This window comes from Micromys minutus (assembly GCF_963924665.1).
Source record: "Micromys minutus genome assembly, chromosome: 29".
In the NCBI taxonomy this organism is placed as follows: Eukaryota; Metazoa; Chordata; class Mammalia; order Rodentia; family Muridae; genus Micromys; species Micromys minutus.
Genome location: NC_137964.1, coordinates 3,051,126 through 3,312,493, shown reverse-complemented (window position 1 = coordinate 3,312,493; position 261,368 = coordinate 3,051,126). Strand labels below are relative to the sequence as shown.

The following is a 261,368-nucleotide window of genomic DNA, read 5'->3' as shown; positions in this document are numbered from 1 at the left end:
ACCTGGCTCTCTCAGCATGCTTTGCTGGCTGCCCATCCAAATGTATCTCTGTGGAAACCTTGCCTTCCGCTGCCTTCTGCATCCTGTCTAAGGCTTGTGACTCAAGGACGGATCATCATGTGTCTTTCAGAGCCCTGAGCCTCTTCCCACTTAGAAAGTGGGGGGGGGGAGGAACTCAATATAACATAGTTTATGTCTAATAAATTAACACTTTTAATATATGCAATCTCTACTCCAATATAATGATGCTCTCCCTAAGACAATCGCAAGATTTATAAAAAGTACACAACAGACAGCAACATTCGAGAAGGGAAAAATCACTTTAAAATCATATTAATGAACAGATTTCCACCCCCACTCCCACCTCCAAGTTCATCAGCATGTGCGCCTTCCTTTGGAGGTAGCTTTATTTAACGATGACTTTAGGATCGTTTCTGATGTGTCAGACTGCTCTAAGCACTTTATACGTAACCACTCTTTAATCTATATCTAATTTTAGAATATTTTCATCACCCACAAAAGAAATCCTGGAGCTGGTGATATAGCTCTGCAGGTGAAAGGCACTTGCTGCTGAGCCTGACAAGATGAGTTCAGTCCCGGGAATCTCCATGAGATAAGGAGAGAACCAATTCCCAAAGGTAGTCCTGGCCACCAACAGCACGCCATGCCACTGGGCGTGCATGCGTACTCACACACAGATAAATAAAGTAATAAGAGAAAGCTCGTACCCATTCCCACCCGAGACAACCCCTAAATTACTGCCTCTTTCTGTGGGGGTTTGCTCATTCTGGATATTAGATATAAATAAAACCGTACACAATGTGGTTTTCCCTTTTGTTTTGTTTGTTTTTGTCAAGTCAGGGTTTCTCTGTGTAGCCCTGGCTGTCCTAGAACTCACTCTGTAGACCAGGCTGGGTTTGAACTCAGAGGTTCACCTGCCTCTGGCTCCTGAGTGCTAGGACTAAAGGTGTGTACCACCATGCCCACCACTTTCTTTTTTTCTTTCTTTCTTTCTTTCTTTCTTTCTTTCTTTCTTTGCAAATAACTTCATTGCTAGTTCCATTTTTGCAAGTGATACAGAAACAGAAAACCTAAGTGCTTTTCACAAAGTATGCAGCAAACGTAAGACGTAGGTAGGTTCCTACCTACCTACTGCATTTTACAATGGCAACTGACTACTGGAGTGGGTAAGATAGCTCAGCAGGCAAAAGTGCTTGCTACCAAGCCCAAGGACCTGAGTTCAAGCCCCAGGATCCACATGATGGAAGAAAAAAACCCGATTTTTCTAAATCGTCCTCTGACCTCCACTTATGCACCATGGCAAAAAATAATAAAATAAATAAACATTTTTAAATGAATAGGCAAAAGGCATGGGGCTGAAGAGATAGCTCAGAGGTTAAGAGACTCCTTGTAGAGGACCCAGGTTTGGTTCCTAGAACCCATATGGCAATTCTCACCCATCTGTAACTCTAGTTATGAGGGAGCTGATGACTCTCTTCTGGCCTCTGAGACCACCAGGCACACCTGGGTTATCCATGCATGCATGCAGGTAAACACTATAAAATAATATAAATAAAAATTTCTTTACAAGTATGGACAGCTAGGTAGAATGGTTCATGCTTGTAATTCCAGAACTGAGTTTGAGGTTGGCTTGGGCTCTCTCTCTCTCTCTCTCTCCCTCCCTCCCTCCCTCCCTCCCTCCCTCCCTCCCCCCCACACACACACAAAACCAAGAGTACAGAAAACTACATATTGTAGAGCTTTTGTAAAAATAAGGAATAGGCCAAGTTGTTCCATCTATGCCTCTTAGGTAAGACAGTAAGTAAGTGCTCACTAAGGAGGTATGTACTTTATATCTCAACACCCCAGAGGCAGAAGCAGGTGGGTCTCTGTGAGTTTGAAACCAGCCTAATCTACAAAGAAGGAGCAAGGTCAGTCAGCTAAGGCTATACAAAGAAACCCTGAGAAGAGAAGAGATTATCTTAGAATTTTGCCTTTGGGTAGGGCTGGGTTGGGGGGGGTGATAAGGAATGGAGATAGTTTTCCCCACGAAGTAGTTGTTCAATAAACTTTGTCAGATTCCAAAGATGAGTCTCTTTCTGTATTTTAATTTTGACCTGTTAGGTAGATGAATTCTTTCCTACATTGAGAAATCCCTGTGATCTTTTCTTCTTAATCCAGGTGTGTGCATGTGAGTGTTCTTGTATGTCAGCAATGTGTGAATGCACACATGCACATGTGCCATAGCCTTCATGTGAAGGTCAGAGGGCAATTTTGGATGTCAGTCCTTGTCTTCCACTTTGTTTGAGACAGAACCCCTGTTTTTTTTTTTTTTCTTCTGAGTACTTGAGGTAGCCTACCCTGGGGGTTCTCCTGTCTCTGTTTCTTCCCACTCTGATAAAGCTATGATTCCAGACTTGCTAAGGCATCTGCTTTCACCCGAGTATTGCAGACCCCAGCTCACTCTTCCCCTTACACAGCACACAGTTTACCCTACACCATCTCCTTTGTCCCCACAATAGAATTTCAATCTTAAAAAGGCTAAGGGACAGACACCCCCTTTGTATCCCCAAGACTGTTAGGAAAAAGATAAAGACAGTAGAGGGATATGTTCTATGGAGGTGTGGTGAGGTATGGGGGAAGGGGGTGCCTCTAAGTGGGCCCTTGTTGGGGCATCCCTTCCCCCTGAGGGACCAGCCACATGACATAGTATAGAATAGAATTTATTTAGGGAATAGGGAGGAGCGTTAAGAGCATAGTGGGGCAGAGAGAGAGAAAGAGAGAGGGGGGGAGGAAGAGAAAGAGGAAGAAGAAGAAGAAAAAGAAGAAGAGGAGGAGGAGGAGGAGAAGAGAAGAGAAGGAGTGGAAGAGAAGAGGTCGGCCTTGAGCACATGGAGAGAGAAGGGGGAAGGGAATGGGGAGAGAAGGGACAAAGGGGCAAGAGAGCAAGAGTGTAAGGATGGGGCAAGCAGCCCCTTTTATAGTACAAGGTAACTGTGGGGCAGAGCATACTTGGGTGCTGTCAGGTAACTGTGGGGTGGAGTTTAAACAGAATCCTAACACAGACTGGGTTCAGGAAGCCCCAATGGTCCAAGGTGCCATACTTAGACACACTTTCTAACTGCCCAGCTCCCTTGGATATTGCTCATGTCCAGAACCCTATTTCTATCTCTCCTGTGTTTAACCTCAGCAGTCTCCAAGAATCTTTTTTAAAAAGATTTATTTATCTATTATATACACTGTAGTTGTTTTCAGACATAGCAGAAGAGAGCATCAGATCCCATTACAGATGGTTGTGAGCCACCACGTGGTTGCTGGGAATTGAACTCAGGACCTCTGGAAGAGCAGTCAGTGCTCTTAACCTCTGAGCCATCTCTCCAGCCCTCCAAGAATCTTATAATCATCTGTCAGCTACTTTGAATTTCTGCAAAGACTCTAGACCTTGCCTTCCCTTGGATGCAACCCGTGCTGGACTAGGCTTTCCAGAGGAATGCTGCAGCAGCTCCACTTGACATCCTTCTCATTCAGACATTTCTGACATTTCTGAATCATCAGCTACATGTGCACACTCACAAGATACTGGGTACCAACATAATTGTGACGGACAAGGCAGGCTCAGCCCTTGTTCTCTTGGAGTTTATGCTCTGGCTGAGGCCCAAAATCTCATAACTGTTTATGAAAGACCCTGTGAATGAACTACTATTACTTGCTAGGTGTTGAAGAACATTCGAGCTCCAGATGTGTGAAAGGTCTCCCTCCTTTGAGACAGGGTTTCTCTGTGTAGCCCTGGAAGTCAGTAGGCCAGGTTGGTCTCAAACTCAGAGCTCTGTCTGCCTCTGCCTCCAGTGTACTAGGATTAAAGGTATGTACCACTAAGACCTGGCTATGTGCAGGTCTTAATACCTTTTGTCTATGGTGTGTCAAAGTGGAGACCTGGAACAGATATGTTTTGACGGGGAAAAGGAAGATGTGGTGTAAGATGCTGGGACTTGGGTGTGTAGTGGGACAGGGAGGGTAGGCAAAGTCAAGCACTGAGTTTGGTGCAGAGATGAGGCTTGGAATGACTTGGAGGGATGTACAGTCAGGTCCTGGCTCTTCCCACTTGTCCTCATGGGACATAAGGGTACTTTTACACTTTCAGACCCAGGGCACAGGTATACTCGGGGAGTCCTGTCTTTTTTAAGATCCTGACTGAAGCCACAAGGGTCACAAAGCTCCATTTTAATTGTTAGTTTCCTTGGGCCATGGGCAAAAGTTGTGTTGGCTTTTCCCCATTCATTCTGAAATCATTCAACCAACCCCTCGTGGGGCTGCAGTGTGTTAGGCACGTTCCAAACAGTGAGATGAAAAAGATAAGGTCCTTATTTATGATGACATTACTAAGACTAAGACAGGCAAAGCACAGGCCACAAGGGAAACCCAACCCACCAGTCACAGAGCCTTTGCCCCAAGCCCATAAAACCAGGCTGACACTGGGTGTCACCGCCTGCTGTGTTGGTTGCAGGCAGGCAACTGGGTCAGACTGGAAAGGGCAGGTGCAAGCTGGCATGTAGGCAGACGGGGCAAGGCTCATGCCTACTGCCACTCAGTACCTGCTGTGTCACCCTTTGGTCCCTGCCCAGCCAGGAAGATGAGACTGAACCTACAAGCAAGGCAAGACCTGGTGAGACAAGATCTAGAATCTTATGTGGTCCACTCCTGGAGAACTTGAGGCAAGGTATTCAGGTGACTTCCTAACAAAAGAAATGCATCCTGGGATACATGAGGGACAAGAAGAGGACCATTCTGTTCTAGGATATGGTTTAGTGGTAGAAGACTTGTCTAGAATCCCCAGTAAGGGGACTTGTAGAGCGCTTTCAGAGTGTTGAGGCCTCCCCCCCCCCACCAGCATAGCTGTAGTCATTTTGTTCCATGCCCATCAGCTATTCCATATTGTTGCTGTAATCTGTCTGCCAGTCACTGATAGAGAAAAATAACTTGACTCGGAGCAGGGTCATGCCGACTGCATTCCCTGTTATGTTCTCTATGTTCTGCAGTTAAGCTTTAGACATTCCACAACTATAAGCTTCATGTAGGACCCATCAGGTTAAAGGTCAATATGGACTGTTACGTCTAAAACCGCTTGAGTCAGAGCCGACCGCCAGGCAACACTTCAAGGACCTGCTTATGAGCTCGTTGTGTTTTTTGAGGCTTTAGCCTTTGTAAGCTGGCCCTGAGAAATGTCCGGCATACGTTAGGTGTGTGATTCATAAGCCATCCCTGTGTGACTGAGACTGGTGTTCGTGCAGTTTGTGGGGCAACTCCTGGACCCTAACAATAGAGCCTGCTAGTGAGGGAATGGAGATGTAGTTCAGTGGTAGGGTGGAGCCCTTGCCTTGAATCCTCTAATGAGGAGCTAGAGGCATGGCTCAGAGGGAAAGCACTAGCCTAGAATCCTGGTGGCAGTCCATTTGACTCTCCCTTTTTCATTTTTGAGACTCGTATCAGAGTCTTGCTGTATAGCCAAAGCTGGCATCAGGCTGGACATCCTGATGTGTTAGGACTGCGGGCATTCACTGTCACTCAGCCTACACCTGACCCTCCAGCTTGTCCCACGGTGCCACCCTCTCTCACCCAGGAGTCCCCATGCTGGTCTCAAGGGAGCCTATGAACTTTAGGGGTGAGTAGGGTGGGGTGTCTCAGGAAAGGATAGATGGTCTGTCTGTCTCACAGCAGAGTGGCTTTCCTTAAGAAGTGAGATGACAGGCCTGTGACCTGCCTGCTGGAGTCAGAGATCAAATGGACTAACAATAGCTTTGCAGCCACAGCCAGAGCCTTCCTGCTGTTCCTCTTTGGGGCTCTGAGCCTAGCAGGAAGCTTTGTCTCACCCGCAGCCCCACCCCTTGTGGCTGGGGTTAAAGGAGACTTTAGGGATGAAGAAAGTCCAAGGTGACTTCCTGTACCTCCTATGGCTCCACCTGTTTGTGTTCAAAGGTATTTGTTAAGGTAGTTCCTGCATCTGCTAGCAGGCTGGGCTGGAATGTGTGGTTCTTTCTCTAATGAACTTCCAATAGACTTATTATTTAAAAGCACAGGGGGTGTGGCTATTTCTTCTTATTAAAAATGGGTGCTTTGCTTTGCTTCTCTCTTCAGGGCAGCAGGGGGCGGGGAGGGTTAAAACCCTGAGCATTGTAATCCACTAGACTTTAGCTTTACTTTTCAGCCAGGCCCCTAGCCTCACCCTGGGGGATTCTGAGCAAGTGCTCTATCACAGAGCCCAGGCTAAAAGTGGGATTTCCTCCTCCCCGTGTCCACTCTGAGTTACAGCCTTTGTTTGTTCTTGAGACAGGGTCTTACTATGTAGCTCTGGTTGCCCTGGGAATGGTCTCAAACTCACAGAGACCCATTTGTCTCTGCCTCCCAAGTACTGGGATTGAAGGTGTGAGCCACCACACCAGGTTGGGTTGTCGCCTTTTGGATTCCCCACACAAGTCTGTATTCTCCTCAGGAGGCTCCAATGCCCGAGTGTCCCAGTAGCCTCGCAAACATGTCCTGCCTTACGTCATTACTTGACAGAAGAAACCCTCAGAGGTTGGAGCTGCCCCTTTTCTAGATACAGGAACTAGAAAATTATCCCAGAGAACGTCTTTTAGGTCAGTGTTTGACATACAAAAAGGAAGGGCTCCTGGGGAGGCTGATACCAGAGATATCATTTGAGCTTTGAGCCACCTGGATGCCTCCCTACAGTTTCTGCAGGGGCAGGGGTGAAGGGTTGGAGCTCAGTGAACCCAGGCAGGCTGGTGGAGACTTTGAGGATAGACTGGGCAAAGGGGACTAGAACACCAGAAGCTAAATGTAGCCAGATTCATGTCTCATTTGTTCCCATTTATATGACGTGGTATAGTTGCAGGACACAGAGCTTGCTCACCATTCCCAAATTCCCAAATGACCTATTATGGAATGGGAAAAATAGGCCAATGGATGAAAAGCTTGGTGCATAGGCATTCAGGCTTGAATGAGAATCCCCAATCCCCGTGTTAAAACTAGGTGTGGCAGTGCACTAGGAGACAGAGACAAGAAGATTCCTGGGGCTTTCTGGATAGGCAGTCTAAGACCAGTCAGTAATCTCCAGGTCCCATTGAGAGACTCTGTCTCAAAACCTAAGGTTAAGGTGGGGCTGAGGAGACATCTCTGCAATGAAGAGCACTTGCTACTCTCATAAAGGACTGAGGTTTGATTACCAGCACCCACGGGATGGGTCCCACCCATCAGAAACTACAGTTCCAGGGGATGAAGGGTGTAGTGGTTTGAACTGAGATAGGTTATTTCTCCAATACTGGTGAAACGAGCCAATTCCAGCCAAATTCGATTATACTAAAGGCAGGTTTATTGAGACACTGTTCTCAGATAAATTCACTGACCCCAAGGATTGAGGCCAGGAGAGTGCCCCTGGAGAGAGGTGGAGAAAGGGAAGAGAAAGAGAAAAGGCACATGCTCAGAAAGAAGAGGAGGAGGAGAGGGAGAAGGATAAGGAAGAAGAAGAGGAGGAGAAGGAGAGAGCAGGAGAGACCAAAATGTCTGGGTTATATGGGGAAGAGCCTCTGGGGGGAAGGGCAGCCCAGCCCCTGGGCTGGAAGGTTCAGGGTTGAGGGCAGGGTAGCCAGGTAGGGACTGAGGGATGCTGGGAGAACCTGGAGACCAGGTCTGTTTTTATATGTAAAATATGCACCTCTGTGCAAAACCAAACAAACAGGTTTGGTATCCTGGACTCACCTGTTTGAATGTTTGGTCAATGGGGAGTGGCACAATTAGGAGGTGCCACTGAAAGGTTAGTGGCCTTTTGGGAGTAAGTGTGGCTTTGTTGGAAGAAGTGTGTCACTGTGAGGGTGGGCTTTAAGGTCTCCTATGCTCAAGCTCTGCCCATCATAAAACACAGTCTCCTCCTTGCTGCCTACATGCTGCCAGGCTCTCCACCATGATGATAATGGACTGGACCTGTGAAACTGTAAGCCAGCTCCAGTTAAATGTTTTCTTTTATAAGAGTTGCTGTGGTCACAGTGTCTCTTCCTAACAATGGAAGTCCTAAGACAAAGGGCATCAGGAATGCATATATGCATACATACAGGTTTTAAATATATATACAACACATATACATACAGGTTTTAAACTTATTAAAAATAAATTTAAGGGGCTGGAGTGATGACTTGGAGGTTAAGAGCACTGACTGCTCTTCCAGAGGTCCTGAGTTCAATTCCCAGCAACCACGTGGTGGCTTACAACCATCTATAATGGGATCAGATACCTTCTTCTGGTGTGTCTGAAGACAGCGACAGTGTACTCACATACATGAAATAAATAAATACTTTAAATTTTTTTTAAAAATACATTTAAAATTTAAATACACAGTTAAAAATCTTTACATAATTTAAACTTTTATATACACATTTTTAAAAAACTAAGGTAGACAGCAATTGAGGAAGACTCAACATTGCCCTCTGGCTCTGATTCACACACACACATAAAACATAGGCGTACGTTTGTAACATTCCTCTACTGCAAAGATAACTGAACATGGCGGCCCACACCTGTCACCCCAGGACTAAGGAGGAAAGAACAAGGTCAAGGCTAGCCTTAGCTACTCACCAAATTCAAGGTTAGTGTAGGCTACATAAAGCCCTCAAAGCCACACAACACAGAAAAGAAGAACCATGTAGATATGACATATGACCAGACAAGGAATGACTATGTAAACACGTGAAAATGCCTCACCATGTTAAGTAAAATACAGCATGAGCCCATACGCACATGCATATTCATGTCTGTATCATGCATATTCATGAGAACTGGAAGACAGTTATCAAAACAGTGTTTGGTTTGGTTTGGTTCTTTTCCTAAACAGAAGGACTATGGGTGTTTCTGTTCTATTTTGTCTTTTTACTTTTTTCATTCTTCTATTAATGAACCTGGATCATTTTCTAAAGCCAAAAGGGGAAGGTTTCTGTACAGGTGTGTATACATGAGTTCAAGTGTATGATGACCTATTATATTTTTAATTAAGTGGATGTGTGTGTGTGTGTGTGTGTGTGTGTGTGTGTGCACATGAGTGAAGATACACATCAAGTCCAGAAGAGGGCATAAGATCCCCTGGAGATTAAGGCTGTTGAGAGCTGCCTGCCCTTGGGGTTGGGAAAGAGCGGGGATCCTCTGCAAGAGCAAGACATGCCATTATCTGAGAAAAAAAAAAACACTCTAGCTCCTTCATTTTGTTTTTAAACTAGTTGATTCTACAGAAGAGATTTGTGTTTCATTCTCCTCTCCCCCTGCAAGAACAGAGGCTTTGTCACCAACGTGCTGTCATGACTAGAATATTCGGATTCTTAAAAGCATGCCTTTGATGACAAAAAAACCAATCCAGATGGCACCAAAGCAGTATTATTCATTTTTACCATCTCTATTCATGGCCAAGCCAGGCCATGTTTTCTTCACGTCTTGGCCCCAGTCGCCTGATTATTCACTGCTGTTCACAAGAACTCACTTGCTAGATCTGCTGCCTGTTGGGAAGTGTTAAAAAAAAAAAAAAGTGCCATTTTTAGAGAGATAATTGAGTCGGCTGAGGGAAGCAGGGGTGTTTATTTTTGGTGGGAATGGTTAGCTACATTCCACTGAAACCCTTAGGTTCACTTGAAAGATGGTCGGTATTTGCTCATCATTCACAGCATTTCAGTTCCATTATTTCAGTATTGCTTCTGAACAAGGGATAGATAGATGCCCAGAAGAGAAATTCTACATGTCTTATTTTTATTCGAGTCTCTGTGGATACGAGTGAGTCTGTCTCACAGGGAATCAGCAGCCACCACAGGAGTGGCTTCCTTGGAGACAAGGAGTTTAGTCTGAGTCTGGCGGCACACACTTGAAATCCCAGAAGTTTGGAGGCTGAAGCAAGAGGATTACACAGTCAAGAGCAAGCCAGCTTGGGCTGTACTCCCATCTGAAAAATGAAAACAAACAAACAAACACCATAGTGCACCCATCTATGTTTGTATGACAAAGTTCATATGATCACCAACACCATGAAAGAGAAAATGAACAAAAGAGGGAGAGATGGAGGGAGAAAGCCAGCAGGTAGGAATGGAGGGAGGGAAGAAGGAAGAAAGGAGGAAGTAGGGAGGAGAACAGAGAGAGGGGGAAGGAAGGAATGAACAGAGCAGGAGGAGAAGGAAGGAGAGAAGAGGAGGAAAAAGGAAAGGAAGAAAAAATGAGAGGACAGAGTGAGGGGGAGGGAAGAAGAGGGAGGGGAAGAAAAGAAGCGAAAGAGAAGAGGAAAAGAGGAGGAAGGGGAGAAGGGAGAATAAATTTACATATTTCTGGAGTTCCTATTAAGTCAGGGACAACAGCTGGAGGGTGGGGACAGGGAATCTAGGTCTCCAGACCTAATCAGCCAGTTCACTCACATCCACAGAGCAGTCAGCAGCTCTTTCATAACAGAAGAGTCAGGGACGGAGTTCGTTATTTTTCTCTGTACCGATTATAATTATCAGTGAACTCGCTAAAGAGATGAGATGCTTGGGCAGTGTGTCACTTGGCTTGAAGCCTGCTAATAAGAGCCAGTGAAATCTTAGAAAACATGAGAGCTCTGAGCAAACGCATTTTATTATTATTATTATTATTATTATTACTACTACTACTACTACTACTATGCTATATCATTTGAACCTGTTTTGTTTTGTTTAAGACAGGATTGTTTCTTCAAAATTGTGTGGTGTGTGTGTGTGTGTGTGTGTGTGTGTGCGTGAGCGCACGCGTGTGCATGTGAATGCATACCCTGTAGGCCCTGTCTGCATCACACCTGTCATCTTGTTGAGGAAGGGTCTTTTTTTGTAGTTTTTGCAGCTCTGTACACTGCAGACTAGGGTATTCATATGCTTCCAGGTGATTTCGTCTTTACCTAGCATCTCTCTATAGGGATGGTAGGATAACACATCTGTATATATTTAGTTTTTAACATTTTTTGTTAATTTGGTTTTGGTACAAGTTCTGGAGAACAAACTCAGGCTTTTGAAGCTAAATTTTCTATCCTTTGAGCCATCTCCATAGCCTGTGATGGCTTGAATGAGAACGGTCCCACAGGCTCATGTGTTTGCATGCTTAGTTTCCAATAAAGAACTGTTTGGGAAGGATTAGGAGGTGTGGCCTTGTTTGAGAAGGTGTATTGTTGAGAATGGGCTTTGAAGTTTCAAAAGCACTGGGCAGGCAGTGGTTCTCTCTCTGCCTACTGCCTACAGATGAGGATGTAAAGCTATTTTCTACTTCTCCAACACCTGTGTGCTGCCATGCCCCCCACCGTAATTATAATAGACTGATCCTCTAAAACCATAAGCAAGTCCCCAGTTAAATACTTTCTTTTATAATAATTGCTTTAGTCATGATATCTCTTCACAGCAATAGAACACAAATTCCCTTGCCCCTTAAAGCAGGATCTTGATATATAGATGTGATGGTTTGCATATGCTCAGCCCAGGGAGTGGCACTGTTAGAAGGTTTGGCCTTGTTGAAAGAAGTGTGTCACTGTGGGGGTGAACTTGGAGACCCTCCTTCTAGCTGCCTAAAGATGCCCACTCTGTTCCTGTCTTCCTTAGGATGAAGATGTAGAACTCTCAACTCCTCCTGCACCAGGCCTGCCTGGACACTGCCATGCTCCCACTTTGATAACGGACCGAACCTCTGAAACTGTAAGCCAGCCCCAATTAAATGTTGTCCTTTATAAGACTTGCATTGGTCATGAAGTCTGTTCACAGAAATAAAACCCTAATTAAGACAATAGACTATACTGGTCTCATACTCAAAGCAATTCTCCTACTTAAGCCTCCCTAATGCTGGGATTATAGACATGAGACACAATACCTTGTTAACCTCAGTCTTTCCAAGGCTGAAAAGTATTCCATTAGCTATGCATGGCATGTTTTATTTCTCCATTCACCTATCCATGGACCTTTATAGCATTTCTACCTTTCAGCTTTTGTATAGTATTCTCTTAAAAACTTCTATTTGCAAAATATCACAACAACAGAATCCAAACCAGAACCATGTATCTGTGGGTAAATGCATGCATGTGAAAATACATGGTCATGTAGTCACACATGTCTGTGCAGTGCATATCCATGTGTTTTTCATGTGTGTAGTGGCCAGAGGTTAGCTTTGGGTGTTGTCCCTCAAGAGCTATTCATCTTGGTTTTTTATTTTATCCACTTACTTTTATTTTTTATTTTTTCTGTTATTTGCTTGTGTTCTTTTTGTTTTTTTAAAGATATATATATACATATATATATATATATATATATATATATATATATATATATATATATATATATATATATATATGTACATTGTAGCTGTCTTTAGACACATCAGAAGACAGCATCAGATCTCATTACAGATGGTTGTGAGCCATCATGTGGTTGCTGGGATTTGAACTCAGGACCTCTGAAAGAGAAGTTACTGCTCTTAACCACTGAGCCATCTCTCCAGCCTGTTAGTTTGCTTGTTTGCTTGAGGCAGTTTTACTGTAAGTTTAGGCTGGCCTTCCTTAAATTCATATTATAACCCAGACTGGCTTTAACTCATAACAACTTTTTTTTGTCCCATACTCCCATGTACTGGGATTACAGGCATGTGTTACCATACCCGGTCATAAAAGCATGTCTAAGACAAGCTTGATGGCTTCCTTTTCTTCCTTTTGCTCTTTCTCTCTCTCTTCCTCCTGCTCTTTGTCCTCCTCTTCCTCTTTTGTGGAAAGTGTTAGGGACTGAACTTAGGGCTTCACACTGGGTTGGTTCACATAGACTGTCACTGACTTACAGTCCTGGCGCTCACCTTGTGTTTTGAGATAGGGTCTCTCAGTAGCCTGGTACTCTCAAAATTGGCTAACTTCAATAACCAGTGACTTCCAGAGATCCCCATGTCTGCACCTCCTAAGCCATGACAGACATGGACCAAGATACCCAACTCTTTTAACATGAGTTCTAGGGAATCAAACTCTGTGCCTAGCACTTTCCCAACTGCGCTCTCTCTCCAGCTCCAAACACAAATAGTAACAACAATAGAAACTAGGATATTAGGAAAAGTCCCATGACTACTAATTCTTGGCAACAAACTCTGTCTCTAAAAGGTACCTCTAGAAAATTTAAAAACACAACAGGGGTGGGCAAGATGACTCAGTGAGCAATAAAGTCTAACAATCTGAGTTCAATTTCTAGAACTCATATGGTAGGAAAGAATCAATTTCCAAAAGTCGTACACACACACACACACACACACACACACACACACACACAATAAATAAATAAATAAATAAATGAATGAATGAATAAATAAATAAATAAATAGTGGAGAACTTTTGGGGTCACTTGGCAAGAGTTTGACATTGAGCCAGGACAAGAAAGTAGAGCTACTCCAGGCAGGAATTTGACATTGGGCTAGGACAAGGAAGTAAGCTTAGGCAGGAATCTGATTTTAGGCTAGAACAAAGAAGTAGGCTTCAGGCAAGAGTATGACTTTGCCTAGGACTGGGAAATGGGCTCAGATAATCCTGTAGTCTTTACCACCCCTTAGAAAGAGTGATTATGGGATGTTGTTTGTGGCCGTGCTTGTTCTCTGTTTGTTTGTGTTCATTGTCTTGCTTGTTCCCTTAACCTAGAACTGACCTTATTACTTCCTGAATGTAATTAAAATGGTATAAAAGGAAACTGGAAGAATTGAACCTGCCTTTCAGCCTCAGAAGTGGCTGGGGGTCATATGTAGTTTTGTCAAATCATTTCTTTCTTTTTTAATCCTAGCTTCTGTCCTGGGGAAACTGCTGTTTGACCGAGCTGGTCTCGGTCAATAAATATTATTATATTAAGAAAACAGCAACATTAAGCCCTGGTCCATCAGTATGAGTCAATCCTCAGAAACCATTGACTCCAAAGTCCTCGTTGGATGTTTTCCACTTCCTTTGTTTTACGACTGTGTCTTCATATCACCCAGGCTGTCCTAGAACTCACCATGTAGTCCAGACTGACCTTGAACTCGCCATTTTTCTGTCTCAGCCTCACAAGAGCTAAAACTACAGACTGAATTCTGCTGAAATCCTAACTTTATAGATGAGGAAATTGTGTTGAAGCCATACTTTATGAGAAAGCCAGTTCTTTTGACATGGCCTGAAAGTTGGATACAGCTGCTTAACTTACCCTCTCAGTCACAATAAACAAATTAATTAATTATTAATAAAATAAAACAAGTTTACGGGGAGAGCTATAGGGGACACTTTTTGCTGGGTCAGGAACAGTTTGCTGCATGCTAGAATGGACTGGAGAGTGGCAAGAGGCACTATCCAAAGTGATAAACAATATAAAGCATACAGAGTATAGCTCATTACGTCATAATTTCAGCCACAATCTATTAGGGATGTCCTCTATTCAAAGAAAAAGCAGAAGCTCCATCCAACAAACAGCCATCTGGGATTCTGGCTTGGAAAACTGTTAGGAAGCTGGGGTATAAATAGTAGGCAATGATCATTTTTTTTCTGGCTATCCAATAACATCACAGAAACTTGTTGATCATATTTTCCTGCACCTTTGCAGCTGAGACTCATTTTCCTTGCCTTCCTTGCAGCTAGGCACCATTTCTCTGCCTCCCTTGCAGCTAGGGATCATTTCTCTGCCTCCCTTTCAGCTAGGGATGATCTTTCCTACCTCCCTCACAGCTCGAATGTTGCCATTTGGCAACCTGAGACTAAGAGAAAGAAAAGTGAATGTGAGGCATGTCCAGATTGAAAGAGGTTGGCTAGGACTCCATCCAATACCTAGAGAGAAATAATTAGCGGGTCTGCCATTTGCTTCAGCGGCAGTGGCTTTGTTGAACTAATTTTTATGTGCTTTGAGATCTGCTTTTTTCTGAGTAGACTCTGAGCCAGATTCTCCAGCTCTTTTAGAGATTCATATTACCCAGTACTCTTTAACACATTCTTTTTCTGCTCAAACCAGTTAAAATTAGTTCTGTGGTTACAACTAAGAATTTAGACTAAATCACCAGACCACATGATGTCGGTTAGTCTTAAGTTCAGCTGTGAAGATCCGGAACACCCTCCACCCCCATCCCTGCCAAATAAGACTATCTTAAATAAGAAAGCTTATCCTTTTCTCACTTAAAAGCTTGGATGAGCAGTTTTGTGTAAGCCAGTAGCACAAAGACCTCAGCTGTACTGAGTCTTTCTGGATGCCTGTTCTGCCATCCCTCACGTGTGGCACTAACCCCATGGTCCAAGATGACAACTCAAACTCCAGCCATCATGTTTGCCCTTCAAGGGTTGTCTTGCTTTGTTTTGTTATAAATGTATCAGGCTGTGGTGGCACACACTTATAATACCAGCACTTGGGAAGTTAAGGCAGGAAGATTGAAAATGTGAGGCCAACCTCTACCTAATGAGATGGTAAAAATTATCATCCTTTTTTCTTTCTTTCTTTCTTTTTTTGGGGGGGGGGTGAAGGATTCACTCTAGCCCAGACTGACATAAAATTTGTAGCAATATTTCTGCTTCAGGTGTAATTACAGATGCTTGGCTGAGCCTTGAAGACCATTCTGTTTCAATCTCCTGAGTGCTGAGATTTACAAGTGTATGTGCTATTATGTGCAACTGACAGCTATCTCTCTGTATGTGCATTGCTGTGTGCATGTGAGCACATGCCTATGATTAGCACATGAAAATCAAAGGTCAAAGTTAGGTGTCTTCCACGATTGCCCTCTACCTTATTTTATGCTTCAGAGATTTATTTCCTGAAGCTGAAGAGATAGCTCAGCAGTCAGCTAAGAATACTGGCTGGTCTTCTAGAGAATCTGGGTTCAATCCCCAGCGCCCATGTGGTGGCTTATAGCCATGTGTAACTCCAGACCCAAAGGATCTGATGCCCAGGGGATGTGGCCCCTAAGAGCACACATGTGATCTATAGACATACATGCAGACAAAACTCTCACACATAAAATAATAAAATAATATTTAAAATGAGATTTATTTTATTACTTTATGTAGATGTGTGTGTCTATGTGTGGGTATATGTGGAAGTGTCTTAGAAGATCAGAAGCATCAGATCCCCATGGAGTAGGTAGTTGTAAGCCACCCAATGTGGGTACTGGGCTTTGAACTCAGATCCTCAGAAAGAACAATACATACTTTTAGTCAGTGGGTCATCTGTGAGACAAGTACTTTACCCACTGAGCCATCTCTCCAGTCTCTTTTTAGTTTGTTTGTTTGTTTGTTTGGATGGATGGTTGGTTGGCTGGATTTTGAGATAGGGTCTCCCTATATAGCTCTGATTGGTCTGAAAGTCCTATGTAGACCAGACTGGCCTCTAAGACACAAGAGATCACCTGCCTCTGCCTCCTGAGTGCTTGGATTCAAAAGTGTTTGCCACCAGTGCTGGGCATTTGACAGCCATCTTTTAAGGAACACTCTAGAATGCTTAAAACATAGTTTCATAACTTGTGAATTCTTTTAAAAACCTTTGAGTTGGATAGTTCGAAAGGGTGATTTTGATGACATATGTGCTATACCTCAGTTTAAATCTGTGTTGTACTGGGTATGGTGGCTCATGCCTATAACCCTGGCACTTGGTAGCTAAAAGCATGAAGATCAGCAGTTACAGGCCAGCTTTGTTTACACAAAGAATTCTAGGGCAGCCTGGGTTACCTCAGATTCATATCAATTGCAAGGGATGCTGGGAACTGTAGCTTTAATTTGAAGACCAGCTCTGTGGCTAGCTAAGAATTGAGGTTTTCAGTCACTAGGGAATAAAGTAAGGGCAGCAATGAAGGATAGGTAGCATTCTCTGTCAACCTGACTACCTCTGGAATTAACCAAAACCCAAGCATCTGGGTCCACTTCTGAGGGATTTTCTTGACTGAATTACTTGAAGTGGGAAGACCCATCCTACATCTGGATCTTTTGAGGTAGGACGATCCACCTTAAATCCGGGCCACACTTTCTGGTGGCAGCCTACAGAAAGGACATACAGAAAGGAAGTGTTTGCTCTTTGCCTGCTTGCTCTCACTCTGTCTGGTAAGTCCATGCCTTCACTGGCATTAGGGCTGACTTTTTTCAGGATTCAGGTGTATACTGAAGACCAGCTGAGACACCCAGCCCTGTGGACTGAACAGCATTGGACTCTTGGACTTTCTCTTGGTAGACTGGTGTTGTTGGACTAGCTGGGACACAGCCTGCAATCCATTCTAATAATTATCACATATAACCCCCCATACACACGCATGCATGCCTATAATCCCAGCACTTAAAAAAGTGTTAGAGACAAGAGAATCTTACATTTGAGGTCATCAGCTCTCTCTCTCTCTGTATTGCTAGCTGGCAGCTACATGTGTGTGTGTGTGTGTGTGTAAATATATATATGGGATTTATTTTATATATGTGTATATATTCATTCTATAAGTTCCATTTCTCTTGAGAACCCTGACTAATACAGAGCTGGATAAGATAAGGTGATGTCGTCAGGTGACTATGATCAAAATACATTATATACACATGAAAAATGATCAGATAATAGACAGAAATATCAAATATATAAAAGAAGCAAGAAAAGAAAAGAAATCCAGCTAGGATTAGAGAGGCTTGGCACACCAAGTCCCCAGAGAAGTGGCCAGAGGCTGAGATCATGCTGTTTGGTGTAGGCTACACGGCCTACTCTCCAGACAGGGAAGGAGGAGCGTCTCCCAAAGATACACACTCATGAGTGAGCGCCAGGGACTGGAGGAGGAAGAAGTGGGGACTGGCTGCCAATAGACTCACAGAGTCTGATGATGAAAATGCTTTTGAAAGTTCTTGGGTGTGGTAGTTACATAGTAAACTATATTACCATTAAATTGTTCTCTCTCTCTCTCTCTCTCTCTCTCTCTCTCTCTCTCTCTCTCTCTCTCTCTCTCTCTCCCCCCAGAGTCTCATGTATCTCAGTCTGGCCTCACACTCCCTATGGAGCTGATGACATTGAATTTAAGATTATCTTGCCTCAACCTTTGAATTCGGGGATAATAGGTATGTACGACCACACCCAGTTTATGGCATGCTGGGAATGGAACACAGGGATTCGTGAATGCTAGGCAAGCATCCACCAATTAAGCTACATCTTCAACCCATTTGCTGTTGTTGTTATTTTGTTTTTTGAGACAGTATCTTGGAATATTGCCCACCTAGTCTAGTATCAAACTCTTAGATTCAAGTGATCCTCCTGACTCAGCCTCTCAAGTAATGGGGACTACAAATGTGTATCACTATACCCAGCTGAATTGTTTGGTATAAAATAGCTAATTTTATGTCAGGAGAATTCTACTATTTAAAAAAAAAAGGGAAAGAAAGAATCAAGGACTGAAGATGTAGTATTTAACTAGAGTCCCCCAGTGAGGGGCTGAGGTGTGGCTCAGTGGTAGAGCCCCTGCCTAGAATCCCCCAGTGAGGGGCTGGGGTGTGGCTCAGTGGTAGAGCCCCTGCCTAGAATCCCCCAGTGAGGGGCTGGGGTGTGGCTCAGTGGTAGAGCCCCTTCCTAGATTCCCCCAGTGAGGGGCTGGGGTGTGACTAGAGCCCCTGCCTAAACTCCCCCAGTGAGGGGCTGGGGTGTGGCTCAGTGGCAAAGCCCCTGCCTAGAATCCCCCAGTGAGGGGCTGGGGTGTGGCTCAGTGGTAGAGCCCCTTCCTAGATTCCCCCAGTGAGGGGCTGGGGTGTGGCTCAGTGGTAGAGCCCCTTCCTAGAATCCCCCAGTGAGGGGCTGGGGTGTGACTCAGTGGTAGAGCCCCTGCCTAGAATCCCCCAATGAGGGGCTGGGGTGTGACTAGAGCCCCTGCCTAAACTCCCCCAGTGAGGGACTGGGGTGTGGCTCAGTGGCAAAGCCCCTGCCTAGACTCCCCCAGTGAGGGGCTGGATGCATAACTCAGTGTGTAATGACTACTCTGGTTGTCAATTTGACTACATATAGAATTAGCTAAAACCAAAAATTGGAGGGAATACCTTTGAGGGATTTTTGCTTAATTTGAAGTAGAAGAAGATCTACTTTTTACCCAGATCTGGAAGATATACTTGTAAGGGGTGGATCTGATGCTAAGGTCCTGCTTCCCAAATGGTTCTTGAACAATCAATAAAGATGCTAGGGGCCGATTGCTGAGGGGAAGGAAAAAGGTGGGATTTCTGGGTCCCGAAAAGCAGGCCAAGAGATGCAGAAAGAGAAAGGGACATTTCACCATGCTTTGGAGGGAGAAAAAGCGACCAACCATGTAAGATCTCAGGCAGAGTGACCATAGGCCACTTCCCAAGGTAGGAGATTAGAATCTAAGAGGGCAATTTCCAGTTGCTAAACAAGGAGAAGGTCAGTGAGCAACTAAAATTGAGGACAGATTTGGGGAGCCGAGCTAAGAGTACTGGGAAGGCCATGCTAGCCACAGGAAATTAGAAATGCTCAGCAATTGACCCAAAAAGGCAGTTTGAAAAACAATGTAGTGTGTGTGTGTGTGTGTGTGTGTGTGTGTGTGTGTGGTGTCCCATCCCCTTTCTCTGTGGAATCACCATGATGGCTGGGCCCTGTGCACATATCCTGAAAGCTGAAGGGCCTTCAGGCCTTCATCACTGGGCAGAACAGTGGGGCTCAGGTCCATGTGCTCTCCACATCACTCCACTTCCACTTTGGCCAAACCAACCACGTGCCTGAATTTCTCCAAGAATTTCCTGCTAGCAAGGTTCTAACATTTGATGGTGATAATGGAGTCGGTGCGTGTGAGAGCAATGTCATTGCCTATTATGAATGCAGCAAGAAGCTGTGGGCTGGAATCCCAGAGGCGGTGAGCTTTGCTGACAGTGACATTGTTCCTTCAGCCAGCACCTGGGTGTCCCCCACCCTCCAACCCCTGCCCACCTTGGGCCTCATGCACCACAACAAGCAGGCCACTGAAAATGTGAACACAGTGAGGTGAATCCTGGGGCTGCTGGTCACTCACTGAAGGCAAGGAATTTTCTGGTGTTTGAGTGAGTGACAGGGTCTGACTTCACAGTTGTCTGCTGTGGTTCTAGAAATAGGTCTAAGAGCCTGCCTCAGTACCAAACCATGGTTCCTGGCCTGCAGTAACCAGCCTCATTTCTGTGCAGTCTTGAGGGAGGTGAAGCTGTGTGAGAAGATGGCCCAGTTTGAGGCTAAGAAGTTTGCAGAGAACCAGCCAAAAAAGTATACCCTGAGGATGGAAAAGGGCTTACTGGAAGGGAAACAGAACCTCCAGGCTGAGTGGAAAAAGGAAAAAAAAACAAAACAAAAAAAAAGGTGATTTCCCACAGCGTATGAGGAAGAAATGGGCAAGTGTGTGCAGGCACTGGCTGCTGTGCCCAAGGCCAAGGACCCCCCCCCACTCACCTGCCCAAGAGTACCTTTGTGTTGGATGAGTTTTAGTGTAAGGCTCCAGTGACGGCACCCTCTCTGTGGTACTGCCATATTTTGGGGGAGCATTTTGATAAGGATGGCTGGCCCCTGTTTTTTCTCAACCTGCTTTAAGAAGGGTTCAACCTCTCCTTCAGCCCACCACCCACCAGAGGTAGCAGAAAAGAAAGGTTATTAGGATGTAGGGGAATCGGACCTTGTTAGAAATAGTTCTTTGTGGTGATTCCAGTCTCCGTTGTTCTCAGTCCCATCCACTAGCAAACACCAAGCATGAATCAGCAGTTGTAGTCCTCTCAGCAGGTACCACACACGAATCAGCGACCGCATTTTGATCCACGAGAAACAGCAAGGGTCACCAACCAGCCTGAGTCTGGCTTCTTGCTGCAGGAACCTCATGAGAAGTATTTTTGGCGACTCTATGAAGTCACCACAGGAGGAGCTCAGCAACACGATGTAAGCATGTCGTCAGCAAAGAATAACGAGGTGGAGCAAACCAGCGCTTGTGCTCCCACGTTCTCTGGTGTCATATTTATATCCCTTCCTGAACATCATGCATCCTTTCACGTGTCTGCTTTAGCAAGACATCCTTTCACCTGTGTGCCCCAGCAAAACATCATTTGACATAACCGACTTTCAAAAACAAAAACAAACAAGCAGAAGTTTCCGCTTCATTGTGGTATGCTGAGTACCACGTCCCCGAAGAGCTCACCCAGACCTTCATGACTTTAACCTCATCACTGGACTGCTCCAGGGATCGGACAAACGGAAAGAAAGCCTTTGCTAATGTCCTCCTCTTTGGAAGCAGCAACAACAGCACCATTTCCGAGGCCAAGAGTTTGTATTTCCATCGAGTCCAGATTGGGAGGTGGACTGGTGGTAGGAGACCCAAATCTTGGTTTGAGAGTACTTTTCCTAGGAGAGCGGCCTTCGAGCACATGGGCAAAGCCGAGACTCAAGGGAAGATCTTCAAGTGAACATATAGAGACAGATGTTTATTATTCAACTGCTGTTACTCCGGATTACCATGACTAGTACACAGTGATAAAGCCCCTGCCTAGAATCCACCAGGGAGGAGAGACAGCAATAGGGAAGTGCAACATTTGTACTCATCTGCTTGGGGGAACTAAGTGGGAGCTAGGCATCCTGACTTGGGGAGTATGACCGGCTTTCTCCACTAGCCCTACAATAGAAACTGGCAGTGGGGTGGGATGATAAAGGAGCTGGCTATTTGAGGCTAAGGCTGCAGAGGCCATGTTTGGCTTCCTGGCTAGTCTCTGCAGGTGTATCACAGAGCTCTATTGTCCTGCGGGGTCTGGTGACTGCCCTTTTGTTTGCACAGTCTCTGAATGGGAGATGTAGATAGTAAACACATTCATCTCTACACAGTGCAGTGCCCGGACAGGTCAGGTAAAAACAGAGCAGTGGATTCTTTTTCTTGCATTCGCAAGGTGGTGATGTGACTCAATCGGCAGTGCTGGATCCAAGTTCCTGCAGCACATGAAAGACCTGGGCAGTGCTTGTAATCCCAACACCTCAGAGTTGAAAACTGAAGGATCAGAAGTTCAAAGTCACCTTTGGTTACTCAGCTTGGACTACATGAGACCCTGTCTCAATCTACATATAAATCTATATGTGGGCATGTGGATGCTGTGTGCATTAGCTTCACAGGATGTCCAGGCAGAGCACACTCAATGGGACATATCTGTGTAACTAACCAGTTGCACAAACGTGTGTCTTGCATGATCTCCTTAGGGTTCTGCACTTCCTCCTATCCCTGCCCCTTCCTTCTCAGCTCCTCTTGTCTCTCCATGACAATTCTGTACCTTCACCAGAACAGGACCCGCCTGTAGCATCCCCACCCACTAAGAGCCCTAATTATTACCCCTCTAGTGGCCAGGAGCCAGAGCAATACTTTCTGTGTGGCTGGAACATTCCTACCTCAGAAACTATGTAACTTCCCCATTCCAAGAGACACTCTGAATGTGTACAAACAGGGGGAAGAGTGCACCAAGAATTTGCCATGCTCCCTGGAGTTTGCTGAAAAGAAATGGGTCCTTCATGCCAGAGAGATGGGATGGGGAGGCTCTAGGGAGTCTATAGGGGTGACTCTAGTTGACACTTCTAGCAGTGGGGGATGTGGAGCCTGAAGTGGCTACCTCCTGTAATGACTTGATGTGCCAGGGTAGGTTGGTACCCAGGGGTGGCCTTTGCCTTCTGAGAAGGGGAGTGGGGATTTGGGGGAAGGACTATAGAAGTGGGAACTCGGAGGAGAGTGGTGGCTGTAATTGGGATGCAATGTGAATAAATATATCAATTAATGGAAAAAAACTGATAAACCCTGTGTAGCTGATATTATTCAATACATTCTTATTAGTAGTATTTGTTTGGTTGAGTGTGTCTGTGCATGTAATCTATATGTGCACAAACATTCACGCATATGCAGGTGTTATATGGCTGTGCTTGCCTGTCCCTGCATGTGTGGAGGTTGGAAATCAAATCCCAGTACCACCTCTTCTTGCTCTCCACTTTGTATTTTGAGTCTAGGTCTCTCAGTGGGCTACCTCCACACTTGCCATTTAGATGGCTTCAGGAATCCAAGCTTCTTCTTGCTTATGCAGCAAGGGCTTTATCAACCGGCCCAGTTCCTTAACTCCTCCTTCAAGTTCTATACAAAACAAAGGGAAACCAGAAAAAACAAACGCAGCTCCACACTTCTGAGGGTAGCCTGCTCTGGACGAAAGGGCTTCTACGTTGCCTCTCATCCAGAGATGATGGCTTCCAGTCTTAGTTCTTAGGACAGAACAGAAGCTTTAGGAAAAGGGTAGGGCTTCTAACTTGGCTGTGATTACTCAGGAAACTTCCTGTGGCACTGGAAGGCAGAGGCAGGAAGCCTCACCCCCAGCATGGAGTCAACTATGAGGAAAGGCATAGTCCAAGCCCAAAGATTGCAAAAGATTTTTAGGGTCCAAGCCTGGAGCCCGGTAACCCTAACAATATGCTAAAGAGACTCAGAATAGATTCAGCCACCTGTTCTCAGCAAGCTAATTAAAGAGACAGTCCTTAGACACAGAGAACAGACTTATTCAGTGTGGACCCACTGGGGAGAGGAATAAAGAGACCCAGCAACACCCACCAAGCCCACGAGGTTTCTGTTTAAATGGAGAACAAGAGTGGTCACGGATGGCCTGGCCCAGCGTTGATCTGTCCTTGTCTCGGCTCCAGTCTCCTCTGTCAGATTTGTGGGAGATCTTCCAAGGAGACAAGGTCACCCTCTGCCTGGCACATTTTGAGACTCCTGGGTGGGGGAAAGTTCCTTGAAGACCACTGTTTCTATAACCTAATAGCTGTGTCTCTCTAGAATATCTTGGCTCCGGCCATGCCAGCAACATCTGGATCTTGACCACACGAGGGTGCACTGTGGGAGGGGTATGGGGTGGGAATGTGTGCGTGGAAATGACAATGTCATTCTGTATCAAGCTTTGTATAAATGCAAACAATGCCTGGTGTCCTTATAAGGGGGGGGGGGCTAGAGAGCCACTAGTAGAGAGCTAAAGACCCTTCAGTTGTGTGTGCCAAGGAACCCAGAGTCACTGAGTTCTAGAATGACAGGAAGGGTTGTTTCCAAGAACCACTGGAGGGAATGAGGCCCTGCCCACATGTGGAGTTTAAACTTCTGGTCTCCAGTGAGAAGGAAACAAAGCCGGGATATTGTGGGAACATGTGAACAGAAACCATCCCTCACCCAGGCACCTGCTTGCAGCCTCTCTCCGGCTAAGAAGTAAAAATCCCCACACAACTGGCTGCACCTCCCCAAGGCCTTTCTCCCTTCCCAGCTGTAACTGTAATTTTCTAGAACTCTCCCCAGAAAGTTCACTGCAGTAAAAGGTGTGTGCTAAAGCCCTGTGCAACCCCAGGGCTTCCCGGCTTCACCTTGAGTCTGACTCCATGTAAGTTACCTGCACAGCCGCCCTGTGGAATCATTTATCAGAAACTAGCCGGGTGGGGTATGGTGCCATTGGTAGCATGTTTGGCTGCCATCACCATGAGGTTTCAACACCAGAAACTGTGTGGTGGTGCAGAGCTGTAAGCCCAGTGCTTGGAGGGTGAAGGCAGGAGGATTAGAAGTTCAAGGTCGTCTTCGTCTACTGGGAGAGAGGGCTACAGGAGACCTTGTCTTGGGGGGAAGAGAAGGAAGGGAGAGGGAGGAAGGAAGAGAGGGAGGGAGAGAAAATGAGAATCTCTAGCAACCCTTTGAGATGTAACTTGAGAATTTCTGGAATGATAATTATGGCTAATGCTAAGACACATAACTGTGATTTTCCCATTAATAAGCTGTATTAGCTGGGCAGTGGTGATGTGTGTCTTTAATCCCAGCACACAGCACGGGGGGGGGGGGGGAGGCAGGTGGATCCCTGAGTCTGAGGCCAGACTGATCTATAGAGAAAGTTCCAGAACAGCCAGTGCTACACAGAGAAATCCTGTTTTGAAAAACTATTAAATTAACTAGAAAAACTATCAAATTAACTAGCTAACTAACTAGCTAGCTAAATAATAAACGAACAAACAAATAGTGCTCTGGTGTGCCTTAGTTCCCATAAGTGCCTCTTTGTCTTTTTTTTATCCCTTTCACTTCTATCCAAAAAAGGTTTGTTTATTATTTGATATGTATGAATGTCTGTACACATATATGTACATCACATGTGTGGTTAGTACCTGTAGAAGTGGGATCAGATCCCTTGAAACTAGAGTTACAAACTGAGCCACCATATGGAGCTGGGAAACAAGTCCTCTGCAAGAGCAGCCAGTGCTTGTGACTGCTGAGCTGTCTCTCCAGAACTCCTTCTTTTTAAAAGAGTGAACCCCGACTCTGCTTCACACTGGCTCATCCTAAAACTCTTTTTCTGTATCAAAACAAAGGATCTTTGGCTGGAGAGATGGCTCAGCAGTTAAGAGCACTGGCTGCTCTTCCAGAGGTCCTGAGTTCAATTCCCAGCAACCACATGGTGGCTCACAACCATCTGTGATGAGATCTGATGCCCTCTTCTGGTGTGTCTGAAGACAGCTACAGTGTTCTTATATATAATAAATAATATATTTTTTTAAAAAGGACCTTTTATTTATTTATTTATTTATTTTATGAGGTAAGGTCCCCTAAAACATCAGTGGACCTCCTCATGCTTAGGATTACAGGTCTTGTTCTCTGTCACCCTACTGACATGCTACCTAGGGGAACATTTCCATTTTGAGTCACACACTTCCCTTTTAATGTCCTTTGTTAGAGTGGCCACAGGAACAACTCTTTACTCTGTATGTATGTAATGTGTGCGCATGCCCACTCAAGTGCTCAGAGCTCAGAGAATAATGTCACATATTTTTCTCAGTCACCTTCCATCATATTGTTTGAGCTTGGTTGTCTCACTGTACCTGGAACTCACGGATTAAGCTACACTCTCTGACTCACAGTCACAGGGATTCTCCTGTCTCTGACACCCCAGAACTGGAGTTACTGGTATGCACTATCACACCTGGCTTTCAACATGGGTACTGGAGATCTAAGTTCAGGTTCTTAGGTTTCCATGGTGAGCCCTTCCTCAAAGGAGAAACTGCAGTTTCTTGGCATCTCTATTTTGTCCCAGGAGCTGGAGGGAATCTCTCTCAGAGGACACAAGGCAATATCTGGAGATCTTGCAATTGAGGCAACCTTCAGGGAGAAGACAGACAAACTCCCACAGATCTAGGAAGCAGAGGTCAAGTATGTGGGTCACTATCCTGTGATGGACAAGGAGATCACATCACCATAAAGGATAATGTTTGTCCAAAGTGTTCATGAGAGTGAATGACGGAGGTTGGGAGACTAAGGTCTAGATCTTACTTTCATTGTTGTTTTTGGTTTTTGAAACAGCGTCTCATGCAACTCAAGGTGGCCTCAAACTCAGACTTGTGACCCAGGGCAATCTTGAATTTCTAATCCTTCTACTCTGCCTCTGCCCTTCTGCCCCTCTGCCCCTCTGCCCCTCTGCCCCTCTGCCCCTCTGCCCCTGCCTAAGTGCTGGGATATTAGGTGTAGCCCAGTGCTGGTTTATGCAGTGCTGGGATTCAAACCCTGAGCTTCGTGAATGCTAGGAAGGCACTCTACAAACTGATCCACACCCCCAGCTCTTTCTCCTCCAGTTCTAGATCTTTCCATAGTCCAATCCTGTCTTCCATGCCTCCAGTACAATGCCATCTTCTTAGAGGGCCTTCCCCAGCATCCATTCTTAAATTATTCACTATTTGTTCAGTCTGATTCTCATTGTGTGCATGTGCGTCTGGGTATGTGAATGCAGGTGCCCGTGGAACCCAGTAAAGAGCGTCAGATCCCGGGAACTGAATGAACTAAAGCCCTCTACGAGAGTTGCTCAGACTCTTCACCTCTGAGACTTGTAGTTCTCTCAGCTTCCTTTATAGAATGCTGTTTTATTCTCGAGTTACCTGATTTCACTTCCCCAGGTCCCTTCCATTGTCTGAAATCAGCTTGTTTGTCTTCATTTTGTTTCTTTCCCCATCCTTGCTGGGGTATCCCAGAGGAATTTTTCACAGCCAGGGAGGATGGAAATTTTTACTGTCTAGCCATCTCTCTGCCAATCCTCACCCCTACAGCCCTCAGGGAGTCATTAATTGAAGGTTTGTTCCTTTCCATTTAGCCAACAGATTGTAGTGCCAAGGAAGTGTTTGATCCTCCAAAAAAAAAAAAAAAAAAAAAAAAAAAAAAAAAAAAAAAAAAGTCAATCTGATGCAACTCACTGCAGGGTCTTTATTCTCTTTGAGCTAGATTTGTCCCCCACCCCCAGCACACTGCTGTCACACAGGATGGTTTTGGTGGTGGGGAGCCACAAATATCTATTGGGGCAAGGCTTTATAGTCAGCAGTAATGGGGTGAGGGGCAGTGAGTGTGCAACCATCTAGTTGGAAAGCTACTGTGGCCTTTAACATAAGTGGCTGGTGCTGGGAGTCATATCATAAGCTTAATCTCTGCTCCCTTCTGCACTGGTAGTTGTTAGGCAGGGAATGGGCTTGTAACCTGGGGGCTTAGGTTTGTTGGGGGACTAACCTGGAGACTCTGGTCTTGTTGAGGGTGTAACCTGGAGATGCTGGTCTTGTTGGGGATTAACCTAGAGGCTGTAGCTAGGCTTGGGTTTTGTTGGGGGGCAACTTAGAAACTAGGTACCAGCCTGTTAGTTTACCTGAATTCAAACTTAGCTCAGGCTCTCCATTTTAGAGTCTAAACTTAAAAGATTTGGCCTCTCAAGATATTTAGCCCTCTCTTCTGGGTCCTGGAGCAGAGGTGAGCTGCAGGCTGGGATCCGTGTGAACAAGCTCCAATCTTCTCTGGGTCACTAATCTTGCCAGTGTTCTGAGAATGGCCATGCACACGAGGCTGGTGTGGTTTCATGAACAGCAAGCTATACAGAGTCCGGCAGCCGGGCCACTGTCCCAGAGCACATTTCACCTGTTACTGAGTCTTGGGGGGTCCTGTGCATCCCTGGACCCAGGACAAGTTGCACAAATCCTTACTTCTTATCTCTGAGCCTCAGAAGAGGATTGTAATGGTCTGATCATGGCTCTTCCAAATTCATGTGCTAAGGTGCTGAGCTGCGTCTTAGAATGTGTTTGTATTTGGAGACGTGGTTCTTAAAGAAGAAATGATGTTACATAAGGACTGGGTGACGACAAGGTGGCTCAGTGGGAAAAGGTGCCTTGTGCCAAGACTGACTACTTATGTTCGAACACCAGGGTCCACATGGTAGAAGGAGAGAATGGACTTGCACAGATTGACCTCTGACCTACGTGCACACACAGACACACAAACACAGACACACAAATAAATAACTAAACAAATTAATGAATCAGTTTAATGAGAGCTGGAAATAATTGTGCACACCTGTAGTCACGGCACTCGGGAGGCAAGAGAATGAGGATCCAGGGAAGAGTAACGTAGTAAACCACTGCGTCAGAACCCTCTAAAACCATCGTCATAAATATACACCAGGTTAGAGAAAAGGCTCAGCAGGTCAAAGTGTTTGCCACCAAACATGACCCAAATGGTAAAGAACCAACACCAACTCCAGTAAGTTGTCCTGTGGCCTCCCCCATGTTCATGTACACACACACACACACACACACACAGTAAGTCAGAAAAATAAATAAATAAATAAATAAATAAATAAATAAATAAGATTTGAAAATAGCTTGTAGCCAGCCATGGTGGCACATACCTTTAATCAATCCCAGCACTCAAGAGGAGGAGGCAAAGGCAGAGGCAGACAGATTTCTGTGAGTTTGAGGCCAGCCTGGTCTACAAAGCAAGTTCCAGGACAGCCAGGGCTACACAGAGAAACCCCACCTTCAAACAAACAAACAAATAAGAGTCAGTCAACTCAGTGAGAACCCCCACAGAGGGTTCTCCTCATCCCTCTCCAGAAGAGGAGACACCAGATGAGGATCCTACGGCATGAACGCGAGATGCCCGGAACTCTACAGAACCACCATGGCCTTTAGCTGTCTAGGGTGATGTGTGTTCCACGGCAGGGACAGCAAGGCTGACAGAGGGACCCTCCTGCAGGAGGAAGCAGCACTGAAAGCCCCTGATTTGGGTGGGAACAATCCCAACAAACACACTTTTGGGTAGGAACAACAACAAAAGAGCTGTTAGCGATGCACATACAAGTGCATATCTGGATACAGGGGAAATACAGCCAGTGAGAACACATGGCTCAGGGAACACAAATCACACGATGCTGGGATGTGGCTCAGTTGGTAGAGTGCTTGTCCAGGCTGTACAAAGCCCTGGGTTCAAGCCCAAGCCTGGAGACAACCAGGAGCAGAACATTGACTTGTAATCCTAACTCTCAGGAAGTAGAGGGAGGGTGATCAAGGTCATCCTCAGCTATGTAGCAAGGGCAGCCTGGGCGTGGTGGCGCGTACGTTTAATCTCAGCATCCAGGAGGCAGAGGCTGGAGGATCTCTGTGAGTTCAAGGTCAGCTCTGGTCTACAAAGCGAGTTGGAGGACAGCCAGCGCTGGGTGAAACCTTATCTTAAAACAAACACACATGCATGCATCATAAACACACACACACACACACACACACACACACTTTCTGCTTTATTTTGCTACTTGGCTGTGGCTCACTGTGCCTTGAATGGCTGAAAACTACCCATAGCCGCTGTGAAGCATCTAGCCTATCACCACTCCCGTCACAAAGCAGAGAGCAGACTGCAGGGTAGAAAAACTCATTCCTTTGCACACGACGCTGTGCCCACTAACCGGATCCAGACCGGGCCAGCGGTTTCCAGAGCTGTGGCTGAAAGTCACTCTGGGGTTGTCAATTTCTGATTTTGCAAGAAACCAACTCCAAAACGCAAGCTGGAGGGAGCTGCTGGTAGGATAAAGACCTAAGCAGTAGTTCTGCCTGTGCACAGGTGGATGGAATTTTACAAACACTACAGGCGCTAGCCAGACATGGTGGTACAGCACCTGGGGAGCAGAGGCAGGAGGGCCACAAGTTCAAAGCCAGCCCGAGGCTAACAAAAATGTCTCAAAATCTCAAATGAGAGAGTGCTAGAGAGGTGGCTCAGTGCTTAAGAACTCTTCTGAGGACCAGAGTTCAGTTCCCAGCCCCCACACTAGGTAGCTCCCTACCTCGGGGGAACTCCAGTTCCAGGGATCTGACACCCTCTTCTGTACTCTGTGGGTACCTGTACTTATACATACACATACCCACATCTGGACATGAAAAGAGTCTGCATGTTGAAGTTTGCACCGGCCGGCTGTGAAGTGCTTTTTCTTTGGACCCATCATGCTAAACTCTGTGAGTTCCTTCAGAAACACACACCCGTAATAAACACGCTGGAACACTGAAAGAAGCAGGAGGTGTTCAACGAATTCTCCACAGGCAACTGCTGCAACAGAAGGCAGAGTTTGTTAACGTCCTAGGCACGAAGCAGCAAGGACCTGGTGGGACGGGACCGCTGTTTATTATCTCCAGGGAAACTGGCTCCCAGATTCACACCTGGGAAACCCTAGCCAACTGAGCCCCCAACAGAAGCTAAGTTTGGATGCTGGTCTAGCCATGCAAGCTGACCTGGTTTCCATGGTAACAATCAGGCGGCGGAGGGACCAAATTGAATCCCCCCTCTCCCCATTGGGGAGCTGGTCCCAACTCCATGCCACCTGCCTGGTCTCATCTTCCATCTAATTGCTGCTCATCCTGCCTCCCCACCCCACCCCACCCCTACCTTTACTCCCACCCCACCCCGGCAGGCTTCAGTTTTCCTGTCTTTAAAATCTGATGACTGGGAAGAGTGGGCTGAACACTATAAATAGGCTTCCAGCACTGATTATTATTACCACTATTATGAAACCACTCAAATGTGAAACACCACAAGGATATGATAAACATGCATCTATCCCTGCAACGACTGTATTTCAATATTTGCGCTTTATATACTTCTGATTTCCTCAGAAGTTCCTTTTGCAGAGGCAGGGGAGTGGCTGGGTTGGTCAAGGGCTGGCCATGCAAGCATGAGGAGCTATGTTCAGAGCCCCAGCATCCACAAGTCTGGTGTCCGGCTGTAACTCTGGCTCAGGGTTAGGAGGTCGAGACAGGCATATACACAATCAAAACACCCAGATACATACACAGAAATGATTAAAGAAAGTGAACACGGCAGGGACAAGGTCTGGCGAGACTAAGAGACTATCGCCAGTCTGGGGTGCACAGTAAGCTCGAGTCAAATATGAGTGCCTTACAGAGACCCTCATCTCAAAATTAAAAGTAAACAAAGGGTCGGGGGACATAGCTCAATGTTAAAGCACCTGCCTAGGATCTCCCAGCAAGTTGGGGATGTAGCTCAGTATTACAGTGCTTGTTAGGAATCCATCCTGCTTAAGGGACTGAAGGCACTGTCAGGGGTAGAGTACTGGCATAGCATGCGCAAAACCAGAGGTTCATTCCTCAGTAACACACACACACACACACACACACACACACACATGCACACACGCACACACACACACACGCACATGCACACACACACACAAAGACACACAGACACACACACAGACATACACACACAGAGACACATGCATAGAGACACACAGACACACATAGCCACACATGCAGACACGCACACACACACACTCACACACACATTCACACACTCACACACACACACTCACACATGCACACGCACACACACACGCACACACACACTCACACACGCACACGCACACGCACACGCACACTCACACACTCACACACGCACATGCACACACACACACTCACACACGCACACACGCTCACACACACACACGCACACACACACGCACGCACGCACGCACATGCTCTAGAGACTTGATATGTTCAACAACAGCACTTTCTCGTCTCTCAATCCTGGACTCCAGGAAAAGTGTGGCAAGGCATTGACAGGGCTGGTTTCACCGATGGACAACCTTGTTGTCACTCCCTCCTTCCCTCTGCACACACATTCCTGGCTTCACTGAGTGTCCTGGTTTCCTTATTTTCTCTTTAAATTTCTAAAGCCTTATTTGATCATTTTATGCATACAGGTGTTTTTACATGCATGCATGTGTGTACATGCATGTGTATCCATCACACATGTGCATAGTACCCATGGAAAGCAGGAGACAGACTCCGATCCCCTGACACTGGAGTTGCAGATGGTTGTGAGTTACCCTGTGGATGCTGGGAATCAGGGGTGCTGGGCCCTCTGGAAGAGCAGCCAAAGCTCTAAACCACTGACCCAGCTCCCTAGTCTCTCTTCTTATGAAGACACCCATCAAATTGGTTATTTGTGTGTGAGTGTGTGTGTGAGTCTATATTGTCTGTGTGTGTCTTTGTCTGTCTGTGATTTTGTGTATGTCTGTGAATCTGTGTATGCCTGTGTGTATGTCTCTGTATGTCTGTGTGTGTCTGCATGTGTGGCTATGTGTGTCTGTATGTGTCTCTCTGTGTGTGTCTGTGTGTGTGTATGTCTGTGTGTGTGTGTCTCTCTGTGTGTGTCTATGTGTGTGTATGTCTGTGTGTGTGTCTATGTGTGTATGTGTGTGTCTGTGTGTGTGTGTCTGCATGTGTGTATGTCTGTGTGTCTGTGTGGGTGGGTGTATTTGTGTCTGTATGTCTCTGTGTGTGTGTGCCTCTGTGTGTGTCTCTGTGTGTGTCTGTGTGTGTGTGTCTGTGTGTGTGTGTGTCTGCATGTGTGTATGTCTGTGTGTCTGTGTGGGAGGGTGTATTTGTGTCTGTATGTCTGTGTGTGCGTGTCTGTGTGTGTGTGTGTACAAATCCTTGGTGCATGTGTGGAGGTCAGAGGAGAAATTGCAGGAGCCATCCTCTTCTTCCACCACGTAGGTTCTGAGACATAAATGCGGACACCAGGCATGACAGCAAACACCTCCACCCACGGAGCCATCTTGTTGGCTCTTCAACCTCATTTTAACTCCATGATCCTTTTAAAGTCCTTATCTCCAAATATAGTCCCGTTCTCAGGTTCTGGATAATAGAGTTTCAACATGGAGGGGGCGCCATGTAGTCCTTGGTACTGCAGCAGCGTTACTACAAACCGGGTGGGAAACAAAACACACGTGGACTAGGAAGGTAGCAGCCGGGCGATGGAGCACTTGCCTGGCAGGCATGGCACCCTAAGGACCATCCTGGCTGCATACAAATGGCCTGGTGGGGAACACCTGTAATCCTAAAACACTAGAGCTAGAAACAGGATTGGGTATCCCAGATCACTCTTGGCCACAGAGTGAGTTGGAGGCCAGCCTAGGATACCGGAGGCTTGGTATTAATTATTTAACAGACATGGACTGCACTTGCAATTCTGGAGCCTTCCAGGCGTGAGGACCTGAAGTCTAGACCCCCACATTGGACAAAGCAAAACAGCTGTAAGGTACAGCATGCCTGTAATCCCAGTGCTGGGGGCGGGGCAGAGACAGGAGGATCTAAACTATTTAATAAATACTAGGCCATCAAGAGACCATCTTAAGAAAAGGAGAGGAGGGCTGGAGACCATGGCTCAGGAGTGACAAGTACTTCCTGCTCTCGGGCAGAAGACCTGGGTTCAGTTTCCAGATCCCATTTGGGAAAACTCTGGGGGATATGATGCCCTCTACTGGCTTCTGTGGGTAACTGCATGCACATGATGCACAGGCATCAACTCAGTCCCCGCCTCTACAAATGTAAAATAAACTATTTAAAAAGGAAAAAAAAAGAAAAAAGAAAAAAAAAAAGGCAGAAGGTATCTGAAGTCATCCTCTGACCTACACACACACACACACACCCATACACACTCACACACACACACACACACACACACACAACTTGCCTGGAAATCAGAGGTTGTATTTCACAGTGGGAAATGCACATTAGCGTGGAGACTCATCCCAAAAGCCCAGGACTCTGTGCCCAATCTGTGCCCATAGCTGCAGGTAAGATACATGTGCTTCTGATGACAACACATCAGTAGCACAAAGTTCTCTTTTCCCTGACACAGTTCCCTCTCAATTTGTGATCACAGCAAAAGAGAGAGAGAGAGAGAGAGAGAGAGAGAGAGAGAGAGAGAGAGAGAGAGAGAGAGAGAGAGAGAGAGAGAGAGAAGAAAAAGGAAAACATCTCTGCCAATCTGGTTTCTGGTGTCCTTCTGGGCCTCTGTTTATCTGTAGGTGTATTTTTACCCGGTTTTAGGCAGGGACCATTGTGGCTGAGCCTGTTTTACTTACAATTATGTCATGGACATATATACACCGCAGCAACCCCCATAGCTGTTATTTTTAAGAGCTGGGTACCATTCCATCTGGGTGATCTGCCGTAATGCACTTTACCAATCTCTGCTTTGTGGCTTCTTTTCTCTTTCCTTTTCTTCCCTTTCCTGTTCTTCCTTCTTTTCTTTCTTCCTTTGCTTTAAAAAATGTAAGATTTATTATTACTGTGTGTAATGATGGAGTCAGAGAGCAACATCTGTCGACGTGTGTGTGTGTGTGTGTGTGTGTAGGGTAGAGGACAGTTTCATAGAAGAGCTTCTCTCCTTCATGTGAGTTCTAGGGATTGGCAAATACCTGCACCTGCTGAGCCATCTCACTAGACTCTCTAGCCTTTCTTTGTTTCGTCCTTTCTTCTTTCTTTCCTCTTCCTTTATATTTCTTTTTTGGTACTAGGGATGGAAATTAGGGCTCACACATGCTAAAAAAATGTTCTACCACTGAGCCACACCCCAGCCCCTCACTGGGGGATTCTAGGCAGGGGCTCTACCACTGAGCCACACCCCAGCCTGAGGAGGGAAAAGAGTGGGGGACAGAAATGCCATTAGTACATTTCTTGTGAATGAAATTCTCAGAAAAAAAGTAAACAAGTTTTAGCTAAAACTAGAAAACAAAATGGGAGAGATGGCTTAGTGGTTAGGAGCACTGGCTGCTTTTCCAGAGGACCTGGGTTCGATTCCCAGCACCCACACGGCAGCTCACAACTCTCTGTATCTCCAGTTCCAGAGGATCCAACGCCCTCACACAGACACACATGCAGGCAAAACACCAATGCACACACAATAAAAATAAATAAATAAAAAAAAAGAAAACAGCCTCTCAAACAAACCCTTACACTGCCAATGCAACTTTTAAAAATGTATTACACAGGGCTGGAGAGATGGCTCAGCACAGTCATCTATATATGCTGTGTCTAGTGTGTCTAAGATTGCTACAGTGGACTCATATACATAAAATAAAAAGCAAATCCTTAAAAATGTATTACCCTTTAAATTTAAAAAATATTTATTTAGTTTATGTATATGAGTAGTGTATTTGAGCAGCTGTCTTCAGACACACCAGAGGAGGACTTTAGGTCCCATTACAGATGGTTGTGAGCCACCATGTGGTTGCTGGGATTTGAACTCAGGACCTCTGTAAGAGTAGTCAATGTTCTTAGCCACTGAGCCATCTCTCCAGCCTCCCACTTTAATTTTTTAAAAAGATTTATTTATTTTATGTGCACCGATCGATGTTTTTCCTGCATGTGTGTCAGTGTGAGGGTGTTGGATCCCCTGGAACTGGGGTGACAGACAGCTGTGAGCTGCCAGTGTGGGTGCTGAGAATTGAACTTGGATACTCTAGAAGATCAGCCAGTGTGCTTAACCAATGACCATCTCTCTCCAGTCTCAATGCAACACATTTTTACTTACTCGTTCTATGTGCATGTTTATGTGTGTGGGATTGCACATGCTACAGTGCACATGTGGAGGTCAGGGGACAACTTGGGGAGACGTTTCTCCCCTTTCATCATAGAGATTCTGGGGGATGAGTTCAGACCATGAGGCGTGGCCAGCAGGTGCCGTGAAGAACCCGTGAAGTTCTCTGTCTAGCTCTGGAGTTTTCTTGACCACAGGGAGCTGAAACCCACAGAAAGCCAAACTGCTGCTTAGCGGAGGAAAGGGAATAGTGTGCATCTAGACTATTAAAGATAAAATTAAAATACACGTTACATAAACTTCATTCAGGCCTGCGTGAAAGGGCTGCTGCACACAGCGGTGTTCGACACAGACAAATCAAAAATATTTATTTCGTTGAGACTGGGTCTCATGTTGGCCTTCAACTTGTTCTGTAGGACCTTAATTACAACAACAAGAACAAGAACCAGAACAAGAACAGGCATCTCTTGCTACACAGCCCAAGCCATTCTGGAACTCACTAAGCAGATGAGGTTAGCTTCACATTTTCTGTCCTCCTGTATCAGCTCCTGGAGTGCTGGGATTAGAGGTACCATCATCACACCCTGGCTGATGATGGGTTTTCTTCCGCCAGCACAGGTGGGGGACCCACAGCTGCCTCCTCTCCCCCACAGTGGCCATCTGTGCCTAAGAAAAGCGCTCTCTGCTTGGCTGTCTCTGTCTTTGAGAGTCTGGGAGGGAGAAAAGAGTCTCAGATGTAAAGGCCACAGGAGACACACACGTATGAAGCGACACGCATGCACATGCACACGCAAAGGCAACTCAAAATAGATTCTGTCTACAGCCCAAAGCTGACTTAGTGCCAGAGCGAGGAAGAAAAACTGAAATGAGCCATTTTCCCAGGCTCTCCGGGGAACACACAGATCTAGTGGTTAAGGGGATTTCAGAATCTATGAGGGCTTTGTTTGGTGGGATGCTAGTGGATTGTTACTTCGGTGGAAAATCTGTCCCTATTTAAATCCTACCTCCCAGCATAAACCAGAGCAACAGCCAGGCAGAAGAATGAGATGCATATTTAAGGGCTGAAGGGGGGCAGGGGAGCCAAAAAGTTGTAGTGGCTCCTACGGAAGCAGTTTATGATAAAGGACTTGCAGGTGGGGTGTTAGAGAGACTGTTCAGAGGGTAAAGACAGACAACCTGCTGCCCAGACAGACAGCCTGAGATTGATCCCTGAGACCCATGAGTGGGTGGAGAGAGAACCTGTGTGCCCTCACATGTGCACACACGCATGCACACTACATACATAAATAAAATAGAACACATTTAAAGTGTGTATGGAGATTGGGCTCAGTAAGGAAAGTGCCTGCCACACAAGCATGAGGATCCGGGTTCAGATCCCCAGAATTCCTGTAAAGAGTCTGCTGCTATGGTCTATGCTGTGATCCAGCTCAAACGATAAGGTTGGGGGATTCTAGCGATGCACTGCTAAACTCTGCCTTCAGCCCCTCACGGAAACTGGAGCTCATGTACTGTACTGGTGAGCTATCGAGCTACGGGGTCTCCCTGAGGCCACGTAATCAGGGCTGCAGTTACAGGCATGGGCTGCCACTCCTTTTCTTATGTGGGTGCTAGGAACAGGCTCTGACCCCGGGACTACTGCTGCACCGAGAGTTCTTTACCTACAAAGCTATTCTCCCAGCCCCAAGTTTCTTAGGATATTTATCTCAAGATTATGGGGGTTTATAAGGTCACATGTGCTGTCTGAAAGCTGGTAACCAGGGCGGGCTGCGGTATGAATCAGTCCAAGTCTGGAAGACTGACAAGCTGAAGGGCAGCTGGCTCAAGGACAGGAGTTCTGATGTCCAGAGCTGGGAGCAGATGTTGTCCTATCCTGGACTTGGAGCAGGTTAGGGGGTGACACCAGATGTCATCCTTTGACCAGATATATGCATACAAGTACACAAACAGACAGACACACGCTCACACACACAGGCACACACACACAGGCACACACACACACTCACACACACAGGCACACACACATGCACACACAGGCACACACATGCACATACACATGCACACACAGGCACACACACAGGCACACACACAGGCACACACACATGCACACACAGGCACACACATGCACATACACATGCACACACAGGCGCACACACAGGCACACACACACTCCTATCTTATTGGTTCTTCCCTGTGAAGAACCCTGGCAGCCCACCATTCTTGTACATGTATTCCCTCAGACACATAACCTCCGGGATTTTGCTTCTTACAAGGCTGGCTGTCTGCGCACAGCAAGGGCACATTAGCACTTAGAAGTGACTCTCTCTGCTTCCCCTAGCAATGGCCATGTGTCCTTTTGGCTCAGTTTGCTTTCTGAGACCCACCTGACATTTGCCTTTGGCTCTGAGCTCCCAAAGTTTAGATTTGCTGCTTAAATCATATTTGATCTCACTAAGTGCTTTCCCAGGTCTGGCCACTTGTCTTGTTTTGCTTACAAAGATCAAATGTGTTCTCTCGAGAGGTCAGAGATGGAAGAGAGCTTGGGTAGCATTCATGGGGCCCTGGGTTTGAGCCCCAGCATTCCTTAAACTGGGCATGGTGACCCGCAGTCAGTTGACAAAGACGGGGCAGGGTCATTTTCAGCTGCACATAAGTTCAGAGTGCCTAGGCTGTCATTTCTCAAATGTCAGCCTTTAATCCCAGCACTCAGGAGGCAGAGGCAGGCAGGGACTCTGAGTCTGAGGTCGACCTGGTCGACAAAGTGAGTTCCAGAACAGCCAGGGTTACACAGAGCAACCCTGTCTTCAAAAACAACATTATTATTATTATTATTATTATATTTATGTGTGCATGTGTGTGAGTGTATGCATACACAAGGGATGGTGGCTAAGAGGAGACATCCTGTCCTCAGACTGGAGGCAGGGGCTCCTCTCTTCCTTCTCTCATTGCCAGACCTTATACTTTCTACTTTGTGTGCTGAGAGCCGCCAGTGGCAGACTGGAGACCCCAGAGCAAAGGAACTCGCTCATCACCTGTCACATTGTAACAGAGCTGTAGCACTGACTAATGTCTTCCAGGAAGACACTGACACTATTCTGGCCAGCTGTAGCTCTGAAGTCCTGCTAGTCTATCAAAATGTCCAGGGGACAAGGACACGGGGGATAACCCCTCATGTCAGTCAGTCGGCCTTCTTCCTTTTGTCCTTCATCTTATTTTTCTTATCTATCTATCTATCTATCTATCTATCATCTATCTATCTATCTATCTATCTATCATCTATCTATCTATCTATCTATCTATCATCTATCTATCTATCTATCTATCTATCTATCTATCATCTATCTATGTAGTTTTTTGAGACAGGGTTTCTCTGTGTAGCCCTGGCTGTCCTAGAATTCACTTCGTAGACCAGGCTGTCCTTGAACTCAGAGATACATCTGCCTCTGCCTCTTGAGTGCTGGTATTAAAGGCATGCACCACCACTATCCAGCAACCTTCTTTTTATTTGTGTGTGTGTGTGTGTGTGTGTGTGTTCCTATGCATATGGGTATATCCTTAGAAATATGAAAATCTGATTTCAGTCCCCAGGATTCATATTTTTAAAAACCAGGTACATAATCCCAGCATCAAGTAGGTGGGAAAAGACGGATCCAGCCTGGCCTAATGGAGGAGCTCTAGACCAATGAGAGACTGTCTCAAACCAAGTGGACAGTTCTTGAGGAGCGACATCTGAGGCTTTCCTCTGGCCTCCAAATGCACACACACGCACACACACACACACACACACACACACACACACACACAGATCCATGCATATGAACACACCAAATAAACAAATGACACAAACAGGGCCTTTATAAGAAGTCCCATCTGGGGCTGGAGTGATGGCTAGGTGGATAAAGCACTTGTCAAGTGAGAGGACCTGAGTTCAGATTCCTGGTCCCAGGAAAATGCCAGGCAGGCTTGGAAACCTCTTGACTAGCTACACTAGCTGAACTGCCAAGCTCTAAGTTCAAGTGAGAGATCCTGCCTTAATATTTATGTGAAGTGTGAGCAAGGATATCAGTCCCCCTGGCCATCACATATATGTGCACACACATATGCAGACATGTACATGTAACACACATGCAAACATAGATTCATGCCACACACAACAACAACAATAAACAGATAAACAGATCTGGTAAGATGTCTCATTTGGTAAAGGCACGTGGTACCAAACCTCACAACCTGAGTTTGATTCCAAGGAACCATGTGGTGGAAAGAGAAAGCCAACCCTTGCGAATTGGACTTTGACCTAGACACATGAAATAAGTAACTAAATAAAATCTAAATAAACAACAAGGCAAGTCCTCCCTGCTGGATAGGCACGGGGGAGCGCTGTGCATTGCCTAGCTTCCTTTTGCACGTACACCTCAGCTGGGCATGTGAAGAGTCACTTCACCAGCTCAGCTGGGCCCCTGCCAAGCACATCTATTTTAGGTCCTGCAGCCGCGATCTCACTCGCTGGGTGGGTGTGAAGGGCTGAGCATCCAGGACCTTGAAATCCCACCTAGTTCCAGCATCCAGGGCTCTCGGTGACTGAACTGTGAGGACAAGCCCCTCCCACAATACGGAAGGACCAAGAAACCGGCCACAGGGCAGCGAGGTCAACCTTTCAGCACATGTGGCTGGGTGAGGTGCGATGAGTTGGCATCTCCTGAGGACTCTGTCTGCATTAGCAGTGCCAGGACAGACGGACTGGGCAATGACGCCCCTTCATCTGAGCCTGCTGGAGGCCATCATGCGAGTCACTCACCGATGCCGCTTCTACTTGGGTAAAAGACTACCATGGAGCTTGCCAGGTAGCCCCCCTTTCTGGCTCGCTTGCTCCGGGGATTCCTTGTCTCCATACCTAGAGTGCTGGATTACAAGAAGCTTTTATGTGGGTGCTGATTATATGTGGTCCTCACACTTTTGTGGCAAGCGCTTTACCTGCTGCGCCATCTTCCCAGGACGGAAGGAGTCTCACAGGCTTCAGAGGAGTGGGTTTGAGTCCCATCAACACCCCAGGTTGCATATTTCCTAATAATATTTTTACGTGTGTGTGTGTGTGTGTGTGTGTGTGTGTGTGTGTGTGTGTGTGAATATGTGCACATTAATCTGGGTGTTCAAGGACATCGGTCCATTGGAGCTGCAGTTGCCGGTGGTTGTGAGCCACCAGAGATGCGTGCTGGGACTCAAACTCAGTCCTCTGCAAGAACAGCCAGTGCTCTTAGCCCTGATCTCTGGCCCCAGCTTGAGTATAAGATACTTTGTACACATGATCCCACCTGCCCTCATAAGAACTCTCCAGAGGGAAATAGAACCTGGTACTTAGATACAGCAGGAAATCATTTAGGTCACATAAGTATGTCAACCCAATGGGCCAAATCACCAGCAAAAGGAATTTAACTCTTGGAGGAAGGAGCACAAATAATTTCCACAAGATGATTGGGCCTGGGTGAAAGTGGTCACAGTTGGGAGCTAGGATCACGGAGTTTAAAACAGCACGGAGGGGCTGTTGCTTCCTGGAGAAAAATGGCAAAAACAATACTGCCACAGAAAGGGGCGAGGCCCATTAGTCAGGACTCGGAGCCGTGGCAATGTCGCCCCCTGGTGGACGTAGTGAGTGTTGCTCCCTTCCTCTGGGATTTAATGGCAAAATCAACTGCAGGGGAAGTTTTTCTGATAAAGAGGCTTGCTTTGTGGCCGGTGCTGGATTCGAAATTCTAATCTCTAGAAATCCTCCTGCCTCGGCCTCTTAAATGCTGAGATTGCAGCACTTAAGTTTGAACCATAAAATCTGACTAAGTTTGATTTCTTTAAAAAAGAAATGTTGAGGTGGAAGTGGACCAGGGAGGCAGTTTCTCTGAGCTTGAGGCTTTTTACGTAGAAAGTTCTTGGCCAGCCATGCTTTCTGTCTAAGTTAGGGTTTTATTGCTGTGGAGAGACACCATGACCAAGGCGACTCTTATAAAGGACAACATTTAATTAAGGCCGGCTTACAGATTCAGAGATTCAGTCCATCATCATCATGGTGGGAACTTGGCAGCATCCAGGCAGGCGTGGTACTAGTACACACTTCCTCTAATAAGGCCCCACCCATTCCAACAAAGCCAAACTTCCTAACATTGTCACTCCCTGGTCCAAGCATATTCAAACTGCCACACCCACAGGGCAGGACACTACCTCAGGTAAAGAAAAACAAAAATAAGAACCAGCACACTGTTTTATTTCGTTGGTTCTTCCCACCATTTCTGGGAGCTGGATTTACAGGTGGTTGGGAGACTTTATTATGGATGCTGGGAATCAAACCTGGGTCCTCTGCAAGAGCAGCAGTGCTCTCAACCAGTGAACCATCCTGCCAGCCCCCTTTTGTTATTTATTTGTTGTGTGTGAGAAAATACACACATGTAAAGGTAAAGCTGTCTTATTCCCCACCTATCTTCTTTAAGGCAGGGTCTCTCCCTGGATCTGGGGACGTGACTGGGCTTTCTTGGCTAGGCTGGTCCCAGCGTCCCTTTTGTCTCTACCGCTGTCCTGATTTATGAAGAGGACAAGTCTAGGAGGCGTGAGGTGCAATCCAGTGTAGTTTTGGTTTGTACATCTCTGATGGCCCTGGATGCTGACTTTTCTTTTCATACAATATGAAGGAGCCCCTCTGTACTGGGTGGTCTTGTCAACACAGACTTAGACATTATCTGGGAGAGGTGATCTAGGTTTAGAGATGCCTCTATAACCCTGACCTATAGGCAAGGCTAGGGGATATTGCTTTGAATAAGGATTGATGGGGGAGGGCACAGCTCATCATGGGCAGTGCCAACCCTGGGCAGGTGGTCCTGGGTTGTATAAGAAAGCAGGCTGAGCAAGGTACAGGGAACAAGCCAGGGAACAGCCACCCCTCCATGGCCTCGGCACCATGGTCATGGTGTTTAATCACAGCAATAGGAAACGTGACACTCCATTGAGGGGTGCTAGGTAAATGTCCTACTTCTTACAGAGACCTTGAGCCCTGCCCGGCTGGTTTCGTTTTGTTTGCTTGTTTGTTTGTTTTTAAGTACACTCAGCTGAAGCAGCTACCATGCATCTATCTCTCTGAGACAGTTAGTTGGCTTTATACTGGAACAAGCTACTTCTCTGGAACAAGTCCCCTTTTAGTAAAAGGAAATTCCCACCTATGTATTATTCAATCTCCAAAGTGTTGCTGTGGTTGGGAGTCCATGGGGCTGTGCACACACATTCGAGTGTTGCAGCAACAACCCTTTGTTGCCTCGATAGTCTAATGTGCTTCTCAGCTTCTTCCTTTGTGTTTCCTAACTTTTACTTAGTAATAGGATGCCATTTAACAGAAGCTGACCTTGAGCTGACTATGTAGCCGATGCGGACCTCCTGACATTCTTACCTCCGCATCCTCAGTGCTGACATCGCAGACATCTAACACCACAGCCAATTCACTTCTACTCTGATGTCCGTTATATTGTCTGTGTGTTGGTGTATATGATCTGTGTGTGTCTGTGTATATTGTCTGTGTGTGTCAGTTATATTGTCTGCGTGTCAGTGTTTATTGTCTGTGTGTGTTGGTGTATATTGTCTGTGTGTGTGTTGGTGTATATTGTGTGTGTGACTGTCAGTGTATATTGTCTGTGTGTGTCAGTGTATATTGTCTCTGTGTGTCGGTGTATATTGTCTGTGTGTGTTGGTGTATATTTTCTCTGTGTTGGTGTACATTGTTTGTGTGTGTGTGTGTATATTGTTTGGTGTATATTGTCTGTGTGTGTTGGTATGTATTGCCTGTGTGTGTCTGTCGCCTTCGTCGTTGTCAGGATAGCTTTACCTGCTGGAATCAGATTTGAAGATCAGTGCAATATATGTTATTTCTTCCATAGAAAGAAACTTTGCTAGATTAATGTATTCCTTGGTAATAATATATGTTTGAAGTGCTAGATATGCTAATTAATATAATTTAATTAACCCAGTAGCAAAACTTCACAATGTGAAAAATTATATATCAATTCAAAATTTTAATGAGCTGGGGCATGGCTTAGTGTTAGAGCCCCTGCCTAGAATCCCCCAGGGAGGGATTGGGGTGTGGTAGAACCCTTGTCTGAGAGGTCTTGGGTGTGGCTCAGTGGTAGAGCCCCTGCCTAGAATCCCCCAGTGAGGGGCTGGGGTGTGGCTCAGTGGTTGAGCACCTGCCTAGCAAGATGAAGGCTTTGAGTTCCATCCCTGTAACTGCTTAAAAATAAGAAAATACTATGAAGAAACACACACACACACACACACACACACACACACACACACACACACACACACACACTGAGTTGCACCCACCAAGTACAATTCCCTTTATGAGCTGAAGGCTGAGGTTAAAAAGAAGAAAAACTCTGACCTCAAATAGGCTGTTGCAGATCCCAGAACATAACCCAGTCTTCCCACCAGAGCCCAGGACCAGACAGTCTCTAATGTGGTCGCTCTCAGTGATATTTGTATATTTGTATTGCTAAGAACCACATTGCAAATTGTGGTTCTGTGAAGGGAACGTCTTATTTACACACCGGGTTCCCTCTGCTGTGGTGCCCTGCAAGTGTCCTCTGCGATCTTTGTCCTTTTCTGACTTGGTATAGTTTTCTGACTCTGGTGACCTCTCTAGGCAGCTTTGAGAATTATCCCTCAAGCAAAGGAGGAGGGAGATTGGACGGGTCAGAATCGACACTCTGCGCGCGCGCGAGCACGCACACACACACACACACACACACACAAATTTAAAAAGGAAAGTTTATATCATCATCATCATCTTTATTTTTTAACACAGGGTTTCACATAGCCCAGGCTGGCCTCAAATACCCTAATTAGCCAAAGATGACTGAATTTCTGTTCTGCCTCCACCTGGTGGGATTAAAAGATTCTGGGATGGAACCCAGGGCTTCGTTCATGCCAGGTTATCGCTCTAGCAAGTGATCTGCAGCCCAGCCAACTTTCCTGCTTTTACGTGGTATTTAGCACAGAAGTCTAACACACCCTCCTGCCTTAAACACCTACAGAGCTGGATCAGAAAGTGAAGGCAGCCGTGGTGGGTGCCGAGGCTGGAGAGGTGATGGGCTTGCAGCCTGGTAAATGTGTGGTAGATTTGAGGAGGCAGTCCAGGCAGAGCCTGTTCCTCCTGAGAGCCCGTGGGATGAGGGTGGGCAGGTCAAAGCAGCTAGAATTTCTAGGGCAAAGCACCAGAGCAAAGTGTGCAGGAAGCCGCTGTGAGACGTGTTTTCAGGATCCTTACTGAGTGAGGTTAAAGCGCGCAGGAGGGAACTGCGCATGTGCGTAGGAGGGACCTGTGCTGCCCATCTTCCATCGCAGGCCCCCTCGCCCCTCGCCCCTCGCCCCTCGCCCCTCGCCCCTCGCTGGTTCTGGGATCCCTGCTGCTACAAGGGCAGGCAGGCACCCTATTGAGAAACTGTGACAGACTCATCAGATGGTGACCTGTAGTGGCAACACCTCCCCCCCATAATGGGTACGCCCCAACTAAAGGTGCTCCTCCTGCTTAGTCCTTCATAGCTTTGGAATCACACATTGCTTACTCAGATTCCCTCACCAACTCCCACTGCTGTGTGGAAATCAGAAACAGGTGCAGGGTCCTGCTGCAATCCTAGAAAAGCCTGGAAATCTCCTCAGAGTCATCCCCCCAACCCCCATACTGTTCCTTTACGAATGGCGTTGAGGCCTGAATTCTCCTCGGAGCCCCTCCATTCCGCTGTCTGTCTCTATGTCCATTGGGCATTAAAAGCTGTTCCAATAAACTTCTTACCAAAACGACAGTCCACCTCAGTGTTACCCCTGAACCCTAAACTTGAGGCCTTTCAGACACCACCCCTAGTCAGGCTAAAGAAATGCATGTGAGTAGCTGGGTGTGGCAGTTCACACGTGTGAACCCAGTCCTTATGAGGGGGGGGGAAGCAGTGTAAGGAGTTCGAGGGGTCATCCTTGGCTACATAATGAGTTTAGGGCTAGCCTAGAACACATAAGAACACATTGTCTCAAAACAATGGCAGCAAGACAAAAACCCAATGACATGAGTTTCCTAAGGTCAGAGTGCTGGGGAGGCCATCCGGGTCTCCGAATCTGTTGGAGGCCATGCTGAGGCTGGGAAGTGAGGAGCTCCTGAAGCTTTGCATCAGGCTCCAATGTTATCCCAGCTCTGTCGCCTCTGTCCCCTCCCACCACACTTGGGTGTCTCTTGTGGTGCTTTGAAACAATGTCTCTCACTGAACTGGAAGTTCACCATTTCAGGCAGGACTATCCTGGCCACTGAGCAATCCATCAAGAGTCACTATGTCAGCCTCCCAAGCGATGCCCATTTATGTGGGTGCTGGGGAGTCAAACTCACGGCCCCATGTTCTCGGGCCATATCCCCAGTCCCATCTTTGGATTGAAAAAAAAAAACTGAAAATATGTATTTTAGGATGTGTGTGTGTGTGTGTGTGTGTGTGTGTGTGTGTGTGTGTGTATGCCATGGTACTCCCGTGGAGGTCAGAAAGCAATACCTGGGAGTTGGTTCTTCCTCCTTTTCTATTTTTTTTTTCAAGACTTGGTCTCTCAGTGTAGCCCCAGCTGTCTGAAACTCACTCTGTAGACCTGGCTGGCCGTGACTCTGCCTGCTTCTGCCTACTGAGTGTTTGGACACGGGTGTGCGCCACCTCCAGGTGGGCCCCAGGAACTCATGTCAGCAGTGGGAGCCTTTGCTGCTCAGCCATCTTGCTGTTCCTTCTTTGGAATCTTGGATGTCAACCTTCATTGTTTGAAAAGTACCATTAGGATGGTTTTCTCTGGAGTCTGATTCTTGGGGGTGGGGAGCAATATCTGTCCAATACCAGGAGCCCCTGGGCACTGGCGTCAAGAGAAGAGCCCATAATAAAGGGGTACCTGGGAGCCACAGATGTAGTCTTATAACATTAGTGGCAATTTCTCCTTAATTAGCTCAGGTTGAGTCTCTGTCAAATACGGCCTCCAGCCCATCTGGAAACTGAGATGGGGATGCTCACATTTCTTGTTCATGAAAAAGTCAGCCTTCTACAGCATTTGGTTTCCTGATAGCATTCCCTACTCTTCTAAGCAGCGTTGTGCTTGTCTGGTACTTTTTGTTCTTAGTAAAAAATCTATACATTGAATAAAGACCCCCGAGTCGGTGAGACAGAGGGAAACAAGCTCCAAGGAGTAGGTTTTAGTTGAAGCTGCTTGAGGAATTCTTAGCAAGAAGCATACAAATGTCATCCCTGGCAGCAAATGGGACGCCGTCATCCACAGGACCTTTAGCAGGATGGGAGGAACGAAAACTGTAAGAATCTCAGTCCGTAAAGGAGATGCCGGAGGGGTGCAGCTGGATCATGTGATCCAAATGTTAACGTGTCTTTAACATTTCCGTCAACTCATTCTCTCAAGAAAATTCCATTTCAAGAAATAGAATGTGTTAAACTGGACTTGGGTAGTGTAGGCCTGAAGTTCCAGTACTCAAGGAGCTGAGACAGGAGAAATATGAGCTCAAGGAAACTTAGTGAGAGACTGCCTCAAAGTCAAAGTGAAAAGACTGGAGTGTGGCTCAGTGGTAGAGCCCCTGCCTAGAATCCCCCAGTGAGGGGCTGGGGCGTGGCTCAGTGGTAGAGCCCCTGCCTAGAATCCCCCAGTGAGGGGCTGGGGTGTGGCTCAGTGGTAGAGCCTAGCATAGGGAGACTCTATGTACTGCACAAAAACAAAGAGGAGGAGGAGGAGGAAAGGGAAGAGGGTGAAGGGGAAGTGGAAGATGAGGAAGAGGATGAGGAGAAAGAAGAGTGGCGGTGGAGGTTGTTAAAGAATGACAGTCTGTCACTTGGTGACATTTCTTGTCTAGAAAAAGCCTCTGCCTTTCTGCGCTCAGCCACGCTCACCCTCTGACACTGGCATGTCGCTTTGGCATGTCGCTTTGCCGCCACCATCTCCCTGTGGTGTGCGGTGTGACCACTGTGCTGTCGACTTGCATCTCTCTGAAGACTGGGAATGATAAGCATCTTCTCATTTGCTGCCCTTCGTCTACAGCAGCATCCGTGACAAGGAGGAGGAGGAAAGAGCAATGGTGAGGATGTTCTTGAGTGAGCAAGAGCCCAGAGAAGACACGGAGGAGCTGTCTTTAGACAGAATAAAAATGATGAATTCTCCTGGGTATTGTAGCACATACCTTTAAGGAGACCTCATCTTAAAAACACTAAAAAGAAAAAAAAAATAGAAATGAAAGGAAAAGAAAAGAAGCAGAAAAAAGGAAGAAAAAGAACAATTTGCTTCCATGAAGAAGTGAGATCTTTATTTTAACTTTCTTGTTACTATCACAGAACACCTGACGATAAGCAAATTAAAAAGAAGAAAGATTTTCAAGCCATAGTTTCATCTGAGCCAGTTCATCACAGTGGGAAAGGTGGGGAGGAGCCAAGCAGTTCACATCATGGCTGCCAAGGAGCAGAGAGGGACAGGAGGTAGTTAGAGCAAGATGTACCTCTCAAGACTTACTTCCCCTAATGAAGCTACGGTCCTACTACCTCCCAATAGTTTATTCAGAATTAGAACCCAAGACTGGGACAAGGCTAGTTGGTGCATGCTCAACTTGTATGTGTGAGGCTTTGGGTGTGTTCCCCAGCATGGAAAAATTAGAATCCATCATGGATTAAAGCTCTTTATGATCCTTGTCTTAGGGAACTCCTTGGGGTGGGCTTTATCAAGCCACTTAACCGTCAAGATAAACCATCGCCAGTGTGGAGAGATGGCTCAGCAGTTAAGAGCACTTACTGTTATTTTTATTTAATTATTTTACTGGATTTTTTCTGTATTTACATTCCAAATGTTATCCTCTTTGCACTTACTATTCTTGAAGAGGACCACGTTCAGTTCCCAGCATCCACATGGTGGCTCACAACCATCTATAACCCAGTTGCGGGGGTGTCTGATGTCCTCTTCTGACCTCTGTAGATACCGGGCATGGTAAAGAAAATTTAAAAATAGACCTCATCTCACCAAGAATAAAGTGCTAGAGTACGAAGAGAAAGGACCGAAGAGACCTGATGAGCTGCTGAATATGAGGGAGAAAGGACACAGAGTAGGATCTGATTTCTCCAAATTTGAAGGAATTTGGGATTGTGTAGTTCACCCTGAAAAGACCAGTAAAATGTACCAAGCAGTGTTGTTTGATACTTTCAACCGTGCCCTGGGACTCCCGTGGACCAGATTTGGTTTCACCGTGATCCAGTCACTTGATCCAGACACCTTGAGCCTCTTTGTAAGAGCATAAGGTGTTTTTCGGCCAGTGTTTGCACAGCTGGGCAGCATGATCCAGGAACCTGTGAATTTTTCATGCTTTTGACCTATTCTAAGGAGAACTTCACCCAAAAGGCTAAATTATTGAGCACTAGGAGTTGTCTTTGTTACTGCTAACCAGAAAGCCAAGATGCAGTGGATTTTTTTTTTTTTACTGAGATATTTTTGCTCCTTAGAGTTGAAATTTTATTAATGACACATAATTGCTCCCAAAACACAGAACACATGCCCCAGGTGGTGGTGCCCACCTTTAATCCCAACACTATACAGAAAAACCCTGTTTTGAAAAACCAACACACACACACACACACACACACACACACAAAGCAAACAAACCAACATTAAAAACAAAACAAATCAACAAAAACCCAAAACAAACATGCACCAAACATACACACCAAGGATAAATGAGACCTTGACTAGTTGGACAACGAGAAAGCAGACATTGTCACCTGCATCGAGGTTTTTAAGACATGATGGATGAGGGCATTTAACAGTGACCACATTGTCCCTTAACTTTGAAAGGCTGAATCAACTTGTGTGTGTGTGTGTGTGTGTGTGTGTGTGTGTGTGTGTGTGCATGAGTGCACACCTGTGTCAGCCTGTCCCTGTGCATATGGAGGCCAGACAATAATTTTGGTGTCTCTTCACTGAACCCAAATTTTGCTGGTTTAGCTACATTGGCTGGCCAGCGAGCCCCCAGCATCTACCTGTCTCCATCTCTTCCCCCAGCAAACAGGAACCTTTGTAATAGTCAGCCCCGAACAGGCAGGACTTGGTTAGAACTGAAGTTCCTTTAACATTTGTCCCAACATGCCTCATTTCTGCACAGCTTGGGTCTTAGATCCCTGACGAGAAGCAACTAGGGAATGAAGAAAGGAGAGACACACAGACACAGGAAAGCTGTGATCAGGTAGTCTGAACTCTTGGATGGAGAAGCCTCAGCATCCTGGTATTTATCGTGTTTAGTATAAGCAGTTGAATAGGGAGGCAGGGTTATTGTATAAGATAACATGGAGGCAGGGTATTACATACAGATAACATGGAGACAGGGTTATTGTATAAGATAACGTGGAGGCAGGGTTATTACATACAGATAACATGGAGGCAGGGGTATTACATACAGATAACATGGAGACAGGGTTATTAATACAGATAACATGGAGGCAGGGGTATTACATACAGATAACATGGAGGCAGGGGTATTACATACAGATAACATGGAGGCAGGGGTATATATACAGATAACATGGAGACAGGGGTATTACATACAGATAACATGGAGACAGGGGTATTACATACAGATAACATGGAGGCAGGGGTATTACATACAGATAACATGGAGACAGGGGTATTACATACAGATAACATGGAGACAGGAATACTGCATACAGATAACATGGAGGCAGGGGTATTACATACAGATAACATGGAGGCAGAGGTATTACATACAGATAACATGGAGGCAGGGGTATTACATACAGATAACATGGCGGCAGGGGTATTACATACAGATAACATGGAGGCAGGGGTATTACATACAACTGAAGAAGAAGCAGGCTTAGCTAACCAGGTGGCGCTCTCTGTAGGCTCTCTTCAGGCTATGAACATCCTAGGGACAAAGCTCAGCTGCACATTGTCTGCACACAGTCCACATTTGTGCTTGGACCAGAGGGAGGCTTTGCCATTGCTCTGAGCCTCGCCTGAGGGAGGCTTTGCCATTGCTCTGAGCCTCGCCTGGGGGAGGCTTTGCCACTCCCATGGGGCTGAGGCATCAGTCTGTGACGTGGCTGTGGCTGTCTGTGGTTAGCAGAGCACACTCTCTTGGGACCACATTTGCTTCCACACCAATGCCTGACTACCTTTGCAAAAGCAGTCAGTGTTCTCCACCACTGATGTTTCGCCTGCCTGTTTATCTGTGCATCAGAGTCCAGCATTGGATTCCCTGGAAATGAAGTTTTAGACGGTTGAGAGCCACCATGTGGGAGCTGGGAACTGAACCCAGGTCCTCTGTGAAAGGAGCCAGTGCTGTCAGCCACTGAGCCATCTCTCCAGGCACCTTTTTGGGATTTTGCCTCTAATCCTAGCACATGGGCAGGTAACCACCAGACCCGGGAAGGCCAAATAATACACTCTCTACGCCAGCCACTCTGATTCCGTGGTCTCTCTAGGTCTTTCTTTCTTTCGGGTATGTATGTTGTATGAGGGGCCAGGGGTTGGCCTTGGGTGTGGCTCTTCAGGTATTTGTGATACAGGACCCCTCACTGGCCTTGTACTCACAGGGTAGGCTAGACTGGTTGGTCAGTGAGCCCAGGATACCCCATCTCTGCTACCCCAGCACTGAGATTACAAGTGTGTTATACCATGTTTGGCTTCTTAATGTGGCTTCTGGGGATCATTAGTTCCTCTTGCTTGTGAAGAAAGCACTCTACAGCTGAGGTCCCTTTCAGACCTCCCCTTTTCATTTGAATGAGGCAGGATCTCACCATGCACCTCAGGTTGTATCTTCTGTCTCAGCCTCCTGCGGAGTGGGGTCACAGGTGCTCATCACAGTCCATTTATCTTCATTTTCTGTCAGAAAAGTTGCTGACCATGGACAGCACATAATGATAGTCAAATGCTGAAGACATAGCCTGGGACACGCCTTTAGCAGGGTCTGGTGGTTACCTGCCTATGTGCTAGGTTCACAAGCAAAACCACAAAAGGGGGCCTGGAGAGATGGCTCAGTGGTTGAGAGCACCGGCCACTTCTACAGAGGACAGGGGTTCAGTTCCCAGGACCCACACGGTGGCTCTCAACCGTCTATAACTTCAGTTCTAGGGAAGGCTGAGGCAAGAGAGCCTACCTGAACAATCATTTTCAGACTGGGAAAGGTATTCGATTCTATTGCACGATGCGTACAGACGCATTTCAAAGAAGCTAGGAGGGCTGGGGAGAGGGCTCTGTGGGTAACACAGGCACAGGAATAAGAACTCGCACTAAAAGCTGGGTGTGGTGGCAAACTTCTAACCCCAGCACTAGGGAGGCAGAGCCACAAGGAGCCCTGGAAGTCATCATCAGCCAGTCTGGCTAAGTCCTAGGGCCACAGGTTCACTAAGAGACTCAAAAAATAAAATGGAGGACAACTGAGAAAGATACTGGACAATAACATACATGTATGTCCATACACACACATACACACAAACTGGTTAAGAAAGTGGAACTGAGGCCAGCAGTGTGGCACAGCCTTCAATCCCAGCACTCGGGAGGCAGAGGCAGGTGGATCTCTGTGAGTTCAAGGCCAGCCTGGTCCACAGAGTGAGTTCTAGGACAGTCAGGGATACACAAGGAAACCCTGTCTTTTTCTTTTTTTAAGATTTATTTATTTATTTTATGCATATGAGTACACTGTCACTGTCTTCAGACACACCAGAAGAGGGCATCAGATCCCATCACAGATGGTTGTGAGCCACCATGTGGTTGCTGGGAATTGAACTCAGGATGTCTGGAAGAGCAGTCAGTGCTCTTAACCACTGAGCCCAGAAACCCTGTCTTTAAAGACTTAAAATAGTCAGAGAGTTACTTCCTTGGGAAGCTGAGGAAGTAGAGTGGCCAAATCAAAGCCAGCCTGCCTGGGGCAACACCGAAATATATCACTTCAAAAAATGGGACTCAGTTGGTGGAGCACTTGCTGCGTATACAGGAAGCCCTGGGGTCCATTATGAATTAGCTGAGCTTGGTTCTGTACACTTAGAATCCCAGTGGAGAAGGTCAGAAGTTCAAGACCATTCTTAGGGACTTGGTGAGTTTGTAGTCAACGTGGAATACTTGAACGTGTCAAAAAAAAAAAAAAAAAAAAAAAAAACACAGTTTGATATGGACACATTTGGTTTCCTGTATAGTGTTAGATTTAGCAGGGCAAGATGCTGGTAGGAAAATTATGTATCCAAGATTTGGGTGAGACTTTTGAGGTTTTCTACCTTAGGGGATGTCAGCCTCACACATCTGCGCACACACACTGAAGACAGATCTTCCAAACTGCAACCACACACACACATACACACACACACACACACACACACACACACACACACTGAAGACAGATCTTCCCAAACAGCAAACACACACACACACACACACACACACACACACACACACACACACACACACACTGAAGACAGATCTTCCCAAACAGCAACCACTAACATCTAGGGAATCTTCAGTTCATAGGGCACCCCAGTGTTTTTACCACATTTCAGCTGCACCCCACCCCTAGCAGGCTTCACCAAGCAGGTTTGTTTACAGAAATGAAACCTTAGTTAAGGTTTGTTGAGGTTCTTTTTTTCTCTTAATTGGCTGTCCCTACCCACCCTTCTATAAATAGAAAAGAGAGACAGGGAGTATGAGTGGTTTCATTACTAAGGTAAAGACACTCGAGCTACACACACTTGATCCTTGAACATGAAATCTAAGAGGCTGAACCAACACAGTTTCAGTCCTATATAAGGTAGTGAAAGACCATCTGCTTTGTTTTTCTGTTTGTTCCTACAACTCTTCCTCCCCGCTTGATTTTAAATCGAAGTTGGTGAGTAGCGGGTGGGCCTATCAGACCCCGAGATCTTCTCTATACACTGTATTAGACTTGGCAGCAGGGAGGATTTCACCTCTGCGGCATGGGCTAATTTTCTAAAGGGGGTCTGTGGCATTGCAATTCTATGGCTGATGTAGGACAGCGCTGTTGTGTTTGTAACTTGGCTAATGTTAAATGACCCATAGCTGCCTATGGTGATTGAGTAGGTAAGTATAAGTTTTACAAGAAGATTAGACTGTAAGGAAAAAACTTTTATTTGCTATTAGAATTTTAAAAGACTGGGGCATGTAGCTCAGGCTGGTCTGGAGTTCACTATGTAGTCAAGGATGCTCTTGGACTCTTGAGCCTCCTGCGGCAATGGCTGCTGCTGCTGCTTCCCCTTCCTTCTCTTCCTCCTCCTCTTATAATTCTTTCTGACTATTGGGATAGCAAGTATGCACACCACAACCAGCTTCATCTGTCTGTCTGTCTGTCTGTCTGTCTCTGTCTCTCTTAAACTTCAATTTTGAAGTAAATTCAGGAGTAATCATGCAGACAAGAGGTGGCTGGAGTCTTTTCCGTACCCGTGCTTGGTTTGGGACTGTCCCATCACTTAACTGGTGCTCATCACCACCTCTGAAAATTCTAGAGCTACGTAGTGTTGGCCAGTGGCTGCGAATGTGTGCTCTTCCCATTTCTCTGTCACCACTGCTCACATCTTCCTTCTTCTGTTCGACCAGGTGGAACATGAGCATCACAGACATTCTGAGTGCTGATGACATTGCGGCAGCCCTGCAGGAATGTCAAGGTGACAGGGGACTGGAGGAGCAGGCCATGGTGGCGCTGGGGCAGGAGAGCGAGTTCCAGGGGAGCCTGGACTCCGGAGTGAGATCTTGTCTCAGAATAAGAACAAGGGGTGCAGCTGTAGCTCAGCTGATAATGCATCAGCCTAGCACATATGAAGACCTGGGTTCTTGTGTAGACAGGTGACATACACCTGTATTCTTCACACCAGGGAGATGGGGGCAGGAAGATCAGGGTTGGAGATCACTCCTGGCTTCAGAGAGAGCTTGAGGCTGCGTGGATCCTTGTCTCAAAAGCAGACAGACAGACAGACAAATAATACAGGTGACGGGAGACACCAGGAAGGCCTGTTCCCACCTCCGTCGAAGCAGCAAAGACTAAAATCGGAACTTTGCTGAAGGATTTGCTGAACCTGTCAGTGAAACTGCTCTGAGTCAGAGCGCGAAGCATGATAGGAATTAAGAGACCGGAGTATGTGATTGTATTATACAAGATGAAAGGAATTTACTAAAAGGGGTGACTGGGAATGTAGCTCAGTGGTACAGCATTTACCTTGTATGCACAAGGCCCCAAGTTCAATTCCCAGTACTGGAAAAAATAAATTCTCAGTAGAAAAAAGCTGGATGGGTTTGTAGCTGAGTAGTAGGGTTAGCCTGAGCTACATAGTGGGTTCCAAGCTAGCCACAAGCAAACAAAATGTATAGATTCTCTTAAGCCTGTTTGAATCCAGTGTTTCCCACCAATCACATGGTATTGTGAGCTTGGTGTACAGCTTGTTGAGCGAGGGACCTGGGGAAAACACTGAGTAGGAGGAAATCAAAAGAAAAGGGCAACCCGGAGCAGAGGGGACGAGGTGACATCTCAGAGGGGACAAGGTGACATCTCAGACCACCTAGACTTGGCTCTGAGTCTTGGGAGAGTCAAGTATTCATGTAGGTTGAGGGAGGTTGAGGGATGTTTGAAAGTATTTCAATAGCCCATGTTTCCCTTACCTGGGCACAAATATAGAATGTGACCCATGGCGCCTCAGGATAACCTAGCCTCTGTTCTTTAGACCCAGACACCTTTGAACCACAAAAGTTCTTCCAGACATCGGGCCTCTCCAAGATGTCTGCCAGCCAAGTGAAGGATATTTTCCGGTTCATAGACAACGACCAGAGTGGATACCTGGATGGAGACGAGCTCAAGTAAGCTGTGTACTGAGCGCCTCGCTGGGTGTTCATCTGTAGCTCATTAAAGATTGTAAATTGTCTGCCCTTCTGCCCTCAAGGGGCACTGAGTGTGGCACTGAAGACCAGGTGCAGAGGTCCATTTGGTCAAGGGATCTCCTATAGCAAACAAAACAACAAAACTCTTAAAAATAGATGGCTAGCATCAGTTTCTATGGCAACAGAGAGTTCTGCTCCTTAGACCTTAACTGATGTTTGTGGCTGTCAGATACATGGCCTCAAAGGAGGGGAGAGAGGAGGAAGGAAGGGGAAGGGGACAATGAGGAAGGGAAGGAAGGGGGAAGAGGGATGAAGAGAGGGACAGAGAGTGCAAGGTCTTTCAGGAGCCTGCCACCAGCTTTTTGTGGGGCTGTAGGTATTTCCTACAGAAGTTCCAGAGCGACGCCAGAGAACTGACCGAGTCAGAGACCAAGTCCTTGATGGACGCAGCAGACAGTGACGGAGACGGGAAGATCGGGGCTGACGGTAGGTCTGCTCCTGCGTGGTGTCTAAGACACACTGGCGTGGTGGAGACCCAAGGTGGGGGGTTCTGAGTTCTGATGAACCCAGCGTGTGCTCAGCGCATCTGAAACTGTCCCCAGCACTGCCCATCCCTTAACACACAGATTCTGGGATGGGGCTCAGTGAGTAACGGCCACCAAGTCTGGTGACCTGCGTTCTTCTCCCGGGGGCCTACATGGTAGGAGGAGAAACTCCTTAAACTGTCTTCTGACCTCCACACAGGTACACACACAATTCCGGAAGACAATAACTCACAGCTGTAACCCCAGTACTTTAGAGGCTGAGATAGGAGTACTGCAGTGGATTCGAAGCCAGCCTGGGCAACGTAAGGAGCTCAAGGCCAGCCAGGGTTACAGAGTGAGACTCTGTCTCACTACACACACACACACACACACACACACACACACACTCACACACACACACTCACACACACTCACACACACATGCATGCATGCCTTTGTGTTACATGATACAATGTCACTATGAACTGGTCACTACTATGAACTTGGAGAGAATGACCCCCAGATGAAGGGATTAGCTGACCACTTGGCCTTCCAAACTATTTTGTGAGGTGCTTTGGTCCAGCTTGAAAATAGTGCGGGAGATGTTGGCCAGGATTTAAACAAAGACAACTTACTGTCCATCAGTGCACGGCCCAGGAGATGGCACACAGTGAGGACCTGACTTCAGAGCCCCATCAGCTGTGTTAGAAGCTGCCATGATGGCCTGCACCTGTGATAACAGCACCTGGTGTGGGGGGAGGGGGAGGTCACGGAGACAGGTGGATCCCAGGGGTCAAGTCAGTGAACCTGGGTCCTGTCTTTAAAAAAGTAAGGGGGAGGGCAATTGAGTGAGATAATGGTGTTGACCTCTATCCTCTACATGTACATGTGTACACACAAGCATGGGCATGTATACACACACACCACCACCACCATCAGCACCATCACCACCAACAGTGACAACAAATGACCAACCACGATCCACGGTGCCATCTACGTGCAGAGCCCCAGATTCAAACATCAAAGGATTGTTTGACTTTATCGAGGTGCTTGCATTTCTGTTTAAGCAATGATTCGGAAGGTAGAACGGGGCACCCTATTTGTGACACCATTTAGAAGGAAAGAAAAATTCTAAGGTAGATTCTTTTGGGTTGTTTAATTGGGGTAGGGTCTCTTATACAGCCCTGGCTGGCCTTGAACTTGATATGTAGTGGAGCTGACTTTGAACTCTTGATTCTCCTGCTGCTGCCTCTCTGGTGCTGTTGATTGCAGGCATGCAGCAAAAGCCCAACCTTCTTAGATCCTTACTGAAATATGCTATCATAATCCACTGTGTGAGTTAATACAGCTTCTATATAGGTATATTGAAGAAACAGCTCAGACAAGAAAAGCCTGATGTATTTAAACATAGCTATGAAGCCCAGCTTGGTGGCACACGTGTATAATTCCGGCATTTGGAAAGCTGTGAAGTCTGAGGTCAGGCTTGGTCGTCTCATAAATTCCAGGCTAGCCTTGGCTATGGAATCAAGACTATGTCTCAAATTTTAAAATGATAATTTACAAAAAGCCCCAACCCCGAAAGATGTCTAAACAGATAAAAGTTGGGCCAGTCAATAGAAAGCAAATCTCCATGTTCAGTTTCACTGTGTACCAGCCAATTTCTTAGTGCCGGGGCTTCCGAGATGGAAGGTGGATAAGGGTAACTGCTGCGCAGGTCTGCGGTCCTGAGATTGGAGCCCGGCATCCATGTAAAAAGCTGGCTACGGCCGTGCCAAGCGCTGTCGGAAGTGGAGAACCACTGTGTCTTGCTGTCTTCTGGCCTACCTAGCTCCAGGTTCAGTAAGAGACCTGGTCTCAGGGGAAGAAGGTGGAGATTAATAGTAGGACGTGCAATATCCCCCTCCGTATTTTGTGGGCTCACAGCTACATAATCCTCCCTCCCTCCCCCACGCTCACACACAAACACACACTCACACACACTCACACATGACAGACTTTCAGTATATTTCTTTTAGTAATATAAACGCTGAGGGGAAGGCTAAGATTAGGGCTCAGTGAAGGAAATTTTGTTTAAAGTTCTACTCTATTGAATAACATAACAGCTACAGAACAGTGAAGGAAAACCCCCATGTTCATTTAAGATGAACCAGACAATACACCACAGCTTTACCACCAACAATTATACCAAATTTCTTCATTGCTAGAGAAAAATGACCGAGTTAAGCTCTAACCCAAGGGGCAGTAGATATGAAGGTATTTATTAAATACAATTATGCATGGGGCTGGGTGACAGCTAAGCAGGTCTAAAGCACCTGCCATGCAAGTGTAAGGACCAAAGTTCGAATTCCCGGAACCCAGGTAAATGCTGGGAGATCCCGGAGGCCCACCTGAAATCCAGGCCTCACCTGAGAGGTGAAGACAGGGGATCTCTGGAGAAAGCTGGCAAGTTAGAATAGCTGGATCTGTGAGTTCTAAGTTCGAGTGAGAGACCCTACCTCAGTAATAAGGTGGAGAGCAACCAAGAAAGACACCTGATGTCAACCTCTGGCTTCTGCCCATGGACATACATGTGCAACCATGCACAGATTATGCAGAGAAAGCAGGACATGTTGTTGCTTGCAATCCCATACCTGGGATGTAGAGGCAGGAGGATAAGAAGGCAAGAGTTCAAGATCATCTTTGGCTGTGTAGAAAGTCTGAGACCAGAAGTCTACATTAGACCCTGTCTCAAAAAATTATGTACAGAAAGCTAGGCATTTGGCCAATGGCTGCAGTTCAGGCACTTTGGAGACTGAGGCAAAATGATAATCAATTTGAGGCCAACTAGAGCTGCCAAGGGAGACCCTATCTAAAAGATGGTGCAGACAGCTGGACAGGGGCTGCAGACAGCTGGACAGGAGCTGCAGACAGCTGGACAGGAGCTGCAGACAGCTGGACAGGAGCTGAGACTGTCGTGAGCTGTGTCACGGATCCTCACGATGTCTTCCAGGCACATTCCAAATGGACCATGCTTCTCTGGGAATTTATTTTATCTTTCTCTTCCCTCTTCTGAGTTCTCAGGGCGACAGCACACCTGCAAAACCCTGAGCCACCTGCGCTGAGTCTGTTCTCTCATCTTCTATTCCAGAATTTCAGGAAATGGTGCATTCTTAAGGCCCAAGTCTACAGAAGAAAGAGAGGAAGGGACATTCTGCCAGGTTTCAAAAGCCCTGGGACTGGGAAGCTCCCCAACCTATCCAGAACTAATTTACTGAGTCCCCCTGAAGCCCTTCTGCAATGTGCTCCTTGTTGAGGGAATGCAATGGTTTGTGGCTCTTCTTTCTTTGGTGGTGGTGGGTAGGTCCTGATAACTTCTGCAAGCACCCCCTCCCTCTGGCAGACAATGCCTTTAAAAACCACCCAATAAAATGGTTTCTCGTCATTGGCTGATGTCTGGGTATTTTTGGTTACTTGTCTCCTTCCTGTGACAAAATGTATGATGAAAGTAACCTAAGGAAGGAAAGGGTTAAGTTGGCTCACAGTCCGAGGTGCACAGTCCATCGTGGTGGGAAGGCATGGTGGCTAGAACAAGGCTGCTCACATGGCATCTACCCCGAGGAAGCAAAGAGACTCAAGCACTGCAGCTCAGCTCACTTTCTTTTTTCTTTGGTTCAGGACTCTAGCCTAGGGGATGGAGCCACCCACATTTATAGTGGATCTTCTCACTTCAATTAATCCAGTCTAGGTAATTCCTCATAGACAGGCCCAGAGACTCCTCACAGACAGGTGTCTCTAGATTCGGACAAGTTAGCAATATTAATCATGATAGGCTTTTGTTTTTTTTGGGGGGGGATAAGATTTCAAAACTTAACCCTAGATGGCTTGGAACTCCCTATGAGAGACCATGCTGGTCTCATCTACCCGTGTCTACTTCCTCAGAGGTAGGAGGACTGAAGATATACCATCATCCCCAGCGGCAATGAGTGGTCTTGATGTTGGTTTTTCCTTCAGCAAGGTAGTAAGACCAAAGAAAATCCTTTCAAAGATCTCAGGTGCCCTCAAACACTGAGTAAGCCACACTGGCATTGTACACGAGGGAACAGGGGGATGTTGGTTGGTTGGTTGATTTGCTTGTTTTGGAATCATGTTTTAAAAGCATGTAAGTGTTGCAACTAAATATTATCGTCCTGCTGAGAATAAGCAATCCAGCTAACTCTGAAATGAATATTCTTCAGGAAAACTTTAGCCAGCATAAGATCACTCATACGTGAGCCAGACACAGTGGTGTACATCTGGAATCCCAGTGCTCAGGAGACAGGAGCACAAGTTCAAGGCCAACTTTGGCTACACTGAGAGTCTGTGAGCAACTTGGACTACACCCCTTCTGAGCCAGTAAAGGCAGGTTCCACAAAGCCCGATGAGCTCAGGTCCATTTTCAGGACATTCCTGGCAGAAGGAGGGAGACCGGTTCCCGGAACTTCTCCTCCGGCCTCTGTAGTCTCACTGTGGCGCGGTGCCTCTCCCTACCCATAAATGAATGTTAGTTTAAATTTTTCTCTTACACATTTGTTTTCTGCTGCTGGGCATCCGATTGCCATAAGAAAAATCCAAATACAAGCAAGCAAGGGAAGGCGAGACAGTTGAAGTGGGTTACAGAGTTCAGATTTGACAAGAACAGGCTCATTTTGATGTAGTTTTGACTTTTTCCTCCAGGAGAAACAAGTGTGCAGACTCACTTGCCCTCGAATGGCCCCCACCCCTCACCCCTTTCTTCTCAGCCACCATTTTCCTGGCTCATAGGTGACAACACCTGAGCCGGTCACACCTAGACTTGCAGGTCCTGTTGGAGGCTAGCCTCAAGGGTCCTGTTCCAGACTTGGAGAGTCTCAAGCCAGGAATTTCTCATCAGGCTGTTTTCCAAGTGGCACCTAAAGCTAGTCTCTGGATGACCCCAAGAGCTGAGGACACCTGACTGTTCTGTCTGTCTGTCTGTCTGTCTCTCTCTCTCTCTCTCTGTGCGCGTGAGTGCCAGGGATCAATGCTGGATGTCTTCCCGAATTGCTCTCCACCTATTTTTTTGAGACAACATCTCTCACTTGAACTGGGGCTGAGGCTAGGCAGGCCGGCTGGCAGCAAGCCCACCCATCTCTGGCTCCTCAGTGCTGGGAGCAAAGGTGCAATGCTTTGCTCAATTTTCTTCTTGGGAGCTGGGGATCTGAACTCAGGCCCTTATGTGTGTACAGCAAACACTACCTATTGAGCCATCTCTCCACCCCCAACAATCTCATACTTTTAAACCAGTGCCATGCTAATCATGTTCTGGGGCTTTCCTACACTAAACATATTAGTGAGTACTTAAACCTCTTTAATCCCAGTGCTGGGGAGACAGAGGCAGGTAAGTCTCTGTAAATTTGCAGCCAAACTGGTTTACACGGAGTACTAAACCAGCTAGAGCTGCATACTGAGATCTTGACTCAAATAAAACAAAAACAGAAAACAAAGCTATAACAAATGACAAACCTCAAACAATCCCAAATACTCTTCATATATACTCTTCAAACTTGGTTTCAGGAACTTAATTCCACAGTCTTTACTTAGGAGGAGGAACAATAAAAACAAGCAATCAGTGACCAGGGAGATGGCTAACTAGGTGAAAGCATTTGCTGCATAGTTAGAGGTAGCAGAATCCTGGAGAGCTCGTGGACCAGCTACCCCGCTGTATGCATCAGAAAAACAATGGAGATCCTCCTCAGATGAGATGGAAGGAGGCTGTCCTCCGACCTCCATACATGTACTATGGCACAAACACACAAGCTTGCACATGCACACGAACATTTACATGCACACACACACATGCCTTGCATAACTTTGTTTCTGACATTTCTTCTCAGTTTTGACTTACTTGTAGTGTTATGTACTGAGGGAAGCAACTCTGGGACCCAAACAGGAAGACTCTAAGGAAGTCTATCAGCCAGAGGAGGAGTAGCTGTGCACATACAGAGCTTTATTCTCATGTTTGACTTTGCTATTTCCACCTAATCTGCAGACGGCCAATAAAATACATTCTCAGCAAAGAGTTGGATATTGTGATTTTAAAATGAAGGTCTAGATTGCATATACATATCCCATAACTGAAAAACTAAGTGCCTTGTTCTTTTTCTTCCTTGTTTATAAAATAAGGCTACAACAGTGGCTTTAATTTGGACTACTTTAAAAAAAAAAATCTAACTACAGCCTTAACTTGTAGCTTGGTAGGGTAGTTTAAGATTTAATGCACTTGATATTAAAGCCAGCTTTGGGGATGGATTAATGGTTGTGATGCAGGATTACTGAGTCTGGTGGTGCACATTGGAAATCCCAACACTGGGAAAGGCAAAAACACCAGGATCAAGAATTCAAGGCCATTCTTGACTACACTTGATTCTGAAGCCAGGCTGGGCTATATGAGATCCTGCTTTGTTTGCTTATAGGAACAACAAAACTCTTTTCTGAGACAGGGACTCATTCTGTAGCTCAGACTATCTTGCTGCTGGTGATGTACCTGTTTCCACACCCCCAGATGCTAAGATGGCCATCATGCCTGGCCAACCTAGAGATTTTCAAATTAGTTCTTTCTGCATCAACACGAAAATGAAGCAAGGATGGGGAAATACTTGCCGCTTTGCTAGTTCACACAGTTCCATGTATCAGCTACAGTTTAGTGTTGTGCATATGAGTGCTCACGAATCCAATTTCAAGCAAAACCCTACCCCGGATCTCTTCTGTAACTGTCAGGGTATAGGATTACTTCACAAACACTTTAGAAGATGGATGAAATCAGAATCGACGGGAGATTTTCCACTACACCTGTTAATTTATTCACCAAGAAGACTATAGATTTACATGTTTTCACTTGTTCCAAGAAAATCAGCTTTGTTTGTGACAGTGTAGAGTTTTTTTTTTTTAATGGATTTATTTATTTTATATGTATATATGTGCTTGCATGAATTTATGTGTACCACATTTGAGCGAGTGCCCATGAAGGCCAACAGAGGGTATCATATCCCCCTGGAGCTGTAGTTACAGGCTGTAAGCAGTCTGATATGGGTGCTTGGAACTGAACTAAGGTCCTTTGTGAAAGTCACTGGTGCTCTTAGTTGTTGGGCCATCTCTCCAGCTCCATGGTAAGGTAAATTCTGACATTTTTGCTTTTGCTTATAGTCCATTGCTTACAACTGATGTAAATAGAGTGCTATATATTCAAGGTTATGATCTTCCTGCCTTCACCTTACCAGGGCTGGAATTATAGGCACGCCAACCACACGTAGTTTATGTAGTGCTGAAGGGTAGAAGCAATTCCAACAAGATGTCCTCTGACCTTTACACATGTGCCATGACATCCCCCTTCCCTGTAGTACAAATAAATTCATGTTTAAACCAAACCAAGACATCAACAAAACAAAAAACCAACAACAGATGTAAATGGGCTACCTTAAAAAAAAAATCTGTATCCCCTAAATGTTTTTTCACATTTCACAAATACCGTAACCATGGCGCCTTTAATGCCAGCACTCAGGAGGCAGAGGCATGAGGATCTCAGTGAGTTCGAGGACAGCCTGGTCTACATAATAAAACCCTATCAAAACATACAAACAAGAAACAAAAACCCCACCATCCATTGTTACATTTCTTTTGAAATTCATGGTCTTCGCCTTTAGCCATGACAGCAAGCCAAGAGATAGTAAAATAAAATTAAAAAAATAAAACACCACAGCCCAATAAATATCAGCGAACTGGTTCTACACGGACGTATCAGAGAAGGACAGAGCATTGCCGGTTTTTCTTCTGGGTCAGTGTCGACTTCTTCCGGGCCGAGGTCTGGGAAGGCGGAAGTGCGGTGTTCCCTGAGGCTGCGGTCTCTGAGCGGGCGGAGGGGAGCCTCCTGAAGTGGGGGCCGGGCGGGAATGGCGGCAGCGGCGGCCGGAACGGGGACTTGGGCGGCCCAGGAAAAGCAGTTCCCGCCGGCGCTGTTGAGCTTCTTCATCTACAACCCACGTTTCGGGCCGCGCGAGGGAGAGGTAAGCTGAGGGGACTGCGCGCCGGCGTCAGCCGCAAACCGAGGAAGGTCCCCGGACCGGCGGCCGGTGTCAGTGCTCAGGAGCTGCAGGGTGCGTCCGGGACGCGGCCCCTTTTAGGCTCGCCCGCTCTGACCGAGCCTGCTCCGTGCCCGCTGTTGCGCCGGGTGGGATGTGCCCGGCGCCCGACAACGCAGACCGGTCCTGTCAGCGAAGGTCCGTCAGGTTAATCCCTCCGCCCGGTTTGACTATCGTCCCTTCGCGTCAATTCTGGGCGATTAAAACTGAACTGTCTTCTCTCTTGGAAATCTTCGATTGCAAAGCTGGAGCCAGAATGGTAGAATGTAGCTCCCAGAGGAAGGAAAACGAAACAAAAGGAAAACTTGGACGAGCTTCAGAAAGTTAATCTCCCCCCCACCCGACCCACCACTACCACCAAATTGATGTTATGAGAGTTTTTGTTTACTCTGAGTTGAGAGTGGCGACTTTCTCAAAAAACCAAAAACAACAACAAAAAACGTCTAGAGCTGTGTTTTGTTGCAAGCAAATCACAGGCCTATTTAGAGGCTGTCAGTCCAAGTGCTCTTGAACCAACGTGGTGCAATTGTGGATTTCGTATTCCTGTACACGTACATACATGCATCTTCTTTGTGAGGGTTGGTGACACATGGGAAGAAACCCAAGACTTTCATTAAACTCATCTTGTACTACTGATGAATTGTGATTTGGTGAATATCATAATTGCCTCTTACACTGACGGGTTACAGTATTTACAAAATCACAATGAATTAATTCTGTTTTTTTTTTTTTTTTTTTTTTTTTTTTGTGGGGGGTGCGTTTTTTCTTCAAGACAGAGTTTCTCTTTGTAGCTCTGGCTGTCCTGGAACTCCCTCTGTAGACCAAGCTGGTCTTGAACTCAGAGACCCTCATGTCTCTGTCTTCAGAGTGCTGGGTTTAAAGGCATGTGGGTTTTCTAAAGACATTTTTAGGTTTTGTCCTTATCTTCTATAATGGAACAGTTGGATGTTAAGCTCAACACTTTCAGAGTTAAGATGAATAAATCCTGACATTAATGCTGTGTTTCTGTTTTCTTCCTGTGTTAGGAAGAAAATAAAATTTTGTTTTACCATCCAAATGAAGTAGAAAAGAATGAAAAAATTAGAAATGTTGGATTATGTGAAGCAATTGTACAGTTTACAAGGTAATAAATAGTTTACATATATTTTTTGTTTGTAGAGACTGGTAAATTCTTTCAATTTACACCATGTTTAAACCGTGTTTTCAAAACTCTTTTCCACTAGGACTTTTAGCCCATCGAAACCTGCAAAATCTGTACATACACAGAAGAATAGACAGTTCTTCAATGAACCAGAAGAAAATTTCTGGATGGTCATGGTATTTACATACACAGTAATAGTAGAGTTTTGGGGATTTTATCCTTAGGAAACACAGTAAAATTGGTTGCAATTTCAAAATTAAAATGGTTATTGAGATTGGGGCTAAATTTTAAAAGACTTTCTAGCCAGGCAATGGTGGTGCATATCTTTAATTCCAGTGCTCAGGAGGCAGAGGCAAGTGGATCTCTATGAGTTCGAGGCCAGTCTGGTCTGCAGAGCCAATTCTAGGACAGCCAGAGTTAGGTGAAAAACCCTGTTTCAAAAAACAAAACAAAACAAAACAAAAAACAAATAAACAAAAGAAAGGAAGAAACAGACAAACTTTCTTGGAGCTCCATAGTAGAGTGCTTGCTCGGGTTCTTGAATAGACAAACAAACATCTAGTGGTATAACGTACTCAATAATTTTTGTGTATTTGTGTGTGGTGGAGGTGGGAAAGTCACCATTGTGTGCCTTATGTATGGCAACCTTGGGTGTCATTCCTCAGGAATCTATCTTGATTTCTGAGCAAGGTCTCTCACAAAGATCCGAGAGAGCCAAGTGTGCTTGTCTGGTTGGTCAGCAAGCTCCAGGACTCCATCTGTCTCCGACTCCCTCGCTCTAGGATTGTGCTCCCATAGCCCACGTTTGTTTGCTGGCAGGATCTCACTGTAGAGCCCTGGCTGGCCTGGAGCTCTCTTTGTAGATCACCTGCTCTGCCTCCTGAGGACTAAGAATGACTGAATCACATGGGTGCTAGGAATCAAATTCAAACCCCAAGTCATCTCCCAGTCCTCCTAATTATTTTATTTATCTATTTCATTTGTTTGTTTGTTTGTTTGTTTGTTTTGGCAGGGGGTGGTAGAAGGCAACTAGAGAACGTTCTCTACTCCCACCATGTTGGTCCTAGGTGTTGAAGTCCAGGTCATCAGCCTTGCAGACAAGTGCCTTTACCTGCTGAGCCATCTTTCTTCTTGTTTGTTTTGTTTTTGTGAGATAAGGTTTCTGTGTGTAGTCCTGGAACTCTCCCAGTAGACCAGGCTGGCCTTGAACTCAGCGCTTCCCCTGCCTATCAATCGCTGGGATCAAAGGCGTGCGTCCGTGCTTGTTTAGTGTTTTATTGCTGGGGTTAGAACCCAAGCTCATGCTGGGAAAACATTCTACCACTGAGCAGTATTCCCAGCCCCAGATTTTTTAAAAGTAGAAGAAAGTTGAAAATGTCTAATCATATCAATATCTAATTTCTGTTTATCAAACTTCATAGGTTGTTCGGAATCCTATCATCGAAAAGCAAAGTAAAGATGGCAAGGCAGTAGTGGAGTACCAAGAGGAGGAACTGCTGGTAATGTGAGGCTTCTTATCTCATGCTTTTAGGAGGCTCCTGGACATGTCTACATTTAAATAAGTAGCTGGTAGGACCTTCTTGGGCTTCATAGGAAAGTTTTATGTCTAGTGCTTACTCTCACATAATCCTCTAAAAATACTTAGGTGCCTGTCTCACTGCTTCCTTTTGCTGGTCATCTGTGTGTGAAGCCCTTCTAACAGAGGCTTATTAGTTTGCAAATTTGAATTTAAATACCTGTGATTTCAGCGTACAGCTACCGTAGGACCAAGTTTATAGTACGCATGTGCCTTTGCCAAGAGTTGTCTGTTGCTGTGCCCTGGGGTCCGGTGAGATGCTGTTTTCTTGTTTGTAGGACAAGGTGTACAGCTCAGTGCTGCAGCAGTGCTACAGCATGTACAAGGTAAGCCTACGCCCCGGCTTGCCCCATCTGTGTGTGTGTGCGTGTGTGTGTGTGTGTGTGTGTGTGTGTGTGTGTTTGGTGTGTATGTGTGATATATATAACCTGCTCAGTTCATATAATGTTACTTGTATATGTGAGTTCAGAGCTGACCACTTGGTATTGGATAACCCTTGGTAGGGGAAGGTTATGTATCCTTGTTTCCCATGGTCTTTAATCCAGGGTTGAGCTCCATGAGATTTCTCTCCTCCATGTTATGTCTGTTGGTGGGGTCCTTGTTCAGATCTTGTTTGGACAGCCATGTTGATGAGATTTCCTGGGTGTAGCGTCTCTGACATTTGTAGGAGATGCAGTTTCACAGTAAACTCCCTGTTCCTCTGGACCCTAGACTCTTTCTGCCTCCTCTTCCGCTATGATCTTGAGCCTTAGGTACAGGAACCGTGTATCAGTTGGGGCTGGGCACCACACAGTCACTTCTTTCCTGCATTTTGATCAGCCATGGTTTTTTGTAATGTCTCCTTCTGTTGCAAGGAGGTGCTTCTTTGCTGAGGGTGAGACTGTACTTAATCTGGTTGGACACTGGTGAAGGACATGCAGGATCTGACTGGGCTGGCATTCTCCTTGAAATCAGGGTCTGTCCACTTCATCTAAGGATAAGTTTGGGAATGTTTACAAACAGTCTTGTTCTGTTTTGCTTTCTGAGACAAGGTTTCTCTCCGTAGCCCAGGCTGACCTCAAACTCACAGTCACCTTGCCTCAGCACCCTGCTTTCTGAGGCTGCTGTACCTGGCTCTAAAAGTAATTCTTTAATCCTTTGAGGTACCGAGGATTAAGCCTAGGCAAATGTTCTCCATTTGTAGCTACATTCCCAGTTTTAACATTTTTATTTTATTTTTAAATTTATTTATGGTGCCAGAGAGATGGCTCCGTGGTGAAGAGCCTGTATTGCTCTCCCAGAGGCCAAGCTCAGGTGAGGTCTATAGCTCCAGCTGTTCGGGAGTTTGAGCCCAGACTCCTGGGCAACACAGAAGCCTTGTACTCTCAAAAGAAACAGACGGACAGAAAGATAGACAGAATCATTAAGCGACCTTATGAAAATACTGGTGTCTATCACTTAGTGTATTGTTTAGAAAGTTAGATACAATTTTACACAATTTATTTCTCATAAATACTTCCTATGCTTAAAAGTACCTGGGGGGTGTTACTGAACCTGCTAAAAGGTGAAGTAGAAGAGCCTGTTAGGTTGAGTAGCACTGGCCATTGACTTCATTTTCCATGATGTTTCACACTATTAGCTTTTTAATGGGACCTTTCTGAAAGCCATGGAGGATGGAGGTGTCAAGCTCCTAAAAGAAAGACTGGAGAAATTCTTCCATCGGGTAAGTGTCCTAAGTTTTATTTATAACTTTAGTAATACCTTGAGAGAAATGTCAGTAAAGCTGGTAATAGGAGTCATTGGCTGACCACTTACGTGGTCTGGATAAGACCCTTAGTTGGCCCACAGCACCACAGGGAAAATGTTACAGAACAATACAGAGACGGGAGAAATACACACACACACACACACACACACACACACACACACACACACACACACACACACACACACGGCATCGGTGTTTTGCCTGCACGTGTGTGAGGGTTCCAGAGGCCCTGGTATCGAATCTGGGTTAAGTGCAGTGCTCTTAACCACTGAGCCATCTTTCCAGCCCCAGTTTTCTATTATACTTTTAATTGTATGTGTATGTCTGTGTTCGAGTATGTGCACATGAGTGCAGTGCTCTTAAAGACCGGAGGAGGATGTTGGATTCCTTGGAACTGTGAGCTCCACTCGTCCCATAGGTGGGCTGGGGACCACTTCACTCCTATGCAAGAGCAGTGTGAGTTCTTGGCCACCGAACAGCCTCCAGGTTGGTTTTGTTAAAGATATAAAACCTTGAATGAAGCAAAGAACCTGAGAATTGTTAATGCAAACCCAGAGCAGTGAAGAGATCCTCAGGCCTGAGATCTAGCCTGTTGGAACAGAGCCTCCTACCTCCTTCCAGGGCCCCTGGAAGCAGCTCCAAGACATGTCTCAGCTTAGTCTTGTGCATCTCTGTGTGTTGTAGGGAGGGCTTACTTCAAAGGCCGTCTTACTATGTGGGTGGGGTTAGAGTACAAACAGTAACCCTTCTGTCTCAGCCTCCCAAAGTGCTAAGATTACAGATATGAGTTGTCACATCAGCTTGTGTTAGCTGTTGTCCTGGCAGGCCTCATACATTACTAACTCAAGGAAAAGGGTTTTGACTGTTTTGGTGGTTTGAATGAAAATGGCCCCCATAGGCTCGTAGATTTGAATACTTAGTCACCAGGGAGTAGCATTATTTGAAAGAATTAGGAGGTATAGCCTTGCTGAGGAAGTGTGTGGAGTGGGGTGGGCTTTGGAGTTTCTAAAGTGGTGGCTCAGGCCTTTAATCCTAGCACTCAGGAGGCAGAGGCAGGCTGATCTCTCTGATCTGGTCTATAGAGTGAGTTCCACAGTCCAGGCTACATAGAGAGAAACCCTGGGTCCAGAAAACAGAAAACAACAAGAGCCCAAGCCAGTCCCAGGGGCTCCCTTCCTGCGCTCTGGATTCAGATTCAGTACCGAACGGTCAGCTGCTCCTCCAGTGCCTGTCTGCCTACGTGCCTCCATCCCTTCTACCGCAGTGACGATGGCATAAACCTCTCAAATTGTGAGCAAGGCCCAGTGAAGTCTTTATCAGAGTGGCTGTGGTCTGGTGTCAGTCACATTCAGTGAAATGTCCCAAGAGCTGAAACTCTAGCTGGTTACCCGCCTCTTTCATTGTGCTGTGGGCTTTGTCTCAATTGCTGCAGCATCTGTCAGGTCCAGTTTATAGTCAAGTAATACTTCTCCGTTTATTTTTCTCCACCTAAAATACCTCTTGTCTTACTTACTGTTCTATTGCTATGAAGAAATACCATGGCCAAGGCATATAAAGAAAGCATCTAACTGGGGTTAACCCAGGGTTTCTCCATGACCTTCATGGCAGGGAGCATGGCAGCAGGCTGGCAGGCATGGCACTGGAGCAATAGCTGAGAGCTTATATCTGATCCACAAGTTGCAGGGAGAGAAAGAGCTGGGACTGGGGTGGGGTTTGAAGGTCAAGGCTCGACCCCAGTGACACATCCTCCAACAAGGCCACACCTCCCAATCCTTTTCAAAATGCAAGGTCCCACAAATTAGGGAACTAGCACTCAGGAATATGAGCCAATTGGAGGTCTTTCTCATTCAAACCACCGCCACTCCCATACCTGTTTTTGTGGTGTTTATTTAACTTACTGTTGTTTGTGCTCCTGTAGCCTGGGCTTGATTTTGGGTGTCTTTCTCAGTTCTTTATGCACTGAGGCAAGGCTCTGCCAGAGGTCATTATTTCAGCGAGTGTAGCTGGCCAGCTTGCTACATGGACCTCATGTCTCTGTCTCTGCCTCCCACAGCTGGGACTGCAGGTAGCCAGCCCCCCACCCGCCCGGCCTTTTACCTGGGGGCTGGAGATCTGAACTGCAGTCCTCGGGTGTGTGGCAAGCACTGTTAGCCTCTGAGACATCTTGAAAGGTTTCTCACTTTAATGACCATAAGTCACTCTGCCATCTTTCTCAAACCCTGCCCTATTCTCATTGCTGTCCTGAGTAAACTGTTGTCCTGACGACACCCTTGTGAATGGCACAGTTGTACTTGTGGATTCCTAAGAGCTGCATCAGCACCAAGTGCGGCTTTCAGCTTTTGTATTTCAGGATTGGGATTGACGTCAAGTACAGTCACTCTTTTTTTTTTTTTTTTTTTTTTTTTTTTTTAAAGTATTTTAATTTAGAAATAGAAATCCTCATAGGAAGGTGGAAAGAAACAAAAAGCAAAAAGCATCCAGGCAACATTTTACTTCATGGGTTTGTCACCCCTTCACTGGTTCACTAGTCCCAGGATAAGGAAGGACTCAGCCTCCCACAATAGTGTTATTAATAGGGATGTGGATCAGTTTCACAAAGAAGCCAGTGAATCCCATGGTAGCAAATCCTATCACTGTAGCCATGACAATCTTCTGGAATTCTTTTCTGTCCAGTTTGGTGCATCTCTTAACCAGACAAAGTGAGTCCTTTACAATCTGCCAACTTGGCTCAACCAACTGCATTACCTGATCCATGTTTGTGGAATGGTGGTTTGAGAGGGTAGAGACACGTAGCTTAGGAGAGACTTGAGCCCAACGGAACAGAGTACAGTCATCTTGACTTACTGCTGGTTGGGCTTGTCCTTGTGCTGTTTGTCAGTGTGTGGCTGTGTGACATAGCATCCTGATGTGAGCACGGTACCGAGTGTGCTGTTGTTAAGCTGGTATCTGTTTTCCCCACAGTATTTGCAGACACTACATTTGCAGTCATGTGATCTACTTGATATTTTTGGTGGAATCAGCTTCTTCCCGTTGGATAAAATGACTTACTTGAAAATTCAGTCCTTTATTAACCGAATGGAAGAGAGCCTAAGTGTAGTCAAATATACAGCATTCCTCTACAACGACCAACTCATCTGGTAGGTACCCTGTGGCTTGGCCTGTAGGAGATGGAGGTCAGTAATAATAAACACAGCAGCAACGGGCTGTAGTTGGTCTGTCTGTCACACAGAAATAACAGCAGGGACATCTGCAGGAACATTCTTCATGGAATTAGAAGGAGGATAATTTAAAATACAGCTGGGGTAACAAACAGTTAAAATTACCAAGCAGAGCTGCTTAAAAATAGAGCCAAGACTGACATGTCCCGGTAGCTAGAGCCCTTGCTGTACAAGTGTGAGGATCAGAGTTCAAATCCCCAGAACCCACATAATTGCCAGGTGGGTGTGGTGGAGGAAGGCAGAGACGGGATCTCCAAGGCAAGCTAATCTAACCATGTTAGTGAGCTCTGGTGTGAGGAGAGGCTCCCTTAATGAATAAAGCACAAGAGCAGTTGAGGATGATCCCTGGTGTTAACCAAGTGTACAGTTTCCCATGCATACCTGCACATGTGCACCTACATACATATAAAACCATGAATGCATACATACATATGTACATGCATACATTCCACACATACATGAAAAGTGTCTGGAAAAGGGGAAGAAGAGGAGGAGGAGGGAGCTGTTTTCATTAATGTCTCCAGCAAAGACAGCTGGGGTGACAGCTGAAAGGCCACTGAGCATTGATGTAAGACAGCAGAGCACTACACATAAGCACAAAGCAAGTTGGATAGAGTAAGAGTACATGTATGCACAAATGAATTGCCGAGATTTAAGTCAGAAAAAGTTTCTAGATTTTTATTATTATTGTGTGAGGATTCATGTGTGGGCGCACTTGCTACAGCACACATGTGGAGGTAGAGGACAGTCTGTGAATTCTGTTCTCTTCCCAGTCCTTGGTGGGCCCCGGGCCCACCCTTAGGTGTGTCACCAGGCTTGCATAGCAAATGCCTTTACCCACTGAGCTGTCCTGCTGGCCCTGATGAATGTTTTATTTTACTTCTGGGTTTTATTTTTTGAGATAGGGTCACACTATGCAGATTAAGCTAGTATATAACTTGTAATCCTCCTGCCTCAGCCTCCATCCCCAGTGCTTACTTGTGTCTCAAAAAGGAAGTTGTGTCTTGAACCTGATTTTGGTTTTACTTTCTCTTCCTCTTTATCATCTCAGTTACTTCTGAAAGAGAATGTTGTAATGTCCATGTGCTTGATTTAGAAATTCTATCAGCTACCACTCTTCCTTCTTCACACAGAGTGTCTATTTCTGCTCTAGGGCTCCTAGAGGACACACTTTCATTTTTTAACATTTATCTTTATGTTATTTATGCGTAGAGGTATTTTGCCTGATTAAGCCAGGCTGACTGGTCAGCGAGCCCCAAGGTGCTCCTGCCACACCTAGACTTTAACATGGGTGCTGAGGATCTAAACTCAGGTCCTCATGCTAGCGTGGCAGGCACTTTACCCTGAGCCATGTTCCCAGCCCCTGTCACATTTTAGATGTGGCCAGGACTCATGAGAAAGCAGAGGGTAGTGTGGGAGATGACTCAGTATATTGTCTAGTGAGGGCATCTCAAAGAAGGGCAGCAGTTGTGTGCAGGGAAGGCCAGAGTTCATTTTAACATGACAGGCAATGGGAGAGGTGTTCATGAAATGTTATCGCAGGATTTTTTGGCCTCCTTGTTTATCTCTTGTCCCAAAACAAAAACCCCTTCAAGGGTGGACGTCTACCAGTTCCCAGCACTTTTCTGTATTACTGACTCATTTTGAGATGAGACTTTGCCTGAAGCTTATTTCTTTCTCTTTTTTGTCTACACTAAAACCTAGAGAACAAATATCACATATACTTCTGATACCTATGGTCAGGTTATGTATCTGTAGCATAGGGATATTTTCTAGAATGTGGTATTCACTGTGCAGGCCAGGACAGCAGGATGTCATTCTAGAATGTCACATGTGTTTACTACTGTTCCCTAAGTAACCCCATATGGATTTCAGCCTGAAAGTCAGATCTGTTGGACTTAAAAACTTAAAAGTGTACATGCATGCGCAAGTGTGGGTGTGTGTGGTGTGCAGGTGCACACATTTTCCTCCACTCTTCATTGGTTCCAGGGATCAAGCCCAGATCACCAGTCTTGCAAAGCAAATAAATGCCTTTAGTTGTTGAGCCTTCTTGCTGGTCCTGTTGGGGCTTTTGTTTTGAGTCTTATTTAAAATACAGGACTGTGGAGCAGTAGCTACTAGCAGGTCAGCATGCAGTGCCAGCACTTGATCTAATGTGTTTCCTTCCTGACTTCCCAGCTGGAGGACCCGCAAGTCCGATTTTTGTTTGAGCTCTGTAGTGAAGGATGGCCTTGAACTCTTGATCCTTCTGCTGTAACTTCCCTGGCGCTGGGCTCAGAGCTGTACACCAGTATGCCCATCTTGTTTGTTTTTATTTCAGTGCTGGGATTGGGTCCCAGGGCTTCATGCTAAGCAAACACTCTTACTATATCCCTATATCTTACTATATCCCTACCCCAGCATCTTCATACAGTACAGAGACAAACACTTACTGCCTTACTGTAGAGCAGAAAAGAACAATTCCAAACTTTAACCCAGTGCTTTCCTGATGTTTCAGGAGTGGACTAGAACAAGATGACATGAGAATTTTGTACAAATACCTCACCACCTCACTGTTCCCCAGGCACATCGAACCTGAGGTATGATTGCACTCTGCAGACACACAGCAGGTGGGGGAGGGGCACTGGGTGTGATGTGCTGGTCAGCATGCAGTGCTGGGCACAGGTCACTTCTGCGACGCTTTATGATGGTATTTGCTACTCAGTGATACTAGCTATGTATTGATCCGTCACACATAAAAATATGTGCCATCCTTCCTGAGATTGTTGTGTTCACATGCACTGTGAGGAGCAATTCACTGGGGAGAGAGAACTGAGTCTTAGGTAGCACAGAGACTCTGAAAATGTCAGGGGTCTGTGAGGGCCCTGCCCAAGTCTGCAGTCTTCCTCTGTGATCATGAAAGATTGTCAGAAGGCGGCTTCCTGCCTGGCTTGCTTTGTCACCCTTGTACTTAATTCTCCAACTTTCCACAGAAAACATTAAACACCAACGTTCTCCCCAAAGTATCCTTTTGTAGTTTAATTAGCTGAAAGTGAAAAGTGTTTACAGCCCATGAGATCATTATTTTCCTTTGCTCTGTTCATTTGCAAGCTCTCCTTTCGCCCTCATCCCACCTTTGTTCTCTCTCTAGCATTTCAGGCCTTGATTTGAAACAATGGAACAACCTCTGATACATTCAGGGGTACTTGCTTGCAAACACAAGGCCCTGGGTTCCATCCTCAGCACATCAAGGAAGCAAACATTGAAAGAGAGGTTTAAGACTGTTCCCTCCAGAACTTAGCTTTTTCTAGGCAGTTGGACAGAGCAGCCAACAGCTGAGCACTTACTGTGCACCAGCTGCTGTCCCCAGTGTCCAGCACATCTGCAGCTCCTCATAACCTTAGTAGCAAGCCCACGACTTGGTTACACTGAGCACCCAGCCAAGATGTGTTAGCTTCTCATTGCTCACAGGGTACCTGAGGGAAACAGCACAGGGCGGGAAGCCTGGTTTGTCATAGTCTCAGGTTTCAGGCAAAGGTTGGCTGCTTGCACGTGGCAGAGGCTACCTACCTCAGGAAAAGCAGAGAGAGAGCAGCCAAGGATAGATATATCCTTCAGGGGTGTGCCCAGTGACTTACTGCCTTCAACAGGAACACATCTCAAATAGTCCATTCATATTCAGTCATAGCTTTGCATTCATCTCTGGATGAGCTTGGCACCCACAAGGTCCAGTCCTATGTCAGCAGCACTGCCAGCTAGACCAGGTCCATAGTACACAGGTCACTGAGGGACAGTCTCCATTTAGACCACGCAATTGTCCAACAAAGATGTGGCCGAGCCAGGACTACTCTGTCGGTATCAATGCCTTTCTTTCGTCCTTTTTTTTCTTTTTCTTTTTTCTTTTTAAGATTTATTTATTTTTATGTGGGTACATTGTCACTGTCCTCCGACACCAGAAGAGGACATCAGATCTTATTATAGATGGTTGTGGGCCACCATGTGGTTGCTGGGATTTGAACCCAGGACCTCGGGAAGAGCAGCCAGTGCTCTTATCTGCTGAGCCATCTCTCTAACCCCCAAAGCCTTTCTTACAAGCACACCCTTGAAGGAACTACTTTGAATACCTGTCAGCCTTTGACAACTCAGTACCACAATAGAAGATTTTTATCCATCATGTGATTACATGCTTGAAGAACAGTGTGTAAAGCAGAAAGCTACAACACAGCATGGACATCTGAATTCATACATGTGAGATCTGACATAGATCAGTAGTGGATTGTGTGTTTTTTTCACCTCTGGTAATACTATGCATCAAGGATATTTTGAAGTTATATGTTACAGCCAGAAGAGCATCAAATGTTTTAAATTTTTTACTTTGTTTTATATGTATGGGAATTTTGCCTGCATGTATATCTGTGTTATCATATATGTGCAGTGCCTAAAAAAGCCAGAAGAGGGCACTTGGACCCTCTAGGACTCGACTTCCAGAATGTTGTGAGCTGTCCAAGGTAGATGCTGAGAATCGAACCCAGGTCCTCAGGAAGAATAGTCAATGCTCTTCCCCCAGGCTGCCTCTCCAGCCCTGAAACAACGTGTTCTCTGCGAAATCAAAGCATAGCATGCACAAATCTTCAAGGAGACTTAGTGTCATGGCTGAAGACACACACACTGACCCCAGACAAGCCTGGTGTGGACATCTGCCATCGATGTCCAGGAGCTGCATCTGGGACTCTGAGCTCCCACACATAGGATGGGAAGAAGACAGTCTCCATGGGGTGCTGTGAAGAGACATGAAGAGCCTTAGGCCACATGGAAATCCAGTTATTGTAGAACTGAAGTTGTCTGTGGGATTAGATGTAGATGAAGTTAGGATATTCTGGTTAAAGTTGTCGGTTCTTTATGTTTTCTTGTAGTATATTATATTTTCTTTGAAAATGTCATACATGTCGTGTACATGCGATACGTATCTATATTAGCCACAGCCACCACCACGACCCTCTGTCCACTTCCTCAGGACTCCGCAGATCGTTCCCTCCTGGCTTCCTGTCCGTTTTCCATTGTTGTCTTATTACTCACGCCTCTCTCCCTCCCATCTTCCAGCTCTTACATTCTTCACCTCTCTTCCTCCAGAGCCTTAGATGGGGGAGGGGGACAGAAGGGTGACGATGGCCGCTGTGCTCAGCACTCTGACCTGGTTATCAAGTCCCTGCCTTAACTACTACTCACCGTGGGAAAAGCTTCTCTGGCCAAGGTTGAGAGTAACACGGGCAAACACATGTATTTTAAGAATGTGGTTTCCTCTTATTTATTTACTTTCTGGGTGGTGAGGAGTGTGGGAAATAAGTTTGAGACCAGCTAGCTGGTGGGAATTCTGTTGTCACTGAGTAAAAAACAAAATGTAATTGTTCTCAACACTCACTGTGTTTGCAGTTGGCGGGAAGGGATTCCCCAGTAAGGGCAGAAATGCCGGGAAATCTTCAACACTACGGAAGGTAGGACTTCTGCTGTTTCCAGTGACATTACACTGTCTTTATGGAATTCTGATTTGGTGTTTACCAAATGGCTAGCATCAACAGAAGGTTGATATCCATTGGTTAGAAATGTGTTTTGTTTATGCTATGTTTACAGTTTACCTCATTGATTGAGTCATCTCTGTGTTTACTTTTAAGATTTCTTACTGGACCTTTGAACCTTAATGATCCTGAAGCAAAATGCAGATTCCCCAAAATTTTTGTAAATACAGATGACACTTATGAAGAGCTCCATTTAATTGTTTATAAGGTAACAATTGTTTTCCCTCCAGTGTTACAGATAAATGCTAAAGCATACCTCCCTTGCATGTGTAGACCAGCACCAGTGAGAACCTCCTAAGTGTTTCTTGGGAAAGGCGTTGCAAGTTCTGTAGTTTCTGTAAAACTCAAAAAGGGGTGTTCTTCTGCAGCAGGAAGTTGGCTTTCAGCCCTTTTAGGCAATTTTGCTACTAGTGAAAGAATTGCTGACTAAGGTGGGATATTCAAGTGTCCAAAGTCCCGAGTGCTGATACTCAAGGTGTGAGAGGGCCTGCCTCAGAGCACAGATGCACAGCCACACTTCAGCCAGCCCTGCTTCTGCTCTGACAAATGTAAGGCTGCATATGTCTCACAGTGCTTCTTGTAAGAATGGGTATGTATGTGTGTAGGTTGAGTTTCCATTTGGAAAGAGGCCTCACTGTTTGCCTAGAGAGCAACTCCTGAGAGCAAGCAATCTTTATTTCTGCCTCCTAGTAGCTGGGACTGCAGGCATGTGCTACCATGTTCGGGTAGTGTTTCTCTCTCTCTCTCTCTCTCTCTCTCTCTCTCTCTCTCTCTCTCTCTCTCTCTCTCTCTCTCTCCATACCTCCCTCCTTCCTTCCCTCCACATTTCTCTCTATGAAGTTGTGGTGCAAGAAAGAAAAGTGACCACAAGTTTGTCTTCTGTCATACATGAAACTAACAAATACATTTTATTTTAATTCAAAGGCTTAGAAATTATGTTTCAGGTAAACAAGGGATGTCACAGCTTGTGTGAATCCTTTCCCTGTCTGGAGAGTGAAATGATTAAAAGCAATGCCTGAGGGAAAGCTGAGGGTAGAGAAGGCTGCAGCCTAGGTTGTGAGGAGACAGAGTTCAGAGCAGCCAGCTAGGCCAGGTGTGGGAAATGACCCTGGAAAGAGGGTTAGAGGGTGTCTCTCTTCCTGCCTTTGCACACAGACAAGCCTGCAGCTGAGCCTGTGAGGGACACTGAAGGCTGAGAGTGTTTAACAGAAAGTGACAAAGATGAGCGTCTGTGCCTAAGAAACAGGCTGCCTCTTCCTTGAGTGACCTCTAATTGCAAAGTTCAGGAACCCTTAGGACTATTTTCACTTTAGACACCAACTGCTTTCTTGAAGTATCTCCAAGATCACCTTTAAGGCCAGCAGTTCACAGGGAAAGCAGAACTCAGGCAGTTATGCTCATAGGTACAGCCTATCACGTCAGTGGCAAAGATGGACATCAGTCTAGGGCTGCAGAGTGATTAAGAAGACAAGCTGTAGAGACTGGAGAAATGGCTCAACGGGTAAGAGCACTGACTGCTCTTCCAGAGGTCCTGAGTTCAATTCCCAGCAGCCACGTGGTGGCTCACAGCCATCTGTAATGGGATCTGATGCCCTCTTCTCGTGTGTCTCAAGGGAGAGACAGTGTACTCACATACAGTAAATAAACAATTTTTTTTTTTTTTTTAAAAAGACACAGGCTCTGTAAGAATGAGGGCCGGAGTTCAGACCTCAGCACCAGCATGACATGATCTCATGTGCATCTTTCCAACCCTAGGGCTGTAATAGGGAAGTCCCAAGGAAAAAGGGTTGTTGGAGCTGCTAGCTGCCAAGTTAGTTGAAGAACTACAACAAAACCCCTCTGGCTCCAGGTCTAGGAATTCCTCTGCCTCAGAGGAATAAGGAAGATTGATACCGTCCTCTGTCTCCATGCATGTGCACACCCCTGCACACACATGCCGCACACAGCTGAGAAGAGGTGTGTGCAGCTGGGTCTGGAGGTCAGCAGACTGGCCCCCTTTGGACAGCACCGCAGATCTCTGCAGTGGACGAGGGAAGGGCACGGCAGTGATGCTCTCTAGGTCAGTTGTCTGGCCTCCACATGGTCAGCCTTCGTCCCCAGCTCTGCGTGTGTCAAGCTGACACTGAAGGACTATGCAGGGATAGCCACTGCAGTTTGTTGTAGTTGAGATTCCTTTGTGTGCGGTGTGAGGGTGAGGCCATCGTGGAATGATTTGGAGGACTTGGAGAATTGAATTCCCAGTAGAACTCTTTATATGGGTGTTTCTGTGTGGATTTTTTTTTTTTTTTAAAGAAACAAGGTCTTGCTATGGCGCTTTCTAGGTTGTCCTGGAACTGTCTTTGTAGGTCAGGCTGGCCTCAAATGCACAGACATTCACCTGCCTCTAGAGGCCTCCCAAGTCCTGAGATTAGTGTGCCACTCCCCCTGACTCTGTGAGGTTTTGAGTTATGAGTTTCTTGTTGGTGGTCTGTCTTGTTCTTCTTTTTCTTCTTGAGGCTATTTCGATAGTTTGTGTTTTTCTCAGGAATGTATGCACTCTGTATTAACCAGTTTGTTGGCACACAGATCTTCACGATACTGACATGGTTTTACTCCTTTGCCTGTGGAGTTGATAGTGTGCTATTTCTCTTTGATTGTTGATTCTGGTAATGAGTCTTCTGTCTTTTTTATTTTTTTGTAATTCTAGCATGTGAAGAGGTTTTTCATTCATGTGTTTGTTTTTCCCGAGAGCCAGCGTTGGCTTCCTGTGTTGTCTCTCTTGCCTGTTGAGTCCTTCCTGCTTTGACTGTTATTACCCCTCCCACTGTTTGCTTCAGGCTCTGTTTGCTCTTTTTTCTAGGGTCTTTGGATGTGAGCTTAGGTCATCAGTTTCAGCTCTTTCTTCTTATTAGTCCTTTGCAGTTATAAAGACTGTCAGTGTTCACACAGGAGCTTTTGTAACACTGTGTGGGTCTGTGCATGTGAGTGCAGCTGCCTTTAGAGGCCAGAGCTGCCAGATTCCCCTGGAGCTGAGTGTTGTGCTAGGACTAAGCCCAAGTCCTCTGCAGGGGCAGGACATGCTCCTAACTACTGAGCCACCCCTTCACACCCCATTTGCTTTCTTCTTTTAGACATGATCTCATGTAGCTCAGACTGCCCTTGAATTTGCTTTGTAACTGAGACTGCCCTTGAATTCCTGATCCTCCTGCCTCTATCTGGTATTACAAGTGCGCACCAACATGCTTGGCAATTTTAGCTTTGTTTATGGTCTTGGCTGCTGTTACTTGCTAATGTCATAACTGCAGTTATTTGCTGGATTAAAAGGAGGCAAGATTGTAGTGATGTGGTCTCTCCTTAAAGTTTTTAATGGAAAGTGTCAAGTGTACACAGAGGGACTAGAACAGTGAAGTCCCAGGCATCCAATGAAGGTGAATTATCCAGATGCCAATATTTATTTTCGTTTTCTACAGGGTCTCTCTGTGTAGCCCTGGCTGCCCTGGAACTCACTATAGAACAGGCTGGTCTCAAACTCAGAGATCCACCTGCCCTTGCCTCCCTAGTGCTGAGATTAAAGGCATGCGCCATCACCTCCCAGTTTAAGATGCAGTCTGTCCTCTGTCCCTTGTATTGTTTTACTCTGAGAGCACTCTTAAAGGGTCATTCAGACAGACATGCTCTCATAAAGAGTCAGGCAGACAGATGCACCCACTTGCACACTCTTAAAAAAAGAGTCAAAATGGACAGAAGAGCACACCTTTTCTTTAAAGATGTTTTTATTTATTATATATGAGTACACTGTAGCTGTCTTCAGACACACCAGAAAAGGGCATCAGATCCTGTTACAGGTGGTTGTGAGCCACCATGTGGTTCCTGGGAATTGAACTCAGGACCTCTGGAAGAGCAGCCAGTGTTCTAACCGCTGAGCCATCTCTTCAGCTCACTGGGAGCATTTTAAGCTATGCCACTTTATTTGTAAATGCTGTGTCCCTGACTAATGAGGCACCGTGGAACCACACGCAGCCCCCCTTCGTTATCAGCCGCTGTGCTGTCTGCCTCCGCACTGGTCTGCTTGGCTCAGCTGTATCTTCTAAGACAGGCTCACCACATTTGCTCACAGCGCTCACTCTTTCTCTCTCTGAACTGCTTGTAATCTCTGGTTTGTCTCTGCAGGCCATGAGCGCAGCTGTGTGCTTTATGATCGACGGTAAGTGCCCGAGTGGTCTGCTTCAGCCTGCCTGGGTCTGTTTTCATCACTGCTCCTCATTTGGAACCTCTGCCACCTTTGTTGACCCCTGTTAGCATGCACTGATGAACAGTAGGACCACTGTCTCCCTGAGCTCTCTGACTGGGTGGGGGTGATCCCTGCCCCCCAAGGACTCAGGGCTAAGTGGGGTGTGTTTGAGGTGAATCTAGCCACCCTGACTCCAAGTGCTATGTCCTGTGCATTAAATAAATATTTGACCTCCTTAGGTGTTTCTGGGGTAGCCATTGTGCCACTACTTAAGATATATAAAGCCTCTCCTCACAGTGAAAAGGCTTCATGTTAGCTATAACCTGCTCTGGCTTTATCTTTCTGTTCCGTTTGGGAGGGACAGGGGCTTCTGAATGTTTGCTTTGTTCTGTGATTGTCTTGACCTTATCTGATTGGTCCGTAAGTTTTCCACTGGAACTGTGTCAAGTACTGAACAGTGACATGAGCAGGAGTTGTTGGGCACAAAGGACAGCAGCGCTGAGCACAGTTTCTTTCACTCCCGCCAGCCTCCACACACCTCACACTGGATTTCTGCCGAAGACTGGACAGCATCGTCGGGCCCCAGCTTACAGTGCTGGCGTCTGACATCTGTGAGCAGTTTAATATCAACAAGAGAATCTCTGGGTTTGTACTGCTTCGTGCTCGCTCTTATAGACCAACTGCTTATGGTCAGGTTTCCGAGGCTTATACTGAAGGGTGTGGACAGCGTTACCACTGGGGCATTTCCTCCAAATCTAGAAAGCTCGGTCCCTCTGTCATGTGCCCTAGGAAAGGGAAAGGTAGGTCCCGGTTAGAATGTCCATTTTACATCACCGAAGAGGCCGATGCAGTTTAACGTGGCTTTCATTGAGGATAGTGCGAAGTCTCACTCACACGGTGAGCTGCAGTCACATGGCTTAGCACTGTGCATGGCGCACACATGCATTCCCACCACGGAAACAAGTGAAATGTCAGTCTCCTAACCAGGGTCAGCAGAGCGCTCTTACAACAGCACAGGTAGTCAATTAGTTGGACTTCATGGACAATGTACTTTTATTTTTTAAAAAAATCACATGTAGGGGAAATATTTTTGGTTAAGAAGTAAACTTTTGTTTCTCTGAAGAATTTTATTTTATTAGATATCACATTATTATTGGCTGAAGCATTGGGCACAGCTTACTGAGTGCTTGATTTGAATGCTATCGAAGATAGGGAGCCTTTCTATAGTCATGTTCACTGTGCGTGTATCTAGGCCAGAGAATGGTTTGCAGGCATTGCTTCTCTCCCTCCACCATGTGGGCCCTGGGTTCCGGTCTTCAGGCTCGGTAGCACATGCCACCCTGTCATACAGTTTTAGTTTGTGAATTTTCTGTTTGTGGGGTCTCCTAGACAAGGCCCCGTGTATTGAAGGGTGCCCTTCTGTGCTTTCCCACTGTGGCCATGCAGTGGAATAATCATTCTGTCAAATGGGCCATGTCTGTACAGGTCTGAAAAAGAACCCCAGTTCAAGTTCATCTACTTCAACCACATGAATCTAGCAGAGAAGAGTACGATTCACATGAGGAAAACGCCCAGTGTGTCACTCACATCCGTGCACCCGGATCTAATGAAGATTCTAGGCGACATCAACAGCGACTTTACCAGGTAATTCCAGCAACTCCTCAAAGTAGGTGTTGCCTTTCTGAGAATAGATTTAGAGGATTTTCTTATCTTATGTGTTTGTTTACATGGGACTCACTGTATAGCCTAGGTGGTACTTAAACACAAGATCCCTCTGCCTTAGCCTTCCCTTGGCTGGAATTACAGACATTCTAGCATGCCTACCTAAAGAACTTCCTTTAAACCAAGTGGCCTACAGCCCTTGAGAAGGGGCTTAGCCTGAGCTACTCATGGGCGCTGTTTCCACATCACAGGTGACTATTTATGAGTATAACTTAGTGCCATTTCTTGTTCTGAATTCTTTTTCTCCTCACAGTTTAGCTGTGTACATAAAAAGATCCCACTCTGAAACTGTCTTACAGAGCAGATGAAGATGAAGAAATCATTGTGAAAGCCATGAGCGACTACTGGGTTGTTGGGAAGAAGTCTGACCAGCGGGAACTGTATGTGATTCTTAATCAAAAGAATGCGAACCTGATCGAGGTCAATGGTAGGTGGGACCTGGTATCTCAGTAGAATTTTAATGCCACTGATATTTCAAATTATCTTTTCCCTGTGTTAAGAAGCATTATAGACCCTGCACGGTGTGGTGCACACTTGTAATTCCAGCTGAGGCAGGAGGATCAGGTACACAGCCACACAGTGCGCTTGAACTCAGTTTGGACTACAAGAGTACCTGTGATATGTATGGCCTAGTGGGCACAGGGGTGTGCTGACACACAAATTGTCCTCTGACCCCATGCATGCATACCACATCCCTTACACACACACACACACACACACACACACACACACACACACACACACACCCGGAAATTTACGTTCTTTAAAAGGGAAGTAAATTGGTGAACTGAAGCAATGGCTCAGGTTAAGACCAAGGTTAGTTCTAGCACCCACAATGGCTTACAAGCATGTGTAAGCCATTTTCATGGGATCTAATACCCTCTTCTGTCCTCTGAAGGCATCAGGCACACATGGGGTGATAGATATGTGTGCTCACAAAGCACATTGACATAAAATAAGAATAAACATTAGAAAGCAAATAAACAGGGACTGGAGAGATGGCTCCAGAGGATTAGAGCCTCTGCTCCTCTTCCAGAGGACTCGGGTTTGGTTCCTAGCACCACATGGCCGCTCACAACTGCTCTGAAAGCAAAAGCTCCTGGCCTTTGATCCCAGCTTTTCAAGAGGCTCATGCAGGAGGATCAGAACTTCAGAGTCAGTCTGGACAATTTATGGAGTTTCTACCTTGGATAAAACGGTGGGAACGAGACGGTGTTAGAGATCGGGTGAGGGACGTTGCCCACTGCTACAGCTGCCTAGCATGGCCGAGAGCCCAGCCTCAGTCTCCAGTGCAAACACAACCCAGAACGTGACTGCTAAGGTCCAAGCATTTTATGAATTTCAGGTTTAAAGAGAAATGTATTTCATGCACAAGGTGTTTTGCCAGCGTGTGTCTGTACCCACCCACCGTGTGTCTGGTCCCTGAGGAAGCCAGAAGAAGAAACTGCAGTAATAGACAGTTGTAGGCTGTTCTGTGGGTGCTGAGAACCAAACAGGTCTTCTGTAAGAACTGCAAGTGCTCTAACCACTGAGCTGTATCTCCAGTCCCCCATTACATGTTTTTATTTCTCCTGTGGCGTGGGAAACTTAACAGTGCCTAAGAGAAAATTGTTTTCTGAAGTGCTACAAACGAGAATAAATCAGCAAACAGTGCACAGCTGTACTGCGTACAAAGGCTCTTCTGTGTCTGCACGTGAGCAGAAGTGTGCAGCCTAGCTTTCTGGACAGCGTGCTCTAGCAGCTGCTTTGTGAGTCTTAATGGACGTTGTCCTCATGGGGTTGGGCCTCTCCACTGCTCTCTGTGGAGTGGTGCTAAAAGCAGGGGACATAACAGGTGGGGGACATATCCCATGAAGCTCATTGTAAATGAAATCGAGGGTCTTACATCTCTTCTTTTGTTGGTTTGTTTTGGGTTTTCGTTTTGTGTTTTTGAGACAAGATCTTCCATCTGGCTGGCCTGAAAGTTGCCATGTAGAACAGTCCAACTAATGTGATTGCAGGCAGCCTCACTGTGCCCGGTGTTAAGACATTTCGTCTCCATCTGCATTAGTGTTTGTGGGCATGAAAAGCATCAGTTACTGCAGGGCAGAGATAAAACCGGAGTTTGGAGGGTGGGGTGGAACTCAGTGGTACAGCATCTGCCTGGCGTACTCAATCCTGGGCTCTGCACCACAGAGAGAAAACAAAGTGAAGTCAGTAAAAACAGGTGATTATCTCTGGAAAGCCCTTGATTCACATCTCACGATTACAGCCAGGGTTTTTGTACATCCCATCAGCTTCTTAAGAGAATCACACATCTAATGCTCTGACCCACGAGTATCTCAGGCACTCCTCAACCAATTCTTTTAGACCAAAAAGAAAGTGGTATTTCCAGTGTGTTGTGGGACACGGAGGTCTGGGGGTTTGTAGGTTTTCCCTGACTGCCTCATGTTGGTTGATTATTGTGTTACTGTTGCTTAAGTCAGAATTAATGCAGACATTTACTTGTCTCCTAACTTCATTCCCAAAGAACTGAAGCTACCAACCGTAGGGCCCAGCCCCCCAGGAAAGGAGCTGTGCTCCCTGACACACTGTTTTCTGTTTTTCCTGCAGAAGAGGTGAAGAAACTCTGTGCCACACAGTTCAATAACATCTTCTTCTTGGATTGACTCTAATGGCTCACCAACACATCTTTAAAAACCTCAACAAACCTTTTTTACCGTTACAACTTACTGGTCATGATAGTGCCTGGGTCAGTGACGATAGTAAAGCAATACCTGCTTTGAAAATCAAATTTCTACTTGGTCTGATGACTCCCTGAGGTTTTTAGATGTTAAATATTTATGTGGAATTAAAGGTAGTCAGCTGAATGTCATTCAGTTCTGCTGACATTATGTGGATATTTTACTGGGAAATAAGACTAATAAATTGTTAAAGTTTTTAAAAAACTCTGGTTTCCTATTGAGTCTTATGTTGCTGGGGCTTTGTCTGCACTGTTCAGCAGGGCTCATAACTTCTGGTCGGGGCTGGGGACAGGCTCAGCAATTAAGAGCACATGCCTCTCTGGCAGAGGATGAGGACTTAGGTTCAGTTCTCAGCACCTTCGTTGGGCAACTCACAAACTCAGGCTGTTCTAAGATAGTGGTTCTCAACCTTCCTAATGCTGAGATCCTTTAATCCAGCTCCGCATGTTGTGGTGACCCCCCAACCATAACATTATTTTCATTGCTACTTCAAAACTGTAATTTTGCTACTGTTATATGAATTGTAATGTAAATATCCAATATGCCCCTGAGAAACTCTTAAAGGAACCACTGCTCTAGGGGATCTGATACCCCTTTGATCTCCTTGGTACCTGTACTCAGGTGTACATACATTTGCACATACACATACAATTGAAAAACAAAAATCTTAAAAACAAAAGCCATGTGGTGGTTTAAATGTGCTTGGCCAATGGGCAGTGGCACTATTAGGGGGTGTGGTCTTGTTAGAAGAAGTGTGTTGCTGTGCAGGTGGGGCTTTGAGGTCTCTTATATATGCCCAAGCTTGGCCTGTGTGATCCAGACCTTCCTCCTGGCTGCCTGTGGAAGAGTCTCTTCCTGGGTGCCTTTATATCAAGATATAAAACTCAGCTCCTCCAGCACCATGTCTGCCCACACGCTGCCAAGCCTCCCACCATGATGATCATGGACTAAACCTCTGGAACTGTGAGCCAGCCCCAACTAAATGTTTGCCTTTATAAGAGTTGCTGTGGTCATGGTGTCTGTTCACAGCAATAAATCCAAACTAAGACAGCCCCCAAACTAACAGACAGTTTTTAAAAGCTTGGGGTCTCGCTTTTCACAAGGAAGACAGTGAAGCATAGATACAATCACTAGACTTAATTAACTTTGAGTACTTCCCTGGTGTTTCATTACATCACCTCAAACCACCTAACTAGACATTGCTCCTCTTTGTCATGAAGCTCTCCCAAGAGTCACACCGCCCTGTATCCCTTCACAGAGAGTCCAGGGTCTGGGAGAAAATGAAGAGTGATCTGAGACTATTTCCCCAGCCCCCAAAGCAGCCCCCTTCAACCTGCCTGTTCTAACCTCCATACCTGGTGCATTCTGGGTGAGGGAGCAGCCTCATCAATATATATTGCTTTCCTTGTTCCTTGGTTCTGAATACTTCATTTTCATTTTTTTTTTTTTTCTGCCTGTGCATAACTTAAGACTGGTTTTTAGTTCCCCACTGTCCTGGGCTTTTGTTCTGGAAGAGTTTGGGCTGCCTCTCAGATCTTGGTTGTCTGTGCTGTGTTACTTGGAGTTGCATGCTTTCGTCTCTGTCAGCATTTATTCTTTGTTGTGTTCTGGCTCCAGAGTCTGTGTATTAATTCAAACTTCCAGTTGAGTAGTTTCATTATTTTGCTAATTTCAGGAGTCTTAGTTTCTCTGGTCAAAATGGTAATCCTCCTTGGGACTCAGTCAGCTTTGCAGGGCTAATATGTAAATTCAAATGTAGAATACTTCCTTTGGGTCTCCACTCCTTTGCCATTTGTATGTTATATGTGCATGTATCTATGTTTACATGGGTGTGTTTGCAGGTGTGCAAGCACATTTGTGTGTATGAGTAAGAAGACCGTGTGTGTGTTTATAGTGTGTGGATGTGAGTGAGGTGTGTATGCATGTGTCTACATGTATGTAGGTGTGCTTACCTGTGTATGCTCACATGGAAATCCAAGGTGGGTCTCAGATGTCTTCCTCTATCACTCTCCTTGTTTTTATTTAGTAATCTATGTTTTGTGTGTTTATGTGTGTATGTGCATATATTACTATTATCTACAAAGTCCAGAAGACGGTGTCAGAGCCCCTGGAGCAGGAGTTACAGACTATTGTAAGCTGCCCCAATGTGAATGCTGGGAACCAAACTTAGGTCCTCTGTAAAAGCAGCACAGTGCTCCTAAGCACTGAACTATCTCCCCACCCCTATCCCCCCTCTCCCAGACAGGGTCTCACTATGTAGCTCTGGCTGGCCTTGAACATGTCTCCCCAGTATTGGGATGTGCCATTATGCCTAGCTAACTTTCATGTACAAAACTCTATACAAAAATGTAAAACCCATTTACTAATGTGTGCATGTCGACATACTCATTCAGTTTGGGTTTTGCAAATGTAGCCATACAAGAAACTTAAAATGTGGGCCAAGCATTTCAGAAACTCAAATCAGAAGCTAAATGCAAACACTTTATTTTATGGGACATTTGTCACAGCTTTCAGTCTGTTTGTCCTAGAAGCTCACCCATGACACCGAGTACCTTCACTTCTTCTTCTTCTTGCCAGGGCTGGCCTTGCTAGTCTGGATGGAGATCGAGTCCTCTTTGGGAGGGCTGGGAATGAGCGGCTGTGTGGATGGGACCTCCAATGGCTCCTTGAGCACAGTGATGTCAAGTTCAAAGTCTTGTCTCTTGGCTTCTTCTTCCCGTAGGATGTTCAGCCTAAAAGGCAAAATGAAAATGTAGTTATTTTTTTCTGTGAAAATGTGAAACTATTTTTTCCCCAAAAAAATTGGTGATTTACATACTTAACCCCAGCACTTGGGAGGCAGAGGCAGGTGGATTCCTATGAGTTTGAGGCCAGTCTGATCTACGTAGTAAGTTCCAGGCCAGCCAAAGAGCTATACAGTGAGACCCTATCTCAAAAAACAAGCAAAAATTTTGTTGGTGTGCATGGGGTGGGAGGTTATGTGCAGGTGCCTTGGAATCCACAAGATGTTGGTTGCACGTGGTACAGGTAATATGGGGCTGGGAATTGAACTCAGGTCTTCTGTGAGAGGAATACATGCTCTTCTCCTGCACGGTCTCTCCAGCCCTGAATCTGGTTTTTACGGGGTTTCAGTAGTGCCTGTAAATAAAATGGCCCATTGGGTCTAGCACCTTCATGTTGCTAATGTGGTCTGGCAGGGCTTTCTTCTGCAGCTGAGAAGCTAGGAAAGAAGCCGGGTGAGGTCATCATCTAATGTCCCTCCTAGTGCTGAGCTGGTGGCTTCACCATCATCCCTGGCTGCAAATCACAGACTCTGGAAGCTCTGGGAAGAGCAGAAGCCCTGCGCGCACAATTGCATGTGCACATCCGTGAGTGCTTCTGTTTTCAGTGCCAGGGACCAAACCCAAGCTTCACACTTTAGGCAAGCTTCTACCACCAAGTTACATTCCCAGTGCCCACCCCCAACCCCCAGCCCCCAGGTCTATCTCTTTTGTCCTATCAGAAACGAGGGCATTACATCCATCATTGTAAGTCTGTAGTCCTAGGACATCATTGTTGGCTTCACTGTAGGCTGTGGTCCTGCTTGAGGTAGCGCCTGAGGACAGGAAAGAAAACTGAGCATGTACCACTGGAGGACCCTGCCCTACCTGGCTTCTAGCTCTTCATTCTCTATCTGTTTCTGCTGAGCCAGCACTGCTTCCTGGAGCCGGTTTTCCTTCACTTTCTCCTTGAGCATCTCTTCACGTTTGTAGGCGCTGAAGAGCACACTTACAAAGAAGACATAGAGGTTGTTCACCCATATGCTGAGTTTCTCTTTCTGTTCATCTTTGGGTTTCTCATATTTCTCTGCAATGGAGTATAATTAAAGCAAACATCAGTACAGTGAGTGGGGTGTCTTCTGCCAGCTGTGCTGATGCTGGGACACTGCAGCCTGTGAGGACGAAGAAATTACAGAGACGTTCTGCAACAACTGGGAGGGGCCAGTGCACGGTGCCTGGGCTGGTTATCAGCACATCTGTCCAGCTGCCTCCCACCAGTGTTTCTTCAACAGCACGAGTGTTTTGTTGTTATCTGTGTGTTTTGTTCTGTGTTTGAGACAGAGTCTCACTCTGTAGACCAGGCTGGGGAACTCACAGGATCTTCCTGCCCCTGCCTCTCAAGCTCTGGGAGATGAGAGCTGTGCACCAGGATGCCAAGCTATTCTTGTAAAACTAACATCTGTATGGGGAGAGGGGAGTACGTGTGAGTGCAGGTGCCTGCAGGGTACCCAGAAGGTGCTGAGGTCACTGCAGCAGGAGGCACAGCAGTTAGTTGTCTATGGAACTCAACTCTGGTCCTGTGGCTTTAAGATCCTCTTCCTAGCTGCCTGGAAGCCAGTATTCTGCTAGTAGACTTCAGATGAAGATGTAGTACTCTCAGCTCCTTCTGCACCATGTCAGCGTGCATGTTGCTATGTTCCTGCCTTGATGATAACAGACTGAACCTTTGAACCTATAAGCCAGCCCCAATTAAATGTTGTCCTTAAAAAGAGTTGCCTTGGTCATGGTGTCTGTTCACAGCAGTAAAACCTTAAATAAGACACCGTGTGACAGCCCGATTCTACCACCAGAAGCACAAAATAACAATTTTATGCAACCCAGGGTTCCAGTTATTAGAGTCAGAATGTTTGAAATGAAAAATGATTGCTTCATGTTGGCATTCAACTGAGGAGCGGACCTAGGAGACGGTAAGCCATGGCTGTAGAGGTGAAATCAGCAGATTAGGTGGTATTCTGTGGCCAAGAGAAAGGCTTTGACAGGAGACAAAACCGGAAGCCTTTGGCAGGATAACCGACACACAGTGGTCATTCGGTCACCGTAGAGAGGCCGGAGGTTAAGGTAAACCGAGATTCAGCTAGAGCTCAGGACCCGTTGCCAGCGCATAGTATCAGCAGCACAAAGCGGAGATGCTCTTTCAAAAAAGAAAAAGTAGATACGACAAGGGTAAAGATTCTTGCCACCAAGAGACAACCCCAGTTCAATCCCCCGGACCCACATGGAGGGAGAGACATGTCCTCTGACCTACACACACTGACACACTCATGCAGACACATGTAGAAGTGCCTACAGACATGCACAAAATAGAACAAATACGAGATTAATTTTTTAAAAAGGTATTACTTTCCCTTTCTAGCTCTTTCTGTTATGGCGACTTGTATGTCTGGATGTGGAGAAGGATTTCACAAGTTTAGTCTCAGAAAGGAAGATGGCCGCCATGGGAGAAACATTTACTGACCTTTTTGATTCACCACAAAGATACAGGAAAGCAGGAGGTGTGGTTCCTAGAGGGCAGCAGCCTCCCGAGGCCTGGCAGCAATCTGGCAGTGCTAAGGGAGAGGAGGGAACAGGCCGGGGCACCTCAGATTTCACCAGCAAAGCAGAGACAGCTGGTGTGTTAGGAGGGAAAAGTTTACTAGACAGAACAGCACACGGGTGCATGTTCGCACTGCTGGGACTGTGGCTCAGTAACACAGCAGAACAAGGTAAGCCGACTGGTCAAGGAGACTGGAAGCCCTTGAAGACAGGTAGGAGTGAGGAGAGAACCCTCGAAATCCTTCCCTGGGAAGAGAGCAAAGGGGACGACCACAGGACCGAGGTGCTGAATACAAGTATTTATTGTTTTAACTTAAAGACCCAACTGGAAGAGAAGAGCTAGTGATGTAGCTTAGTCAGTCGAGTGCTGGTCTAGCATGAGCAAAGTCCTGGGTTGCATCCCCAGTACCACATAAAGAGGTGCAGGGGCAGATTATCCTAGCGCTTGACAGACAGAGGCAGAAAGGATCAGAAATTCAGTCATCTGTGGCTACCTATCAAGTGACAGGCCATCCTAGGATAACGGAACTCTCTCAAGAAGCAAACAAAGAAAGAAGGGTCAAGGAGGTGTCTATATCCTTAATCCAGGAGGCAAAATCAGGGAGATCTCTGTGAGTTTGAGACCAGCCTGGTCTACACAGTGAGTTCCAGACTAGCCAGGGCTGCACGGTTGGACTGTGTCTCAGAGCTGAAGTGGGATGAGACTGCGCCTAGAGAGAAAAGCTCACTGCTATGTAGGTACAGCCCTGTGCGGGGGCGGGGGGGGAGAAACTCAGGCCCGAGGAGGTGGGAGACAGCTGGGCCAGAACTGCAGGCTGGGGCGCTACTTAGTGCTGCAGTGCTGGTGCTGTGTTTGGTGTCTCAGTACTTGTCCAGTTCATGTGCAGCTCAAGGGTCGATCCTGAGAACTGCCCCTGTTCCCCGAAAGCCAAAGGTTGCTGGGAAGTTACTCCATAACTGTGTGTAACTTAGAAGCAACCATTTGGGAAGACACTCACCGTGTGGAGACACAAACGCCAGCCCCCTTCCTTGAGTCCTGAGGTTCATTTTGGAGACTTTGTCCTCACTCAGCGACTTCTTGAGCTTGGGTTGTTTCAAAACACAAGGGAAATGTTATTCTGCAGCGTTCTGAACTAAAGCCAGTCTATGTTGTAAGCATGCAGGGGACTGTTAAGGAGGTTTCCTTTTTCACTTTTGGTGTGTTTAGAGACAGTATCTCAGGCTAGCCCCAAGATGGCAGTTCTGTCTCGGTGTGCAGGGAACTGGGCTCACAAATATGCACCATGTATTGTCTTGGAGGAGTTTTGGTTTCACTTGTTCATCCTCCGTGTGTGGCCCAGGCTGGCTTCCAACACAATACTATATAGCCCAGGCTGGAGTGAGGCTAATTTTGCTTTTGTGTTGAGCTAATTTAACTTTTATCCTTTGGAGGCAAAGTCTCGGTGTGTAACCCCGGCTGTCCTGGAAATCTCTATGTAGACCTGGATGCACTTGAACTCACAGAGATCCTCCTGCCTCTGCCTCCCAGGTGCTGGGCTTAAAGGTGTGAGCCACCACACCCACTTCACCTATTTTTTTAATTATATAGTATCCTATTTGGGCTTGTGGTTGTATCCTAAGATCAAGTACCTCGGTCTGGCAATGGCCTGCTTGTTGGCAGAGTCTTGAGATGGTTCTGGTCATCACATAGTGAGGAACAGGGAGATAATCTGTTTTTTCCACTGAATAAAATACTGCAGTTTGGGGCCAGAGAGTCGGGGGCACTGCTGCTCTTGCAGAGGGACCAGAGCTCAGGGCTGAGCATCCCTGTTATCTGCAGAGCGTCCAACCTCTTCTTCTGCCTCTGACACCCACACTCATATATACACACCCAGCCATAATTTCCAGTAGATTTTTGAGGAGCTGGGGAGTTATAAGAACACTTGCTGCTCTTTCAAAGGATCCGGGATTGATTCGTAGCTTACACATGGCAGCTCATGACCATTTCTAACTCCAGTCCTCAGGGATCCAATGCCCTCTTCTGGCTTCTATAGGCACCAAGCAATAGGAATAGGCATTCAGGCAAATACTCATGCACATAAAAATAAAAACCCTGCAGTCTGGGCAGGGATGTGCGTACATGCTCATACCCCCAGCATTCAGGAGGTACAGGCAGAAAAAGCAAGACTCCAGGGCCATCTTTCTGACATGAGGACACCCTGCAGGAACAATGGTGGCATACTCCACCTTCCTGACTCAGCCTGTCCCCATCACTGTTTGCATTCTTGGTGTTCAGTGTCTGCAGAGACCAGACAACCTTGACCGCCCCAGGCTTTTTAAAACTTATTTAGAGCATGTGTGTGTGTGTGTGTGTGTGTGTTGTGTATGTGTATGTATGGTATGTGTATGTGTGTGTATATGGTGTGTGTGTGTGTGAGTGAGTGTGTATTTTGAGTGTATGTATGGTGTATGTGTATGGTGTGTGTGTGTGTGTGTGTGTATGTGAGCGTATGTATGGTATGTGTGTATGGTGTATGTGTGTGTGTGTGTATGTGAGCGTATGTATGGTATGTGTGTATGGTGTGTGTGTGTGTGTGTGTATGTGAGCGTATGTATGGTATGTGTGTATGGTGTGTGTGTGTATGGTGTGTGTGTGTATGGTGTGTGTGTGTGTGTGTGTGTGTGTGTGTGTGTGTGTGTGTGTAATTCAGGAGACAGCATGTAGGATCTCTTCTCTCCTTACACGGTAGGGGACCCTGTCAGCAGCACTTTCCCTACTGAGTCTCAATGACCCCATACATATGTAGCACACATACTTCTGTGTCCATCTGGAATTCCCCCTTGCACTGCAGTCCTGTCCCCAGCATGGCTACCTGCTGACACTACTTCCATGTTTTAGTAGGTGCATGAAGTATGTCCATAATTAAGCTGTAGATTATACCCCATGGCCTCATCCCTGAAGATATTCATCTTCAACACTGTACTAAATAGAAACTCCTTATTCTCCGAGGCCCCCCCAAAGCCAAGCCTCCAGACTGTGCCTTCTCTTTCACTTCAAAGCCCCTTGGTCCCAAACCCTCCTCCCAATTCTCAGTCTTAGTCACTGTCACCTCTGACCATGATGCTTCTGGGAATTTCCCAACTGGTTTGTCAACAGAGAAGCCAGAAAGTCTCAGCTGGCTTTGCACCCCATCTCTGAATTAGCCATGTTTCACATACTTGTCAAGTATGAAGGGGTCGAGCTCACAGTGACAGGTACAGATTCCAGACTCAAACTGCCTAGGCACAAGCCCCTAACCCCGTTGCTTGCTTGGTATGTGGCCACAGGCAACAATGTAACCTTTTTGCTCCTAGTAGTAACAACAAGGCATTGAAGTTCATGGGGCTTCTAAGTGAGTTGGCCCCTAGAAAATGCTGGGCACCCAGCAGAGCCCTGAACATGAGGGCCATCTATCTATTCACCCGTTCCACCCTTTATTCATCACCAGACTGAGGTCAGCAGGAGATGGGATGACTGTCCAGGGCTGTCCTCAGAAGAGTGTTCCCCATATAATGGCCACTGGACAGTCGCCGACACTGTAAATACTGACCTCTGACTGCCTGATTTTACCATCGGGCAGAACTCCTATCTTGTCTAACGAAGACTTGGTGCTGCTGAAGTGGATTTCCGAGTCATGGCTTGTGATTGCACTTGGGCTCCTGTGGATGCTCTGAGGGAGGAGAAGCATGTGAGTCCAAGGTTCCCATGGATGTGTGCATATGCATACACGTTCAGTCTTTAAATGAGGTGTCACTGACGTACAGAAAGCTCCCTTTGAGTATGATTCAAACCCCAGAAATATCACCTCAGACACCTCACTGAGCACACCACGCCCAGCTTCCCCGGTCTCTCTCAGCAGCCCTCCCTCTCCCCATTCCCAGGCGTGGTCTGCATTCTACCACGACATCTTGCACACTCTATAATTTTATATAAATGTGATAATATATTATGCACTTCCTTCTTTTGAGGCAGAATCTCATGTAGCCCAGGCCGATATTACACTCAATAACTGAACTTCTGATCCTCCTGCCTCTACTTCCCGAATGCTGGGGTTACAGTTATGCATCATCAGGCCTAACATATAACATGCTAGGGATGGAACCCAAGGCTTCATGCATGCTCAGATTTACCGTTTTGCTTTCTTTCCTATCAGTTTTTGCATGCACTTTAAAGTTCTATCATAACATGAGTAGCCAATAGGACTCTCCCCCTTTTACATGGCTGGCCACTCTGTCACTGTTAGACATGGCCACTATTATCACTGTTAGACTCTGTGCCTGGTAGTGCCTTGTACCTGGTGTGATGGTTTGGATATAAGGTGCTTGCCAAAGGATCATGTGCTGGAAGCTTGGTCCCCAGTTACTGAGAGGGGATTATGAAATCTCAGATATAATCAACTGATGATTTGCGCTGATGGCATTTACATTTACGGTGGCTCGTCGCAGCCGGGTGACAAGGTTGATACACACCTCTGTCTGTGATGCAGCTCTTTTGCGTTTGAGGGGATCGACTACGTCTGCTATGTGTCCCATTCTTGGTTTTCATTTCCTTCTCTTGGCTCTTTTTGTATAGAGTACTTTTAGAAGTCTTATTTCTAAGTGTGTGCATATGTGTGTATGTATGTCTGTGTATGGAGCTGGATCTCCTGGAACTGGAGTCATAGGTGGATGTGAGCTGCCTGTCATGGGTGCTGAGGATCTAGATCCTTTGCAAGCACAGCAAACAGTTTGTTTTTTATTCTTTGTGAGTTTCCCATCATGCACCCCAGTGCATCTGTCCATCCCCTCATAGTCACCCTCTGTCCTCATAACCTCCCACAAAATAAGACACAGGGGCACAAATAAACAACAACAGAGCACAGAAAACACCTCATCATGGAAGCTGTGGTGTGTCACAGTGTGTCCCACAGTGTGTCCCCCTGTCCACACATCTTCACTTGAGAATGGTCAATGTAACAAGTCATTGGTCTGGTTTGAGATCTCTGGCTTTTGTGACACCATCAATATTGGACTTGTCCCAGTTATCCTGTTGTTGCCCTGTGTCATGGAGATCCTGCAGCTTTGGATCAGCAGGACTGACCCTTTCACAGGGTCCATCCATTGGCAGATGATAGATGTTGGGGTGGGCCAACTCAGAGGTCTGGATCTGGGCCCGGGAGGCAGCTCTCCCTCATCTGCACCTCCAGGGCAAGCTCTCAAACACTGCTCCAGGCAGGCCACCCAACACTGCCATCAAAGGAGGCAGGGCCGGCTCTCCAGTGCTCTCACCCCGGGGTCAGCTAACCTGTGCCTCCTCCACCAGGACCAGCTCTATGGTTGTTGCCCAGACAGCGGTGCAGGGCCCGCCTCCTGAGTCAGCAAATGCCCTTAACCTCTGAGTCATCTCTTCAGCCCCTGGACACAGGTATTTATTTATTTATTTATTTATTGGTTTTGTTTTGTTTTTGTTTTTGAAATAGGATGTGGTGATTTGTATATGCTTTGCCCTGGGAGTGGCCTTGTTGGAGAAGCTGTGTCACTGTGGGTATGGGCTTTGATACCCTTGTCCTAGCTTCCTGGAAGTCAGTATTTTCCTAGCAGCCTCCAGATGAACATGTAGAACTCTCAGCTCCTCCTGTACCAAGTCTGCTTGCATGCTGCCATGCTTCCTGCCTTGATTATGATGGACTGAACCTGTGAACCTGTAAGCCAGCCCCAACTAAACGTTGTCCTTATGAGAGTTGCCTTGGTCATGGTGTCTGTTCACAGCAGTAAAACCCTACGACCTAGAGTTTCTCTGTTTAGCTCTGACTATCCTAGAACTCACTCTGTAGAGCAGGCTGGCCTCGAAGTCACAGAGATCTGCCTGCCTCTGCCTCCTGAGTTCTGGGAGTAAAGGTATGTGCTACCAGTACCCAGCTGAGTATTATTTTAAACTTGGTGGTGGATGCCATGCAGAGAGAGCTGCAGTGGGCAAATGAGCTCCCTGGAGATGTCCACCCTCCTGCTTAGCAGTTATGGGTAAGCTCTGTGTGGCACAACCCCAGAGGTTTCATCCCAGGATTGCTTCTTGCTACTGAGGTGTTTCTCAAGTTTGTCTTTTCTGTGCTTCACGTTCATTTGGCTTGGGTGAGTGGACACCAGGAGACCCTCACTGCCTATTCCCTGTGTGAGTACTTCCCTGCAGATCAGCATGAAGAGGAAAGTTGTTAAGAAAATGCTGTCTGGGTGGATTGATGGTTTCATGGAATATCTGATTTGGTTTAAGTAGTTTCAGGAAGTTAGCTTGATTTAAATAATTGTGGGATGTTAGGGCAGTTGATAGAAAATATAAAGTTGGGAAATTAGGAAGCTGACAGATGTTTTAGGTTGGAGCTAAGAATAAAGTGTGCCCTTCCCCAACAGAATGGCAGGAGCGCTTGAGTTTGAGAAAGGAGTACCGTGAGCGTTCACGCATTACAAGCATGAAACTACGAAGGTAGGAAGAATACGCTTGGGACAAGCTAATGGTCAAAGTGAGCACACACTCTAGGTTGGGCCTGAGTTCCTTAATCTTGTGATCAAGGTTTTCAGCGAGCACCGGGAAATGATACGGTTATAACAAGAGAGAAGAATTCTGAGTATCAGAATAGACAACAGGTGATTTGTCAGCCTCGTGGATCAGAACTTGAAGAATAAGATGGAGGATAGAAAGATGGCCCACTCCCTAGTAAGTACAGACTGTTGTCAACCACGCCCGGGGGGAAACTGGCTGCTAGAGACTTGGCCCGCTTGACCTTTGCTCACCAATGACGAAAAAGTTGCTGCTTTGAGGTCACAATGAGCTTTTGAAAAGATAGATAAAAATTTTTTAGTTAGAGACATGTTTCATATAAAAATATGTAATCAACATCCTGTTGTAAGTTCCTTTTGTGTGATGATTTTAGTCTGTTTTTGAAGAATATGTTTTTGTGGTGACTGTCTTTGGAAAATGTATAACTTGTAGCTATGAGGTAATTTTGCTTCTGATAGAAAAAAACTTCAAGGGCTGGAGAGATGGCTTAGTGGTTAAGAGGCCCTGAGTTCAATTCCCAGCAACCACATGGTGGTTCACAACCATCTGTAATGAGATCTGATGCCCTCTTCTGGTGTGTCTGAGGTCAGCTACAGTGTATTTATAATAAATAAAATTATAGAAAAAAAGAAAAAAAACTTTGTCTTAAGGGGCATAAAAAGGGGTTAAGAGAAGAAATAAAATGCTGGAGCCTGTCTTTGCTTCATCTATCCCACCCGTGTGTGTGTGTGTGTGTGTGTGTGTGTGTGTGTGTGTGAATGTCCCTTTCTCTTCTCTAATTGCTGGTCTTTATAAACAGCAGACCCCCATCCTACCCCGCTGCTGACAGCACTGACCCCCAGCAGCTGCCTGCCCCAGTTTACCTTGTGGTGACTCTGTTTATCTCCCTCATTGGCTTGTTAACTCGATTCTGTCCCTAACCACAGGTCATGGGGATTAGAGTGGTTTGCAGTAGGCTTCTTTTAACTAGGCAAATCCACCATTGTTACTTAAGAGTGATAGGTCTTTGATAATTCTTACTTCTCATGTGTACATTTCTATGTCTTACCACATGTGGGTCCTGGGATCAAAGAACGTGGGCCATCAGGCTTGGTGGCAAGTGCTTTTAACTATCTCAGTGGCCCTGAGTTAGAACTTTAAAACCCTATTGCTCTCTCTCCTTTTCCGTTCCTCGGGTTTTTCTTATCCTTTATGCTGTAAATGTCACAGACGTGGTTATTGTTGCTTCGACTGTCATTGTCTTTTGAAGAGATGTTTAGGGACGGAAGGACTCACAGTCAGCTGAAACTGGCTCCGGCCACCTGCTAGCGTTCTGCCCTTTAACTGTCCCTGGATTTGTTGGGCTGTTCCTGAATTCTTTCACCGTTTATATGTCTGAAAGGTTTGTCCATCACCTTGACTTTGTTACTCCGATATCTTACTATAGTAAAAATAACTGAAGACTTAACATTTTGACGAGGGAGGATGGAATCCAGTCAAGAAGATGAGTCACAAAGGAGGGAATAGGAGATAGAATTATTTTTCTTCTCGTTTCAGCTCTGTTGTAGGTTTTCCCCCCAAAGCAGCAAGAATTACTTTTTCTCCCTAAGAATCTAGCCTGTCATTCCTCTGAGGCAGCGAGGCGGCGATTATAAAACGTGTTCTATCGGTCATCAGTACAACCGGAACCAGACATGACTGACTGCTCACTGGCCTACTCAGAAAAGTCATCTTACACGTATGTTTTGGGAGGGAAATTTTATAATCTGATAATGTCCCCTTTTTGTTTCCTTCTGCTTAAAACAATACCAAACTATCTCCTAATAATAGTGTTGCTTACTATGTAAACTGTATTACTGTACATTCAATGCAGTATGGTTTTTCAAAAACTCTTGGGTCTAGAGAGATGGTTTAAGGTTTAAGAACATTTGCTGCTTGTTTTGTTTGGGACAGATTCTTACTATGTAGCTTTGGCTGGCCTGGAACTTGTTATATAATATAGAACAGGCTTAAAAAACAAACCTCCAGGCTGTGGTGGCCCACACTTTTAATCTTAGCACTCGGGAGGAAGAGGCAGGTAGATCTCTGTGAGTTTGAGGCTACCCTGGTCTACAGAGAGAGTTCTAAGATGGTCAGGGCTACATAGAGAAACCTGGTCTTGAAAAACCAGAAACCAAAACTCAAAACCCAAAACCCCCCAAAAACAAAACAAACCACAATAACAAAAACCCAACCAATTGAACAAAAACAAGGTCTCATAGTAGCCCAAAGTGGCTTTAACTTTTCTATATAGCTCAGGATCACCTCGAACTTCTGGTCCTCTTGCCTCTAAATAATAATAATAATAATAATAAATTAAATATATAATATACAAATGACATATATTTACTGTAGATAGTTTATAGACTGACTCTATTAAAGCATTCAGTCTAGTGACAGTGGTTGGAACCTGACATGTCTCTCACATGCTCATGTTTCAAATGCTCACTCCCCACTTTGTGGCACTGTTTTGAAGGTTGTATCTACTTCTAGTTCTGAACTGAACAGTCTGCCTCCTGGGCATCCTGTATCCTATATGAATAGGTCCATATGAACACACAGCTACTGTGTGGTTCTCTTACCACAGTGACTTCCTTGCTAAGATGAGCTGAAATCCCTCTGAACAAATCCCTCTGGAAGCCAAAACAAGCCTTTCTTCCTTCAAGTTGTTTTATTATAAAAGCATGAAAGTAACCAGCACAGTGGCACTGGATACACTGGCTAAAGTCCTTTAATTTCACTGTTCTGTTGTTAGCACCACAGGCCTTCAGTAACTTACTATTTCCTCACATTTTGTTTGTCTCTGAATGTCCTATTTTCCCTCACTTTTAAAGGATAGTTTTGCTGGGTATAGAACTTTTTAAATTAAACTTTTAATACTCTTGCACCAGGGACAAGTAGCACACATAGGGAAGGACAGAGAAGAATATTTAGGGGCCAGTTCTCTCCTCCCCCCATGTGGATTCCAGGGATTGGACTCTGGTTGTGGGCTTGGCCTCAAGAGCCTTGACCAGTAGAGCTACCTCTCTGGCTTGAATATGAAGTTTTGGCTTAACAGCTGTTTTAGTGTCTTTGAATAGAGATTACTCCCCATTGTCTTCTGGCTTCAAGGTTTCTGGTGTGAAATCTAGTAATCTTACTAGGGTTCCCCTGAGTATGGCAAGGCACCTCTATCTTGACACAGAACCATAGAGGCTTTGTCTTTCACAGGGTTATTATGGTGACTGTGTAATTCTCTCAGGGTCAAGTGCTTGGCATTCTGTATGTCCCTTCCACCCTTTAAGAGTGTGTCCATCTGACCCTTTAAGAGTGTGCACCTCTGTCCATCTGACCCTTTAAGAGTGTGTCCATCTGTCCATCTGACCCTTTAAGAGTGTGTCCATCTGTCCATCTGACCCTTTAAGAATGAGCACCTCTGTCCATCTGACCCTTTAAGAGTGTGTACATCTGTCCATCTGACCCTTTAAGAGTGTGCACCTCTGTCCATCTGACCCTTTAAGAGTGTGTCCATCTGACCCTTTAAGAGTGTGTCCATCTGACCCTTTAAGAGTGTGTCCATCTGTCCATCTGACCCTTTAAGAGTGTGCACCTCTGTCCATCTGACCCTTTAAGAGTGTGCACCTCTGTCCATCTGACCCTTAAGAGTGTGCACCTCTGTTGGTCTGACTTTTTAGAAGAGCACATCTGTCTGAATGACCTGTTAAGAGTGCACATGTTTGTTGGACCTTTAAGAGTGTGCATGTCTGTCTATTTGAACTAAGAGTGTATGCACATCTGATTGTTTGACTCTTTGAGTGCACATCTGCTCATTTGACCCTTCAAGCATTCACATCTGTTCATTTGAGCCTTTGAGTGCCCATCTGTCTGCTTGCTTTGCCCCTTCCATCTCTGACTCCATTGCTTCAGCTGTTCACTTCCGGTTCACTGAGTTTTGCTGCTGGATTCTACTTGTGAGATTTTCCAGTTCTGATGTTTTATCTCTCGAATTTCTTTTATAAAAGTGCCTCTACAACCCTGTTGATACTTCCACTTTGTCAGTAGTCACCCTTCTCTGCTTTGTTTATTTTGTTGGGCAGGGACACAGAGGTCAGAGAACAACTTCTGGGAGTCCTTGTCTTGTAAGACTTGTCTGCTACCTCATCTTCCTCAGTCTCTGCAGTTACCTTTTCTCTGCATGTGGCATAGTTTTCTTTGTATGCTCTGTGATTTTTGTTGCTGTTGTTATTATTTAAACAATATTTGAATCCAATAATGTGGTACATTGGGATATCAGAGTCTCCTCTTCCTCATAATTTGCAAGTTTTTTTTTTTTTCTTTTTTGAGACAAAGTCTCACTATGTAGCCTTGACTGGCCTTGACCAAGCTTGTCCTAAACTCACGGAGATCTACCTGCCTTGGGTCTCTCAAAGAACAGTCAGTGCTCTTAGCTGCATCTCTCCAGTCTCTCAGCTTTGTTTTTGAAAGGTACTTTTGGTGAGTGGTGAGTTCTGTGTAGATGTTTCTTTGGCTTTTGGTTTTTGTTTTTCTTTCTTTTCTTTTCTTTCTTTCTTTCTGACTGCTGACTGAGCCTGTTTAGCATATGGGTCTTTGTGCACATTTCAGATCTAGTGGCCTTCCTCCCTTGTGACAAGACTTCACCACTCCCACACTGGGAACAAACCTACAGAGCCCTTGTGAGTCTTGCTCCATTTCCCTCTGTGATCTGTTCCTTGGCCTCCTGTAGTTTTTACACGTGTACGCCCACTCAGCCGACAAGAAAAGGTTGGAGATATCTGCAGACCTTGGAGAAAGTCACTCCATCTTGTCTTCCCCCAATTACTGTAGCATATTAAGTCGAATTGAGAGGAAGGTTTGGGCTCTAGTGTGTTTTAAAGTGACCATCTCTGAGGGTCAGTTTCATCCCAGGAAGGAACAGTGGTGAAATTGGGACACATAACCTTGCAGTTTCCACAAAGTAGGGTAGGTGCTAACCCCTGAGCTATAAAATGACACAGACACTGTGAGGAATGATGCGCTGAAACCTGGGCGTTGAGGTGACTGGATGGTGTCGTGGACGGTCCCCAGTCTGGCATATTCGCTCACAGCACGGTACTGAGCCGATGGGAATGACATCTGCTGTCCCAGAGGATTCCTTTGTAAGTTGACTTAAACTGACCATGGTGCTTAGACATGGGGCCTTAGGAAATGCTTACGGTTAAAGTCACCGGGCTGACATCCTGCCAGCAAGGAGGACACGGCCAGCTCCTAGCGCTTACACTTCCAGGACTACGTGCTACATCTCTGTTCTAAAACGAGGTTAATGTGCCCTTCTTACTTTGTTGTAGCCACGAAAACTACTGTGTCACCTGCGGATTGTAGCAGATTCAAGGTGGACACTCACTTGCCTGGAGGAGAGCCCCAGAGCAGGTGCTCCCCCAAAACCAGCTCCCTGACGTGCTGGAGAAGCTATTCTTCTCCTCAGTCAGGAGGCACAGCCTGCTAATGTGAAAGGCTGAAAAGAACATGAAGCCCTGGTTTCCCATGAGGAATCCAAGATGCGTCTCAGAGGTTTGTGGTGAGAGCCGTCTCTTGGATCAAGAGCGAGAAAACTCCTCCCGTGGGCAGCTCTGAAGTCTTCCTAGCTGGCTGTGGGGTGCACACCTCTGTGGAGGCTGAGCAGGTGAATCTCTGCGAGTTCCAGCCAGCCAGGGCTACCTGGTGAGACTGTTTTAAATAAGTAATATAACTAAAAAAGAGACTCTCTTACCTGTTGGGCTCAGGGGATCCAGATGAATGTCTCAAATATCAGAAACCTTTTCAGTCCACTAATGAGAACCCCCCACTAAAAGGCTGCTATGCCTCACCTTAACTCAAGTCCCATTTCCTTATAAACCATGGTCTTGCCTCTGCCAGGGTCTCACAGCAACCAAGGGTGCCCACCCTGTGAGTAAGCCTCTTTCTCGGTGACCTGTTTAGTACTGTGTGCGTGAACCGTTTCCTGGTATTTTTGCCCTTGGGCAGGCGTTCCCTCTGTGCACTAGACAGTGTCTTGTGGCCTCGGGTCTCCTCTGGCCAACTGCTTTTTTACTGACTGTCACTGTGCTCTTCCCACTGCTGCGGCTGTGGCCAGGAAATACATTTCTCCTAACTCAAAAAAAAAAAAAAAAAAAAAAACAAGACTACACACTCCACCCAACAGTGAAAGACAACCTACATTTTCCCCCAGTCCTAAATTATCTCCCCGAGACATGATACCACCCCGAGACCGTTCTTATTGAAAGTCTACCCACCCCAGGCTGAAAGCATCTCTGGGTTTGTAAACTCGACCACACTGTCTGTCACCTGGTTTAGTATTGTCTGCGTGCTGCCGTATCGGTTTATAGTAACGTCGTCGTACGGGACTTTTAAAAAGGATCTCGCCATCTGGTCAAACATGCAACGGAGAGAGAAGCATAAGAGGGCTTCAAAGAACTCCAGGAAAACCAGCTGCAATGACAAGACCAGGGAAGCCTCGGTTAGCCCGGCGCGCCGCAGTGGATCAGGACCTGACAGCGACTTCTGCTTCATTGAGTAGTCCTTCTGCACAGATGCTACACTTGTGCATGGGGAGGCCAGAGGCTGACTTCCGGTGTCTTCCTCTATTGCTCCCACACTGGTTTTTGAGATGGTGTTTCTTACTGGTTGGAGTGCAGCGATTCGCCTACACTGGCTGACCCTCCCGTCTCCACCTCCCCAGCATGTGTGTAGCTGACATTTTACACAGGTTCCAGGGAGCAGACTCGGGTCCTCACACTCTCGCAGCCAGCATTACCAGCTGAGCCAGCTCCCAGCCCCTGTCTGATTTAACCTCTGGGTTTTGAAAAGGCAACTGTGTATATCTGTATACCCCACTGGGTTTTGTATACACAAATCATGTACATAAGAAACACGTAGCTTAAACTGGATCTCCCCGTCCCTATCAACACTACAAACCTCAAGCTCAAAGTTGCTGTCGGTTCCGTCATACACGAAAGGGTTATCCTCCGCTATCACAGTCATGAATTTGGTTGCGGTTAAGTCCTTGTTTATCATCCTAAAGTCCTGTAAAAAGATGTCTGTAATTACACATGCACATATATCTTAATGTTAACTGCAGTAACTTAATACCTTAAGGGAATGTATCAGAAATCAGTACCTTAAAAACTGATTATTTTGGAGCTATAATTCCAGCACTGAGGAAGATTGCATGTTTGAGGCCAGACTGGGGACACACAGAGAGACCCTTCTTTAGGAATCACTGGGTGGCTGGGGAGATGGCTCTGTCAGTCACAGCCTTGCTCTGCATGCATGAGGGCCTGCGTTCCATTCCCACTGTCCATGTGAAAAGCCAGCAGCTCAGCAAACACCTAGGACCCCAGCACTGTGGAAGTGGAGGGGGGTGGACCCTTGGGCCAGCACCCAGAGTGAGTGTCTCGCCTTTTGACCTTCAAGGGCGCCTGCACACATGTGCACATACACATAGGCACACACGTATAAATAAATTTAAACATTTCTTTTAAATTAATAGTAAAAGAAATGATAGAGTTGACATTGTACTGTCTCTAGTGAAACTGGATATTCATTAGCCATTAAGGAACGACCACTGGGGGCTGCTAAGGCCACAAGGGAAGGTTTCTGGAAAGCAGTGTATAAGGCTGGTGCCAAGTGAGCCACTGAGGAATCCCACAAAAGGAAACATAGTGGCCAAGGCTGCAACCACCTGTGGCTGTGCACCTGTGGCTGTGCACCTGTGGCTGTGCACCTGTGGCTGTGCACCTGTGGCTGTGCACCTGTGGCTGTGCAGAACATAAAACACTGCATCCAGTTGGCCTGTGTTTCTCACAGCCACTCTCCTGGACTTGGAGGGAAAGGACAGTTGCCTGACTGTGGGGATACAGAGGGTCAAAACCAGCATGCCTGACTTCTGCAAAGACAAGTTGTTCCTTCAGTAATAAGTGAGTGTGAGGGAGGAAGAGAACAGGGTCATATTCCACCCCCGAATCACATACTTTTAAACAAATTTCAACAAAGACACTAGGTTTCTGTCACTTACACACACACACACATACACACACACACACACACACACACACACACAAATACACACACACAGAGTTCTGTTAAATTCTTAAATACTTTCTCATTAATATTTGATTATTTCCATTTGTTATTGGTTTCGCCATAAGTACAAATTAAAAATATTATGGAACGAGAGTAGGGGAGATGGTAAATGGGTCAAGAGCACTGGCTGCACTTCCAGAGGGCCCTGGTTCAGTTCCCAGCACCCACATGGCAGCTCACATATGAACCATCTGTAACTCCAGTTCTAAGAGAGCCAATACCCTCACACAGACATACATGCAGGACAAACACCAGAGCACTGGAAATAAAAATAAATCATTAAAAAAGGGTGGTATGTCAGGGTCTCTATAAAAAACATTATGGAGCAAAACTAGCAATAGTCAGGTTGAGAACACCGTATAAAGAATATGCCAATTGTTTTTCAAACAACTTTGGTGTTTTGAAACAGAATCTTACCAGCCCTTGGCTGACCTTGAACACCTGATCCTCCTGCTTCAGCTTCTCAAGTGCTGGGACTATAGGGACTTAACACCGTGCTTGACTTCAGACAAAGACATTTTAAACTTACTGTCAGCTGAGAAACAATGTTTATGTGTTACAGTGTCGGGGACTGAGCTCAGGCTTGGCGTGCCCTAGTTCAGTCCTGACCAGCTAAAAACATGTTTACGCTTTTAAAAATATTTCTTTGATTTTATGTGTATGAGTGTTTTGCCTGCATGAATATGTGCACCATGTTCATGCTTGATGCCCAAGGAAAGTTCAAGAGAAGCCGTCAGATCCCTTGGAACTGGAGTTATGTGGGTTCTGAGGACGGAACTCAGGTCCTCTACAAAAGCAACAAGTGCTCTCTGCCACCAAGCCATCTCTGCAGCCTTTGTGGTATAATTTTTAATGATATTTATGGGTGACAAGATGGCTGAGGTGGTAAATGTTGTTGCTACCAAGCCTGACCACACACACACACACACACACACACACACACACACATCTTGAATCAATATTAAATAAAAATGTAATGTAAACATTTTTAACGTCTCTTTATTGCTTCCTCTCAGTGGCTGTATGTGCATACGATGTTGGTGGGTTTAGGCCTTCCTTCCCCTGTTCTGTGAGCATGTCAGGCGCTTGCCCTTGCTCTCATAGGCTGTCTCCAGTGAGAGAAGACTTGTGAGCATATGGTGGCCATGAAGGGTAACCCCCAGATCTTCATCTCCTTAATTATGTAGCACCGATCTCTTTTCATTAAAATCAAGGTGCCTATCAACATAAAAGCAATATCTATTCTAAGATTACTGAGCTTACTTTCAGCATCCAGAGGAAATACCTCATCTTCATCGTCGGCTCATAGGGCGGGGCTTCGTTTGGTCTGCAGTAGGCGGTGTAAATTTCCCAGCACTTATCGATGTAATTCATTGAGTAGAGTGTCCGCTGTTGCTCACTGAATAAGTGACCTAAAAACATAGTGTTCAAAACTGGTTATAGACTCAGCCACCAGAAACAATGACTTAACCAAATTCTTAAGAAAATGGCTGCATCTAGAGAATATCATCCTGAGTGAGATAAACCAGTCACAAAAGAACAGACATAATATGCAGTCACTGATAGTGGGATGCTAACCCCAGAGGCTCGCACTCCCCCAGAAACAACTCACAGACTGTGGGAAGTCCAAGAAATAAAGAAAACAAAACAAAACAAAACAAAAAGTCATGCTCAATCCTTACCCACCAAGAACACATTGACAAATTCTGGGTTACACCCTGTATTACATGTACTGTTTGCTCATTGTAAAAAAAAAAAAAAAAAAAAAAAAAAAAAAAAAAACTTTACACACCAAGAAAACTTTGACTATTTCCAGGCTACATCTTGTTTTACATGTACTTTATGCTCATTGTAACTAGTAAGATCATAATCACACTATCAAACCTTTAAAAAAAAAAAAAAAACCAAGTACTGACAAAAAGGTATTGTATACTTTTATGCAAAAAATGCTTAAAATCTGTACATTTATCTTTGTTTTTTAAAATAAAGTTAAAAAAAAAACTGGTTATGGAGCTAGGGGGATGGCTCAGTGGAAGGAAACAAAGAAAACCTCTCTGCTGTGGAAACAGCAGGACCAGAGTTCAGATCTCCAGCCCCCCAAACCAGGCTGGGCATAGTAACCTGCCTGTAACCTAAGAAGCAGACGGGATTCCCCAGAGCAAGCCGGCTAGCTAGACTAGCACATCTGTGAGAGAGCCTGCGTCATGCTTAGCAGTGATGGAGGAAGGTAAACCTCTGGCTTACACGTGTCCCCACCAGTGCAAACATGCACATACACACGCACACCGTACGTGCAAATATGGTTATAGACCTAGTTTCTAAGGTAGTGAATGTGATGCCACTATTCTTGTATTTACCTTTCACCTGACAGGCATGCGGATGAATGTTCTCGGCCATCAGCTTGGTGAAGCACAGAAAGAGTGATGGGCTTCTGTTCCTACGGTGGAAAAGACACTGAGATGAGTTAGTCCACACGGTGGAGCTTAACTCCCTCTTCTAAAGTGTGGGCTGGCCACACGTTGCTCTGAGTAAGCCATATTGAAGTGATGTGAACTGATACCATTCGGTAAGGAGAGCGGCTCTAGCTGGGAGATGGTTCTGTTAGAAAAGCACTTGCTATGCAAGTACGAGCTTGTGTCTGGAATCCCAAAGCGCTACGGAGAGGTGGGGGATGGGAACAGGAGGATCCCTTGAAGCTTGCAGGCCGGTGAGCATGGTGTACACAGCAGCCAACAGAGAGACCTCTGTCAAACAAGGTAGAAGGTGAGGACTGGGCCCTGAGACGGCCATCCGACGGCCACGTAAAGCTGTGGCGCATGCGTGCCCACACATGCATAAGCTACACACATACAACACCAACACACATCATAAATGTGCATGGAAAAGATCTAAGGGGTCAAACCTAGTTCTGCCCCATTTTTCTCACCTCAATGCAACCGGAGGAAAACACCACAGTGCAAACCCAAACTGGGAGATGCTTTTTAAGGTGACCAAACATTTTTTTTTTTTTTAAGACAGGAAGGCTGGGGCTGGAGAGATGGCTCAGTGGTTAAGAGCACTGACTGCTTCTCCAGAGGTCCTGAGTTCAAATCCCAGCGACCACATGGTGGCTCACAACCATCTGTAATGAGATCTGATGCCTTCTTCTGGTGTGTCTGAAGACAGCTACAGTGTGCTTATATATAATAAATAAATCTTTAAAAAAAAAAAAAAAGACAGGAAGGCTGTTCAAGGTGGGGAGGGTCTGAGATGCTTTGGAAGCAAAATGCAGTATGAGCTCCTGGGACAGAGGAGGGACCGTGGGGAAACAGCAGCTTCTGGCTAGGGATACAGGCCAGTAGTAGAATGCCTGCCCAGCACGCCTCAGGTTTCAGCCCTCGCTTTCCATCACGTTTGAGAGAAGGCTGGATCCAGTGATACTCTGTCAGCTCCAAGTCCTCGCTTTTGGTGAATGTACCATAGTTAGGAAGAGGTTGACACTGGAGGAATTTGGGTGCAGGATACATAGGAGTTCAATGTACTTAACACCAGCACTTCTGAAAGTCCAACCATGTAACTATACATGCTGTGTTAGCCTATACACACTGTAAGGTTAATATTAACTTTATACACACCCATACCCAGAGAGAAACACAGCCAAACAGATGGACAAAGAAAGACAGGTTTTATATTGCTTAGGCTGACTTGAAGTCACTGTGCAGACAAAGATGACCTTAACTTCCTTTTAAAACAGTATTTATTTTTATCTATGTGTCTGTGTGCATGTATGTGTACATATGTGCAGGTACCTGTGCAGGCCAGAACATGGAAGTGGATCCCCTGGAACAGGACACACAGAAGATTGTGAGCTGCCCAACCTGAGTGCTGAGAACAGAGCTGAGTCCTCTAGAAGAGCAGGAAGCGCTTTTAACCCTTGAGCCATCTCTTTTCCAACCTTAACTTCTGATCCTGCCTCTACCTCATGAGTGCTGGGATTACAGGCATGTGCTCTCATGTCTGTTCTATGAGGTGCTGTGGATAAAACCGACTGCCTGTGTGTCCAAGACAAACTACCAACGGAACCACATCCCCAGCCCTTAAATGAATTTTTAAAAAGTCATTAGGAATGTTCTGAGCCGGGTGGTGGTGACACACACCTTTAATCCCAGCACTTGGGAGGCAGAGGCAGGTGGATCTCTGAGTTTGAGGCCAGCCTGGTCTACAGAGTGAGTTCCAGGACAGCCACGGCTGCACTGAGAAACGCTGTCAAAAAAAGGGGAAGATAACCAAGTGACAACAAAGTCAGAAAGGAGGCAGAAGGGATTGCGAGTGCAGAGTCACTCAGATGGGGTCTCAGTGTTCACCCAGCACGCAGGGTGCCATGGCTGACTCTGTCCTCCACTGGGACGATGTGAAAATGACTGGGGGACCACGGCTTCTGTGGCAAGAAGCGGCACTTACTGGTACTCTTTGTGATGGATGTAGTAAGCCAGCTGCAGGAGGTAGTTTAGGAATGTTCTTAAGAGTATGGTTCTAAACGGAGAATGGATTTCTTCGACTGGGATGCTGTTATAGACTGAAATAAAGACATTGCTGACGTTAGCTACAGCTCTGGTTACCTTATGAGACATTAACAAGGTATCTTGTTTCTGTGTTGGGTGTGTGTGTTTGTGACACAGAGAGGAAGAGGGACAGGGACAGGGAGAGAGAATCTAACTGTATATCCTAGGTTGCCTGGAACTCAAAATTCTCCTGCCTCAGCCTCCAGAATCCTGGGATTACAGTTAGATTACATGTACTACCATTGTCCTCACTTCTAAATGGAATTTAAAAATGTTTCCAACCCTTAAGTTTGAAGTAAACAGATATTTTTTTTTAAATAAGAAGATTCTTTTAAATTTTGTGTATGGGGCAGTCTGTGCACTTGAATGCAGGTGCCTGACAAGGCAGAGGGCACTGGATTGCCCTAGAGCAGGGATCTTGGGCAGCCGTGAGCCATCTCACATAGATCCTGAGACTAGAACTTGGGTCCTCTGCAGTAGCAGATGTCCCTAACCACTGAGGTAACTCTACAGCCCCTTTCTTTAATATTTGATTTTTAAGTAGATAAAATTGGGACTTACAGTTCTCCCTCCCAGAACTCATCTGAAGGGAATGAAGCATTCACATTGTTGGAATGAATCTAATAATTTGAAAAATCCAGGCCAGGTCTAAGGCTCCCTAATGCTTTTTGTACTTTTCCAAGTCTTTTCTGATCTCCTTGCTTCTGACATGGCAGTGTGGTAGGGTTTCCCCCTCTCCGTTAGATGGGGTGGGGTAAACTTTTCTTGAGTCCAACAGTAAATATTTGAGGCTGTGTGGTTCATACTGATTCTTGTTACAACCACTGAGCTAGCTCTGTGGTGCAGGGTAAAAGCAGACACAGGCAACACACAAATATGTCTCTGGCTGTGCTCCAGAAAAACTGAACGTGCAATCACAGGCTGGGGCCGGATTTGAACAGGAGCTGTCATATGGACCTCTGCTTGGGTGGCTTTGACTGTTGCTCCTACTGTACATGTGTGTGCGTGTTACATGCACATGACTGTCAGTGTGCACTCCTAAGCATGAACAGGTACACCAAGGCCATACCAGGACATTAAGTGTCTTCCTCTATTGCCCTTTTCCTTATTATCTTGAAGCAGGGTCTCTCACTGAATTGGAAGGCAGGCTGGCCGGCTGCCAAGTTCTCAGGGTCTATCTCCCACCAGTGCTGGGGTTACGGGCACAAGAAACTTTTTTTTAAAAAGAAAAAAAAAAAAAAAACATGGGTGCTACAAGCATTCTGAATGCAGGGAATAAAATATGTTCTGTCTGTCTGACAAGTACCTCAGAAAGACTTAGTCTTACATAGCTACAGATAAGTAGGCTGCACCTGGTCCCTGCTTGTCTGGGATTCCTGGCTACCCCCAACTCAACATGGTTATCTTAGGCTGAAAAAAACTGCAGGCTGACTGTTTAAGGGACCAGGTCCATGCATATGTTAATGAGTTATTGGGGTGGGGAAGCTGGCAGGAAGATCCTTATTGTTGAATGTGGACATAAATGAAGGAGAGAAGATTGCATATCCTCTGAGGAGATGATAGATAGTCCTGGTAAGAGTGTGCACCCCCGAGCAACCCCTGAGCACTCAGCCAATGAGGAGCTGGCAAAGGGATCTGCAAGCTGAGGGATAAACTGCTTGCTTTGTTTGACCCACTTGTGCTTGCGTGCTAGACACCTGCTCTTTTAAAAACTGCTGATTTCACACATGCCTTGATGTGTTTGATCAAACATGTGCCTCCATTCCCTCCCCAGACGTTCCTCCCCATTCATCCCCCCACCTTCTCCGTCCAGCTTCATGGGCTCCTTTTTAAACTACCTCCTCCTCCTTCCCCAAGTCTTCTTCCATGGGTGTGGGTGTAGGACCATCTGTGGGAATATGGGTAGTCTATCGAGGGCCACATCCCTGCAGAAAGCTCAAAGTCCCTTCTCCAGCAGCCATCAATTGCCAAGAGCTCATGAGCCCCTCCCCCACCTGTGTTGGGTTGGCTTGATCTTGCGCAGGTCTTGTGCATGCGGTCACAGCCACTGTGAGTTCCTACATGCCAGTCATGTCTGGCAAATGGTTTTTCACTGTACAAGTCCATTGCCTCTGGCTCTTGGGGTCATTTTGTCCTCTTTTACAGTGATCTCTAAGCTCAGATCACCATTCTTACAAGATCATCATTAAATGGCTCTCGTCCACTGTATTATTCTGTCTTCATGTCTGTTTGCTTGTGTTTGGGCAGAGGCATTTGCTCCTCACGCAGAGCCATCTCCCCATATTCTCCCAACGTTTCTTAGCTCATCTGCAGGCAGCAGTAGGCAAGAGAGGAGGGGAACCCGGGACACTCACCGCTCAGTACCCTGTCCATATCTGCAAGAGTTATGTTGTGGTGATGGAACCTACAGTCTTTCAGAAATCTCCAGAAGTGAAGCTTTGTCATCAGGAAGGTGTTGTCCAGAGAGTGATCACAGCCGAGGCCACTGTAGAAGCAGTAGATTCTTCTTAACTCTGTGATGTTCCTCAAGATTGCGTATTCCACCTGAAAGGAAGGCAGCGCCTGGGGCCCAGCCGTGTCTTCATTGGAAAAAAGCTGAGGAGCTGGAGAGACGGCTCAGAGCTAAGAGCACTTGTTCCTCATGAAGAGGACTTGAACTTAGTTCTAGCACCACAGTGGCTGGGATTGCAGATGTGTACCATAAGCACAGAGGGTTGTAACGGCCTCAGACCTCAGGTCCTGACTCCATGATGAAAATGCCATTGAGGCTGTAAACTTAGCACGTAGCCAACACCGCCTGACAAAACCGAACCAAAGGCCTAATCCTTCAAGGTCCATGTTGTTCTTGGGAAGTCTAAAAATGCACTAACCTTACTTTTTGGTTTCTGGCAAACTGCTATTGTATGCCGATCTACAACATGGTTTTTATGTTTAAAACTCACCCCGAGAAAGGCTCAGTGCTACACCGGGATCCTAAGCACCCAGTGTAGTCACTGTCTGCCTGTTGGCTTAAACCGTGTCTGTGCAGCTTTCTCTGGTGAAAACCCCATAAGAGGGGTCCTTTAACAGTTTTAGATTTTGAAGTTTTTATTGTTACATGTGTTTTGCCTGTACAAATGTCAGTGTGCCACGTGTATGTAGTGCCTGTGAAGTCTAGACGCCTTAAGGTATTGGAACCCTTGAGGCTGGAGTTACAGATGATTGTCAGCTGCCATGTGGGTGCTGGGAATTGAACCTGGGTTCTCTGTAAGAGCAGCTCTTAACCACTGAGCTACCTCTCCAGCCTCAGCATAGCAGGCTTCTTTCTTCTTCTGCCTCTTCTGTAAAAGTCTTATTTCTTCTATTTCATATGTATGAGTGTTTTTACCTGCATATATGCATGTGAAGCACATGTGTGCTGGTGCAGAGGCATACGATCTCCCTGGAACTGGAGATACAGATGGTTATGAGCCACCATGTTGGTGCTGGAAACCCAGGTTCTCTCTTAAAACCACCAATGCTCCTAACAACCATCTCTCAGCCCTACAGTAGATTCTTGATTCCTAGGGTATCCAGGATTTTCTGACCCCCAGCAGGCCCTCAATCCCCACCTTCCATGAATAGGAGGTGATCACAGCCTTGGTCTTCAGCTGGCTCTGACTGCTGTGACTCCTCTAGGCTCTAAGGCCCTGGGCAATGCTGTTGAGTCCGGCCCCCTGGGCTACCTTTCTCTCACAAAGTCTGCTCACTTGCAGATTGAGGTGATCTAGACAAAGCATCCACCAGGTACACAAAAGATAAAAATAATGTCTAATACATATGTGAAATGGTAAAGGGGGTTCTACCTGCTTCTTTTCTTCTTCTTGGCTTTCCTCAGGGTACATGTCCAGCAACAAATTTAAGTCCAGCTCAATACTCGATCCTAACACAGAACCGCTTTCACTGCCATCCAACTTTCGTAGGGTTTCTAATGAATGAAGCAAACATGGGAGATGATTGAGGAAAGCAAGGGTAAAATGATTCCAATGTGGGCTGGAAAGATGGGCCAGCAGTAAGAAAGCTTGCTGCTCTTCCAGAGGACTGGCGTTTAGTTCCTAGCACTTATGACAAGCAACTCGGAAGCGCTCATAACTTCAGCTCTGGAGGACCCAATACCTTCTTCTGGTCTCTGAAGAGACCCACAGACACATATATGTATATAAATACAAATAAATCTTTAAAAGAAATCACTTCAGTGTCACATCAGAACAGTTGTCTATCAAAATATAATAGGAGAGTACTCAGCAACCGGCTACTGGGGCACAGACCTATATATAGATTTATGTTAAGGCAATACATGATTGGACAGGAGAGAGATAGTCGGAGAAAGGTCGAGTAGCAGAGGTGGAGGCAAGAGGTGGAGGACAGAGCTAGAGGGGAATCAAGATGGAGCTGGAGAAGGAGGATCTAGATCCAGGTGGCCGTAATTGGCGATAGGTAGATGTGAATATTTTTAAAAGTTTTTGTCTCATATAGATGGCAGTTTGTATCTTTGTCCATTGGGTGTAATCTTATTGTGTAGAGGGTTTGTGGATTGAGAATTTAATATATAAAGCTGCTTGAAAAGCTACTGGGCTTTGGAGTCATGTTTGTGCCGGGTGGTGGGGTAAAGAAACACACCTGGGACAGAAGCAGCAGGGTGGGGGGAGTGAACTGCCTGGGAAGTGGAGAGTGCGGCTTGCACAGGCCCAGCCTGCGCCACCAAGAGACAAGGCCAGCCTGGACAACTCACACTCCTTTTCAAAGTTATAAACTCAGGGCCGCTGTGATGCTTTGTAAGTAAAGGTGCTCGCTGCCAAAGCGGATAACCCGTGTTTGCTCCCTGGGACCCACATGGCGAAAGGACAAATGAATTTGCCACATCCCCTGCCTGCCACACGCACACAGACAAACACAACAAATAAAGCCACTTTCTAACTAAAATTCAAAAGGAGGCCTTGGAAATGAAACAGTTTCGTGCTAGAGCAGTTCTCACTGTAAGGAAAAACAAACTCTTCAGTAGCTGACCGTCAGCCCAGCTGACATAGCTCAGTTGGTAGTTTGCTGAACACACAAGGCCCAGGTTCCATCCTCAGCACCACACTGGAGTACTCTCATCCAGGCCCTCAGGAGGGAGCGAGGAGGGTTGACATTATTCTTGGCTATTGAACAAGTTTAAGGCCAGCTTGCCTAATCAAACAAAAGTCAACACGCAGAACATTGAAGGGGTCATAGGTTTTCTAAAGCGGCAGGTGGATCTTAAAGAGTGAAACCAGAGGTAAGATGGGATTTTCTTTCACCTACCAGGCTCCTTCCCGGCACTGGCAGAAGATCCTCTCGACTGCCAGCTCCTCTGGGAGACGTCTGACCGCCGGTCCAGGTTGTGCACGTAATCAGTCTCAGCTTCAAGGGACTGTGCAATGTGATCATTGGAAAACAGACCTTCATACACACGGCCATTCTTGAAAGTCATTCTGCCCTGTGGGGAGGCATATGAGGCCGGAAGAGAGTTCAGGAGGGAGATTGTGCCATTCTTCAGACTTCTCAAGGCTGGGAGCTTTTATTGCTTTGAAGAAAATGTTAGGCCACAAAGATTCATTCTCCATTGGGTTTCACATCATGGCTCCTCCCCCTCCCCACTACCCCTCCCCCTTCTCCAACCTTTCCCCTTCCCCTCCACCCTTCCCCTCCCCTCTCCCACCCCTCCCCATCTTCCACCCCTCCACCTCCACCCTTCCCTTCCCCCTCCTCCAACCTTTCCCCAAGTTTAATCACCTCTTGGTCACGGCATTCAGCTTTTTGTTTATTAAACCTTAATAAGCTTTGTGAATGGCCAATGGAGGACCCATCCCAACAGGTGTGGCCCTGCTCTCTGTCAACCCCAGGACGATAAATACTGATTCTGATTCTGAGTTTCATGAATGCCCCAGTTCAGCTCTGTGAGTTGAGAGGCATTTGTAGAGAGCTTTGGGAAATGAGTTCCTCTCCTTAGCGGTGTGTGTGACGTAAAGACTGTAATCACAGCACCTATCTTGTAATCACAGGAACATGGCGATCCAAGGGTAGAGCTGCTGTGTGGGTAGGTGGGATAGAAATGCTAGTGTCACTGAGTTAACACGGCGAGCCAGCCCCAAAGCCCACAGGGCAATTATATATGAACCCTCGGGCTACACTGTGACTTGCAAGCGGTACCCTTATTTACTCGTATACACATGTAACAAAGGCAGATGAACTCATTTCTAAGTAGCCAGGAGACAGTATGTTGTAAGTAGCTTCACACACACGCCACCGCCTTAACTAAAAGAGTTGTCTTTGTGAGACAGTACAACCTGGCGGACACACTTTCCCAGCTCCCAGCCGCTATACTCACCCTGCCCTGCTTTTTGTTGGAAACCCACTCTCCCTCGTACATGGCTCCACTGGCATAGTAAAACTTCCCTTGTCCATGACGGAAGCCATTTACAAACGCCCCTATGTATTCGTTTCTCAAAGGGTACTGAGAGTTGGGGATTCTCTTTAGGAACCACGTGTGCGTTCCAAAGCCATTCTGAAAAGAAAGCACCTCGTCAGCGAAAACCCCCTTTTACCTGAACTTGTTATGGCGAAGCCACTGAGAATCTGAAGCGAGCCTAGAAGCAGGTGTTGAGTTCAGCTGCGTTCTGTCCTCTGGCAAAAGTATTTGAGCCCTTCAGGTTCAAGTAGAAAAGGGAAATAGCACCTATCTTGTAGGGTTGGATGAGGGATGTGTGAGACCATTCCAGAAGACTAAGTAATAAAACATGGACTAAACAGTGTAGCTGACACTAGAAGACTGTAACTTTGAGTTTTGTCTTAATTTCTCTTCTGTTGCTGTGACCCAACCAGCTTAGGGAAGGAAGGGTTGTCCACAGTTTCAGGTTATAGTCAGTCACTTTGGAGAAGCCACAGTGGCAGAGCTTGAGAAGGCTGTTCTCATTGTATCCACAGTCAGAGGCAGAGAACAGAGGGTGCATGCTCAGCTAAATGTAGTGCAGGATCCCTTGCCCGGGGAATGGCCTTTTCCACACTTTTAAAAAAGATTATTTATTATATATAAGTACACTCTAGCTGTCTTCAGACACACCAGAAGAGATTGTCAGATCCCATTACAGATGGTTGTGAGCCACCATGTGGTTGCTGGGAATTGAACTCAGGACCTCTGGAAGAGCAGTCAGTGCTCTGAACCACTGAGCCATCTCTCCAGCCCCGCCCATTTTCACAATTAATATAGGTGTTCCCACATCAATTAAAGTAATGCGCCCCAGGCTGCGCCAGAGACCTACCTCACAGGTGACTCTAGATTCTGTGACACTAACCCCAGCCATCTCAAGTTTCTTAGGTTAGCTGTGTTTACATGTCAGACGCACACAGGGGGGCGTTTGGTACCACCCCCACGTCAGGCTGCGACACGTGTGACCTCAGGTGCTTACCTGAATCCCCTTCTCCCAGTGACCCGTGTATTCCTCGTTGGTTGTGAGCCACCTCATCCTGCCTTCCCCGTGACGCATGTTGTTCTCCCACTGGCCTTCATATATGTTTCCTGATTTGTAGCTGGGACCAAAGAAATCAGTGATGAACAATTGGTTATCTCATGTCGACGACATTTGGTTTGCCCTTGGTGCCCTTAAACTCACCCGCTGAATGCCTCTCAGGAACTCCCACCCAGGACCCAGTGCTATTGAGACTCATAGGAAGCACATGGCTGGCAAAAATATTCCTCTTATGGAGGAGAATAATCCCTTTACTAAACGTCTTCATTCTTCAATACATGGGTAAGAGTGAGATTTTACGTCTTCTAGAAACAGTTCCTATTATCTTATTACCTAACGTTCTGACGCCAAATGCTGTGTGTCGTTAGGTATGCACGCAGTGTGTGTGCATGTGGAGGCCCAAGGTCCACACTGGAGGCATTTCCTCATCAATCCAGCAGGGCAGGCTGGCTTTGAGAAGCTTTAAGGATCCTCCTGTTTCTGTCCCCTGTGCTGAGGTTACGGGGCAATGCTGCTACACCAAGCTTTTGACACGGAACTCAGCTCCTCGTGCTTTCCTGGAAGGACCATGCTGATGGGTCCATGGCCTAGCCCAATGGTTAGAGCACTTGTTGCTCTTCCACAGGACCAGAGTTTATTTCCTAGCATCCATGTTGGGCAGTTAACAACCACCTGTAATTCCAGTTCATGGGGACTTGATACCTTCTTCTGCCTTCACAGCCACTAACACGTATGTTCACACATACATACATACCCAGTGCACAGATGCACACACATGCATACACCAACACACACACACACACACACACACACACACACACACACACACATCTTTCCTGGGTATGAAGGTGCAGGTCTCTAATCCCAGCACTTGAGGGGGAGAGAAACGAGATTCTTGAATTCAAGGTCAGCCTGGACTAATAGCAAGACCTTGCACAAGAAAAGCAAAGTGGGGACTGGCCTGCAGCCCAGTGGTAGAGGCTCACCATGTGCCAGGCCCTTGGGTCAGTCCCTAGCACTGCCAAAGCTCAAACAGTACAACAAATGACTTATGAGGTCAACCTAAACTCAAGCTAAAAAATATGGCTGCTCTTCAGAAAACAGTCACCACTGTAATCTATGACAGACAGCTTCATCATAGGTCACAGAGGACAAAGGTAGGCAGTTTCTATCTAAAAGTGACACATCCAATTGGACATTTAGTATGTTGGTCTGGATTTCCTGGAGGATGTTTTCATTGCTATGGAGACTCTGTCAGGAGTAACGGAAAACTCTGCCATGCTTGGACAGAGATGCGCGCGTTCTTCGTCATTTCTGCACCTTATCTCTAATCTGGGTGAGAATCAGGTGAGCCTCTGAAAGCTTTTTCACCCACAACCCAAATGTGGAGGAAGGGTTGCACCTACCATCTTATTCCCCAGCCCTTTTTGATGTTGTATACCCAGTCTCCCTCATACCAAGAGGTTCCCTCTTGATTGTAATAGATGGAGCCCTAAAACAAACAACAGTAAAAGAAATGAAGCCTCACGATGCAAATCATCTTGGAAGCATAACGATCAGGTATGCAAATCTAAGGAGCATAAACTATGCAGAAATCAATGCTATAATTAGTAAGGCACATAACCCGAGATACATTGGTTTTACAGACAAAGGAAAGCGGGCTGGGGAAAGGTCTCAGCAGGGAAAGTGCTCCCTATGCAAGCTCGAGGTCTTGAGTGTGAATTCCAGAATCCACAATAAAGAAAAAAAAAAGCTGGACACTACACACAGTGTAAGCATCTGCCACACCAATACTCCTAACTAGGAAAAGGGAAACTGAGGCAGGAGAACCTCTGGGAGGACAAGGGCCAGCTAGCATGCTATACACACGGCAGAGATGCTCCAAACAGGGTAAAAGTTGAGGACACACACCCAAGCTTGTCCTCTGACTGCCACATGCACTCCATGAAAATACACACAAACACAAGGAAAATGGTAACATGTGTATACCAGTATCACAAACCAGTCCTTGTGTGAGTCAGACTTTTTGTGTTTAGGGGAGAGCTACCTTACAGAAACAACTTAACAGGGATTATTTATATTGGATTGTGGTGTGAGAGCCTTCGGTTCCTAACTCTCGGTTCTGGGCCAGTGTTGAGACAGAACACGGCAGTGAGTCAGATGGCGGAGGCTGCTTACCTGAGGCAGACAAGAGTACAGAGGGATGGGGAGGAAAAGGGGACAAGCTACTTCCCAAATGACCAGTTCCCAGACCTACTTCCTCCAGTGAGGCCACACCTGCTATCAGGACCATCCGATCTTTTGTCACTGAGACCTGATAGTGTTATCTGTCAGTAGGTTGGGCCTTATTCACAGCATCCTGGGATGCAGAGGGTTCATGAGTCGCATATTGACCATTTCTATTTTCCAGCAACTCTCAAAAAGGACCATCAGCTTGAGGCCAACTGCCTCACGCATGAGTTAGGCATGGGGTTCTTACTTATAGGCAATGAGGCAGAAAGATCACTTCAAGTTGGAGACTAACCTGGGTACATAGAAAGTTTCGGGACAGCCTGAACTACAGGGTAAGAGCCTGTCTCAAAACAAAGGTAACTCATCAGGGGGAAGGTGTTTGACACCTAGTCCTGTGACCTGAGACCCATGAGGCAGAGAGAACCAGCTTCTACAAACTGTCTTCTGACCTCCATATGCATACCTTGGAGTGTGTATGTACTTAACATATGTACACATACACAATCATTAAACATAATAAAAAGATAAAATAGCTCGAACAGACGAATGGATAAATTAAGGTATAGACTTACAATGAAGCATCAGTCAGCTTTGAAAAGGGTGGAGTACCAACATACGCCACACCTTAGAGGAACCTTAAAAATATTACGCTTAGTAGAAAGTTCACACATTATCTGATTCTATTAATAAAAAAAGTCAGTTATAGTTTGGATATGAAATGTTCCTGACAAGTTCATGCCCTGAACACTTAGTTTCCAATTGCTGGTGTTGTTTTGGAAGGGTCAAAAACTTTAGAAGGTTGGGACCTAGCAGGAGGGAGTAAGTCACTGAAGGATCTGTTCTTGGGAGCGTTGTCTTGTCCTGGCCCCACTCTCTTCTTCCTGTCTCCAGTTTCTCACTCCCATCTTATTCTGCCTCACGGGAGGCCCAGAAATAGCACCAATGACCCCGGGTTGAGGTCTCTGAAACCGTGAGCTAAAACCAACCTTTTCTCTACTAAGTTGTTCCTAGCAAGACGTTGTTGTTGTTGGTAGTGATGGTGGGTTCGCTTTGTTTTGTTTTGAGACAGGGTGCTGTTAGGTTCCTTGGCTGGCCTGGAACTCTCTCTGTGAACCAGGCCGGCCTTGAATTCACAGCGATCCACTTGCCTCTGTTTCATAAATGCTGGGATTAGAGGTGTTTGCCACTATGCCTGGCGAGGGTTTTTGTCAGTGGCAAAAACAAAAATCAGAGTGACACAACGTCTAAGAAGTAAATCCACACGCACAGTGAGCAGACTGATCATGGCTAGAGACATGCCGTCGGAGGGATGCAGAGGAGCTTCCTAATGTATGTTTGTGGTGCTGAAATGGCTTCGAGACTTGATAGTGATGATGGTTGTATGGTGTTGGGAATGGTTAGTTTTACATCATGCATACATTCACATGGATGGGATTTTTCATGGGTACAGCTCACCTACCTTCCCATGTCTCTTGCCGTGACACCAGTGGCCGATGTAGGACACAGGCTGTGTGCCACACTTGAACATACCAAATCCGTTCCTCATGCCATTGATCACTTCTCCTTCGTATGTGCTGTTGTCTGGCCATGTGTACACACCATGGTTCATGGGGATGTTCTTCACAAAGTCGCCCTATGGCAGGAGATGGCAATAAAGGGACGCCGCACCCGAGGGCTGTCTGACAGTGTCCCAACCACACTGACACTGCCCCTGGCTTTTCTGTGGAAGTGGGGGATGTGTCACCATGTCCTCGTCCCCATGTTTCCCATCCTTCTCACCTCGTTCTTCCGTGGCACAGAAGTCCATGCAGAATAAAACACTGGGAAGGTTTCATTTACACCAAGCTCCAAGAAGCAAGCAGGTGACCTGGTAACGTGGTGGCTGCCAACCCTGACCTTAACTTTAGACTATCAGGGTCCACTGTGGAGATGTCTGGATGTTCACTGTGAGCAGCTCATGGTGATGTGAACCATGGCCTAAAGTGGTTCTGTTGGTAATGATGGTTGTGGTACTGGGCAATGAACCCAGGGTTCCCCACATGCTAAGCTGGTGCTCTGCCACGATTCCAAGACTCCAAACACATTGGATAATCATCAGTCAGCAGAAGGCACAGCCACTGACTCTGGCCACTGGCCAGATGGCATATTGGTGCTGCCTGGTTCTACAAGCCTGAGGATGCTTCAAGAGACAAAACCCCATCCGTGAACACTCTTAGATGGGTCGATTGTGGGGGGCTCTGTGCTTGCAAAGGAGGACCCTCCCCCCCCCAAAAAAAAAACCTCCAGAGAATTTCCAGAGACGGTGAAGCAGAAGGATCTGCCTGGGAAAGTCACCATTCAGGGATCTGAAACCTTCCATGTTGGCAGCAGGCTAGAAGGCGGGGGTTTGCACAGAAAGGGAATTCTCACTGGGCTGTAACACACTGTTGAGGGGGGATCAACCCTCTCTCATGGTCCCTGTACCTCCGCGGCTCATGTCTGCTGCCCAGCTGCCGTCTGAACACACGTGCTGTATGCATTGGCCTTAAGTGTCTCTTGCCACTCGTGGACACCCTGGTGTCAGGAGCTCTGCACTGGACGTTTCCAGGGCAGCAGTTCAGCCGCTCACAGGCTTGTGAGTGGGAGCTGAAACTGGCACAGTTTCAGAGGACAAATCTGTTCTCACAATCAGTTTAAAAACACCCACTTCCCCTCAGCCCGGCAAGGCAGATGGTTTTTGTGAGACCCCCGTAGTGGAATATATGCCATCGGTAAGATGAGGGCTCGGCAGGGATGGGTACGGCTTAATTAGTTTTAAAAAAAGGAATAAAAGATGCTATATGAACATCTATATATATATTCATATAAAGCACGAGGGATGAAACATACATGTGTGCAATGCATGCAGAGAACACGTAGATTACCACCAAACTCCACCCATGGTGATGCATACACACAGCTCCAGTGGTGTGCAGGCACCTGGCACAGCCACCACGTTATTACACTGAGCACACACGCCAGCCTCTGCAGCTTCCCATTCACCCCGGTTTTGGTTCTGTGCTAGTACCTTACCTTTTCATTGGTTTTTTTCTATTTCAGAAATAGCATCTTATTATGTGGACTCAGAGTGTCCTGAAACTCAAAAGCTTCCTGCCTCAGCTTCCCAGTCCTGGCTGTGCTAACTTACTTTTTTCATTTGTTTGTTTGTTTGTTTGTTTGTTTGTTTTTGAGAGAGAGTATCTCAGTATGCAGCCTTGGCTGTCCTAGAACTCACTCTGTAGACCAGGTTGGTTTCGAACTCACAGAACCTCTGCCTCCCAAGTGCTGGGATTAAAGGCATGTGCCACCACACCTAACTTAATTTACTTTTATAAAAATAGTATATCTAGAGGGCTAGAAAGATAGTCCAACAGTTAAGAGTATGAGTGTCATTTCTAGCATTCATATCGGCAGCTCCCAGTGTGATTCAGAAGATCCAATACCCTCCTCTAGCCTCCGAGACTGCCTGAAGCCAACGGACATAACCACACTCACACGCACATGCACACAGACATGCACGGACACACACACTTTAAAAAGTAAAAATGAACTCTTTAAAAAATAGTGCAGGAAGTCGACCATTAAATTCTACAGTTCATCCGTAACAGCTCGGACTCCTGACGACGCTTTACCTCGTATTTCAATCCGTCAGCCCAGATGTAAGTCCCTTGGCCATGCATCAGTCCCTCTGAAAACATTCCCTAAGAGAGAGAAAGAACGAGACCTCTCAGATGGCAGCCGTGGAGGGTGGGCATCTAGACAGTGGCTCCATCTGGAACCCTGCCCGGCCCTTTACCTGCAGCCACGTGCTGGCAGCAGCAGCAGCAGCAGCTGCAGCGTGGCGCACACTCTGGGCCTGCACCACACCCACAGTGATCCATCTGGTGCCTTGGTCATCCTCTGCTGGGGAAATCTCTGAACTACAGTCGAAAAGAATTCAAATACTTTTAATCTTGCGTTTCCATCTTTTGAGATTTGGGGCTGAGACGGAAGCCTGAGTTCTGTCCCCTACATTGCAGAAACAAATACAACCTAACCAACCAACCAACCAAACAAACAAACCTTTTAAGTTCTTTACTTTACTTACACTAGGTAGGTCTGATTAACACTATTATCCAACCACCAGACATGTTACATTTTTAAGTGTCACACTTTGTTTTCTCTTACCGGAAATTATCAGTGTGCATATGCACCTGTGTGCTGACAGATACACACATGTATAGATATGTATGTGCGTGTGTATGACTTCAACACCCTCTTCTGGTCTCCATGGGCATCTGCATACACACGGAACATGGACATACACATAAGGTTTAAACATCTTTAAAATTTATTCTATTATAATGAGCCTATGTTGTTGGTAATCTGAATGAATGAATAGATGAATGAATATCTTAATTGTGGCTATAAGTAAAGGTAAAAAAAATGAAACAGCCCTTAGGAATCTAACAATTATGAAATAGTTGCATTAAGCAATTTTTGAGCATTACACAGTATCACAATGAACTGTCAGGTAAGTCAGGGAGGCATCATTTCACTGGACACAGGCTTCATTTTAGGATGACCAGAAAGTTCTGGGCTGTCAGGGATGATGAATGCACAATAATAAGGAGATATTAAAGACCACCAGGCTGTCCACTTACAAAGGTTAAAATGGGGCTGGAGAGATTTCCCAGTGGTTAGAGCACCAGCTGCTCTTCCAGAGGTCCTGAGTTCAAATTCCAGCAACCACATGGTGGCTCAAAAACCATCCGTAATGGGATCTGATGCCCTCTTCTGGTGTGTCTGAAAACAGCTACAGTGTACTTACATATAATAAATGAATCTCTTTAAAAAAGATTAAAGTGACAAATGTTATGTATACTTTATAACACATCAAAATTTTTAAAACGTATCTTGTGTTTTAGTGTGGGTCCTACAGTGCTGAAAACGATATAGTGGTACATAAAAATCTATAAGGGAAAACAATTCAAACTACAATCTACTGTTATGTGATTGATATATAAAATATTGATATATCTATTTAGAGAGCGAAAGAAACAGAGCTGAGTCCATTTATCACAAAATGACAGTGGAACTGAGGTTTTGCTCTTTTTGGTTTGTTTGTTTTTATTATTTACAGCAGCAGGAATGGATCCAGGGATTTTCACACATCAGCCAAGTGTTCTACCAGAGTACCACACCCTCAGCCCTGAGACTCTGCTCATCCCACTGGGCCTGAGGTTCATCTCTGTTGCTATGCCAAAGCAGTGATTTGGCATACGCAGAAACCATGAGGGAATGCTGCTTGTTGTCTTTTTATCTAGCTTTCTTAGCACAGCATCACCTGCCCAGGGAATAGCACCGCCTACAGTGGGCTGGACCCTCCTATAGCAACAGTCAACACAATCCCCCACCTATGCGCCTATAGGCCAAGTGATCCTTTAACTGAGATTCCCTTCTTAGGTCAAACTAACTAAGGCAGCCCTGGAGTTAAACCAGTAGACAGAATCAAACAGACAGAAAATATCTGGGGGAAAGAAGTTAGAGTGTTACTGACATTTACTATGTAGCCAAGACTGAAACAGTTGCATGTGGACTAGACATGCAGGTTTTTAAAAAGACCATGTCTCAGTAAAACATACAGTCTAACACTGCATGGTATTTGCATTGTATTTACATGTCATTTGCATACCATTTGCTTTATATTCAGTACTGTAAGTCGTGTAGATATGACAATGAACATGCAGGAGCAGTGGGGTGCAGACTGGTGGTAGAGCACTTGGATAACATACTCAGTCCTCAGCACCACAAGAACTAATAGAAACAAAGAATATGGGAAGATACCCATAGGTTCTATTTCTTTAAGGTGTGTGTGTGTGTGTGTGTGTGTGTGTGTGTGTGTGTGTATGAGCGTGCATGATATAAGTGCAACACTGGAAAAGACAAGAAGAGGGCATCATGTTCCATACATCTGGAATTGAAGGCACTCATGAGCTGCCATTCCGGTGCTGTGAACCAAACACTGGTCCTCTTCTACAAGAACAGCAAACATGTCTAACGGGTGAGCCATCTCTCTGGCCCCAGTGATATGTAGGTTCTTTGAAAACCCTGCAGCACTTTGTGTGGAGGACTTAAGCATCCAAGTTTGGCATTGAGCTTATGGTTGATGGCTTTTACTTAATGACAATAGTTAAAAGTCAGGAAAAGAAAGATAATATCTAAAATAAGTATTTCAGTTATACTGAGCTATTCTTCATCTCAAGTAGGCAGTTGAGCTTCAGGATAAAATCAATGTGCTTTGAAGGAAATCTGTGGGACTCACTCAAGCCTCTCAAATCTACATCTTCAGCCCATTCCTTTCTCCCAGCCCTGCCGGCTCTGATAATTATGACTTACATGGTAAGTGTTTCCGCCTTGAAAGATGGCAAAGCCTTCTCCCTCATATAGTCCACGGACTTTCTCCCCTTCATAGCTGCAAAGGAACAGCATCCAGACTCATGAGTGCTGTGGGTGTTACACCTCTGAGTGTGATTCATGGGGTTTTACAGAGTTTCTGTCTGGGGAGAGGGACAGGACACATTCTGGACACAGAACTCAATGTTAGCTGTAAGACATTATGAATGCATTTAATACCTTAAACTATACATTGTATTTTATTTCAACGCGTGTGTGTGTTTGTGTGCGTGTGGGTGTGTGTTGTGTGTTTGTGTGTGTGGTGTGTGTGTGGTGTGTATGTGTGTGTGTGTATGTGTGGTGTGTGTTTGTGTGTGTGGGTGCTTGTGTGTGGGTGTGTGTGTGTTGTGTGGGTGTGTGGTGTGTGTTTGTGTGTGTGGTGTGTGTGTGGTGTGTGTGTGTGTGTGTATGTGTGGTGTGTGTTTGCGTGTGTGGTGAGTGTGTATATGTGGTGTGTGTTTGTGTGTGTGGGTGCTTGTGTGTGGGTGTGTGTATACATACAAGTGTATACATATCATCCTTGACTGCTCTTCCACCTGAGGCAGGGTCTGTCAATCAAACCCAGAGCTGGCTAGTTTGCTTTGGCCATTCCATGTCAGCCCTCCAAAGGTGGAATTACACCCTAGTGGACCGCCATGCTCACCTGGTATTTATCTAAGTTTCTGGGGATCTGAACCTCGGTTCATATGTTTGTCTGGCTAACGATTTAATCACTAAACTAGTCCCTGAATTATACCTCTTAAGTGGCCAAAATAGCACATTTTATGCATGTTTTACCATGTAAAAACTATTCTTGAGAGGCAGGGGTGATGGCTCAGTGGTTAAGAGCACTTGTTGCTCTTCTAGAGAACCTGGATTTGATTCTTACAATCCACATGGTCGCTTACAGTCACCTGTAACTTCAGTTCTATGGCACCAAATACACATGTGGTACACAGACAGGCATGGAGCAAACACTCATATACTTAAGATAAAAATAACTAAATCTTTTAAAAAGTTTTTGAAAAGATTTTTTCTTTGTTTGTTCTGTTGTTGGTTTTTAGGGAGCTGGAAAAATGGCTCCATTGATAAAGTACCTGCTGTACAAACATGAGGTCCTGAGTTCGGATCCCTAGCATCCACTTAAAAGTCAGGCGCAGTAGCACACAGCAGTCAGTGAAATGCATACCATGAAGTTCGGGGACCAGAACTCAGAGACCAACACCCACAGTAACAAAATTAATAGCTTGGTGGTGGTGGGACACACCTTTAATCTCAGCACTTGGGAGGCAGAGTCTGAGGCCAGCCTGGTCTACAGAGCGAGCTCTAAGACAGCAATGTCTACACAGAGAAACCCTGTTTAGGGGCAAGAAAGGAAAAGCTAGGCAGTGTGGTGCACATGTGTGATTCCAGCATTTCAGTGCAGGGGAGACAAAGATAAGAGGATCCATGGAGCTTGCAGGATAGCTCATCTAACCAAATCAGTGAGTTACACACACACACACACACACACACACACACACACACACACACACACACACACACAGTGTTTTTGGAAATGGGGAATTGCAGGATCATAAAACTGCATGAGCTGGGCAGTGGTGTCATGCCTTTAACTCCAGCGCTCAGGAGGCAGAAGCAGGTGGATCTCTGGGTTTGAGGCCAGCCTGGTCCACAGAGTGAGTTCCAGGACAGCCAGGGATATACAGAGAAACCCTGTCTGGAAATACAAAATCAATCAATCAAACAAACAAAAAACACCAAACCTAACCAAACCAAACCAAAAAACAGCTGCATGAGGATTCACATCATCCCACCAAAACACACTTTTCTGGAACATGTGGTTCACAGGGTCTGGCCCAGTCATGCACAGGAAAGTTACCTTTCCACTATGAGTTTGGTCAGGATGGGCTCTTCATACTGAGTTTCATCTTCACTCTGATCCATATGTATTGAGTCTCTTTTGGGGGCTTGCTTGAGGGGTATTTCCAACACTGGGATGACGGCACTGGGGGCCACTTCCTGCTTACTGGCACTGCCTTCTTGTTTAGAGGCTTCTGGGTAATCAGAAATTGAGGAGGGAGAGCGGGCTGACTTATCTCCCTTTTTGTCTGCTTTTTTCTTTTCTTTCACCATGGTCTTTGGAAGATATACACGTCTTCTTTAGATGCAGAATTAGCCAGTGATTCCTTTGGTAGACTGCTGTTTTGTTTCAAAGCATGAATGGGTTTTACCTGAAAAATAAAAATTATGCCTCTAAAGACTTGGTTGTTTCAATTGTAAAAACAATTAGCCTTGGACAATATAACATTATCATTCTACTGAAGTCTGACAGTGACAAGTACGACAGTTTATGTAAATAATTCCAATATTGCACAGATTGTTTTAAAATGTTTACTATCGGAACCATTGTGAACCATTATTTCTTATAATTTTATTACATTTATTTATCTATTAATTGTGTGCATATGTGCATGTGTCAGGGTGTGTGTATACCAGGATACATGTGTGGAGATTAAACAGCAACTTTCCGCAGGTGCCTCTTTCCTTTCATAATCTATGCTGGGAATCAAACTCAGGCTGTCTGGCCTGGCAGCAATCACCTTTTCCCACTGAGCCCTTTTGCTAGCCCATGTAACTTTATGTGTTTTCAAACAGTGCTAAGTTCGGAATGGTGATCCTTCGGGGGTGAAGTGCTTGCCTCAGAAGCAGGAAGACCTGAGTTCAGATTCCCACCAATCACACAAACAGTTGACTCATCTGTAATCCCTGCAGCGAGGAGGCGGAGACGGGATTCCTACAGCTCATTCGTAATTTAGTACAGTTGGTGAGCACCAGGTTCTGTGACTGACTGAATCAAGAAAGGAAAAGTTGGGGTGGGACTGTCTTCTGGCAAAAAGGCTGTGTGGTGGATCAAGAGAACTGACTCTTCTTACAAGTTGTCCTCTTAGCTCTACAAGTGAACCAAGACAGTTGCACGCCCACACCCGCAATAATAACTGATAACAACAACAATAATTATTATTACTATTTAAAATAAAATACAAATAAAAAAACCATAAAGACATAAATGCTCCTGTATCATGTTAGCGGTGTTTTGTCTTTAAGCAAACTGCTTCCGGCCTCAGATATCAGGTAGAAACAGTGGTACCTTGTGGGAAGATACGACTGTGATGATCGCAGAAGTATACAATTCAGGAAAACTTACACACACCGTGGTTGTCCTTTCAGGCTTTTCAGTTTGAACTCATTGGCTGTCTAAATTCCAGAGCCCTACAGTGACAACTTCCTGTACGTGTGGTGCCCATGTGTTTATGCCTGAGGGTGTTTTCGTGTGGAAGACTGGGTTCAGAACTAGAGATCTTCCTTTATCCTACTCCATCTTACCCTTTGAGACAGGGCTTCTCACTGACCTTTGAGGTCACCAATTAGGCAAAACTAGCTAGGCAGAGAGTCTCCTGTGTCTACTTCTCAGGCATGGATAAGTCTGCACTAAACTCTTTTTGAACATTTTATTCTTATGTTTGTGGGTGTTTTGCCTGCATGTATGTCTGTGCAGCACATAAATGCATGCTGTACCCAGGGAGGCTGGAAGAGGATCCTTTTGGGGTTACAGACAGTTGTGGGCTCCCATCCTGATGATGCTGGGAATTAAACCCTGCTCTTTTGGAAGACCAGCTAGATGCTCTTAATGGGTGAGCCATCCAGCTCCAGTTCCTATGCTTTTACATGATGCTCAGGATTAAACTCAGACCCTCAGGCTTACAGACGTCTCCAGAGCCCAACTTCTTCTTTTTTTTTTTTCTTACAACTTTATTTTTTTTAAAAAAACAGAGATACATGTACAGATTATTAAAAGCATTTTAGCATAAATATATATGAACATATTTTTGTTAGTACTTGATTTCATAAAGTATGTGTAAAACAAAATGTAACATAGAAATAGTCAAAGTTTTTTTTTGGTGTGTAAAAATTAAACATAATGATCTTTAACTATCAAAAATTGTCACAAGGCTATCTTCTTAGTTCTTGAGTTAGTTATTAATGATTTAAGGTCTAGGTGTACCCCACTCTGAGAAGGTGCTATACACTTTTTTTTTCTTTTTTTTTTTACTTTTTTTTTTTTTTTCAAGAACGACTGAGGCTTCCACTTTTCCACTTTTTGGGCTTTCTTTCTTTTCTTTTTTTTTCTTTTTTTTCTCTCTCTCTTTCTTTTTTCTTTTCTTTCCTTCTTTCTTTTTTGTTTGAGTTTCATATAGTCTGTGAGTTGTTTCTTAGGTATTAGAGTTTTCTGAGGCTAGTATCCAATTATCAGTGACTGCATATTGTGTCTGTTCTTTTGTGACTGGGTTACCTCACTCAGGATGATATTCTATAGATGCATCCATTTTCCTAGGAATTTCATAAAGTCATTGTTTCTAATAGCTGAGTAGTACTCCATTGTGTATATATACCACAATTTCTGTATCCATTCATCTACTGAAGGACTATTATAAATAGGGCTGCTATGAACATTGTGGTACATGTGTCTTTGTTGTATGTTGGAGCATCTCTGGGGTATATGCCCAGAAATGGAATAACTGGATCTTCAGGTAGTACTATGTCCAATTTTCTGAGAAACCATCAGACTGATTTCCAGAGTGGTTGTACCAGTTTACAACCCCACCAACAGTGGAGAAGTGTTCCTCTTTCTCCACATCCTCGCCAGCATCTGCTGTCATCTGAGTTTTTGATCTTAGCCATTCTGACTGGTGCGAGGTGGAATCTCAGGGTTATTTTGATTTGCATTTCCCTGATAACTAGGGATGTTGAACATTTCCTTAGGTGCTTCTCAGCCATTCGATATTCCTCAATTGCCAATTCTTTATTTAGCTCTGTACCCCATTTTTTAATAGGATTGTTTGAGTCTCTAGAGTCTAACTTCTTGAGTTCCTTGTATATATTGGATATTAGACCTCTATCAGATGTGGGATTGCTAAAGATCTTTTCCCAATCTGTTGGTTGCTGTTTTATTTTCTTAACAGTGTCCTTAGCCTTACAGAAACTTTGCAATCTCATTAAGTCCCATTTATTGATTCTTGATCTTAGAGCATAGCCATTGGTGTTCTGTTCAGGAAATTCCTGTTCAGAAAAATTTCTCCTGTGCCTATGTGTTCTAACGTTTTCCCTACTTTCTCTTCTAATAGTTTCAGTGTACCTGGTTTTATGTGGAGATCTTTGATCCACTTGCACATGAAGAGCCCAACTTCTTAAACTGTGGTGCAAGATCTCATATAGGATTACATACATCAACAAAGGGGTCATGAAAATCTAGCAGGAAAAATTTTGTGAATGTACAACTAAGAATTAATTCATAATCAAACACATAATGAATCCAACATTTTTCTGGCAAGAACCCTCCCAGGCTGTATGAGACAACGTCGCTGTCTTGGTTCTTTGTTGTTTAAATTTGATTGGTTTTTAAAATTATGTGTGTATGTGTGTCTGTTTGAGGGTAAATGCATGTGAGTGCAGATACCCTCAGAGGTCCCAGAGGCGGGTAGGAAGCCTGAGAATCTGAAGTATAAGTGACTGTGAGCCACGTGGGGTGAGTGTTGGGAACTGAACTCCAGACCGCTGCAAGAGCAAGATCCTTTTTTAAAAAGTTTTTAAAAGATTTATTTATTATATATAAGTACACTGTAGCTGTCTTCAGACACACCAGAAGAGTGCATCAGATCCCATTACAGATGGCTGTGAGCCATCATGTGGTTGCTGGGATTTGAACTCAAGACCTCTGGAAGAGCGGTCAGTGCTCTTAACCCCTGAGCCATCTCTCCAACCCCAAAGAGCAAGATCTTAATCACTGAACCTTTGCTCCATCTTCGCTCTTCACACTTGACGTGTGTACACTGTACCTACCGTGTATGCCGTCATGCCATGCAATGCCTGAAACACCTTGGCTCAGATTTAAGACATTGTATGAAGTGCAGGGCTTTTTACTTTACAGTGTCCTACTTTTATAAAAATACAATTTAATTACAGACAACAAAGGCAATATTTTCTACTGTCATTCCTGTGTATATATCAATGGCTTTAGAATGTTTGATTTAAACTTTTGGTTTTTCAAGACAGGATATCTCTGGCTGTCCTGGAACTTGCTCTGTAACGTCCCAAGAATTAATTTTATATAAATATAAACATGCAGGCTAGCAAGATGACTTAGGTTAAGCCATGTCCCCTCAAGCCTGATGACCTGAGTTCAATTCCTGGAATCCACATTTGAAGAAAGAGAACCAATTCCTACAAGCTGTCCCCTGACCTCCATGTGGGCAGGTGACACACTCTTGCCCACCCCATTGAATAAAATGGGGGAAGCTGCAGCACTGTGACCCAGCATTAAGAACACTTGCTGCTCTTGCAGAGGGTCCGAGTTCAGGTCCCAGCATTTATGTTTGGTGGCTCAGATACTTGTATTATTTTTATTATTTACTATCAGTAAATATTTGTTGTGTACTCCTATTCATATACTAAAGCCAGGGTTATGCAAAACTTTCTTGGGAAAAGGGGGTCAAGTGGGAAATTCGAGAGCAGTCCTGTTGTAGATCTCCATGGCCCAGTGACTCTCACCACTCCCAGGGCTGCAGAGCTGGGCGCAGGGAGCCAAAGCCAGGTTTCTCATAGCACTCTGACACTGATCACGTTCAGGTGTCCCTGTCATTGGTGGTGGCGCTCCATGCCTGCCTCTGCTAGGCATGCTTAATCCCATCTCAGAGCCTTCTTTCTCCAGCACCCCAGCCCCTCACTTGTCCAAAGGCCCGATGGGTATCAGCAAAGCCGGCCCAAGCTGCTTTCAACTCTCAACTTGAACAGCCATTTACGCTAGGTTTTTTGAATTAGTGAAATTCAAACTTGTTTCTTATAGAGATGACCCCCATCCCCACCCATTCTTAAGGCATTATTTCACCTAAGGGAAAACCTGCCTTTTTTCTGCCCAGCACCACTCCACCCCTCCGCAGGGTCCCCTCATCTGTGTTCAAGTCTTGGGAGGCCAAGAAGGGAACTGGCCTAGGTCTTTACGTTGTTTCTACGCACACAGGACTACTTTAGGGTGCTCACCCACTTGCTCTGGCCAGGCCTGCAGATCCAAAAGTGGCATTAAGGAAGACTTCGCGTCTGGGGAGCTAGGTGGTCTCTAAGCAACTGCCACAAGCCCCGCCTCCGATCCTCTTAAAGGGGCCGCAGTACCAACACAAAGCTATATAGCATCCAGTTTTTTTTTACCATGCGTATTTTTCAAGGAATGGAGGAATTGGCTGGGCACTGGCGCTGGATGTACTTGGTCTGGATTTTCCGGATCTAACTGCAAATGATTCGACCTCCTCCCTTAGCAGGTAGGCTTTTGTTTTTCGCCTTTGCCTTAAACCAATGCTTGAAGCCATAGTCTCATCAGTGTTAAGACCTGGCTTACTTGGAGGGCTCCAGGGAGAGTCTGTAGACTTGTCCTCTACTTTGAAGCACTAGCAGTGCCTATCAGACTGTGAAGGACAATCTCCCCATCACTAGGCTTCTTAATCCCTTCTCCCTTTTGTCACATATAAGGCGACAGTCCTTCTAGTGATCAGAAGCAGATTATTTTAAGGGGTCATTACCGTACCTATGACCCCCCCCTCCCAACTTGCAGTATTCCTGTGAATATTATACTAGACCCTGTGGACTTGTATGAACAGTGTGCATTTTGAGACAGAATTTTGGAATGTAACTGGCCTGGAACTATATAGCAGCTCAGGATGGCCTCAGAGTCACAGGGACCAGCCTTTTTCTGCTGTGCTGGAGTCTGCAGGTCTGTGCCACCCTGCCCAGTATGGTTGACATGACAAATGCAAATAGCCAAGCCTTTGCCACCCCATAACTCATGAGCCCTGGCAGATCCCTTTCCAGGAGGCCCCCAGCGGAGGAAGCTGGAAAGGCAATTGTCCACACCGGCCACCGGGGCTCTACAGGAGGCATTTTTGTGTTCCAATGGACAAGATTCCATGGAAACTGAGTAAAAATAGTTTCTTCACTCCCTGCCTCAGCCCCAGCCCTTGCCTGGAATGACATTTTCCACTCTAGCTGCCCTGAACAGCATTGAGAAACAAGTGACCCCAAGCTAGGTGTGGCAGGTAGCACATGACTTTAATCCCAGAACTCAGGAGGCAGAGGCAGGAGAATGAGTTGGAGCTAGAGTGCTCTATATAGCAAGCTCCAGATCAGCCAGGGCTGAGACGGTCTCAAACCTGCCCCTCCCCAAAGTGACCCCAATCCTACTCAGTGCTTTCTTTCCAACCAGGCAAAGAATCCATTTGTTTTTAAATGTAATGAGTCGGGGTTGAGAGCTGCTAATTCCAAAGACCACACTGTTTAATGTGGGTGTGTGTGAGAAACTTGGGTGGTGGAGGTAAGTTCAGTTCTAGGCCAACCTTGGCAACAGAACAAACTCAAGAGAAGCCTGAGCGACATGAAATGCTGTCTTGGACACGGGTGGGTGGAGAGAGAACAAGAAAGCAAACCGATAGATTTAATTACCACTGAAGGCTCAAAGTCAAAGTTCCCACACAGGGAAGACTGGCTATTTTCCAAAGTGATTCTCTCCCCACCACCTCCCACAATCAAACTGAAGAACAGTAACTGCAGACATGGTGAAAAGGCTTTAAAAATATATTTTGTCCTTGAATTAGAGTCTCATTAATGTGGCTCAGGGTGGTCTCAAATGCCTAGGCTCAAATGAGCCTCCCACCTGTGTCTCCCAAGTAGCTAGGCTAGAGGCAAATGCCACTATGCCTGGCTTAATACAGTTTCAAAATAGATCCAGTACATTAAAGAAGCATGTTAATTTTTGAACAATAATCAGATTACTTAAAACCTCATCTTTCAAAACAGAATAATCTGTAATAAACTCTATCCTATGAGTGGCGAATCAGTTCTGAGAGATGACATCCAGATTTGCAATGTGTCTCATGGTTGGCCTTCCATGGGGACAGTTCCAGGGGTGGTCCATCTCACCCATGTGGGTGATGAGCTTCTTCATCTCACTTGTATTGAGAGCGGTTCCAATCATCACCTGAGGATGAAACACAAGTGGAGTTTGGGCTTTGTTAAAGCATCGTCGGAAGCATGGGGTTCACTGAGACCAGACAGGAGCAGCTCAGAGTCTGAAGACCCTTCGCCGAGGCCCATCCTCTCACAGCTCAGACAGAGTGGAGACCCTTCGCTGAGGCCCCACCTCTCACAGCTCAGCACTGACTTCACTTCCCTCCTCTCACCCTGGCAACCAGGAATTTTATTATTTAACTTTTTGGTGTTTGTGTATGTGTGCACGCTTGCTCATTCTTGAGCACATGAGGCCAGAGGTAGATAGGCTGATGTCTCGCTGTTTACCTTAGTTCTGAGACAGGATTCTCACTCAACCTGTTTCTCGGTATTTTGGCTCGACTGGCCAGCTAGTGAGCCTGTCTCCACTTCCCCGCAGCTGGGAGTACAACTGTGCACCACAACCCAAGTTTTTATGTGAGTGCTGGGGACTTCAATTTAGGCCGTGCCTGTACAGAAAGCATTTTACATGCTGGGCTGTCATCCTGTGGTGTTTGAATGCTTGGCTTGTGGGAAGTGGCACTATTAGGAGGTCTGGCCTTGCTGGAGGAAGTGTGTCACTGTGGGGGTAGGCTTTGAGATCCTACACTCATAGAAGAGACCCTTCTCCTGGCTGCCTGCCAAGAAGTCTTCTGGATCAAGCTGTAGATCTTTGATCAAGTTGTATAACTCTTGGCTTCTCCAACACCATGTCAGCCTGGATGCTGCCATGACGATAATGGACTGAACGAACCTCTGACACTGTAACCCAGCTGCAATTAAATGTTGTCCTTATAAGACTTGCCTTGGTCATGGTGTTTTTCACAGCAATGAAACCCTAACTAAAATGCATTCAATCCCTCTTTTTTTCTCTTTTTGAAGATAGGATCTCACTATGTCTGACCCAGCTGCCCTGGAACTCATACCCCAGGCCAGCCTTTGAGATGACTGTCTCTGGATCCTGAGTGCAGGGATTATAGATTTGAGTCACCATGCCAGAAAAACAGCTCTTAAAAAGTTTCCCAGCTCACTCACTGCTCTTTCCAGCTCTTCCTTAACTCAAAGTCCCTTGAATGAGAATGGTTCACACAGGCTCTTATCCCAGTTGGTGGACTGTTTAAGGAGGATTAGGAGGTGTGGTATTGTGTCACTAGAGGTAGCTCTGAGATTTCTCCATGCCAGAACCAGTCTCTCCTCTGTCCCTCCCATTCAGCCCCGCCCCCATTGCCTACAGATTAGAGTACACACTTTTAGTTACTACTCCAGTGCCATGCCTGCCTGCTGCCATGCTCCCCACTGTGATGATCATGGACTCATCCACAGAAACTGTAGATAGCCCCCATGAAATTCTTTCTCATATAAATTGTCTTGGTCCCGGTGTCTCTCCACAGCAACAGAACAGTAACAGATACCATCCCACTGTGCAGCTCTCTTCCCTACCACACTAGCACACTATCCTCATGTGCACATGCACACAGTAGGCCTTGGAACCAGAGAACTAGCCACCCCTGTGCTTGCCACGTGCTTTCCTCACATCTTTTTGCAAGTGCTTCCTCCTCAGGCTCCTGCTCAAATGCCCTGTCTACTATAAATGAAACCAGAACATGAGGAGCTTTGTGACATGCATGTGGCAAGTAGATGGATGTTACAGTACTCCCTGGCATGCTCAGACTCTGGGAAACAGGGGAATGGGGACACAGATAGGCCTAAACCCCTCTGTTGCCATCTTTCCATTACAACACATGAAGTGTCCACCAGGTGTCAGCACAGACCTAGAAGTAGGGACAAAGCAGGGTGCTGGCACACTGGGCAGGAAAACAATAAGTTAACAAATGTCTCATATGGTGTGACTGAGGACAGAAGGGAGAAGAGCAGAAATGGTGGCTCTAGGTGGGAACAGCAGGAAGGGCCTGAAGGGACATGCATGCTCGCGCTCGCGCTCTCTCTCTCTCTCTCTCTCTCTCTCTCTCTCTCTCTCTCTCTCTCACCCCTTCTCCCTGCCCCACACTGTAACAAACAAAACTTGTCTGTCCCTGGAGTAATTTCACCCAGTCTGAAAGCTTTGGTTCATACTGTCCTAGTTTCATTCATCGCTGTGATGAAACACTATGACCAAAAGCAATCTGGGGAGGAAAGGGTTACTCCACTCACAGTGCTATATAAAACTTTATCAAAAACAGTGAGGGCAGGAACACATAAACAGGGCAGGAACCTAGCAGCAAGACTTGATCAGAGGCCATAGGGGTTGCTTTTTGCTCCTCATGGCTTGCTCAGCTGTTTTTTATAGAATCCAGGACCACCAGCCCAGGGATGGCACCACCCACAATGGGCTGGACTCTCCCCATCAATCACTCATTAAGAAAATGCCCCGAAGGCCTGTCTACAGCCTGATCTCATGGGCGCCGTTTCTTAATTGAGGTTCCTTTCTCTCAGATGACTCTACCTTGTGTCAAGTTGACATTAAGATGACCCCAACAAACATGTAAATCTGATCTGCAGCCCAGACATCTCCCTCAAGCCCAAGACTGTCATGCATGTTGCGTTTAGACACTTACTGAACAACGGGCCTCACATACAACGAGCCTACAGCATAGCTCTTAACCCTGGTTGCTTCCCAGGGCTGCCACCCTCTGCACCAGGTGTGGGCCCTCTCACATCACACTCACCGTAGGCCTAAGACTATGGGCTGTCCTCTGGGAGCTACCCTGGGCGCTCACAACCCTGCAGATGCTGCCTCAGGTTTGCATGCTTACTATTTTTTCTATCAGGAACATTTTTACCCATGGAGGCCCTATCTCACCAGTCAAGGCAGCTCAGATGGTACTCTTCTCCTTGTTCCCCATGTTTCTCTGTGGTCACATGCCGTTTGAACTTCTGTACTTGCTGTTATCTAAGATGTCATTTGTTTGTGTCTGTCTCTCTCACCTCCCTTCTAGATCCCTGTACTGGCTGGCTTGGGGTCAACTTGACACAAGCTGGAGTTAGTTATCACAGAGAAAGGAGCTTCAGCTGAGGAAATGCCTCCATGAGATCCAGCTGGAAGGCATTTTCTCAACTAGTGATTAAGGAGAGGAGGGCCCAGCCCATTGTGGGTGGTGCCATCCCTGGGCTGGTAGTCCTGGGATCTATAAGAAAGCAGGCTGAGCAAGCCAGGGAAGCAAGCCAGTAAGCTACATCCCTCCATGGCCTCTGCATCAGCTCCTGCTTCCTGACCTGCTTGAGTTCCAGTCCTGACTTCCTTTGGTGATGAACAGCAATGTGGAAGTATAAGCTGAATGAGCCCTTTCCTCCCCAACTTGCTTCTTGGTCATGATGTTTGTGCAGGAATAGAAACCCTCACTAAGACAATCTCCATACTTGGAACAGGACAGCTTTCTACATAGGCTTAAGGAACTGTGACTATGAGACAGTTTCTTACCTTATTTGGACACTGGGTTAATGGTCAGCCATAGTTAACATTTCCCATACAAATATGAGAGGCACAGGACTCAGCATCAGTGACTGCAAACAGCCCGTGTGGGATACTTGGGACTAAATGGCTCTATTTGAGTTTTGATGGTGTTGTCTCAGCCTGAAGGCAGGAAATCTTTCTCAGTGCAGGTTGGCATTACTGGTAAGGTCCATGACTGAAGCAGGAGCACCCAAAGCTAACTCTAAGATAAAACACTACTTAGCTTCTGCAGAGAATCAACAGCAAACCTGACCTAGAGGTCAGAGAGAATGCAGACCTGGCTGTCATGCGGTGCCAAAAGACAATGAATCTCTGTTTTATGACCATCATGACGGTGCTTAACAGCATCAACAAAACCAAGATCTGAACTGAGAATTCTGGGCCCTCAGGCTCCAAGAATGGAGCTTATCTTACTTACAGACTTCCGACATGCTCTGGAAGCAAACATCTGTCTGACTCTTGAGGGCCGGCACATGACCCCTGGGCTGTCACTTAGCATAAAGATCAGTTCATCTATATCTTGGGGTCCAAAGGTCCAGTTTTTACTAGTTGGTAAGGAAATCAATTTAGCCCTTTCAGTGACTGGAGCTAAAAGGAAAAAGAGAGAGAGAGAGAGAGAGAGAGAGAGAGAGAGAGAGAGAGAGAGAGAGAGAAGTCCATTATTGGAGAAAACATTTCTATCCATGGCACAGGCTTCTACATCCCTAAAATTCAGGACCCAAAATGTTAACTCACCTTCTTCATCAATAACAAAGTCAAAGCCATTCTTTCTGAATATTTCCAGATTTTCTATCAGCACAGCTTCATTGACAGCAGTTAAGTTCAGAGTCTGGGGTCTGGAAAACAGGAGACTCAGACTATAATATAAACTATAAACCAGGGCAAATATGTACCTATAGAGCAGAGCTGAAGGCAAAATCATGCTACCGTAGCGATTTATAAAATACTCCTTTAAAAGGCCCTTATGGACCAGACATGATGCACAAACCTTCAATCCTTGCACTTGGGAGGCAGAGGCAGGTGAGTCTCTGTGACTCTGAGGTCAGCCTGATCTACCTAGTGAGACCTTGCCTGAAAGTCCACACTACTCCACACCAGGCCTAATATATTCAGTTACCCTCCACCGAGAGGATTTCCTGGCCACCCAGTGAACATCATTTCAAATGGGTAAAAGGTGGAGACATCTAAAGAACACATTAGTGTACATCTTGGGGCAGGCTGGTTAACATCTCTGCGTGTGTGTAATTTTATCACTGTGAGACGGCAAAGGCAACAGTAACTACCTGGTCTGTTATCTGGGATGAAATGAATAACTTGCCTCAACAGCTTTCCATGTAACAGGTACTCAGTAAAAGGGGCTGTGATTATCATGTGAAAAGTATGAGGATGTATTGTACAGATATCTACAGCAAGCCCACAGGTACGTGTACGGTGCACAGCTGCTGGCATAGGCTATTTCGTCTGAAACGGTGCACTGGGAAGTCTGAACCTGCGTGAACCCACGTGATGAGCCTCTGCGCTTGGAGCACAGTGTGCTGCTGCAGCATCTCAAAGTTGTACTTCTCGTCCGCAGCGTGCTGGTCCACCAGGAAGAGGTCCTCTTTCAGCTTGGTTACTATAAATCCCAGGTTGAACTGACCCAAGATCTCCATCTCTGCAAACATTGATTTACTGCGAAACAAAACATCAGGTATAAGATATCTTTGAGGATACTTGCACCTAACCATCAAACTGAACATGGGGACCCCAATGAATGAGCTAGAGAAAGGACTGAAGGAGCTGAAAGGGTTTGCAATACCATGGGAAGAACATTATCAACTAACCAAACCCTCTGGAGCTCCCAGGGACCAAAACACCAACCAATGAGCACACATGGAGAGACCCATGGCTCCAGGTGCATATGCAGTAGAGTATAGCATTGTCTGGCATCAATGTGAGGAGAGGCCTTTGGTCCAGTGAAGGCTCATTTTTCCAGCGTAGGGGAGGGGTAAGGCACTGAGGTGGAGAGATTGGTTGGGAGAGGGAGCACCTTCATGGAAGCAAATAGAGGGGGAGGGGGATAACAGTTGGGGGGAACGGGGATAACATTTGAAATGTAAATACAGAGAATCTCCAATAAAAAAAATTTAATTAAAAAAAAAAACATAACCTCAATTTTCCATGCAGTCAGTGCTCCAGAGACAGTCTTAGTGACTACTACTAGTAATTTAGTATTTGTGCTTCTATACCTTTGCTTATATATAAATTTAAGTTTTAAAAATGAAAAGAGAACTAGGCACCTTCATGCTGTTTCTATCATTTAATACATCATAATTCTCTTTTAGGTACACGCACATATAGACCTACAAGTTTTTTTAAAAGATGGTTCTTACTACGTGGTCTAGGCTTCTGAGCTCCTCCTTCAGCCTGCCAAGTAGCTGAAATTACAAATGCATGTCACCAACACCCAACTTTAGATCTACTACTACGTTTTTCTTTTTTTTTTGAGACAGAGTCTCATTTTGTCACTCATCCTGGCCTCAACCCTATAGTCTTCCTAATTTACCCTCCCAGGAGTTGACACTTTGTTCTTTATGACTGTCCTGGAATCCAGTATGCACACACCATAGTTCCTCTAATAAATTCTTTCCTGATGAATATTCAGTTGTTTCTAATTTCATAACACACACAAGGCAGCAACAAACTCTAGGAGAAATGCTCATGTGGTCTAGCCACCGGTAAAGCGCGGTGGAGATAGTGATGTGGAACCAACACTTGATCTGAACAGGGGACTAGCGAGATGCTCTGGGGACCATCTCAATCTGCCCCGCTTCCCAGGATCTGTACTAGTTCACTGACCTAGGTTAACCAAATCCTTGGTAGGTCTCTTTCTACAACAGACACAACTCAGAGCCAGGAGTGGTGGTACACATCTGTAATCTTGGAGAATAAGGCCAGACAATCATAAATTCAAAGTCAGTTTGGCATATGCAAAGAAATCCTGCTTCCAAACAAACAAACCACAGACACACACACAACAGACAGACAGACACACACAATAGACAGACAGACAGACAGACAGACAGACAGACAGACAGACACACACACACACACACACACACACACACACACACACACACACACACACACACGGGACAGAAAATTCACAGCATGTATTTTCATGTAATCTTCAGGTCCATAGTGAGTTTCAGGTCAGCCTGGGTTACATGAAACCCTGTCTCAAAACCAAAACTAAACCAACTAACTAAAACCAAAAAAACTGATTATATATGTGAAAGGCGAGAAAAAGTTACATCTTTGCCAAAAGGAGATTAAAAAGCAAATGTAGGGTTAAAATCACCCTCAAATTCAGCATCAGAATCATCTGATACTGATGATCAGGGGGCAATAAGGAGGGAGGAAGAGAGGGAGAGGAAGGAACAAGTCTATCACGGAGCCTGTGATGTGGGGAAGCCCTTGAGTAGGGTTGACTCCACAGAAATCTCAAGCCATAGGATGAATCCTGGTGCTGAGAATAGGCCAAACTTAAGTCCTACTACAGAAAGGAAGAAACCATCCACAGTACAAGAAATGAAGACATGCAAGATACCTAGAGGAGCCTTCATTCAGTCAAAGGAACCAATCACAAGCCTGGTCAAAATACCGTTAAGAACAAACAGTACCTAATCTCTTTTCTGAGTTCATCTTCTGCTGCTTGGTTTTCTCCAGGGCAAATCTTGGCCCTAAATTTTCTGTAATTCTGTTTACTTTTGTTCTGCTGCTTTAGGTGCTGTAATTGCTTCATTCGTTTAGCTAAAGAGCCCATAGAGAAGTCAAGGAGAACTACTTTCTTATTAATTTTTACAGCTACATCAACCTCAGCTGCTGAGGTGTTCTGAGGATCAAGCACTTTTTGAGGAATGTCAACATTTGAAGGCCTTTGTTCTGTCTTGAAACGCTTAGCATTTGAGGGTGAGAGATGAGTTGGTGGAGGTAAATCTCTACATCTATATCCACTATCTTCTGTCTTCAAATGGTGTCCTGTACCTGAAAGACGGTCATCCGTTTCACAGTCTATGTGCTCCTGAGGTCTGTCTTCTGGGGAGCTCACACTACAGTCACTGCTAAAGCTACAGGCCACTTCTGGGGTGCTGAACCCTTCCTCAGAGCCAGTGGAGGTGCTGCTGAGCCCCGAGGCTTTTTCTCTTGTCTCTCTGTCCACACAGTCACCAGGGCTTCCTGTGGGACTCACCAATTTGTCCTGTGAGCCACGCAGGCCTCGATAAGAGATGACGTCTGAAGGATAAGATGATGCACCTCTTTTCTGACTTGGACAACTCTGTTTCAGTTCAGAAGTCTCTGGGCCCCAAGACTTGATCTCTCTGGTAGGATGAAGAGAAAAGGCGTCTCTCAGTCTGGAGATGGACGCTACCCTTTTCTCGTCTGCTGTGATTTTCAATGAAGGAGCGTTATCTTGCTTTCCTGACACAGGTTGTTCTATTTTTGCGGTATGCAGCTTTACTAAGTTACCTAACAGAAAGGAACAGAAAAAATTTTCAGGGAGAGTACTGAACGTGAACAAGAGGATTATTTTTATGTGAACAGGCATTTCACAAAGCAAGAGGCCAAACTGCAAATTAAATATAGCAACACTGGCCAGAACCCATCATAAAGGGATATAAATGAAACCTAAATGTGTGTACATCTGTGACCCAGCTCTGTTCCTCCAGCAGAAACGTCTACCCATGCTGAGCATGATGCCACAGGCCTACGATCCCTGCACGGAGACGGCCAACAAAAGGAGGCAGAAAACTCAGGCCAGCCTGTGTAGAACCCAGAGACTCTGCCTCAAAGAAACAAAACCAGGGCTGGAGAGATGACTCGGCAGTTAAGAGTGCTTTTCACTTTCCCAGAGGGTTTGAAGTCAGTTCCCAGCACCTATGAGGGCAGCTCACAACCCTTCTGGACTCCGAGTATCGCATAAGCATGGCACACACATAATTTCTTTTTTAATCTTAAAACAAAGCAGGAAATACTTATACTTCATGGAAGATGTCTAAGAGTGCTCAAGACAGCCCCATACTGGAAGCCACCTGAATACCCACACAAAGCTTGTGATATCTGACTTGAGTGGAATACTGTCCAGCCGTGAGAAGAATGCATGTGTGAATGGCTGGCTACATATGACTCTGACAGTCTATAAAACAATCATAAGACAGTACAAACTGAATGACTCCGAGTCTATCAGTCTCAGTCTGCTTCTGTCTGTCTCTCTCTTTTTATAGAGCCGTAGCGAGGATGGAACTATGTAGCCCAGGCCTGCCCTCAACTGCAGATCTTCCTGCCTCAGTCTTACAAATGTTTCGATTATAGGCATGTGTCACCATACCTGGCTTTCATAAACCTTTAAAAAATGTTTGTGATAGTATGTGTGCACACGTGTGAGGCACACATGCACATGCTATGAGTATGAAGGTCAGGAAAACCTCAAGTGACAACTGAGTGACAATCCTTACCTTCCACATTAAGACTTTTTGGCCTCACTGTGTCTCCCTGATTGGCCTAGAGCTCACTCTGTAGACCAGGCCTTGAACCTACAGAGATCCACCTGCCTCTGACTCCTGAGTCCTAGGAATAAAGTTGTGCACCACCATGCATAGTCTCTAATAAAAATACTTCCTAGCATGATGTTTTCTCTTTACTAAAAAGATCCTATTTCATGTCAAAAATCACTGTTAGGAGGAAAAAAAAGGAAGTATCACAGCATCGAAAACTTTTAGACGGCTCCAGCACTGTGTACCTTTCTTACCTTCAACACTCAGCAGCGGCTGCTGGTTGATGCTAAGCTTGTTTGCATCACTGTCGAACATTCCTATCAAGGAAGTCTTTAAAACTGCCAGCAAAAGCTTCTCTTCCTGAAGCAAAATTTGCCTTTTATCTGGAGTTACGTTAATATCGACACATTCTAAGGCAAAGAATAAAAACATGCTTGAGCTTACCTCTAGCGATACAATTTTAACCATTTCCTATCTCCTTCATTTGTACTAGTAATTAAAACCAGTCAGGGTTAAAATATGGTGTCCAGACTAGTATTCATAAGTTACAAATTTTGGGGGGAGTATATGAGTCAGTGAGTGAGAAGAGAGAGAGAGAGAGAGAGAGAGAGAGAGAGAGAGAGAGAGAGAGAGAGAGAGAGAGAGAGAGAGAGGGAGAGAATGAACAAATGTGTGGCTGAACATACATGTGTATGTATGGAGGCCAGAGGTTGACATCAAGTATCTTCCTCAATTTCTTCTCCCCTTATTTTCAAGACAGGGAATCTAACTAAATCTGGAGCTCACCGATCTGGCTAGACTGGTTGGGTGACTAGCTCGAGATAGTCTCCTTCTGCTACCTCCTAGCCCCGGGATTACAGGCATGTGCTGCTGCAGCCAGCATTTTCCATGTGTGCTGGGGATCTGAACAACGGTCCTCACACTTGCCCACTGAGCACTTTACCTACTGAGCCATCTATCTCATCAGTCTATAAAGATACCTCCTTAAATAAATGAGGAAAATTATAATCTTATATATATTTCAAAAAAATGTATTATTAGATCATCGCTCTTTTTTACAGTGTCTACAGTAGCCCAGGCTGATCCTGAACCTGTTATGTAGCTTATGACTGTCGGACAGCTATTCTGGAGTATGAAGTGCAGCAGCAGAACAGGAGAGACGACCTCGAGCTGAAGAGATGGCTGAGAGGTTAAGGACTAGTCCCTCAGGCCTCTGTGGGAGCCTGCATCGAGTGTGTGAGTGTGCATGCTCGCGCACATGCATGTGTATATAGATGATTTATGAGGACAGAGAGGGATGCTGTATTTCCTGGAGCTGGAGCTTCAGGCAGTTAGTTATGAGTTGCTGATGTCAGTGCTGAAACTAATCTCCAGTACTCTGCAGACACAGCAAGAGCTTTTACCCACGCAGCCAGCTCTCTAAACCCCAAATTATAGTTGGTTGGTTTTTTAAAAAATAATTTTTAATGACATTGAAAATAAAATGTTCACAACTAACAATAAAGATAAAAAATTCTTTTCTTCCGCAAATGTTAATGTGTATGTATATTGTTTGCACATGTGTGAATGGGCATTACTAGTTCAAGAAGGGCATATACATATATCAAAATGTTTACAAAATGTGGATCTAAGTCAGAATTTGACAATTAAAAATACATATCAAATTAATTCTTTTCAAAACTAAGGAGAAGTTATAAGTACTCTTTGTCCCTTTGTTCAAATTTAAAGTTATATTTCCTAACAATACAATGAACACTGTTTCAAATAGAATGCAGTATGGTGAGTATAAAATGTAAAACTACATGACTGTCAGTTATTTTCTACTGCTTTATAATTTCATTGTATTCTTTTATCTGTTGAAACCTTAATGGGACTTACCTGAGTCAACCGAGACACTGAGAACGACAAATGGATACTGATGCCGGTTGTACATGTGATAGACCTCATTGACGAGTTTAGAGACCTGTGTAAGAAGCCTAGTTGAGAAAAGAAAAGCGCTGTCCGTGCGCTGTCCTAACAACACACTATTCTAACCCATCTCCTAAGGGATCTCTTTCTGCTAAGTTTTACTAAACTTGCACACTTTAAAGCATTTTTTCCACATAGAGTTTATGAAGCCTACCTAAGGGTGACCTTAGACTTCCGATCCTCCTGCCTCCACCTTGAGTGCTAAGATTATAGGCATACACCACCCCTCCTACTTTAACGCAGTGCTACAGACAGAACTCTGGGTTTTGTGCACACTAGGGAAGCACTTTATCATCTGGGTTATATTCCCAGCTCCTAATACAGCTTTATTAATGTACGCTCGGAACGCAATAAACTGCATGGGCTTCATAGAGAAGTCAGCTAGGCTTTAACCTACAGGCCTGCAGTCCCAGGTACTCGAGACGCTGAGGCAGGAAGATGGAAAGCTGAAGGCCAACTTGGGCTACAGTGAATGTCAATGTCAACTAGGTAATTTGTGAGGCCTAACCTCCTGGGGGTGGGATCCATAGCTCAGTCACACAGCATTTGTCTAGAATGAGTGTTTTCTCAGCACTGAGAAAACAACAAAAACCTCAACAATTTATGTCTTAATAGACATAAATATAGACATATTTATACATACTTGTGAAGAAGGTATTCTACAACCAAAATAACAAAATACACACACTGTTAAAGAAGTTTCCTTGTATTCATCAAAGGGATTTGTTTGTTTCAGGGGCTTAACGTGTATCCCAGGCTATCCTAAACTCTCGATCTTCTTATTTCAGCCTTTCCAGTAGAATTCTATTCAAGAACAAACACACCTCACTAAAGGGCTCAGTAGGTAAAGTGACCAGATAAATAGATTCTCAAAACCGACTCTTTCCAATCCAAAGATATTACTCAAGAAATTTCTGTCAGGTATGCTGGTGGACACTTACAACCCCAGTACTTTAGAGGTTGTGGTAGGAAGGCTGAGATGTAAGTAATTAGGTGGATGAATAAATAGACAGACAGAATGAAGGTATAATTCCATGTTTTTGTAAAGCATGTTCAGATGTAGGTAAATATACAGGTATATAATATTATAATGCAATTATTAAATGACATTAGAGATAAATCAAACTAATTTTAAAATATAGAAATTGGGTCACACTTAGGATGCAACAGAATTTTAAAGTGTTAAAAAATCACTGAGGTCACTGTTGCTGAGAATGTAGGAGTCAAAGCCGAGTCATTAAAGCCTCATAAGGACATAAGATAATCAGTTCTGTCTAAGGCTAAGCTAAATCTGGGCCCTCATTTTCCTGTAAAATTGACAAAGGGAAGAGAAAAAAACCAAACGAATGCACGTGGTCAGTCTGCAGTAAAAAGATTAGACCATTATTTGGAATGTTTACTTTTTCTAGTAGTGATAGTTTTCTAGAATAAGTATATTAATAATAAGTACTTTTATACACACATAAAAATGAAACTAAACTTTCTTAAATGCATAAAATAATTTTTACAAACAATTTTATTATTCATTTTCATGTGTGTAATGTTTTGTTGCATGTATGTATGTCTATGCATCGCATGTTTGCCTGTGTAGAAGAGAACAGAAGAGGGTGTCAGATCCTCTGAGAATGGAGTTACAGACAGTTTTGATCCCCCATGTGGATTCTGGGAATTGATTAATACCGGCAGGTTTTAATCATCTCTCTAGTCCCCAAATAAGATATCTTTTGAAAGATTTATTTATTATGTATACAATGTTCTGCCTGCATGTATGCCTGCACATCAGCAAAAGGCAACAGACTTCATTACAGATGGCTATGAACTACCATGTGGTTGCTGGGAATTGAACTCGGGACCTTTGGAAGAGCAGTCAGTGCTCTTATCCACTGAGCCATCTCTCCAGCCCCCAAATAAGATAATTTTAAAGGCATGTCTCTGTGCCCATTCCAAGTTCCATGCAAACTGCCTATATCAGACAGTCATGAAGTAATGCTGAAGTAATGGGGAGATAGCTCAGTCAGGAGAATGTCTGCCTTGCATGCATGAAATTTGGTTTAATTACCACATAAACCAGGCTGGTGGTTTAAAACTATAATCCCAGCACTCAGAAGGTGGAGGTAGAGAAGGATCAGATGTTCAAGGGTAGCCCTGGCTACAATAGGAAGTTTGAGACCCCAGAGGTCTACACGAGCCTATCTCAAACTGAGCAAGCAAACAGACAGTGAAAACTACCTTTGCTGGGTCACAGGGCCGCTGATTGATGAAGAAAAACTGTCTGTCTGTTGTACTCCTCCCAGCACCGTGTGTGCTCTGTGAAATGAAGCCTGAAATGCTGTCAAAGGAACAGAGGACAGTTAGGGCATGAAGAAGATTATAACAACCCGAGACACGTTTCACCCTTTGAGGCAGAGCCTCCCCATATAGTTCATGACCTCGTGATCATATTGCCTCAGCTTCTGATGCTAGGATTACAAGTGTGAGCCACGGTATCCAGCTTAGCACAGGGCACATTATTAAAATCAAGGAGGAATAGAACAGCTGGTGACCCACTCATCAGGGCGAATCCTACATGAACAGAATCAGTCACATACCTTGTTAAGAAAAAAGGTGGCTAGGTGTCTCTGGTCAAGTGCTTGTTCCGTAAACACTTGGGCCCGCTTAGTCTCCAGAAAAAATTCAAGCATGTTGGTGTACACTTGAAATACTTGAAATCCCAGTGCTGAGGAGGCGGAGACAGACACATATCTAGGTCTTACTGGCCAGCCAGCCTAGCCTACCAGATGAAATCCAGGCCACTGAGATCCCACCTCAGAAAATAATGTAAGGGGGATGGAGAGATGGCTCAGTGTTTAAGAGCACTGATTGCTCTTCCCAGAGGTCCTTAGTTTAATTCCCAGCAACCACATGGTGGCTCACAACCATCTGTAATGGGATCTGATGCCCTCTTCTGCCATGAAGCCATACAACACTCATGTTCATAAAAATACATAAATAAATAACTCTTTAGAAAATAGGGTGAACAGGGTCTGTGGGGAAGTTTCTTGACTGATGACTGATGTGGGAGGGCCCAGCCCACTGCGGGTGGAGGCACCCTGGGCAAGTGTGCCTGGGGTGTATAGGCAAACTGACCAATCCATAGCAAGTGAGCCAGTAAGCAGTGTTCCTCTGTGCTCTCCACTTTGGTTCCAGCCGTGACTTCCCTTGATAGCTTCAAGCGTAAGGTGAAATAAGCCCTTTCCTCTCCTAGCTGATTTTGGTGAGGGTGTTTACCACAGCACTAGAGAGCAAAGCACAATGCCGTCTTTGCAATTTATGATAAGCCAAAACACTAGTGTAGAAATAAACACAGTCCTCCCTGTGGAAGTGTCTATACTTCCTTCACGAGACAGAACGGAGCTAGCAAGTTTAATAGATCCCAAGGTCAAACATTATACGTAGAATAATTAAAGTATTATTCTAATCCAAAGTAGACTAATTTAACAGAAAACCTCTTAAACGTACTAGTCTTCCAGCCGACTGTCTGAATTAAGACATTTTCTTGTTTTCCATTTTCTTGTTTCTTTCTTAGCTGTACACAATCACTCTACACCTTAAAATCACTATTCAAACAAACAAACACACACACAATAAACAGCACCCTCAGGAGAGCTGGCTGTGGTTTTCCTGGCAGCAGTCCAAGTACTTACCAGAAAGGAATCTGTGGAGTCCTGCAAGAGCTCAGGCCAAACTCTTCACAGACAGAGTCACTAGGGGGCAGCTGAACAAAAGGAATGAGGCTTTGCAACTGAAAGACACCAAGAGTAATGGTTACTCTCTAACCACTTACAAGTTACACCAAACTTAAGCTATGCCTCATTAAGAGTACACACACACAAACACACACACACACATACACACACACACACACACAATAAAATTCAAAACCTATCTGTGCTATAATGACTTCATTCTGTTTACTAGAAAAATGAATCACCAAGCTCCTACTTTATGACATTATGTTTTTCTGAGAGACAGAATATTAGAGGATCTAGTTTTTTTTTTTTTTTTTTTTCAAAAATAAATTTTAAAGATCTTCAGCTCTTTAGCTATACGGTACTTAAATATCTCTTTTTGTAGTCTATTAGTCTCTATGAAGGACAACAAAACCTGCTACAATCACTAGAACAAACCACTACCAACAAAAACACTTCTCAGGCTGAAGAGCCACTCAGGGTGAAGAGCACACACTTCTCTTCCCTTGGATCCAAGTCAATTCCCAGCACTCATGTCAGGTGCTCACAGCCACCTGTCACTCCAGCTCCACAGATCCAACATCTCTGGCCTCTGCAGGCACCAGCACTTCTGTGTGCAGACCCACCCCCCAATAGCACACCAGCACTTCTGTGTGCATACCCACTTCCCAATAGCACACCAGCACTTCTGTGTGCAGACTCAAACCCCACATGCGTGCGCACACTCACACAATTGAAACAGTAAATCTGAAAAACAAAATCGAACATTTTCCAGCAGCTGGCTGGCCCCTACCTGCTTCTGGCCAAACACAGACCCAATGTTTTCCTTCATGCCAGAGCTTCCGCTTGTGCACACCACGGGTTGCCGTTTGCCCTGTCCAAGTTGGTTAGTGCAACTGACACGGACGCCTGCTGAAATGATGCAGTATGCCTGTAAAACCTGGACCATTTTGGCATACTCCTGTTTGAAAAACACAAGACTCAAAATTACTTTGCTCTTACAGGAACTGCAAGGCTAGACTTACACAAAACCTGACTCAAGGTTCTACATAGCCTTTAAAAATCAAACAAGGGAAGAATCTTTGACACATGGATCTGTGCAGAATAGTCCCCATGTGTGCTATAAAATAAAACCTGGCTCTGGTTTCTGTCACTGTCTTTTCATTTTTGGCAGGTTGGCAGGTTACATCATCAAAAAGTTTGTTCTGGGTGCCGGGGAGCTAACTCAGCAAGGAAAATGCTTGCTGGGCAAGCATTGTACCGGAGCCTCATGCAAAACCATTGGGTTTAGTGGGACACACCTGTAATTGCAGCTGGCAAGGTGGAAACTGGAGGTTCTCTGAAACTCGACGGCCAGCCAGTCTAGTAAAACTCATGAACTCCAGGGTTAGGAATACTTTGACTCCAAAAATAAGGTTGAAGTGGCAGAGGACAGCTGACTCTGGCCTCCACATGCACATACATACTCCACATACATACAAAGTACATTTCAAAACCAGGAGGGTGGGGTAAACCTATAATCCTAGAAATTCAAGAGAGTCAAGTGGGAATGAGGTCTAGGCCAGCCTGGACAGCAAAGTGAAACCCTCTCAAAAACTAAGACAGAACAAATGTATGTCCTTTGAATTTAGAATGCTTCATTTAGAAATTTAGCATTATTTTTTAAGACATGATTTTCTGTATATAATCCAAGATGGCCCTACAATTTGAGTTTTTTTTTTTCTTCTTTTTCTGCCCACACCTCTTGAATCTAGGATTATAGATGTGGGCCATCATCCTGGTTCCTTTATTTGATTTTTATTAGCAATTTTATCCTTCTATAAAGACTAGCCATAAACATACAAGACCTATTTTAAAAAAATATTCACTAGCTGAGCATAGTAGCTACCATGCTTACTAACTTGTTCTGCTAAGTTTCTGTCAACTTGACACAGGATACAGCTGAGGAAAGGCCTCCAACAGACAGGCCTGCAGAACTGACCATCGGTGCTCTTAACACTGAGCCATCTCTCCAGTCAGTCCCCAAATAAGGTAATTTTAAAGTGTGTTTCAGAGCCATTTCCAAGTGATGTAACAGTATATATGGCATGATCCAAACTGTTTAAAAATAAAACAGCTGGGCATGATGGTAAACATCTGTAATTCCCCCACTTAAGAGATAAAGGTAGGAGCTGACAAGACCAGACCATACATAATAAGACAAGTCTAAAAAATATTTTTATATCTTTAAATTAAAGAAAAAAAATTAACTAATAAAAATCTTTAATAATTGTTTAATCATATGCTACGTTATTGAAACTTCTGAAGACTGGGCAGGTAAATTTACCAATACCTTTTTAATGTTCCTTTGAAACTCTTTGTGACGCACGGGCAGTGTATAAAATAGGTGCTGCAGGCTGACGGTGGTGCCTTTAGGTCGGGGGTAGGGAGTTTTCTGGATGATTTTCCCATTATGGTCAAACACCAGTCGAGTCCCAATGCTTGCAGATGCATGGCAGGTAGATATGGTGACATCACTGTGAGAGAGTGTCAGGGACAGCATGTCCATCAGAGACACGTAAAGGTTGCTGGGATGTAGCTCAAAGGCAGAGCTTGTTCCTAGCACTTGCTTCAGCCCACGCTTCATGCCTTAGCATTGCAAAGGATCTGTCTGTGGAGACCCCTAAGGAACTCACAGGGGGAGGTAGAGAAAACCTTTCCCATTTCCTTTCTCTCAGGACTTTCTTGCAATGGTGATATTCTTCTCAGACAATTAAGGTTTTAACTGAGTAAGGAACTATCAAAATGCCTTAAGTTTGGCCCCAAAAAGAAGGTGAGACAGTTTTATAAATGCTTTGTTTGTTTTAAAGATTTCGTTTTTTTAGGTTCAATTGCAAAACAAAAAAGGACCTCAAATTCTATTCTCAAAGCTTTAATTCTGTTTTGCTACTAATGGAACCGTTACAAAGACTTCAAAGACATAATTCAAAAATATCAAATGTATAGCTTTACTGTAATTAAAATAGGACTTTCATGAAATCTTTTCCTAAAAGCTGAAGAACTGAAACCAAGGGTACTCATAATTTATGAAGTACTTATTACTTTATCTATTTTTGCAGTGCTACTGGCTGACTCCAGGCATCATGTATGGTAGGCCAGCCGTCTGCAGCGAAACTACAACCCTTGCCTGAATGACCCCTAAGGGTTACTAAGTGCTTTAAGACAGGCGATGATTTTTTTCTCAACAATAGTGTTTGCTTCATTTCACTCCTTTGCTTCTCACATTTCAGCGGTTTACTTAGATTGGCAATCTGACAGAAGAGAATTTAGAAGTTAGGAGACAAGAGACTTCAATAGTAACGTGTAAGCAAGGGGCCTCATCGTGCTTCCTAGTCTGCAGAAGTTGGTACATATGCAGCTGATGAGAATAACGCATCACCTCAGTGCACACAGAGAGCTCAGAGCTTCCCCCCGAAAGCCGAAAGTTTCAACCTGCATGAGGTCCGCAAACTCTCGAATCTTAGAAGTGTGATGTTTCAGAGCTGAAAGAGAGTGGAAAGAAAGGCCCAAATGTCTTCATATACATATACAGTATCTATCACAGTCTGTGGTGAACAACAGTGTGATCTGAGACACATGGAATGACTGCTTTATGACTAGGAACATTTATCTTACCGAGGCCTTCAAAGTTTTCTTCTTCTACCCCAAATCCATTGTCTGAAACTTCAATGAGGTCCACCCCATAGTCTTTAAGCCTTAGATCTAAAAAATTCAATGTATTTCTTTCTCAGTAATTAAGCCATGCTAAGGTTTTATGCTGACGATATCTGTAACACAGAACGCAAACTTAGCAGTCATGCCAATACTTTCACTTCACGATTCTACTGTCATTCTAAGGGATGAACGTAGCACTGAAGACCAAGCCTAGGATACCGCAGTTGCTAGGCCAGCACTCTACAATCTAGCCCTGCATATTTCATCTTTGAAAGTCCTCCTTGTAAGCTCAGATTAAATAGTTGGTTTATTATTATCATCATTATTATTGTTACTATTTCAGAAGGAAGACTTTTAACATAGTCATTAAGAACAGGCTCAGGCTGGAGCAATGGCTCAGCAAAGCTAGGCTCACAACCAAGAATACAAAAACAGGCTCTGCGATCAGAGTTCCTGGATCGTATTTTCTGAGCTTTATAGCCTCAATATAATTAAATTCCTGGCACCTCAGTTTTCCCTTCTGTATGACAGAGATACTAACTCCCAAATCATAATAGTCTACATACTAAATAAGAAATTCCACGTATAATTTTTAGCAAAACACCTACACATGATAAAATTAAATTCTTATTCCATAGCTAAATATAAAGCGCACAATTGTTGTGCAACAGTTTTCCCTGATTTGAAAGATTCCCTCCAAGAGCGAGAGGGCTTGTGAGACTCCAGAGGTAAATAAATGCCATGAGTCTAGGAAAGATGTAACTCTAAGACTTGCTGAGTTTCTTAGAAGCTGCCTTCAAGGCATATCACTCAAGCTGGGGTGTGTGTTTTGGTAATACAGCTGGTTCTGGGTCATTCTCCATCCCGTAAATAACCCGCTCATCCATATTTCTGTTAGTAATGTCAATACAAACACATCAATTCACCAAGTCAGAATGTGGCACATTACTTTTCTGGTCTGTCTTGAAGTTCCCTATCAGTGATGAGTGGACCTGTGTGTGCTGTGCTTCCCCAGAGAAAGTCTTTCACACAACAGTGTCAACGTCAAAATAACAATAATTGGTACAGCAATACTTGTTTTCTAATAATTCAGTAATGTTTCTTAAATAAACAACATGAATGATTATTTCTTGCTGCTTAAAGCTTTTCCAAATCATGGTCTGAGAGATGGCTCATCGGTTAAGAGCACTGACTACTCTTCCAGCGGTCTTGAGTTCAATTGCCAGCATCCACGTGGTGGCTCACAACCATTTGTAATGGAACCTCTTCTGATATGTCTGAGGACAGTTACAGTGTACACACATATATAAAATGAATAAATAAATCTTTATAAAAAAGAAAACGTTTCCAAACTTACCAATACTAGTAGCACCAGCGTCTACACTATTTTCTATCAACTCCTTTACAGCGGTACTTAAACTGAGTACCACCTGCCCAGAACAAATTTGATGGACTGACTTCCCATCAATAGGCTTGATGGCCTTAGCACATTCTGTACTGCAAACAAAACAAAATAGTAACAGAACACAAAGTAAATACTTAGACAAAGCAGATCATGTGTCTTCACTCTGACTTTACTCTTGGTAAATGACTGGTCTGTAACTAGTCAGCCTAACCCATTTCATTCATTATATGGACACACTCATTTCCCTTGCAGACATGACTGCTCACAACCTTTTAACATCTGTTACTATGTGTTTAAAACTATCTGGGGTTGAAAATTATCCACGCATCTATATGGAGAGCTGTTGTATCCCTCAAGCGACAGATCAAAAAGCTTTTACAACACGGAGTTCTTCATTCTTAAAAATCTGAATAAAGCAACATTAGCTTTGTACACAATTCTTAAAAAGTTGAAGTTTGGTGGGAAATACTAATTGGCAAAAAACATCTCCCAACTGTGTAACTATTCTCATAGCGTTGAAACCTGAACCCAAATCCAAGCTGCCTTCACTGCTCTGACAAAAGTCCTCCAAGTCCATATTTGAGACAAGAGCTCATTCTCAGCCTCCAAACGATAGTCTTTCCTCACTACTGCACTCAGCTTGTTAAGTTTCTTTCTGCACAGGCTTTCAGAGTTTAATCACCGTTTTGTCTCCAATTTATTCTGATTGCTATCACCAGTTTTGGGTTACTTTTTGTTCATTTTGACACTGGGTCCAGTGTAGCCCTGAGTGGCCTCAAACTCCCTATGTAGCTAAAGGTAACTATGAATTCCTGTTTCCACCCAACTAATGCTATGATTATAGGTGTAGCTTGAGCCCCATATTTTTTTTTTTTTGTAATCACAAATCCAGTCCAAATAAATAAATAAATAAATAAATAATTCCACCCAACTAATGCTATGATTATAGGTGTAGCTTGAGCCCCATATTTTTTTTTTGTAATCACAAATCCAGTCCAAATAAATAAATAAATAAATAAATAAATAAATGTATGTATGTATGTATGTATGTATGTATGTTTAGGCTTAAATTTCTAGTGGTGCTCCTTGCCTATCGAATGCAGTTTGAAGTCTAGCAATGACAAGGTTCCAATCTACTATCTCCAATTCCCCCACGGTTTAGTCACAGTAAAGTTTCCTGGCTATGAAAAGATCCATTAAAGCATAATCAAACATAGGTGCATCCTTGTGGTAAAATTTTTGAGGTATTTTCTTACATATACTAGAATTCCAAAAACACTGATCAAACAAACAAGCAAACCCCTTTTCAATCTGCCTTGCACAGAACCTCACTCTTTACCACAGCACTCTGGTGTTTGAGGTAGGAGGATCCCGAGTTCAAAAAGCACTACCTCAGAAAACAAAACACAAACTTGCACTGTCTCTAAGTTCTAACGGCAGAGGCCCTCCGGGAAAATCTCAAAGTTAAAATTCAGACAGCTAATTTGCATTTACAAATCTGTCACCGAATGTAACTGTGCTGGCCTTGGCAGACGTGGTTCACTGATTTGATGCGACTTGTGTACAAGATACCAAATACACAGAAGCACCGCAATATAATAAAATCTTAAAAAAAAATCCTATTGACTGCAAAAGTCTTCAAGTATAAAGGCTCAAAAGAAAAAAAAAATGAATTTTGTCTACTGCGATTTATTTTAGTGTTGGGTTTTAAGTCCACGGCCTGTGGCCGGAGGACGCCAAGGAACTTGCTTCCTCACAGGGAACCGGACCCAGCGTGAGTGAACGCCTGAGTCCGCGAGCTTGCCTCGCGCCTCAATCACTTCCGGTCCTTTCAAGGAGGCCGGGATACCGGGAACTCTAAAGAACGCGCCCGGAGGAGAGACTGCAAGCCCGGCTCACCTCGCGCCCTCGGTTCGTTCCATGGATGCAGCACCCTTCCAGTCTCAGCCTCCGCGGGAGAGTTCGCGCGGCCGCTCTCGTGGAGACGCGTCTCCTGGGCCACCCATTGGCTGCTTTTGACATATAGTCCGCCCCTTCCGGGCGGGGTAGCGAAGGCGTGTCAAGACCATCTTACCGTTGATTGGCCACCTTAAAGGTCAAGTTGGTGACGCTACACCAGCCCGGCCAGTAAAAGCCCAGGGAGTTCATTCTCCCCCCCCCACCCCCCGGAACGCAGCAGCAGACTCAGAAAGGAGGTGGCCACCATCTGAGGTGGCCTTGGGTGGCCTGTGAGCGTTCCTGTCCCTCGCCCGCTACCTTCCTTTGGTTCCCACCATGCCGATGTACCAGGTAAAGCCTTATCATGGAGGCAGCGCACCTCTGCGTGTAGATCTTCCAACCTGCATGTACCGGCTCCCCAACGTGCACAGCAAGACCACCAGCCCCGCGACCGACGCGGGCCACGTGCAGGTAGGAGCGTGCGGCCCCTGCCTAGTGCGCAGGCGCTGGCCGAGCCGCGCCCTGCCCTATCCCTTGTCCAGTTTAGCGCGCCGGCGCTGTGTCTGCGTAGGCTCCCGGTCCTTTCTGTGGCTGGGTCCGACAAAACCCGCCTAGATTAGTGCTGTCGTGGGTTCCTGTCGCGATCACCAGGCGCATAGAAAAGTGTACAACACAAACATGCTCATTTCGAGGAATTTTTCAGAGCGCTCCCAGGGTTACCATAACCAGATTCACGGTTTTAGTGCTCCATCTTTCCCAGTTGCAACTTTTCCACAAGAGGTCCTGACTTTTACTGTATTTATGTGTTGTTTTCGCGGTTAGGTTGTGGAGCCTATCCTTCAGGTATGTAATCTTGATGTACGGGAAACATAGTATGTGTTCTGTTGTCTGGCATGCTGTACAAGATTTTCTATTTTGTTATAACAACGATAGTGATCGCGTTCCTTTACACTGCCTGGCCACACCCCGCTCATTTATCTACCCAGCCCCCAATCATGGGCACTGGAATTAATAGACTAGCTAACAGCCTGTATAGAAATGGAATTCCTGGCCTTGTGGGCAGATTTGCCTTCCACTTTATAAGTTCATTTTCAAAGTGGTTATACAGGTTTAAGCTGTTTGTTTACCAGCCGGATAATGGAGACATCCCAATGTGGTTTAATTCTCCAATTTCTAAATAAGTTGAGGTCCTTTTTCGTGTTTCCCGGGCATGGGGGTGTGGGGCAGAAACAGTGCCTTTGTAGCTCAGGCTGTCTTTGGAACTCTTGTAGCCAAAGATGATCTTGAGCTCTTCCTCCTCTGGCCTCCACCTCCCAAGAGTTGGGGTTAGAAGTTAGTGCTACCTTCCCTAACTCAAATGATTATCACTGTCTCAAATGGCTAACTGAGGAACCCATTATCATATCAAAGCAGACACTGGCACCCAAGTTCACCCAGCATCCCTCGGTCTCTACCTGTTACAGGGCTCTCCTGGCTGGTTTACCTCATGCCTCACAAGTACTGAGCTGGGCTTCCCTCTCCCCAGTCCCTCTGTTCCCTATATAACTAAGCCATTTTGGCTGTGCTGCCTCAGCCAACCTCCCAGCTCAGGCTGGCCATGTTCACTCTGCCTCTGCTCTCCCTTTTGTCTACAATAAACGTTATCTTCCAACATACCTTAGGAGTTGTCATGTCCTTGCCCCATTCAATTTTCTTCTCCCTCTCTCCCTCCCCTTCCCCTCCCCCATCTCTCTTCCATTTAGTTTTCTACTGATTATCACAGCCCAAATTTCCAACAGTTAGAAAATCTGGCGTTTTGGACAAATACATAAATAGATGCTGTTGTCAGTTTCCCTGATACTTGCCTTCCTTTATTTCACCTACACCAGAAAAGAAGCAGTTAATTCAAAACCTGGTGATATTAACAGTTGTCTAGCTGCAGAACTATGAAAACAGCAGACATGGTTCAGTGGTCCTTCAACTAGACACTGTCACAGAGGAATGGCCAAATGCACCTTCAACTGTACATGCCCAGGGAGCAAAAACCAATCCAGAGGAACACTGTCACCTTTATTCAACAGCAGAGTTTTATTTAGTGCTGGAGATGGAACCCAGGCCTTTGCATATGCTCAGTGAGATCTCTAGCAGGGAGCTACATTTCCAGCACTGGCTGGTTTTTGTTTGTTTGTTTTGGGTTTGTTGTTGTTTTTTAAAGTCTGCCTTACTTTCTTTAAAAGTTGTTATATCATGTGACTTCCCTGGAGAGACCTGAACAAATACCATTTGCTTCAGGGTAGAAGCAATAGCAGACCAAAGAAAGAATTCTACCAAAAGTCTAGCTTGGTGAGTCAGTGAGTTTAATCAGGGTTGCTTACAAGTATAGGGGAGCATTCAGGCAGCTGCAAATATTAACTTTGCATATATCCCAGGGGGAGGGTGCCCCAGCTCAGCCTCATACGCCCTCTCCCTTCCAAAGAGAATGCTAGTGGGCCAGTCTTATGGGGGCCCTATGGGTAATCAAAATCACTCTGACTCTGATTACAACAGCTATGTCATGCTCGGAGTTTCATAACATTTAGATGACACACATCCTGCTCCTGTAGCAATTCCTCTAGCAGAGGATAACAATATGATGGATAAGTAATTAACGACCATGGCACCAGTGGCTCACAGCCCACTCTCAGCACGGGAGCAGCAGGCAGGCATAGTAGGTAGCAGTGAATAGGCCTACATCAAGCTGGACTAGAACTCAGAAACCAGCCCCATTACATCCACAGTTCCTACCTCAGACTTACTTCAGCATGTGTTGATTCAGTTTGGATCTAGTTGCTGCTACTTTGGCTCTGGTGGGATACGGCTTCCTATGGCTATTTGCAGAAATGAGAAAGACTGTGCGTGTGCACACACACACATACACACACACACACACACACACACAAATCCCAACTACAAGCTTTAAAATGAAATTAAAGTGCTGACTGTGGGTTGTGGTGTTGCACCTCTGTAATCCCAACATTTAGGAGGTTGCATTTAAGGTCACTATGGTCTCTCCCCTCTTTCTCTGGGGACACACAGACATAAACTGAGCATCTGAGTTTGATCCCTGGAATCCATATGGTGGAAGGAGAGAATCAATGCCCTTGTACTGTCCTCTGACCCCCACATCCAAATGTGCACACATAACAAATAAATATATAAAAAGCCGAAATAAAGCCTGTAGTTTGAGCAACTGTGATTGATTTCTTAATGCATGCCTGATCGCACTTGGCAAGAAGGAGCCTTTGATACAAAGGATCTTGGTGGAGTTCTTAGCTCAGTATCGAATGCTCCAGATGATCAAGATACGAGAATTTAGCCAGTGCTGCAGACTTGATCACTTTTCCCGGGAGCACTTGTTCCAGGCAGATGCTTCCAAACTGAAGGATACTTCAAACCTGAGTTCCAGGCTTAGAGAGATGGTTCAGTGCTGAAGAGCAGTTTTTGCTCTTGCAGGGAGCCTGGGTTTGGTTTTCAGAACCCATAGAGAAATTACAACTGACTGTAATCCTGCTTCTGAATATCCAGTGCTCTCTTCTGACCTCCAAGCACTGGTGTACACACATGCACAACATGCAGGCAAAACACTCATACACATAAAAATAATTTTAAGAAACCTTGAGGTTCTTTCTCCCCTTTCTTTGTGTAAATTATTTTCTCCTGCCCTTCCTCCATCTTTTCTCTGCTCATTCAGACATAGTCTTTGAAGGTATGTAGTTGAGACAGTGTCGCATGTCATCCATGCTAGCCTTGAACTTGCTGTGCAACAGTTGGGGCGGTACTTAAACTCGGGATCCTCCTGCCACAGCCTCCCAAATGTTGGAATTACAGGTATGTACCAGTATACATGGCTTAACCAAGTAGTTTTCATTAGCCTGTTACTGAGAATAAAGGATTCTGGTACAGTAAGAGGCCTGTGTAGGAGGATCACATGAACCCAGATCCAAGGCCATCCTGGACAACACATAGCAAAGACCCTTCCTTCATTTTAAAAGAGTTGGGGTTTTTTTGCCTTAGGCATGGTGTTGCACACCTGTAATCCCAGCACACTGGAAACTGAAACAAGATTGTGAATTCCAGGCCACTTAAAGCTATACACCCTGTCTTAAAAAAAGGCTAGAGGAAGGATAGTGTTTTGTTTTTATTTTCTTTCCTTTTATTATCTAACTTACCTGAGATAGGGAGTCAACTATCTTTTAAGATTTATTTTTATTCATATTTATGTGTATGTGTGCATGTCTGTGAGTGAATGTTGTGTGTGTAGGTGCTTGTGGAAACCAAAAGTGGGTGTCAGAGCTCTTGGACCTGGAGTTGCAGTTAGTTATGAGGCTCCAGATGTAGGTGCTGGGAACAACTACACCCTTTGGAAGAGCAGCAAGTTCTAACCCCAGATAGGACTGCTTCAAAGTCACAGCCAGTCATGTTTCTTTGATGTAGAGCAACTTGTGGATTGGTTTGCAGGACCCCTTGGACTGAAGGAAAGGTTCTGTTGCTTTATAGAGTTTTAATTTTTAAAAAAAACTGTCTTTACTTTGGTGGGAGGAGGGTGCCCAGGACAGTACCATGTGGAGGTCAGAGGACAACTTGTAGGAGTTGGGTCTCTCCTCTCAGCATGTGGGTCTCGGTGATAGAACTCAATGTCAGGACTGCCAGCAAAGCACCTTTTATATACTGAGCTGTGTGTTTCTAGACAGTGGAAATTCGGTGACAAACTAATTTGGTGATAAACTAACTTTAGGAAACATCAGAGCCATCTTTGCAAGCCCTTGAATCTCGCCAAGATGATATTTTAAAACGCTTGTATGAGTTGAAGGCAGCAGTCGACGGCCTTTCAAAGATGATTCACACCCCAGATGCGGACTTGGATGTAACCAACATCCTGCAAGCTGACGAGCCCACGACTTTAACCACAAATGCATTGGACTTGAATTCTGTGCTTGGAAAGGTGAGAAACCAGATGTCCATGAACGCCAGAAAATGGTGCCCCAGTGCCTTGGCTTTGCTGTTTTCGGAGGGGGAGCAAAGCACTTGTGTTATTTCTTCCCTAAAACAATTGCACCTAGAGCTGCGGTGGGGGTCACTCCTTTGATCCCAGCATTTGGGGGCTGGACTAAGAGGATTATGAACTCCAGGTTACAGGGAGACCCTGTCTCAAAAAAATAAATAAATTGATTACACCCAGAGCCTCTTGTTATGGTGAGGGGTGAACAAAGAGAGAAGAGAGGACAGAGAAGGGAGGCCTAGAGTCCCAGCATCCTGTTGTCCAGGCTGTGTCAGCTACCTCTAAGCCTTGGGAGCAAAGGGCATTCCAGCTCATTCTAGATGCCACTAGATAGAGCAGAAGTGTCCCCTACTCTTTGAGGATATGCCCTGGCTACACAGATATAGCAGTCTTACCTCCCCTGTTGAAGTTCATTGCAATAAGCCAGTTCCAGCCTTTTAAAAAGATGCGTATATATAAAGATATATATATATATATATATATAATCTTTATACACACATATATATATACACACATACACACTAGCTGTTAGACACACCAGAAGAGGGAATCAGATCTCATTACAGATGGTTGTGAGCCACCATGTGGCTGCTGGGAGTTGAACTCAGGACCTCTGGAAGAGCAGCCAGCACTCTTAACCACTGAGCCACCTCTAGCTCTTGGGGCTGGAGAGATGGGTCAGCAGCAGCTGTCTTGCTACTACAGAAAATAAATGTATCATCGAGCATTCATGATTGAAATTTATAGACTCAACTTACTTAGAGGACCAGTCCATATGCAAGACTGCTCCATTTCTTCAAAAGTAGTGCTTGAAGATGCAGTAGAGTAGTCCAAGCTGCCGCACAGTCATCTCTAGAATTCCGATAGTACAGTGCAAACACATGCTTGGTGCCTCTTCCTTGGTTTGTCCTTTCTCCTACCTCGTCTGCTCTGCATACTTTCATGCACTGAGGAAGCACCCAAGACCTGACCAGACCCTGAGGAGGCCAGAGTCTCCAAGGTGAGTCAGGAAACATGCAGCCAAGGTGCTGACTTGGCGGTGTGCTGGGAAGGCTAGGACATGGTGCTAAGGGTGAAGTCAAGCCTCTGAACAAGAAGCCCACATCCCACTCTTGTGTGCCTTTATGTGTGTGTGCGCACGGGTTCATGTGCACGTGCATGCAAGTGCATGTGAAGGCCAGAGAACAAACTGAGGCATTTTCTTGGGTGATACTCATACTTTTTCAGAGTCTCTCACTGACCTAGAGCCTGCTGGCAGACCTGCAGGGAGTAGCCTTTGTCCGAGTCCTCAGCTCTGGGACTGCAAGCATACTTTTCACCTGGTTTTGAAGATTGAACTCAGGTCCTTATGTTTTAAGGCAAGCACTTTACAGACCGAGCTGTCTTCCCCAAATCTGGGTTTTGTTGTTTTGAAGTAGGTTCTCATGTTGCTCAGGCTGGCCCCAGACTCACTTTATAACTGAATGTCTCAAATTCCTGATCCTCCTACCCATTAGAAAGTGTTGGCTTATAGGCTTGTGTTCGTTGGCACTTCCTACTACTGAGCTCAGTGACTTTGGATAACCTGCTTGCCTCCCCAGGACTCAAGTTTCCCCAGCTGCCAAGTAGAGTCATAGCAGCATCTTTAAGTGGGATTTGAGACTCAATTAGACCCTGTAAAGTTCTTGCTGGTAGCCCCTGGTTCATTTGTGAACACAGATGGCACTTGTTTCAAAACAGTTTTTTTTGTGTAGCTCTTGCTGAGCTCTATGTAGACCAGGCTGGCCTCATCCACTTGCCAGAGGCTGGGATTAAAGGTGTGTGCCACCTCACCTGGCCAGGTGGCTCTTGTTGGCTTTAGTATTTTGGTCTCTCCCTCAGGATTATGGGGCACTGAAAGACATCGTGATCAATGCAAACCCAGCCTCCCCACCGCTGTCCCTGCTTGTGCTGCACAGGCTGCTCTGTGAACGCTACAGGGTCCTGTCCACGGTACACACACATTCGTCTGTCAAGAATGTACCTGAGAATCTTCTTAAGTGCTTCGGGGAGCAGGCTAGAAAACAGTCCCGCCACGAATATCAGCTGGGCTTCACTCTGATTTGGAAGAATGGTAAATGGTGGGAATGGGTTGAACTTACTTGGGCTGCAAAGGTGTGGGATGGTCCACAGCACTGACTACAGCCAATTGTTATTCAATGAAATCCTTTCCAAGTCTAGCCAGCTTATGGGGCCACTGGAGAGGTAAGTTTTGGTACCTGATACCCCTGGTGCTCTGGAGAGGGTGGAGTTTCTCAGTGAGACAGTTCCAGGGGAACTGAGCCTTGGAAGAAGGGGTTCTCCAGTGCGACCTTGCAAAGCAAGGGAATAGTAGCTATCCCCACTAGTCATACTTTAAAAATTCATTCAAGGAACACCAACTGTCTTGCTGTTTGGCTTACTAAGGACAGCAGGGTATCATTTATTCATTGTCCCACAGAGAAATGCCTCCCCTGCCTGAGCTTCCTACAGGAAGAAACACATCACTGCTTGTTACCCATTCAGTGGTACCTTTCCTACTTTGAGACAGAATCTCAATTCATAATCCAATCTAGCTTCAAACTCTGGTCTTTGGTTTTCTTGTCTCATCTTCCAAAGAGAACTATGCCCATGCACTTCTATGCTTGGCTATCCAGTGATAACTACCCTCAGCTTCATATCCAAAGTGAAGAGAGCCTTGCCCTGGGAAATCAATGGAACATCTAGTTTCTGGGCTGTAACCTCCAAATTTAATGGCAAGGGGATGGAATTGATGGTCCAAGTTCTGTCTAGTTTTGATGAAAACCATTTTAAACACAAGAGCGGAAAGAGCTAGTCACTTATAAATTCTTTTTAAGCATACATCTTGTGTGTGTGGTTGCACGGGGGCAAGCTTGTAGAGGTCAGGCACAAGTTGTGTATGTTGTCCTGTAGAAGTTAGACCTTCTGCTTATGAGTCCTGTGGACTGACCTCAGGTACCTTTATCTACGGAATCATCTCACTGGACCTCCATCAGTTTTTTGTTTGTTTGTTTGTTTTTTTTTTTTTGTTTTGTTTTTTTTAAGGGAGTAGGTTGCACTTAAAGACTCTTAAAAGCCTAGTGTGGTGGCACATGCCTTTAGTCCCAGCACTTATGAAGCAGAGGAAAGTGGATCTCTGAGTTCTAAATAACAAGCTTCAGGGCAGCCAAGGAAATGTAGTTGAAATGTTTCTGTCTCAGAACCAACAAAAATTTAAAAGCTAAAGGCTCAGCTAGGCAGTGGTGGTACAGGCCTTTGATCCCAGTACTTGGAGGCAGAGGCAGGTAGATGTCTTGAGTTTGAGGCCAGCCTAGATGACTGGGGGAGTTCTAGGACAGCTGAGGTTACACAGGGAAACCATGTCTTGAAAACCAAGCAAACAAAAAAGCTAAGGCTCTTGAATGTTACCGATGTTGGTCACAGTTTTAGAAATTACCTTGATATCAGTTTATGAATGTGGTGAGTTCCCTCTTCCACACAGTATACTCTGACTCTGTGGTGGTCTTTTTCTTTCCAGTGCCCAAGACACAGATGAAGTTCAGTGTACAAACAATGTGTCCCATTGAAGGAGAAGGGAACATCGCACGTTTCCTGTTCTCTCTATTTGGCCAGAAGCATAACGCTGTCCACCTAACCCTCATCGATAGCTGGGTGGATATCGCCATGTTTCAGCTGAGAGAAGGGAGCAGTAAAGAAAAAGCTGCTGTTTTCCGCTCTATGAACTCCGCTTTGGGGAAAAGCCCGTGGCTGGTTGGGAATGAGCTCACTGTGGCCGATGTGGTGCTGTGGTCCGTGCTCCAGCAGACTGGGGGTAGCAGTGGGGCAGCACCCACCAATGTGCAGCGGTGGCTTAAGTCCTGTGAGAACCTGGCCCCCTTCAGCACTGCCCTCCATCTCTTTAAGTGAATTTGAGCAGCTTGTCTTGCAGGGTTCAATGTAATGGTACAGCTTCCAGTCTGCTGTCAGAAAGGGACTTGTCCAATTGTCAGGCATCAATAAAAGCACCACATGATCTATGGGTTTTATTTTATTTTATTTTAAAGTCGGTAAAGCCAAGTGCAATGCACTGAGATGACTGCCAGCCAGGGGCAGGCAGTTTCTGGCACCAGGGATTGCTATCTGAGATTTTCTGGTAGTCTGGGAGTTGAGGCTTTAAGAAGAAAATGGATCATGGGAGGCCACACAACATAAAAGTAGAAGACATCTCAGCTGCTAAGATCACTTCAGGGCAAGCTGCAGGATGATGCCAAGTGGATAGAGAACAGAAGGGCTGGGGATAGTCCACTGTGCTAAGAAGCTGAACTCTGACCTTCCAGGCAGTGAACAGCCCACAGAAGTTTGGAGCCAAGGAGTGATCAAGTGTCTTGTTGGTAACTGGCCGTGGCAGCAGTATGAAAAGACCAGGGAAGACTGCAGCTGTCACAGTGACAGCGGCCAGGCTGGCATACATCCTGGAGGCAAGAAGTTGGGGGAGAGAACGCTGTTTTCTATAACACAACTTTTGGGAAGACAGGACAGTCAATAGGCAGAGCTTAAACAAAGAGTGGTACCTTACCGTAAGATTCAGGGCTGGGCAGTAACACTGAAGTAGGAAATTCAGGAATCAAAATTTGGGCAAGGTGGGAGGAAGAGGCTTAATTTAGTCCAATCTTGGGTCATGGAAGTGTTCCTTGAGGGATCCTTTTACATCTTTATACAGGTTTGCTCAGTGCACTTGGGAGTCACACCAGCTAAGGGTTGAAAGTGTACATTCCTGTTGACTGTTTTAAGAATGTAAGTCCACTTTCACATGGTTGACAACACGGTTCAGGCAATGCAGGTAGGCCCTCATTTCCCCTCTCATCTCTTCAGCCCTTTGTCCTGAGAAAGGAGGCTTAGTTGCTTCTTTAGTTCTTCAATTTCCTTTTCTTGCTCTATAATCTTCATCTGCAATGTGAGATTAACCTGGAAAGAAAACATTTTAGACTCCATTAAAATGGCCTGGCCTTTGAAGTGTTCATACATCCCTTGCTGTGCCTCAACAGAAGCTGTCACAGTCTGAATGCTAGTTGTCACCCCACAAGGCTCAAGTGTCAAGTTGCCACAGAGTACCGACTGTAATTAAATGATACTCCTCAGCCCGCTCCATTAACAAAGATTATGTCTGCAGCTCATCAGGAGTCTTCCTTCAAAGTTTGTCAGTACTTGGTGGTTCGACTGTTAACTCACAAGGCATTGACTTGGAACGTCACTTGTCACCCAGGCCAAACTAGCTGGATCATGAACTTGCAAAGATCTTCTTTCCACCTCCCATCTCACCACCACTAGGATTATAGGTGCACGCCACCAAACCTGGCTATTTAAATTGTTTTGCTTTTTAATTTAGAAATTAGATCGTAACATTTTTTGTATGGGGTATATGTGTACTAGGATGCATGTGTAGCGATCAGAAGAGATTTGCCGGTCCATCCTTCCACTACGTGTGTCCAAGGATAGGACTGATGACCACACTTGACAATAAGGACCCTTAATTGCTCAGCTGTTTTTACGGCACTGATGTTCTGAAGGAAGCACCTTTCTTAGCCACCTCCCCAGTTCCCAGCTGTCTTTCAAATACTATAAATGGGTCACAAGCTAGTGCCAATCATAATTACTTCTGGGAGCCATAAAATGAAGAACATTACCCCTTGTCCTTACAGGATTTGTCAGTTGGTTAGGGAAGTGCGTTGGAGAGGGTCAGAAAATGCTATCAGATGCTCACAGTACATTCTTTTGCTGACCTGGAGTCCACAGCTAGAATGCTTGACATGCCCTGCTATCCAGATACTAAGCATAACCTGTGGCTCCTGTTCAAATGCAAATTCCTGGCTGCTGCTTGCTGCTGGTCTAGAGACTATACTTTCAGTAGCAAAGTACTAGACACCCAGGACCAACCTAGGGCCCATAGGCCACTGACTGACTGCATGAGACTGTAGGCAGCTGTGAAATGTGGCCCAACACAGAATTGTAACCTAGTTAAAACATGATATATGTGTGTATATGTATACCTATGCACATACACACTTGTAACTTGGTTCCATGGTTGTCATGCAAAGTGTCATGAACTTATGGTGCAATGTCAAGGCTGGCCAGCCTCACTAAAGAATATATTTTGAATCAACCTTTAGTGAAAACTTAGGTTTCTAGAGCAAGATAAGGATGACTTAGCTACTATTTCAACATGCAGTGGAGACGGTATCTTGGCAACATAGCAATATGGCAGGAAAAAGCCAGTTTCAAACAGTGCATGCTGAAATCTATGCAGAGGCCAGGCCTACCACTACTGTCCATTTCTGCTTAGAATCACTGCCCTTTTTACCGAGAACATTAGTACAACTGTCTAGGGAAACCCATAGTTAGGAAAGAAAAAATAAAACATTCCTCCTGGTGTTATATGAGAACAGAAAACAACAACCACCACCCAAAACAGTCAAGAAACCTCCAGCCTAGTCTAAGTTTAGAACAGTGTTGGCAGTGAGCCACTGCTTACGTATGCCTATGGGTTCTGTATCAATTCAGTACCTGAAATTTAGACAACCAAGTATAGGTTTAACTACTTTGTTTCAATTCACAACTAACACAAATTCTATTTTGAGCTTCATACTTTCCTCAGCATGAAAAAAATGTTAGACTTCACTGGATGCTGTGAAGCAAAGATGCTGGTTTGATACTCTGTACTTAAAATTACTTTGAAGACATGATGGGTGTGAGCTAATCCTGACACAGGGAAGGGTTTTGTTTACTATTAGGTATGTGTTTATGGCTGGGGAGAAGTACACATGCTATGGAGCATGGGGGTCAGAGGACAAGCTTTTGTGGGGTGGTCTGTTTTCCTTTCCATCCATGGGTTCTGAGGAATCCAATTTGGGATGTGAGGTTTGTCTGCCAAGTGCCTTTAACTGCTGAGCCATCTCACCAGCAAAGGGAGGTTTCTGCCAAGGAATTCCTAACATATAAAACAGCCTGAGAGCTAAGGGCAAATAGACTCAAGAGCTAGACAGCTAGTTTTCTAAATTACAATGAGTATAATGTGCTTTTAGTAGGAACAGTGTCTATCACTGTGCGACATTTTAACTTAAATCTTTACTTCCTTATCTGTGAAAGGGAGATTAGCAATGTCAACCTCAACCTCAGAGTTGTGAGCCGACTGAAAGACAAGCTTATGTCTGCAATCCCAGCACTCAGAGGCAGCGAGGACCGTTCTGAGTTCAGGGGCTCAGGGTCATCTGGACTATATAGTATGGGACCCTGTAGATAGGTAAGATAGATGGATGGACAAATGGATAGACAGACTGACTGACAGACTGACTCAGGATTATGCCCAACCCAAAGTAAATGTTCAGTAATATTAAAAAAGGAATGTTACATACATTTCCAGGAGTTTGGAAAAGTTCACTCTGCAGCAGCTGAAGAGCAGATGGTCTCTGTGATGCATTCCTCCCAGTTAGGAGCTGGATATACTTGGCTTGCACTGGACACCTTTTACTGAGGGATTCTGGAATCCGACCAGTCCTTACGCCTGTTAAGACTGTTGCTCGCTCCATTTCTGTCCCGAATGGCTGAAAGAGCTCAAGCAGGATCACACCCAAGCTGTACATATCTGACTGCAGAGGAGGAAAAGGGGGCATGTAAAGGTGTGTTATAAAGTTAGGAGAGCAACTCTAACAGTACATCCTCTCAAGTAAGGTTGTCCAAGGAGGAATTACAGCATCCTCAAAGAATGGAACAGCAGGGGGTCTCTGGCCTCAAAAGCAGGAATCTGCCTCAGAGAAGAGGTATCTGAGACTTTAGCCCTGTCCCTTTGATACCCAGAGGGTGTACATGAACTTGGAAGATAATGGTCAGATGAAGGACAGGAGTATCTCCCAAAAGACACAACAGTCATTGCCCTATACACCAGGGACATTGTCCCACCACCCCACTATAATCCAGGCCTAACAGAGTGACCCAGGCAAAATGACCAAACTCACAATTCCTAGTATTAGCAACAGCAGACTGTCACCAGGTCCTACTAAGGCTAACCCTCTGACACTACTCATAATTGAACACTTTTTTTTTCATTTTGTGTGTGTGTGTGTCCAAAGAAGCCAGAAGAAGGCACCAGATCCCTGGAACTGGAATTCCAGTTCTGTGACAGCCTGAGATAGGTGCTGAGAACCATGCATTCTTGTTACCTGCAGAAAACTGTCCTACTTTTCCTAGCAATTTACTAGGAAGACAGGCTCTTAAGGGCAGCAATGAGTTTTCCTGGCAACTCTTTTTCAGTCACTACAAAGCAGAAAGAGATGATTCATCAAACATCACTGACTAGGCTGCTATAGTAAAGAAGGGAGTTATTTCAAGAACCAGAAATGGTACCAGGTCTGCAATCCCAGCACTTAGGGTGTTGGGGTGGGAGAATCATCAGTTGGAAGCTAGGCTGGGCTGTATAGATCCTGTCTTACAAAATTAAAAAGGAGTTTGGGGGGCACACCTCAGTGGTAGAGCACCTGACTGGAACAAGCAAGGCATGGTCTCAATCCTCAGTACCCAAAAACAAAACCCAGTAAAGTACTAGAGGGAAAAGTAGAATGTTTTAAAAATAAAACTGTAAAGGCTTTTAACATTTTTCAAGAAATAAAAAGTGTTAAGACCTTACAGTATCTGTGCACTCTTTCAAGAAGAGTTGGTGACACACTTCCCCAGACATCTGTTTACCTAAGTTTGAAGTCAGAATGAATGGCTGAAGAGACTTGGATGAAGTCCAGCTTCCTGACATGAATGGTGACATTTTAAAGAGAAGGCTGACCTCAACGTTTAGTGACACCTATGGAATTTGAAATAATCACATAGCTTAAAGGAGAACACACATGCAGTTGGCTGAAAAGGAATCTTTTCTTTTTTTTGATTTTCACTGTGTGTGAGTGTGTGTGTGTGATTTCAGCCAAACCAGCTCTCCAGCCTTGGGAATGTTCTTGCTGGCTTGTGACGGATCACTGCAGGACTCAGCTATGGCCAGAACACCTCTGCCACCGAACTGCATGTATGGCTCTACTCGTTCTAATCCCTTGACAGATAGAGGAAAGGGGGAAAGCAAACAGTACCTTGGCATCATACTCGGATCCTTCCAACTGCTCAGGTGATGCATAGAGACAAGTCCCCACTCTGGATGTATGTGTTGGCATTCCTACGATTGGAAAAGCCATTAAGCTACTTACGGTAACGTGAGAAAACGCCTCAACTAAGCTTTGCTTATGAAAGCTTTCAGATTCTCAGTATGTAGGAACCGTTCAACTATGTTTAAATGCAAAATAAAATAGTGAATAAATAAATTCCTACCTTTCCCATTACTGTTGGTCTGATCTGCATTCTTCTGAATGATGTCTGTACAGGCCAGACCAAAGTCTCCTATTTTTACTTGCTGATCAGGGCCATGAAGAAAGATATTTCTAGGCTACAAATAAGAGAAGTCAACTCAGTTTTGTGAAAACTTAAGAGTTGCTGAGTGCCAGGCATGGAGGCTTACACCTGTAATGTCACAACTGGGAGGCAGAGGCAGGAGGACCATGGTGAATATGTAGCCAGTTAGGTTTACATCCTTGAGTCCTGGGTTATCAAGGACTATACAACAAAAGTCCTCTATCAAACAAACGGAAAGAAGCTGGTCTGAGGGGGTGGCACAGTGAGTAAGAGTGTTGGCTGTACAAACACAAGGAACAGAGTTCAAGTGTAACACTCAGTAGAATGCTGGGTGTGGCTCCAGGAGTGCCTGTAACCCTAGCATCGTATGGAAGACACGAGGATTTCTAGGGCTCGATAGCTGTCAGCCTCCTGGCTCCAGGTTCAGGGAGACTCTGCACCTGAACAAGGAAGAGAGTGATAGAGCACACCATCTAAAATCCTCTGGCTGACACACACAACACCACACCACATATACACTCATACCACACACACACACTGAGCAATGCCACATATACACTCACACCAGACACACATACTACACACACACACTTACATGCTACACATACATTCACACGCCAAGTGCTGTCCACTCAGGAACAAGTTTTAATTTTCTAAATTAAAACTTCAAAGGAGACAGAAGACAGAGTGCTTGCCTAGCATGAAAAAGGAAAGCAGGGTGTTCTGCTCCAGCAACGCGAAAAGTAGCACATATCTGCAATCCAGCACTAGAGAGGTGGTGGCAAGATCAGAAGGTCCTCCTCAGCTACACAGCCAGTTTGAAGCAAGCCAGAGCTACAAGAGACTGTTTGGAATAACAGCAACAGCAACATTACCATGTAACTGGGAGAAAAGATTTTCCTAAAATTAAAGCAAACAGATTAAAAGTTGAAATCTTACATTAAATGTAATTCACTTTTATGTTAATATATGTCCTACTCTGTTTTGGTCCTGCTGAGAGTTTTGTTTTTTAAAAATTGTGTATGCAGGGCTGGAGAGATGGCTCAGGGGTTAAGAGCACTGACTGTTCTTCCAGAAGTCCTGAGTTCAATTCCCAGCAACCTTATGGTGGCTCACAACCATCTGTAATGGGATCTGATTCCCTCTTCTGGTGCCTGAGGACAGCTATAGTGCACTCATCAACCTTAAATAACTAAATAATTTTTTAAAATGTGTATGCATGGCAGGAATGAGGAGCGAGGTCAGAGGATAACCTGTAGGAGTCCCACCGTGTGGATCCTGTGTGGATCGCTAAGACAGAGCTCAGGTGGTGTTAGACATGGCCTTCTCACTGGTCCTGTTAGATTACAATGAGGGAACAAAGTCCTGGCTCCACTATAGGACTGGATCCAGTGCACACCTTTAATCCCAGCCCTTGGGAGGCAGAGGCTGGTGGATGTCTGCATTTGAGGCCAGCCTGATCTACACAGAGAATTTTAGGACAGCCAAGGCTATACAGAGAAAGCCTGTCTCAAAAATACTGAAAAAACAAAACAAACAAAAAGGAAAAAAAACCCAAAGGATTCTGTTGACAAATACAATTCTAGAACAGTTCTAGAATTGAGCCGAAGGGATCATCATCATAAGAGAGGAAACTGACGATTCCATAGCAGCCTCCCTCACCTGTAAGCCCACGCTCTAAAAACCGTTCTCATGGGAAACATAACCAAGAGGGGAAGCAGAGGCCTGGCGGCTGACAGTGCCATGTTGCTGGAGGAGAGCCTGGGCACTGCACTGCACTGCAAACTTTACGAGGCCATCATCAAGGAAGACTGTAACACAATCAAGACACTCCTCAGAAACCACCCTGTCAACCAGCCCCTGACCATCCTGGCCAGCTCTACCAGCTACAGACTACTGAGCCAGGTACTCCCCACTCTCAGTCACTTTAAACAAAGGGCAGGAAGTGGTGGCCACACCCCTTTACTCCCAGCACTTTGGAGGACTTCACAAAACATAGGGCTCAGCAGACCATCAGGTAGGCCCAGTATACCCTGGCCTGCAACTCCTGCTCACCACACAGGGATGGCTGAAATCTCCTCCTCCTCCTCTCAATACACCCACAGTGGTGGAGCCATGTAGGTGAATTCTTTTTCACTTCTTATACACACCTTCCTAGACTCTTGGTTTGTTTGTCTGAGGCTGGCTCTTACTCTATAGTCCAGGCTGCCCGAGAACTCTCCACCTTATCCAAGCTGGTCTACAGCATGCAACAATCCTTCCACCTCCACCTCCCAGTGCTGGAATTACGGGAATGAGCCACAAAGCTGGCTGATTATTGCTTTTGTAATTAGCTTTCTCCATTTTCTTTTCCAAAATAAAGGAAGTGACCCCCTCCTTTGTCTTGCTTGCCTGTCACCTTGCAGGCACGGTCTAGTTGCAGAACTAGTGTAATCCACTCTGCTAATCACAGTAAGAACATGCGCTGCAGAACCTGTGAAACCTTGGACACACACGTTTTGCAGCTGATAATGGCTTTGGCAAGACCTAAAAAATGTACTTGTATTCAACTTGTGGGTTAATTTAAGGACTAAATGATTTCAAAGCAATTTGCTGCTGATTTTATAGCCAGAGAAGGCCTTGTACTTCCGCTCACCTCCACCTCCCAGCTAGGATTATTTACAGGTGTGCACTAACATGCCCAGTTCTAAAACCCAGAGTCTGTAATTTAAATCCGCCAGTCATGGGTCATTTAAACACAAGAAGAAAAGCTTTAGCCAGGAATGGTGGCACATGCCTTAGGAAGCAGAGACGGTGGATCTCTGAGTTCGAGGCCCAGTCTACACAAGGAAACTTTCTCCAAAAAAGTAAAACAAAAACAGACAGAACACAACATCTCAGTGGGTGAACTGAAGCAAAGCCAAACCAATGCCAAAGTCCTCAGACGGTGGGTCACGCCACGCTGAGTGCACTTGTCACCGTGTTTGTAATGAATGCACCGTGGTTTCCCTGCAGCAGACACAGCCCATTTTTCCCGTCCATCTGGCCGCCGAATACCGAAAGCCACAAAGTTTGCTCTGCTTGTTACAACATGGTGCTGACCCAGAAGTAAGGTAAGTGACCTCAGCATGCTGTCAAGCCTAAGTGAGGAGGTGTGTGTATGTGTGTGTTGGTTCAAATGATACGTGTCCCATTCTGCATACAAATTATGAAACTTACTTTACTGACAAGGCGAGGGACTGAAAAACTAGGACTAATACAAGAATGATAGCCAGGCAGCTAAAGAACTGTCACAAAATAATGACTGAGCTGTAGAAAACACAGTGAGTCAGGACTATGGCACTCAGGAAATCTGACAGTATGGGGTGGGGCTGGGGCAAATCGATGGTGGGCTTTCTTATCACACTCCAATGGACCACTAACTTCATCAGAGTAAAGTTCATCTTGCTCACACTCACCTGATTTTATAACACTACCAGAAAAATCCACCCAACCAACCTTGGCTTGCACCTCTTCTGGTACCACCAGCTCAAATTTGGTCAATCCTCTCCATGGCTGCCTGTCTCAGCCTGAGCTTCCAACTCACCCCATCACTTAGGGGCTCCTCAAAGCCAGTTAGTTTCCTGCCCTAAAACTAAGCATGGTCCCCAGGTGAGCGAGGCTCTGCACCTCTCCAGAACACTGCCCACACCCGCACTCATTCAGCCCTCTATCCCGCCAGCTTCCATCCAGAGTGTAAAAGCCTCCAAACACCAGCCGCAGGCCCTCACACAGGTAAGTCTGGGTGAACTGAAAACCAGCTTCTAATGCCAGGGGAGCAGTCAAATTCTCATGATAAACTCTCCCCCTTTCTGTCACATTTTGGAGGCAATCCTGAGATGGGAGCCAACTCATCCCACATGGGTTAGACAGGGCCTGAAGAGGAACAGACTTCAGTGATTTGAGAAATGCAGGCATCCAGATCCAAGTCCTGCATCTACCCTCCTACGCTTGTAAGTGAGCACGTCAGGGAGAAGACAAGTCAGGAAGCTGAGTAAATGGGAGTTCTAGCCCTTCAGTGTTCACTTCTAGAACATTCAGAGCTCACAGCAAAGTCCTGCATTTTTACAGAATACCCAGTGAGCTAGTCCAGAACCATGCACAATGCCGGGGATACAGAAACAATACAGAAACAACCAAGGGACAGCCAAAGTCCCAGAAGGAGCAACCAAGCTTAAACAGGTTTCCCTAAGAACCTAGGCTCCACTCGGCAGGGACCTAAAAAAAAAAAAATCCTTATTTCTTTAAAAAAAGGAAGACTTGAGTTCATTCTCCAGCGTGATGTAACCCAGTGCCGGGTCGTGGGGGAAGGAACACATGGGCGATGGAGCTCCCTTGCTAGCCAGTTTCAGATTCAGTTGAGACATTGCCTCAAAAGTAAGTTGGAGAGCATTCAAGAATAGAGTTATCGTCACCCCACAACCTAGCACTGGGTTACATCATGCTGGAGAATGAACTCAAGTCTTCCTTTGGATGACAGGCACTTTACTGACTCAGCTACCTCCCTAAGCCCTGTTCCTTATTTTAAAGAAGTATTGGCAATCTGTGTTGCTGTGTTTTGGGGTTTTTTAGGCAGGACTTTGCTATAAGCTATGAATATTCTAGATGTTCACAAGTTCATTTGTGAGAGAAGGGGGGGGGGAGATATGAAGGATGAAGTAGCAGGTATCCTCTGCTATCAGGGCTCCTCACTGGCCCTCAATGAGGTGCACCCAGCTTAATATGTGGTAAATCCCTTCCAGGGACGCCCAAGGCCTCACTGCTCTTCACCTGATGCTGCTGAACTGGCCAGTCACTTCTACCACTTGGACCAAACCCAGCACTCAAATCCAAAAGATCCTGACGGACATTCAGAACAACGCTGTCTTGTGTCTGCGCATTTTGTGTGACCACGGAGCTCAAGTTAATGCCCGTGTAGAAAACAGCAACAAACATTCACCCCTCCACCTGGCCATAACATATGGGACCTATCCAGTTCTCTCCTTTTTGGCTCATAATGGTGCCCAGGTCAATGCTATTAATGAATCCAGCATGACACCCCTCCACATGGCTGCAGATATACTGAACAAAAGCATGATAGAGACACTCATTGCCTGCGGGGCCAATGTGAACTGTGCCATCTCATCTACTGGAAACACAGCTCTGAAGCTGGCAGTGTGCACCGCATCAAGCAAAGCTGGCCGACTGCTGGCAGCGGGGGTGGGCTGCATCCGTCTGCTGCTAAACCATGGAGCCCAGGTCAATGCCCAGGACCACGAAGGCCAGACAGCTCTGCATGAGGCCTGCTTTGGAGGCAGAGAGGTGATCATCAACCTCTTGCTGGAATTTGAGGCTAACGTTAACATCTTGACAAGAAATGGGGAATCTCCGATTTATATGTACCTTCAGCGCAGTTCAAACATCAGAGATGTGACGCTTTTGGCCAGGCTGCTTTATCGCACTTATCCCTTAAGACTGAGCAATAAACATGGGGCTCTCCCAGCAGGGATCATGCTGCCAGAATTCCACCTCCTAAGGGAAACCCTAATAAAGTTATCAAAGAAACCTTTAACCCTAGAGGCCATCTGTAAGAGAAACATCAGAAATGTTTATGGGGAGAAGTACAAATTCCACCTCAAGAAGCTGCTCCCTGCGAAGCTCTGGAACTCCATATATGGCATTTACGACTTCACCTACCTGCTGAAATGAGAGCCCCATGTCCTCGGTATAGAGAACCTCAGCAACTCAGATTTCCTGGCTAGTCAGGTCCCAGAAACACCCGGGCTCCACTTTACACTGCAGCACACAAGCTACTGGTCCTTAGGCCCTCCAAAAAATTAAAGTGACTCACACATTAACTCTCATGGTCTTCAAAAGTTTCATTTAAATACCTTTCCTATGATTTCATTCTGGCCTGAACAGTGAGCTAATTGCTTTAAGATGTATCAGCCAAAAAAGAAAGTGCCTTCTGTCTCTCCTTGATGGTGTTTAGTTAATTAAAACTAAAACACTCCCTATGGGAGTATTGTTTGTTTGCTTTGTGGGTGGCTTATTTTGGTTTTGTGAGATAAGATCTCACTTATGTACTCCAGACTAACCTCAAGTTAACCGATCCTCTCGTCTGCTGGATTAGTATTTCATTTTGGTTTGGTCTGAGGGATTTGTGGAGTTGTAGTTTAGGTCCTTGAGACACAATTCACTACATAGCCCTGAGGCGCTCTGGACTAGCCTCTAGTGCTGGAAAAAAAGATGTGTGCCAGATGCTTGGTTGGTTTGTTTTCTCTTTGTATAGCCCTGGAAGTCCTAGAGCTTGTTCTATAGACCAGGCTGGTCTTAAACTCACCGAGATCTGCTCACCTCTGCTTCCCAAGTGCTAGGATTAAAGCAACCACCACCACTGCAAACACTGAGTACATTTACCATTTATATTAGAAAGCAGTATATACACCTTACTATATTCATACTTTAAGACAATATTTAAATGACCCCAAATTACTGCTTTTAAATTCAATCTAAGGGCTTTAAATTTTTTTTTTTTTTTAAGTTTTGAGGGGCAGGTTGCTTTATATGTGTGTGTGTGTGTGTGTTTGTGTGTGTGTGTGTGTACGTGCAAGCGCACATGTGTACACATCTATGTATACAGAGGCCAAAAGTTGGCAGTGGACACCTTCCTCAGATAATGATCTGACTGATGGCTAGTGAGCCCCAAGACTCCTCTTGTCTCTGCTTCCCTAGCACTGAGACTCTAGGCCTGTGCTACTGTACCTGACTTTTCAGGTGGATTCTAGAGACACAAACTCAAGGCTTTGTGCTTGCATGACAGACACTTGACCGACTGAGCCACCCTCCCAACCAGGAGTTGTGGACATTTGGGGTAACAAGTTATATGACAGCAACCTCCTAAAAGATGAATGAAGGCATGTGGCCTCACTGTACACCATAGCCACATCGAGTCACCCCATGAGACACCACTGCTGTGTTCACAAGCCTAGCAGCCTGGCTTACCTTCAGATCTCTGTGGACAATGCCCATGTTATGGATGTAAAAGACCCCTTCCACCAATTCTTGAAAAATCTTTGTTGCAACACTGGCCATAACATAGGGACCTGGAATTTTAAAAACAAATGGCTTCATGTTTCTATTTTTTTTTTTAACTTATTAAATGACATTAACATAGAAATGTTAAAAATTTCTCAACAGATTAAACTTTGTCACTTAAACAGTCAAACACTTCAGAATGGTCTAAAACATAGAGCTAAGGAGAAAGAATTCTTTGCTAGCAAAGAAAACATCACAGACTGAAACCCAACACTGACACTGTGTTTCCAAACGGTCCCTCTAAGCTCAGCCAGACACCGCATTGACCAAACAATGATGAGGCACTAAGTGGATAAATTACAGCCATAATCCTGTTAGACGCTTAGCGTGCTGGAGTCCAAGACTAATCTACTGTCCTAGCCCACACCTGACTGAGACATTATTACCGAAAGGGGCTGGCAGGGGGATAAATGTTTCCCAAGGCTAAGCTTCTATCGTCATCCTTCATCTGCTAGAAATGACTGAGCAATGAACAGAGTAAAAACACAGGAGGCAGGAGCAAAGTCATCTATCAAGTTTTAAAACAGCTTAGGCCCACTGACTTCGTGTTTCTCAGGATAGTTACAAGTGCAGCCTAATACATTTGTAGAAATCAATGTCATAAAACAATGTATAAGATTTGAGCCAGGGGAGCTGGCCCTGCCACTGGTCTGCTCTGAGGCAGCACAGGTGAAGAGGCGATGCCTCACCCTTGCCACCTGCAGCAGTCAGCAGTTGGGAGAGCTGGCCCTGCACCCTGACTGGGCAGCACAGAGGTCACAGAGGTGGCTTTGGTGGTGTGGGTACAGGTGGTGTGAGCTGGCCCAGAGGACATGAGACTGGAGAGCTGACCTTGCCCCTGTCTAGCTGCTGGGATGGGTGAGCCATCTCAAGCAGTATAGAATAGCTCGCCCTGGTGGTGTAGGTACAAGAGAGGTGGGGGGCTGACCAACTCAGCTACCACGCAGGCCCAGATCCAGGGCTTTGAGTTGGCCCACCCCAACATCTACCTCATCTCTGACTGAACATTGGCAAATAGAGATGTGTAGACAAAAGGTTATACTGTGGGACACACTGTGACACACTACAATTTCCACAAGATGGATTTTATACTTTTTTTTTTTTTTTTTGTGGCGGAGGTTGCAAGGGTAGAGGGTGGATACAAAGGGATGGGGAGATGACTGGGATTGGGGTGCAGGACGTGAAACAAAGAATCAATGAAAATGTTTAAGAAAAAACTGAGCCTAGTATGTCTTTAATCCCAGCACTTGGAGGAATCAGAGACAGCCGGCTCTCTGAGTTCCAGGCCAGCCTAGTCTCAGGCTGGTAATGCAGAAAGCCTGTCCTGAAAAACCAAAAGGGAAAAAAATGTTGGATGTCCTGTACTAAAACTAACTCTTCTTTAAGGACATTCCCTAATAAATTTAGTAACAATAACAGGAGGGCAGGCTGTGGGCTTTAACTCTTTAAATTTTAGTTATGTGTATTTATGAGTGTGTGTGCATGCTACACATGTGTCATAAGCAAGTGGGAAGGTCAGAGGTCATGTGTGGAGTCAGTTTTCTCCTACCAGGTGAGTCCAAGGGATCCAGCTCAGACTGTCAGGCTTCGGGGACAAACACCAGTGAACCACCTCACCAACCCTTTCTGTTATCAAAGACAGTCTCATATTGTATCCTGAAACTCAACCTGAAACCTCCTATATCAACCTCTTAAGTGCTGGGACTTAATGAACCACCGACCATGCTGGCTACAGTCAGAGTTTAGTAACAAGGCCAGGCATGGTCGGTATGTGACTGCAATCTCAACCATCATTCCTACAATTCTTATGGCTACTGGTGAGTTTTTCAGCTTTTTCTTGTCTCTAAAGATGCTGTTTTAAAAGTACTTGTCAGGTGGTACTTTGGACTCAGAGACAGGCACAGCTCTGGAATTCACTGGCTAGCCAACCTAGCCAAATCAGTAAGACATACCGTCTCAAAACTAAGGAGGGGAATGACTGAGAAAGATGACCTCTAAAATCAACCTCTGGTCTCCATACACACAAATGAGCACATACCCACACAGATATGTACATTTCACACATATATACACTAAAATTTCAATCCACAATCAGTGATTTCAATTCTATCATGTTACTATTCAAAAACTGTCTTAGTTTCTTCTCCCATTGCCATCAGAAAGGACCTCAAGGGAGAAAGGGCTTACTTCAGCTCACAGTTCAAGGTTATATGAAGTCTTTCATCACAGGAATGCTAACACAGCAGGAGTCTGAAGCCTCGAGTTATATACCTCCACTCAGAGGTAAATGAATGGATTATTACCACTCAGCTCACAGTCTCACTTTCATATGGTCCAGGATCACAACCCAGGGAATGGTGCCTCCCACAGTGGACAGGCCTTCCCACCTCAATCAACATAATCCCTTACAAGCATCCCCAGAGGCTAATCTAACCTATATAATTTTCCACGTGTGTCAACAGAACTCCAGGTGACTGTAGATCCTGTCAAGTTGAGAATTAACATCAACGAGCACAAATACCAACACTGTATCACAGATAAACTACTAATGCATAGTTGTTTTTGAAAACTACTGAAATATGCAGATTTAAAGATGGTACTTACAAGCAGCTTCATCTACATACTCCCGACTCCGCTTGTTCCTCTCAGCTATCCAGTCCCACAGGGAGAGCTCACACAGCTGCATCTGGATGTGTAACATCAGGTGGTACCGAACCTAGAGGACACACAGCATGTTCCCATCTGCCAAAGTCCCATATTCTTCATTTATCAACGAATACTCACTGGCCTACTCTAGGTCAAACACCATGACTAACTGCAGCCTAAATCTCCTAAAGGAAACTGATAAACAGAGATCACAGTGTAGCCTAGGGCTGGAGGTGTGGCTCAGTTGGTAAAGTACTTGCTTAGCATGCAAGAAACCTTTCCTAAAATCCCCAGCACCACATACACCAAGCAGGGTACAGGGCCCATGCCTGTAATCCTGGCACTCAGGAGGTGGGAACAAAAGGATCACAAGTTCAAGATGACCCAGAAGGATATAGCAAATCCAAGGTGGCCTGGTAATACAACTTAAAACAAAGTATGTCCTAGAATAAGGACCAACCCCAGATCCAATGGCAGAAGGTTTTGAATGTGGCACTGAGGATGTGATCCTGAGGCTTATGGGGTCTGCTTGCAGTATAGACAGCTGATATTTGTCTTGGGGGTTTTCCTTATGATACTAGGGATGGAACCTTACAAGTGCTCTGTCACAAACTCTAATAAGATAAAGCATTACAGAACAGCTTCATGGGGTTCTACAACTGCCAGTATTCTCCAAAGTGCAGCTGTGTGAGCAGGAACAGTGGTTTGAATGAGAATGGCCCCCAAAGGCTCATCTATTTGAATACTTGGTGCCAATTGGTGGAATTGTTTGGGAAGGATTGGGGGTTGTGGCCTTGGAAGAGATATGTTACTGAGAACAGGCTTTGTGGTTTCAAAAACCCACACCAGAAAGGAAAATTTTGTTTTCTCTAATGGAGTCTCATTGGGGACTCAAACCACTCATAAGAACAGACCCCATGCTCAGTAACAGACAGCAAACACAGAACCTAATGGCATTTTCGGAGGCTTGTCTTACGATGCTGTGTTTGAGTATTCTATTTGATTGTTCATTTACTTCTCCCTATATAGGTCTTTCATAACATCCCCAGCACCACATACACCAAGCAGAGTGTCTGAAATCCTAACACTCACTCGGTGGAAACAAAATATATATAAATTCTGGGTATCAACCTCAGGCCAGGCTTATGTGGCAAGCATTTTTCAACTAAGCTGTCTCTCCAGGCACTAATGTCTAGTTTCTTAAACACTAACACCACTGATGAGTCTATCAGCAAACTTACCTCATTAAAGGATGCTGACAACTGACCTGATATTCTTACAGAAGTCACCAAAAGTCACACTCCAAAAATACAAACTTGTTCTGCATAAATATATGTATATATTATAGTATGCTGATAACACATATCAGAAATAGGTGGTGAATGAAGCTTCCAGCTCCACTGCATGCCAGAGAATATCTAGGGGTGCACTGACCCTGTGGGAGGATCAGTACAAGGTTAAAAGGAGCTGAGGAAGGAGGCTAACTTCAAAGACCTTGCAGCAGACCCAGGGATGGGCTAGGAGAGCACTTGCTAGCATATACAAAGCCCCAGATTTGACTCTCAGAACTGTGCAAGCTGTGTGTGGTAATTCTGGCACTATAGAGGTAGATGAAAGAGGATCACAAGTTCAAGGTCACCTTTGACTACACAGTTCATCCCAGGACAGCCTGGGCTATCTTAAACTCTGTGTGTGGGGGTGGGGGTGGGGGAGAGAAACCAAATCTGAAAAATACCACACAGCTAAAGGAACCTCATGGGTCTCTGAGACTAAACAGAAGAAAACCACATGGAAAGATGGAGCACCAGCAGGTAGGACATCAGCTGAGGAAGAAGGGCCGCAACGCACAGTCAAACCTCGTACACAGCTGTGGAATCTGGAGAAGCTCTACCTCTGTCTGCCCCAGCAGGTTCAAATTGTCTTCAGAAGACTCATCCGTGGATGTAAAATTCCCTTCCAAGTCTGAGCTATGCCCCAGCAGTAGCTGATGCTTGACAACTGGTCTGACAGACAAATCATTCAAGCCGTCTTCCTGGAGTTCAATGGATGATTCACTTCCACGACTGCTCCTGATCGCTACGTTGGCCGAGTAGCCCACCAAATTGTTATTATCATTTTTAATGTCAGATTCCCCAAAAGGTTTTTCTTTTTCTGGGGTGAGTTCAGCAAAGATAATGGACGAACTGCTTTCATTATCTTTAACAGCGCCTTGATCTCTAGAAATAAAAAACAGTAACTCAGAAGAGACCGTAAACAACATGAGTGACTGACCTGTGTTCCAGGACTGGGTGGGCGTGCAAGCGTCTAAGTAAGTAGCACAGACAGGCCTTTATGGCTTATGCTTGTAACCTCAGCACCCCAGTGTCAACTGGGAGACGAAGGCAGGAGGATCAGTAGTTCCTCAGCTACATATCAAGTTCTAGGCAAGCCTGGGCTACAGAAGACACTGTCTTAAATTTTAAAAAGAATATCAACTCTGCCTAGCATCAACTGAGACTTAGAATATTGACAGAAGGCCAGAAATCTGTAATCCCAAGACCCAGGAATCTGAGGCAAGAGAACTGACAAAATTGAAGCTAGCCTGGGCTACAAATTAAATTAAACACCAGTCTGAGCTGCATAGCAAGACGCTGTACTGAATAAGTCAGTTAGAGTATAGACCAGCAAGTATGAGAGCAGAAAGTAACTTAGCATTTTGTAAGGAAAATAAGCAAAAAGACTGAAGGACAGAAAAAGAAACAAAAGGCAGGAAAGCCTAAAGCACTCCTCCTGGGTTCCTAGCACTAAGAGACAAAGGCAAGTCCCTGCTAGTGACAGAACACAGTAACTGCACAGGTCACACAAGTCCACTTACCTGTCCCCTTCATGCTCCGACAGCACTTCGAGAGATGGCAGTTGAATGGGAACTCTGTCTGCCAAACAGAAATAAACACAGACATCTTCAAGCAGCCATGACTTTCAATGTACAAACAAACGCAGAGCTAATATATACAGACAGCGCCAAATGAAGCTACAGGTCAATAGGGACATGTCAAGTCTAAGTCTCAGAGATGGGGACACTACAGGAACTGGAGACAGAGCTCCAAACACCAGGATCACCATGGGTTCTAGAGAGTTGATAGTAAACACTGAGTCTGACAGACTTCATGGACTCAGCCTTAGGTCTGCTGTAGTGAAAAGCAACTCCAGCAACACATGAGCTAGCTGAGGCTGGAGCGGTGGCTCAGCAGTTAAGAGCACCTGCTTGCCCTCACCGAGGACTTTGGATTCAGTTCCTAGCACCCACATGAAGCAGCTTACAAACACCCACAACTCTAGTTCCTAAACATCTGAAGCCCTCTTTGGCCGTCTGTGGGATCTTTAGAGTAAGCAAATTTATGTTCTAAAAAGTTTGATTAAACTGAAATTTGAATTTCGTATAATTTTTTCATAAAATACTCTTCTACAGATTTTATCCACTGTGTCTGTCTATGGGTGAATTCTGGCTTTCTATGGGTGTATGCACCTCTGCACGTGGGCACTGCTGTGCATGTGTGGTACACATGCCTGAGAGACAATGGTGTCTTTCTGACTTTCCCACTCTCAACCTTATTTTCTGAGACAAGTCTCTCATTGTATCTGGGGTTCATCAACTTGGTGACACTGGCTAGACAATGAGCTCCAGGGGTCCCCAGGGCTAGGACTTGGGGTGCACACTGCAGTGTCTTCTTACGTGACTGCTAAGGATCCAAACTCAGGTCCTGCAGCTTACAGGACAGACATTTCACCAACTGAACCATTTCCCAGCCCCTCCTGACTATTTAAAAATGAAAAACCCGAGGCTAGGGCTACAGTAGGGCAGGAGACTGCTTGCCTCGAATGTACAAGGTTCTGCATTCAATCCTCAGCACGAACAAAGAACAAAACAGAAACTAAAGAGAAACAAAAGCTGTGTGCACTAGCACAAGCTTGTGATCTCAGCCCTCAGGAGCCTGAGGGGAGATGTGTGCATATCCCCACTTGAAAGCCAACTTGAGCTAATTAATTTTGAGGTTAATCTGGGTCTGGCCTTATCTGGACTTTATTTAAAAAAAAAAAAGTCACTAAAACCAAAAGCATTCTCAGCTTGTGCATACAAGGGCAGGGCAGATTTGGCTGGAATAGAAGTCTATCAGACACTACTGTGCAGACTGAGTAGAGTACATACAGAGGTAGATGGAGACAGAGCACTTCAGATTTGGGACTTTCCCCCCTGGAATGGATATTCAGAATACCAGAGGTCTCCCCAATCAAATATCCAAACAATTGTGTGCTTTTACAAGGCTCTAAACGTTTTGGCTAGGACAACTTTTCAGATTTTCTTGCCAGATTATTACTAGGGATGTCAATCAAACAAAAACTATTCCCTTAGCCAGGCAGGATGGTTTACTCTAGCACTCTAGAGGAACAGGCAGAAGAATCGCAGCAAGTTTGAGGCCAGCACGTAGGGAACAGCAGGGCGGCCAGGACATCTCCAGGACACTAAGGGCACCAACAAGCCAGAGTCCACATTCCCATAATTAAGATTATGGTGCAGCTAGGTGTGGTGCCACATGCCTTTAACCCCAGCACTTGGGAGGCAGAGGCAAGTAGATCTTCATGAATTCAAGGTTAGGCAAGGCTATATAGACTTTGTTTCAAAAAAATTAAAACTTAAAAAAAAAAATCTTTCTTTAAAGAAAGCTGGGCATGGTGGCACGTTTTTAAATCCCAGAACTCAGGAAGCAGAAGCGGAAGAGTTCAGGACAAGCCTCGTCTACATTGTGAGTAGAGAGACCCTGTCTCAAAAACAACCCCCTCCCAAAGTAAAGAAATGAGGTAAGAAGCAACTTACCCTGTGGCTGAAGCACATGAACGTGTTCTATCCATGCGGTGTGGTAGCCGACAATGTTGGGATGCTGGAGACCTGCCAGGACCTTCACTTCCCGTAACACCTAGACACAAATGTTAAATGTTTGTCCCTGGAAATCTGTTCTCCAACACTGCTTGCCCTGGAAGATTATCAGTAACCCTTCTGAGAGAGGAATCAACTCCACAGATGGTAAGAATCCCTCTGTGAAAGATAAATAGCAGCTGTTCGTTATTTTTGAGACAGGATCTCTCTATGTAGCCCTGGCTATCCTTGACCTCTGTATGTAGACCAGGCTGACTTTGAACTCACAGAGGTCCTCCTGTCTCTGCCTCACAAGTGCTAGGATTAAAGGGGTGCATCATCGTGCCCAGGCAAATGGCAATTGTTCCAGTCACTCCACACTTACTTGGTTTTGAAAGTTTCCTTGATTCCCGTACCCCTCCACACTGTCACCCTCCTATTGTTTTATGACCTTTGTCTTCTTTCCTTTCTAAAATGCTACTGAGAACTTAAGAGCTTTGAGCATGCTGGATAAACTCCACCCCTGAGCTGCATCCCCACTGTGGAGTGGTTTTTGTTTTGATAGTGTCTCACAATGCAGTCGGGCTTCAGACTCGACTCCCTGCTCAGCATTCCGAGCGCTGGGATCAGAGTTGGGATGGTTGTGTCACTGCTATTTAAGCAGTCAGAAACACAGTGACTTGGAGGAGAAGGGAACTGGCCCAGCACCACACACCATGTCAGTAAGAGATGGGCCTATACTGGCCCATCCTTCTACCTAACAGGATGGACAGTAAGATAACCAAGTACTTAAGTAATTAATCGCTCACGACTGTGACAGCTCAGAAGGCTGAGGCACCTTCCAAGCCTGATGACCTGAACCCAGTCCCTGGAATCCACATGGTAGGAGAGAACCAACAGCCACAAGTGTCCTCTAACCTTCACACAGACACTGTGCGCACACATGTACACACAGACACGTAAACAGCCTGTACCATGACTTTAGTTCCAGCGTTTGGGAGGCAGAGGCAGGTTGAGTCTGAGGCCAGCCTGGTCTACACTGTGAAACATAATCTCAAAAATAATATAAACAAATTTGATTTTATAAAATAGAAAAATCACATGAAATAAAAATTTAGTTTTCATGTTTTCTGTATTTATTGATATGACCTGCTACTTAGCAATTATACACATATAAATGAAGATTTAACTCTTTCCAAAAAATCAACACAAATCAACACGGTTAGTTCTATTCCTGCAACTCCCTCCTGTGCTGCCCTGCACTATGGTAGAACCCAGAGCCTTTTGTACCCAGCTTTGAACTCACTCTGAAGCCCTGGTGGGCCCTGAATTTTCAGTTACCCAGCTTCACCCTGAGAAGTGGGATTACACGCCTAACTCACCATGCACCCCCCCCACACACACATCACTTTTTTTCTTTTTGTAACAATGAGGTTTTATCATATAGCCCTGGCTCGCCTCAAGTGATCATCCCCCCGCTCCAGTAACTTAAGACTACTTACTGATACACACAGCAAGCCCAGCTCAAATCATATTATCTTTTCCTGGTGGAGGTGGCTTTTGTGGTGAGCTCTGGTATAACCCAGCCTGGCCTGCAGTTTGCTCCATGCCAGAGGCAGACCTTGAGCTGATCTACCTGCTACCCGGCTCTAGCAGGCCCAGGTTCGGTTTAGCAACCATGGCCCTGGGATGCCTTGCCCTTCCCCATTCCTTTTCCCTTGTAAATCACAGACTACACACATCCTTACAGTTAGCCATCAGGGTCTATTCCCTTGTTTGAGCACTCTCTTATGCCAGACTCACTCCTGAGGCTGACTACCAAGGTCCAGTAATCAACAGCCCCTTTGGATCACCTAATTAACATGCCCAATCAGAAAACACCACCACATGCTAGCCCATTCTAACACAGCCCCCAACCCCCTTAAAAATGACACCTGCAAGGTCCTGTGCTGCGGTTCTCTGCCTAAGTCAGATGGCAGTCACTTTAACTTTTCTTCCCTGCTTTGTAAAGGATCTCTGTGAAAATAGGTGTTTGGATGTGGTTTGTGCCTAATCCTGGGTCTGAGAGGAAGGTCCCTACTGTGTGGGGGTCCCCTTCACCCACCTCCACTCAGCACCACCATGCAGGCCCAGCTCAAATCATTTTATGAAACCTTCCCTTCAGGGTTAGAAAGACAGCTTGGACAGTCAAGTGCTCAATTTGCAAAGCATGAGAACTTGAAGTTGATGGATGGACAAAAGACTGGGCATGTCACATCTTGTGATACTTGTAACTACAGCACTAAGCAGGCTGAGATGAAGACCCTGGGGCTCACGGGCCACCCAATTCTGCAGCTCCAGTATAGTGAGAGGCCCTGTCTGTAAAACTGAGGTGGATGCTGTCTCAGGAACATCACCCACAGGCAAGCAGTGTCTGCATCCTCACACACATAACTCCACGGCACGTGTACCTGCACACAAGCCCACCCAGAGTCATACCCTCATACAATCTGTCTTAGTTGCGCTCTTAATCAGGATTTTCTTAATTGCATAATGCTGACCATCTAATTTGTTCCGGACCTAAAAAAAGAAAAGAAAAAAGAAGAACAAAAGAAAAAGTATCAAATTCCATTGAATGCAACTGACTAAAGGAATTCATCTCATGTGAGCTTTGGAAACCCAAATCAACTATAGAGATCAAATTAAGGAAAAACCAGCCCTGGTCTTCTGAACCAGGAACTTTGTAAACAAAACTGCCTCCAACCCAGTGGTTCCTGGCCTGAAGAAGAGGAGTGCTAGAAAGTACTATTTTTAGTAACTTGATTTTTTTATTTTATTCTTTTTGAGACCAAGTCTCAAGTAACCCAGGCCAGCCTCACACTCACTATGTCCCAAGGATGACTGTGACCTGGCGATCCTCCTAACTCCAGCTCCCACAGGCATGCAGCCCTATGGGTTTGAGTCATGCTGAGGATCAGGTTCAGGTCTCGGGCATGCCAGGCAAGAACTCGGTCAGAGGGGGCAGAGTTCCGGCGGCAGAGCCTCCCGCACATCACTTGTAAGTCTCAACCTATAGTCTGAGTAAGGCCAATTTCTCATCATTCTGCTGAAAATCTTTAAACTATAAACTGAAAATACTAGGTTAAAAATATGTTCAATTCCACTGTTACCGAGTTTGTCCTTTGGTGCTGTCACACTAGAACAGGCATGAGTCACTGTCATTTCCCACCCTTGTAATCCTTTTCCTCTACAAATCCGTTTCCCACATCACTTGTTTGCCCTTTCTTTTTTTCTTTGTTTGTTTTAGTCACGATCTCACCATGCAGTACTGGCTGGGCTGGCATTTGCTCTGTAGACCAGGCTGGCCTCAAATTCAGAAATTCACCTGCCTCTACCATCCCAGGACTAGAATCAAAGATGTGTGCCAGTGTGCCCGCCTTACAACATGTTTAATAACCCTAAAGTACAGAATAAAAACTTTCTCAAACTGCCAAATTAACATTACTAATATGGTTAAGAAAGAATTAAAACCTATCAACTGCCTGAAAGTAAAGATATGTGATTTTAGGAATCACTGGGTACTTCTAACCATAATAATGAAATAAGTTCTCAAAACGCACACTTTTACAGCATAATAGGTCAAAATTAGCAAACAGCAAAAAACCAAACCTTGTACACTCTTCCATAGCCTCCTTTTCCCAAGATGGCTAGTTCTTCAAACTCATTTAAGTAGCGTGAAGTTTGTGCTTCGAAAGCTATCTCCCTGGATCTAAAAGTCAAATACAAGCAAGCCATCAATAAGACAATCAAAGGCATGTGCTGGGTTACCAACCTGCTGAAACTCATTTATCCGTAAACTGAGGGCAGAAAGGATCAGCTACAAGCAAACTTCTAATTTTCTATGGGAATAAAATGGCTAAGTAAGTGAAGAATGTAATAAAAATAGCAAGAGGGCTCATTAAAGTTACTAATTAGCATTCCAGGAGAAATCAGCAAGGATGCTTTATATACATTAGAGACCAGACAAAAGATGTAATTAGTCTGAGGAAGCAGGTGAGTTTTTCCTTCCTACTGAGAGACAGGTCTCCAGTAGCCTGACTGACCCCTAGACTTCCGAACCTGCTGCTGTGACCTCCTAAGTACTGATGTTACAGCTGTGCACACCCATTACCTGCTAGTCTGAGTTACATTTCCTGTTGTAGTGGTTTGGAGTGGGGGTGGGGGGTAGCTGGGAATTGGAGACAGGATCTTTCTTGCTCTGGGATCCAGTCTTCCTGAAACTCACTATCTGGGTCAAGGCTGGCTTTCAACACATGGTGAGCCTCCCATTTCTGTTTCCACTTGCTGGGATTCCAGTCGTACCCTTTCACATGACTCCCAACCTTAAACTCCTGAATGACACTGATTCCTTACAGACATTTAAGAGTTTGTGAATAAGGTAAAAGGCCAATGGTGGTCTCCTAAAAGAAGTGCCAGCAGTCAAATGAACGGTAGGGTTGTACAAGTCTATAATCCCAGCAGGGGGATCTTCAGTACAAAGACAGTTTGGTTTGCAAAAAAAAAAAAAAAAAAAAAAAAGATCAGAAAGAAGGCTGTGATGACAGCTCTGTGGAGAAAGCATTTGCTTCCTGTGAGCATGAGGACTGCAGTGCAGAGCCCAGTGCCAGCACAAATGCCTGCCGGGCATGGCGGCCCACCTGCAGTCTCAGCAATACGGAAGAAATAAGGGATCTGTGTGCAGCTACTAAACGAGTCAGAAAGCTTCGCAGGCCACAGGACCCTGTACCTCAATACATAACAGACATCGAGATGGAGAAAAACACCTTTTATCAACCTCTAGCCTCCAAGGACAGTGGCACACAGGTGCATGCAAATGAATACAGTCAGACACAGAGAGAGCGAGGGAGGGGGAGGGGAGAGGAGCCAAATGTAGTGGCTTGATGCCTGCAACTCAGCACTTAGCAAGTGGAGACAGGAGGACCAAGAATTTAAGACCAGTCTCAGCTACACGGCAAACATGTAAACAGCACCTACTACAGCAGACCCTGTCTCAAACAAACAAACAGAGAAGGGAAGAGGCTGATAAGAATCCGCACTCAGTGGGGAATATGAGAATCAAAGGAAACTCAAAGCAGTGCAAGGGGTGGGCGGGCGATCTGGTGGGCCTCAGGTTCCATGCTTTCCTGGAGCAGACAGGCACAGCGGCAGGAAAGGCCTGGGATTTCTACACCGTGGCAAGAGGATCAGAGCTAACTTCCCGGCCACGCTGGGATACACAGCAAGACTATGTCTCAAGAGACAAGGAATAAGGAAATAACTTTGATCAACTAATTCTGATTTCTTTTAATTATCTGAGTTAGTGAAAAAGCATCGGATACATACCTGATTTTCTGCATGTAAGAATTATCTTGACAAGGGTCCTAAAACCAAAATATTGTCTTTAAGAACCACTTGACACATCTGATGAACAAGGAATCAAATTCAACATCCCAATAACCCAAATGCCCAAATACCTAAAGCCAGACCACAGTCCAGCATTTTACTGTTTTACTAGGGCTTCTGTGAAGCAGATTTCACTATGGAGCAAAACTTGGCCTTAGACTCATAATCCTGCCGTAACCTGCTGAGTACCTGAACCGCAAACGTGAGCCCTCACATAAGGATAATAGCTTTCTGTCATTCGGTTTTATTTTGTTTTGGATACAGGGTATCGATGTAGCCTTGGCTAGCCTAGAACTCACCATGTAGACCAAGCTAGTCTCAGACTTGCAACTATCCTCTTTGCCTCTGTCTGAGTGCCAGGTCTACAGGACTAAACCACACACCCAGCTAAAAAACAGCATTTTAACATTACGTAATAGTTCATGGTTTTAAATTATTTCCAAGCTGAGAATTTATCTCATGCAAGGTGCAAGGAGCTCCATGAGTGAAAACTGACTTCACTTCAAAAATCTCTGAAGAAACTGACTCCTCCCACCTCTGTTATTACCACGCCCCCTCGAGGCTCCTGTTCTCTGCCCTTGATCCTCTCCATCTATGGGAGATTCCAGCACAGGATTGGATGTGAACCTGTTAAAATGTTCTTATGCTCAAAGTCTTGCAATGTTTCCTGTGTCCACTCTGTAAAACCAAGTTCACTAAAATGCTCTCAAGATCCTGCTCCAGGCCGGTCTTGACTCACACTTGCTATCCCAGCACTTAGGAGGCTTAGACCAGAGGTGTGGAGAGCTGAGGACAGCATGGACTACAGAGTTTGAGAACTCCCCGGGCTACAGTGTGAGACTCTCAAAACAGTACAGAGCAGCAGGTCATAGCGCTGCTGTGACTGCCCAGCCCACTCCCCTTGTAGTGGACTCAGCAAGGAAGGAGGGAGGAGGGACAATCCCACACTCCATGGCCCTTCCCCACCCTCTCTGCTACTCCCCCCCCCTTACCTGCTGTCTAAATGCAAGGCAGTCTTGTAAAACTGAGCGGCACACGACCACCAGCATATGCTCAGCAAAGGGCACTGCTCTGTCCTGGTCACTTCACCTCCAGGCACCTGCAGCTAACTCTCTCAGCCACGGATGTGACCACTCTTTCTCAGTGAGGCCTGGGTGGCCACATTATGGGAAGTCACAAGACCCTGCCAACATCTAACCCCCTCCACTACCCAAGTACCTCCCTCATCTGTTCTAACTTCCCCTACTGTCTACTGCCCCCTGCATCAGAACGTGAGCGTCATGAAGGGTTAGATTTTATCTAGTCTCCCCCCACTCCAGTTCTCATAAAATAGCACAGCACAGTAATATTAGTAAGAACAATTAATATTGTCAACTTGATCAGGTTTCTGTTTTTAAGAACTACTCATATAGTTGAAATTAAGTAATGCTTTAAACAGTATCATTCTCTGTTTTTGTTTTGTTTAAGTGCTGGGGACAGAGCCCACAGCATGAGCACCTCAGGCAAATCCCCTGCCACTGAGCCATACACAACACAGGAAAACACAGCGCTCTTTTCTCAATGTATTTCATGTGGAGGACTTATTGCCTACATGTACCGACCTCATTCGGGGCCTGGTGCTTGTGGAGGTCACTCCACAGAGTTTCCAACAGTTGTGAGCCACCCTGTAGGTGCCACCCCTTCGGCTCCCACACGTGGCTCTAAGATCCCAGTGCCCCTGTCGTACACAAAGTCTCCTCGCAGGGCTTACCTGTCGGACTCTCTCTTTGGCCGACCTCATTAAGTGAGTGATGGCTCTGTTGTGGTGGAGCCTCAGTGAGCTGAACTCATCGCTGCAGGTAAAGGAAGACAGCAGCCCCATCTTGATAAAAGTCTGGCACAATACTGTTCAAACAAGCAAACAAAAGAACACGATAAGCTATTATTAGGAAATTGACAATAGGCAGGACAAGGTGAGCAGACCTGGAACTCCAGTGGACAGGACGATAAAAAAGAAGGATCAAGAGTCCAAGGTCATCTGTCAGCTACCCAGCACGTTTAAGGCTAGCCTGGACTAAATGAAACCTGTCTCAAAAAGGAAGGGGCCCATAGTAGATGGACAAATAGACTATGTAGCAAGTGCCTCTGAAAAGGTGTAAAGGGTGTTTCTGTAGAAATATCCTCAGTTTATACATACAGACACCAGAAATGGAAGAGGAAGAAGAAAAAAAAAACAAGATGAAAAGAGAGAACAGGGGAAGATGGAGAAACCAGGAAAAACAGGGGAAAGACAGAAAACAGTATAAAAAAGAAAGAATAGGGAGGGTGTAGGGTGGTGCACATCACTGACCCCCATCAATTAAGAGGCAGAGGCAGGAGGATCTCTGTGAGTATGAAGCCATCCTGGTCTACAGAATGAGTTCCAGACCAGGTAGGGCTGTCTGGAAGAAGCCTGTCAGAAGAAGAAGAGAAAAAGAGGAAGAAGAGCAAGAAGAGGAGAAAAAGCAAGAAGAGGAGAAAGAGGAAGAAGAAGAAGAAGAAGAAGAAGGCAAGAACAGGAAGAGCAACAGGGCCAAGGCTGTGCCTGGCAAGTGTGAAGCCCTGGGTGGGTGCATAGCACCACCAGAAGAAAACACACCAAAGAGGAATGCACATAACCACAGCGGACTGTAGGAAGTTGGCCTTGAATACATGAGGCCCTGGGTTAGATCACTGTATAGATTGGGTGTGGAAGCACACTGGCTGCACCCCAGTACTTGGGAGGTAGAAGCAGGAGGGGTTCAAGGTCAGACATAGAGCCTGAGGCTAGCCTGGGCTTCCAAAAACAAAAACTTAGGACAGGTCTAGAGATGTGTCTCAATGCTTTCCTGAGAGGTGAGGCCCCGAGTTTAATCCACAACACTTTTAAAAAAGAGAAATCAGAATGAGATTTAGCTGCTCATCAACCAGAGCCTAAGAGAGCCTCGAGGATTATATATCGTATTATTGCTGCAAAACAATTCTTTAGTCTATGGATCACATGCAAGTTTATACTTAGAAGAAATTACACAAAGAAAAACTGAAAAGAATTTAAGGAATGGGAAATCGCCCACATATCTTTTGCAAGTGATTTTTACACAACAACTGCTTCTTAGAATCATAGCCTTAAAGGAAGTGTTTCTCCAAGCACTCTTTAACAATTCCTACTTATTACTCATACTCACATTTAAACACCTGTTTTGAATGAAGCGGGTTTGGCTCATGCACATGGCTCAAGTGTTCCAGCAAGGAGACGAGCAGCAGCTGGTTGGCCACTATGAAAGGGAACGTGGGCTGCTGCAGGGGCTCTTTTAACACTTGGAGCTCTGCTGGGACATCAGACTCTAGAAATAAGAAAAAGAAAAAACATTACCAGTAAGCAGGTCTCATAACGACAACACAGAGTGATCTAATTAGGACAATACAGATAATGGAACTGAGGGGGACTAACGGGTCAAAGAGTGGCCGTGGTGAGTCGGGTTAGGACAGGGTTCTACCACTGTGGAGATGACCCAATGGATAATGTACATATCATGTGCACATCGGGACCAGAGTTTGCATCCCCAGCACCCACAGTAAAGTCGAGCAGGTATGACAACACCACCCTATAATCCCAGTGCCTTTGGTGGGATGTAGGGGATCCTATAGCAAGCTATCTAACTAGACTGGCCAACTCTGCAAGTTTCAGGTTCTGTGAAAGACCACACGTCAGTGAAGACAGTGGAGAGCATGTGAGGAAGACACTCAATATCCACACACATTTGAACACACACACAAATACACACACGACACAAATGCAGACTTTTCTGGGGGTGAATTTGAGTTGAAATGAAAGCGGTGGACTAGGGTGTCCTCAAACATACAGTGGTCCCCCTGCCTCTGTCTCCAATGCTGGATTACTGGTCAGTGCCACCATGACCTACAGGCTTCTTTTTACTCATTTCCCTTTTCTGCAATGAGAAAAGTCTATTTTTTCAGAGATTTTGGGGGGGGGGGGTTGGAAGTAGGGGCAGATTAACTCCAGGGCCACCAGCATCACACTGCTGAGGTACAACCCAGATAAAAAATTCTACTCTTTAATATGAAAAGACAAATACTAATCGAATCAAGTTTAAGAACATGAATGGCTGAGGATCTGGCTTAGTTGGTAAAGTGCTTGCCTAGCATATATGAAGTCCTGGGTTCAACCCCCTAAAACCAGGCACAGCCACATAAGTGCCTGTGATTCCAGCAACAGGGAGGGAGAGGCAAGAGGGTCATTAAGTTTATTCTTGGCTATATAACAAGTTAGAGGGTACATAAAACCCCAATGGTTTTAAAATACTATAGTACTATAAATATTCAGTTTCTAGCACCCACACCAGGAGACTCAGAAATCCAGCTCCAGGAGGATCCCTTGCCTCTGGCCTCTGCAGCGACCTGCACTCACGTGCACACACCCACACAAATTCACACAGATATGCAGAATTAAAATGTTTTATAAAAGGCCAACAGACGCTCAAATTAAGTAAAATGGAAAAGAAAAGCTAAAGAAAGTTCGAACTTCCCCGTCTCAGTTACAAGTAGAAGAGTAAACATAAGTAAAAGGGAAAATGACTCCAAGTTCTCAGAAGGAGGAAGATGTCAGATGCAGGGCCAGATGAATGGAGAGTTCTAGACAATTGCCAAGCAGGATGTCGGAACACATACAAGAAACAGATAATCCGATTCAGTCTCGGTAAAAGAAAGGCCAAGCCTGGTGAATCAGCCCTTTAGTGCCAGCTACTCCCAAGGCTAATGCAGATTCCAATCCAGATTGGGCTTTCGAGTGAATATCAACGGGCAACTTAATGACACCCCGTCTCCAGAATAAAAAGTTAACAGAGGCCTGGGAGAGTGGCTCAGTGGCAGAATGCTTGTCCAGCTTGCACACTCCGACAGTCAATCCCCAGGTGTGTTTGTTTGTTTTTAAAGGTATTGTTAACGTTCTGTTTTTATACAGGTTGAAGGACTAATCCAAGGTAATACTTCTGAAACACTGGTGACTAATGAAAGAAAATGAATGACTCGCTAACACCACAGGAAGCACTTCAAGCAACTAGGTTCGAGACTGCTGTTTGCTGTCAAATTCCTACAATGAGCTGCTAACGTCATATTGAAGCTTTGAATTGTCTTACTCTACCATTAGCTGGCAGAATGCTCTCCAAATCATTCAGACCACCTGAAAAATGTCACTTAACTATTGGCCTTATACCTATTAAAAGTGATATTAAATGTCCCAAACCTTTATATGTTTAAAAGAAACTAATTAATTGTGTGTGTGAGCATTCTTCATCACTTTAGAAGAACATCACTATGTAAGCAGAACAGTATTAACAGAAAGAGGAAAGTTTAAAGTTTATCCAAGATCACTCCCTTCCAGAATAATCTCTGGTTTGCAGAAACTCTTATCACCACGTCACAGAAAAGATGGTCTTGCATGTTTACAGCTGGGACATTTCCTATGACACATACTTTCTTTACTCTTGAGTTACATAGCATGCCACTTGCTGTATGGGGAAATCTGCATGTCCATTTGGAAAGTTACCCTACAACCATCCTCTATAAAGCCTATTGAGTCACCACTATGAGAAGTCTTTATTTCTCATTGTGGTCTATTATTACTGGCAGGATTTAAGAATGAAAATGGGAAGTACTGAATTTAGTGTATACCCCTAAATCCACTACAACATAAGTATTTCAAATTTCAATCAAATATGTAACCCTAGTAATAATTTTTTGGGATAGCATACAGCTAAAACCTCCTTGAGTGTATGTTTTGGGGACTGGAAGATAAACCCAGGATCTCACTTGTTCTAAAACACCCTTTGTCACTGAGCTACAGCCCCTGCTCCACCATATTTATCCTTTTATTGTTAGTTTGAGACACAATCGTATGTACTGCAAACTGGTCTGAAACTCAGCATGAAGCTCAGGCCGACCTTCAAGTCCTGATGCTTCTGCCTCAACTTTCCATGTTTGGGTTACAAGTGTGCACCACGACTTAGGGTATTCACTACTGAGAGAACAATTTCATTTTTAAAACAGTTCAAGCAACTGCACTTTCAGTAAAATGCTGGGACGGTGACCTACATGGAATTGATGTTTTGAAAACCTCTTGCCTTATGTTACACAATTTGATTTACGTGTATCAAAAGCCTTAAGAAAATTTGGGCGTTCTTACACTACCTCGCTAGGAGAAATCATCACTTATCTAATTCGTGAAGCAGGTCTCATTCCAGCAGTGAACAAAGATTACACTCAGCGACCGAAAAGAAACGAGGCTGGACGTGGAGATGAAAAGCGGCCTCGGGGTAGTGGCGCAGAATAGAAGCCAAGAAATAGAAATGTCCACAAACGGACAGATCGTAGACGCTCTTGGAATAAATATTTACCTAACCCTGACGACCCGCCCGCCACCCCCCGGTGCCCTACAGCTCTGGGCCCGAGTTCCAGCCACGAGACGGCCTGGGGCCTTAGGTGGCTCTCGGGGACCACTGGCGCACGGAAACTCAGGTGGACAGCAAACCGTGGGATTGAGCGAGCCATCCCGGTCTCACCATCATATTTGGGATCCGACACCTCTACGGGGAAGTCGATGGCAGGAGGCGCGGCCACCGCCCCCGCTGCGTCGTCGTCCGAGTCGCGCTCGCCATCTACGGAGCCGCCCCCCAGCATCGCCGTCGCGGATAGCAACCTCGCTCTGCCTTTGCTCTTTCGCTGCGGGACACTATAGCCTCCCCCTAGAAGGAAGTAACCCAAGAGCCAACGGAAGTCCCGCCCCTGTGACCAGGAAGCTTCTGTCGGGATCGGGTCATCCCTGTCCCGCCCCTATTTTTCTGTAGAGAAAATGATTGGCTGATCCAGCGTGGGCGTGCCCCGTGTTGGCAAGATAACAGGGACGTGCTGGCGCCTTGCGGTGCTGCGCTATGCATCGCTACCTGTGTAGGGAGGCTGTTTCTCCTTGACCCTGCTTAGCTGTGTCTGGTCTTCCCCTGCTCTTCCCAGATTATTCCTGTAGACATCATAAACGCTCAAATCTCACACCTGCAGGCTTTTCTCTGGGAAGTATAATAAGCAAGGTGAACCAAACTCGGAAAGACAAAGACCGCATGTTTCTCGCTCAGATGCAGATATCCTAACCTGTAATGGATATAAATGGGAGTAAGTGTGGATAAAGCCTAACAAACCAGAAAGGAGACCAAGAGAGGGTAGAAAGTGATGTTGGGGAAAGGGCAGGGTAAACACAGAAAATAAACCGAGAGGAAAGTACACGGTGCTCTGGGGTGGGAGAGATCAGGAAAGTAGAAGCAGTGTTTTATGGATTTTGGTATACTAAATCTGCTCTGCCTTCATATGTGTGCTCGTTGCCTGTGGAGTCCAGAAGAGGGCATCAGATACCCCGGGACTGGAGTTACAGAGGGTTGATAGCTGCTGAGAATTGAAACGAGGTCCTCTATAAGAGCAGCAAGTGCTGTTACCTGCTGAACCATCTCTCCAAACTCTTTGTGTGCTAATTTTTAAAATTCCGCCACCTAAGGGATCTAATTTTAGAAGTGGTAATCTTTTGTATATACAATATCTAAAAAAAAAAATCATCCATCATAGTGATTTACATACTTTTAATTTCTATATTTGAGCACTTGAGAGGTGGAGCAGATCAGGAGTTCAAGTATATAGTGAACTGAGGCCAGGCTGAATTAAATGATACCCTGTTTTAAAATAAAAACAAACTTGTCTACAAGTCCTGACTGGAGTAGAGCGAACTTGCTTTGATCTGGAACCTACCCACCCACCTCCAAACCACCATAGATGACTCATAGCTTGAAGTTAGGACTCAGAAATCCATGCTGCGACTCCGGATAAGTTTACTTGTTGCTCAAGCTTAAGGACCTGAATTCAGATCCCTTAAAACCTACAGAAAAGCCACTGGGAAGAACTGTGCATGCTATACTAGAACCTGTAGGGGACAGAGACAGGAGAATCCTTGGGGCTTGCTGGCCAGCCGGTATGACCTAATCAGAGAGGTTCAGTGAGGAACCCTGTCTCAAAACAGAACAGAACACACACAGACACATACATACATAATACATACATATGTGTGTGTATATAGTGGAGAAGGCTGGAGAGAAGCTCAGTGATTGAAAGCACTTGTTCTTCCAGAGGGCCTGAGTTTGGTTTTTAGCACCCATGTCTAGCAGCTCACAGCTAGCTACCTGTAACTCCACCTCTAGTGGATCCTCTTCTGGCCTCTGTGGACACACATACACACACATACATATACACATACACACAAACACATGTACATATACACATATACACAATACATACAAATATATTCACACACATGTACACACACCCTCACACATACACACTTACATACACTCTCACACATACATACACATATACACACACACATACACACACTCTCACACATGCACACACATACCCTCACACATACATATACACACAATACACATACATACACACATACACATACCCTCACACATACATATACACATACACACAAACACATGGACATATACAGATATACACAATACATACAAATATATACACACACATGTTCACACACCCTCACACATACACACTTACATACACTCTCACACATACATACACACACCCTCACGCATACACACTTACACTCTCACACATACATATACACATACATACACATATACACACACACATACCCTCACACATACATATACACACAATACACACATACACACACATACATACCCTCACACATACATATACACATACACACAAATACACAAACACATGTACATATATACACAATACATACAAATATATACATACACACACCCTCACACATACACTCTCACACATACACACACACACCCTCACACATACACATTTACATACACTCTCACACATACATACACATATATACATACACACACTCTCACACATACACACACATAGCATACCCTCACACACGTATACACATACACACAATACACCCTCACACTCTCACACATACATACACACATACATACACATATACATATACAGGCAATGCATACAAACACACACACACAAAGTTTAAAGAGATAAGGTGACAAGCAGTAAAGAAAAACTGCCAGCAACCTCTGGCCTCCATATATGCATACAAATGAACATGTACACATGATTATAATACATATAAATATCCCATTGTTTTTTAAGGGTTTACTGTCTTTGTCCTCTGGTAATGTCCCTGCTTTGATCGCCGGTACGGTGCTGTTGGAAGAAATCCATAGGAGCTCTGCAGGCAGCTAACACAACTGCATGACTCAAATTTAGCATGGTGTGCAAAATTAGTAGTGTTGACATATTTATTTTAACATATGTTCTATATAGAGGCACACCGTTTTATACAGCCCCTCTCAGAGCAGCCCTCCTGGAGAACTTTTTTAAAGTCACTACTTACAATTCAATAATTCCTTTCTCAGGAAGGCTTCCCAAATACAAGACTAAGCAAGCAAGGCATTGCAGGCCTGTGATCTCAGGACCTGAGAGTGGAAAGAGGAAGATCAGGAGTTCAAGACCATCCTGGGCTACATCGTCAGTTCAGAGAACAACCTGAGCTATATGAGACTATCTGGATTGTTTTGTGTTTAAAAGCCAAAAGGACAATACATCTGTCTGACTAAATTAGGAATATCCATACAGTGATGCAGTCTGACATTAAAACCATTGATATGGAGTCTGGCGAGATGGCTGGGGCAGGGGATGGGGGTGGAGGGTTTTGTGCTTGCAAGCTGTGCAAACCAGAGGACCCAAGTTCAGATTCCCAGCACCCATGTAAACGCTAGGCCTAGTGCTGTACCCGATACTTTTTCCTGTTGCCGTGATAAACACGATGGCCAAAACCAACCTGGAGAGGGAAGAGTTTATTTTCTTGCAAGTTTCAGTCCATCATGGAAGGAAACCAAGGCAGGAACCTGAAGAGAAGCCATACAGGGAAGCTGCTTCCTGCCTTGCACCCTGGCCGTTGGTTGTTGTGATGAGATGTGCACCACATGCACCAAGTTGGGGAGGAAAGGGTTTATTTGGCTTAGGCTCCATCACTGCTCATCATCGAAGGACAGGAACTCAAACACAGCAGGAACCTAAAGGCAGGAGCTGATACAGAGGCCATGGAGGGTGCTACTTACTGGCTTGCTCAGCCTGCTTTCTTATAGAACACAGGACCACCAGACCGGGGATGGCACCACCCGCAATGGGCGGGACTCTCCCCATCAACCACTGATAAAGAAAATACCCTACAGGCTTGTCTACAGACCTATCTTATGGATGCATTTTCTTAGTTGAATTTCCCTCCTCTCAGTTGACAAAATTTTTCAGGCACACTCCCTCTGACTTAGGTACCTTTTTTCTATTATTTGTTTTAACTTTTGCCTCACTCCGTGGCCTATTCACTCTCACTCCTGCACTTACTCCGTCTCACACTGTAGACCAGGGTGGCCTTGAGTTCATAGAGATGAACCCACCTCTGTTTTCAGAGTACTGGTAAAGGCTTTGCCACCACAGACAGCTTCAGCACCATTCTTGCACAGACCTGATTATTAGAAGTTAAGAGAGCACCTTGCAGACATGGCCGTAGACATGGTAGTCTGATCTGAGCAACTTAGCAATTGAAATCCCTTTTTCCAGCTGACTCTAAAAGTTGTGTCAGGTTTACAAATGAAGTGAGCTATAATAGGGCTCTAATGTCAACGTGGGATTATTAAGGAACAGACAGGAAGAGCCTGGAGAATAGCTGGCCTGCCAGGCTAGCCGAAAAGGGAAGCGCCAGCCAGTTTCAGTGAGAGACCATGCCTCAAAAAATAAGATGCAGTTCAATTGAGGAAGACATTCTAACATCAGCTTCTAGCCTCTGTAAGCATCTCCATGGATGAATGAGTATGTGTGTGTATGTCCCAAACACACACACACACACACACACACACACACACACGCACACACGCACACATGCACACACACACAAAGAAAACATTAAGGTAAGTTTGAGGCAGATCTGTAGATCTCAGTGGGAGAGCAGTTGCTAGCATACACAAAGTCCAGAATCCATCTCCAGGACTGAGAAAATGCTGCCCCTCCTTTTCAATTTTGCAAAGAAAATGTAGTGTGCAGTGTCTGGCCCACACCACTGTTCACCATCAGTAGAAATGCCCAGCATTAATGAGGGCTGGAGTAAGAGTCAACTCTTTCAGGCAAGCGCACAAACGAGGCAGAGTTTCTAGAAGACAACATGCAACTCACACCACCAGCTTGTTCACTTTTACCCCACATACAGTAATCCATCCAAAGGAAATCACCAGCATGGCCAGTTAAAATAAACCTGTCAGGAAATCCATCAAAGCGTGATTCTTTTTCATTTTTTTTTGTCATGTGTGTGAGTGTTTTCCCCGCATATATCTCTGTGCACCACCATTTGTGAGCCAGATGCTCACAGGGCTCAGAAAAGGACACTCCTCCCCCTGGGACAGGAGTTAAACATGGTTATGATTTGCCATCTTGTAGATGCTGAGTCCGACCCCAGGTCCTTTGGAAGAACAGCCTGTGATCCTTAACCACTGAGCCACCTCTCCAGCTTCACTTTAGTTTCTTATTATTTTTGTGGGTGTGCATGAGGCACGCGTGTGTGGTGGGGGGTGGATTACCACAGCATACGTGTGGAAGTCAGAAAAAGACTTTGCTGAGTCCGCTCTTTATCCACCATGAGGGTTTTTGGAATAACTTATTTTGCCAGCTTTGTTCAGCAAAAGCCTTTATTGGCTGAGTGATCATACTTGCTCCCGAAAAGTGTGATTCCTCATATGAAGCCAGGAAATAAAGACTAATAGAGTGGCCTCAGCACATCACCATAACTGCAGCTTTATGAGGCCACTGCAAAATTCATAAGGCATATTTTTCTCTTTGTTTCCATGACGACACATTCCTGTTTTTTTTTTTTTTTTTTTTTTTTGGAGGGGGGTTTGCTTGTTTGGAGGTAGTGGTGGTTTATTTGGTTTGGTTTTTGTTGTTTTCCTTTTCTGATTCTTTCATTTCAGTAGCCATTATTGGATCGTTGTCTCTAGAGGTGTGAATTTCATGGGACTCATGTTATATCTGTCTTCAAAGTCACTCAGGCAGTACAGATGCATTACTGTATCCTCCCAGCCATGTAGGTGCATTTCTACAATCACAAAACATCAGAGAAGTAGTCAGCTACAAGAGAACTTGTCTCGAAACACGCCCCAGAAATACAGGTGCCCAAGGGTATGCATTGATGGTGTTTAATAACAACATTATTGGTATTCTAACTATTTTAAGGGCCCAATACCTGTGATGGTTAAGTTGTCAACTTGATGGAATATAGAATCATCTAAGAGATCAACCTCTAGGCACACCTGCAAGGGATTCTCTGGATTTAGGTGGGCCTCTGAGACTGTGCTTACCGGACTATATAGATTAAATGTGTCATAGCTCTGTGATTGGCACCATTCACTCGGGCTGGACTGCTGGACTGTGTAAAAAGAAGAAAATAAGCTGAGTATTCGTTGCTCTCTGTGGAGGATAGAAGCTGCGGCCTCACACATGCTAAGTAAACACGATGAAGCTGAGCTGTACTCCCAGTCCATATAGATGTGAGCACGCTGTAGCTATCTTCAGGAGAGGACATCAGAGCCCATTACAGATGGTTGTGAGCCACCATGTGGTTGCTGGAATTTGAACTCAGGACCTCTGGAAGAGTAGTCAGTGCTCTTAACCACTGAACCATCCCTCCAGCCTTCGATACTTCTTTTTAAATTAAAAGCATTACATTTTTATTTATTTCACGTGTGTGCAAATAGCTGCATGCATGTGAGCATACGGTCCATAGAGCATGTAAGAGGACAGTTTGTAGGGATCAGTTCTCTCTGAGCTGATACTCACCTTTACCATGTGAACCCTGGGGCTTGAACTCGGGCTGCCAGACTTGGCTACAAGCCACTTTTATCCACTAACCCATCTCGTTGCACCTGTTCTCTGCTTCTTGGTTGTGGATGCAATTGACCAGGCTATCTCAAACTTTTACTGTTGTGACTTCACTGCCTCTAGCCCTTGAGCCAGACAAAAACAAAAACAAACAAACAAAACCTCCTTCACCCAGAAGTTGCTTTTTTTTCCAGAGTATTTTATCATAGCAGAAAGGAAAACCTAGTCAATGTCCATCAGTAGAAAGATGGACAAAGACCATGAATGGAGGTGACTATTACTCATCAATTAGCAAATGACTAAGCAATACCGGTAAGTAGGTGTCTTAATCAGGGTCTCCTTGCTGTGAAGAGACATCATGGCCAAGGCAAAATTTATAAGGGAAACTATTTAATTGGGTGTGCCTTGAAGTTTCAGAGGTTCAGTCTGTTACCATCATTCCAGGAAGCATGGCAGCATCCAGGCAGGCAATGTGCAAGAGGTGCTAAGAGTTCTTGATCTGGAAGCAGGAAGAGACAGTAATCCCTTTTATTCTTGACTCTACGCCAGAGCCACATGGCCAAAGCTGCCGAGTTCTGATGTTTGCTGTAGCTGGAACATGCCCCTTGTTCTAGCATTTCTCCATCAGCTTTCTCTTTTTGATTATTTCCTTTACTGCATAAGCTTGGCTGTCCTGGAACTTGTTCTGTAGACTGACCTTGAACTCAGAGATCTGCATGCCCCTGTCTCCTGAGTGCTGGGATTAAAGGTATGTGCCACCTTTTCAGGACCTAAGCCTCCCCCCCCCCTTTCATACAATCTTTGTAAATCCTGAATTACTGTGGTTATCTTATTTTATAGACAAGAACATAGGGGCACAGGAAACTTTTTAAATACTTAGCCCAAGGACATATGACTTATACATTGTGCAATTAGGAGTTTTTTTTACACATATCATTTTCCATTGGTATTTATTTATTTTCCCTATTTTGTGAGGTGTGTGTGTGTGTGTGTGTGTGTGTGTGTGTGTGTGTGTGTGCACTTATGTGTATACCTTTTCAGGGAGGAAGGTGCAGTTGCATACACATGATTGTGAAGACGTGATATTGATGTAGGAATCAGCATGCTCTGAGAGTCCCATCTCTGCCTTTCGGGGCTGAAATTACTGGTGGGCCATTATGCACACTCAGCTTTCATGTGGGTTCTGGAGATCCAAACTCCTGTTATCTATTTTATAATAACTTTGTTAAGATATAATTTGTATAATTTGTATATATGATTCACCCCTGTAAAGTGAATTTAGTGTATTCAGAGCAATGTGGAACTGTCAAGGATAATTTTAGACATTTTCATCACCCTGCAAGGAGACAGATTCTCAGCAGACTGAATTGAAATCCAAGTAATCTGAGTCCAAATTTAGCTTCAGAAAGAAGTCACATATGTGAATTTTTTTGCATATGCCCAAAATGTATGTTATAGTCATGTTAAAATGCCAAATACAAATGGAAATGATTTTGACCTTATTATCATGATGACTTACTATTATGATTTTGAAGGTTTTTTTCCCTTTGAGACAAAGTCTCAAGTAATACAACATCTCTTAAACTCCCAATGTAGCCTAAACTGGTCTTGAACTCCTGATCTTCCTGCCTTCACCTCTCAAGTGCTAGGATTGCAAAAATGCAACCCCTGCCATGCTGAGCTTCTTACTTTTTGCAATGCTAAGGACCAAGCCCAAAGCTCCATGAACTCTTAACACTGAGCTCTGTTTCCACTTAGCACTGAAATCACCACCACCACCACCATTACCATCACCACTACCACCACCATCAGCAGCATCACCACCACCACCACCATCACCACTACCACCACCACCACCACCACCACCACCACCACTACCATCATCATCATCATCACCACCACCACCACCACCACCACCACCACCACCATCAGCAGCATCACCACCACCACCACCATCACCACCACCACCACCACTACCATCATCATCATCATCACCACTACCACCACCATCACCACTGTTAGGGGAAGGATGAAGAGAGTGGGGGGCATATGGCCCATGGAGGTGTGGTGAGGCCTGGGGCAAGGGAGATGCCTCTGGGGGGTCCATGTTGGGAATCCCTTCCCTGAGGGACCAGCCACACAACAGTATAGTACGGAATAGAGTTTATTCAGGTCATGGGAGGGTTAAGAGGGTGGTAGAGACAGAAAGAGAGAGAAGTAGAGGAGTAGAGGCAGGCCATGAGCATGTGGGAGAGAGGGGGGAAGGGAAGGGAAGAGGGAGAACAAGGATGCAAGAGCACAAGAGCAAGAGAGGCCAAGAGAGAGAGGAGGGGTCAAGCAGCTCCTTTTATAGTGTCAGGTCACTGGGGCAGAGCATACCTGGCTACTGCCAAGTAACTGAGAGGTGGGGTTTACAGAATCCCAACATTCACCACCACCACCACCACCACCATCACTACCACCACCACCACCACCACCACCATCACCACCACCACCACCACCACCACCACCACCATCACCACCACCACCACCACCATCACCACCACCATCATCATCAGCATCACCACTACCACCACCATCACCACCACCACCACCATCACCACCACCACCACCACCACCACCATCAGCAGCATCGACACTACCACCACCATCATCATCGCCACCATTGCTACCACCACCATCACCACCACTACCATCACCACCATCACCACTATCACCATCACTACCATCACTACCATCATCACCATCACCACCACCACTACCACCATCCTCACCACCACCACCACCACCACCACCACCATTCCCACTACCATCATCACCATCACCACCATCACCACCACCATCACTACTGTCACCACTACCACTACCATCATCATCATCACTGAAAAAATATTTCTATACATTCCACATTTGCCTAAAACTCAGTATGTAACCCAGAAGGGTCCTGAACTTTCAGTCCTCGCAACAGAGCCATAGAGCTGAAGTTTCAGGGGAGAACCGACTTGCCCAGCTGGCTCCTGACACTGAAAGGGTGATCAGAGGCAGATGGCCCCATGAGAATTTTGGGGGTTTTGTTTTTGCCTTACATGCCCAAAGACCTGACTTTGGTACCCAAGGACCAAATTTGAAGGTCACAGAACCCATTTTTTAAAAGAGCTGGGCATGGCGGAACACTCCTGTAACTTCAACGTTGTGGGGAAGTGGGTACCTATTCACAGTGACAATAGCCTCCTTGGTGAGTTCCAGGCCAGTGAGGGACAGTGAGTGTCTCATAATACAGAGTGGCTGGCTCAGCTGGTAAATGTGCCTGCTACCAAGCCTGATATCCTGAGTTCAATCCCCAAGGCCCACATGGTGGAGAGAAAGAACTGACTCCAGCAAGTTGTCCTCTGACCTCCACACATGCAGCATGGCATGTGCCTGTGCACACCAACACAATAAACAAAGTGTGATTAAAAAAAAAAAAACAAGGTGGATGGTGCCTGGGAAACAACAGCCAATGGACATGTGTGTACATGCACACCTGAACACACATATACATACATGATAAAAGAAAAAAATGTCTATTCTTTTCCTGATGAGACAGAGTCTATTCAGTGTATTCCCAGTATGTAGCTAAAGGTGACCCTTGAACTTCTGATATCTCTGTCTCTACTTCCCAAGTGCAGAGATTACCAGACTCAACCAACAAGCCCAATTTTATGTAGTGCCAAAGATCGAACCCAGGGTTTCTTGCATGCTAGGCAAGCACTCTGCTCACGGAGCTGCACTTCCGATCTTCAGAGTACTTGTCTCTTGAGAGAGTGTAAGGGGCGTGGCTTCTGAAAGGCTTGTGTTTGGAATGTAACTCTGTCTGCGCTCAGCAGTTCTCTAACACAAGTAATTGATATAGTCCGAGTGTGGTTTACGCCCTTGCAAAACCCATGTCAAAATTTAATCCTTATGCAATTAAGAGATGAGACTTGGTGAGACATCTGAAAGGAGATTAATTATCTGCCCTCATGAGTGGATTAAACTACTTATGCAATTAATAGACTCTTGGATTTTTGGATTGATTGGTTATTTCAGGAGATTGCTGTAAAAGCCAGTTCAACTGTCTCCCTTGTGGTCCCGTCTCTCACTAGTACAATGGCCTGGCAGCCTTGGGACTCTGCCGGCCGGAAGGTCCCAGATGTAGTTCCTCTAATTTAAACGTTAACTGTGAACTAAACTAAACTTCTTATCATTATAATGTGAGCAGCCCGTGGTAGCATGTTATTCACTACATAATTTGTAGTAAAGCCACAAATAACATCCGACATACGTGGTGCATTGGAATATTGGTATATTCTTTGAGAAATTTTTCATGTTCTTTGCTTTTATTTTGAAGTATTAGTGTTATGTGGTTGGGTTTTATTGTTTTACCTTCTCTTGATTTTGTTTATTTTATAATTTTTTTAAGGCAGAATTTCATGTAGTCCAAGCTACCCACAAAATTTCTAGGTAACCAAGAACAGTCTTGAAGTCTTGTCTCTCCCAGCTCCGTCTCTTTCAACAAATAGTACTGGGGAAATTTGTTGAAGTTGAAAACTAAAAGTAGATCCCTTTCTCTCCCCATGTAGGAAAGTCAACTCAAAATAGATTTTAAAAAGAAACTAACTTATGACTTAAACCCTGGAATTATCATAGCAGACAGTTTGTGTCAGGGTGGGGAGCCTTCAAACCTCAGCACAGGCTAGGACTTTCTGAGGGGGGCTCTCCCCACTCATTCTGAAACAACCGACAAATAGGATTGTGTGAAATTAAATGTATATAAATATAAAGTACAAAATATAAAGTACAGATGACCATTAAACAGGAAGAAAAAAAAGTTCAACCAAAAACGTTGGCCATCAGAAGACTATTAACTAAAACTTCACTGAGGGACTAGAGGATGTAGCTCAGTTGCTAGATTCCTTACCTAGCATGCAAGATGTCACAGGTTCAATTCCAGGCACCTCATGAACACTTAAACCTGGTATAGTACTACATGCCTGTGATCTTGACACTAAAGAAACCAAGGAAAGGAATCAAAAACTCCATGTCATTCTTAGATATCTAGCAAGGTCAAGGCCAGATTGTGCTATTTGTGACTCTCAGGGGGCAAAAAGAGTCACAGAAAAATGATACAACTCGAGATTATATTAATAAGTCAAGTCAATATCACACTAGAGGCAAAGATCACAGAAAGTTTTAGGCCTTCATGTGCTATGCAACAAGACTGTCTGGAAAAAGAATAAAGAAAAAAAATGAAGAAATTTTATGCTTTGAAAATTGTCCATCTGCGTTTATTTTCTTATCTTTGGTTATTGTATATGTGGGGAGGTTTACACGCAAGTCAGAACAATTTGCTGGAGCCTGCTACCACATGAGTCTGGGGATCATCAGGCTTGGAGGCAAGCACCTTTACACCTTGAACCGTGTCTCTAGAATAACATTACACTTCTAAAGTTCTCTATTGGGTTCCCTGGAAACCCTGGGTAAAAGTTTTACTTTTATGCTCAAATTTCCATGATCCTTTAATCTTTGCCCTTTATAGATGACTATTATTTGAGTAATTATTCAAGTACTACTTGTAACAGTCTGTCCCCCAAATGATGTCAGCTTAGTAATTTCTTAATATTTTATTCTAAAATATACATAACATCTTCTTAATTTATAAAGGTCCGGCTGTTGCCTAACTTACAGGACCCAAGTTACATTAAGTAAACTGACATATCTACCGGAGACTTTCCCTCCCTGTTACTGAACACCTGTCTTTTCTTGGCTGGGCTCTGCTATTTTATTTGTCTTGGCTTTCTGAGCAACCTGGTTATAGCTAATAATGCACTGCTGTCATTTTTCAGAAGGAATCTTCTTCCCTGGCATCCCGTACTTTTTTACGTGAGAGTGTCAGATGTGGTGTTTCTGTTGAAAGAGTAATCACGGAGGCAACGGGAGGACAGGGGGAGAGAACCTGGGAACGAGGTAAGGTACTGAAGCATTATCATTCTCCACGTTCCTAGATTTAGTGTAGTGTCCAGTCCAGGGGTTGCCTGTCCCCACTCAGCATCCGTACTCAAAGAAGAACGCCATAACCGGAAATAGCTTTTTGCCCAGCGGAAACTCCACCGCAGCCACGTGTGCACGTGGTAGTTTTGTTGCAAGCTCAGCATGGGGGCGGTGGAGTAGGTTTGGATTGAAGTAATGAGGAGAACCTTCAGCCTGGAGAATGCCAGAGACTCCAGGCTAATCTCTACTCTTAAAGAAATGAAAGGAAAAAGGAGAATATAGTGGGAATGTGCCTGAGGGAGAGCTTTGATTTGGCATGTCTATAGGGACAGCAAGCCAGGGCTGAATGAATAAGGCATTGCCAAATAGGAATAGTTCAGTGGTTTGGAGGCATATTGATGGGTCTGGTGATTTAGGAAAAGAAAGAGAGGCTTATGTGTCAGAATTAGATAAAGAAGGTATTGAGAAGGCATACATAGTATTGGTTGGTTTGTAGATGACAGACACGCCTCCCAAAAGGCTCTAACAGAGGACAGAAGTCCTCAGACTACTAACCTGGGAAGGGGGAGTTTCTCCTAAGGTTTCAAAATATCCTAAGATACAGACAGTGTGTCAGGGGTAGTGGCACATCTCTTTAATCCTGACTCCAAGAAGGCTAGGGGAAGAGATCTGTGAGTTGTAGGCTAACTTGAGTTACAAAGTGGGCTAGATGCCCATCTCAAAACAAATAATAATGATAATAATAATAAACAAAACAAAAACTGGGCAGGGCACACACAGCTGTGGCCTAAGACTGAGGAGGCAAAGGCAGGAGAATCAGGTTTGGGTCAGCCTGAGCTGAGCTACCTGAGCCCTCTATCTCAAAAAATCAAAATTGAATACGTAGATAAATAACTATTAGAAAAGAAACCAGTATATATAGACAGGCCGGGTGTGTGGGAAGGATAGAACAGAGTCCTGCATGCAAATGAAACATTTTTGTCTGTACCAATCACTACCTGTCAGCTGGACCACCTGGGGATGGGCTTTCCCTCTCTATCCTTATCAAAAATGGCTGCAGGATCATTACTCAGCCTCGTCTTCTTAGGAGTGCTACTTGACAAGGTCAGTGCAGTCTGTGTGGAGTGGTCACAGAACAGGGAGGTCTTGTGCAGATGCTGAGGTGTCCCCAGAGTGATTAAAAGGCCATAAGCAGAAGATTCTTGAAGTCGTGAGGTTAGTCCGGCTGATTGCCAAAAGTCCCCCACTCAACCCAGTGTTTCCGTAGTGCCTGTTTCCAGAGTTTTTGAAGCAAGGACTTGTGTGGCCCTGGCAAGCAAAGGTCCACCTTGAAGTCCTCCCCTCCCCAGTGCACAGCCACTCACTGTGCCTAGCTTTAAAGGTATTTTTCAGAGAGCTGTGAATTTCCTTTAGTAACTCTTAGAGACAAGATTTCTGTTGTGTATAATAACAAAGACAAGGTCATAGGAAACAGAAGCTGAATCATCCTTCATAGAGCTTTATTAGAGAGAGCTACAGGCTCATAAACAGAGACGGCCATGATGGGCCTGAAGCGGGAGAGCATGAGGAAAGAAGCCACCATATATAGCATGGTGGGGACCTGAAGGGGAAGAGAGAAGAGGCACCTTACAAGTTTTGGGGGGGGGGGGGGTGATAAGCTCCATATCATGTGACCTAGCCTTTCTAGTGTTAGTCACAAGACAGGAAGGTACTGATTAAAGTTATAAGTCAAAGTTGTCTGGGCATCAGAGTGTCTGGGCTGGACACTGTAGGGGCTGCAGAGAATGGAACTCTAAGAGCTGTGAGGTCCAGCAGCTCTCTGTAGCTGGCCTTGACAGACTGAGGGGTGTGGCCTCATTCTGGAGAGAGGGAGCAGCACTTAGAAGACCTGGCTTCTGACACTGCCCTCTGAGCACTCTTTGCAACCCCGTTGGTTTTGTTGATTTTTCTTTAAAGTTTTCTGAGACTGGGACTCGGGTAGCCCTGGCTGGCCTCAACCTTGCCGTGTAGCACAGGATGACCTGCTCCTCCTCCTCCATCTCCCTCCCCAAGAGCTGGGATTACAGACATGGGTGGCCATATGTAGTCTATTTGGTTGATATAGGTATCAAACCTCGGGTTTTAGACTAGATAAGTACTGTACCCTTAGTTACACCCTAGCTCTCATGTCTTTTCTCTCTCTCACTTTCCTCCCTCTCTACCCCCCCTGTGTGTGTGTGTGTGTGTGTGTGTGTGTGTGTGTGTCTGTGTGTCTGTGTGTTTGCCATGTATGGATGGATTCTTGCAGAGGCCATAAGAGAATACTGGGTCATCTGGATCAGAAGTTACAGGGAGTTGTGAGCCTTCTAATGTGGGTGCTAGGAACTGAAATCTCAAAGAGCAGCAAACACTCTTTAACCTCCGAGTCATCTCTTCAGTTCCCCACAAGCCCTATGTGTTTTCTAAAGATAATTATACACATTTGCTTTCAGGAGTCTGAACTGTGCTGCCAGTGCTGACTGACATCATTCCTGCCAGAAGACTGCTAATGTTAGTGGCCATTTTCTTTCATTACCTTTCATCCTTAGGATCTCCCTTCAGAGAAGAATCCCATGGCCTTTAAGTTTCTGTCATGTTTCTTAGGGGGAGCTAAAACATCTGACTTTTTTTTCATCTTAATCTATTCCAACCCATTTCCTTTATAGTCTCAGATGACTATAGATATGGATGGTAAAGAATTTATATCCATGAGATTGTAACAGAAGGAAACTTGGAAGGAAGATGATTATAATGTCAAAAATTCCATCCATAAAAGAGGTTGCTATATGTCAGACAGGACAGAGACTAAACCCCAAGATTGGATAAAGTGGCTGTTACTTTGATACTTTTCCTGGGGAGATGCTACACCACTACCTCTTCATCTGATAGGGAAACTCATAACCAAAGTAATGATACCGCTTAAGTCCAACTTGGTGAACCAGTGAGTTTACTGGAATTACTTACAGGAGTATGGGTGAGGAATTACTCACAGGAGCAGGGATAACTCAAAGACAGTTATCAAATGCCTACTCACATACGGTTGACTCACGAAACCTGGAGCTATGTAGCTCAACAGGTTGAAGCACCTCTTCCTGACAGTTGTTCTGGTTCCAGTCTTCTCTGCAGTCATTACTATGTGTATGAACTTGTGGAGGTGGAAGCTTGTGCATCTATTCCGTTTCAGGAACTTCCTGAGACTCATAGATTGTTTACTTCCTGAATTGTAACCTCCATTTTGACCTTCCAGAATTTTAGCTATCTTCCTTTTGGGATAAAATATTTTAATTAGAAGGAAATTGCTGCATATTTGGTGGCAAAAGCTTCATGGGGTGGGATAGGTCTCAGCGTCCCAGAAGGATGGGACAAGAGAATAACAAGCCTGTGTTATATTACATTTCAAGCTAACCTAGGCTCTCAAAAGAAGTGAGATGATAGGGAGTCCTGAGGCAACTTATTGACATTTCTGGGGGGCAGATAAGCTGTATTGCCTTGGAAGATTAAAATAATTCAGGTTGGTTTTCTGTTGTAGAAGACATTTCTAGGTGTTTGGCACTTGGCACTAGATAATCTAGGGAGAAAAAATATTGGTTTGAATGTAAGTTAAACGAGGTCATTTGGGGGCACGTAGTTTCAGGATGGGTTGGTTATTAAATAAAAGGCATGTCCTTGGAAGATAGCTTTTATTAGCTCTTAGGAGGGAGAGTGTCTCCCAGATCTATAAGCTACAGAACATGCCAAACAACTGAAGTTAGAAATAGTATGTCAAATGTGACGGTACGTGTCTTTAAGGCTAGGATTCTATAGTCCCAGGCAGGAGGATTGCTGTCAATTTCTTGGGCAGCTTGAGCTATAAAGTGAGACTCTGTCCTCAAAAGACTGACTCTGACTGTGTTGACAAGTACATGTAATCCTAGCACTTAGGAAGCTAAGACAGAGGGAGGGGGAGAGAGAGGAGGAAGAGGAGGATGAGTTCAAGATCATTCTGGGGGTTAGTCCATTGTTTGTGACTGATCTGGATAATATAAGACCCAGTCCCCCAAAGCCAACAGCCCTCTCTGTATTTGTTTGTTTGTTATTTTTCTGCTTGGTTTTTTTTGAGACAGGTTTGGTTTCTCTATGTAACATATCTAGCTGTTCTGGAACTCGATTTGTAGACCAGGTTGACTTTGAATTCCCAGAGATCTACCTGCCTCTGCATCCTGAGTGCTGAAATTAAAGGTGAGCCGCCCCCACCACTACCTGGCTTTATTATTTAGACTGTAGGAAAATGTGTAGTATCCCAAGAATAGGGCTGTCTGAAGTGGTCACAGCTGGAACAGCTCTTTAAACATGGCTGTGGCAGGTCTCTGTGGCTGCTGGGATGTCCTCACAGCGGATGTAAGTGTCAAGAACAGGAGGGGACTGTGTTGAGGACAGTGCAGGCTGGTCTCTGTTCTCTACTCAACAGGAAGAACTTTTAGTAGTGAATGCTTGCTTTATGGTTGATGTTGACTCATGGTATCATGGAGCCCAGCTGACCTGTAGCCAGAAATAACCTTGAAGTTGAGATTCTCCCTCCACCACCTCTCAGTTGTTAGGGTGTCAGACCTGTGATGTCTACACTTGCCCTAAACAAGGATTTTCAGAGATGTCTAAATCTTCTCTTAACTTTTTGAGAAACCTCACTAAGCATGCCTTCACATTTCCCTAATTTTTATTTTTTGCTCTTTTTTTTTTTTTTAAATAAGGAAATCAGTCTTTCAGTTTTTTATAACATGCTTAACAAAGATAATTGACTAATGTTTTAAACTTTTATTTGTTTATTTTAGGCAGATGAGTGTTTTGCCTGCGTGTAAGTCTATGCACCATGGGCATGCCTGGGGCAGGTGCTGAATCCCCTGAAACTGGAGTTACAGACAGTTGGGTGCTGGTTGAGAGTCTAAGTTGAGAGTTTCTGTTGTTGATAAAATACTATCACCAAAGGCAACTTGGGGAGGAAGAGGCTGTTTCAACTGGTTGTGTGCAGAAACTGGGAAAGTTGTATTTGTGGACCACAAAAAAAAAAAAAAAAAAAAAAAAGGCATAAACTACTACAAACAGAACTTAATGGCCATTCTGGTGGCAGTCTTACTTACAAAACAAAAATACGAACAGAGACACAGACAAGGGAGGGCACGAGGGCAGGTGGTTGCCCGCAAGGGGCCTGGTGACTTGGTGACTGGCAGTCCCCCACACAACAGAACTATCCTTCGATGGCGCTGTTCCTTTTGATGGTTGCTTTCTGAGATCGGGTATTATGTAGGTCTGGCTGGTCTGCAGCTTAGGTCACCATGAAGTTCTGGCCCTCCACCTCCCAAGTGCTGGGGTGACAGTTGTATCAACCATTACTGGCTCTAAACAGATGCTTCTGAGAGAACTGTGAGTTTTCACTGATGACCAAGACAAGCTGCCCACCGGGTACTTCTATACTCAGTCCTGTACTTTATCTTCACAGTTTTGACCTTGGGTTTCATTTGCCCTGGGTAATGACTTACCGCAGTATGACCTTATACTCCTCCTCTTCCTGTTACCATGAGGAGGTCACTCTCCAAACTGGGTACATCTAGGTTCTTGGCAAAGGAATGAAAAAGTGTGGATTGCAAATTGACCGAGAAACCACTGAGAAGCAGAGCCACGGCACAGATGCGCACAAAGTACGCGGCACACATCCGCCGCGATACATGTGAGAAGCCGTGAGAGCAGCGGGTGCCTTGACTAAAGTGCTCAGAGGCCTCGGTGCATCTCTGGGACTTCTGTTTTTGATTGACAGATTTTTGGTTATATAAACTTTTACTCTATTGTGCATGCCCTTTTCCATAATGCAACCGATTTTAATCATGTGCACTCAATTATGCATAGGTTTAAGTTAGTAAATCCTTTTTCTTTATAAAGTTCATCCAGTGGACTCAGTTTGTGTTACTGTGTGTGCACCTAAAACCAGTCCTAGCTGGTCTAGTCCGTTTCTGAATGCATCTCCAAACATGTATAGAAACAGAACATTGCCCAAGGCTTGTCTTCTGTCCTGTTCCCTCCCAACCTCTTCCACAGACACAGAGGAAGCAGATGGTGGATGAAGAAGACCTTCCAGACACAGGGAAGCAGAGTGGGGCTTGCAAGGGAGATGGTTCTACAGGCACAGATCTGACCCAGAGAGTGTGCCTCATGCCTCAGAGTCATTGTCTGCACCAGATACTTTTTGGTTCTTGGTGTTGGTGTCTTATTCAAAGGATTACAAAAATGTATCCTGACTGCAAAATGACAAGGTAACTTTATTCAGAGGCATGGAGCTAGTGCAGATCAGTGCACTGAAGTCCAGGGAGTTTCTCCAGTTAGAGTACTAAAGGCCACTGGTGCGTCCTTTTATGGGCTCTAGGAGAAAAGAAGAGCCGGTTAGTATGGTATTTTGGTCTTTCCTTTCCTTCCCTTCCCCTCTCTTTCTTCTTCTTCTTCCTCTTCCTCTTCCTCCTCCTCTTCTTCTTCTTCTCTTCTTCTTCTTCCTCTTTTTACAGTATCTCACTATACAGTCCTCACTGACCTAGAGCTTGCTAGGTAGACTAGGCTATGCTATGCACAGGCTTCAAACTCACAGAGTTTAGCCTATCTCTGCCTCTTAAATTCTGAGATTAAGGGCTTGAGCCACTCACTGTGCCATGACTGAAGGTTTGGGGTTGTGTAATCTTTTATCTACTGGGTGTGCTCCTTGCCGTGCCCAGCACAGCTCCAGTATGTGGAGGATGGGCCTGACTGGGCCACAGAGGAAAAGGAAAAGACAAATGCAGAGATACATAGCAAAGCCGGGCCTGGGTGGGCTGAACTCTCTGATGGAGAAACCAGAGCATCCCAGAAATTCAATGTTTTTGTTGTCAACAGTTGAATAAGAAGAATTATTGTACACAGTTTAACACTGAGGTAGAATTGTTACATATGATAAAAAAAAAAAGGAGGCCAAATTATATACAGCTGGATGGGGGAATCTATAGATGGGCAGTCTTCAGGCCATACAAATCTGGGTCAGAAGCTATGGTGGAGATTTTCTGCACACACTGTCAACATGTGCACTTTGACCCTAGAAGAAGGCGCTGCCATCCTTCTGAGCCTCACCTGGAACAGGCTTTGCCACTCCCATGGGGCCATGCCCAACAGTACATGGTACTCAAGACATCACTGGCTCAGGGCTTCCTCCACTCCTAGGCCTCCTGATGATATATCTCTCTAATCATATGCACAATCAATTATGCAAAGTATAAAGTGGTAAATAGGTTTTTTCCTAAAAGTTCACCCAAAAGATACAATTTTCCTTATTGCATATGAACCCTAAACCAGCCCAGGCCAGATTAGCCTCAATTTCTCCTTCCCAAATACATCTCTGTTTGAGCAAGTTTGAATAGAAATGAGGTGTTACCAGGAGGGTTGCTACCAGGAATAGTTCTCATCTTTTAGAGCAGATGTATGGGTTGGTAAGGTGGCTCAGCTTCAGGTGCTTGTCATCAAGCCTACTCAAGAACCAAATATCACAATAATGCTGGGATCGCAGGCCTGTGTCTCCATGCGTGGTTAATATTCTGGGTGTTAAGCACACTAAACAAGCACACAACCAACTGTAGTACATTCTCAGCCATAGCATCCTTTCCTAATGGCAATCCCTGGTCTTTGGTCCTAGGAATTCCAATGGAGAGATCTCTAGGAAAATTTTTGCTTCCTGTCCCCACAACTCTAGGTTCTGCTGGTCTAGAAATTTTGGTTCCAAAGAGGAGAGTGGTCCTACCAGAAACCACAACAAACATTCCATTGAACTGGAAGCTCAGACTTCCCCCTGGTCATTTTGGGTTTCTAATGCCCTTAAACCAACAGGCTAAGAAAGGAGTAACAGTGTTAGTAGGGGTGATAGATCCAGATTACCAGGAGGAAATTGAATTGTTTCTCCACAATGGAGGTAAGAAGGATCATGTCTGGAGTGCAGGAGATTCCTTAAGGCATCTCTTAGTACCAACATGTCCTGTGGTTAAAGTCAATGGGAAACTACAACAGCCTGATCCAAGGAGGATGACAAAGAACACAGAACCATCAGGTGTGGGTCACTCCTCCAGGAAAAGAGCCAAGATCTGCTGAGGTGCTTGCAGAGGGTAGAAGAAATACAGAATGGGTAGTAGAGGAAAGTAGTTTTAAATACCAGCTAAGGCCCTGTCACCAGTTGCTGGAACAAGGATTATAAAGTAATATGAATGCCTCCGTATTATTTTGTTAAAAATCCATTTGTAACGTCAATTGGTGTGTAAGTTGAGATACTAAAAGAATGTTCCCAAGGGACATTGGCCCACTGTAATTTACAAATGCATTTTCGATTGTCCAAGGAATGGTTAACTCCTGTTAGGCATATTCATGACCTGGTCCTTGCTTCATGTGGACATGAGATGTCATTTGTGTCAAGCTGACAAGGGTGGATTGTAGTGGGTGCTCCTGGTTGTCAACTTGACTATATCTGGAATGTACCACAATTCAGAATTGGAAGGCTCACTCACTTGTGATTCTGATCTTGAGGCTGGGAGATACAAGTTTCTGACATGGATCTTGGCATGGAGATCTTGAGGCATAATGGCTATGAATCCCAGGACACTAAGGCAAGGAGATCTCTGAGTTCAAGGTCATCTGAGAAAAAGCAAGTCTCAGATCCAGGTGTGATGATACACACCTTTAATCCAGGACATGCCTTCTTTTGGAGACCTATAAAAGGACATTGGAAGAAGGAATGTTCTCTCTCTGCTTGCTTGCCTTGTGGAACTGAGAAACTACTAGATCCTGGGACTTCCATTCACAGCTGCTGCCGACCATTGTTGGGGAGTTGGACTACAGACCGTACGTCACCAACAAATTCCCTTACCATACAGAGACTACCCATAAATTCTGTGACTCTAGAGAATCCTAATACAGAAGTTGGTTTAGAGGTCAGAGGACCTTCCAGGTCAGTGGTCGCTCCTCTTCACTGCCCTTTCACAGTTAGGGCAAAAGGCTTCCTTGTGTTTAATATTCTCTCTCCTCCTCACCAAGGTGTATCAGCCAAGCTCACCTCTGTCCTGTCTCCTTCCAGCCTCTTCCACAGACGCTGGCAGTGCACTAAGGAGGCAGATGGTGAAAGTGGGAGGAGAAGACTTCCCCACACAGGAGGGAGCAGAGTAAGGCTCGCAAGGAAGATGGCTCTACAGTCACAGATTTCACCCGGAGGGTGCCACATGCCAGGTAAGATCATGAAGAAGCATGAGGTTTCCATCAAAGGACAGAGATGAGTCAGAGAGCCTGATGTGGGTGTGTAACCCTAGTACCCAGGAAGCTGAGGCAGGAGAAGCTGAGTGTGAGGCCCTTCTGGGGTACATGGTGTGTTTCAAGCTAGTGCTGGGCTCTCAAAGAATGCAGTGTGAATTATAGAAGAGCTGGGACAAGGGCTTAATGGACATTTCTGAGGAAAGACCAAACCAGGGAAGGGTATGGTTTTGGCCTCAGTCATTTGGAAGAATTTGGTGGGATTTGGTTGTAGGAGTGATATCTACTTGCCTGGTAAATACAATGGGTAACTTAGGGAATGATAAATACCACCTTTGAGTTTGATAGTTAAATAATGGTGCTGTTGGGAGAATAGACTCAGCATTGAATAAATTGGGACCCCCCTCCTCTGTGTGTGTGTGTGTGTGTGTGTGTGTGTGTTTGTATGTGTAGTGTGTAGTGTGTATGTGTTTTAAGACAGGGTCTCACTCACTATATAGTTCTGGATGGCCTGGAACTCACTATGTAGGCTAGGATGGCCTCAAATTTACAGAGTTCTACCTGCTTCTGTCTCCAGTGTGCCTCTAGTGAATGAAAGCCATGTCCCTGGTAGAAAGCTTTGCTGTTTTAATGAATCTTCTACTGTGGGAGTGGGAAATCTGACCCAAACCATCAATTTTTCAATAACATTAAAACAACCTAAGACAGAGATTAAGGCAGGTGTGGTACTATCCACCCCAAAGTCCTGCACAGGTATTAGAGCTTGCAAATTGTTGTGGTACTATCCACCCCAAAGTCCTGCACAGGTATTAGAGCTTGCAAATTGTTGTGGGTTCCAGATGTGCCTGGGTTGCAATGCAAGGCCCTAACTCAAATAAAACAAAGTCTGGCATGATGTTACATGCCATGAATTCTAGCACCTAGGAAGACTGGAATTCAGTGGGCACTTGGGGTCATCCTGGCTTACATAAGACACTGTTGTAAAAAGCCAAAACCAAATAAAAAACCCAGTTATCCAGTAGTTCGCTCATTTACACAGAAGGAAAATGCGATATAACATCCCATCACTCAAGAGCAGAAATAGAAGAACCATGAGTCTGCCATTAGTAATGACAAAGCCCTTCATGTGAATGGAAGCTTTTGTCTGTGGCAGTCGAAAGATGGTGATGGCTGCAGGGCCATCTAAACTTTACCAGCTCTGTCTTGTGTAAGAGCGGTGCTTTCCAAGACCACCAAAGCCTGGCTTAGAGCAGTTGTAGGTGGAGCAGGTCTTCAGACATGGCTGTGTGGTGCTCTGCAGCTGCTGGGGTGGCTTCACCATAACTAACGTGTCCCCGGCAGCAGAGCTGACGTGAGAGTGGCATAGCCAGCCAATGAGGAGCTGCTGGACCCGCAGTTCCCACTCAATGCAACTACTGTGGAGGGGGGTTGTTTTATAGTGTAGTATGTTATATACACACATATAGTTTATGTACACACACATTGTTTTGTCCTTTTTACATTTTATGTGTATGGGTGTTTTGCCTACATGTTTGTCTGTGCATCACAAGCATGTCTGGTGCCCACAAAGACCAGAAGAGCATGTTGGATCTCCTGGAACTGGAGAAACAGGCAGTTGTAAATTGCAATTTGAGTGCTGGGAATTGAACCTTGGTCCTCAGGGAGAGGAACCAGTGATCTTAATTACTGAGTGGTCTCTCAGCCTCATGCCATCTTTTCTTAGTGCCAATCCTTTCTCTTTTCTCCAGGAGGCTCCCAGTGCTGGCCAAGACGCTTCAGGTCAAAGGACCTCCAACCCCAGGGGTCATTTCCCTCCAAACCCTTTCATGGGTCCCTAACCAAGAAGATTTCTTCTGCATTTTTTTTCTCATCATCCAAGCTTCTCCAAGGTGAGCAGTGGTCCTCTGTAGCTACTAGAGTTCCCATGGTGACTAAAGCATCCATTCTAGTCTTCTTTCTGATGATGTGATGAAACTCTGACCAAAAGGAACTCAGGGAGCGAGGGCTTACTTAGCTTCCACCTGAGATTGCAGTCTGTCACTGGTGGGCAGGAACTCCGCAGGAACTGAAGCTGGAAGCAGAAGGCTGCTTCCTGGCTGACTCACACTTATCTAGGTTTCTTATACAGAGCCCAGGCCCACCTGCCAGGGTTAGTGCTGCCTACGTGGACTGGGTCATCCCACACCAATCATGAGTTGAGACAGTCTTAGGTATGGCCACAGGCCAGTTTGATCTAGATCATTCTTCAGTTGGTGTTCCTTCTTCCCAGATGACTCTAGATTGTCAGTTAACAACAAAATCTGACTGGGGTTGTGTGTGAGGGTTATGCGCTGTGCATGGCTTCTGGGGAAGGGCTGTGGACCAGCTCTGCCTCACTCAACACAACTATTTGGGGCTGAGGTTTGTTTGGTGATTGACGTGTGTGTGTGTGTGTGTGTGTGTGTGTGTGTGTGTGTGTGTGTGTGTGTGTAAGTGTTTTACCTGTATGCATATGCCTGCTGCCTGTAGAGGTCAAAAGAGGGCCTGGGGCTGGGGCAGGCGGGAATCCCCTGGAACTGGAGTTACATGTGGTTGTGAGCTGCCATGTAGGTGCTGGGAATCAGACCTGGGTTCTCAGAAAATGTAGACAGTGCTATTAACTGTGGGGGCCATCATCCATTGCTCCAGCCCTGGTGTGTGTTGTTTTGTTTTTCTTCCTTTGTTTTTGGTTTGTTTTCACAATAGTGTTTCATGCAGCCCAGGCTGGCCTGAGGCTGAGGCTCATCTTGAAGTCCTCCTGATCCTTCCACAGCTCACTCTCTCTCAGTTGCTCGGGAGCAAGGCATGGACGCCATGACTGTTCTAAAAGATACTTTCCAGAAAACTATGGGTTTTCTCTCTCATTTCTTAGAGCCAAGCCACCCACTGAGCTTTCCTCCCCTCTTCTCTCTTTAACAAGTCTTTAATCTACTTTCTAAGTGGTGTAGGGTGACTCTAAACTCCTGATCCTCCTGCCTCTGCCTGACCAAGAGATGGGTCACCACAGTAAATATATTTGGGGCTGGAAACTAAACCCATGGCTTTGGCAGAAGAGAGCAGCACTCTTTTCTTTGAGTTACATCCCTAGTCCTGAAATTTTTGCATCATAACAGTTTCTCATCCCTTGCTCTTGGGCCGTTGTGTGCTGCCCGTCAGGCCATAGGGCTTCTACTCCTGGTGGATTTTCTCTTAACTGGCCTTCCACCATTGCTCTCCTGCCCAGGAAGATCCTCTGTGCACTCAGTTCTCTGCCTTCATGAGTCTTGGCTGACAAGAGTTAGAGATCTAGCTGATCTCCATCGTATCCTCTCCTCACTCCTTCTTCCATGTCTAGTTTACTAAGGATGCATGTGTTGGGATTGGGATAATAAACCTCTTATAGTCATGAGGCAGCACACAGGGCTGGATACAAGGCCCCTATTTTGGACATAGATCCTTGAGAAGGATGATGCCATATGTGAAGCAGGGCCAGCATCAGGTTTGTCTCAGATACAAAAGGCAGCAATGGAGACAAAAGTTGGGTGTGGCGGTGTAAGCCTAAATAGGCGGCATAGATTATGAGGCTTTATCTAAGGAGATGGGAACAAAGGACTATTTACCCCAGATGGGGCACCAATGATGTTCCAAAGAAGGATTTCATCCAAGTCCAGCTTAGTGAACAAATGAGCCATGGAGGGTTACTTACAGGAGCACAGATGATTAAGATGATCATCAAACAGCCCACCCTGACTTGGGTGATGTCCCATGAAAGCTGTATCCTTATGTCTCTCTGCATGATTTCCCAGGAGTCTCCCTTTCCCAGAAGCCCTCACTGCTCACTTTCACCTTTAGAGTGGCCTTGGAAATCTTGTAAGCTTTTAAGAACTCCCCCTGAGACTTATGAGTTGCTTGCTCATGTATCTTAACAAATTTATCCCTAGGATGGACTATTTCAGGTTAGATCTTCCTGAGTCCTAAGGAGCCTTCCTCTAGGATAAATGTTTTAGTATGGAGGAAAATGCTAGATAACATCCCACTACTCAGGAGCGGAAGTAGGAGAACCATGAGTTTAAGGTCTTTCTGGGCATTACAGTGACTTCCAGGTAGAGGAGAGCCTTGGGTGGAGCCTTTATAGGTATTCTTGAGGGAAAGGCCAGCCAAGGCAGAGAAGACTGCCTTGAGCAGACTGAACTATTTCTGGAAGGTCTTGTGTAGGAGTGCCATCTCACGGCCTGGCCCCTGGCCCTCGTGATTTGGGGAGAAGTAATGGACTAAGGGATGAATTGGTCTGTGAATGAGCCATGAGTCTTGTAGCGAGTTCTTTGTTGTTCCCAAGACTCCATTACTCTGGAAGGAGGAGGTCTGTTGTAAGCAGCAAGCTTTTGGATGATGTCAAAACATCCAAAGATGCAGGATATAAGATAGGCGTGGTAGTGGCCCTCGCCTATACACCCAACACGCAAGTGCCAGAGGTACAAGGATCACTATTAGTTCTTGGACAGCAGGGCTATAGAGTGAGACCCCTCTCTCAAACATGCCTGTAATATCTCAGACTCCACAGGCTGAGGCAAGAGGATCAGGAGTTCAAGATCATTCTTGGACACTTCACCAGTGGGGTCAGACTGGGTTATACAAGAACCTGACTCTAAGACCAGGCATGCCAGCCAGCAAGCCAGCAGCCCTCTTTCACCCTGCAAAGGTGGTTCCCAAGAATATGGCACCGAGTATATAGAGCACTTTATGCAAGCAAAGGCTTGTTATTTGTACCAATGACAACCCAGAAGGTAGGGTGCCAGAGGTAAAAATTAGTACACGGCCACCCAGAGCTCTTTTTACTGGCCTCACAAGGCCAGTGCAGGGCATCTGGAGTGGGCTGTGGCCATGGCAACAATAGTTCTCTGCAGCTTCCGGACTTACCTCACAGTGACTGTAAAATGTTCAGTTAGCAGAGATTCTGTGAGGACAGTGCAGCTGTTGCTCACAAAGGAGCTGCTTGCCTGACAGCCCCTCACTCAACACAGTTAACATTTTTTATGTTAATGGTTGTTTTCTGAAACTGGGTGTCACATAGCATTCACAGACAACACTGCATGCCTGAGCACCCGCCCCCGCCAGTTGCAAGTGTTAGAAAGGGGCCTGGAGTGTGGATGGAGCAGCCTTAGATCTGGTTAGTAGGCATGGTTGGAGATGAAGGGTCACTGGCTGCAGCTCCAGACTGGCCACTTGGGGTATACTTTCCTTGACAAGTGAGGCTGTTGGCCAGGGCTTGCTTGGTGTACTCCTCATGGGCTGCCTTTAGGTTCTCCTTCCCACCCCAGACCTCCAGAGCAGAGGCCTGCAGGGCTTGGCCATAGGAGAAAGTCAAGGCCCCTGGGCTTCAGCTGGGGACACTTGTTGATAGCTTTGTGGTTGTTGGATGCCTCTTCCTCACTCTGCCCTCCAGGCAGGAAAGTAATCCCAGGGACAGCAGGGGGCACTGTGTGATGAAGTGCTATGACAGTTGCCATGGCAATCTCCTCATTGGAAAACTTCCAGGTGCAAGCATGGCCTAGGGCTTCACTTTGGGCTTCAGCCTTCCAAATAGACATGGTGGTCACTCAGAGCCTTATAGACAGCAGCCAACACCTTCTCAGTAATGGCAGCACTTCAAGTCATGGTTCCCATCAGGGAGGATCTCAGGCTCCACAATGGGTACGGTGCCATTCTGCTGGCAGACGCTGGCATAACGGGCCAGAACGTTGGTATTTTCCCTGATAGCAAAGGTCGAGGGAGTATGTTCCCCAATGTTTACGACACAATACCACTTGGCAAAGTTGGCTCCAGATAGCCCATCTAGCCCTTGGGTAGTGGTCTTGCCATTGGTACCACACCCTTATCTAATCTTAGTCCACAACACCACCCTTGGACTTGATAACTTTGGGGAAGGGATGTCCATCATCTGCCTTCTGGTACAGTGTCTCATGGAAGAGGCCAACCCCCTCCCATGTAGGGATTCACCAGATCATCAGCAGTCAGCAGCTGCTGGTGGTAGAAGCACCCGTTCTCCTAGGTGTCCATTCTCTGTGCCAATGGACTCAGGCACTTGGCAATACTTCCAGTGGACTCAACTGCAGCCAGGATGCCCTTACCTGGAGCCACAGCTCTGTGAGTGATGTCAGCAGCTCCTTCTGCTCCAGGGTCAGTGCTGGGTATGGACAGAGCACAGGGCCAATGGTAGCATGCTCCTGGCACAGAAGGGAGTGGGTCTGTCAGGGACGCCAGTCTGTAGGGAAAGGACTGAGGAGCAAGCATGGCTAGGGTCACCAGAACCTCATTCTCCATCTTCCCTCTTAAAGTTGATTATTTGGTGTTTTAGGATGAGTCTCTTGTAGCCTTTGATGGCCTTGACCTTCTCTGCTTTTGCAAGAGGTGCATTTGCAAATGCGGACCATCTCACCTGATATACTTGGTGCTGGGATCTAGCATCCTGCATCCGCAGCCAGCGCTACACCAACCGAGCTCCATTCCACCCAGCTGACCATTTCTCATCCTGACCCCAGGAGGCGGATTTGTACTGATTGATGATTTGTGCTTGTCACTCATTCCTGGCCAAAGCCCTCTAACTCTCACTGTGCGAGTCTCCCCAACCAAGGACATTTCTTCTGTGTGGCTAATTTTGTGTCCTCAGCAAGGCTTCATCAAGGTGAGTTTGGCATTTGGTTGTTCTTCTGTCCTGTGTTTTCTCAATCTCTTGCTAGACACCCGCAGTATACTAAGGATGCAGATGTTGGAGGTGGGATGGAAAAGACTATAGATAGGGAGAGGACAGAAGGAGACTCTGCACTCACAGAGCTCTCCCAGGGATGAAGTGGATGCATGGCAGGCAGCAAGTTTAGATCAGCCGACTGGAGACTGACCGGTGGAAGGAAAGAGAGCTCAGTCCTCACAGATTAAAATGCAGTCCACACCAACAAGGCTTCTGAATCTGTAGCAAGTGAAAGAGCTTGGGGACAGTCCTCTACTTCTCGCCTGAAATACTAGTTTCACGTGGCTCAGGCTGGCCTATAGTAGAGGGTTGCCTTGAAGCTCCAACCCTTTGGTCTTTACTAAGCGTGAGCTGAAATTAAAGGCATACCATACCACGACTGACTGCCAACAGATGTTCCGAGAGCTGTGAGTGTTCTCAGAATTGTTAGGAACAGGCCACCAAACAAGCACACTACCTCATCCTTAAATTTTATTCATTTATTTTTTTGAAAATAATTTTTGAGGACATACATTTTTAGGAAGCCCGGGGCTCCGTGCACGGTATGTCAACGCTCCCCCAGCTGAGTTCCCTCTCAAGCCCTAACATTCTTGCCACAGAGGAGAAAAGAGTTACACGGTCACAGGCCACAGCCTGTGTAGGAATCCCTGCATACCAGACAGGGCCATGGGGAAGCACTAGGCTTGGACCAAGTGACAACCAAGAACAAGGGTAGAAACTTAGCTGAGGGAGTGGTCAGCTTAACAGCAGCATCAGGGGCTGACTTCAGATAACCATAAGCCTGAGGTCATTCTGGGCCGCACAGTAAAAAGTTCTAGGTTAGTGTGAGTTCTCAGGAAAAGCAAAGTCAAATGTGACAGGAGACTGAGGCAGAACAAGCTGATTAGCACTAATGGGAATGATTTGGTCTATTTGCTTACTTGGCTGTGGTGATTTAGAGGAACAGAAATTCTGCCCTGACTGAGAACGTTTGTTAGCAGCTGCTAAAGCACAGGGCTCTGCAATCAGATCTGCTGTAAGTCTTCAATGGTGTCCTCAGTCCTCACAGCCTGTGGGCGGTTTGTCATTTGTTGTTTTGAATCACATGGAATCTGACCAGGTTAGAAATAAACAAGGCAGCCTTGAAAAGTGAGCAAACCTGGCTTTCCCTCCAGAGGTGGCTTGAGTTGCTAAGAAACCATAGAGCTGGGGCTGGGAGTCAGGGTGAGGACCCGAGGATACGGAGTTGTTCTTCAGGAGCCTCTCATTACCTCTCTTAAAGTCGAGGTGGATCCAGCATTGCTTTTTCTCTCCCAGTCACACAGTTGTTGCCAGCTGATGATGTAAACCAGGAGTGACCAGCAAGTTCCCGTTCCTGTCATATGAATGTGCCCACAAATGTGTCCTTCTTACTGCATTCTAGTGTTTTAGGGACATCCTGTGATCTTTTCTTCTTGAACTGTTTTCACGTGAACACTGGGCATGCTTAGGAATGTGCTCATCCCTAAGTGCCTTCCCCACACGAATCCATACATGTGAGCACCCCAGATACATTCCTCACCTTTCTTTTTCAAGAGTCTGCCATTCTTGGAAGCTGTACCTTTCTCCAGTGTTTCCTGCAGGCAATAAAACCCCTTCCTTGCTCTTGTGTGTGCTGGCTGTGCTTTGTTGGCCCTGCATGCACCAAGTCATGAACCCACTGCATTTGGTCACAAATGGACACCCCAGATGAGACCTTCCTCTTGGCAGCTGCTGTTTCTCAACATCCAGTAAGAGATTCAGTGACCCAAAGGGGCCAAGACTTCTCATAGGCTCTGATGAAAGGACAAAGGGAGCTTAGTTTTGGGTCCTTGTCCAGGAGCTGACTTGGCAATGTTGGTCTAGGGCTGGAGCGGTGCCTCAAAGGAGTCAGTGTTGGTTTTCTGGGGATCCCACTCTTCCCCATAGACTGGTTATCTCCTTAAGTGGCTGTGTCTGAAGTATCCTGTGTTCTCTTCACCAACACTGTGTGACTTAGCTCTCTTTTGACCAGAGTAATTCCCTCCCCCCCCCCCACATAGCATATATGATGTTGTACTTTTATTTATCTGGTTTTTCTTTTTCTTTTTCTTTTTTTTTTTTGGAGATGATGACTGTTTACTGACAAGGAACAACAGGCTTGAGAGGCTCCAAGTGGAGGGAGCGACTTTTAGGAAGACTGGAGCCCACAGCTGCAGGGGTGTACAGGTCAGCTCTGCTCCTTCTTGCCAGGGTGAGTGGGGGTCCTCACCCCCTTGTGGGGCGGCAGGTGGTTCAGCAGCCTCCAGAACGAGTTCCAGGGCACCGTCACCACACACCCGTCACCACACACCCGGCGTACCTCCTCTCCTCGAGCTGCTAGGATCTCTTCAATGTTCCTCTTCCCCTTCAGGTCAGAGAACCAGTTTAGGTTGTCTGCGATGATGTGGTGGTTCTGGCAACCAGGGCAAGTCACGATGACCACACCCTGGTGATAGGCCAACTTTGAGATGTGCTTGGGTGACCGAGTCCCACAGACCTAGCTTGCAGGTGTAGACGAGCTGGTAGTGGTCAGCTTCCACGCGCCCCAGCGCCGCCACACGCCCTGATCCCGCCGCGGAACTCGAACTCCGCCAGCCCCAGGCCCAGCCCTGAAGTTTCTCTGCGCTCTTTATGCGAGCCCCTAAATCCCAAAGCCGCCACGGTCTGGAATCCCGAGTCAGCACACTGCGTAGTGTCGGCATGCGGCCCGGCGCTGACCGCAACATCCCGTCTGCGATCCTTGCCCGCCTCTTCTTGCACCGCTTATCTGGTTTTTTAAGACATGGTCTCTCTGTATAGCCCTGGTTGTCCTAGAACCCTTGAGTCTGCCGATGAAATGATGTGTTGGAGAAGTGCTGGTGGATTGGAGGTGCACAAAGAGGCAGTCACAGGTGTGAGACTGCATCTCTGCCCTCAAGTCTGAGAGGTTGGGAGACCTAAGGTCTGGGATGTTGAGAGAATCTCAGTTTTGGCTGCAGGCTGGCCAGGAATGCCTGCACTTTGAGAGCCTTTGTCTTATCAACAGGTTACCGCTGGCCGATTGTTCCCACCTGGCAAATCTGTAATAAGATGAAGAGGGAGGGAGGGAGGTGTGTTTATGTGGCAAAGGTCTGTTTGTTTGGTGTATATATACGTTTTGCTATGTCTTCCAGAGAATCTAGGTGTATGAGTCAGAGTTCCAGTGTTTTCCTAAATAATTATGGCACGTGTACGTGCATTAGCTCTGACCTCTGTGCCCTCCTCCTCCTTCCTTCTCACCTCCTTCGGTCATCAGATAACTAGTATAGGAGATGTGGCATTCGTGCCAGAAGAAATCCGCTGTTTGTCCTACTCGCCAGTGAGAGAGGTTTGGCTACTTGCCAAGGACTAGGAAACAGATGGTCCTTTTGAGTTACCCATCATAGTCACAGTACGATCTGGGATGGCATAAGAGTCCTGAAAACAGGTCTCAGAATGGCAACACTCTCTTGTGCCTGGAGACATTTTGCATGAGGAAAGCAAAATGGATGAAATTCCCCACGTATAGTATTTTATAGCCTCATATCAGAATGAGCACCTCCAGCAGAAATGTAAGTTAAATGGAATAAAGTCAAACCTTTGATTGTTTGAAATTCCTCCAGAGGAGGATGAGCTGCTCTCCTCCCCTGGGTCAGCGGGGGTGGGGGGAGTAGCCCCCACTGCTCCTCAGAGGCCAGGGGCTCTTGCTGAGCTCTCCACATACTCCTCTGAGCCTCAGCCTGCTCCCATGGAGGCCACACAGTAACTTGATGTATACATTTGTCTTGCTCCAGGAAGACCCTAGTTCCCTGAGCTGGTTACCCTGCCATGGGAGCTTCTTAGTGCCAGACCTCCCAGTGGCTTTAGCTATCCAACTGTGCCTGCTGGTAGCAAAAACAGTTTTAAAGATAAAAGGACTAGCCAAGCAAAGGTGGTGGAGAGAAAGGCGCCTATTCAGGAAGGTGCAGCACTGGCTGGATCAAAGTCCGTTCCTTTCCTTCCTCCCTTGAGTTGCCCGTTCACCTTTGCAAGCACATTAGTCACTCCAACAAAGTTAAAAGCACAGAAATAAGCAGTCATGTTCTTCGTACCTGGACTCTAGGAGGAGCAGGACCTGGCAGGATTGTCCCTCTAGATCAGGGACGTTCAGCATCTTGGTCAGCCCCGGCAGAAATAACCACTAATTTAGATGCATGTGAAACCAAGAAAATAGACAAGACGGAAATTCAGCAAAGTTTGGTTCCATTTTGGAGAGCAGAACACTACCAGAAAGATGCTGGACTTGCTTTGTGATGGGGCTTCTTGTTTAAACCACTGATCTCATCCATCTTACTTAGGTCTCTTCCAAGCCTCAGCTTGGGGAGCGGGGGGAGGTTGGGGGGGGCACCACTACCCCTCTGGTCCTCATTTTCACTTCCCTCCCAGGTGAGGCAGCTAGAACTGGGTGTCTGCTGCAGCCAGAGGGTGGGGAGGTTGCAGCCTAATGACTTGCAGATCAAACTAGTTAATTTGATCAGTCATCTCAGACATCAGGTGGGAAACAACTAGGAAGTGATACAATCTGAAGCCATGAGACAGGAGAGAGTTTGGATTCCTACCTCCTGGCTGACTTGCCAAATGTTAACAGAGGTCATTATCTGAACTGGGTGATTCCAAGTGCTTGGCATCGAAGAGCTGAACACACACATGAAGTGGGGAGGGAACGTCAAGCCTACAGATCAACATACTGTAAGAGAGCAGTGGGCTCCTTGAATCAGAGTAGTCAAGGGTCATTGCTGAGGAGAAACTGGTTGCTTAGTGGCATGACATGGATTATGGATTGTTCTCCATTTGAAGTGAGGTGACCCGTCCTAAACAGGGCAGCACAGAAAAAAGGGCAAGGAAAAAGAAACCACTTTTCGCCTTAACTCTTCCTGGTCTGTTCATCTCTTCTGTTCCTCCTGCTCCCTCTGACAATAGACTTCCAACGTATAATGAAGACTAGAAGCTCTCCAGGGATCCTCTTAAACTTTCACCAGATTGGGACTGCCGAGACATGCTTCATGGACTGAGGAACAGCTGAACTCTCAGCCACTCCAGTTATGAGACAGCCATTGTTGAATTACCCAGATTACATCCTGTAAGCCATTTATGAGATTTATTGCATATATGTCACACACGTGTGTGTGTGTGTGTGTGTGTGTGTGTGTGTGTGTGTGTGTATGTGTGTGTGTGTGTGTGTGTGTGTGTGTGTGTGTGTGTGTGTGTACTCAACGTATTTCACAGAAGCACATGTGAAAATCAGAAGACAACTAGTGGGAGTCAGTTCTCTCCTTCCACCATGTGGATTCTAAGAATTGAATTCAGCAGATGCTCTGAACCACAGTTATAGGTGGGTATGATGCCCTGTGAGTGGCAGGGGTGAGCCAGCACTCTAACCACTGGGCCATCACTCCAGCCCCATGGAAAAGAAACATAAAAAGCAAGTGACCTTGTTGGCAGCTGCCTCCCAGTCTCTGATAATCCGGAAAGAAGGCATCTCAGGCAGGTGCCTCCAGACTCCATGTGGAGCCCATAAAACCGAGAGCCAATGAGCACCAGCAGGAAGCCTTTGGAAGGATTGTCCCAGCTGTTCCTAGACAAGGAAGGTAAGGACCAACCTCAGCCTTTAGCTCCTTCTTGCAGAAAATTAACAACTATGGGGTGAAGGGCTCCCTGATCTGGGTCCCTTTAGTACTGCCCAGATTTCCTGAGATGTCTCAGGTTTATCTTAGATCGACCTGGGGAAGGAGCTGAATTCTTTACACTGGAGCCAAATATGTTTTGTTCCCAAAAGAGCAGGATTCTGTTCAAGAAAGCATCTAAATTAAAGAGTACTGGGAAAAGGAGAAGCCAAGCAGTTGTTTCTTGAACCTGTCCATAGACTTTAAGCAGTGGTTCTCAGCCTTTCTACTGCTGTGGCCCTTCAAACAGATCCTCATGTTGTGGGGACCCCAATCATACAATTATTTTGGTTGCTAATTAATAACTGTGATTTTGCTGCTATTGTGAATTGTAAGGTAAATAATATTTGATATGCAGGATACTGGCATGCAATCCCAGAGAGGTCATGGTGCACTTCACACCTGTAATCCCAGCACTCGGGGCAGAGGCAGGTGGACAGCTAGGGCTACACAAAAAAATCCTGTCTCAAAAAAAAAACAAAACAAAACAAAAAAAAAGAAAGAAAAGGAAAAACCCACTGTAACTTATTAAGATTTATTTTTATGTGCATTGATGTTTTGCCTGCATGTGTGTCTGTGTTTGGATATCAGAGTCTCTGGAACTGGAGTTACAGTTACAAGCTGCCGTGTGGGTGCTGAGAATTGAACTTAGGTCCTATGGAAAAGCAGCCAGTGCTCTTGATTACTGAGCCATCTCTCCAAGCCCAGTAATAGTTTTTAATTTAAGATTTATTTTTCCTCTTTTTCCCCAAGAAGAGCAGGACACATTGTTAACCACTGAGCATCTCTCTAGGTTTTTAATATCTTGACTGAAAAGGGTTATAAAATTTTCAAGGAAAAGGCACAGGTGTGTCTAAAACAGTACAGCAACTGTGCCTTATAATCTCTCAAAGACCGCATTGCCTTCCCTCAAAGAAAACTGGCTGTTTGGCAGCTAATACCTCCAAGAACCCGGAAGCAGCCATGGAGATTCTCAGGCCTGGAAGGGTTCTGCTATATTTGGACTCGTTTCTTGTGCTTACAACAGGTGCACTAATGCATACCCTGGAGCCTTTCTGTGCACTTTGGGTACTGTCATGTCTTAAGACAGTTGCTGCAAGTTGCCTGTTAATTAAATAGAGCAGATCTAACTGTGGGCAGCCTCTGAGTTTGGGCCTCATACCAGCCAGGTTTCTAGAATTCCAGAAACAAAGAGCCCACACTGATTTGATTTGATTTTTATCATGTGTTCATGTCCTACTCCTGACTAAGGCAGACCTGTTCAACCAAGGTCACCCAGAGGGTGTCTTCCTGGTACCCAAGTCAATAATCAGATGGCGCTCTTAACTCTTGAGAAGAATTTTAGTTCTCTTGGTTCAGTGTTTAGTTTCTTCAAGCTAGTAGAAAAGGTATATAGCCAGGTGTCTGGCCTCACAGACTTTTAAACTGGCTATTTTTTTAAAGACTCAGGGCAAAGGAAATGGGGAAATTGTAAAGGGGTCTGCAGCTCCAGTTACCAAAGTTCAGAGGCAGCTTCAGGGGCTTTGAGTTCAACTACAAAGGTTTGCCAGGTTGTATGTCCAGAGGAGGATGGGATAAATATTTGCATAAAAGTCTTGCAAGGTCGGGAGATGAAAAGGTTTGAATTCATTCTCACAACCCAAGTTTTACAGTAGTTATTAGAAAAGACTGATATTTAATTTTTTTTTTTTTTTTTTTTTTTTACAAACCCTTTCTTCAAATTCATTAAGAAGGTGGTGGCTTTCTTTTGCTGTCATACCTTGGAGTAAGAAACTCTTATTAGGAGGACATTCCTGTTTAGTAAAACCAACCTTCTGAATGAGCTCCCTAATTCACAGAATTAATTATTTAGCATGGTTTAAGGTGAATGCACATTGTTAGGGGTGGTCCCTTGGCCAGAAGATTGATCTGGCCCAACTATTCTCCTGACCAGAAGTGTTCTTCCTTTTTCTTTATTTGTTTACTTACTTATTTCTTTTTCTGAGGCAGGGTCTCTCTATGTATTCCTGACTGTTCTAGAATTTACTACATCAACCAAGGTGGCCTTGAATTCTGCCTCCAAAGTGCTTGGATAAAAGGCACTCTATCTGCCTTCATTGCCCATTTTAACAACCCACTTCACAGTGTACCCCTCATCACCAAGAGGTAATCATAGAATCATTGAGGAACATCAGATTTTTGGCTCTTTGGTTTCTGGCAAGGAGGAGGCTGCCAAGAGTTCCAACACACTTCTGGCTTTTAGCCAAGAGGTAAGTTGTTTGTTTTTTCTTAAACTGCCTAGTGAAACCTCACCTGCTTTTACCATACCCCTCTTCCTCCAAGAGACAACCTTAGGATTATCTAACAGCCAGGTGTAGGATGGGAAAGAAAGAAGTCCTTGCTCAGTACCAGGAAAGAGGTATGGGGAGAAGTTATAGCAAGTTGTTTGCAAAACCAAGGGAAGGTTTTTAATGTTTTAAATGTCCAGATCAAAGTTCACTGGAATCTCTTTCTAGGCTCACAAGAACCTCCCTCTATTGGGCTTCTCTTCATTTTTCTTTGACCTTTAAGATTGGTCTGTAGTGATGAGTCCAGGGTGTGACTGTTTGAGACTGATAGATATCCTTCAGAGTGGCAAAAGTCTGCCATTTGGCTTCTTAAGGAGAGAAGAGAGACAGACTTAGCCATCATTTGATTTCTAGGTTAAAGCAGTAGTGGGTGTGTCTCTCTAGGCTGCTGATTGGCACCGTAGTTTTAAACTGAGGCAAGATCTGAAATCTTGTATCTGGGTTGCATTTTATTACCGAGAAGACAATTCTTAGTGAGAAGTAGTTATTTAAATGATGTCTGGGGGATGTTGTGTTCCCCTTTGACTGTCAAAAACAAGACAACAAACCACACATGCCTATCATTTTAGTTCGGGGGGGGGGTGGTTTTTTTGTTTTGTTTTGTTTTGTTTTTGTAGTTTTTTTTTTTTTTGTTTTGTTTTTTTGCTGTGTGTCTAAGACCATATAGATGACCAAAATTAATCATTTGATTTTATTGTCAGGGCCAGTTGAGGATCTGGTCCTCAGGGACCTCTTGGGGGTTTGAGTGGAACCTCTAGCTGTGAGGACAAGTCAAAGGCCTTGCTTAACCATGGCTTTGCTTTGAAGCACAGAAGAAAAATGTCCTCTCTTTTGTAGACTGATTAGAGTTGACTCAGGTCTCCATGGCCTCCCTCAACAAAAGGACAGGTGATGTCCCATAGTTACAGAACATTTGATCAGGCCCCTGGGACCCAGCTAACCTTGGAGGGCAAGGAGAATATTCTCTCTGTAAATCTTTACCAGGGGGTAGTGGTGTGCACCTTCAATCCCTGCAGTCAGGAGGCAGAGGCAGGTTCCGGGACACCCAAAGCTGTTATACAGAGAAACCCTGTCTCAAAAATAAAAATAAAAATAAATTCCTCTTACCAGCTCAGTATACACTTCTACGTATAATAATTGAACACTTAGGGTTTCTATTGCTGTGAAGAGACACCATGACCACAGCAACTCTTAATAAGGACAACATTTAACTGGGGCTGGCTCACAGGTTCAGAGGTTCAGTCCATTTTCATGGCAGGAAGCATGGCAGCAGCAGACATGGGGCTGGAGAGAGAGGTAGCTGTGAGTTCTACATCTGGATCAGCAGGCAGGGAGAGAGACACTGGGTCTGGCTTATGCTTCTGAAACCTTAAAGCTCACCTTCAGTGACACCTTTGTCGAATGTCCTCCAACAAGGCCACACCACCTAGCAATGCCACTCCCGGTGAGCTTATAGGGGCCATTTTCATGCAAACCACCACAAACACCCAGGTCAGTACACTAGCTTGGTACTTTTAACTACCGTGTCATATTTAGATAAAACATGGGCAAAGATCAAACATTTCAAAATAAACTTTGATTGGACAAATATTTTAAGCACTTGTAATTGTTATCAAGAGCAGATCAATAGCTCCATTGATTTAAGCAGAGGCTTGACATCAGTATATTGGGCTTTAAGCTTAAAATCTGAATACCATCTGTACCATTTCTACATCTCATCCTGAAATAACTTAGTCAGACCTTTACAATTTGAATGCGCTTTCTAGCTTCCTTTTTACATTCTGGAAACACCAGCCATCTTAATATTCATTCAAAAATCCCTTACCAAAATATTTTCACTTCTATATCCTATATTCTATATATAAACATATTTTTACTTGTTTATTTAATGCCACAGGACATGATCACACTAACAAATAAATTTGTCATTTGTTGTGAGGATTTTCCTTGGAGGGGCAAGGACCACTAAACAATGTCTATTCCCACTGGATTCTTCACCCAACATATATAATAGCTTCCCCTAAATACATACATGGTGTGGTGGTTTATATATGCTCGGCCAAGGGAATGGCACTATTAGAAAGTGTAACCTTGTTTGAGGAAGTGTGTCACTGTGGGGGTGGGCTTAGAGACCCTCTTCCTAGCTGCCTGAGGAAGCCCAGTCTGATGTCACGCCGCCCATCCCCCTAAACCTGTAAGCCAGCCCTAAATAAAAGACTTGGTCATTCATGGTGCCTGCTCACAGCAGTAAAACCCTAAGACAGAAGGAGTCCCCAATGAGGCCACTTGAGATTAGGGCAGAATTACATCCAGCTGGTAGGAGAGGCTGGGCACTCAAATGAGGGCCCAGTGACTGTCCTTTTTCTATGAAGGGACATCTATAATCAACAAACTCCACTGTGGCTGCAACATGGCAGGGGACACATCTCTTCCAAGGGAGAGGATCTGATGGATTTGAAATCCTGGACAAGCCCCAAATTAATATTCTCAGGGTCACACGGAGGAACATCCAAACAAAACCAAAGCAAAACCTTACTCTTGATCAAAGGGAGCACTCAGAAATGCAAACACTGAGCTGGGGAAGGACAGCTGTTGTTTATTTAATGCAGGTGGTGACTGTGTCTTTTCCCCATTGGCTGGGTCTTACCTCACAGGAGTTGTTGGTTAGCTAGTTGAAAAGAATCAGAGAAAACTAAAAGAAACCAGAAAGAGGGCTGTGTCACATAAGTCACTTTACTTTATATAACAAAGGTTTTAACAGGTTAGGAAGGGATTAGAACATTTGCATAGAAATCTTACAAAGTGGAGGGGAATATAAAAAGATTGAATTGTCATAAACATCAATTTCACAGTATTTGATAGAAAGACTAGTATCTAACATTTCTATACTGCATCCCTATGCTGGCTAGGCTTTACTAGCTTTAAACATACTGTTTAAAGTGGCTTAAAACCCACTGTTGTAGGTACACAATAAATTAATTCAGTCGTAGTCTCTGGATTGGTTTGTATTTGAAAGACATGCTCCCAGTGGACACCAATTTTATTCCAAGAGTCAGTGACCCAAGCAGGGGTAAGAGACACTACTCAAGCCTGAAAACTTTGGAAGATGTAAAAAACATCCTAAGATACAGAAAATAAGTCAAGGATGAGGACAATGGACACACATCTAAGCCCAGCACTCCGGAAGAAGAAACAGACTGTTGCTGTGAGTTCCAAGACAGCCTAGGATACAAAGTGAAACACTGTTTCAAATAAGTCAACTAAAAAGCAGGGTGGCATTCGTTCCCAGCCCCAGTCTAGAGGTTTAAAGCAGGAGAGTTGGAGTTCAGACTATGAATCTAAAGGCTAGAGAGATAGCGCCAGAGCCGAGAGCCCTGGCTGCTCTTCCAGGGGACCTGGGTTCAATTCTCAGCACCCACATGGCAGCCCACAACTGTTAATAACTCCATTCCAGGGGATCTGACACCCTCACACAGACATACATGCAGACAGAACAATGCACATGAGAATAAATTAAAAAAAAAAAAAACCATAACCCTGGCTACGTGTAAGCTTTGAGTCTAGACCTTGTCTCAAGACTTAAAAAAAAAAATTTAAAGATTATACAGCCTAGTTATTTATCCAGGGTATAGTGTATGACAAGGCATTACATCAAAGATACAGTCTGTCACTCAAGGATCAAGGTTGCATCAATCACAGGTCAGCTATTAGGATGAGTCACTCCCTCTCTGGCCAGGGGCTGGTTTCCTGGGCTGTGTACTGGTGATCCTCTGCAGCTGCTGCCTGGACATGGATATGATAGAGAATCTAAGGTGACAGAGCTGTGATGCCAACGGTGCATCCACTTGCTAGTCAAAGGGTTGCATGGCTGACGTTCCCTGCCAAAATATGACTGAGCACACTGTAGCTGTCTTCAGACACACCAGGAGAGAGGTTGGATCCCATTACAGATGGTTGTGAGCCACCATGTGGTTACTGGGAATTGAGCTCAGGACCTCTGGAAGAGCAGCTGGCACTTTTAACTGCTGAGCCATCTCTCCAGTGCCCTGCTCAACATTCTTGTTGACAGTTTTCAGGTTGGTTATTTGAAGCAGGGATTCATGTGGCCCAGGTTGGCCTGTACCTGAGGATCCCCACGAAGTCCTGAAGATCTCCAGCTCCATCTCCTAAGTGCTAACCTGACAGGCACAGCCTCCTTGGCTGGCTCTACAGCTTGTTTTTCAGAGAGCCTTCAATTTCCTCTAGTAACTCTTAGAGACAAGCTACCTGTTGTAAATAGTAACAAAGGCAGGGTCATAGGAAACAAGATGAAAGGCAGAGCCACAGACTCATAGACAGAAGCAGCTAAGATGGGCTGAAGCGGGAGAGCCTATGGAAAGAAGCCACCATATATAGCATGGTGGGGACCTGAAGGGGAAGAGAGAAGAGGTACCTTACAAGTTTTGGGGGGGGGGGTGATAAGCTCCATATCATGTGACCTAGCCTTTCTAGTGTTAGTCACAAGACAGGAAGGCACTGATTAAAGTTATAAGTCAAAGTTGTCTGGGCATCAGTGTCTGGGCTGGACACTGTAGGGGGCTGCAGAGAATGGAACTCTAAGAGCTGTGAGGTCCAGCAGCTCTCTGTAGCTGGCCTTGACAGACTGAGGGGTGTGGCCTCATTCTGGAGAGAGGGAGCAGCAGTTAGAAGACCTGGCTTCTGACACTGCCCTCTGAGTACTCTTTGCAACCCCGTTGGTTTTGTTGATTTTTCTTTAAAGTTTTCTGAGACTGGGACTCGGGTAGCCCTGGCTGGCCTCAACCTTGCCGTGTAGCACAGGATGACCTGCTCCTCCTCCTCCAACTCCCTCCCCAAGAGCTGGGATTACAGACATGGGGCACATTTACATTTGGTGCTGGGGAACCAAACCCAGGGCTTCAGGCAAGTTAAGCAAGCACTCTACTAAGGATAATTTTCTAAGGATAATTATGCACCTTTGCTTTCAGGAGTCTGAACTGTGCTGCCAGTGCTGGCTGACGTCATTCCTGCCAGAGGACCTCTGACGTCAGTGGTCATTTCTCTTCACCTTTTACCCTTAGGATCTCCCTTCAGAGAGGAATCCTATGGCTCTTCCCTCTATTTCTCCAGGTAAATTATACACCTGGCTTGCCATCTATCCTGTGCCCGACCCTTCCTCTTCCCCAACACCTGCAGTGTATATTAATGCTGCAGAAGTGGGAGGTGGGTTGGTAACGGCTTTATATTCCCAAGAGAGAACCTGAAGCAGACTTAGAAGGAAGATGGTTATACAGTCACAGATCACACCCAGAACGGGTTAGTTCATGGCAGGCTAGAGTGTAGGGAGGTTCCGAGATTGGACCAAGTGGTGAAAGATAAGAATGAGGGCCAAAGCCAGCACGTGGCGATGTGGGCCTCTAATCCCAACAAGTGAGGCAGGGTATGAGGGCAGGCGAGAGAGGAGGCTTTCTGGAAGCTCATGGGACAGCTAATCTGGAATATGCAGAGGAGAACAAGAGAAAGGTCAAGAACAAGATCTGACACTCAGGGAGGCCCTGTGGCCCACATCCACCCACCATGTCACGTATTTGTCACACGCAGAGAGAAGAGATTAAAAAGCATGAGAATGGGCAGAAATTCTGAGGGGGAGCCTTTACTGGCATTTCATGGTCCCATATAGCCATGTAGGATAGCAAAGGATTCACTATGTCCCCAGAGAAGAAACTCCTGATCCAGCAGCCCCTATCCTTAGGAGTGCAGGACGGAGTTACGAACTGCCCTTTATGTGGTTTGGCTTAGCTACCTGCACACTAGGGTAGCCCTCTGCCAACTGCCTTCATTTGTCAGTCCTAATGCCCTTTCTATAAGTGTTTTATCACAGTCATTTATTTTATGTGTGTCGGCACTGGACATGTGGAGATCAGAGAACAACTTGGAGGAGTCAACTTGTTCTAATCTATGGGTTTTGGGGACAGAACTTGGGTCATCACGGTTTACCCATTGAGCCATCCTTCTGGCCCCTAGTACCCTTTTTTAATAGTTCTTCATCTTTTGTTTTCTAGAAGGTATTGGTGTGACAGATAGTGACCAAGTCATCAGGTCCTAGGACCTTTGACTCCTGTGGAGTCTGTTGCCAGCCTCCCACTAAGAGGACCATAGCTCAAAGAGAATTCCCAATAGTCTCCGAGTCTTCATCTATTTCTTGAGGTGAGTTAAGACTTTTGGCTTATCATCTCTCCTGTGTCCTGTCAAGTGTCTGGCCACTTTCCTAGTCACCTGTACTCATTAAGGATGCAGACATTGAAGGTGGAATGGTAAAGAAAGCACTTGTAGCCCTGGGAAGGGACCAGAAGGAAACTTGGAAGGAAGATGGTTCTACAGTCACAGATCCTACCTAGAGAAGGGGGTGCCCCCTGGCTAGGCAGGGCCAGGGTGAGCACCGAGTCTGTCTGGTGTAGTGGAAGACAGGATGATGAGAGAATGCTCAGCGTTCAGATGTGCACATGCAATTTCAGCACTCAGGAGCCTGGCGCAGGAGAATCACAAGTTTGAGGTCAGTAGGCTACGTGGAAAGTTGCAGAGTAGGCTAAACTCTTAAAACAAAGAAGTAGAATGTGGAGAAAAGTCTGAGGTAGAGACTTTGCTGGCATTTCTAAGGGAAAGGCAAACCTGGGACGGCAAGGTGCTCAGGACTGGCAAACTAGAATAGTTCAGTGGGTTTGGGTACAGAAGTGGTGGCTCATCACCTGATACCTGGCTCTGGGTGAGTTAGGAGAGGAGAAAACTGGTTTGAGGATGAGACTTAAATCAGGAAGTTGTCAAGAATACAGACTCAGGACTGGTTAGTTTGTTCAAGATAGCCACGCCCCTGGTAGGGAGCGTTTTGTGGCCCCAAACGATGACCTGGCCTAACAGCATAAACCTCCCCCAAGCCTTCACACTTGGGAAATGCCAAAACATACTAAGATACAGAAAGTAAATTTGGTGTGGTTATATACACCCGAAAACCCAGCACTCTAGATGCCAGGGCAGGAGGCTTGCTGTAATTTAGCTGGGTTAGAAAGTGAGACCCTGTCTCAAAATACAAAACAGCTCTGCATGGTGGCACATGCCTATTATCCCAGCACTCTGGAAGCTGAGGCAATATGCCTGCCCAGTAATCCAAAGCTAGGCCCGTCGATGTGAGTTTCAGGTCATCCAAGGTGTAAAAAAAGAGAAGAAGAAGGGGGAATAGAAATTTGTTAATAAAAGTGAGCTGGGTATGTAGTTTAGTGGTTGCCTATAGCATTGGCAAGGCTCAGTCTAGACGATCATGAGACCATTAGTTTGTCTGTTGTTACTCTGAGGTACTTTAACTGTCTCATAGTCTCAGCTGAAACTGGATAGAAGTCACTATGTAAGCCATAGGCTATGGCCTTAAATATAATAAAATCCTCTTGCCTTGGCATTCTGAGTGCTGGGATTTCAGACTTGAAATACCACATTAAACTAGGATTTCAAGTTAGAGGCCACCCTGAGTTCTGGATGGAGACTGTTTCAAACAATATCGGCACTATGCCCTCTGCCTACAATTAACTAGCATGCAAAACCATAAGAAGGAGTTGGAGGAACAGGCACAGTGGACAAATCCAACCTTGAAGGCTTCTTTTCAGCTGCCACCTAACAAAGCAGTCCTGTACTTCCAGCTACTCAGGAGGCTGAGGCAGGAGGATCACTTGAGTTCAGAGAGTTGAAACTAGCCTGAGCAACAGAATGAGATACTTTCTCTTTTTAAAAAGTCCAGTGTGTTATACTAGGGAGCTGGAGCATGAGGACTGCTGAGGATAAGACCAGCTGTGGCTAAAGTCCAGGCTAGCCTCGTCTACACCATGAGACCCCGTCTCAAAAACTGAGTGCCCCTGTAATGTGGTTTAGTTGGTAGTGTTCCTCTATGCAGAAAACCCTGGGTTCAATCCCCAGCACTAGGAAAGGTCATAACCTCCTGAAATCACAGCAAGCAGGAGATAGAAGTAGAAGCAAGGGGTCTGGAGCTCAAAGTCATCCTTGTCTACACAGCACCTTCCAGGCTGGCATAGACCATCAATAACAATAAAAATAAATACGATCACCCTATATACCAAGACAATACTGAGCAAAGAGAACAATGCTGGAGCTATGGCCACAGTTCAAGCTGTCTTACTAATGAGCCACAGTGACAAGCAGCACCTCCACTAGATAACCAGACACTTAGATAACAGACTGAGACAGAGACCCAGGTATAAACCCAATAGCCTGTCACCTCGTATTTGGCAAAGGTGTCTAAACATACACTGGAAAAAAGACAGTCTCTTTCAACAGTGTTGGGAAACTTGTATACAAGTGAAGGTAGGCCTATATCTTCTCTCCCTGGTGATCGAGGATCCTAATGGAAGATAAACTCTGAAACTGTCAGGAAGTAGGACACAGACTCTAAGACACAGACAAGGACTTTCTGAAAAGAACCCCAATCACTCAAATACTGCTAACAATTAACAGGATGGCATGAACTAAAAGGCTTCTATACACCAAAAACAACATCTGGATGAAGACACATGGGGGAGAATCTTTGCTGGGAATCTCGCCTGGGATTTAGATCTACAATAAATACAATTAATTCAGACGACCGAATTGATGAGTGTGCTAATGAACTGATCAGCCTGTTCTGATAAGATACAGATAACCAATACACTTGAAAAATGTTCAACATCATTATCCATCTAAGAAATGAATTAAAACCACACTGGATGGCTGTGAGTTCAGCTCAGTACAGTGATTACCTAACCCACAAGTTGGCCACTGGAACTGGGTGATGTCCACCTTCCTCATCCAGATCCTATGTAAAATGTAGGTTTTCTTCACAACACAGCAAGGACAACTCTAAAGCAGTGCTGATCTGTAATCTACATCTACGTTTGTGCTTATAGACTGTCTACAGTCTCCTGTAAGACCAGCCCTCTCGGTCTGGAGACGTGGCTGAATGATCCAGGACTTGCCTAGTGTGCAGGAGGCCCTGGCTTTGGCTACTAACATTACAAGCTCAGCTCTAAATTACTAGACATCAGCAGTGCCAAAAGAAAACTCGAGTAGCTACTTCCATCATGGTTGTCTGGGTATTCATATGAGGTTACTTACTAACCACTGTGCATGGGTCGTACCACACATAAAAATAAACATGTAAGTATGTTACGTAAGGTTATAAAAAGGAAGACTTGGCTTATTTACATTCCTTCATTTCTTTAACAGTCCTGGGCACTTCGTAGATAAGAGAGGGCTTGAGGAGGGGAGGCAGCTAGACTTCAGGACAGCTCCTAGTCAGCTCTGTTGGCTTCCATACTCTTGCAGAGTTCCCTTTCACCCAGTGAGAACAGTCTGTGCAATCCTGTCACAGAGGACATTACAAGGCTTTAAGATGGTAACCACCTTGTCACCTCATCTCTGTTTGGAGGTTGGAGGTGAAACCCACCAGTGCACAGAGATCTTGTGGCATAAGAAGTGGTAATGGGTGAATTAGATAAAAATGTCATATTAGGGGGAAGACAGAGCCTCTAAGTCAGTGATCCTTCTGCCTCAGCCTCCCAAGTGCTGGGATTACAGGAGTGTACCACCACATCTGGCTTGCCTTCTTCATTTCCCTGAAACTGACTCCTGCTATTATTCCTTGGTTCTACTAAAAACCTTACATGGTGATTTCCACCGTTACTGTCAATCCTTTTAGCCTTGTGGTCTCAATGTCAAAAGGCAAACACATTGTTACAAGGATTTTTTGTCTTAGTATAGGGTCACAAAGCTGACAGGTGCCAGATTTTTGGCAAAGCCTGGCTAAAAAGGCTGAGTGACTCATCTCTGTAACACACACACAGCACACACTTGGGTGGGAAAGGCAGGGGGACTACCTCAAGTTTGAGGTCACCAAGGACTATATAGGCAGTAGTGAGGCCAGCTGGGCTACATAACTGGCCTCCCAAATTAGGAGGATAAGGTATGGTGGGCATGTTGGGACATACCTATAATCCCAGCACTAGAAAGGGAAATTTGTGAGTCCTGCCTGGTCTGAGGGAAAAGGGGGTAGATGTGCTTTAAATAAGACTTTGAAAAATGGCCCTTGCTAGCCTTCAAGATGGTGCCTACCAATAGTTACTTCTGGCTGCCACACCCTCACCAAGTTTCCTCGAACCCTGTTGAGATTGGTCTGTGTGATCCCGACAACAGAATTAATACTACCTAGTTTTAAGATAAGTTCAAGACATCAGAGTGGATAATCTTGTCCCTCTTATCTGTTTTTTGAAGGAAAGAAAAAAAATCACACTGATATTAGATTAGGACTTTCAGATACTCTAAAGTGTTTGTTAAGGGGTAACTTATGACACAGAAGAATAAATAAACACATTAAACTATATCTTAAGCATCATGTTGGCGTGAGAACTGGCCAGTAAAATTTTTGTTTACTTGATAACCCGGCAACACTTGTGATGTCATCGAGATTAGAACCCTCACTTGGTAGGTCCTCACCTACACAGTGACAGTTAGCTCATATTCAGCTGACTTGGCAGGTGAGCACACCCACTTTTGTTCTCTCCTCCTCCTCTCCATTTGGTGATGCTGGGGGTCCAACCCAGGGGGCCTTGCCTGACCTAGACGAGCGGTGTACTACTGAGTTACACCCCAGCCACTTCTGCTGTGGTTCTCTTAAAAACAGTTTTCCTCTCTTCAGTTTTCTGGCACAGGGCATCACTCTATAGCCCAGGCTGGTCTAGAACACACAGCATAGTCCAGGCTAGCCTCAAAGTCAGGGATCCTTCTGACTCAGTCTCCCAAGTGCTGTGATTACTGGCGTGTACCACCACATCTGGCCTGCCTTCTTTACTTCTCCAAAGGAGCCTCCCTGAAACTGACTCCTGCTATTATTCCTTGGTTCTACTAATAATCTTACATGGTTGTTTCTACTGTTACTGCCCATGCAGGAGGGTTGCTCTAAGTTCATTCCTTTGAGCTTTGAGGCCTCGAATGTCAGGGCAAGAGGCAGAGGATATATTACAGGCATTGTTTTTTTAAAAAAAAAAACAAAAAACAAAAAAAAAAACATAACCTTTTCCTGAAACTATACAAAGCTTCTGGCAAAGCTTGAAGATGAATACCTAGCCAGGCATAGTAGCACAGCATTGTATTCCCAGCACTTCCATAGGATGAACCCCGCCTGAGTACTTCATGCCAAGTTTATGGGCAGCTAACAAAGAACGCTGGACATGGTCTCAGGCCTGTGATTACAGCACTGTAAGACAAAGACAGAAGGAACAGCACAGGTGTATGGTCTGATCACAGCGAGATCAAAAATATAGACGAGAAAAAAAAAGTCCTTATACTTTTAGTACTAGTGTAACAGTGGGTCCTCAAATATCATTTCTGGCCAGGGTTTAGAAATTTTTATTATATTCACACACACGAACATGCACACACTGGTGAATAACTTAAGTAAACATAACTTAAGTTTTACTTAACCTGTGCCATGGTCCTTCATTTGGGAAGGAGATCTGGATGTTATCTAACTTGCAGGTTCCAAATGACATTGAATAGCTGGGGTATTTACAACAGGTTTTCAGGAACTCATACCCCGTGTTGTGATCTCCTTTGGTGAGCTCAGATTCTTTAGTCTTGGCTCTTGAGAGATTTGGTCCAAATTAACGTGCACCAATTCTTTTTTCAGATCGATTTCAACTCGACTGCGAATCTGTGCGGTCGGGTAGTCCTTTTTACTTTGGTGAGCTGGAAACACATTCTCTTAACACGCTTCACGTGTTTTTTAACCAGAGCCACAGCTGCAGCTACCTAGATGCATATTCCTTGGTCCTTCAACATTATCAGGGGCTGGGTCCGAGGGTCCACAGTTCCTGAAGTATCACAGTAGCTGAGCTCGTAGAAGCGGGTGCTGTCCGTTAGTAACGCCCACTGCGCGCGGGATGCAAGGACAGCCCGCAGGCGCACTGAGCTGGTCGCACTCGGCACCCGTAGGATTAGGCTGGGCACCGGAACTGGAAGTGTCCCCTCCCCGAGAGGAAGTTACACATTGGCCTCTTGCGCCTGGTGAAGATAGAACTTCCGCCGGCTCCGCCCCCTTCCACTTCCGGTAGGGGGAGAATGAGTTGGTCCCACATGGGCGAAAACTGGCTGGAAGATTTTAGTGGCAACGTTTTGGGAGCGGCAGCCAAGGGTCGCATTAGACTGTGTGGCCCTGGACTCAGGACTTACAAACTGCTGCCTTTCAAACTGTCTTTCAGAGAACCTAACTCTCTTTGACCATAACACCTAATTTCAGTAGTAAGCACAGTGTCCAGAATGCCCTTCTAGCTTATATTCTTGAACACTATACATTCATGTAATATAAATTTAAGAGCTACCTGGGTTTGATTCTTTTGTCTTACTCAGACAGACATCATGAATAGGAAGCCTAGTGTGATGGCCCATGTCATTAATCCCAGCACTTAGAAGCAGAAGCAAGTGTGTCAAGGGTTACATATCATTCTGAGATATATAGACCATTTGGTGAGAGCCTGAGCTACATTCGATGTTTCAGAAAGAGGGAGGGAGGAAAGGAGAAAATAGAAGAAATGCTGAGCTGATAAGTTGCTGGTGGCTGGTAGCTAGTTGACCTGGGCCTCCAAGTTCAAAATATGAGCTACACTGGACTAAGTACTGAGATTCACAAGCTTATGCTTTTTTTTGCCCTGACCTTAATCTGTAGCCTACTCCTCATATTACTACTTTTGGCCTGCCATACTTATTTCAAAAACTAAATATAACAAAAGATTTATGGGCCTAATGTTGCAAAAAGATGGCAATGGCTTACTGCTTCAAAACAGTTGTCAAACCTAGTGAGGCATCAATGTTTGTAATCCAAACATATGGGAAATAAAGACAGGCTGGGTAGGAGGTCAGTAACTACACAATTAAGTTAGGGATACATGAAGCCCTGTCTGAAAAAGCTGAGCCAAACAGTTATGTATGTAAAAGGTATGTGTTGCAAGAGTTTTACGTATTATAGCAATCACGACATTGTTCATAATGCAAATGAAGGATTGAGTTTGTACCCAAGGTCTTCTGGGAGAATTGGGCAAGGGGGTAGCATCCGCCTGTGGGCCCGTGAAAATGGCTTCAGGGTCATGTAGAGTTTCCTCCAGTCTGTCCTGTTTAGGAACGCTGCATTCTAAGGCCACAGCAGGCGGTCTAGATCAGCTGTAACTGTGGCAGGTCTTCGGCCATGCCTGTAGTACAGCTGCTGCGTCCTCCCTGTGACTGCCGTCGACAGTATGCCAGCTGCCATGAGGCAGTGCATCTCTCAACAGTAAGGGTGCTTGATTGGCAGCTCACACTCAACAGAAATGCCTTTCTCTGTTGGCCTTTTGAAATGGTCATGTAACCTAGGCTGTAGTGCATAAAACCTTGTCACCTGTAGTGGACAAAAACCTATTCTTTGGTACATCTCTCAAGTACTGAGTTTACACATTTGCAAAACCATAAGGAGTTATAAATACACATACACACACATATAAAATTTGCCCTTCTTACATCTACTTTCATATATGTCATTCCATCAACCAAGAAAATCCTTTCCCCAAACTGACACCCATTATTTGATTGTGATCAACAATAAATAGCAAAAGGACAACTAAATCAGTCTCATGAGGATTGTATGGCTTGAGAATTTCATAACCTGGGGTGGGGGTGGGGCTGATAACTCAGGAACAGAAGATAGTCTTGCAAAGCAGACACACCAACTAGCACCTCCAAGGGTGCTGGGATTAATGGCATCCCGCAGAATATTTCTGTGATGCTAGTAAAACCAAGGTTTGGGGGCTGGGGAAATGGTTCACTTGGTGAGAGCAATCACAGCATGCTCAAGAGGATATTAGATCACTTCTCCAATGCCCATATAAAAGCCAAGCATGGGTACACATGCTTGGAAATAAAGAGGGACAAAGAGGCATAGCCAAAATAGTGAGCTTCAGATTTTAGTAAGAGGGCCTCTTAAAAAAGACGGAGAAAAATAAAGGACAAAGTGTCCTACGTTGTTTACAATACAATTGTGAAAGTGAGTGTACATATGGGACATATGTACACATATACAAACAAAATACACCACGGTTTCATATACAGTGAACAGTACAAACCCAGGAGAAAGGACCAGAGAGATGGTAGTGTGTAATGATGCTTGCTGCCAAGTCTGATAAGTCGAGTTTGAGTCCCAGGACCCACACAGTAAAAGGAGAAAAGCAATCTTTGCAAGGTGTCTTCTGATCTCCATATGTGTACAGTGGCATGTATATATGTATGAACACAACAATTATAAAATGACTTTAAAAATAAAGATGGGTGATGTGACTGATTTAAGATACCTAATGAATTTTCAAATAGTTGTTCCTAGAAGTCTTGTTGGTGTTTGTGGACAGTAGGGACGAATATCATCAGATCCCAGGACCTCTGACCCTTGTGGTTAATTCCATTCCTAGATCTATACCAAGAAGCTATTCCCTGCAGTATATTTCTCCAGAGCCTTCAAGTTACCTTCATCTATAGCTTGAGGTGAGTTACACATTTGGCTTAACGCATGTACTAGATTCCTGTACTATCTCATTAAACATGTAAATACCAAGAAGTGAGAGGTAAAGGCCTCACAGCAGCAGGAGAGGAGATAAAGGAGACTGGAGAGATGCTTATATAGTACCAGAAAGGGGTGTTACTGGGCAGACAGGCAATTTCAGGTTGGATCAAAAAGGGGTCCAAAAGCAATGTGTGGTAGTGCAGATCAAGCCTTTCACACTAAGCCTCTGCAGGCAAAAGATGTACAAACTCCAGGCCAGTCGGGGAGCAGGATGTCCACGTCACAAGCACAAGGTGATGGAGGATGTTGGAGAGATGCTGTAAAGCATAGAAAGTCCTTTCACACAAGCGTGAGGATGCAGAGTCTGAGGACCCAAAGCACCTTTAAAAACGTAAGGAGCACCATAGGCCAGCAATCCTATGGTGCAGTCAGAGAGAAGGAAGCCTATGTGAAAGTGTGTATGCACCTGCCTAAATTATATATTGCAGTAGAGACTTCTATTTCGGAAAAGTTAGTCACTAGGGACCACCCCAGCTGAATTCCTAAGGCCCATCATGTATTTGTCACCACATACACAGGATGGAAATGAGATGAGATGCTGATGGAGAGCTGCTAATGATATAGTCCCATGTAGTCAGGATAGATTGTTAAATTCACTGTGCTAACATTAAACTAGCGATTAACTTACACATAAGTGCTCTTATATGCAAGACTGGGAAGGAATAAATGACCTATAACATGCTAAACAGCACTGTATGAACTGACCTTAATGTCATCATGATGACTTTTCATAAAATCATTTTAAAATATTGTATATATTGGGGGTAGGAAGGGTGTGCTAGTGTAAAATGAAGCAGATGTGTGGGTTACACCTACTGAGTGGGAATTGCACATTGCACCATAGGTTCTTGAAGATCAAAAGACTGATAAAGTGTGGTAAAAGCCCTAATTTGATAACGATCTTACTGGCCCAATAAATTATGTTGGTGACAACCCTGCATCTTTCTTCTAGGAGGCTCATTGGTGTGCCTGGCCAGTAAGGACCTAGGGCATCAGGTCTGAAGACCACCGATGCTCTGGGTCAAGTACGGTACAGGCTCCCTACACCCATTGGGGCTCCCCTGCTGGAGACCTCTTCAAGCCCCCCAAGTTACTCCCTTTATTTCTTGAGGTGAGTTAGACATGTACCTTTTGTCTTCTAGTCCTTTCTGAGATTCCTGCAGGGTGCTTAGGGTGAGGAAGTAGGATGTGGAAAGGTAAAGGCCTGAGTGGGATCTGAAGCAGCCTTAGAGCTCATATGTAACATGTCCCACCTAGAAAGGAGATTTCCCATCACAGGTAAGTGAATGGGGAGCCCCTGGTGACATCATGTGGGAAAACACAGGATGAACAGGAACAGTGATGTGAGCATGTAATCCCCAGCACACAGCAGGCTCAATAGGGACATGTAGTAGTCCCTGCTCTCCTGGGAACTACAGAATGGTTCAGGGGTCCCTGCACATGCAAATCAGGGGTCTAGGGTACTCTGATGCGATGGTCTGTGAGCATGGGGACCTGTGTTTGTATCCAAGTGCATGAGTAAAACCTGAAGTACAACCAATACAGACTCCTATCACCTTTGCTGAGACGGTAGAAAAATTAGGTGGGAATCTTTTAAGTTACCAGACCCCAGCTAACCAGCCCTGTGCAGAGGATGACTTGAGACCCTACCTCCAGAAAGGTTGAAGGTGAGGACCCACACCTGAGTGTCCCATGGCTTTCATGTATTCAGGCCATGGTCATGTATTACACATGACATACATGTTTCTGTCTTTCTCTGTCTCTGCCTCTCCCTCTCTCTGTCTGTCTTTTTCTGTCTGCCCCCCCCCCCTCTCTCTCTCTCTCTCTCTCTCTCTCTCTCTCTCTCTCTCTCACACACACACACACACACACACACCCAATGGACCCACGGTGACACACATAAAGGGACACAAACTACACGGATAAGAGAATATACCAAGGGAAAGCCTTTAATGCTCTTTCCTGATTTCATGTAGCCAAGTAGGATGCCTAATGAGTCGCCGTGTCTCCAAGGAGGACACTGAACTACTCAGCCTGCTCCTCCACCTTCAGGAATGCCAAGATATCCTGCCTGAACTACTGTATGCCCTTTATGCCAGGCTGAGTAGGACCTCATTGCTTCATGAGTAGCAAGCCAACACTCCGAAGCTGAGTTTACTCCCCAGAGCCAATGCCCCTTTTTCTCCCTAATTCTTTATGGATTTATTGCTTTTATGTCTTGTCTGCTTAGCACACCTGGGTATGAAAGAAAGATGACCTCAATGTATCAGTTATTTCTTTTCATTCATTGTGTGCATCCATGGATCAAACTTGAGAAACCAGGCACACAGGCAGAAAGGTTTATATGCTGAGGATCTGGTCAACTCCACATATATATATATATATATATATATATATATATATATATATATATATATATATGTGTGTGTGTGTGTGTGTGTGTGTGTGTGTGTGTGTGTGTGTATGTATGTATGTATGTATGTATTTTAAAGAATCTTTATTTGTATGAATGTTCTATATGCATCTTTCTGCTCACCACACATGGACTTGTCTGTTTCCTGTGGAGTTTAGAACAGGGCATCCCCTGGAAAAGAGTTGCAGGCAGGTGTGAGCTACTGTATCGGTGCTTGGAATGAAATCTGAGTCCTCTGCAAGAGCAGCTATTGGTCTTACCTGCTGAGCCATCTCACCAGCCCTCCCCAATATCCTTTTTTAATGACAATCCTTCATTTTTCTCTTAGGAGGCTCATTGGTGTGCTCAGCTGATAAGGACCTCAGTGTTCAATTCCCAACTCCTCAGACTCTAGGTCCAGTCCCTTACTGCCCCTTGTACCTACTGGCATTCCCCTGCAGCAGGAGACTTCTCCAGGCTTCCCAATTTACTCTCCCCATTTCTTGAAGTCATCTAGAGCCATGGCTTATTTTCTTTCCTTGAAGATCCCTTTTCTAGAAACCTTGAAATATACAAAGATGTTGCAGGTGGAATGATGAAGTTCTTACTGTAGGAGACCTGAAGGAAACTTGGAAGATGGTTATAGTGTCATGGATGTCTACCCATGAGGGGGTTGCCCCATGGCATGTAGGGTCCCATGGAAGTCCTAGGTTGCAAAAACCAGCATAAGACAGGGATGAAAGGCAAAAGCAGCATCTCCTGCTATGGGGCTGTGATCTGTAATCTCCACCCTCAGGGGCTCAAACAAGTGATTGCCAGGGAGAAATCAGCCTGGGGAATAAAGGGCATTCATTCCAGACTGTCCATGCCTCTAAACAATGTGAGACAGGAGGGCGGAGGACATGGTTCCGTGGGTAAACAAGCCTGAGGACCTGAGTTTGAGTCCCAAGAGGGTATGTATGTAAAGCTGAGGAGGTCGCACACTCGCAGCTCCTCTGTGGCAGGATGTCAGGCAGAAACAGTGCATCTAAACTGCTAAACACAGCAGAGAAACAGAGACCTAGCATAAGGAAAGGTGGAAGGTGTGGACCAGCACCAGGGAGTTGTGACCTTTATTTACACTTATGGCACAATAAGCAACCCCCAACTCAGCAGAAGCACAAAGAATAAAAAGATGAACACGGTCCGAGGGGAGGCTTTAAACTGCACTCCAGAGCCTCACATAGGCATGTGGGGTAGGCAAGAACCCACTGTGTGTCCATAGATGACTTTTGAACTCTAGATTCAGCTGCCTTCTCTTCTGGCAGCTAAGATTACAGGCCCACTATGTGCCCTCCATGCAGTGTTGGGCTAGGCTAGCACTGCACCAAGTTTATCTAACAGCTTTTCTTGAAAACGGTTTTGTGTTGCATTCATTGATTGTGTACACCCAGGCACACACTGTGACTCACCTAGGTAGATCTGAGAACAACTCATAGTTGTCAGTTCTTTCCTGGTTCAGGGGTCTGAGTGGTCCATTTACAAAAGACCTCATCTTCTGAGCCATCTCACCATCTCCAAATACATATGTAGTTTTTCAATAACAGTCTCACATTTTTGTTCCAAGGAGGCTCATTGGTATGCTTGGCCAGTAGGGACCTCGGTCAGCAGGTGCTAGGACTCTTACCCCTGGGGTCAGGTCCATTACTGTTCACAATGGTCTCCCCACAGGAGGAGCTCCCCTTCAGGAAAAGCATTCCCCAAACTTCCTTAGGTACTTCCTTATCTCTTGAGATAAATTAGACGTACTGCTTATCTTTTATCCAATCCCATCGCAATACCTTTCCTAGAAGCCAGTACGGTATTAAGACTTCCAGTATCAGAGGGGAGATGGTAAAGACTTTACAGTCCCAGGCATGGACATGAAGGAGGCTTGGAAGGAAGATGGTTACACAGTGACAGATCTCATTCAAACAGGGCAGAGTCAGAGGGAGATCTGATTGGACAAAGTGGTGGGAGAGAAGACTGAGGGCTAACAACAGTGTGTGAGCCTCTACCTGAGTAGTCGGGACGCTCAAGCAGGAGAGTTACTAGATTGAGGTTAGTTTAGGAGAAACAGGAAGTGCTAGCCTCGATTCTCAAAAGGAGGGAAGAAAGCACACCAGGGAGATAGCTTAATGCCTGAAGTGCTTGCCAGCCAGCAGGTGTGAGCCATGGTTGAGTCCCAAGAAAACAGGGGAAAGAAAGTCCAGTGCACAGCACATACCTGCACCCCAGCTTCCCCATAATAAGAGAGCCAACAGAAAGAGGAGTCTAGAATCAGGTAGCCTGGTCTACACAGCACAAAGCAAGAGATTTTACGTCACAGAAGGGGAGACAGTGAGGCACACCTGAGGTTGACATGAGTTCCCCCTCCCTCAGATTCTTATGGGGAGTGTTGATTTCATAGTATCATGTAGACACATAGGGTGGCCAGGATCTCAGTATGTCACTAGGGCGACACTGAACCCAGATCCAGGTTCCTCCAGTTTCAGGACTGCGGAGATGAGAGGCTCAATCTAATTTGTGCCCTTTGTATTTAAAGCTGGGGAGAGGGCTCATGACTGTGTCATAAGCTGATACTGTACCATTGAGTTTATTCCCCACTCAGTATCATTTATTAAAAACATTCTACTGCATTTATTATTCTGTGCACACACAGCTGTGTGTACACCACAAGGCAGAGGACAACTTTCAGGAGTCTGTTCTCTCCTACTATGTGGATCTTGAAGATCAAACTCAGATAGTCAAGCGGGGGGGGGGGGGGGGTTCCTAATTAGCATGCGGTGGTCTGAGTCTCTAAAGCCAACACTTACGAGGCTCTGGCGCAGGATTCATTGGGTTGAGGTCAGCCAAGGAAACATGCTCCAGGCTAGTCTGAACTCTCAGAGAGTTGGGGGAGTTCTGGGCATGGCTCAATGGACAAAGTACTTGCCAACAAGTGTCAGCCTGGGTCCAAGTCCCAGGAAGACGTGTACAAACTGAACAGGGAACACCCATCTAAAACTGGCAACAGCATTTATCCTGGCCCATGAGAAAGCAGTGAAGAAACATTGCATTAAAAATGGTGGACAGTAAAGACAGCTATCTGAGGATGATCTGTATCCTAACTATGCACCATGGCTCATACAACCCTTACTGTACAACACACACACACACACACACACACACACACACACACACACACAGAGTTGATTTTTGTTTGTTTGCTTGGTTTTGCTTTTCAAGACAGGGTTTCTCTGTGTAGCCTAGGCTGTCCTGGAACAGGAATCCCTGCTACAGGCTGGCCTGGAACTCACAGAGATCTGCCTGCCTCTGCTTCCTGAGTACTGGGTCTGAAGGCGTGCACCACCACTGCTGGGCCAGAGTTGATTTTCTTAAAAAAACAAAAACAAAAAACCCAGATCCACAGATCTGTTAGTGAGATTTTATGGTTTCATGTAACTATGTCAGATTGCCAAGTACTCAGTATGTCACCAAGGCTTATTTTAAACTCCCAGTTCCAGCTGTGTCTACCTTCAGGAGTCCTGATACTACAGCCCTGAGCAACATTTATTGGGCACTAGGAAAGAACTCGTGCCTTCTTCCACCCTGGCTAGTTCTCAACCCGCTGACTTTATTTCCAAGTCTAAATCTCTCCTTTGTTGCTCTTAGCAAATTTTAATTCCATTTCTTTATGTAAAGCTCTCTTAGTATTAAGGAGGTTGGAGAATGGCGAACGGTAGCCAATCCTTCTTCCTGGCACTATTGGTGGTTAGGTTCTCAAATGCTTTTATCAGCTGTTATCTGTCAGATACCTGGCCAGCTGCTTGTGCTTTCTTAATTAGAAACTAATTTCTTTTATCTTAAGAGACTCATTGGTGTACCTATAGAAGGGACCGAGGTCATCAATTCCCAGGACCTCTGAACCTTTGGGTCAGGTCCCCCACCTTTTGGAGCTTGCCTTCAGGTGCAGGATTCTCCAAGTCTCCCAAGTTACATTCCTTATTTCCTGAGGTGAGTTAGACATTTGTCTTATGTTTTGTCTTCTGTGCTCTTGTCTTAGGGTTTTACTGCTGTGAACAGACTCCATGACCAAAGCAACTCTTAAAAGACAACATTTAATTGGGGCTGGCTTACAGGTTCAGAGGTTCAGTCCATTATCATCAAGGCAGGAACATGGCAGCATCCAGGCAGACATGGTGCAGGAGGAGCTAGAATTCTTTCTACCTCTTTTTCCAAAGAAAGCAAGGATGAGGGTCTTAAACCCACACCCACAGTGACATACCTATTCCAACAAGGCCACACCTTTGAATAGTGCCACTCCCTGGGCCGAGCATATATAAACCATGACAGCTCTCAATACCTTTCTTAGACCCCTGCAGTGAAATCAGTGGAAAGAGATGTTAGAGCCTGGATGACAAAACCCCTCCAGTCTCAGCAGGTGACCTAGAGGAGACCTGGAAGGAAGGTGAGGGATTATACAGTCACTGACCCACCCAGAGAGGAGGCTTCCACCTGCCAGGCCTGGTATTAGGGAGTCAGTAAGTTGGATCAAGTGGTATAAGACAAGATGTGGTTGGGGCAGATGGAGGGTGGGGTGGGGAGGCTTAAAGCAGCATGTGAGGGTTTGGGCAGGTAATCCCAACACTCAAGGCTCAAGTAGTCTGCTGGAGGTTAACAGGGAAAACCTGTTTTCCAGGCTAGCTGGGCTATCAGAAATGGGGGCATTTGATTAATGCATTAAGTGGTTACATGAGTTCTAAGATCTGACTTGAGTCCCAAGAACACATGCCAAGGTCTAGCAGGCAGGCCAGTGGGGAACATCATTGCTCTCTTACAAGAAACTTGGCAGACATAAGAGACTGTCTGCAAACTCAAGGGGCAACGACACTGGTGCATACTGTGGAAGATGGAACCCTGCATCTAAAGAGTAGAGAGTGAGGACCAACCCTGGAAGATGTCCTGTCCTTTCCACACACCCACTGCTGCATAGCACACAAGTCATCACCCTCCTCCAAACACAGCTTAAGAAGAATGAGCAAGAGATTCTGAGCCTGAGCAAGAGCCTCTAGTCCCATCTCATGGTCTCACTAACCATGTAGCATGGTGTTCGTTGGTGACTTGGGACCCCCAATTGAGCTGCTCCCGTGCTGAGCAGTGCTGGAACTGCGAGCCTTGCCTACTCTGTTCTCTTTATTTGGTGCTGGGAAGAGGACTTATGGCCGGCTGACGGCTAGGACAGCATTCTGCCAGCTGAGCTCACTCCTAATGTCACTCTTTCGTCAGAATGTCTAATTGCATTTATTCTTCATTATGTGTTATCACTCCATGTGTATATGGGAAGGTGGAAGACAACTTCCAGGGTTCTGATCTCTCTTCCCAGTATGCAGATCCTAGGGGGACTCAGTTATACCCGTAGCAAGTGCCCTTATCACTTAAACCGTTTGCCTTGTCCTGAAGAACTATCCTTAATGATAATCCTTTCTCTTTTGTCATAGGCCAGTAGGATCCTATATCAGCAAGTTTCAGGACCTGTGACCCTTGGGGTCAAGTCCCCTGCCAGCCCCCCACCAGCTGGAGTTTCCCTCTCTAAGCCTCCCAAGTTACTTTCCCTACTTTTCGAGGTGAGTTAGACTCTTGACTTCTCTTTGTCCCATGTTCCTCCCCTTCGCCCCTTTTCTAGATGATGACAGAGAACTAATGGATGCGGAGAAGCAGAAACACTGCTTTAAAGTGTGTGTGTGTGACCAGACTGCACCACAGGAAGGGCTCGTCGCAGTCCATCCTACTCACAAATGCACACATATTAAAAATGACAAGGATTCAAAGGAGGAGCTTTAATGTCACTTCACCTTTTCATGTAGCCATGTAGGATGGCCACGGACTCTCTATATCTTTTACTGTGACACTGAACTCCTGACACAGTTCCCTGTAGCTTTGTTGTTGTTTCAAAACAGGGTCTCACTGTGTATCCCTGGCTGTCCTGGAGCTCACAGAGACCCGAGTGTTGGGATATAAGGGTGTGCCACTATCACCAGCTTTTGCCTGCACATTTGGAATGTTGGAATTCAAGCCTGGCCTCTCATGGGCCTGTTATACTGTACAGGGAAGGAACCCATGTTTCCTGTATGCTATGCTAGCATTCCACTCAATGAATTTATTTGACAGTCTAAAGTCATTTCTTTCATTAAAATTGTTTGTTACTCTGTGTGCTTTATATAGTTTGCAATGCCAGAGGGTGTTCATTGTCCCCCTTTCATGGGACACCCGCTTGGGTCCTACACATCAAACATGAGTAGTCTGGTCTTGCAGCAAACACCTTTATTCCTGAGCTATCTTGCCAACTCTTAATAACAATCTTGTATCTTTGCTCCTAGGAGTCTTATTGGTGAAGTCAGCCTATAGGGACTAAGGTCACCAGGTCCCGAGACCTCTGACTCTAAGGGAAATCTCCTCCCCAGGTGAGGAAAATTCTTCATCTCCCACATTACTTCCTTGAATTCTTGAGGTAAGTTGGACACTTGGTGTGTCTGCTGTAGCATGCTTCCATCTCCCTTCTCATAAACGCCTGCTGAGTTCTAAGGCTGTAGATGTCAGAGCAGCCTAGGTTCACTCTTCACAGCTTCAGGAGGGCACTGGAAGGAGACTTGTGAGGTTATGTGCATACAGCCACAGGACCTACCCAGAGAGGGCATTGCATCACACTGGGAGCAGGGACAAGGTGAGGTCCCAAGCTGGCTGGAGTGGCACATACCAGAATGAGGTCCCAAAGCAACATAATAATAGGCTTGTAACTCCAAGACTCAGTCAGTAGCTTCAGGCAAGAGATTTACTATCAGCTTGGGGTAGGACATTCCAGATTAGCCTGGGCTATCTAAAACGGGGACAGAGAAGAGCCTGGAAGATGAATTTATGGGTAAAAACTGCTTAACAAGCATGAGGACCTGAGTTTTATATTTTAAGTTTGCCAAAGCTGAGGTGGTGTGCCAGCACTGTAGGTTCAGTACTGTGAAGGCAGACAGAGACCACAGTCGGGAAGCTGCTGGGGCAGTTAGCTTAGCATACACAGTAGATAACAAGAGACTGCCTTAAAAGGGTGAAAGCTGGGGCTGGAGAGATGGTAAAGAGTACTCACTGCTCTTCCAGAGGACCGTGGTTCAGTTCCCGCCATCTACAAGGCAGTTTACCTGAAACTCCTGTTCTAGGTGGTCTGGTTCTGGTCTCTGCAGGCACCAGGAATGCACAGTACACTGAAACTCACGCAGGCAAAATACTCTTACACATAAGAGTAAATCTTTTTTTGTTTTAAGATGAAAGGTTAGGGACAACACCAGAGGCTGGCCACTGGCACCTCTCTTTCTTCCCACTCTCCTCTGAGATACTTAAAATACTTAAAAGTGGATGAGCAGAGATTCTGGGGCAGAGCCTCTAATGCTTCATGTTCTCTCATGTGGCCATGTAGGATAGCCATGGACTTCCTTCCTGCGCTGCCCACAAGTGACACTGGACTCCTGAAGTAGCAGTGCTTCCTGCAGTCAGGAGTGCTAGCATTACAGGTCCCGGGCTACTGTTTGCTCTTAACTTGTTCCTGGGGAGGGAGCCCATGGTTCTCTGTGTTCTAGGGAATCATTCTACCCTCTAAGCTAAGAGGCTCCATAGTCCTAGTGTCTTTCTTTAAAAAGATTATATTACATTTATAGTGTGCTCAGGGGTTAGAGGACAGCTTGCAGCACATGTCTTCTTCCTCTGTGGTAGGGATGCTTAAGGCAATGCCCTTTACCTGCTGAGTCATCCTTCTTGATGACAAGCCCACTTCTCGGCTTCTAGGAGACTCGGCGGGTGAAGGCAGCCCTCAGGACCCACACTGTCAGGCTCAACACCTCTGGTCCTCCAACCAATTGGATCTCCCCAGTTGAGGAAAGATTCTTGAGTATCCCACATTACTTCCTCCAGTTCTTGAGGTAAGTTGGGACACTTGGTGTGTCTGCTGTCCTGTACCTCCATTGCCCCCTTTCCAGACACCTGTAGTATATTAAGGATGCAGATGTCAGAGGTGGGGTAGTAAAGACTTTATAGCTCCAGGTAGCAATCTGAAGGAGATCTGGAAGGAAGATGCTTAACAGCAGCTCGACCCATGCCAGTAGGGTCAAGTGGCTCCCAGGAACAAGCATCAGAATGAAGACAAAGAGCAAAGTGTGGGATGGGCTTGTAATCCCTAAACTTGGGATGCTCAGGTTTGAATTTACCCTGGGAAACAAAGGGTATTCCACAACTAGTCTGGACCAGTTGTCAACAACAACAAAAGTAGAATTTTAGGAGAGTCTTAAGAATAATCTTTACTGGCATCTTGATTAAACGTAACCTAGGCAGTTAGTCAAGTTAGCACCGGCAAACTGTAATTTTAGTGAAGACATAGTTGCCTGTCACTTGTTTTTCATGACTTAGTGGTGGCAACATACATGTTTGACAGTGAGTGGTGTGAGGATGATTTTGTGAATAGAGCCTCAGCTACTTTGCTTTGTGGACAGAAGACATCCTCCTGGTATATAAACTGTCTTCCAACAGAGCCAGCTTCTGTAGGAGGGGAGTCTGCCCACATCTGCAAGGTTGGTGTAGATGATGTCAACCATCCTAAGATACAGATGTGAGTCATGTCCAGTGGTTCTTATTTGTACACCCAGTAACTGAGGCTGAGGGAGGAGGATTGCCTGCAGTTCTAGGCTAGCCTAGGCTACAAACTGAGGCCTTGTTTCAACAAATATAACGGTGGATGAAGGAGACGGGTCCTTTGTTGAAATATTTTTACATTTATTTAGTGTTGGGGTGTTGCAGTATACTGTAGCACGCTTGTGGTGAAGATCATAGGACAACTTGAGACCAGTTCTTTCCTTTCACAATGCTGGTCCTAGAAATCTCACTCAGGCCCTAAGGGTCTCAGCAAGCACCTTTTTAAACTACTGTCCCTTGGTCCTTCAATACAGTTCTTCCAAGCAGGATGAACTGAGTTAGATGGCCATAACTCATGTGCAACTCCAGGTGTGGTAACCTGGGCTTGCTTAGGTCCG

At 45.4% G+C, this 261,368-nt stretch overlaps 9 protein-coding genes and 1 pseudogene across 10 annotated transcripts; 4 read left to right on the top strand and 6 right to left on the bottom strand.

The window, feature by feature from the left end:
• Positions 1-54,307: 54,307 nt before the first annotated feature.
• Positions 54,308-59,249, top strand: LOC308439391 (oncomodulin; the record flags this gene model as incomplete). The annotated part of the gene is made up of 4 exons (XM_080941179.1): positions 54,308-54,368; positions 55,419-55,551; positions 55,949-56,058; positions 59,224-59,249. 4 exons carry the CDS (start codon positions 54,308-54,310, stop codon positions 59,247-59,249), a joined length of 330 nt encoding a protein of 109 aa, XP_080797305.1.
• A 4,725-nt stretch (positions 59,250-63,974) lies between these two features.
• CCZ1 (CCZ1 homolog, vacuolar protein trafficking and biogenesis associated) lies at positions 63,975-86,300 on the top strand. The gene is made up of 15 exons (XM_080940872.1): positions 63,975-64,132; positions 65,233-65,330; positions 65,431-65,524; positions 66,770-66,847; positions 67,203-67,250; positions 68,543-68,626; positions 71,633-71,808; positions 74,387-74,468; positions 77,299-77,360; positions 77,538-77,649; positions 81,591-81,624; positions 82,179-82,296; positions 83,137-83,295; positions 83,673-83,800; positions 85,966-86,300. The coding sequence occupies exons 1-15, from the start codon at positions 64,019-64,021 to the stop codon at positions 86,019-86,021; spliced, it is 1,443 nt and encodes a 480-aa protein (XP_080796998.1). The 5' UTR covers positions 63,975-64,018; the 3' UTR covers positions 86,022-86,300.
• Positions 71,219-71,425, bottom strand: LOC308439393 (protein transport protein Sec61 subunit gamma-like; the record flags this gene model as incomplete). The annotated part of the gene is made up of 1 exon (XM_080941184.1): positions 71,219-71,425. One exon carries the CDS (start codon positions 71,423-71,425, stop codon positions 71,219-71,221), a length of 207 nt encoding a protein of 68 aa, XP_080797310.1.
• A 2,350-nt stretch (positions 86,301-88,650) lies between the features above and the next one.
• On the bottom strand, positions 88,651-128,979 carry RSPH10B (radial spoke head 10 homolog B; the record flags this gene model as incomplete). Its single annotated transcript, XM_080941004.1, has 19 exons — positions 88,651-88,828; positions 89,744-89,942; positions 92,446-92,530; positions 95,017-95,136; positions 104,337-104,480; positions 104,967-105,074; positions 107,397-107,545; positions 108,491-108,570; positions 110,574-110,688; positions 113,029-113,218; positions 114,499-114,620; positions 115,994-116,150; positions 117,042-117,218; positions 118,120-118,240; positions 119,586-119,671; positions 121,871-122,044; positions 124,062-124,130; positions 126,808-126,883; positions 128,726-128,979. 19 exons carry the CDS (start codon positions 128,977-128,979, stop codon positions 88,651-88,653), a joined length of 2,604 nt encoding a protein of 867 aa, XP_080797130.1.
• A 6,585-nt stretch (positions 128,980-135,564) lies between these two features.
• On the bottom strand, positions 135,565-157,647 carry PMS2 (PMS1 homolog 2, mismatch repair system component). The gene is made up of 15 exons (XM_080940639.1): positions 157,612-157,647; positions 155,665-155,804; positions 154,269-154,355; positions 154,033-154,135; positions 152,947-153,130; positions 151,408-151,575; positions 150,570-150,667; positions 149,116-149,215; positions 146,797-146,881; positions 145,173-145,328; positions 143,047-143,893; positions 140,888-141,055; positions 140,120-140,220; positions 139,803-139,972; positions 135,565-135,925 (listed from the first exon to the last, which is right to left on the bottom strand). The coding sequence occupies exons 1-15, from the start codon at positions 157,632-157,634 to the stop codon at positions 135,782-135,784; spliced, it is 2,574 nt and encodes an 857-aa protein (XP_080796765.1). The 5' UTR covers positions 157,635-157,647; the 3' UTR covers positions 135,565-135,781.
• A 239-nt stretch (positions 157,648-157,886) lies between these two features.
• On the top strand, positions 157,887-166,689 carry AIMP2 (aminoacyl tRNA synthetase complex interacting multifunctional protein 2). The gene is made up of 4 exons (XM_080940885.1): positions 157,887-158,121; positions 162,404-162,610; positions 164,528-164,759; positions 166,203-166,689. The coding sequence occupies exons 1-4, from the start codon at positions 157,987-157,989 to the stop codon at positions 166,589-166,591; spliced, it is 963 nt and encodes a 320-aa protein (XP_080797011.1). The 5' UTR covers positions 157,887-157,986; the 3' UTR covers positions 166,592-166,689.
• A 44-nt stretch (positions 166,690-166,733) lies between these two features.
• Positions 166,734-198,918, bottom strand: EIF2AK1 (eukaryotic translation initiation factor 2 alpha kinase 1). The gene is made up of 15 exons (XM_080941254.1): positions 198,731-198,918; positions 195,338-195,496; positions 193,906-194,039; positions 192,096-192,133; positions 190,383-190,482; positions 189,213-189,293; positions 186,696-186,795; positions 184,698-184,755; positions 183,735-184,059; positions 181,802-181,913; positions 179,105-179,205; positions 172,022-172,136; positions 171,787-171,869; positions 170,074-170,307; positions 166,734-167,629 (listed from the first exon to the last, which is right to left on the bottom strand). Exons 1-15 carry the CDS (start codon positions 198,846-198,848, stop codon positions 167,525-167,527), a joined length of 1,863 nt encoding a protein of 620 aa, XP_080797380.1. The 5' UTR covers positions 198,849-198,918; the 3' UTR covers positions 166,734-167,524.
• Positions 173,795-177,808, top strand: ANKRD61 (ankyrin repeat domain 61; the record flags this gene model as incomplete). Its single annotated transcript, XM_080940494.1, has 3 exons — positions 173,795-174,007; positions 175,097-175,194; positions 176,863-177,808. 3 exons carry the CDS (start codon positions 173,795-173,797, stop codon positions 177,806-177,808), a joined length of 1,257 nt encoding a protein of 418 aa, XP_080796620.1.
• A 26,704-nt stretch (positions 198,919-225,622) lies between the features above and the next one.
• On the bottom strand, positions 225,623-226,926 carry LOC308439262 (fructose-bisphosphate aldolase A-like; annotated as a pseudogene). Its single transcript has 2 exons — positions 226,891-226,926; positions 225,623-226,678 (listed from the first exon to the last, which is right to left on the bottom strand). The product of its transcript is annotated as a fructose-bisphosphate aldolase A-like (transcript).
• Positions 226,927-229,589: 2,663 nt separating this feature from the next.
• Positions 229,590-229,943, bottom strand: LOC308439436 (DNL-type zinc finger protein-like; the record flags this gene model as incomplete). The annotated part of the gene is made up of 1 exon (XM_080941242.1): positions 229,590-229,943. One exon carries the CDS (start codon positions 229,941-229,943, stop codon positions 229,590-229,592), a length of 354 nt encoding a protein of 117 aa, XP_080797368.1.
• Positions 229,944-261,368: the final 31,425 nt, after the last annotated feature.

What these genes read in the sequence shown, in the direction of transcription:
- CCZ1 (XM_080940872.1), top strand. Translation starts at nt 64,019, where the DNA reads ATGGCGGCAGCGGCGGCCGGAACGGGGACTTGGGCGGCCCAGGAAAAG. An exon ending in ACCAAGAGGAGGAACTGCTG is followed by an intron (nt 66,848 to 67,202) that starts GTAATGTGAGGC and finishes TCTTGTTTGTAG; the next exon opens with GACAAGGTGTACAGCTCAGT. An exon ending in TGGAGAAATTCTTCCATCGG is followed by an intron (nt 68,627 to 71,632) that starts GTAAGTGTCCTA and finishes TTTTCCCCACAG; the next exon opens with TATTTGCAGACACTACATTT.
- PMS2 (XM_080940639.1), bottom strand. Translation starts at nt 157,634, where the DNA reads ATGGAACGAACCGAGGGCGCGAG. An exon ending in TTCAAAGGAACATTAAAAAG is followed by an intron (nt 151,576 to 152,946) that starts GTATTGGTAAAT and finishes TTTTTCAAACAG; the next exon opens with GAGTATGCCAAAATGGTCCA. An exon ending in ACTCCACAGATTCCTTTCTG is followed by an intron (nt 149,216 to 150,569) that starts GTAAGTACTTGG and finishes TTCCTTTGACAG; the next exon opens with CATTTCAGGCTTCATTTCAC.
- AIMP2 (XM_080940885.1), top strand. Translation starts at nt 157,987, where the DNA reads ATGCCGATGTACCAGGTAAAGCCTTATCATGGAGGCAGCGCACCTCTG. An exon ending in CCGACGCGGGCCACGTGCAG is followed by an intron (nt 158,122 to 162,403) that starts GTAGGAGCGTGC and finishes AACTAACTTTAG; the next exon opens with GAAACATCAGAGCCATCTTT. An exon ending in CACTCTGATTTGGAAGAATG is followed by an intron (nt 164,760 to 166,202) that starts GTAAATGGTGGG and finishes TTTTCTTTCCAG; the next exon opens with TGCCCAAGACACAGATGAAG.
- EIF2AK1 (XM_080941254.1), bottom strand. Translation starts at nt 198,848, where the DNA reads ATGCTGGGGGGCGGCTCCGTAGATGGCGAGCGCGACTCGGACGACGAC. An exon ending in ACCTGCTGGGGCAGACAGAG is followed by an intron (nt 181,914 to 183,734) that starts GTAGAGCTTCTC and finishes TGTGTCCTCTAG; the next exon opens with GTTCGGTACCACCTGATGTT. An exon ending in TTTTCCAAACTCCTGGAAAT is followed by an intron (nt 167,630 to 170,073) that starts GTATGTAACATT and finishes TTTTCTTTCCAG; the next exon opens with GTTAATCTCACATTGCAGAT.